This window comes from Vanellus vanellus, assembly GCF_965231255.1.
Source record: "Vanellus vanellus genome assembly, chromosome: 5".
Classification (NCBI taxonomy): domain Eukaryota; kingdom Metazoa; phylum Chordata; class Aves; order Charadriiformes; family Charadriidae; genus Vanellus; species Vanellus vanellus.
This window is the reverse complement of record NC_138910.1, coordinates 57,856,834-58,110,447: the sequence shown is the minus strand read 5'-3', so window position 1 is coordinate 58,110,447 and position 253,614 is coordinate 57,856,834. Positions and strand designations below refer to the sequence as shown.

Below are 253,614 nucleotides of genomic sequence, written 5' to 3'. Positions count from 1 at the left end.
GTCCAGGGAGTCACTTTCTGCTCCAGTTTGCCAAACTGCCCCCCCGGTTTGTGAGCAGAGGCCACCATGCTGGTCTCCTGTTACAAAGGGGATAGCAGTTGCAAGAGCAATAACTTGCCAGTCAGCCTGCACAGCTCCTCTGCCCCACTACGGGTACCTGCAAAGTCTGAACTACCATCCTAAAAAATACTGTATTCTTAAAATACTTTTAAATCTATTTACACATCAAAAAGTTGCTTAAATAATACATTAGTCTGTGAAAGACAGTAATTTTTTGAAGTCTTCACTAATGTGCCTATTTATGCACATAAAAATGTAATTATATGCTTTTTATAGTCGTTTATCCTCTTTTCAGTCCACTACGACGATCCGTCAGGATGCTGTCAGCACTCCGAAGTGCTGACTGCACGCGATGCCTGCTAGCTGCATCCACGCGCTTACAAAACGCACGCATCAATTGCTGCACATTTCCTGGTGTCAGCACCATTTGCTCAACACACGACAGGCAAACGGATGGATTTGGGCTTTCCTACTGATCGTTTTTTTTTTTTTTCCAGAGAATGGAGGCGTCTGTTCCTGAATCTATTAAGTGCAGCACAGATAAAGCATTAAGATTACTGATAAAAACAAAAGGTGTTACTGCAAATCTACAGTGCATTACCTTTGGAATTACACGAGGCTAATAAACGGTTCTCCAAGTCTACGGTACATGGGAAGCATCACTGAGATGCCACTACCAACGCAGCGGGGCCCGGAGCAAACACTTATTAAAGCTCCTTAATCTGGGCTACTTAGCCATCCTTAACTAGGCTGGGTATTACTGTACTTTGCATTGAAACCAGTGAGATGAGCTATGTACACACCAGCTGAAGGAAAGACAGCAGATTACGAATCCCAACACTTGTGAGAATAATCAGGCAAATGTATCCCCACTCTTATTTGATCACACAGTAAGTTTGGCGACTACTCGCCAGGGTTATTCAGTGTATTAGGAACTTCCTCATGACAGAAGCCTCCTTTGGCTCAGAAGGACCTTCAGCTTTGAATTTTACATTAACCAGTCCTGACTGGCGAAGGATGCGTTATAGTAATTTTCTGGAGCTGTTAGCATCCAGGTGTTTTCATCTTATATTTTCAGCCATCTCTGTGCAGACTAATACAGCAGTACCATCAGGCTTTTCTGCCTCCGTGACTGAATTAATGTAATTCAGTTACATGCTCCAGACAATTTTTTCTTAAGCATTTGCTTTACGTCCCCATCCTGTGCATTTTCTGTCCATATCTGTAGGACAATGCTCTGTACTACCTTTGTATTTTGCTTTTTCCATCACACATTTAATTGCTTCATTTAAAAAATGTACGCAGACATCAGGCCCAATTTTATTTTAATTGAAAATGGGAATGTTGAAGCTTACGAATTATGAATTTTAAAATGGGTAAAATGAGAGGAGAATTAGCTAATTTCGTGGGGGGACAGTGGGAAGGAATGGGATACATCCATGTATTAAAATAAAAATGCAGGACAGTGTTTACTACCCTGTTTTACGTCTGATAAGTTAACCTTTCTTTTCTTGTCATACGTTAATATTCTACAGAAGTCTATTGTATTTTATGTTCGATTGGGTGCTTTTATTCACCCTGCTGCTAAGAGAAGAGAGGTGGATTCTGATACCAAATTCAAACCTGAATTTGTGAGTGCTGCCATTCAAAAGCAAGGACCAAGCACAGGTGGAAGGATATAATGTTATGGAAACATCAGAACAACTCAGATAAAGCTATATGGAACTCTAGGAAGGGAAAACAGCACCTCCACACAAATACAAAAGGAAGGTCCTCAGCCCCTTCTGCCTATCGTAATGGCATTTCGGGCTCTTCTGCCTCTTGTTGTGTTGTAAAGCCTTTCCATTAAAAGGATTTTTTCCTCCCATGATTTGAAATGCTGGAGATGTGCGAACACAACAGAAAAGAGGAATTTAAGCAATGCTTAGTAGAATCATATGGGACAAAGACTGAATTTTCCCAGTCCTGTAGGTTTCACAGAGATATTAACGATGCTAAGACTTTTGCTTTGTAAATCACCCAAAACCAAAATTCTGCCAGGAAGTGTCCTGCTGTCACTGGGAAAATAGATTGCAGTACAGCAGGGGTACAGACTCACCAAATCCTCCCCAAACGGCCAGTTCCAACTCATGGATGCTGAACCACCTGCATATTGTGGCTGTCAGACGTGGCCCAATAACCCAGCGGGGACAGCTATGTCAAAATTATCATAATGCTCCTAAAAATTAGGGGGGAAAAGCCATTGAGTCAATAAATATTTAAGGTCCCCAGAAGACACACTACCGAAAGAGGTTTGGGGCTTTCATAGCAGGGCCCGACACTACTTCCAAAAAAGAAATCAGCCAGTTCCTCCGTGATAAAAATCTGTTTGCTTGAAGAAAATGGACAAGGAATCATACTGATATAAAAGGAAAATAGGTCAGTTTTATCACAGCTATTCTATGCAGCTACTTTCTATGATAAATAACGATTTCTGGTGAGGCAATCTCAATCCCTGTATGGTACATTACATATTCCTACTCATTCATTTACTAAGATGAAAGACCTGAGTGACTGCACTGGATTTGATATAATATTAATTAATGCATAACACTCCATTGCGAATTTAGCAATGGTCCAACCCCATGATATTCATAAGTACTAAATGATTATGCCCAAGCATGCAAGTAATAAAGTTCTTCTTAGAGAAGCCCAAGCAAGCATGGCATCAAAGATTTAAATGCATGAACCCCCCGGACAAATGAAGAGCAAGAGGGAAAGGAATTCAAAATACATACTTTTTTTTTTTTTTTTTTTCTCTTAAAAAATTGAGAAACCTCAAAACTGTGTTGCTGTCTACCACTTGGTACATAAAGGCTGGGAGAGCTGCGGACAGCGAATGCTTTATCCCCAGTGAACACGGTTTCCCTTCCTTCTTAGCAGCTGGCTGGGAGGAACTAAACTTAGCAGGCCTGAGGTGTAGGAAACCAGATAGCACGGTGTACGGCTGGATAGGAAATACAGGGCTCAATGTGTTTGAGGTTAAGATTAAGCCCTGACTTCCTTTGGGTCTATTTTAAACGGTGGCAAATGATGGCGTGCTTTCTTACAACAAAACGACAGATGATCAAAGGTCGAATATGATCTGTATGTCAAGCATTTGTACCAGGACCTTTCTTTGAGGGACTGGGCAGGAAGCGTTCTAACGTGGTGTCTCATACTTCCCCTCATCTGTGTTTGTTCAAAACATACCAGTAACCGGGGAAAGCTGGATGACTGGGCACGGGTCATCGGCCAAGCAGGCTGTGCCTGCGAAAGGAGAGCAGTTGGTTTTGGACGGAGGGAAAGAAAGATTACCACGGCCCCAGGCATTGCTCCTGTGGGGAAAACAATACGGCAGCACTCGCCAGGCTCACACGTTCAGGTGCTACAGCTGGGAAACAAAGACAAAATGCGTCAAGGGCGTCTTTACACATTCTCCTTTCCGGAGGTAGTCAGGGATCAAAGCAGAAAAAGTGAAAAAAAAGAAAAAAAAAAAAAATTTGGAAACTCTGCACTTTCCAATTGCCATTTTAAATACAGTTTTGCAACACCTACGGCAAATAGGATGCAAGGCTCACTGTGTCATGCTGACTACAGATTGCACACTTGCTAAATTTGCTATTTTTATGTATTCCCCATGATTGGTGCTGAAACAGCCAAAGGAGGATGTTACCTTCACGTGAAATTGAAAAACACACAAGAAAAAGACAGTCTTTGTCCCAGAAAATGAGGGGGTATCTGAACACCGCAGCCATGCCATCAATCACAAGGCCCACTTCCCTCCCACCCTCCCTCTCATACCTAGAAATCTGCAGGACAAAAGCCTGTGTTTGAAAATCCCTTTTAATCACAATTTTCGTCTTGCCTCAGGCACTGCTGCAACAGTCCGCAGCTCTGACCTGCAGCCCCCCGGCAGCTCTGTAGCCGCCCCTGCCAAATACTTGTCCTCCTTTGCTGAGGCAAAAGGAACAGCTTGCTAAGAAAGACAACTGGCATCACTTAGCTCCTCTGAAAATCCACAAAAAACAATTTATTAGCTATAGCAAGAGTTTTATTAAGTTGAAAATAAAGTGATCTCTTCAGCCCACAGTTTCTGAGGATCCTGCTGACAGCACCCACTCTCATGAAAAATGATGTCATTTATAAGTGCAGCTGTGTGGACTCTTAAAGAGCAGCATAAAGCCTGCTTCCATTGAGATGTGACACTGGCTTAACAGAGCAGGGAGGATTTTTAAATGTAGAATGTTAAATATGTATCTGAACCAGAAAAGCATCTTCTGATGTTAGGTGGGCGGGAAATCAGGAGAGCGTTTTGTAAAAAGCCGTTGTGTTTTCTCTACACCCTGTCCTTTTGCCTCTGGCAGCACAGACCATTTCCCTTGCTATCAGGATGCCAGCGGAAGTCATGGGAAGGGTGATCTGAAGTGCAATTTTAAAATGCATGTTACAGTCTAAACAGGGAGAGGTGAATATCCTCCTAAACTCCTCTGGGTTGTACGGAGGAATACAAGTACCTTTTCCACACGATCGTTCTCGGCTTTGTTAGCATTCCGAGTGTTTCTGCAAGCAATATCGGACTATAGCCAGCTCGGAGTGTGAGTGAATCCCCATGGAGAAGACGGTGGGTACGTCCTGCTACAGACATGCTGCATGTCCCAGTCCTCCTGTGGACAGCTCCATGAAGCCCTTCTACTGCTCACCCAGCTCTGGGCAGGTATCTCCAAGCTCCTACAACACAAGCCAGGGAAGGAGCCACCATCCATATAGAAACATTCTGGCACAAGGAATATGTGGGTATTTTACTGCTCTGAGGAAAAAATCTCATCAGCAAGGCAACCGTAAGGGGAAAAAATGGGAATGATCCCACCTAGACGCATGTGATAAATGAACTTAGAACTGGACTAAGACCCAAGATGTACAAACCATAGTTTTTGGACTAGTGGCTGAACGACCAAAAAGTTATTATCAATGCAAAGATCCAAAGCACTGTCATTTGATGCAAAGTATTCTTACTATCAGAAGAATAGGAAAAACTATCCAAAATGCCATTTTGAGTTAGAGCAAATACGTTGTTCAACAAGTTTCAAGTTTGGGATTTCAGAAAAAACACCTTATATGTTGATTTTTACAACAAAGTAGTCACTTTCAAAACAAAAACATGATTTGGGGGGATTAAATTTTCAGTGTTTTTGAAACTGCTTAGAATCACAGAATTGCTTAGGTTGGAAAAGACCTTTAAGATCACCAAGTCCAACAGTCAACCTAACACTGCCAAAACCACCACTAAGCCATGTCCCTCAGCACCACATCTACACGTCTTTTAAACACCTCCAGGGGTGGTGACTCAACCACTTCCCCGGGCAGCCTGTTCCAATGCTTAACAACCCTTTCAGTGAAGAAATTTTTCCTAATATCCAATCTAAACCTGCCCTGGTGCAACTTGAGGCTGTTTCCTCTTGTCCTATTGCTTGTTATTTGGGAGAAGAGACCGACTCCCACACCACTATAACCTCCTTTCAGGTAGTTGTAGAGAGCTGAGGTCTCCCCTCAGCCTCCTTTTCTCCCCAGTTCCTCTAGCTGCTCCTCATAATACTTGTTCTCTAGACCCCCTCACCAGCTTTGTTGCCCTTCTTTGGACATGCTCCAGAATCTCAATGTCTTTCTTGCAGCGAGGGGCCCAAAACTGAACACAGTACTTGAGGTGCAGCATCTCCAGTGCCGAGTGCAGGGGGAAAATGTTTAGAAAGTGCTTAGAAAACCCTAAAACATTTTCCAAGTACCCTGACTCCAACTCATGTCTCTGGCTGAAAGCTTTTGCTAAATTCAAGGTAAAATCGCTTATGCTTCCAGTCTCTGTAACCCGTTTTCTGGCAGATCACCCAGCTCTAATGGGCAATTAAAAAGTGTAAATATCTCCACAAAATGCGGAGCTCAGTTCTGGCCCATTCCTCTCACAGAAGTCAAAACAAGCAGGAGCATTTCGGATAAAGGCAGGCTGTGGTGACCAGGATAAGCTGATACAGGAGGACATGAGAATCCTCTACCTGGCACCTCCTCGTCCCACAGCCTGGGGTCTTCCTACATCATGGCAGCTATTAACATTTCGGCACGTACACCACAGACCAGTACAAACAGCGAGGCCGTGGGGAATAAAAGACACAAAGATTTCTGCCTTCAGGTTTAAAAGCTCAGCAGAATTAAGGTATTAACTCTCTCAGCTGTGCAAGAGCCCCCAGAATGTGTCTCAGAGCAGACAGAAAGAAGAGATCAGATGCTGTCACCATGAAAGGGATGAAAGTCAACAGGGCCACATTTACTCATTCGCTGTACGCACGTTAGACTGACTGCTAGCAAAGGGGATCGCACTCCAGCTTTGCCCCCAGCAGGGTGTCCCTGGGTGGCAGAGAGCTGCCATCGATGAGCCTTCACCACCTCCGCAGTGTAGGGAACACAGAGAAGGACATCTCAGGGTAGGCAGGGCTACGACTGAGCCAGGCGAGCTCTTTGTGGCTGCTGGAGTGGAACCCGGAGCACATCCTCATGCTCCACCTGACACTGTGTGGCCAAAGCCATTGCCAAGGCATTTCATCCCTGCTGTTACCCCCTTTCTGGTAAAAGGATGGCAATGGTTCTTCTAGCACACGAGGCTGACAAGGTGGAAGCTGAGCTTTGAACTACATATCTATTAAAAATGGCACTCTTTACATTCACTAACATAAATATTTCTTAGTTTTCAGACCGCATTTTTTTTTGTAGGCTTTGTCAATGTAAAAACTTACCCAGAGCCTTCTTGAGTTGTTTAAGAAGTTATCCTGCAGAATACAGAAGCATCAGGGAAAGTAGAGGGCCTTGGTTAAGGGAGAAATAATTTATGCTGCTTAAAATAATTTACGGCATTTTAAAATATTCACTATATTTAAGCATATCAGACAGAATTTCCATAGTTTACCTATGTTCCTTGAAGACTGAATGTGAGTGACAGAATTGTCTCCACAGTGCGACTTACCGTTTTCAGGTGCTCCAGCTTCGATTCAACATCGAGTGAAATAGCAGGATAAATAATTAATATCGTTCTGTAAAAGCAGTGGCCAGATATTATATTATTTTAATAATTATTATTATTATTTTAATCGGAGATGGTGAGAAGGCTCGGGATTTTTCTTCTGAGCAGTCCCATTCTAAATATAGGCCTGGCATGGATTTACTGGGGGAAGTACAAGGGAGTTGTAGCCTCCCTCCTGGTATTGCCCACGTGGTTTGGGTGATGGGACATGGGAAGGTCTGCACCGCTGGGCAGCAGCCATCCTTCGGTGTGATAGTTATGACCACAGACATGACATAAACTTTATATCTGAAAAGGTATTACAGTAATTGGAAAGGCGACAGAGGATAATTGCGAAGGCTTTAATTCACACTGAGCCAGTGTGGCTGGAAGGATAAGCACGAGCACTAAAGCACAGGAGTTCTCTTGCCAGCTCGGCCACTAAGTCCATGCAAATCACTTAATCTTCCTATTTGGTTCCCCCTTTGCTAAAAGGGGAATGTTAATATTTATTTACCTTCCAACTCTCAGGCATGTTGTGAGGATTAATTAGTTAATAACTGTTAAGTGCTTTGAAGATACAAGTGACTGTGCAAAATACTAAGTATTATTAACTAACATTAGGCTAATGATGCAGATAGGAGTGGCAATTTTCATTAGCTGTATCAAAGCAGAGCCCAGGATTCAGCCCTGAGATGCATGCTAGCTAGTGAAAAATTAACCAGGTTATGAGAAAGATTAAAAGAATAAAGTAAATTTATTTCCACCGGTCCACTGGAAGACAAGCAAACATACACAGCTGTGCCATTCCTGACCTAGCAAAACCACAGCTCTATTAATAACTCAAGACCACATTCTGAAAGCTGTTGCTTTGCACCTTGATTAGTCATTTCCACCAATGTGCAAAGTGTTATGGGTTCTGAGTTGGTGGCAATTTCCACCCCTACATCTCGCTCTGCGCCTGTGAGAACGATGGCATGCAGCTTAAGGCGAGCAAGAATCAAGCGCAGCATGCCTGTGTTACATACCACAGTTTTGCACCGCGCTTGCTTGGCATTAATTTTTATGAAACTTCCGTGAGAAATCCAGACAGTTACAGTACAACTTTTCGAGCAGGCTGGTTTTGCATTCGGGTACCTCTCCTGACACAACGGAAGGCGCGATACAGGTGGCCAGCCTGAGGTCTGTGAGGGCTGGCAGCGCGAGAACGGCACACACCTCTGCCTTACGCTACTAGTATAATTCTAGCAAAGAGAGATGGTAAAGACACAGCCTGGAAAATTGAGACAGCAACTAAAATAACTTCGGAAGATGCTTCCTCAGAGCAGCTGTCCACATAGCTCTGCTGAGGAAGTCAGGTGCGGCCCCAAGAGCCATCAGCAACTTACACCTGTGGACCTAAATCACTTGTTGCTTATAGGAAAAGACCAGGAATTCCCCAATTTCGATTGCAATCAAGTTTTTCGTTGATACTTGCAAATAATTTGCAATTCACGTATATAAAAATATGTATTTCTATCTTAGTATCTGTATGAGTCTCAGTACTGTAGCTCCAGGTGCATAAGGCTCCACCTGAGCTGGCAAACTTACTTTTGGTTCTTTCTGGTTTTTGGGGTTTTTTTTAATTACTTTAGTGGTGGCAGGGGTGGGTAAACACACAATGATTTTAGGAGGGAAAGACGACAACACTCTATAGGCCTCTATTTTAGTGACTTTTCATACAACTGTTCTGGTCCTAGACAAAATTTTTAACTTCTACCATCTCACAACATTGCTGCGTGAAACAAAAATTAAAATAAGCCTTACGAGAGGGAGAAATAGAGAAGTGGAAAAAGCTGAGGAGCGAGGAGGACTCCAGTTACCTCCAACGATTTGCAAAACTCTTTTTTTTTCTTTTAGCGATATATAAATACCTTAAGCCCTGATGCTGTGAACGTCTGTCGGCAGACACAGGACTTGCTGAGACAAAGATGACCTAAGATACCCTACAGACTCCTTTTGACTGAAGAAGCAGGCTCTCGGGCAGATGGACGATGAAGGAAGCAACGCAGCCAGCCTTTGCTGCGCTCGTTTGACCCAGTTGCGAGGAAGGAGGCAATTTCTCTACTCTCACTTCCAGATTACAGAGCTCATAGGCACAATGCGATTCTCGGAGGTACAGGTTTGTCACCAGCCCAAGAAGTCTCATTTTTCTCTGCCTTACAATGTGCTAAGCCCTTTGGGGACCCCTGCGCTGTGCTCAGAGTCTCACGGGTGCTCTCCTCCTGGGGAGGGTGGGAGAAACTCCTTTGCGAAGGTATCGCCTCAAAAAGGCTTTTGCCAGAAGAGAGGCAGCTGCTGCAATTAAAACAGGTTGAAAGAAGAGTTTCTGCTGAGCCCAGGGAAAGCTCCTTAAGCCTGACGTTCAGCTATAAGGCCTTGTACACTGTTGCAGCAGGGTGGCAAAATGTAATTACCAATTAGGTACATGAAGTTAGTGTTGTAAAATTTAAATACAGTAAATATCTTCAACAACTGCATCTCAACGAAGGAAACGTGAGAGGTTGAGTTTCACGCTTCAGCACAAGCTCAGTAGTGGCTACTATTAAGGATGCTTGACATTTTAACAGTCTTCTGATTATCAAGCTGTTTTCAGATACTTATGACTAAACAGTAATGATTTGAAGTTAAGTTTTATGTAACTCAGCACTGACTTTAGACTGATCTATTTATCTGAACAACATGTGGGGTTTTTTTCCTTCTAAAGTGCAATGAACAAAATCTATTTTTCATGTTAAAAATATACCAATTGTGATATATCTCTTCCTACATTTTATTTAATAAGCTCTAACATTAGCTCAAGATTTCTGTTCGACTACAAATACTAATGCACATTATAAATACATCTACAATCCTCTTATAACACTGTAAAGGTTAAAAACATTTAAGCAAGGACAAAGGCCAACTACTTACTCAAAATATCATGCCCCCTGGACATATTGTTGCTTAATCATTTTTCACATGGGTTTTACTTTTGCTGCTGAAATTAATGTCTATCATTCGACACATAGTGTTGGAATAGAAATACTATAAATCTGAAATGCTAATGTGCTTTCCGCTGTGTGTGATTCCTACCAATTGAATACATCATCCACAGTTACTTTTATCTCAAGCCAAGACTAGCAAGGGCAAAACACAGTCTTTTATTGACTTTAGAGCTTAGTCCATTAAATTTCGGGCTTTTTCAACCTCCGAAGCCAATCACAGCCTGATGGCACCATCCTGGATTTTATTTTGCGATACTATGAGCCCAGCTTCCATAAACAAGGAGCGTCGTGGGGGCTGGGAACCTCCTCTGAGGCAAGAACGCACATTACTTGCCGGCTGCCTGACAACAGGGGTAATTGCTTTTTATTTTTTAAACATATGGTGAAGGGCAGGCTTAGCCCCTGCAGAAGTTTCCGCAGAGCCTCCGGGGAAGAAAAGGAAAAACACTTCATGCTCTTTGCCAAGGCGCTTCAGATGCAAAGTGGGGCATCGGCAAACCCGAACCAAGTGAGGAAAGCCCTCACACGCCAGCCATGCAAACAAGGGAAACAACCCCTCAGTAAGTAACAGATATTTATTTTTTTAAAACAACCCGTAGAAAAGCAAGCAAATACACACAGGTACAAATAGTATCGCTTCTTATCACGCATGAACCAGAGGTGCTGCTGTTTAAAGGATGAAAAAAACCACCTGCTCTTGTGAGCGCAATACCCTTCAATATGCTTCAGAACCTGTTAAATTACCTACGCATCTTCTAGGTTTTGCGGGAAAGGCACACGCTCAGCTGCATCTGTTGTTCACGCACAGCACAAGTGAGCAAATCCAGCAAAATTATTTTGAGCAGATCTGGCAAAACTTTTTTGCAGTCCAAAAGAAGCTGCCACAGCATCCACAGAAGGTCTGTAATCATTCACTCCACGGCGCACTGGGCACAGAGAGGCCGCGGACACAGTACAAAGTCAACGCAAGCATCTCATAACTCTTGCTGACATTGTAACAGCTCCCAAGGCCAAAAGACAAACACCACGATTCCTATTTGTGTTGCTCATAGTCTAAAGAAAGACAGTCTCACCCTGAGGGCACAGGCATTTTTCAGTTTTCTTGCATAATTGATCTTACATGTAAAAGTTAACATTAAACAACTGACTAGAACTGATCAGAAAACACCATCTTTTCTCGGGAGAAAAACAAGAGTTATAGCACCCAGCAAGGCTACAATCCAAAGTAACGTCAAAGCGCTTCTGTATCCAGGGCAGCGGAAAAAGATCCGGCAGAATTCAAGGCACCGGACAAAAGAACCGCAGACTGCCGAATCTCCTGCCTACCGATTCCCATACAGAAAGTTTGTTGTTTGGTGCGTGAGCCCCACGCGAGCCCTCGTCTCCGTAACTCTGAGGAATGGAGAGGGCGGCGAGGAATGAGGGTGCTGATACGCCTATTGAATTAAAGGCTAAGAACTGTACTGCTACCGTTGTTGTCCCATAAACAGCGGCCTACCTTGAACCTAATTACTGTGCTGCATTAAGTACATGTGATATCGTGAGGAATGCAGGATTAAAAACTGCTCGAAAGACAGCACTGGAAGTTTAGTCAGGAAATCCTCACCCAAGTTCATTTTCTATCAGATTCCTTGAGAAATTGTGCTTAGACTACACGCAGCTTTCTTAACATTTTCTGAGTTTTGCTAACTCTCTGCTGGCACAGGATACAGTCTTGGGTTCATTAGAAATCAGCCTAATCATGCAGCAGCTAAGCACCTGGAAAATGAGATAGAAGCGGCTCTGCAATGCTACAGTGACAGCTGTTTACAGTAGGGGCACTAGGTAAACACAAACATTGCTATAACAGCTATATTCAATTTTGTAGGTACAGAGGTCATCAATAAGTAAGATTGAATCATGTTAATAATCCTTGAAAAAAAAAAATTAACTGGATTTTTTGTTGTTGTTGTTACTGAGTCCACAGATTTCTCATTTGTTCTGGTTAGCAGCACTGCAACCTGCCAGTTAAGAGTGGCTTGTTCGCTTTGTCAGAGCTATTGTCCAGATGTCAATTATAAGTTTAAGATCAAAAGTGTTTCTTAATGGCATAGTATAAATTCTATAGAAGATGGGGATTTTCTTAGCTAGACTTCAAATACAATGTTATGTAAATGAGAAAGACATTCAAACTTTGAAAATCCCCATCAACATGCTGAGTTTATTACAGAACAGCTCACTGGAAATTAACTGGGTACTAATCTTTTAATACTGCAGCTGATCCTTGGTCAACCTGTTACAAGAGTAAATTGCCATTCCCAGCTGTGCCATACTATAAGAGGATAAACATCCGAGTGGCCCTTAGGAACAACCTATTTCAAGAATATCTGCTCAATCTTTTACAGCTAATCAGAGCAACGTTAACAGAAGAAAAGCTGCCAGGAGGGAATGTATGTGAAGATGAATCAAATTTGATGCTGCGCTAAGGCACAGATCTTTTTTTTTTAATGTAGCAAGACACTGAAAACTCAGTATTAAAGGGCTGAAGAATTGAGAAATTAATTCAGCCCAAGAATTCATTTCAATAAGACTCAGGGATCCAACACTAAAAAATCTGGGCCTAAGCACTTTAGCAAGTCTCTTTTCTCTCATTTCAATAAAGCCACAGCGGAGCTCAGGGGCAGTTATGTGCCGAAGTGCTCAGGTTGTTTCGGAGAAGATTTCTTGGACTCCCGCATCAGAAGTTGCAGTGCCAACCAGAGCATGACATACATTTGGGAACCCAAATGTCTCTGGCTCTTAACGGCTGCTACGTAAGCTAAATTTCCACCGAAACAAGTTCTGCTCAGCACTTTTTCATACTCATTGGCTTTTTATTCCACAAATGCATTTTATCTTTCAGTTTCTCCAGCTTTCATTTTCATTTGCACTTACTCTACTTTTTGCTTCCTTCACAATTTCAGGATGACAGCTCTTAAGTCACAGCTGAGCAAGAACCCTCTCTGCACTGACAGAAAGTCTCTTGTCCAGACTATCAGCGTTTGCGAGATTTTAAAGGCAGAAATGGTTATTTACTGTTTGCACAACACCTAAAGCTATGGTACCTCCAACCTAGGTAAGGCCTTTGGTCAATACTGAAATATTAATGTTACGTAATGATTTTAAATTTAATCTTTTTTTTTTTTTACTTCTGTTGCATATGCAAGAAAAGCATGTTCATGTCAATTAACAGATGACTAAACACCACTTCTTTTTATCACTCCCATCTTATTCCAAGATAATACAGAACAATCACAGAATCACACCGCTTATTTAATATACTATAAAATGGCCAATAACCTCCTTCACCCCCCAAAACATTTCTGTGGATAAACAATGACTTACGCCACAGCTAGATCTAAAAGCTGGCGCTAAAGAATGTTTCTTCTTACCAGTTTTATAAGCTCTTTCTTTGCCCACGTGCTCTGCTCAAGAGTGCCTGTTACAACACAGGATTTTTTACTTTTTTCTTACCAGGCCTTTCAATAATTACACTCTTTCAAAAAATGGTAGATTCGTCTTTGACCTTATTCCTTCCTCCCGCATGGGAAATATTTGGCCAATCCTCAATCCTTGGAAAAGGAGTTTAGTTTGAGAGCAGCCAAAAATACAAAAATAATTACAGCAAGAGCCTTGCAGCCAGCCCTCCATGTAAGAGTAGACTATCTTGTGTCCTTCTGCTGATAATGTCAGAATCACCAGAACAGCCTCTCCAAAACCACAGAAAGTACTTCCCTTTCGTGCCGATGCTTCTCTGTGTGCAGGAGGAAGAATGGTCTTGTGGCTCGTGCAGACTTGGCTGTCAGCATGTGTGGCTTCTATTCCTGGTGGTCACTGACTTCTCTTGTGACTTTGGGAGAGTTACCTAACTTCTCCATCCACCAAAATGGCTGTCTGCTCCACAACATAACAACATAATTCAATTTTGCCCTTTAACGTAAATACTGTTGGAAAACTCAATGGCTCGGGACAGATGGGAAGCAGAGTAAGAGTTCAAAATGTTACTATTTTCATGGCATTATTATTTAGTGGTATTTAGTTCTCCTCACCAAGCAAAATTTTCATCAGATGTGTAGTGCCTTTACCACTGAATATCACCTACAGTGTCAAGACACAGAGAGATAACTATTTAAACATACCCATCTCACATCACCTGAAGGAGGGATGTGGCGAACACAACCAAAGGAGGCACATCTCGAACTCACTCCTGCTTCACCTTCATAGTTAAGGTTATCTTCAAGAAGAAAGATAGCAACATCACTCATACGTGTTTCTTGTAAATCCCTCTACAGGCATCTGCTATCAGATAAATAGTCCACATCTAACAATTACTGAAAGTTTTCAATGTCTAGATCACGTAGTTCTAATAGACACGTCTCAAGATAGCACCAGCGCTGTGCAGTGTAATGAGCGTCTGGCTACGCGACACGACTTACGTGGCCCAAACGAAGCAGCAGCGATGTCAGTACACATACCTTTACTCCTAATTCTCAGTGATAACGTTGACTTCAACAGAAAGGCAAATGATGTGCAAGATCCTTGTGACGGTGCTTACCTGGAAAGCTGGCTGGAAAGACGACGCACAAAGAAGTGGCACACCAGCCATATTTTAAAATATTTTCTGCAGCCTAGGAACAATTTTTGTTAGAAAAGTTTGAATTCCACAGATTGACAGAGGCATCAGGGAGGCTTCCGCTGATAGCCTTCGAACCCCATGTATTTGATACAAAGCTGAAGGCAGCTGCTACGTGAATCAGGAGTAAACAAATTTCTTCAATCTTGACATTAAAGAAAAAAACGTTACTCTAAGTAAGTAACCGGGCAACCTCGAACTGTAACTTGCAATTGAATTCAGAGCTCCTGTTCACATCCTAATTGAACAGAACAAACTTCAGGTGGCTCACCTGAACCTAGAGATGGAAATAAACTCAGTCTGAAACACAAAGGGTTGTTGTTTTTTTTTTTTTTTTAAAAAAAGTTAGCTAATTCCTTTTCCTTCCCTGCCTTTTTCTGTTCAGGTCTGGTGCTGCTGAGCTTAAGGGCTGCTATAACAATGCAAGAAGCGATGTCATCCCAGTGAATTGCAAAGGCTTTTTCTTTTTTTTCTCCATCTAAAGTACTCTATTGATCACCATTATCTACAACTTGCCATCCAGTTTTCAAAAATAGTTCACATTAAATTAAGCTATTGAGCACTGGAGTACAGGTTTCTTTTCACATTTTAATTTCTCAGACAGAAGCAAGGTGGAATTGCCCTCTAAAACATTCTGCTGCCTTGCATTCTTCAGAACTTTCGACCGAACCGATTCCAGATCTGTTGCAGAAACCGTAATTCTGATTTCGTTCCTGGAGCTATCGTGCACAGCTTTTGCTCCTGCCAACCCACTACGCACAGAATTATCTGGAAGTCCCACGTGCGCTGCTGGCATGAGTACGCTGGGTGCGCAGAAGGTTAATAGGTTTTGTGATCCATACCACCCTCACTAAATATTGATGCAATTAGGGTAAATTTCCAAATATGAACGAGCTGCTCAGGTTTGCTTCTCTGAAACTGTTATTTTGTTATTCAGGATTTCCTAAGTAATAGCAGGTGTGCACAGTCTTGTGTTTTCCTTTCATCCTAAGACAGGAAAGGCAAGTCAAGCTCTCACGTTATTTGACTGACTATACAGACTACACAAAAATTAAGTTCTTTCTTACCCAAACTGGTACTAACAGCGTTGCTTTCAAGCTAGTCACTCCCTCCAGTGAAAACTGTTCTGTGCAACATTTGACCATTTTCCTGCAGCATCTATGTCAAAAGAATCAGCTCTGTGCAGAAAAGTTATGGAAGTTGTTAATGGGATCAGCCTGTTGATTTCCACTGTCTGAGCTCCCAGAAGCTCCAAGAGCAAGCACGGAGACTAGAAGAGAAAAATAGCTTTCAGGTATTATTTCAACGCAATAATATGAGCTATTGTTACTAACGAACAAGAAGAGTTGTTTTCATGACACAATTTGAGATGTTACAGTGGCCTTCCTTTTGTGGAGGTCAACCTGAAAATCAGAACCAGAAGCAAGTAATCTATTTTTTCCCCCACGTGCACTAAATTGCTATTCATTGACACTCGTTTCTCTCAGATCCTCATTCCGGAACATCACATATTGTATATAAAGCATGAACATACAAAGCTGCTGCGTGTATCTTTATCCCACCCAATCTGTAAGCTTGTTGGTGCTGTCCTGAGGGAAACACTTTGTTCTAACTCTTCGTTCTCTATTTTTATCACTTGAGAAACTTCCCAGTAAATGTCATAGATTCCTGCTGTTTACTGATGGAATGAATTAGCAAAGAAAGTCTTTAAAGTGCGATCAAGTGGTGGATGTTCAAGCTCTTCTTCTTTACCTCACCGCTACAGCTGGTAAAACCCTACAAATTAGAAACGAGAAACTCAATTCTTGTGAACAGAAATGGACAAAAAGAAAATCCCCTACTTTACATCCAGCTAAGCAAAACTAAAAGCAAAACATTCCCCCTATTACAAAGGTACAGTAAAGTTATGGACATACAGCAAGGAAGGAGAAAGGGGGTTTGGCCAGACACTTATAAGGAGTGTGACTGAATAACTAGATGTAAGGAGTACATTTGAATAGTGTCTGAGAACCTTCTGATTTTTTTTGCTTGAAGTTCTCAATAACTAAGAATTGCATTAATTAACACCTGAGGGAATATTCATGCATTTTTCATACGCAAAACCAATCTGCATGCAGAAGCCATCCAGACTCTCCCAAAGTGATTCAATCTGAGTAGAGTCAGTCTGTAAAGAACGGACTTTTCAGCCCACGGACTCGTCCCCAGAGAGAGCACACCGTGGGCGCTGGGGAGGAGTTGCAGTTGGCTTAGGTTAAGTTGCTTCGTAAAGCCAGTGCCTACTGGAGGACAAATAAGGTGCTGAAGACGTTCTGCTTTAGCGTTTGAAATCTTTTCCAAAGGTCCCCAGTAAGTTTTAAAACACGGTAAATGAAAATTGCTTTTTTCACTAGAAAGGGAAAACATCTGACATGTTCTTAGGAAGTAAGCTATTAGAAATTAAGCAGTCTAAAAACAAATATCGAGGAGTCTGTACATACACAGGTACAAAAGGAAGGCTGCTTCAGACTCTCAGCTTTGCTATCTGCTGGCAGATGTTCATTTTCTATCTCTTAAAAAGAGCACTTTTTAAAGGACGTTGCCTCTAGAACCATACAGAAAATAAGCATAAGATCTTATTCAACCCCTAAAAAAATTTTACAGCTTTTCTTTATGTCTCCATTGCAGGTTTTAAGTTTTTCGACTAGGAATTTAAGACCTTAAACTTTATTATTTATATTTAAGTATTGATACATAACTGCAGACTGAGGTTCAACCACATGAGCTACAAGTTTGATCTTGAACACTGTAAGTTTCCTCGCTTTGTCATTTTAAGGCAATTTAATGAAATATTTATTGCTGATTTAAACTCTTGAAACCTCTCTGAAGCTGAACTACGGTTATGTCTTTATTCTATAATCAGATGGTGATGGATCAAAATGTGCAATCCCTAAAAATGGAAAAAAACCCAAACTCTCTCTGGCAGATCAATAGCTTTAAAAGTACAACTGACAAAAAGTAAATTTCCCTTACAAACTGTTTCTCTTATTTTGTACTGGATTGATCACTGTATACATAGAATATGCACCTGCCCCTGCTGGTACCGTACCAAACAAGAGCAGAACACTTCAGTCCCATATAAGCAACTTCACATACGGCTCCAGAAACTGGGCGAACAGGCAGCTGCCTAACATAGCAGCCTGCAACGGGGGATAAATTGCTTCAAGAATACAGGTTAATAGCCCTTATTCCCATGCTCTAAGTCTTCCTGACCCCTCTAAGCAGGTTCTTGGACTTCAGCCTGGAGAAGACGGCGCTAACTGCGGGGAAGCAGCTCGTGCTCTAGTCCTGTTCCCCCCCTGGTGTCCTGCTGAGGCTCTGGAACAGCACTCCTGTGGATAGTGACTTCCTCTCCCTAAAGAAGCACTTGAATGGATTTCATACAAGAGTTGAAAGCCATCAAGACACTACAAATTTCAAAATCGAAGCTTACGTAGAAAGGACAGGAGAGGTAACTTTGTCCCTTCTGGACAGCAACTTCCAGACAGAACCAGTAGGGTAAAGCCCTCACCTGTGTGGGCCCGTGAGTACCACTGAAAGGCTTTCGTTGAGTTTTGGTCATAAGGCCCATACTCAACAGTTGCATTATAAATCCCTCGAGTGTTTATATTTCAAGTATTAATAAGATATACTTGAAAGTTAAACAAAAAGTCTGTAATTACAAGTTTCATATAGTTCCACAAAGCAACAGGTTCTGGGGATAGAGGTGCCTAAAGCACTGGCTTCTCACCACACAGCTTTCATGGAGAACTCCAGCCCTAGTATCTTTACATGGAGCAAACCACATGAAAGTCAACTTCTAGCACCTGGGAAACTTCCAGAACTTTTGGGATCTCAGATGCTATTTGACTTATTTCTTATAGCACAATGGGAAATTAAAGGGGATGAATGTACAGAATTACTAAAAAAAAAAAAAAAAAAAAAAAACCAAAACAAATTTGCATAGTTTGGGGCTTTTTTAATATTAACACTTAACTAACAAGAATGAAATATCAAATTATTTACTGAAACTTTCTCACGAGAAATTACTGTAATCGGCCACGAACATCAGATTTCAGCCTGGAATGCTTATCTGAGCCCTTACATTTAGGCTCTAACCTGTGCAGCTCAGGTATCCCAGGTGCTCCAACTCCAGCAGAAATTTGTAATAGGATCAAGATTCTGGTGATGAAATATGCTGTCCTGCTGAGTACCAAAGGACAATTAAAAACCTTTGGTCTTTGTGCTTATTTCAGTCCTAAGTGACCTACAGCAGTAAAGGACTGTCTGTGACACATGTTGCAAGAGGTTTGATTTATCCTATTTTTAAACAGCGTCTCAAGCAACAGGAATCCCTTGGGGAGATTTCTGCACTGTCAGGAAAAAATTTCTGACCTTCAGGCTCAGATTTCATTTGCTCGCTTCGATCTTGTCTTCCCCCCCACTCACCTCCCCACCTCCCCCTCTCGCCCGCTTCCCATCTCGGCGGTACAACCAAGCCTTTGGGCGCTCCTACATCAATGACTACGGACTGCCGCATCGGCTGTTGCGAAGCCAGGCATTCCGCGACTCGAAGCTTTTCTCCAAATCCTTTACAATTAGCATCCTCCTGAAATGCTTCTTTCAGCCTTTCCTGGAGACCTTTTCGATTTCTTCGCTTCCCTCCCCCAGTAGGAGTCTGGTTCTGACCGCAGGGACAAGGGGCGCAGTCTTCCCAAAGCCGCAGCACTCGAGCACAGCAGCCTGCGTGACGCAGGAGCAGGGTGCGTGACGCAGGAGCAGGGTGCGTGACGCAGGAGCAGGGTGCGTGACGCAGGAGCAGCTCCCCCAGAAGAGCGCCATCCGCTGGCGCCCGCGCGTCTGAGGGCGGCAGGGGTGGCGGCGGCGGGGGCGCCCTCTGCTGGGCCGCCCGGTGCCTATCGGCCCTCGGAGCGTCGGCCCTACACAGCCCGGGGAGAGGAAAAAAAAAAAAAAAAAAACACAAGCCAAAAAGGAAAAAAAAAAAAAGGCCGAAAAACCCGAAAAAGAAAAGGGAAAGAAGAAGGGGAAAGAAAGAAGAAGGGGAAAGAAAGAAGAAGGGGAAAGAAAGAAGAAGGGGAAAGAAAGAAGAAGGGGAAAGAAAGAAGAAGGGGAAAGAAAGAAGAAGGGGAAAGAAAGAAGAAGGGGAAAGAAAGAAGAAGGGGAAAGAAAGAAGAAGGGGAAAGAAAGAAGAAGGGGAAAGAAAGAAGAAGGGGAAAGAAAGAAGAAGGGGAAAGAAAGAAGAAGGGGAAAGAAAGAAGAAGGGGAAAGAAAGAAGAAGGGGAAAGAAAGAAGAAGGGGAAAAGGGGGAAAAAAAGCCAAAAAAAAACCCAAACAAGCCAAAAATAAAAACAAACAAGCCAAAAATAAAAACAAACAAGCCAAAAATAAAAACAAACAAACAAACAAAAGCCAAAAGGAAAAGAAAAAAAAAAAAAAACAAACAGCTGAAAAGAAGGAAAAAAAGCCAAAAGAAGCCAAGGAGTGGCTGGTCATGCCTCAGCACTGGGAGGCTCCTGCATGGAAAAGGCCCGTGTAAAAAAGGGAATATGATTACTTCTAATTCACAGAGCGCAACAAGAGCTCTCGCTCCATGTGTATTTTCCAAGGGCAGAGAGTACGTATAGTGAGAGAAGACAGAAGTTGAAGTAACCAAAATGTTTTAAATAACGAGGCTCTGTAGTTTTGTGCATCTCTTTTCCTTTAAAAGCAACATTTACCGCTGCGGCTCAGTGGGTGCTCAGTGTGCTCCGAGAGAAAGAGAGGAGATGTACGTACCTTTAACTTGCAATGTTAGAGATCGCTATAGGAGGGTAAGAAACACTACTGCCTATTAAAAATAAACTAGGAGAAAAGGCTAAAACCAATGAACAGGCAGGAAGCCAAATTTCTTTTCAGAGATGAGAGACTGTCTTTAAGATTAATATTAATTTATCCCAGCAGGCAACTTTGGCAATCAACTTTTTTTTAGCATACGGTTACTTTCCTGCTTCCATCAGGTTTCTTTTCACACTGCAGCGCTACCATAAGCACTGAACTAACAGAAAATCTCCCCGGATAAAGTTTGCGTTACCTAAACCAGTGCTGTTGTAGGCCGAGGTCTTAATTTTTAATCAGAATATTGTCTGTATCATCGCACAGCCCCAGGCTGCACGCTGAACCGTCGCAGCATGGTGGCACTAAGCTTAACACCTACCAGACAAGAAAGTACCAGGACCAGAGAAGCTGAGGAAGGACATACGTAAGATCAGTAGCAGAACCGAGATGAAAACCTCCATCTGCCAGACTCTCCTATCGACAGGATCACACTGATTCCTATCAAAATGTCACACTGTGGGAATGACGAGTGCCATTAGATTACAGCCCAGCAAACACCTCACAGCAAGGTGGGGACACTCGGTAGGAGCCTGCGGGAACAAGTGAGAATACTAAATAAATCTTCTCCTTTATCCCTTTTTTCTCTAGGATGGAGAAAGCACAGAAGACTGGAGAAGCAAACTAAAACCAGATACTCCTTAAGGGACCAGCGAGCAATATTTGATGTCTAAGCCAAAATAATTTCAAGGGGATGGCAGTGTCGTGACTGGTTCAGAAGCGCTCCTACTCCAGCTCCAATTCCCTGTAGAGAAATGCAACCCCACACTTGCATCTTTCTCCCTGCTGCACAGAAACCAATCTTCTGCCAAACTCTGGCTGACTGGTAAAAGCAAAATTAAACATTTATGCGTCAGATGGATCAGATGTGTGCTCATTCATTAGTACAGACACTTTAATGAGGATGGGTTACAATCAGAGGGCCCATTATTGCTGCTATCCCAGAGGCAGGCGGCTTTGTGTGAGCAAGTCAAGGAGTTTTGGGGAACCCAGGAGCTTTCCACCCACATAGCACAACCTCTTCCTAACCCAGAAATAGTAATTTCATCTCGTTCATAACAGAAGTAACTAACTGTGGGGATGGATGAGTCAGAATTTTATAGCCTTCCTCATCACTGTCAAAATTTGCAATTCTATCTCATTCTTTCTTCCCTAGTGAAACCTTTGCAAAATCTGTCCAGCTAGGGACGCACAAGAAGCTACAAACATGGGAAAGGAATTCTAAAATGCAGCTCTTCCCTACATACTGCAAGCAACCTTTGAGCTGACGGCAGAGACCTTTACATCTGACATCCATCCAAAATGTGAATTGCTAGCTTTCGTATTTATGAGACAAAGGAGACACTTTATATATATATACGTTTTCAGAAAGAAAGCTTCAGAGATACAGCCAGGATGGAGACAGTAATCTGTACCGCCAAGATTACCAAGAAATCCTGTTTGCAAACCAAGTCCCATTAAACCATCCCTGCAGTAACCCGGCCTCTGAACTTCTCCTCGTTTAGTCAATTATTGCCAGGCCCAAACCATTTGAAAGGTTTGCTTAGCATTTTTACGCTGGAAAAAGGGTGACAGATGCGCACCGCAGTAACCTGATGAAGCTATTTGGTCTGCAATTATCAGAGGAGGTCATAAAAGGTGAGACAAGAGTGCTGAATTTAAAATTCACAAAGCTATATGCTATGTTGACCTCGTAGGTGCCCAACCAGAGCCATGCAAACATACGCAAACCCGCAGTAAAAGAAGGGTCAACACAATGAATGGAACAGCTGGAAGAGGCAGAGGCTGTTGTATCCACACGCAAGCCAGTTAAGAAATTTGTTTAAGTAGGGAAAGGAAAATGGCCCCATTTCCAGCGCGCATCCCACACGGTAATTGAGGCATGGGGAAGGCTACGGGAACATGCCACTGCAGAGACCCTTTGCTAACAGTTACAGCAGTTCAATGGTTCCCATAGCAAAGAGTTATTTAAACCCCGCTCAAGAATATCTCTACTTTCCCAAAATAACAGAAGATACTGAAAAGAACAAAGAAATAGTCCAAGGATTGAGTGTGGAAGTCAAGGTGCCAAGCACAAACGTGGACAAAATTTGAGGTGTTCAGAGAGAGCTGGGCCTGCGCAAACTGGCCAGCTGCCATCGATGGTACATGGAAAACACTTCTTCCACAGAGTACCACGAACATACATGAACAACCTACTGAACTTCCAGATCTCCCATGGGACCTGACAAGGCTCGCTTCGATCTGGAATTTGGCCTCTAGGAGACAGCCTGCCCCAGGGGGAGGTGAAACTCATGATGATCACTAACTTCTCCAATATCTTCCAATGTACTGATGAAGGTGTATTTGGTTCCACAGCAGAAAAGGCGCAAACCTAATTCCTACAACAAAATAGACTTAGAATATTAGATTGGGTTGGGAGTGGAGGATAAGGAGCCTGGAGGTGTGTCAAACACACAGTTGGGCTGTAGGGTAAACAGAAGAGCGTTTCTTAAGGAGTCCAAAGGCGGAAATGAATGGGGCAGTGCTGGAGCTAACTGGGCTATGTCCAGACTGGCTTAGCTTGAAAGAGCATAGCAACTGTGTCCACAAAACAAAATCAGTGGCTGCGCCATGACACAGTGGGGAAATCTGTAACATTTAGTGAGCAACCATGAGAAATGTTCTACCTGCGCCCAGTTAGATGGTGTTTCAACATTGTGAAATGCAAACACGGCACACTCAGTGCAGACCTTGATAACAGCATAATTAGGAGACGGTGACATACAGAATAGCATTTTTACTCCTCAAAAAGAATCAGTTAAGTTTCATACCAACCATTTTTTAATAATAAGCCAGTAAGAATGGTTAAAGAACCTTTATCTTCCATTCTAGCATATCTTACTGAGAAGCTAAAGGATGTTAACACAGAAAAATCATTTTATGAAAGCAAAAAGAAAATATTATATATAGAGACTCTATCTTCTATTTCAAATGGTTTTCATTACAAGTAAAAATATCCGTGTCAATTGACAGGCGGTACAGATTCTTTCAATACCTTACCCGAAGCAGAGATGGCAATTCTGGCTTTTTGGAATTCACAGCTGAGTGCATTTCTCGCTCCCACACATTGTGTTAGGTCACACTGCCACAATCACCATTAAAAATACGGCTCAGGCGGGTTTACCCTGAACTGTTATAAACTGTTTTTCCTCTGCTGTAAAGATAACTCCAAGGAACAAACTCAAACGTTCAGTCTAGAAAAGCCATTCCTTCCCCCTTACAAACCAGTATTATAACGTGACAGTAGATGGCACTGCTCGAATTCAGTCAGAATCTGCACATTTCTCCAAACAGAGCCAAGACAGAGGGGCTGTTAAGTCTCTCCAGGGAGAGAGTGGTTCATGCACCACACAAGCTAATTTAAAAACATATGGCATTTGCTTTCGAGAGAGAGAGAGCTTCCACATCAGTGCTTTAGCAAGAGCTAAACTACAGGTGAAACACGTTAGCAAAAAGGCTTAGTTTAAGATGGCAGGAGCACCCATTCAGTAGTTCATCTACCGTACTCCCTCCTGGCAACTTAACGTTCTTTGCCTACACCTACTTCAACGAGACGGATAGTAGATATTCTGCTTTACACGAGGGAACAAAAACATTCTGGATTTTAGTTCGAGTTCTACCGACACGCCATTTAAGAGAACCTATTGGCTACTTCTCCTCCATCTCATGCTTTCAGCTTGCAGAGGAAAGGTCTGCAGGGACAGCATTTTCACTGCTTTGAGAGCGTTCCGTTAAAAGGCTGTTCTGGAAGCTGCTCCGGCTACTGCACAAAGGGGATGCACAAACTTGGTGCACAGAAGAAAAAGGTTTATAAGAACATAGATACATATATGTGAATACATATGTGTATGCACACTGGTGGGTTTTTTTAATGCACTTATGTAGTACATACCGGACTCCTTTGTTGACCCTTTAGCTAAACCGACTCTAAGAGTTCAGGTGCACAATACTCACGCATTTAGTTAGTTGCCAGAACCCAAATAATTTCTACCCCGAATTGCACAAATACTGACAAAAAAAAGGTAGTGATTTTTTGACACATTCTCAGACACCAGGAAGGCTTGGAAGCTAGACAGAATTCACACAGCAAGCCTGCCAATACTCCAAAATCACTCTTTGTGTTGAAGATCCAGTTCTCACCAGTTATGTTCTCCACAACGCACAGTTTAGATCAGTATCTTGTTTTAATGTAAGCCTTAAAAGCCATCCCCATGACCACTCAGACATCAGAAGGGGAAGCATTTAAAAACCACACTTCCTGACATGGCAATCGGCCTGCAGGTTAAGACATCCTTGACATTTTAGTAGGTTACGTGCAGCAACACCACATACTGCAATGCCCTTCTTGCCATACCTTATCTAACCTTCAAATATCAGAGGGGAATGAAAAGATGCCAGTACTTTCTGCCACATACCAACAGGTGCAGCTAGCTCAGAGGTTTGAAATGAAACAGTAAAGAACAGAAGTCATGTCAACCTGGGCCTCAGAAGGCTAATTTGGGTGTCAGGCAGGTCCACACCCAGCCTCACCTGGGTAGTGCAGCAGCACCCAGTGTTCTTCTGCAGAAAGCAAAGCTGCCAAGTAGGTTTCAGTACATTGTGTTCACCGTGACATTTCCACCAGCAGGTGTGCAAGACAGCTTGTGCCTGGGCTGGTGCCACTGTGAGGAACGCCACAGGTGCAAGCAGGCACATCCCACCTTGGAAGCCCACCACAGTCAAGAGGGGAAGACACACATTGGCAGCCCTATTTTAAATTCCAAGCCATTTCTGCAGTGTTTTCTAGCGCTAATGCTACTGAATTAGCAGTCATGCCACACTTCTATCTTGAAGGAAAAACAAAGCTTTTCCTTTCCTTTCTGGGCCTCTTATGTACAGGCCTATGCATAGGAGGAATCATTTGCTCAAGGGATACCCCAGAAAAGCTAAGAGTTGTCAGGGATCTGTTTGGAACTTGATGCACAAATCCTGAACCTCTTAACAACTTACTGATGACACTACATGATTTACATCCTCTTAGTGCATCCTCTTATATTTCTTTAAATAAGGAGCCAGTGGCAAGTTGTATGGCAATATTTTTCATATGATCTACGGGCACTATCTTTGCATACATTTTGAAAAAAAATTAAACACTTAGCGAAAGATAAGACACAGAAGAAATGTGAAAGAAAGGGTCGTGATCAGCAGCACAGAGTCTAGCTGGAGGCTTGTAGCTAGGGTGCTCCCCAAGGGTCAGTTCTGGGTCCAGACTCATTCAACATATTCATCAACCACCTGGGCGAGGGGACAGAGCGTACCCTCAGCAGGTTTGCTGATGACACAAAACTGGGAGGAAAATTATAAATTATAGTAAAAATATTTTTACAGGGGAGAGAAGTATGCTGTTCAAAACAGGGTGCCTGTCCATGTTTTCTTGCTGCCTCAGTGTAATTTAAATTTACGCTGCGCACAGCTGCAAGCACCTAGAAATAATGGTACTGTATGTATTGCAGATCTGAGCTGTTTCAAAAGCCAAACATCATACATGCTGCCTGTGTAATAACTCCTGTACATCAAAAAAGCATCTTATCAGAACCCGTCTTTGATTAAAAGAAAGCAGAATTCAGCTTCCCAACAGACTAATTTGAAACCAGTATTTTAAATACCTGTGCTACATTTTGTAACAGTTGAGATTCTCTTTTTGAGGGGATGGGAGGACCGTCTAACTCAGACATTTTCGACAGCACACCTTACCACTTGATCACCATGAGAGAGATCATTTACAGCCCAGCCTTTCCAATTGCAGAGAATTTCCAGTTAAAAGCACCCTTGCCTCAAGTAGAATTGAATGTCAGATTGTTCATTTAGACAGGAATCACACACTGAGCATCTACCTCTTCTGCTATTTAAAAGGAAACTTCTAAATCTTACAAGAACTGTACTTGCAGGAAATCAGAGACAAGGATAGCCTAATTTGTTTACAATTATGTTTCACATTTGAAGGATTGGTGTGAAAAACTCATAAGGAGTTGTCAAAGCTGGCTACTGAGCATGCTTTTAGTAGGATAGCAATACTACATGTGCAGAGTAAATTAAGTCAATTACCTTGAAAAGATGTTATATCGATCCTTTGAGTAACAAGTAAGATTAACACCAAAGCCAGATAAACATTAAGAACACAAGCAAATATGTTTGCCATTATTTGAGTTCTGTCTCGCAGCGTACACAGAAGCAAATCATGGTGTACTACCGTACAATCAACAAGCAAAAATATTAAACGTTAGGTGATCTTCCATTAAGCGATGAAACAGTTAGACTTTTAAACAGGATGACAATTGACTAATGTTAAACTAGGTTTTCAAATATTGATGTAACAGCAAAGCGTAGGTGAGTCTCAAACTTATTTTTAGATAAATTACCTTCACTTTTTATTTTGAGTATTATGCATATAGTGCAATGAAGACGCATTATCTGTCTATGAGGCCATGGAAAAAAAAAACCATCAGGTAAGGAAACACACATTTATTAGAAACTGGTAGTTTTACAGAGCTAAAAAGGTAAACGTATGTTTAAGAGACAAAGAATGCACAATTGAACACAGTTATCACAAAGGCACATAACGAAAAATTAAATTTGAAAGACCCATCTTTTCAACATTTGAAAACATCATTACCATAATTTTCAATACTCATAATGGCACTTGCACGCTATAAACAAAATAGAGCAAGTCTAGAAAATAGACACTGCTGAAGTCATCTCCGCATCACACACACACAACATGTTTGCTCATTGGTCACAGTCAAACAAAACGATTGGGAACTGATCTCACACATCCCACGAAGATAAAAAATGTTGGCAAAACCAAGAAACATTCAGATCAAAAAGGCATTGTACATATGGATGATTTGGATAGAATGACTTTTTGTTTTTTAAAAAAAGTGCAAAGTCCAAGGTTTCCCTAAAGGGAAGGCCAAAAGACACGGCTAAAGCTGCCATTTTCTGAAATCTGATAGAACAATATTTTATAATACAGATTTTATGGAGTTGTTATATATCAGTTTATGGAGAATAAACACCAGCCATGGAAGCACTGAACACAGATTTACATCTGATTGCCGTTTTAAAAATATGGCCCAAATAGTCTTCTGTATGTGGAACAAGGGAGGCTCAGGCAGTTATTGATGCTTGCTTGCTTATTTGTTTGTTAAAAAAAATAAAAATCATTAGAAAAAGAGACCCTTAATGACCTTACTGGAACAAAGTTCTTCCATCGGTAATCCCATTTCAGGAAGTGGTCTAAGAGCAGTTGCTTTTAGAAGGTCAAGATAAGTATAAGTACAATCCTGAATTTAAAAAGATTAAGACACCACACACTGCAGAAAGCAGAGAGAGAGTAACAAATGAGTTCGGCAATAATTGTTACCCAATTTCAGTGTTCAGGCCTGAAGGCAACTGAAATGCAGCACCACCACCACCCCACTCCACAAAAAAGGAAGTCACTTTGGAAGTACTTGTACACGGAAATACCTACTTTCTACATTGAGGAAGTGCTGCTTAATTTTTTGAGGAGGAGCTGTTTCTCAAGCACTAGCAAGTTCTCTGTGTGTGCACTTTGCTCACTTCTTTAACATGGACCTGATGGCCACCTCAGATCAGCAGTCCCATTTGGTCACTTGGGCAAAGTGCTTCAGCATGTTGCTATCTGAATTTCACACACACAGCACACACAGAAGACATTGGGGGAAGCAGGATTTATCTTGCATGACAAACTCGTAAAACCTTTACATAATAATGCAATCCTCTGTTGGCTAAAAGCACACAGTGGACTGTAGCCCTCTGAGTATGGGAAAGAACAGGGAGTCCAAAATGAGAAGCATTTCTCTCCCCAAGGCAGCTATGACGAGCTCCGCTGTTGGCTGTATTACAATCACCCTCAGCTTAATACTGGTTCCCCCACCCTGTTTTTAAACAGTAACTTGCACTTGTATGGAATGGATCTAAGTAACTAAGCTTCTTCTCTTCCTGTATATTATGATCCTATAAAACATGCAGCTGTAACCCAAAGCTCGTCATGGTTAATAGTGCTAACATTTACAAGTGCAATAAAAAGCAGGTCCAGTGAAGCAAGTTATGAAAATCACTGATTGTATTACAAAAATACCGTGTAAATCCATTTGAGGTATTCTGATACCATGGAACAGAAGTTTCTCAGGCTCTCATTCTTTACACACACAAAAAAAGGTTAGCCTGAAGATAAAGGTGATGGGCTACGTTTTAATGTGTTACTCCATCCTTGTCTGTATCTATGAACCTATTTTTTAAAAACTTAACGTTAAGTCTCCAAAAATAACAATAGTAAGTGCTTACTTCTAGGCGTGCAAAACATTGCCTGTGAATTGCTTGAGTATAGGCAGCGTGACAAAACAAAAAGTCACTTTCATATATTCAGTATCAAGGCAGTACAAATTTCTCCTACCTTTGGCTTGATCCAAGCCAAATGCACATTTAGAGAAGACAAATACAAAAAAAAGCCAATGAGTAAAATATGCATGATTTCCTGAAATATAAACATATTCTTGATTTAAAGAGTTTCTTGATTTTTTTTTAAACTCAGTGACATTTTAAAGTGCAATATAGGTATCTGTTTAGAAATGGTGAATTAGAATTTAAGAAAGTTTCTTCCCACTTCAGAAGTCGCAGCATCTCTCCACAAAGATCTGTCTCTAATTGTGAGAGCAGATTACTTGAGAAATCATTTTTGTTGTGGTGCTTCCAACAACATTAGAAGCATCTCGCCTTTTTCCTTCATTTCACGCTATTCCCAAATTCTGCTTCATTTTTTCATATACGACATAGCTGATGCTGACAGCTGGAAGCACTTTCATAAAATTAGGGGCTATGCCCCTATAAAGTCCTCGGATTCCCTCTGTAGCAATAATTCTTTGAAAAAGACCGACCATGTTTAGCTGTTGAGCTCCTTCCACTGAGGCTAGAACAAAAAGATAATCTGTTATACAACAGCTCTAGTAATATTAAAATTCTTAAGCAAGTATTAAACACCTGTGTGATGAGCCCACTAGCACCCCTAGGGCCATTGATTAAAAACTTTGACTCCTCACAGAGAGATCTCTTTAATCCCAGACATTTGAGAGGTATCCATGTGTCTAAATCCCACTGAAAAGCATTATCCACCTACATTCCTTCGGAAATCTATGCTCCCATCTTTAAGTCTGTGCACAAACCTATCAAGCAAAAATCTCAGCTATGAAACTCTCTTTATGAAACGTCCTCCAGAGCAAACATTGCTGTCTGCCTTCACAGGATGATGCAAGTCCTTTTCATTTTACCTCTAAAATTTAGGAAACATTCTAACTTTTAGAAAAGTGCTCCCAGAGTATGACAGGAGCTCTATGTCTAGTAGACTTGTATGGAACGTGGTTCTCGGAGAACACAAAGCGCTAGTGTTTGAAATGTTACATTTCAATTAAGTATGATGAAGAACAATGTTGGGGGTAATAAGGAGAAGGGACCAATGTTAAGAAGAATTTTCAAGATAAGTCCTTGGTTTTACAAGTTGGGGGTTTTATTCCTATGTCTCTGCTACAACTATCCCAAATGACACAGTTTTGATGTGACCACACAGAAACACTGTCAGTACACCAGGACTCACCTTGAGCTTGCATGCGTGTTCTGATAAGAGCAAGAGGGTAACTGGCTAACTGCCCGCATGTGCTGGAAACAGTACCGCATCCCAACAATACAAAAACACCTGGGTTAGCAGAGCTCGATGCATAGTGTTCTAGCCATGTACTCTTTAAGAGCTGCCAAGATATAAAATTGAATAATAAGACGAGAGATCTGCATTCAAGAAAGTAAACAAATACATCTTTATTCATAAGAAATCTTATGGGCTCAGTCCTGAAAAGCACCAATCTCACTATGCCAGTCCTACACGCTTACTTTTCAAGTGCACAGGTCACTTTAGCACACGGGTAAGGAATTTAACTAGGTTGCAGTAGTTAATGCCTAGAAGAGAAATCCTTAAAAGATCCAGCAGCAGGAACAGTGCCCATGTTCTAAACCTGTTAATACTTTGGGGGGAGGAGGAAGGGAACACAACCCAGCACAGGGTGCGATAGAAGCTCACACAGCTATACATGTCACCCCATGCAGAAGCAAGGATGCAAACTGTAGAAAAGAACTTCCATACTGCTTTGAAAACATTTGCTCAAGCAATTTTGCTGTTTACTACTTCAGTGTCACAAAAAGATTTGTCTAGACTAGAAAAAAAATTAGCCTGTGCATCTGAGTTACTTAACACACTTTGAAGCAGCACCTAGTATCTAAGGTAGATAAAACATTTTAATTGTTGCTGATAGGTGTAAGAGATGCTGGCTCCTCTTGAAAGGAAATGGAGCAGTATTTTAAACACCTCAGAACAACTGTACATCAGCCACAAAGAATTCTGGCGACAGGCACAGACACTATAATCAGGTTACTATAATCAAATTATAAATCAGAGAAAATGGCAAAAAAAATGTATCAAGTATCATAAATGCAGGATAGGAAACATAATACGAATATCTATAGCAAATACGCCCATATTTACTATAGAATGGGTATGTTCCAGTCCAACAGCGTAGTTAACTATGCAAGCATGTTGTATTGCCAAAGTCTATATAATCCTGCCTTACGAGTAGATTTCTTGTTTGGTACTGTTGCTTGTAAGGGCACACTAGCACAGGCACTCCTCCAGGAGGGGCAAACAAAGAAAAACACTAAAATCTAGCAAGATTAGCGGAAATTCTCATTTATCTATTTTACTGTAATACTACAAGCATATTACAAATCTAACTAACGATACAGGCATTCTAAAGAATATTTATCCTTCTTGTAAATTAATGAAAGCTACATGCATTCAGTGATCTAAACTCACCTCATAAACAGCAAGGTCAATGCCAGCATAAGGAATTATACCCAGAATATTGGGAACATAGCCTTTGTAGAAGGCCTTTACACCTTCTCTTTTTAAGATCTTCTTAGCACAGTCAAACATCCCAGAATATTGTCCGGTTTTACCCACAGCCAATCTGGTCTTTAAAACCTAAAGGGGGGAAAAATAGTAGCCTTAATTGCATACCTATTTCTTGACGTATTTTATAAACAGAGGAAAACACTGTATCTCTCTGCTTATTCAATTGTCTGGAACTGCTTTGCGTTTTGGTACTTCAAAGCTCCTTTGTGATTACTACTGTCAAGGCTTTGTTAGCAGTAGGCTTCAGGTTTTATCATTACTGCAGAGTAGCATACATACTAACAGACACTGGCTTGCAAATTATTAGCCTTTTTAAATTGCATTTTCCCTTTCTTTTCTTGATTAAAACAGGCAGATTTTTTGTTCAACTTGAAGGCAAGTGTGGGCAATATTTATTAGAAGCATTAACTAAAGAACAAGTGAAAGCATTAACATACTAGCAGATCACACTTCTGATCTGGGAACAGCAAAGCATATTAAGAAAATAATCTTTCAAAAAGCACAACCCTTTGAAAGGTAGTTAAGGGATACAAAGATTGCGTCTCACTACTGAACACCAGCATCTGATTACTAATGCAAAGTCTATACAGCATCTTACGACAAAGAAATTAATAACAGTATCCAAAAGAAACCAGAGGGAATTTCCTGAGCAAGAATTTGGCCTACTTTAAAGCCTCATAAAACTGCAGCTTCCTCAGGAGTTTCCTGGCACTTTGCTTTTCTCTTTTACTTAGAAACACCCTAAAAAACACTTTGAGGACAGTATTATGTCTTTGTTAGGAAGATCAGAGCATCTTATTGTCGAACAGTTCGTCTGTCTCCATTGATCAGTGTAATCCAGATGACTTACATAACATTTCAGTTATTCTATAACTTAACCCAACTCTGTACTCAGGCTAGCTGTGATTCAGCGGCTCTAACAGCAAGGATGCTACTTAAAAAGAGATCATTATCACTGTCAGCAATGAAAACAGCTGAATTCTATTCCTACTGACACCCTTCCCTATGAAAAAAAGGTATTTAGGTTACATTTTCCATTACTTCCAAATCTTGATGTTGGCATTGGTTTAATCCCAGAACCAACATATATCCAAGGTATTTGCACAACTAGATAAACTTTCTGGGGAACCAGCAGTAAAGGAAGTACATCCTACTTCTATTTAAAAAAAAGCAGGATGTGAAATAGCTACCCTAGAGCAGTTAATATATGAATACTAGTTAAATTGCAGCATATGTAGTACCACATACAAATATGTCCTACAGAGGAAAGAGCAGCAAATCCACCCAGCCTCAACTGTAGCTGTTATATTGTCCCTCCACATTGATCTCCTAATCAGACCCAGCCCCCAATCACAATGCAACAGAACTTCATCAGTTCTGCTACAGACAAGAACGTTCCTCGCTAACATACATAGCTGAAAAAAGATTTATGCCCAATTTAGAAAGTAGTTTGAATATGTACTTAATTTTAAACGTGTTCTTGGATTATTTTTTTCCCTGAACTAGGTTTTACTTAAACATTGCTTCAGCCAATATGATACAGCCAAATATATAGAAAAATGACAAGTATCAATTAGAACATAGTATATTCTAAAATGCCTAGTACTGAAGTTCTGAATGGACGTCTAAAGTAAAAATAAATTAGGGTATAGGAACACAGAGGAATTCCTACAATACTTTGAAGAGCAAAATTAGTTTTACTTTGGAAACGAAGCAGACATTTGGCAGAGTCTCCAATGGAAGCAGATTCTCTGTTACTTACCTCCATGGGATAAATGGAAGTTTGTGCTGTTGCACCAGCCAAAGAACCAGATACAAATCTTTCAACGGTGCCTAACTTTCCATCATCCTTAGTGAGTATCTTCTTATACTGTATAGTTAAAACGCATAAAATAAACATCACATGCTTTTTAGGAGAGGCAAGAGTTACTATGAGAAGCAGGAGCACAGTACAAAGTGTCTTTTTAAGCTGTACTTTTTCATGTATTTACAGTTACATTTACTAACCTAACAAATTTAGCACTATACTCTCTGCAACCCTGTGGATAAAGATTCTCAAGAATACAGTAAGTATTCCAGCCTGCAAGAATCCTTTGCATTAAACACCTCAGCCACCTCAGTACTGTCAGATATTCTACAAACAGCCAACAGAAGGGTACCCACACTATGGCCCCCAGATAACAGAGGAACCTGACTCCTTTCCAGATCCAGTTCTCCAAACAAATAATGAAAGATCAACTAGGACGTTAACAGAAACGCTTAGAGAGCTGTACATACTGTGTCATTCAAGACAGAGACACCACCATGCAAGAATGCACCATCAGCTCCCAAAAGGCAGAGCAAGAGTAAGGAATAAGATGCTCAAAGTTACTCTATGGCATCAAAATCTGCTGTTCAGTCTTAAAATATCCCGAAGTTTACTTCACTTTCTGTTGCTTTTATTTTGTAGTTGTACACAGATGTGCAATATGTTCATTTAGTCTTACCTGAGGCACTAGCAAGCCCCACAGAGGAAAAAGAAAGATCATTTCACTACACCAGAACTGGAGTTCATTTTCCAAAGGAGGATTAGGCCTTAACATGATGCTTAAAGCTGATTCAGAGGTAAATATAACTCTGAAATCCAGGATGAGGGCATCTTACATGGCACCATGATATTTGACTTAAAAAGAATCCTGTATAAGTTCAACTAGCATAATGTGCTAAGTTTTTGGTTGTTGTCGCTTCAAAGCAACAAAGTAGGTATTAACACAGTACTCCATATAAAGCTATGCAGACTGGAAGACGGGTTAAAATCTATGACAGATTTAGTTTATTTACACTGCTTATAATACGATAGCAAAATCTGCCTAATACCAAGTGTTCTTTTAACAGAATAAATAGACTATTTTAAATCTGAAAGTCACTCTAAATTACTGCAACAAAACCTCCAATCACGATAAGAACTCCTATGTAATACAACAGGGCAAATAATGACCAGTGAGAGTTGTAGAGTATTTTATTTACCATTATTTTTCTTCCTGATTTATCATCCTACCTGTTCATAGGCCCAGAACTTAATAGCTGTTTCAGGAGCTATTTTCACGACATTGACACCATTTCCTCTCCACAGGGATCGGACACCACCTTCTTTCAACATTTGTTTAAAACCACTGGCTATATTCATTTTGTTTGATTTTGAACCATGAACCTAAAATAAACCAGAGTCACAGTAAAGAACACTACTCTGATTAGGTCATAAAACTCATCAGCTAAGTATTAAATTGTTTAAATATAATATATCAACTAGCAAAACCATGTCCATTATTGAAAAATAGTATCTTGTTTACATTTTTGCCAATACGGCTATGGAAAAGACAACTTTTACGAACACAAAATATGGAAATTGTCAAAAGATTTGTCAAAAGAATTGTCAAAAGAACTTAAATATTGTAATTGGCCATCAGTTTTCCATAACCATTCTCTAAAAACTGAAATGATACACTGGAAACTAAAAAGTTCTTGAACATTGCACCTACCTGCATCATCACTTTAAGGCGATCTAACGGTGCTGTACCTGTTCGAGAGACAGCACCAGCCACTCCTCCTGCCAACAGCTGTTTCCACCACTGTCCCGTCTTTTTCTCTTCCTCCGTAAACTCATCTGGAACAGTCAAGCTATCTCCTATATCCAACACCTATTAGAATCCAAAGCAAAGATGTGCAAATAACTCTCTCATTCCATAATCTCAATTTTATCAACAGTTCTAAAACCAAATTAACCTACCACCTGAGAATATGTAAATAAAACACTAGTTAAAAAATAAAAAAAAAAATCTCTAGTTTCCATTCTATAATTAACTTGCTATGGATTGCTATTGCTATTCAATGAATAGCAACTTTTAATGACCTACATAGAGACTGAGTAATCACACCACAGACCCACCATTTCAAAAACTGCACCATCATCATTAAAAATTATGATAAATTTCTGCCTTGAGCATGGCCCAAACAAAGACATTCTGTCATGATCAGCAGACCTTTACAGTCAGCACTAAAGCTCAAATGCTTATATGTTGCAGCTAACCTTTCACCAGACAGCCTTCTGGGATTAGTCTGGTAATCTCCTAACGATGCTAACAAGAGATTTCTCTCTCCTGGTAATTTATTCACACATATACGGGATTTCCCATTTCTCCTACCCCCCCCCCAACTTTTTAAAGTAGAATTTTTATAGCTGATATATTGGAATAGTCTATTTCCAGTCTATTACACTGCTGTGTATTATCTTACCAAATAACAAGTTTGACTAATACTTTATGAATTTTCTTATCATCAGTTACACTGAAAGACACATTAATGACTTTTTTCAGCTCTGTTTGAAATTTGAAGTTTGAAAAATTTGAAATGTCATTAAGAGATGCATGTTTGTAATACCATTCAATTTGATCAAAGAACATTACTATAGGCTTTAGCAATAAAGCTGTCCAAGACATAAGACTATGGAATCTCACATAGCACTTAAACTAGTCTCTGCTCTATATGTAATTTAAAAACATGATATATGAGAAAAAAAACACTGTAAATAATGCAGAGCCAATATTATGCATAAACTCAACCTATAAAGAAGCAAGAATGTTTTAATAACTGGTAAGTAGTGAAAGCATGTTAACTGATAAACTTTTTTTTTTAAGCTACTGTTGATTTTAATTGTAGACACTACATCCCTAATTTATGCTGCATTCCCTATTGGCTAAGTAGACTGAATACTGTCTTGGTCATTTGGAACACAAGAATTGCAGGATGCAGATTATAGATATACCCACTGGACAAACAGGATAAGCACCAACTATTCTGGATATTGAACAGATTAATTGAAAAAACTTCTCATCTTTCTGACATTTGTGGTTTCCAAGTCAGGTGTCATCAGTTGCTTGACTACATGGAATCATCAAAAGATCAATCAGAACTCTCAAAATATAAATGCAATGTTCTTAGAGATATTATGCATCTCTATCAGGGTTTAAACCTTATGTCTACCAAGCCCTAAAGACAACTAAGAAAAAAAGCTAAATTTGAGGGCGTTTATAACAGAAAGGCCACAGCTACCAACTCATAATAATTCTATGCCAATGCAGCTATCACTTGGAAGAGTCTGACAGCAATTAAAATCTTACAATAAAAACAGAAGTGGAAGAGCTGTCGACGCCAGCCAGGCGTGTGAAGTCTCACATCTGCTCTTATCTGAAACACCAGCTGTGTTGCCGTATAGCTGGATTTTGCTTGCTGTGATAACTGGGTCATCAGCTGACTGCTACACTGGAAGATCACAAGAGAATTCTAAAATTGTTTCTTGGGGGTAACTAATGACATTCCATAATAAAAAAAATATAGAACTTATGTTTAATAATAGTAATATGAAGCATTTTATTAAAGCAAAGGGTTTTTTTTTCCCAATAAGTAAGCTGGGACCAGGACTATCTGATCTCATAGCAGTGCTTTAAGTGTCATCTTCAGCAAACAGGGAGCTTTTTGGCAAGCATTTCTGAATTGAGGCTGTACAGTGGGAAACACTCAAAGCTTTCAGATCTCATAAACTGTTTTTTATTATGGAAATGCTGACTAATCCCTGAAGATATGAATGGTCTCACTATATTCAAAGAAATCTGCCTTTACCTAACTCTATGGATCACTCCAGTAATCTATAGGAAGGATATTTAGCAAACAGGATTACTGTTGGTTTACTCACCTTATTATTTGTTCTTAAGAGTTAGTCACTGAGGTGGCAAGAGCTCCATTCAATAGTAACTTAAAAAAAATAAAAATCTATCGGCAATGTGGATAGCCTATTGCTGTATATTCTGTCATTCTTAAATGAAATTCTATAGCCCAAGAGAATGTGAGAGCACGTGCACAGAAAGTCATCTGCCTCTCTCTTAGAAGACAGAGGGGGGGGGCATCTGTCGGTCTCATCTGGGGGTGCCCCACATGCCCAGTAGCCAATTCAGCCTAAACCATGACAATCACTAATGACACTGGTGATTTTATGATAATGATAATATTACTATATAAGTGCAAATACTGAACTAATTTCAACATAAGAAACAGTTAAAATGTTTCTATAATTTGTTTCAACACGTAAAAAGCACTGAACATAAGAACATACTGGAATATGAAAAGAAAAAGACTTAACATTGTGGTGGTTATCTTTCTGTGGAATATCTCCAAATGAAGAAAAGGATTCCTTCCTAAGAATTACTGATACTTATTGGCAAAGCTTAAATGAAGTTCTTTGTTCAGAAGAAACTCACATCACACTGTCCTGCTTGTAAATGGAAGAGCACGAAGTAAAAAGAAAAACCAAATGATCTTACAGGTATGCTTGAAACATAACAACTGCAAAGCTGTTATACTCAATATTGCCAATTAAGCCAGCAGAGATGAACTTAAGAGCTGCACTAAGTTAAAAGAAAGGTTGAACTTACAGTGGAATGTTTCCAATACCGAATTATTTCCTCAATGTCTGTAGCCGGGTTAAACATAAAATGATCTCTCCACTCATTCCAGTCTACTGTCATTGTCCCATCAGCATCAATACTGAAAAGAAATTGAACTATATAAGGAAATAGTAGCAGGGATGGGGTTTGGTTCTATTGCCTTTTTTTAATTTTATTTTAAATATTGGCCATCACATCAGTGACAACTGACTGCAAATTCCATATAAAGACTTCAAGGCTGAATCTGCTGTGGCCTTTTAATACTATGCTTTTCTCACCCAAGTGCATCTAACATATTCCATTTAAAAACATAACATAAAACTTAATTCTATCAACAATGTTTACAGGGAAACAAGATAACATTCTCCTCCCCGAACCAGATGCTCAAATAGTGACTAGATTTACTATCACCCAGGAACAGATGGAATATGTGAGAATGCTATAAAGGCACCGCTGAAGGTGGCAACACCTTTCGAAGTTACTATCCCATTTATCTTGTTCTCTGGATTATAAAAATATAATAATTAACAATACAAAGAAGCTTAAAACAAAACTTTAAGAAATAATAATTCCTGACCTTTGCAGGATCTTTTCCGCCTGTTTTTCTGAAATGCTTATACCCAATATCTGGAGGGACTGAACAACTTCTGATGCTTCAATTTTTCCTTGAAACATTAAAAGAAAGATAACACATATTTAAAACATGGACCTTAATAACCTTAGCACCTTGGAACTCACAAAGTTCCACTGCAACACCAACATAATAGCGAAGATAATGTAAAACCAATTTAAACACAGATTATGTACTTTGGTTGTCTACTACAAGGACTGAGTGAAGGCAAGTACATTAAAATTGTGCAACCAGATGAAATGCAAACATTCAGTGAGTTAAAAACTATTTTATCTTAATAGATACTTAGAAACTTCCTTATAGTTTCTCTATCTGGGGAACAAAAAGCCCCAGATCAATGGACCTGGAAGATAATAAAAAGAAAAAAAAAAAGACTATAATAATTTATTATTTCAATCTATAGTAAATGATAATTATGATCCTATTAAGGAAAAGAAGTAGGGGTTCCATATTTACAACTTTCTGTCTCAAGTTTAGACAAAGAATATAAATGAAGATAACTTTTAATGCACAGTTTCTTCAAACGACGAACAAATAAAATAAATCAAGGCATACCATCATTGTTTTTGTCCAGGCTCTTAAATGCCAATTTCATCTTCTTCTCATGGTCTTTAAGATACTGCATAAATTCTTCAAAATCTAGCTGTCCATCCTGGTTAGTATCTCCAGCTTTAAAAATTTTCTGTTGAGAGAAAATTCAATATTTGACTTCTCCAAATTACAGAAGGTCACAAAGCAACAGCAGCATAGCGCAGCCCTGGCTTTAAAGAAAAAGCATCATATTCATCACTTTGGGAGTCAAATCAGGAAAACACGTAAGCATACGTTTCAGAGCTTTATTTTGTTTTCACAGTTTAACACACTTGCAGTATTTTTGATAAAGAGGGAAAACACTCAATAGCAAATATAGACATAAGAAAACATTACTTACATAACTTTCCCATTCAAAGACTTTAAGGTTTCTTAGAAGCACTGGCAATTTACACCTACAGATATCAAGTAATTTGTGGAGGAGGAGGTGAGGGACAGGACAAGATCATGAAAGAGAACAACTTCAAGTCTGTGACTTTCCTGGTTATACATGAAATTTGTCAATGTCATTAAAATTAAGCAAATAGAGTCTTAACTATCCTCTTTAATCCAGTGTTCTATTAATTAATTATAAAGATAAAAATACAAACAGCAATTAACTCTAACTGCTGACCAAAAGAAATACAAAGGTCTCCCCAGCTAGCATTTCCATCCCTGAGGGTTTGAGAAGGCAGGGTTGCTTCTAACTGAAGCCCTGGCAAAAATTAAAAACAAACAAACAACAGACTTATAACAAATAGAAGCACAGTTATCTTCCATTTTTGCATGTGTTTCCTAATAACTGTCCTGCAGATAAGAAAGATCTACATGTAAAATTAAGCACAAATTGAATGTGTGGTATACAATTGCCAGCACTGCAGGAAACAAGTCTGAAATACAGCCGAGGCACTTCTCCATCAACAAAGGGCTGGACTACTTTGCTATCTTTATGTGTGAAAAAACATACTTTTTAAAAAAGGGAAATTACAACAGCCCCCCCACGGCATCAACCTGTAACTGGTGTGGCTTGTCTTCAAAGGCAAAGAAAGCCTTGAGAAGAGCGAAGCCCAGGCTAACAAGCTCTGCAGGATTTATTAGGTTGGGCTTTATGCCACAGCAAGGGCTGCTCCACACATAAAGGGCTGCAGAGAGAGAAGCGGGGCCAAGGAGAGGCAAGGCACACAGGACACCAACACCACCGCTTTCCATCTGCTCTCACGCTTCCACAGCACTACCATCTCCTCTGGCAGGATGCACAGGAAGCAGGCAGGGAAATCAACCCTAAAACCCTGCTCTAGAACATGAATTATGGGGAAATTATGCCTCATCTCTTAGTTTGGGCATCAGTCCCTGTGGTTTCCCTCAATCCCACTGGGGCAGCACTTTATAGAAGGCGAACAGGAGACCAACCTGACAGCACAACCCCTTCATTAATTTGCAGCAAGTTTCAGAGCACTTCAGGGTACACATAAAACATATGCCAAAAATTCTGCCAAATACCTTCTTTTTTCAGCAGACTGCCTTGCGCGACTGTAGTTTCTGAATAAAGTAACTCAACAAGATTTGCATGGCTGTTCTAATCTGCAAAATTTGGGTTTAATCATTTTGTTTATTCCACTATAATTAGTACAAGTCCTCAAAAGACCAAAGTCCAACAAGTTCTAGCCTACAGAAACTAAACATAAAGGAAGCTGGAAACTCTGGTGTGTTTGTTGCAGGTGTCTGAAAAAAAAAAAAATTGAAGACATCTGAATACATTTATGTTGCCTCCTTTATCTTTCCTATGTCTCTACTAAAAGAAACATAATTTAGTGTTTAATCTAAAAAAAAACAAAATTTTTAAGATTGTCATAGATTTCTCAATGGAATGGAGGAAGACAATGTGGTATTCCACAGTGAAATAAGAAGCAAATTATTTACCTCTCATAATACAGCAAGTTATGCACAATAAAATAAACTCAAGTTACCGCATATTCAGATAAAGGTGTTTAGTATCAGCTTAGAAAAAGTGTTCTTAGTACACTCATAAGTCCAGCTTGATTGTAATTCCTATAAATAGCCCCTCAACAAAAATATACTTATCGATTCAGTTTCATGCCTTTGCCAATATGGTTAGGGCTGTTCAGAATTTCCCATTACAAAAAAAAAAATAGTTTACATTTATTGAAGTTTATGGATGCATTCCTGAGCATAACCTTCTAACAAGCAATTAAGAAAGGCTAATAGATTAACTATTCAAAAAAACCCAAACATATAAAAAAGACCCACCTTAAAAATTACTCTAGCCAGAAATGAGTCGTCCCCCCCTCAAAGACACTGCAATCTCAACCCATCTTGTACTCCATGCACAGCACCTCATACCGCAGGACCCAAGTGTCCTGCTACACTCCCACAAGCTACTGAGAAGAGGTAATTTACAGGGCAGTCATACACACACTTTGAGTGAATTCTAATCAACGCAAACTGTTACTATTCCCTACTGCTATCTGAACTACACAAACAAAAACATAGAACAAGGGAAGTGTTGTTTTGGCTCACAGACATGACAAAACTTCAACTAAATTCCAATTACAAAACCTCCACTGCTGAGGATGACGTGAGCCAAAGAAAACGGAAATTCCTGGGAGGTTTAGAGAGCTGGCAATGAGCGTGTGTGAAGGGGGGCACCTTTCATTTAACCTGCCAAATGAGGGGATTTTATATTGCAACAACTAGAAAAGGATAAGCACAAACACATTCTCCATTCCCTGCTTTTGTTTTTACCGTTATTTTCCAGACTTCAAGACAGTCTCAGCCACTCTCAGTGCAGCAGAACAGAAGTGACAGGGAATAAAAACTTATGCTTTTCCTCAGCAGGCACACACATCTTTCTCACATTACAAATCTAAAAGTTCATACAAACAAAAGCCTCTTGCTGTCTATGAAACGTACAAATTATGTGGGTGTTAAAGTTTCAGATTAAAAACAGTAATTTGCAAGTTTGTGGAACAAACAGGAACGCTGAAAGGAGCTTGCCTTCCACCTGGAGGTCAAAACTCCCTCGTGGGGGGGTTATATACTCCAGGGGCATAGACAGCAGGAAGACACTTGATTCTGTGGCAGACTAACTCCCAGGTACAAACTGCCTATTCACAGCATCAAATAATAGCTCAGGTTGGAAGGAACCTCCAGAGGCCATTGAGCACAACCCTGGCTCAAAGCATATCTAACTAGATCTAATTAGATCGGGTTGAGCAGGACCACATCCAACTGAGTCTTGGACATCTCCTAGGATGGAGATGCCACAGCCTCCCCAGGCAAACTGTTTCAACATTCAATCATCCTTGCTTCAGTTCAACAAGGAACACAACTCTGCTGTTCTGCATTTAATATACTACCAGATTTTGCATAGTTATAACCACTTGTCACTGTACCACTTCCTGGTTCACCAACTTCTCTGATGGAGAACTGGATGCATTTTAAAATAGGCATGTTTACAACAATAGAGCAGGAACCAAACTAGATGCCAGTCTAGTCCTGGGAAACAATGTTCACCGTGCCTGCCACGTAAAACCTGCCATTTCTTGTTAGAGACTTACTGTGGGATCAACTCACCTTTATGTAGGCCCAGCCCCAAGAGGAAAATGTTTATTTTTCAAGGTGTGCCATTTATTTTCTCACTGTCTAAAAACATTAACCCCAAGCAATGAAAATAATTCACTAGGTAAAATGAAATGGTGATCGCGTAAAGAATTGCTAATTATTGACAGATATTAGGAAGACGGTTTAGATGATCTTTCGTTTTAATGCTACAAGCCTTCATACATACTGACTAAAATGCTCCTGTGCTGACCTATTTGGTCATGACACTGCTGCCTTTTTCTTTTTTTTTTTTTTAATTCTGCTACTTTTTTTCTTTTTTCTGATGTATATTTTGTTAATACAGCTGCTTTCAGAGTCCTGCACAGTGAGGCAACACCAAAGTCAAAGGCCACAAGTAGACTGAAACACTGAAGAATTTTATTTTTAAATTTCTGAATTATATAAAATATGTTGCAGTGTTGAATTCCTACTCCTCCAGAAGACCTCTGTATTTGGTGTGGAAATGTAAGCCAGCAGGTCTGTTGAAAAAAAAAATTAAAATCAGAAAAGTTACAGACAAGGCTTTATATACACCTAAAAATCCTGACACCCTTTAAGAGGCCCGATGAATTATTAGATTACTCTGTGCCAAAGTTATGAACTTTAACACATTCATAGCTACAATGTAAAGGCAGAGAATGCAAGACACTAGAAATCTCAACACTTTTATGTAGACTTTTCTTTGAAATTCACAGTTTAATTTTTATATTACTCTAGCATCGTTATTTGTGTATTGTAAGACATGACATTCTGCTTACAAAGCTGAATTGTGTGTGAAATGTGAGGCTGCACAGTACAAATGATTACCAATCATCTATTCATTAGCTTGTTGTTTCAGCTAATTAATGTAATGTAAAGAATCTTTAAAAGGAAGTGATCCATCAAGAAGTTACTGGGTGTTTCTGGCTTCCTATCATGCTATCTACAACACACAAGTCAAAAAACAACACTTAAAGATACATAATTGGTGCAATTAGCAATTCATTGTTCTGCAATCTATGACTACAGTTCCAAAGGGCACAGTTACAAATACTGTGGTGCTGGTGGTTTTTCTATGCAGTAAGAATAGCATTGTGTCTTTGGACATTCACAAATTTCACATTTTCTTTTAAAAGCAGAGGTACTGTACAAAAACCAGTCATGATATTCCCTTCTCCTCTTCTCCCCTTTTTCTGTTCTTTCCCCCTTCACCTCCAAAATAATTAGTGATAGTCATTCCCATAGCTCTGCATTCCACAATTTTAAGTCATTAGATTGTAATCTTATTGGAAGCCAAATTCAGTCACAGGTCAAGCATACGCAACTCTCCTCTCTTTACTGGATAAGTACCCTACAATACTGAAAACTAATGTTGTCATTTTCCTATCTATATCTGCCAAGACTACACAAATTTATGGCACACAATGGTAGCCCAAAAATCAGTAGCAAATATTATTAAAGTCAGTCTTGTCATACTGCATCAGTTGGGAGATAAATGCAACATAAAGGGAAAGGGACTGAGGATGTGTCCACACAGCATTATACCCTAACCAGTGAGTCCATATAATACACTAACAAACTAGACTGACGCTTAACCTCCAGAAATCCTACAAAACATTGCATTTTGAGCAAAACAGTGGTTTGCACTGCCTCCAAAGACCTCCCAACTTGTTCAAATGCTGTGTTCATATTTATTCGCTTCCCTCCCAAAGGATATTACCAACATGTAAACAGTACCCAAGCAGGCCCTTTAAACCTGCCACAGACAGACATTAACGTTAACGGAGTCCCCCACTCCAGTACTACAGACTTGCACCCTTGGCAGCAGCAGAGATGCTGCTGTCGAGCTTCCCCTTCCTGTTCTTTGTTCTGAGCACCGCTCTCCCTGCAACACGAAAGCACTAGCAGTGGTCTCCTCACTGGTCCATTTCGGGTAACAGAATCTCTATAAAATGAGCCTAAAAAGGAAGAAATGCAAGTCGTGAGTATGCTCTCCAATATGCCTTGCAAAAGCTGCTCCCTCAGACCTGGATAAACTCTCTCAACTCATAGCTATGAATTAGATTCCAAGAATCTGAAACAGCATAAATGGGAGATGCAAACTATCCCTTGTACCTTCATTCATCATTCCTTGCAAGTTACACTGGCATTTTTTACTTTGAACATACTTGGTAGACTGCCTTTTTCCATTAAATAAGACTCCTCTGCTACAGAGGCGTCCCCATCTTACAGTCATCTGGAAAGATTTACCAGTTTACCTTGTTTGTTTACCTGGGACATGCTGCTGCCTCAAGACAGGGATTTAGCAAAGCATTTCAACATGCGGTTAAGAGATCTTCCAGAGGTGAGGGTTCCCATATTTGGTGCCTGATATTCTTGCACTTCGCAGCAACAAGTGGAAGAATTAAACATTCACTGTACCCTGTCACTGTTCAGGAAATATACTATCTACTACTATCAAGTTAGTATTAAAAAAAATCATTTTATCTCCTTGGATGTTAAAAGTGTTATGAAAAAACCCTTATATTCATCCTGCTCTTTCATATGGTGACTTGGAGACTCCAGCACATATCAGTTAAAAGCTTCTGAAGTTGCACACATTGAAATAAAATAATGACTTACATGTTTGCTTACAACTGAAGTCAGATATACTGCTGAAGGTGTTTGTGGTATCTCACAATTAAGCCCCCATAATCATTCGTAATCGTAACACCTACTATGACCTGAAAAGCAAAGTTTAAAGGAACTAAGTGGTTCCAGTTCTACAATCACGTGATGTGACATCTGTTTTGGTAAAAAGTGGAAGATGCCTATTGACTCTAAATCTATAATACCAAGTTTTGGCATACTATTAAGGTGAGGGAAAACTTCATTTCACATGAAGAATGACACACAGCTATGAAAGTGCTTTATAAGACTGTGAATCTGCATATCACGTATGATAATAATTTCTAAGAGCAGATATCATGCAATTGAAAATGCATGTGTTTCTTCTAGGAAGGTGCCAAAGTAACTAGTGCTTTTTGTATGTTTCTAGCCAAGCTACAAACATAATGAAGAGGCTTCAGTTAACTTGGTCTACTAGCCTTCTAATTCTGTCATGTAAAGTAAGTTACCAAAATTAAGAAAAGCATAAAAATCTTAATAAAACAGTGGAGAAATATTCATGAACATATTTAGCTCAGTCACTAAACAAGTATGTGCCTTCTGGGCTAAGAAGAGCTATGATAAGTTCAAACTCTGAAGCACTATCTAGCTGTAGTTTTTAAGAGGCCAGAGAAAAGCACAGAAGGAAACAATACACACCTGGCCCTGTTCTCACCTCTCCTCTTGCTTGATGGAATTCTGATTTTTTTTTTGGTTTAAATGCAGCAACACACTTCAAGTCTTCTGAGTATTTTTAGACTTTGTTGGACTAAAATTTTCATAAACACAGTTAATTGCTCTAAACAGACCATATTCTGATTCCTGAGAATTTAGTCTCGTTGGGCCCTGTTTCCACCACACAGGAGTCTCATCTCACTGTTTCTTCATCTAAAAGAGACTTAACGTAGCTGAAGATTTATGTCAAAACCTGACAGAGAGTCACTCCAAATAAGATCATTATACCGTACAGAATGTAGTTATTCATTTCAATAACGTATTTCTACTGCTAGCTCCAGGACTCGATGTATAAATAGTATCTGAATATGAATGCTTGGCTGTTCCAACCCCAAACTGAAGCTTGAAATATGGGGTTCGCCTCCTACAGGTTCACTGTAACGATTGATTGCAACAGAAGGAAAGGGTGAACAAAAATAGTACTTCATATAACCACTCGTACCATTTATGGTACTCCTGCCTAAGAGACTCACGGCATTCTGAAGACACAGGATGAGATCATTTGAGATCTGATCCCAGCATCTATTTTGTCTCTACTGGACAACTCCACTAATCAAAGTGACTGTACAATAGCTATTGATGGTGCTTGTAGAGTGCCATTTGATACTGTCACCACACTGAATTCCTGCTTCGTAGGTGTTGACGTATTATGTCGGGAATCTTGTGTAAAGCTTTGCAAAGTTACCCATTCCTGGCGGGTAATATACTACAATATAAAACAGAAGTCATCCTGGCAGCCTCTAAGCAGCACATATTTTGGATTTTCCACTGGTTTACTTTTGTCTGTCAGATACTGACAGGAGGCAGGTCCAGTAGAACACCAAGTCAGGAGCTTTTGTCATGTTGTGCTATGATGTCCTGCTATGGGGAAAAAATGATTCTCCCTTAGAGGGACATGCAGCCTACCTCCAAAGCTTACCACACGGTTTCAATACATCAATTCTCGTATCTACAATGTTACTTCACCTAAAAGAGTGTCTCATCATACATTAAACATTAATAAACTTCCAAGACAACTGATGAAAGGTGAAATAAAAAGAGCACACCAGTAGTCTATTATTCAAATAGCAGCTTTATATCTTTTAAAGACATGCTTATTCCTTCTAGAGAGGAATTACATTTCAAGAGAAAAGAGGAAAGTAATGCTAATAGCACAAACACTAATTTATACCGTAAAGATGACAACTTAGGATGAACCAACTGACTTTGCAGTGAAACACAGCAACACTCACATGGTCCTTACCAGGAGCTACCCAGGAAGCAGCTGTGCCCCCCAGAAGTACCGTGACCAATGCTCCCATGTACATGGATTTCATCCCATGCAACAGAAGCCAGCCCTGCAAGAGTATTTTTGGAAACCTAACCCAAACCTGCAGCTAGAACATAACAATAGTGCAAGGCCTGAGACCCAGCCCAGCCACGGGGCACCAAAGCCTACTCTGCTTTAGGATATCCCCAGGTCTGCCCACCCCATAATGCCACTATGTCGGCAGGGCTGAGCAGTTCAGTAGCTAACACTTTGTCACATTGTGTAATATTTCCACATCTCATTTCCTTACTAATTATTAATTATAAGACTACTTCTGCCTCTCCAAACATAAACACGATGGTTCAATATCTAACTTCATTACCAAGTAGTGAAAAGGCATTTTGCTGAACTCAACATCTCTTTAGAGCTTGAAGTAAGTGGGAGAAGGCAGCTTCGAGCTGCAAGAAAGTACAAGAAGCAGGTTAGCTACATAAAGACAGGAAAGAAGCTGGAGGAAAGTCTTACTGAGGCTCTCTTATTAAAACAAGTCTAGTTATTAACAGTTATATATAACCAGGCTAGCTTCTAGCTCAAACCATGCCCACCATTAAGTTTAAAATAGTGAGTATATAGAAGTTTCAGTGCACTCCAACAATTCTTCTACCCCTCTCAAACGTGCAACATGACTCATGGCTTATTTTGTTTACTCTGTGTTTCTTAAGCAACTAAGGCAGACAGTTCCTGCTCTCCATTACATCCAGGTAAGCCTAGCTTATCTCTACTCATTTAATGGGTTTCACTTCCAGTTTATCCTGTAGCAACTGAGAATAATTTGACAGATACTCAGATGTGCACTATTAATGAAAGACATCACACCGATCTTAAGAAAGAACTTGGAACTTGAATTCTAAGTTGCTCAAAACTTAAGAAACACACCACTTGTGCCTCAGGGTTTTCAGTGAGTTATATGGGAAGACCACCCTTGTTAAACGTCAGAAAATTAGCTGGTCACCTGTTCCCCTGTTGTGCACTGTACGTAAAAAACCCAAATTGTTACAGTCAAACTGGTACAACAGGTTCTCAACAATGTGTATATAATGTGTGACTGAAATTCACAACTAGGATGCTCTCAATACTGACAACTCTCGTGGATAAGTGAACGGGCCAAACTGGCCCGCCTTTATATACCAAAAAAAATGAGAACACAAAACATACTTATTGTAAAGATGATTTTGACCTGAAGCAATATTGAAGTGAAAGCATGCTTTCATTTATACTCTCACATAAGCATCATTCAACTCAAGAGGCCTGCTGGATACTTTTCCCTTAAGTATATGAGACAGAGAATTAAATATACCAAAAAGAGCTAAAACAGAGACCAAGTAACAAGACCACAGGAAAGAACTGGCAGTGTCCCACAATTAGGATAAGGTCACTGAAACTGAATTATTGATCCAACTTAACACTGCAGTCAAAATTTAAGTTCACTTTCCTGAATCTCTTTCAGAAAGTACGCAAGGGCTAGTACAGACACGGCAGTGGAATGCCATCTAACCATTCTTTATGCTGAAATAAAGAACAGGACTGTTACGGTAATAGCTCCAGCACAGATCTCAGCTGTACCTGTTCAGCCCAACTGAACCTATGCGTGCCTTTTCAGTGCAGATTTGCCTTACCACACAAATACTTATGCCTACAGAATTGTGCATAAGTGATTTTATATTCTGATCCCTGGGGGTTACTAAAAACAACCAGGAAAGAGATGTTTCTCATACAGGTCAGATTTACTAGTGTAACTCAGCATCACACTGGAATGCTTGATGACTCAAGTTTTACTGACTTGTGAGGTCACAACACTGATAACAGGGGACAAAGAAATGTAATAGCCCAACCCGATCGCTGCAGAATCCACAGCACAAAGAGAGTGCTGTCTGTTTCATGGTTTGGTGGCCACTGTTACAGGTGTGCATTTTTAAATAGAAGGGCCTTGGCATCAGACACAGCCCATGCCAAGATGAATAATTTCCACGTCCATGTGTTCATGGAGACCTAGCTTCAATAACCAGTTCTGATAATACAACATACTGTTATACAGACTTACTTACCTGCTGCCCAAAGCAAACCGTAATTTATTCTGATCTAGATTATGCAAAGGTGGAGTGACGAACAAAAGCTGTAAAACGACCATCCTTTATCATGCTGGAGGAGGAACACGCTATAAAATGTCACGCAACAAAGCGTCAAAGGAAGCCAAAAGTCGACACACGATGAATAAACCCGGCCGTGCCCACTCGGCAGCAAAACCGCCAACAGCCGTACTTGTTAACAGCGTTCGTACGGGGGATCCTTCAATTACAACCCCGGGGCCTGCCTGTACAACACAGCCCCCGGAGCAGGCACGGCGTATCCGGGAACGAAAAAGGCAGGCCCGAGACCGACTTAATCCAGCAGCGGCCCAAAACCTGGGATGCGGCTGCTGGGTGTGGGGGGCAACCCCCGAGGCGCCTCCTCGGCTGCGGGGCCATCACGGCGAGGCCCCGGCCGGGCAGCGCCCCATCCCTCACGGGCTGGGAAGCGGGATGAAACGGCCAGGCCGAGCCTCGCCCTCCCCAGGACCGCGGGGTGCCAGAGGGAGACCGCTCGCCGGCAGCTGCTCCTCCGGGAGGCTGCGCCGGGGTGAAGCGGTTGAAGACGGGAGAAAGGCCGCCTCCGCACCCCAAACCCGCTCTTACCTCCTCCGCCTCTTTTCCCAGGGGGATGCCCATGGCTCGGAGACCCGTCTGTAGCTCGGCGATATCCACCCTCCCATCTTCGTTGAGGTCCAGCTTCCTGAAGAGGTTAGCGTAGCGGGAGTCGCCATCCCTGTTCCCTTCGCAGGCGGCCGCCGGCAAGGCGAGGCCTCGCAGGAGCTGGAACATGGCGGGGCCGGTGCGGTATAGGCAGCCGGGACTCTCGCCCCTCGGGCTGGGCGCGGACGGGAAGGCACCGCCCGTGGGGCAGCCAACGCCCGCAGCTGCCAGAGGAGGAGCCGGCCCAGACCCGCCTCAGCGGCGAGGGGGAGGAGGGAGGGCGGGGAGCGCCCTGGGCGCTCCCCGCCCTCCCTCCTCCCCCTCGCCGCTGAGGCGGGAAACGAACCGCTGAGGGAAGAGGGCGGGCGGCAGCTGCGGCCCCTTCAGGCTCGCCTCAGCTGCCCCTCCGGGCACTGACACGCTCGTACCTGGCCAAACGCTTCCAGTACAAGCAGAGAAACGCCAACAACGCGGCAGATGGCCCCATTTGGGTACTTGGCCCCCCCCCCCAGTCAGCGACGGTTGAGGTCTGGGGTTGAAGCGGTGTGAAGAGCGTCTAATCTGGAGACCAGGAGAGCAGACTTTGAAAGAGCTTGGCAGGTTTAACCTAACAGAACACAGCCTAGAAGGGGTTTTTTGCTTCATAAATGAATCAGTGGAGTAAACGCAGAAGGACACTGCTGGTATGAGAAAAAAAGGATAGAAAATTTCGGCAAATAGGCTCTCCATGAGAGAGCTGCAGTGGAAACGAGAGCCACTGAATGGAGTCTTGGCTTTCCTGATGCATATTTGGTCAATGCACAACCACAGAAAGTGCGTTGCAGCCTTATGGCAGAGACTTAATACCCTTGCTCAGAGAGTAATTAATAAAGCTACTGTGCTATATTGGCTGACTGTAGACTAATTGGTGTTTGGAAAAGGTCTAGATGCTACTATGATTTGTGTATGTACAGACTACCTGATTATGTTACAGGTTCACTGAATCACAGAATAAGCGGGGGTGGGAAGGGACCTCAGGGAGTCTGTAGTCCAACCTCCTGCTCAAAGCAAGCTCAGCCATGAACTCAGACATCTGAGGATGGAGACCACGCAACCTCCCCGGGCAGCAGCTCTTCCACCCGACTGTCCTCATGAAGGAAGCTTCTCCCCTTCAAGCCAGTCCGAGCCTTTCTCGTTCCATTTTGTGCCTGGTGTTTCTTAACCCCCCACACCATGAGGACCCTGGCCCCATTTTCTTTATAAACCCTCTGTGGGTACCAGGAAGGCCTCCTTTGGTGTCCCCACAAAACCTGTTCTTCTCCCACTTGAGCAAGCTCAGTTTCCTCAGCTTCTCCTCACAGAGCACAGGATCCAACCTGCAGACATCCTGGTGGCCCACTCTCCAAGTTTATTCATGTTCTTCAGGTATTGGGGAGCCTGGGACTGGACTACAGTATCTAAATACAGTCCAGCTTGTGCAGAGTAGAAGGGGATATTGCTTCTCTCCTTCTGCTGGCCATGCTCCTGTTAATAAAGCTCAGGATGTTGCTGGCCTGCGCTCAGCTTGCTCTCTGCCAAGACCCCTAGGTCCTTCTCAGCAGCGCTACTCCGTGGCCTGTATCATTGCAAGGGGCTGTTCCTTCCTATGTGCAGTACTTCACGTTTGTCCTTGTTGAATTTCCTAAGGCCCCCGTCACCCCATTCCTCCAGCTTCTCTGAATGGCAGCCTGCACTCCAGCGCACCAGGTGGTCCCCCACAGTTTGGTGGTCATCTGGAAGCTTGACGAGAGTGTACTCTGCTGCCTGTCCAAATATAAACTTGTTAGTTTGTTAGCACTAACATTGTGTATTGGAATAGACAGAGTCTGAACACACACTTGACTCCTTTCTGGAATAAGGAAAGTGAATGTTGCTGACGTCGCTGCACCCCAGCAATGTAATACTGCTAAGTAGTATGGCCTTTGATTCTGGTTTTCCATCATCCTTACATCTTCATCTGATAAAGCAAGTGCAACATTCTTTTATCACTAATCAGAAGATACAAGTAGCGACAATCTGTACTAGTTATTGAATACAATCCATAGAAATGTGACATAAGTGGGAATGAAACAGTGCTACCTTAAGCTCCAACTATATTTCAAATATCCAGCATTGTCATTGTCTGAGGTCTTGATGAAGTACAGTTATTTTCTTATATGATTAATATCATACTAAATACAGTACTTGTATATTAACACCATGTATGAAGAAGAACCACTCAGAAATTAAAACCAAACACCTGAAGCATACAGCAAGAACCACTCAGAAATTAAAAACAAACACCTGAAGCATACACTTAAATTGACCTCAGGCAGTTTTACCCAATATTATGTGCTAATGTCATTTAGATGTTCAACATCAGCTAATCATTTCCACGTGATCAATAAAGCTATATGCAAGCACTCACGGGAACCTGCAGGCATCGAGTGTTAACATTTTTCCTAGCAGCATAATGACAGACACGACATTTTGGTAACCATTGTGGAGTGAATATGTATAATATATACATACACACTTAATTTTTTTTTTTTATCCATTAAATGTAACTTTAGTGGCAATACATACAGGTTTGTGGACTGAGTATCTGCTATAATTTACCTGCAGCGTGAGTTCAAAGTAGTATCTGGTGGGGGATGATTGACTACAGTAAGAAGTGGTATAAGTGAAAGATCAAGACAAGAAGAGAACCTCAATGGAACACCGACACTGAGGAAGCCATTGCCCTTGTTGAAAGATACGGACACTAGTTAGGCCTAATTAACCTACTGCAGTGGCATCTGCGACAGTGACCACAAATGCAATTCCAGAGCTCTGCCTTGTTTACATCCCAAACAAGAAAATAAGTCTTTCCTATTATTTGGAAGCTTGCACTACCAAAACTATCATTTCCTCTACAAATGGTCTTATATGACAGATTTTGGGGCTGTATCATTTATAGAGTCTTTGTTAAAAATGAGTTTTGAGTAGTCCGTCATCTTACACTCCAATGTTTACCTTGTTTGAAGGAACTGCATAGCCACAAAGGACATCTGAGTCAAGAAATATCTTTGCCCAAGATATGCATGTAATATAAGATATTTTTTAAAAAAAATCTGTAACATTTATATTATTTGTATTGAGTCTTATAATGCTTTCTGGTATCAACATTGATTAATATCAGGACATAAAAAACATATCAGAAAATATATGCATTTACCGTACTAAACCAAGAGCTTTTAATTAGTATCTACATCAATACACGTACAATAAATGTTTAAATCACATCAATACTATCCACTTGGAGGAAGTGTTATAAATATTACAAAGCCTCAGAGGCTGGAAGCAGACTTGATACATTTTATTAATAGACTAAAAGATAACTCAGCTGAATTGCATGATTCAGTGTCTGCTCTACATACCGTAGCTCTTTTTCTGTGAGCAAGGAAACACTTAATAACAATCTTAAAATTATGAAAATAGTCTACTGCATGTGCCAAAAGTAATTTCTGGCTTAACTCCAGGGACTGCAGTGAAGTTGAGTAATTTTTAAATTATGAGATCGAATCCAGTTCTGCTACACAGTTAAAAAAATGTCTGCTGAGTACATCCAGAAATTTTATGTCACCTGAAGGAGCAATCTTCACACACAGGAGGATATAACTAAACAATACAAAAGCAATAAATATTTAAAAAGCAAAGTTCAGTGTTTTGTCTTGTTTTAGGGTAAAATGAATACTTGTTCCATTATGTAGATGTCATTAGCTCAGTTTTAAACTATCATTATAAAACAATTATTCAAACCAAACATATTTTGAAATCTTACTGTTTTTTCTGGCACATAACATTGGATTGGTTTAGCGTGAAAAAGGTATTATGTCTTAATTCAGAAAGACTGGTGCTGTAACACAGATAAATATTGTTTACAAACTAAGAAATTGTGATTTACTGTTGTCAGTGGAGGTTAAGCAGGGTGCTCTTCAGCTGTCTTCTGACTTTTCCTGTGACACATCACCTTTTTGGAGGGCAAAGAACACCTCATAGGGTTTGGGCCGTTACCTGAGCTTCATTTACAGCACAGCTTTAAATAGCCACGCCACATGAAGGCAGTGATCATTCAGAGGGCAATCACAGAGACTGCTCACGTGGGTTTGTACTAGACACATACAAACATATTTGGAGGACTGAGACTTCACCACGTATTTCTTAAAGCAGCATGAGAAGTGTCATGATTATAGCATGCACTTACCCACATTGCATTTAGCCCCCACTGTGCTTTTTAGTTTAATTTAATTTCAGACATTTGAATCTATCTCTTTTGTGACTCAGAGCGCTTACAACAGATTGCTGCGGGAAGCACTGATCTGGGTACAGGTTGTAGCCCAGACCTTATGTGGGAGCAGGAGCAGTGATCCATCTAAAGCCAAACCCATGGAATATTTCAAAGTTTTTCTGATGCCACTACTCTCAGGGAAAAAGAGCTACAGGTCAGAAATAGAAGTGCCCATCAGGAAAATGGTGCTACAGAAAACAAATAGACTGAGTGGATGAACACAGGTTACATTAGTACCATCTCCAGCAATGGTAGATACACTGGTGCTCAGGAAGATTTAAAAAATCCCAGAGACCTGGGCTTCACTTGTCCATGGAATCACCTCTCCAAAAAGGAAGTTCCTATCAACTCCTTCAATTTTGTGACTAAAATCTTATGTTCTTCAGGAAAGCAAACAGCTTTTGAATGATTTGGTTTACCCTGGTATAACTACGGTATTTTTTAAAAACACTGATTTTTCTTGAATCTTTGAGGTTTCGTACCTGCTTGAACAACATCCAACTGCTTTAAAGATTTATGAATTTCTCCTAAAAATAAAACTCCAGTTCTTTAAACTTGCAGAAGCTTTACATCAATGACAGCAGAGGATGTTATGCTACCCACAACATTTATCCTTTTTTGAGACTCCTCTGCTATTTTGAGAATCTTTTGATTAAAGATTCTAAAAATATTTAGAAATCTATACTTCTGACACTTTTGACTTTGACTCTTTCTGATCAAGAAGGTTATGCTCTATATAGAAGACTTTTCCAAGTCACCAGTTTCAGAATGTAAATACAGCCCCTGAATATTTGAGTTGGGCTTTTTTTCAGATAAGAATTGCATTTGAATCAAACCTCCTAAAGTCACTGAGTGACCAGATCTTCTTCTGTTTTGGGAGTTACCACCTCAGGACAGCAAGGCAGAGCAAAGGCCAGCTCTCTCACAGAGCAGGGCAGGGGTCTCACCAGCCAGGGCCCATCCTGCAGTACCTGAGCATGGAGATCAGACATCGACAGCAGCAAGGCAGGTCTGAGGGCACACCAAGAACACAAACGAGGGTCCAGTCCAGCAAGAGCAGTCAGACACATCTACAACAAAAAAGACAGGTCTGAGGTCTAGCTAGGAAGTCAGCCTACAGGTCAGTGTCCACAACAAGATGCAGGTATGACTACAACATAATAACCACCCAACAGACAGACAGAGCTACAACAGAGCTCAAACAAAGACTGAGGGTTCAGAGCTGAGCTTAAATGGGTCCCCTGGGCAGGGTGTGGGTGAGGACCCAGGTGAGGCTGATCAGGGCTGTTACAGCCTGTTGGTGCACTCAGCATATAAACTCCCGCAACTGCCTGAGAAGTTCAGTTATGTGGAGGATCTGTTTGCACTAGGGGTTACTCAAAGTACATATGCTAATCTGTAAGTTTTAATTATTTATGAAGGCTGTTGATTTATTCCCCAACCAAGAATAAGTCAGCTCAGATTTTCTTTAAGGTATTGTATAATAGCTGGACCAATTGTATTTATCACATTTCTAACAGATAGTTCATCTGGTATACAAGTCTATTTTTTCCTGGTTCTTCAACCCTACTTTTCTGCTTACATCCTAATACACATGACCTTTCAGCTAAACATAATAATCTCCTTTGTCAATCTGAAACATCTGCTTTTAACAAGTATCTGGAATTTGTTGTTTAGCCTTGAAAGAGGTTAGTATCTTTCTATAACTTCATACCAGCCAAATACTAATCACTCCCTTTAGGTACTAAAAACCTTTCACCTTCTATTTCTTTTAATGGAGAGCTGATTAATACAGTACCCAAAGAATTGCCTTGTGTGATATACTGTAGGCTGTTACAGTCTATTAAAAAGAGAAGACTTCCAGAATTATTTTAGAGCAGACTGACAAAGTGTTCTCAAGGAATTCCTAGGTCAAGGCCAAAAGTCTAGACCTTCTCCCAAAGATATTTTCATATTAATTTTATTCCGGTTAAACAGTTTCCTTCAGAGCCAGTGGCTGCTTGACATTTGGGAGTTTTGGAGGGAAGTTTTTGTTAGGAACATGAAGCTGATAATGGAGTCAGAACTATCCTTGTAGTTCTTTTCACTGGAAAACTCTGCATATAAATACTTTTTATGCCCTGGATGTTTCAGGACAGAAAAAAAGCAAGAACATTCCTCTTCCAGGCACTCCATTTTTATGCTTTTTACTCTTTACTGCTGCTTTTTTTTTTTTTTTTCTCTAGGTTCATGCTACAGGATAGTGGTTGACATTTTGGTATACTTAGCCATGCATACCACTTGTGATGTCTGTATTAACAAGGTATGTATTTGATGAATAGTATTTTTTTATGTATTTGTCCTGAATTAGGGACAGCTGTTACTTTCACAAGCTGCAACAAGATTTCAGGGGCTCAGCATCATGCTGCATGCATAATCTTATAAATTCTTTTTCTTACCGTGTGAATAAATGCTCAGTTGTGGGAAGACATGCTGTGTGTTAGGGTGCTCTCTGAAGAGGAAACTGATCTGCTGATGGAGGTTGCTCTGAACTTGCTTTATGTTTTAGTCTCCTGGAATGGGTTTTTGAGACAAAGCTGTTCATTGGAGAGCACATGCTGGTGTTGAACGATGTGTTATACAAAAGAGTGTTGTGTGTGTGCTGCTGTGATCGTCTGTGCCACAGGGCTGTTTTTAAATGTAAACACAGATGTGTACATTCCTCCTTCTCTACGCGATTGTGAGCATGTTGCTCGTATCAGAAGCGGAGCTAGTTGTAAATTACCGGCTGAACTGCTGTAAAAGACCCTGATAAGGTTTGAGCTACAGCAGGAGGAACCTAAATTCAGAGTTGGAATTTCGACGTCTAAACGATGTTTGGTTTTGTTAATGCTCTTTAAAACAATACGTTTAACGGTTGTAACGTTAGCAAAACAGTAGGTTTCCGCTGGCCGGGCGCTCCCCACCGCCCCAGCAGGGTCTCGGGGGGGGGGGGGGAAGAGCTGCCGGGGGTGGATAGCACAAGCTCCGCTCTGCCGGAGCGGCGGCGGCGGCCACGTCCCTCCTCCGGGAACCCACCGTCGGCGCGGGACAGCGGCACGTCGAGTTCCCCTTATTAAACAACTTTGTAACGGCACCGGCCGACTCCTTCGTGCAAATGACACGCCAGCGTTCGAGCCTTTGGCACGGCAGCGGCCGGGGCTCGGCAGCGGCAGCGAACGGCTCCTGCCGGCCGCGCCCCGCCGCCAGCCGTTGCCGGCAGCGGGCGGAGCGGAGGCGGGCGGGTTTGAAAGGGAGGCGCCGGCTGCCATGTAAGCGCTGGCCGGGAGGCGCCGTGGCCGCCCGGGGCTGAGCTGGGAGCGGCCAGCGCTCCGGCCCGGCCCGTCCCGTCCCGACCCCGGCATGGGAGCAGAGCGGGACGGTCGGCGCGGAGCGGAGCTGCCGCGGGGCGCTGAGCGGGCGTGGGGGCGGCCCCCGGGCAGCCCCCGGCCCATGGCCTTCATCATGATGAAGAAGAAGAAGTTCAAGTTCCGCGTGGAGCTGGAGCTGGACGAGCTCTCCTCCGTGCCCTTCGTCAACGGCATCCTCTTCTGCAAGGTGCGGCTGCTGGACGGGGGCAGCTTCAGCGGGGAGTCCTCCCGGTAGGTGCCTCCGGGGCTCGCCAGCCAAGCGGCTGCCGGGGCGCCCGCTGCCCCGCAGGCAGCCCCGGCCGGGCCGCCGCCACCGCCGCGCCTTTCCGACGGGCTGCGCTCGAGTCCGCACCTCCGCAAAGCCGCGTTCTCCCCTGCCCCCGAGAGCCAGGGCGGCCGGCCGCCTCTGCAGCTCCCTCCGCCCGCTCCTCGGCTCCCCCGGCAGGGGGGCTGGAGCTCAGCCGGCTCCCGCTGTGCGGGGGTCGGGGGCCCGCTGGAGGGAGCGGCCGCCCCGGGGGCTTCTGGCGGCTCCAGTCCTCAGCCGGGGGCCAGCGCCGGCGGCTGCGGGCGTGCTGCTCGCCTTTGCCCTCGGGAAGGGAAGCGGGCACGGAGGTTCGAAGCTGCTGTGGCACGGTTTGCCAGCGGGCGGGCTGGCTGTCTCCTCATCCCGTCCGCCTTACCCAGCATCAACGGCTACAGGACAGACGTGGGAGCACTTGTAGACTCCTCGCCTGCGTGGCTGCTCGTTGCTTGAAGTCGTAACGCTTCAAAGCAAACACTGAGGCTCTTAAACGCTGAGTAACAGGGGAAACGAATCCGTGAGTGGGTGAGGGTAGTCTTAGGGAAAGCGGTCCCTGGTGCCGTAGCGCCTGGAGGTATAAAGCCTGCTGGTTGTATAGGTAACGGGAGGGCACGAAATTTCTTGCCGCCAAGTCTGAAGTGACAGCTGTCCCCCGTGAATGCAAGTTGTGCGACCTTAATGTTTTATTCTGTTGGACACTGGCTCACTGTGTTTCGTTCTGTGGCTAGTGGAGAGTTAACATAAACTCTCCATAACATGCAGAGTTAACATAAACAGCTTCGTGGAAAAGTGTTCTCTTATTTCCTGTACGTACTCAGGTCATACACGTTACTGACTTTGTGCTTAATTCTGCAGTGCAAGAGCAGCAGTAGACAGGTGGCTTTTTTTTTTCCTTCTTTTGTGCCTCAGCGATAGACCTGTTATCTGCTGTGTCAGTGGCTGCCTGATCCGCTGGTAGCAATGGCTAAACAGAGTGCAAGCGGGTTAATTTTTTCCAGGTGCCAGGCAGAGGCAAAACCGTGTCAATAGGAAGGGTGTGCTGTGGCTTCAGGTCTGGGGAGGAGGACGCTACCCGCCCATTACGCTTGTTCATGTTGTATGGGCTATTATGTTACTTTAATGTTATTACAAAAATGATTTACTGAAAAATGTCATAGAATTCTGGGAGCAGACAGAAATCAGTAACAAATCTATGGATATTCAGTTATTTTCTTATTAAAATACTGTGGTTACAGACCTTGCTAAATTTTCTGCTTTTGATTGTGTAAATAGAATTAATCAACGAGAATAAAGAGCATAAAAATAGAACTTTGGCCTAAAACACCCTTATTTAACCATTCTGTTATACTAGCATGTATAATTAAAGATTACTTTTTCTTCTGTATGGTTGGAGGGTCTTCACTCATGAGTGTTCTGTTCTCATTTCATGTCTCTCTTTCTGCAATGTTTTGCTTGTGAGCGACTTCTTCATGAGTAATAGATGATGACGATGATCATGATTTTAGGCACTAATGTGCCATTACTGTCCTAATGCAGCCCTTACTGCCTTGAAGTCATTTTCACAGGCTGACATACATCTTCTGGACAGTATCTCTATTTTAAAGGAGTTGATTTCAGCTGAGCTGATGTTTTTTGATGCATTATTGTGATCTTAGCCTTTTTTGCCTTGCCTGTTTATGATGATAAAATTAAAAGCTTGAAAGCATGCATGCATATGTTTATGAATGTGAACAGTGTATTAGAGTAAAACATGTGTGATAGGAGGTGTATGTAGGAAGTGTCAGTGGAAGTGTGATGATATAAAAAAAATTGTGTTGAAGTATTGTGTTGGAGTCAAAGAAGCTTTGAAATTCTTCCATTTTCTTTTTCTGGGGGTATGGCTTAAAAATAAGAACAGCAGTGAAACATATGCTGGTCTATCAAAGTCCCTGTGAGTGTAACTGGTCCATTCCTGCTGGACTGAGAAGTGTCGAGGTATGCTGGTAGGAAGGTAAAGAATTCCTCTGCAGTGATCCTTCAATGCCAATTTAGGGAGTGCCTTTGCTCTTGGCTTAAGAATTAACAGATGGATTTTCACAGTGGTGATTCAGCAAAGGTCTGAATAAATAAGGAAGAAATTAACATCAGAGTGGCAGCATTTCAAAACTTGTCAGTTGCAAACTTTTTTTAATGGCCGTCATCTTCTAGTTGCACACATTTATTAGTTTCAGTGTGAGCTGGCAGTTGTATCCTTAAAGCAGTGATCTTTGTAGTGTTATAAAAGAAGTTTGAAGAACTCCATTGTGTTTCAGAAAGTAATATACAAACTCATTTCAAATATTGTATAATACATGGAAAAACTGAACATGTCTTCTTAATAGCTTTTATTTTTCTTACTGACTGAGGTCTAGTAAACAATAATTTTGGGGGGGAGAAGCTATTGAGAATTAAGTTCTCAAGTCGGTACTGATACAAACCAACTGCTGCCTCTTGCCTAAATAAAAAAAAAAAAGGCAGTCATATCAACGGGCTATAAACCAGCCTAACACTATTAGCAGTTTTTGTTCCAAAGCTTACTCATTAAGAAAGAAATGTCATAAGAACACAGCCTGGCAGCACTGGAATAAAGTTGTGAGTTTTAATGAAAACAGGTTCAAGTGGTCTTCTTTTCAGCCCTGGGTGGATCATGCTGTACGAATGATTAGAGCCCCAATCCTGCAAGCAATGTGATACCTACATCACCCCTCTGAATGCTGAAGTGGGATGAAGAGAAGACAGATAAAAGTTCGAGCTACTGAAAAATATTTTTTTCACTTCTCAGATCTTTACTGAGAAAGACATATGTAAGAAGTAAGTTATGAAGACGTGTCCATGTTATTGGACACTTGTCAGAGTCCAACTACTTTTCTGGCTGACACAGATGTGTGCCTGAAGTGTACAGAAATTCTGTCACCAGATAAAACCAGCTGGTATAGTGCAGTACATAGTGATCTGGTTTGTGTATAAATGGCAACCATATTAATTGTTTACACAGAACTATGGGGTTTTGTGTTTGTACGTAGCTTTTTAGAACTCCAATTTGAAAACTTCTATTTGAAACTTCCCTATACAAATTTGTGAATATTTACTGTAGGAAAAGAAAATTCTGTATTATAATGCTAAATGCTTAATCACCTGTCAAAATACTCAACTTTTTAACGTAATCTGGTACTGTCAAATAGCATTTTGATCAAAGGATATTGAACAGCCAAGTAGTAGCAGTGTTTAAACCTGGGGAGGAATGTTTGAGTGTGTGCGCAAGAGCAGGACTCTCAAATTCTTGGGAGAATTCTAGGGGTTATGAGCTTTGACTCTACAACATGGAAAACCTTGAAAGAAGTTGCGGGAGGGGGCAGGTTGTGTTTGGTCAGTTTAGTAAACTGTCAATCAGCCACACAGTATAATTTCTGCCCTCCCCTTTTTGAAATTGCTTTCTAATATGACTTCTGGATATTTAAAATAGTATTTTTACATGGATTTTCAGCAAATAGACTGTGGAGGTATGCAAAGTTATGCTAACACTTTCATTTAGAAAACTTTCTACCTTAAGCCTGGCTTCCTATGTGGAAAGGTGTCTTTCTACATTTCTATTTTTGCCCTGGGCCAATGATAATAGATCTCTCTCTGAAACTGGATACATTAATACAGGATACTTGAGCCGGTTCCAGGATGCTATGTATCTATACACTGCCTGGTTATAAAATATTGTGCACATAATGTCTATGGCACCATGAAAGGAGAGAAGATTATTCCAGGGCAGAAATTACAGCTATTAATATTTTCAAGAGAAAAATACTATTTTAAGGTATAGACTTGACTAAATACTAAGCATACTTACTCAAGGCTACTGTAATGCAGACATAAATATATTGAAAGTACAGGCTGTCTGCAACTGCCCTCATTTTAACAAGCTGAAGAAATAATTGATGGGCCCCTAGAGTAGATAACTGCTCGTAGGCTGGGTTGTTACTCCACTGGCAGCAAAGAACAGATGGGATATGAGGAAATCAAAGAAGTTTTGCAAAGTAAAGGATCTTATTTCTTGATGGTGTACTTCCAACACTGTACTGTATAGATTTAGGCTACAGTGGCTGTAAGTCTGGTAGTTACATTTTTAGCTTGATTTCTACCTGCACCCTACTCGAGAAAAGGACTTCTTGGTTGGGCTGTTCTTATGACTGCAGTCTTCAGTTTGATTATATTCCCCTGCCTTTGAGATCTGATTTCTGACACTTCAGGTTGCTGATGTCTCGCTGTCCCTTCTTTTACAAAACAACATTCAAAACTAACGAAGCTGATTATGATCAGTATCTGTGTGACAGACAGAGATTAGGGGATGCAGACAACTATAACTTTTTAATCGAAACATTTTATTTTCTAACACATTCCAGGGAAGTTGTTTTAATGTACAGCACGCTTTTGAGTCCTGAGAGGCAGTCTCAGAGAATCTTGTATTACTTGCATGAATATATTCTTATTCCTAATAGACACAGGCTAGAGTAAGTAATTGTTTTCTGTAGAAATTGATTTTTTTATCTTTCAAATAGTAAGTACTACTTCTAGTGACGCTTGGCTACCTCCTTCTTGACTGCCTAGAACTACGTTTGGTTTTTGTGACTTCAGCAAGTACATTTTCTGCCTCACTGGACTCTTCAAATTGCCTTTTAACCATTGTTTTCCCTGGTGCTGCAATTGTATTTGAAAGGCAAAACTTCTTCTGAGAGTAACACAGCTTAATAAGCTTTCTGTTTTTAAACAAAAGTACTTGTTAGACAAACATACCTGTCACGTGGAATTACTGTCCCTATCACTCTCATCTTCCTGCATGATGTATCAGTCCTGTTGACAGTCTTCAAAGTTGGTAATGGATAATGCTACTTCTAGTTTTTCAACTGTAACTGGATTTGCAGTTGGATAAACTGAAACAAAGTAAGTTTTCAAGTGCTGTGAGGCAAATTGGTGGAGGGATAAAGATCCTAGATTGCAATTTTGTAGCTGCTCTTTTCAGATCCCCCATGTCCACTTAGTGTTTTCTCAGTTATGAGCCTGGTGGTTGAGCAGCTTCCAGGCCCTGTCCCTCTCTGTAGAGAGGAGGAGGTAAGAAGGGGAAGTTCTCCACACAAATTATAACTTTTTTTTTTTTTTTAAATGTAGTTTCTTTGTACCTCTTCAGCTTTTCATTACTAGTTACAATAAAATGTAACTAGTTTAGTTTAGGTTTAGTCATCAGATTTAGAGCTTGAGGAAGGTAACATGATGTACAACGCTTGGTGTGGAGATTCCGGACAGGGCTGAAGGGGAAGAAAACAAGGCTGAAGTATCAGTGGGAGAGTTCATGTACAAAGGTGGGAGGGTAAGGGTGTGGAAATGAGAGGGATGAAGAAATCAAATATCTGAAATAGATTGGAGGAAAATCATAGAATTAATCAAAGGACTAAAGAAAAAATTATATCTGAAGAGGGTCATCTCTGGGCTACAGTAGGAGATAAAATGTTTGTACAGACTGCATTTTGCATGGAATGTAACTGATTATTGCAGATATGAAGAGGTGTCCTTCTTGTGAGACTTTTGTTACTGTAAGTCTTAGTAAGAGATACAGCAACAGCTAGCTTTTCAGGGAAAAGTTCCTGAAAAGAGATGTATGATGGGCATCTGTTAAAGGGGGAGGAGGGGGGGAGGGAAGCTTTTATCCTTTTATGACTTGTGCAGGAGAATAGGCTTTTTGGTTCAAAAGAGCTGGTGATGATGTGTTTGGGTTGTTTTTTTTTTTTCGCCCTTGACCCCAGCACAGTACATGGAGCACAGTATTTTGCTGTCATAAACATTCCATTTGCAAGCACCATAGCACCTGTTTGCCTTCATATTTTAAGGACTATTTCTGTTCAGGGAATAATTTAGGGTGGAGGGGGCTGCTAGAGATCATGTAGTCCAACTTTCTGCTCAAAGCAAGACTAACTTCAGTTAGATGAGGAAGCTCAGAGCTTTGTCCTATCATTAGAAATTCTGAAAGAATGGGGATTCCAGTCTTTGTACACAACCTACCCTTCTGTTTCACCAATTTCATTGTGAACGTTTTTTTCCCCTTATTTTATTGGAATTTCTCTTGTTATTGTCTCTTTTACTTTCTCGGCTCCCCACTAAGAAATATCTGACTCCTTCTTCTCTCTAACTCAATAGAGATGGCTGAAGACAGCAGTTAGATCCTCCTTCACCTCTTCAGATTGTAAAAATCCCATGTTCCCAAACTCTCCTGCGTCAGGTGCTTCATCCCCCTCATCCGACTCTAGATGCTCATCTCAACCCCCCTGGTCTTGCTTCAGTTTCAGTGTCTTACCTCTACTGAGAGGGCCCCGAAAACAGACGCAGTGCTGCAGATAGAGCTTCAGAGATGTTCAACAGAGGGGAACAATCACTTCCTTTGAACTGCTGGCTACAGTCTTTCTAATGCAGTTTGCCCTTCACAGTGCTAATTCCCTTTCAGGTCTCTGCATTTGCCTGTAACCAGCAATTTTTCATAAGTAAAAGTATTCCAAAGCACCTCTGTTTCCATATGATGATCAGTTTATAATTATTTTATAAGAAATACTTGACATGAAATGTTGCTAGTTAAAGATTTAACCTGTTTATTATAAGTAAAAACGTGGAATAGAAAATGATTGCTCTGTTAGTTTTGCATGTACTAACAGCAAATTAACTGGGGAGTTGTGCACTGTAAACAAGTGGAGCTCCTCCTGCAGAGCCAGCTGTTTGCTGGTTTGCTTAGTGCTGAAATTTGTGAAACATTGAAGCTCTGTTTGTAAATGACTAGTTTTGTTAGTTTTTTTTGCAATTCTTAGGAAAAAATGTTTTTGTTGGAGAGAATGTATCTTCTTATATGCCTCAGGCATGGAGGAAGCACATAATGTTAAAGGAAAAGTAAACTGTATTTCTTCCTGAATATAAGAAATAAATTGAAGTTTTGCATAGTTTATTACTACTTTGCAGATCATGCTCTGAGCTCTAACTTCAAGAAATGCATCTTTCTATATGAAGACTAAATTTAGCAATCTGGTTATCAAATAACAATTTAAAGTGTAGTTTGGCATTTGAAAAGTTATATTGAATATTTTTTGCTCCTTTGTAGCTCAATGTTCTTTAAAGATAATGAGGTTTGAATTGGTACATGCATGGGCAGCATGTATGTTATGTGTATTTAGTTATGTATATTAGATGCATAGAATGTATTTGAATAAAATTGGTACTGGTGTTGGTGCTAGATCTCTTTTTATTTGCTTTAAAATACCTGTGTTAATTTCATATTTGTCTATTTGTGTTTGTTTTTACTTCCCTCATCAACTTAGTAAGGATTTTAGTTTAATTTGAAAGTGAAGGATCTCTTTGTTGGGTGACCTTGTTTATATTTTCCTTTGTGTGTACAGTAGAGATATTAAAAGAAAAGATGCGAGTAAACCATAGTGTTTGATACTTCAGCTGCATGGATCTAAACCAAACAAGAAGACTACGTTTCTGTGTAGCGAGAGTGATTTTCTTTTGAGGTTCTTAATGCTTAACAAATACCAAGCTACTTGGCAGATCCTGGGAGACTGAATAGTAGTGGTCAGTGTTTGTTTGAAAGTGGACGGTTAAGACAGCCACTCAATTGCTCTGGGAGCCTGTTGCGTAGGTACCTATATCTTTCCTTCAACTGTGAGACTACACAGATTTTAAATGGAAGTAGATTTTGGGTAAGAGGGGTGCAAGAGGGTATTCTTCTCTTGCGTGCCAAACCATTACGTGTTCTCTAGTACAAATGAGAACTCTACATCCAACAATACCTTCCTAATGCTAAAGATAGCCTAGGAAAGGTGAAATCTTACTGTAAAGTACCTGAACCACTGAGGGCACTGCAGGTGTGATTGATGAACTGTTAGATTATAGGCTAATCCCTTAATTCCTGTCTCTTTAAGGTGGGATCATGATATTAGCATTCTTTGTTAGGTGCTCTGGTATTCTGCACAGGAAAGTTGTTTGGGTTTGTATGTCTATATATATATATTATATATATATATGAATGGGATATTATTCCCATTTAAAAAGACTATTTCCTACACTAAAAATAACTCTGTTACTCCAATCTACTAAACGCTGTATTTCACAGAATCAGAGAATCACAGAATTTTCAGAGTTGGAAGGGACCTCTAGAGATCATCTAGTCCAACTCCCCTGCTAAAGCAGGATTGCCTAGAGCACATTACTCAGGACTGCATCCAGGCAGGTCTTGAAAATCTCCAGAGAAGGGGACATTTGTGTCAGAAGGACAGAGCTAACTGTATTAAGTTGATTCAGCCAAGGGTTGATCAAAGGAAGCTGTTAGGTTAGGCGGTAAAAGTTCATATGCACACCCACAAATGAGCGCAGGAAACAAACGCAGGGGAGGGTGGAGGAGCTAAAACCCTGCCCCAGCTCTTCCCAGGCCTGTCATAGGAGCCATCAGCCCATCAAAGGCCCATCTACACAAGCACAGGGACACAGAGGCAGGTGGGGAACTGAAATGATGGACTTGGACAAGGGGATACCCTGTCCAGGCCCCTCCCAGGGCTGTCCCAGGAGAGCCTCAGCCCTATTGTTCAGGCAGGAAACCCATTGCATTGTGCTACCACTAAAGCACCTTTTGGACTGAGGGGAGTTGCTGCATAGTGATACAAGACACATTATGGGATGCTGGGGAAGACCCTTATTATGGGATGTTTAAGAGAGGAACTAAAGGTGGAGGAAGGCATGAATTTAGGTGATTTGGGGAGGAACAAGTGTGGGGAAAATAGAGGTAAGGGCATAAAAGGGCTGGTTGGGTATAAATAGTTTGCTGCTTGGTACATTTGTCTGGCCGTGCCCTGTTTCTAATCAGTGCAGCCTATTGTATCTTCATATTAAACTACATTCTAACTCTTTCCTGGGCAAAGGGCTCTCTGTTCAGTGTGTATGGGGAAGGGGGTGGATCCAAGTGCCAGCAACTGGAGTCAAGACTCTGCATGAGAGGGCTCAGGCGTCTGTGGTGCCAGCAACAGGAAAGGCCTGGACTTAAGTGCCAGCCATGGGAGTGGGACTGTGGGTCACAGGGGCCTGTGTGTCCATTGTGCCAGCAACTGGAGTGAGTGAGAGTCCTAGTGCCAGCAACTGGACTGGGATTGGGGGCCAGAGTACTTGGGTGCCAGCAACTGGAGAGACCAGATGAGTGAAACCAAGTGCCAGCCATTGGGGTGGGATCAGGAGTGGGATCGGCACCTGTGTGCCTGTGGTGCCAGCACCTGGACCAAGTGCAGGTGTGTGTAAATGCTATCAGGGTTGAAGCCAGACTAGCTGTCCAGTAGGTGGTGTAGCCTGGGAGCCCCATATATATACACACAGGTCTTGCTAGCAGACCTCTGTCCTGTTCAGCCAGAGAGGGGAGTGGGATGAGGCTGTTGGTGCTGGCTGTCTGTGAGTGCTATGTGTGTCTGTCATTGGTGTGGCCAGCTGTGTATGTGTGGTGCATATGGGTGCTTACCGGGAATCTTCAGCCTGACAACTGGTTGGATCTGGGGAGTGGAGCTGCAGCAGCCTCATTTATCTTGGGCTCTCTGATCAACATGATACATTTTCCCCTAAAAGAAGCAATATTGGAGAAGTTGGACTCATTCAGAGATAACTCTTCTAAAGGCATTTTATTTGCTGTACTTTGGACTCTTAGAACCTGTCCTCAACAATTCTTAGAAGTCCAAAACATCCCTCCCATCAAAATATTAGCTTTAAAAAATAATAGTTATAACAATAATATTCCCATTTACCTTGTGGAGTAAAAAAAATTATAGCGAGTAGGTAATTCATGTTCTGTCCAAAAGCTGTAAGATGTCCAAGCAAACACTCCTTTCTTTAACATAAAGAAGCGTACTGACCCAATTGAGTCCAAAAGTATTTCTAGAAGTAGTTTCATGTGAATGTAGTCTGGTATAAAGTCTGAATGGCCTCTTAAAACTGAAAAAAAAGCTCCCAATTTTTTCCTTCTTCGGTGACCAATGATTCTAAATAATTGCACTAGAAAAACAATTCGTTTAACATAATCATCCCCATATGGCTAAATGTTATAATTGGCTGTCTAGAATAATTCAGATTAAAATTTGAATAAATAATTTTCTAATTAATGGAACACAGTATTTTGGTAAATGCCCACAAGGAATTTTGGCTTCTTTATTTCTAAGCCTCTCCTGCTAAAGCTTTTCCATTTGGCAAGAAGGAATTTTTCCCATGACACTTAAGGTCCTTAAAAGTGCTTTATTTTTGCGTTTGTAGCTGTTTGCTGAAACAAGCCATTATTCATATCCTTTATCTATGTTCAAATGAACAAACAATCTGCTGGTTATAAACACCTTCAGAAAAAAAAAGAGCCCATCACTTGTTAACAAATTAGGATGAGGGGTTGACTGGATTAGGATTAGGATTTGTCATTTCTTTTGTGTTGGTTTTCTTGTTGATTTTCTCTTTTGTGGATCAGAAGAGAAAAATCAAGACTTCTTTTCATCATTCTAAACCGCAATTGTGTACAGTACATAAAATACATACAGAAAAAGACTTGTCTACAGGTGAAATGTTGCATTTGAAATTTAGTCAATGTGAAATTGTCTCTCTAAAGAAAAAAACAATTTGTTAAACTAATGGTAACAAACTATACTTTGGAATCAATTTATTTTAAAATATTTGTCTCTTCAGTTTGTTCTTGGCTAGGTCTTACTGACAGCATTCGTTGAGTTATACCAAACCACTGCAACCTAGTATGTATTTGAATGCATCTTAGTAACTAAGATATATTTTGATTCATAAAACAACTGGTTTTGGTTTGCATGTGGCAAAGTGACTGTGAGGCTCATAGGAAACTGACTCATAACGGAAAGCTTTCTCCAGCGTGCCTTGTAGCATAGGCACAGTTGCCAAGAAGTTATCTGGGTTCATTTCCATAGTAACCAATCAATATAACTGTTTATTTTCTAAAGGCCTTGCACTTGAACTAAGAATCTTAGAAACTTAGCTATTACACTTCAAAGTTAAATGGTCTGATTATTTGACTTGGGTTTTTTTCAGCATGAGGGGAATAACTTGCTTTTCTTCCCACAAAAATTACTTTCATTAAAATACGTCAAATTCTTCTTTATATAATGGAATTAGCAGAACTGTTTGGGGCACGGGAGGGCAGTTGGTTTGGGTTTGTTTTGTTTTGATTTTTTTTTCAGATTGTGTACAAATGTTTCAAGTATCATGTTGGTGTTTTTTTAAAACAATGTGCCTGTGAAAGAAACTAATGATGCTTTTTTGATGTCCTTATGAGGAAGAGGTATTCCTGGTTTTACTTGATTTTATTTTAACAAGAATTAGAGCATCAGCATCTATAACTGAGCCCTTTTTACTATAACTTTTATTTTCTTGTTTGTAAGAAAACTTAAAAACCTGATTATGCTGTTGAATGATTATGAAATTATTTGCCTGAATAAATCCTGATCTGTGATACGAGTAGATTGAGTCTTCCAAAAGCATAGTGTTTCTGTGCCATCTTCCTTACTTGAACAATGATATTCAGTATAGTAGTATTGGTATGTTGAAATAAATCCAAATCCTTAAAGGTTTTATGGACACTTACATCTCTCAAGCAGATGTTACTTACATTTATCTTGTATTTTCAAGGAAAAAATACTACATTTAATGTTCACTAATTTATCTTTTCCTATAATGTTAGTGATAACCGGAATACTATATAACTGTATAATGTAAAGCTACTTTGACTGTAGTTTGCTGTAAAGGTGGAAAGCTGTTCTGAAAAGCAGAAACATAACCTGAACCATAATACTGAGTTGTACAAAGATTTTGATACATTATTTTGACCTTATGAGTTTATAGAAACATCCAGACAAGTAAAGGCATTATTTGTAGGAAAAAATATTATTAATAACTGGAAAATTTACAGATGTAAAAACACTACAAGAACTTAATGAAATGATGAATGGGAGGAGAAGTCATTCCGTTACTGGTAGTCCCAATGGTTTTCTGGGTGATAAGGGAAGGGTGATGACAACTGTCCTACTTGTATGATGAGCAGATGCTATGAGAAGGGATTTTCTGACCTTTATGGATGACAAGTGAACGCTTTCAGTCTTGTAGCGTTGTTTTATAGCCTTGTAATGAATACCAGAAAATCTACATTGCTTCTAGTTTCCAAAAGGACACTCGAGACTGGATTGTTTTGCAGATATTATTGCATGCATAGTAATGTGCAAATGAAGGCTCCCTGTGGATTCACGGCCGTAGCTGGTCTGTTTTGATCTGAGACTAGACATAAAGCTTAAGTCAAAGGATTGTTAAGAGTTCTTGCTTTTTGAAAGTTAATAAAGATTTGTGTAATTGCATGCATTTTAGTATTGATTAGATATTTCTGGTAAGATTAAACTTCAGTAACTCTTTAAGGTCTAGTAAAACAGGGATGGAGAGCAGCCCTGCTGAGAAGGACTTAGGGGTGCTGGTGGGTGAAAAGCTGGACATGAGCTGGCGATGTGTGCTCACAGCCCAGAGGCCAACTGTGTCCTAGGCTACATAAAAAGTGGATGTTGGAGAAGAGAAGGGTCTGGGGAGACCTTATTGCAGCCTTTCAGTACTTAAAGGGGGCCTGTAAGAAAAATGAGGACAAACTTTTTAGCAGGGCCTGTTGTGATAGGTAAGGGGTTATGGTTTTAAACTAAAAGAGGGTAGATTTAGACTAGATATAGGGAAGAAATTTTTTACAATGAGGGTGGTGAAACACTGGGACATGTTGCCAAGAGAGGTGGTAGATGCCCCATCCCTGGAAACATTCAAGGTCAGGTTGGACGCGGGTCTGAGCAACCTGATCTAGTTGAAGATGTCCCTGCTCACTGCAGGGGGGTTGGACTAGATGACCTTTAAAGGTCCCTTCCAACCCAAACGATTCTATGATTCTACAGTGAATTTAACGACTTAAGAAAGTGACATAAATATCCCTTCTGTATTTGAAGCAAAAAATTGTAGCTAGACAGCTCATGAAAAAGGTAAAACTGATTTTGATGTGGTGGTGCTTTTAAGAGAGAAGAGGGTCTTTTATGTTTTCATTTTTAGGATAAGCTCAAAATGTAACTTAAGGAAAAAAAACCTTAAAATTATGGAGATTTCGTTTCTAAGTTACTGGACCACTGTGATCTGCAGAAAAAGAATGTTCTCAGAAGTTGTGTTGTCTTTAAGCACAGTGTATGAAACCTGCAAATATGCAGACCCCAATTACTCATGCACTTGGATAGCTGTGTTCTGCTTGACAGTGGACATCTAGTTGACTATTTTCTTCACCTGAGAGTTGAGCAACTATCACATAAGTGCTACAAGTTATGCCTGGGCCTTCTAAGTGTAGCAAATGTTAGCAGTTATCAAATATCCCTTTAAGGTTGTATTTTACTTAATGACAGGCTTGAGTGTGTTTCCAGCAGAGGATGTAACTATTAGTAAATTGCCTTTTTTTAATTTGGGTTCTATTTTAAATTTAGATAACTGATATGCTGGAAGTTTGGGATTTATTTTTTTTTCCAAAGCACAGGAAAGTTTACAATATGAAACATAACGGATAAAAGGTAGCTTGTGGTGTATAGAGCATGTTCCTTTTAGGTCACATGCTTGAATATGACTCAGTGTTGTATCATCAGAATCCATTTGTCGTCTGTTATCATTAAAATGACTCATTTTAGGCAGGCTAGTTTATTCCTACCTTAGGAAGTCACGATGCCAGTGAGCGCTGTAGCTGGCAATTTCACCAGCACAGCAAATCGGAGTTTTTGCGTGAGCCTTCCAATTTATCATTTCTCCACAGACAATAAACTCTGACTCCAGCTTACGTGGACTTCTACCTCTGTTAAAGATTTCAGACTGGATCTTCAATAATAAGCTTCTGTAAGAAGTTAATACAAAACATAGGAATGTATGTATTAGAAAAATGGAAGAGAAAGAAAAGGACAAATATTGCTTTAATATGTGAAGATTGTACTTGAACGATTAGGGTGGTAGAAGAAATTAGCACAGTTTCTCTACAGTTCGAAGTTCTGAGTTTAGAAATGTGGGACTAGAAAAGAGCTTTTGATCCCTGAGGCACGTCCCTCAGAATCACAGTCCTTTTGTCCCCTGTTATTGACAAACTGGCCAACCTTGTCTTTAAATACAGTATGATTTTTTTTGCTCCTACTTTTCTTATTTGAAGGCCATTCTAGAAACTTGCTCTGTGGTTTGAGACTTTATAATTTTCAGTTTGAAATAGGTGTTTGATTATGCCTCATTTGACTTAGTTACTTGGTCTCTAAAGCGTTTGAATTACTTAGTGTATTTTCATTATATGTCATTTTTTCTTAAAAGATATGGGAGTTTCTAGTACCTGTTCATTTTGGAGTCTGTTCTTGCTCAACCAGAGTTACCCAAACAGAATGTGTTCCATTTGAGCCTTATATAATTACATTAATATAGCTGAAAGTGACCTACATTTTGCCTTTTTTCAGCCGCATCATATTGTCAGCTTGTAATCCTCCTGCAATGAACAAATACATTCGGATATCAGTCATCTTATTTTGCTCTCAAATGGCAAGCTCCCAGTATGTAGCTGAAATTCTTGTTTGACCCAAGTGCATTACTTTGTATCTGGTTATTGTACTTCATCGCCTTTGTACTTTTCCGGGCCTCCAGTTTATCTAGTTCTGCTTGTATGATGCTCCCTTTCTCTGTATTGAAAAACTACTTGTCAAAGACAGTATCTTGAGCACGTTCCACAGCTCAGCAGCTTGGAAGACAGTGCCTGGGGTCAAATGTTCAGGAATATTTCACTCTCATGAGGCAAACTGGAGAAATCACCGTCTCATTCATTTGCAAAAACACATGGCTGTTGAATTGTTCTGTAGGTCTAATGTTATGTTCAAGGTTTGAAATGGTTATTAGTCTTGCTACACAAAGAGAAGAATGAACAATGATTATGCAGGCCTTGGAAGACATTTTGCATAAAGTGACCATTCTACAAACAGCGGAACCAGTGTTTGTTCTTGAGCTGTCCTACTGCATTTTATGGTCCTGAATGTATATGCAATTGATATTAAGCTTATGTTCTCTATTTGCAGGGAGGTAGTACAGGCAAACTGTGTCCGCTGGAAGAAAAAGTTCTTATTTATGTGTAAAATCAGTGCCAGTGCCACAACAGGGATTCTGGATACTTGCATTTGCAGGGTGTCTGTACGTAAGGTAAGTAGCTCTTTTTCCCTGCTCTCCTCTTTCCCTGCTCTTTCTTTGCTTGTTTTGGTTTAATTTTTAAACGTCTGATAAACTTCATAAAGCATATTTTAGCGGAAAACATGTCAGGTATTCTTCTAGTCAAAATTTTGTAGTAGTTTTATTAATTAACCTAGTTTGACTAATTCATAGTTTTTTACATTCTTATTGAAAAGAACACTTATTCCAGCAGGACGGCAAAGGAATTGCTCATCAGTCTTCATAAAGTTAGCCCTTAATAGATACTTCTGGCAAGCAGCAATAAACTTAGAAGCCTTGAACTGTGCTAAGTACCAGTATTTTTTATGCACCGCTTCCTACATTTGGGGCTAGACTTTGCAAGAGCCAAATCCTGGTCAGCATCAGGCACTCATCCTTTTTCTCCTCCACAAGTTGTCAGTCTCCTGCTGGCCTGCACTGAGGACATTATTAATACTAAGTTCTAAATGACAACAGCACAACCTAGCAAGTATGTGTTAAGCTATTTTAAAAGGAAGATTAGTATTTGCTTTTCTAAAAACACAAAACAAGCAAAAAACCCCAGTCAGTATCTTTAACAGCTTAATAGCATGGGTGTTTTTCTTTTTTCTAGGAGCTAAAAGGAGGAAAGGCATATGCAAAGGTAAATTGAGATGTATCTAATTTTACCTATGAATTAGCTTTTCTTTCTTGTAATTTTATGCCCTTTTAAAGTAATTCCAGAAGAGTACTCTAATACCCATGATTTCATTATATGCATTATAGTTACACTCTCAATCAGTGTGTTTAATAAGTACATAGTAGTATTATACCACCAGATTTTTTTTCTTTCAGTTTAGTATGTTGCAAGGGCTGATAAAAGTAAACCCTTCTGCATGCGCTTACTTTTAAAAACAAAGAAAACTCTGTGTTCTTTTTCTGTCTTGAGACTTAAATTTTTAACTGAAAATAGAAATGTGCAGAATTTGACACTCAAAGTTTGTTTTCTGCTTTTTGCCTTGGGCCGCTCCCTTTATTGAGCGTCCTCTTATTCCTATTTGAGAGAAACTGCTGTTCAGTGGCACTCAATACTATGCATGTAGCAAGTACCTTCATTTAGCAATATGCTTACTACTAAATTTGTCATTTTCTCTTAACAGCTAGGATTTGCAGATCTAAATCTAGCAGAGTTTGCTGGATCGGGAAATACCACTCGTCGCTGTTTACTGGAAGGTTATGATACCAAAAATACAAGACAGGATAACTCTATTCTCAAAGTAATTTGTTTCCTTTATCTTACTTAAGCTAATAAAGCAGAGAGCAAGTGGTATTATTAATCACTTAATGAAATTTAAAACGTATTTTCTGAACCTCTTTCTAGAAGGAAAACTATTTAAAGTAAACACATCAGCGTTGTTTAGAAAGAATCATTAAAATCTATGCAGTCAAAAATAAATTTGTCCTACTCTTTGAAATGGAGCTGGATAGCTGTAAGAGAAAAGTTTTCAAAAGGTATTTATATTCTAACAGGAATTGAAAAATGGAATAGTGAAGCATGATGAAAAAGTTAATACATTCATATAGTACTACATATGTAGTGATTATATCTTTAAGACTGGGCAACTTGCTGTGCTGTTTTTCTAAGACTGAATCTCTTAATTGGCTTATTTATGTATAAACCAGCTTCAACACCTCCATAACTCCTGGGACTTTCCCTCTTCTATTTGCTAGTAATCAATGTAACAATTGGTGAGCATTGTTGCAAGACACCCACCCTACTGTTCTCTCCCATTAGTCTAAGGAGTTTAAAAAAATGAGTAAACTGCATAAACTTGAAAATAATTACATACAGAATGTTACAAGTAAATTTTCCTACCAAGACACTGGGATTAATTTCTCATACTATTGAGTATACTGTTTAAGCATGCACTTTCTGATTTAAGACATAGTCATAGACTTTGTCCAGAAAACTTCTAACTGATGGCTTTGACCCAGCTAACAAGCCTTCTCGATGCATTGTTGTCCTATAGCGTTATTTACCTTTTGTGGTTTTACTTTATCTCTGATGTTAGCACAACCAGTTCTCATATGCTAGCACTTAGCTAAACACTCTCAGCAAAGAACATACTTCAGCACCCACTGTTGTAAACAATATTGTTTGCTCATTAATCTTTTAGATTTCCTGTCTATTTTTCCCTTGAAGCCATCTTAACCAGTAATGATTCTAAGATTCTTCTTGATCTATATATATTTTGCAGAATCTTGTATGTCCAACTATGTTACTTTAAATGCCATTTTGTTGTTTGCACGTGTACTAAGAAAAAAGATGCAGTTTTTTGCATAAGTGTATTTATTTGCATATGTGTTGATGCCATTTTGTTTTACTTAAATGTAAGATTTGTGGCAAGTATAACTTAGTGATGAGACCATGTATCACAGACCAATTAAAGTTTTTTTTTCTTACAGTGGGTTTTGTTTTCTTAATGTGTAGGTTTTGATCAACATGCAGCTAATGTCTGGAGATCCATGCTTTAAAACGTAAGTTTATACAAAAGTTTGTCTGGGATAGCATTTTGGTCATGCATTCCATGATTCAGAATTACACTTCTAATTGGTGTTTATAAATCTCTCCAATCTGGCAACAATAGTTAAAAAAAAAAAAGGCACAAATAAATGGGATGGTAGCTGAAAAATGGCTGACATGGTAAAAATACCAGTAGAAGTATCATAGTTCCTGCTGTTAAATACTTAGTATATTTTCAAGCAAAGAATACTAGCCTGTACATCTGTAATTAAATAAAACAGAAGAAACACTTATGGGGAAACTGTTCCTGCAGCAAGCTTATATAAATATACTTGGTATGGGGTGATCTGACTAATACTTGCATCTGGAAAATGTGCTGTTACACCTTTTATTCACAAGTCTCGGATGATTTTAAAAGACTTTTAACTAAAAGACTGTTTTAAAAAAAAAAGTGTGATATGACTTAGTACAAGAGAAAGCACTTACAGATATTTAGTCAGCAAAGACATTATGCAACTTAGTAAAAGATGCAAGAGGTAACATCTGAGGGGGGAGGTAGCTAGGAGAACACACTGCTATACATTCAGGATCCTTCAGCCTCATTGTCCTTAATCTTTAGTTAAGGAAATGTAATAGTTTTGCTAGAGCACGTTAGCTTCCATAACTAACCAGAGAACAAAAAAAGGACGCACGCTAGGGAAAAACCTAGTTGTGAATAAGATGAATTTGTCGCCTTCTTTCTAGACTAATAAGCCATATCATTATGAGGCACTCAAGCTTAGTGGATGACTAAACTGAAACAGTGTGATTGGCAAGCTTCCTGTTTCCAGAGAGCATCACTATCTTGCTAACCATAACTTAATTATCCTGATCAGTAGGAAGTGAAGAACTCTCACATCATTTGTATTATAACAGGTATTTTATAATAACCCGAAAGCCATTCATTTTAAGGATAGGCTTAGAGATATGTATAGAATCTGCTTCCATGAACACAGCATGGAAAATTCCTCAATACTTGCCAAGACTCTTAATGCCGCTGCTTTTCTGTAATTTAGAATGTTGGTAGACTGGATTGTTCAAAATGCATGTGCTTTTCAGTTTAATGTCAATCTTTTCTAATTCTACATGACAGTAGATGGCAATTTTGTCTAGATCAGGTTTAAACCAACTTAGTTGTATTTTACTTGTCACAAGATGTTTGGGGGAGTGGTTGATGAAATAATTCCGTCAAAATAAATTTGATCCCTTAAGTTCTAGTTTAACTCAAATTTTTCTTCAGTTCACTTCATTGACCACATTGTTATACTGAAACTAGTTAGAGATGGAATCAAAATGAGAGGATGTATTTTCTTCCCACAACATGTGATTAAACTATGGAACTCTTGTTCCATACTTGTTCACAACTACACGCTGTGAATACTAAAAGCTGAAGAAAGAACTAAGACAAATTGCTGAATGAAAAATTATTGAGGGCTGTTAAGTGTAAACCATCATATGTGGTTCAAGAAATGCCTAACTTACAGATGAGGTGATGCTGGGAGAGTATTCAGGAGATACATCAGATCTGTACCATATTCTCTGAGCATCAGTTGTTTGCTGCTATCAGAAACAGGATGCAGTGCTAGACAGACCTTTGGTCTGAGACAACATGCTTGTTCTCATGTTAGCCCTTCAAAAAACAATCTAAGGCAGAGTTCCAAGTACTACATATATCTTGAAAAGAAAAAAATGAGTTTAAGGAAAACAATCTGGAAAAAATTGCTAGCTTCACCCTTGTTATGTCAATCTCAACTTTTTGTGTAGCTTCTCAAATTTCATTTATACTTTCAGACCTTATGTTGGATCAAAGATATCTTCCATTTTAAAGATATAGCGCTTACTTACAAACCGCTAAACACTTTGACTTCAGTATGGATAAGCTTTTTTTATTCAAAATACTCTCATAAACTGAATTTAAACTCATCTTTTATCAGATTAATGTAGGCAATCAATGTCCCTCTGAGTAATCCAATGAAAAAAGATAATAATCTCATACAGGCTTAATCTGTAGCAGTAAACATATACTGAAATCTTCCTTAAGTATAAAAAATAGTGTTTTAAAGTGAAATGAGGCCGCAGCTCCAAGCTGCAAGCTCTAACTCAGTCTGAGGTACAAGTATGAAGTAACTCACGATTTGGAGGTTTTAGCTGGTTCAAGGCAGGTTCTGGGGTAATTAGGACAATCAAGAACTGTTTTCTATAGCAACTAGAGACTTTCTGCTTTACTGTTCTGGCTGTATGCCTACCATTGTTTCTGAGGAGACCTGAGAATGTTGTCTGCTCAGATGATCCACCACAGGAACTCTTCAATGTCCCTTTGCACCACTAAAGGCCCTTTCTCCCCTCTTCTTCTAACCTTTAATAAATAAGAACACCTGAACACTGTAAAATCTTGTCTTGTGCTTACTGAATAAATAGTAAAAGGGTATTATCTGAATTTGTTTGATTGGGCAAAGCTTTTCTGTATCTCTACTTATTTAGCACCTCTTGATTTATTTTTTAGTCAGACCTATTAACAAACACTTCACTGGTACTGATAAACAATTTCTCAAAGGCAACTAACTAATCATTAGTCTTGTATACTAATAAAGCAATGTATTTCTGTTCTTTACTGGGTGGTACAAAGTAGTTGAAATTAGTAGCTAAATAGTTTTCTGGCTCCCTAGGAAAAAAATCTGTAACTGAAATTATTCAGACTTGGCATTTTCTTCCAAACTGATGATACAACCATTTCCTGGAACGTAAACTTTCAACACAAACAGAACAAAAAATTTATCTAATCCAGATGTCCTTGGTAGAAGGAAAAATAAACCTTAAAACAATTTCACAATCTGGAATGAGCTACATATTTTATGAAGAAGCCTAGAAGGCTTGACGTTTGATCTGGGGTGACATCTCTGAAAGCATTCTGTTCTGACTTTCAAAAGTATGTTAAGCCACACAAGCATTATATTTCTAGAAGTACCTTTTCTCTTTCTCTCTACTTTCAAACGTAACATAAGAGGGGATACGTTACTGTACCTAAAGACAGCAACTAATTTTTGGAATATGTCAAATCTAAAAATGTCAACAAATACCCATTTGTATGCAGACCAACAGTTTGGTCCCAAAGTCAAAAATAACAAACCATTAAAAAAAAGTAGGTAACATCTTGAAATGTATTTTAGTTGTATTTGCTTGCAAGAGAAGATTACTTTCACTTTGTCATTTTCTAATTAGTTTCTTTTGCACTAGCCAAACACAAACTTAGAGGTTTATTAATTTTAATAAAATATTCCTTTGGGTCTTGCTGTAACCCGAAACAAGCATTTAAGCTTTATTAAAAGCTTTTTAAATATTGAACCAAATTTAAATTATGTTGTACATGATGCTTTTTATTTTGAAGTAGGTAGGACTTAGAGGGGAATACATGGAGATAGTAACATAGGCCCCTTTGTTAAGAGTGGGAGGGTTATCAGCCCAGAATCTCCTCATGTACTGTAACAGAGATGAAACAAAGCCAGGAGTATGTCACAGTGCACAAGTCAAGTAGGCCAGTTGTCGTTGTATGTTGGTGGTTGTGTTTATTTTAAATTACTGTCTTGTCATGTATTCCATGAAGTACTGAATTATATATATTCTTAGCACGTAAATTATGCTGTGATTCATACACACAAAAAAAAAAAAAAATTAAGGACTTCAAAATAAACACATATCACTCTACCAATCACGAAAAAAGGAAAAGCCTTTCCAAGGATCCCTGGAAGCCTGAAGGACTGAGGGCTGAGCAGATGGATTCTATAAAATGTCCTTAAGATCAATAGCAAAAGCTTTTTTTTTTTTTTCCCTTTTTAACAGGGGGCTAGGCAGCACATTTTCAGAAAAAAAAAAGTTACAAGCCTATTAACTTGAAGCACAGTATGAATTATGCCATCTTACTTAAAAAGAAAAATCTGTGCTAATCAATTTGGAAGGATTACAGCAAAAGTACAGCAAATCTTAACCACCTTTTTCTTACAGGCCTCCTTCCACAGCAATGTCTATAGCAATTGCTGGAGAATCAGAATCTTTGCATGAAGACAGGAAGGGTGGAGAAAGCTTAAAACAAGTACATCTGGGCATGGCAGGTATAAAATAACGCTCTTAATTTCTCAATTCTTTTATAACTGGCTTCACATATTCAAGGAGATGTATGAAATACTTAAAATTTTAAATGGATGCCGACAGTTGGTCTACTTCTTTAGTTATTTTTTGAGACACACTCTCCTAGATAACATCACTGGAATCTCTTTTTTTAACTTTTGTAACAGCTTATTTAATGGAAATAAAGAACAGAAATTGAATTGATAGCCTGCTTTCTTTTTAACATTTAAAATATTTCATTTGCTGTGTGACACATTTCTTGATTTCCTTTGGATTTGTATTTTGATTGAGCATTGAATTTGGCCCTCAATTTTCAACTTACAAATCATAGGGATATGCGTAACTGAGTAAATTTTGAGTGGTAAAAGTTTTAAGTATTGTTTAAAATTAAAGCAGTTACTCTGAAATTTAGACTATTAGAAACAAAATACGACTACTGTGTTGCAGGTTTGAGGGGTTTTTTTGGGGGGGGAGATGGGTTTGGTTTTTTGTTTTTTTCACAAGCTTCAGGGTCTCACATTGCTTACTAATTTCAGCCCTAAACACAGCTTGTCTTAACCACAGTTACTTTTTCAGCCGGAAAACATCTAGCACTCCATTCTACTATGTCTTCAATGTACACAGTGCAGACAAATCTAAAACATACAAATCTTTCTAACCCAATAGTACTCTCTGTTTTACTCAGATAGAAACATATTATGATTTTTTTTTTTTTAAGGAATGCATATTTGTTGACATACAAGATATTTTTGCAGCACTTCAATCTTCAAAGGTTTTGTAGAAAACCAGTGTCAAGTCCCTAATCCCACTGGGAAATCTGACATTTGAGTCTAATCAAGATTTAAGTAATAACAAAGCTGGCTGTAGCAACAGTATCTGATTTGCACATCTTGCAGATGTCTCATCAAAGAGTGCCTCTGTCCCAGATGAACTTGGTGCATGTGGACATTCCAGGACATCAAGCTATGCAAGTCAGCAGTCAAAACTGTCAGGTAATTGTTAACAATTTTGTTATGAATTGTTGGGGTTTATTTACTTTCACAGTTTTAGACTGTAGAAAATAAGTATACTTTATATGTTTAAAAAAATGGTTTGAAGTTGAAAGCCTTTTCCTAGGAGTTTCAGGTGTGGGGAGGGTAACATTTTTTCCCCTCTTAAAAGCACAATGAATTTTCCGTTCAGATGTGAAACAGCTTTTTCCCTTAGCTCCCTCCAATTAACATATCCAAATGAGATTTTTACTTCTTCCATGTGTAAAAACAAATAACTTACAAATGGAGCCTTAGTTCTAAAAGCTGAAGGGGAAGTAATGACACCAAGTTATTATATTTGTTAAGAAGCAAGAGTTATTTAGAACAAAAAGATGTGCTAGAATACAAACCCCAAAATAAATTGCCTAGTTGGTGTATGGACATACATTCATAAGGTTTCTGAAGTCTCTTTATAAGAAGAAAAAACACAAATTCTGCTTTCAGGATGGTAAAGTATATGTAACAACCTTGGCTGCCAACAACACACTTAACAAAGCTCTCCTGCACTTTCCCAACAGGATATAGCACATGTCACTCTAGATCATCCAGTCTGTCTGAACTGTGCCACAGGAGAAACACCTCAGTGGGTAGTACCTCAACAGGAATAGGAAGTATTCTAGAGCCATGTGAAGAGACTGAGCCAAAAGTAACTGAACCCGATATGGATACACCTGTTAAAGATGCACCATCAGAAAAATCCTCCAGGTACACTTAACTTTGAAAGCCTTATCTAGCAGAAGTAAACCATAATTTAGCATATCACCTCTAAGAGCTCTAAATATATTTATTTTTGCAGACATCCTGTAAAGCAAGACTCTGTGGAGTCACAGCTGAAGAGGGTCGATGCTACCCGAGTCGATGCTGATGATATAGTTGAAAAAATACTCCAGAGTCAAGACTTCAGTTTAGACTCAAGTGCAGAAGGTATGGAGATAAATAAGGGAGCTTAGGGAAAATTGATGCACATTACAGGCACTAGGAAAATCCACTCTCTTCATAGTCCCTGTTGCTTGTAATTGTAAGTACGTATGGATCACTACATTTTCTGCTTCATCCTGTCTCCCAGATGTTGAAAAGAACCTTGCAAGACTCAAGTAACTTTCCTAGAGAATTACTTTAAGCCTGAAAAAAGCAGGGGCAAATCTATGAGTAAGGTAGTTCCTCCAACTTATACCATATGAAGTTTGGTTCTTCATTACTCAAAACATGTGCATCTGAAACTATCAGTTATAAGACTGGTAGATTTAAAATGATTTTTTTTTTCAGCTAGGGCAACATTAAAGGAAACTAACATATGTTAATTCCCTTGCTTTTTAGAAGAAGGTTTAAGATTATTTGTGGGCCCTGGTGGAAGCACTTCTTTTGGAAGCCATCACCTACCTAACAGGTATGTAGCCTAAACAACTAATCTATAGGTAATACTAACAAAAATGCATCTTACATGCATACAGGAATTATTCTGTATGTACATTCTTGATCTTTCTATCTTTTTATTCTGTATCATTTAAAGGCACCAAAAGAACTAGATCATCAGGTTTCAGAACAAAACGCATAGGTTAGTCTCAAAATAAAACAGATGTGTCAGCCATAAGAATTATAACTTTCAGAGGTTCTGAAGAGTATCCGTTCCAAAGTTTTCAGATATGAGGAATGTTTCAGTACAGACACAGGAAACAGGCACTAGTATGAAATTTTAGCTCTACAGACCTATAACATTACTCTCTGGAGCTGGAAGAAAGTCTTAAGGGTTTTACGCATCCACCTGTACAGCATCAAACTCTTATGTCTTCCTGATAACATGCCTAATTTCCTTCAGTTTGCTCACAACTTCTTCTGTTTCCATATGCTACACTATTCCTGTTTCAATGGCTTGTTCATCTTACAACTATTTGTAGCCCTAAACTCTCTCCTTTGATAATCTGCTTCAGATTATCTTCTTGTAGTTGTGTTAGAACCAGGGGGATTTTTTTTTCTCTAAACCCTCTTCAAATACTCTGATATATGACTTGACCTGAATCTATTAGAATTTTCTCAGATAAGAAAATATTAAAAACAAAACAAAAACATCCTCTAATACCATGATTCTGCAGTCCAAGGTAATTCTTAGGATTTTTCTTTATATCACGAAATTAGCATAGCATTAGTATTTCAGCAGGTACTTCTGGAATTAGGTATAAAGGCAGCTGATAATGTGCTGAAAGTTGTAAACCAAATAAATTTTACACGAGCAAGCAATACTGATGGTTAAAAGATAATTCATCATCTTATTTGCAAACTGGACACGCTAATTTCTATCTAGGATAACATGTATGGTTACAGAGCATGCTACAGTAGTATACAGGGATCTGTCCTAATTCAGTTGCCAGAACACTCCAGGCAGAATATTATACTAAGGCACAGCTTTGCCCTATTAATTTTTGACATAGTACTGCCATTTGCCATGTAAAACAACGCACTATGCTCTGTCACATGGGGGTGAAACTGTTTTGTAACCATGCGTTTACAATTCAACATGAACAAAAGACTGGCAGATGTTTTTCCTGGATCTTAATGTAAGATGACTATCACTTTTTTTTTTTTTGAGACATTTATCTATTTATGTACAAATGTATATAAAAACTATTAGCTGCATATGATAGGATAGGAGGGATACCCAAAAGATAAAGTTTAGGGAATTATAGAGAAGACCAACAGTAACTTCTTTTTCAGTAACATTATTTATCATTCTTCATTTTGATGGTACTCTAACAGAAAACGCTTTAATGCATTAAACTGTAGTTTACTCAGTGGTATGGTAATTATGCGTGTTTTCTACCCTTCACATTTAGCTGTTTGGGGGTTTTTTGTTGTTTTTTCGGGGGGGGGATGTTGTTTGTTTGTTTGTTTTAAACAGTATATTTGCTGATCTTTTATACTTGGTATTTAGCTTCCATTTAAACTGGAATTGAACTAACTTCTTTCAAACATTCTTTCAGAGCAGGATCTGGAGCATATGAGCAGGTGGTGATAAAACGCTAGACTAAAATGACAAACAAGAGGAAAACCTGGAGCTCTGGTGTTGATACTTCTGTTTTTGTGTGCTCTGTTGCAAGAGTTGTGAAAGCCAAAATGAACTCACTGTGATCTTTGTTTTGAAAAGTAATGGAATGCCTCTTGCTCATAGAGCTTCATCTTCTGTGGTATGAAGGCAATGTTTAGCTATGTATACCTTGTGTGAACACCTGGACTGTTTTTGTAAGCTCTACCTGATGTTAGTGGAATTACTTGCTTTTTAAGTTGTGTGAAAAATTGTTTTGAAGGGTGATGAAGTAAGTCCCATTTCAGTATTTTATACAGGACATCACTTGTGGTCTTTTCTAAAGAAGCTTCCAAATGCTGGTCTTAAATGAACCTGAAGATTACTCAATTTGATCCCACCTTCCATTTTAGTCTTACAGAAGCTAATTACTTCTATTAAGTCAAAATTAATATCGAGTGAAAATTATCAGCCAAAATTAAGGCCTCCACAAAACAGCCCAACTGTGTTTTAAAATAACCAAATCCTTCTCTGGAGAGTACTGAGCATAACTTCACTGTAAGGTTGAACAGCAGAGGTCAACTTCACATGCATTCAAAAAAACCCAACTAAATATATCTAAAACAGCCAGTAATCAGTTGTGTTAACTGTAAATGAAGTCTAGAGGCTTAAACGCATCAAACATGACATCTGTTTTCATCCAAGTGACAAAAGAAGTGGGATTCCACATCAAAATACTAAGGCACAGTAGTGTATTATCAAGAAAGATTGCTTGATTGTTAAATCAAGAGTTCAAAAGCTGCTTCCACAGAAACTCACTTCAATAAAGCATGAACCTTGAGATTCAATGGGATGGTACTGTTTACAAACCTAGTCAGTAGTTTACTATGATTTAGAACTTTGTATTGTAGGTTAATCCTTCACAGTTAGTTAATGCTTTGCTTGTGTTTTGAATGTGCCTTGCGGGACTGGGGAGGCAAAGGCAGATTAAACTATTTACTAAACAATTAAAGCTTTAAAACTAGGTAAACATCTACACTATTATCAATATAACTTATAAAGAGAAGCACTTTATTGTAGACGTACTCTGCACTCTGAAAAAGTCTTACTGTGCAACAGATTTGTTGAACACTTCTTCCCTCACTATCTGTCCACTGCTACATTAAGGTCAATGTACTGTATTTAAATTTGCACAAACAGTGATTTGCCTGACAGGCAAGAAAGATGAAAGATCATTTCATTGAGAATTATGAAAGAATCCATTTTTAAAGGGATCTGTTAGGTGATACAGTTCTAATTCAGGCTTGGCTCTGCTGTATATAATTGTAAACTGCAAATGACCTTAATTTTGTTACTATTAGATGTATTGTTTATCAGTAAGGCTTGGATTAAATAAAAATACCAATAGTGTGACCATTTTTGAAAGCTCTGAATGCTTCAAATTCTGTTCAGAATGATATCTGATACCCTTTTATTGACTTATAAGTAGGCCATAGGTTAAGTTAGGAAAAGTGGGGTTTGTCTTCCATAAATCCATAGTAGAATTATTAAACTAATTTTTGTGTTTTTAAGGAAATTTCAGATTTTAAAGCTTGAGTACTGTTATTGAATATGATTAATATGAGCTATTTGTCAGTTATGGTACTTAAATACTTTTATTTCCTAGTGTTAATTATAATTTCTGCAAAGTGTTTTAATGGGTAAAAGAATTGATACAAATACTATATTTTATCTGCTGTTAATAGAATTGTGGTATTATCCATTTCTGTCCTCCACAAGAATTTTAAACAGAAACTACGTAACTGCTAGTATACATGTATCTCTCAGAACATGATAGTTTCCTTTCCTGTTATACAACTAATCTGTACCAAAAAACCCCTCCTACTGCAAGCCAAAAGATGCAGGATATTTGTATAAATTAGTTGCTTTCAGTACTCTTTAGCACTGCTATACTTGTTGACAAAGCTATTAAAACCAGTAGTAGTTAAATGGTAGTTTACTTAAGTTTACTAAGAAAAATAGGCATATTTTGAAGAAAACAGACCTCTAAAAAACATTGTACAGCTACTTATGTAATTCTTAAGGGAATTTCCGTAGCCCAGATTTGTATTCTATGTTAAAAGACACAGCTAACTGCTGTAGATTAGATATTTTGTTTACTAGAAACCAATTATTTTCTTGCCTGAGCAGATCTTTTAAATAGCAGGGAAGTTTACATGGAAATCAAGCTTTTATTAAAACTGTCTCCTAGTAATTTATTGCTCTGACTTTGAGTTACAACTCTTTATAAAGTGATTCTCTAATTGTGCATATTTTAAGTGGAAAAAACACCTTCATATTTAGATGTAGTATCTTCTTTTTTGTAAACTGTGTTATAAGAATACTGGAGACTCATATAGTAAATTGTTCGAGATGTGTTGGTGGGTTTTGGTTTTTGATTGTTCGGGGTTTTTTTGTTTTGTTGGTTTGTTGGGTTTTGGTTTGTTGTTGTTTTTTTTTTAACTGTATTTAAATGCAAATCTCTCAGACATTCAATAAACTCACATCTTCAGCTTGGAATCTGTTTCTAAACAGCTGTGTCTTTTTTTAATGCAAAAATGACAAACTTAACTGGAAGTTTGTGTCCATTGCAGTTTCTCTACTGCTTTTCAAACTTTACTTCTGCAGTTTATTAAACTTTATCTCCAGTCCACAAAGTACTTAATGGCGCCGTTACTAGTACATAGTTATTTATCTGTCTCCTGGAGAAGAAAAGTAGTATGTCGGTCTTGTGCAAATGAAAAACTCAATTTTAAAGTGTGAGGTGTATTGGTAGGTTAATTATTAAGCAGACTCTACAACTAGCAGTATTTGGGGAAAGTGAGGGCACTATGTATAGTCCCTCCTCACCTTGCAAATAACACAATCCTCCTCAGTTGAGTGTAAAGATTTACTGCTACTTAAACTTTTCATTCCATTTGTATAACTTAGAAAAATAAGAAGGTAATTTACAAACAAAACTACTTGTGGTATATATTTCTTTTCTTATCAATGCATTCAAAACAAAGAAACTTTTTGGTACTGCATAAGCATCTGTTCTTACATTAAAAAATAAAAATTGATGAAAATTGCAGTGAATTATAGTAAAAACTATTTGGCACTCAAATCAGTTCAGTAATCAATTAATTGTATAGTAAGAATTTAGAGAAGTAACTGTACCATGTATAACCAACTCCAGTCTCCGCTATCTTTAAATTCAAAAAGGAAGGCATTTTTTCCCAAGATTTCAGGAGAATACCACAGAATTTCTTTTGTGGGTTGTAGTCTCTTCTGGTTTTATGAATCAACAGTTTCCTTATAGAATAAAAGGCAAATCTCATCAGCAAACAAATCCTCTAGTTAAGAACCTCACAGTAGAGAGTTTTCTCAAAAATATGAAATGTACATGTATATACATAAAACATTCACAGATGCTAGTCACCTTACTGAATACCACCAACTGCAAATATAATCACTAGGGAATTGCTTTTTAACTGCTTTGCTTTTTCTACTTTGTTTTCACATTGTTTTAGTGACATATGTTGTAAGGAAAGCGTGTAATTTAGACACAGGGTTTTTTTTAATCTTGAAGAAAAACATCTCGTGAATGAAAATAAGGCTATGCACCACTGTGGCATACACATATGTAATATACCAAGGCAAAACCATTATTGGGGTATGGGAAAAGATTTTTCTTTACTACTATAGGAAAAAGAAACCAACCCCAAACCAGAGATACGAAGTACCAGAACATCAAATGATGTCATTGAACACTTGCATGCATTTTGTGGCCCTTCTGACATAGGAAGACGACAACATAGAGACAAAGATTAGCATGGGGAAAAAAATTATTTTCTATCATTTTTCAGGCAAAATAAGCAGTTCTGCCTTCCCTCCACCCAACTACCCACTCTTGCCTGCCCTCCTCTTCCCAGCTGTTGCACCACTACAAGTTTCTGTGACAGATTAGTTGATTCAGTTCCCCATATGGCCTCAGAGGAGGATCCACCAACAAGAAGCAGAAAGGCAAACACATCTTAATATATTTGTTAACATTTCTGTGGGACAGGCTATTTTCATTTTGTTGCTTCCTTGTTAAAGACTAGAAATAGTTAAGTAACTTTTTATTTTATTATTTCTGTGAAGGGAAATCTCTAAGCACAAGCTATCAAAGATTTGCCTAAGTTCAGAGTTGTACACAGTGCCCTTCTGATCACAACTGAAATTGTTTATATACTTGTAAAGAAGGCACTAGGGTGTGGTTTTGTTTGTTTGTGTTTTTTTAATTACCTTCTTTTATGATCTACTAATTTTTCCCCAGTATCCTCATTTGGGTATATACTAGTGTCAGTGCATTTTCTTTTGGGGACGTTCCAAGTGAACAGCCTGCATACAAGCCTGCATTAAAATGTGTGTGTTTTGTGAATGAGGAAGAAAGCGCACAGGACTTCTGCATAAGAATTTTTCTGTCATTTCAGAAGCCCCTTCCTATGTTTGTTCTACTCAATTCAAACAGAAAAACAAAAAAGTCCCACCAACTAACTATTATGAGTTACACATAACCCAGCTGTAACTGAATGATCCAAACATCATTTATCAACATAATGATAACAAGTATAGAATAGACCATGATACCATGGAAACCCATGGGAGACAAAACTGAAACACATCAGAAGTTTATTAGCTGTGAGATCCATTTGTTTGAGAAATCTCTGGGGAGACAGACAATTAACTCCCTTGGCTCTCACAATTAGGCAGTTGGGTTTTATTTATTTTAATAAGTGACAGAATTTTAGAACTTATTTCTATCACTTCCTGACTTTGTTATTGTTAATTTAAACACCGATCAGAAACATTCTGTTCAACTATTCTGACAATAATCAATCCCTACTAACGTGCTCAGTAGCTATCAAGCTATTTCCTGTATATTCCAGATACTGCACTGTTTTGGTTTTTATTGTTTGTTTTTTGTTGTTGTTTTGTGGTGGGGTTCTTTTTGGTTGTTGTTTGGGATATTTTTTTTTAAATCTACTTTATTCGGATTTTATAGGTTTTGAACAACCTAAGTTTGATCTGTTTTGAGATGTGTGCCATCTCCTGGTCAGTGATATTGCCACAAGTCTAAAACATTTCATCATCATAAACTTCCTGTCAGCATCCTCATTTGAGACATCAGAATTGACTTTTGTCAAACTGCAAGTTTAAATGGGACACAATAAATACTGTGTTTATTCAAAAATATGCATAATAGTTTACTCAAAAGACCCACATGATAATGAAAAGCTGTGAACAGTGAATCCTGTGAGAGGGTTTAACTGCTCCTGAAAAGACAGTTAATTCAGTACTTTGAAGAAAATCTTGATTAAAATTTATTTAAGTGAGTGAAAACCTGGAAAGCTGGCACACAAAATAGCATACCTTGTTTTAGTAGAAGCTAGCAGTCTCAGTTAAAATGTATATATTCCAAATAGCACTTCTGTATATGATATGTAATAGCATCTTCAGTTTCAGTGCACATACATATACTAAGGAACACTATAATCAGATAGGGCCAAACATCTGTAGTTTGACTTTCGATTTTCCTCAAAGGTAAAAGCAAGAATGTAAGAATTGATATTTTCCCTAGCTATCTTTAAAAACTAAACCCTGTAACAAGGAAGGAAAGGATCCACAACCCCCTAAAAACTAGATGATGGTTCCAGCCCCTTCACATCAGTCCACCAAATATTCAAACAAACCATTTTCCAAATAGAGCTACAAAGCCTTAAGGGTATAATGTTTTGCGGAAAAACAAGCATGTATTCATACAGTCTTGTCTCTTCACAAGACATTCCTATAATTAGATGTTACCTGAATACAAAATTCAAGGCAAATATCATTCCAAATCTGACAGGTCCTCCTTCTCTTTTCCTCATTTTAAAGTGATCATGCTATAAAGTAAAATAAAGATATAATGTTTCAAAAAGAAATTACACAGGAGTAAGTTCTGTGGTCCAAAAAATCTTCCAACTATAGTAAACCATATAGTGACCTGCAGAGATATTTTCTAATAACAAATCAATGCTATTCTGAAACAGCTATGCTTATTAGCGTCCAAAGAATATTTACTAATTTTGAATTTAACATCTATTTTAACATACCAATTGTGGCAAGTTCATATCAGTGTCAAAAAAGTAAAACCATTCTAAATATCATATTAAAAAGATTAATTTTAATTAATTCTTAAAGTTAATTATAAATATTGTGACAAATTAATTTTTCATAATCCATGCCTGTCATAGGAGGAAAAAAAAAAAATCTCTCACAGAAGACAAAAATTATTAAGCAAGCATTTTTTTAATCATTCAGTATGACAGAGCACTGCAGATCATTCTTGTTTCCCTGAAACTCAACCTGTTATGGATTCTGTACCATTTCTCAATTCAGAGAATTACAGCTGCCTTTTCCCTTTATGTCTGATCTTTCACCTTAATCATTTCAATTGAATTCCAAAAATTTAGACAGTAGAACACAGCCATCTTCTTTAAGAAACAGTCAGCCCTTACATAGAATTTTTTATTTTCAGAATGTTGTGAAACTTTCATGTTTCACAAACATGAAGTCAGTTCTCATAATACTAGCTCATTCAAAGCTGCCAACAACATTGTGAAACACACAGAATGACCCCTTTTAATTAACCATCTCTTTACTCATAATACTTAATTGAAGTATTAAAATTGATTTAAAAAATTGGACAGGCAGAGAAACTTAAAAAGAACTGCAGTGTGTTGCTTCATTAATCCTGTATGAACAAGCCAATCCTGTGCATCCTTCAAAATTTGTCTTCATAACTACATCGTTTAACATTTGCTTACTTTGCATTTATACATACAATTCAGCTCTACTTAAGAAAAACTCATCCTACCCAAGCAGGATGTGATCTAATTCTCTTCATTTTCATGTTCTGTATTGAACATCACAGCAGAACCATCACTGCTCAGTGTGACCTTGCCAGCAATAAGCCTGCATAACTTCTCAAAGGTACCACAAAGTCGATTCACTTTGGGGAAAGCAAAGATTGTTGTAAGAGGTATATAAACCACATTTCCATTGACAAATGGTTCCATGCTTTTTTCAACAACCAGTTTTCCAAGATCTTCTGAAGGTTGGAATTTGAGTTTTCTCTCAGTAGGATCATCATTATAGTCCTTACGTTCTGACATTAAACAGTCCATCAGACTTTGTTTAATGATTTGTGCTGTGAAAATAACTTCACTGACCACTGCATTCTGCAGGTACTTCTCATCTTTAAGACTTGGATACACTGCTTTGAAGACCTTTAGAACATACAAGAACACATAAGATGTTTATCATTATCACAGGCTCAGATTTAAACATTTGCTTGTCAAAAAGAGCTTCTAAAATGTGAACATGATTTTTTATTTAATCCTGTTTTGCTTACTTTAAACCTATTCAGATACCAGAAAAACTAGGCAATATGACTGATTTTATGTACTACAGCTACAATGGCAATTAAATAAGTTAACAGAACTTCAAAAAAAAGTCAGGCTTGTATCTGCAAGCTATACTTGTAGATCACGCAAGGTGAAGCTCTGCTATTCTTTAATTCTTTTTAATCATTCTCTTATTTTCCACATTACTCATCATGAGGGCCTGGTGACAGTTCCACAGCTACCTAGATTCTAAACTACTTCCGAACTGTCATCTGGAAACCGGGACTGCAGCTATGTCTTTTATTCTGTTTTCAGAGTAAAACATTAAATATGCTTTCACAGATGCAGAGAATGCTAAAGAATAAACTGTGATGTCAAAATCTGTGGCCTTGTAGTGTCTTCTACAATGAGCTATACTCCAAGGCAATTAAGGAATCTTAGGCAAGCAAGCTCATTCCCACTAGTTTATTAGGAAGTGATTTATACCAACACACCACCGCTTAAGTTCCACAGTCTATAACTATTTCTTCTTACTTTCTGATTACATCTTGAAATGTTGATTTTTTTCCCATAAATTAAGTTACATAATAATATAAAAATTAATTTGATAGTCCAGGGTTGATAAGAAACACATGAGATAACACTCTTGTTTAAACTCAAAAGATACTGATTTCAAAACTCCCTCCATAGTGACCCTTAACAGAAGATAATGAAAGCAATTTTAGTACCTGTCAGTCACCTAGACATATTTCCAAGTTTGTTGAGCATTAAAGAGCACTTCACGATTCTATTAAGGGCAGTAGATAACAGGTGAAAGTTCAAATGTATAGAATGTCTTTATAGCTCAGAAACTACAAGAGATATTCCCATAATGTCACTTTACATTTCACTTCAGGTCACAAGTCACCTGAAGATATGTATATATCCTTAAACAAAGAAGGGAAATATTATATGTTCACTGAAACAAATAATTTAAGGCCTCATAAGATTGAAAAAATACACCCCAACAATATTTCTCTTTTTGCATTACTACTTCATAGTATCTCTGAAAAAAAATGTCCCTTGATTTATACCACACAGCACTTAGACACATTAGGTTTTGCTGGCGTGACATACTGCAACACACAGAGTACTTTACAAAAATATTCTCTGATGTTATCCAAAGTGAAAACCATTTTGTCCTAAAAACCAAAGTGGTTTGATGTGCACCTCTGGAGAACAGAGTACTTGGCAAGATCCCACACCTCTGCAAAAAACAGAACTGGCTACCTGAAAAGACCAAGATTAGGGTATAACATCAAATGCTACTAAGTAAGGCAAACCACACAAAACAGGTCCTGTCAATCCAATTTCTGGGAAATGCCTTCCTTCTGATAATATATTTGACAAGACTATGCAGTTCTTAAAAAATAAACTCTGTTAGAAATGCTTTTTCATGCTTTTTATTTTTTTATGCATCTGAAAAATCTGTGTCTGTGCCACCACCCATATGATGAGAAAATGAATGATTAGAGGAACAATTATAAAAACAGCACCACAGTATACCTGACAGAAAGGAGAATTTTCATTCCAAGGATAACAGTATGATAAAATAAGAATGATTGCTATTTAGCAAATAACCTGAAAGTTAAAGGCCTTTAAACAATTAGAAATACAAACCATGGACTTAGACTCTTTTGATCTAATAGCATGACGATCAGAGCTGAGACTGGATAGCAATAGCAAACCACAGTATGAACACCTGCATATGCAGGTCGTAGAAAACTTTACCCTTTATCCATCCTCCTAAAGGAGGAAAATAATACTTACCGTTTCATAAGCTGCTTCAGTGGATTTCTCAGATTGAGCTGATTTACTGGTTTGAGGATATTTTCTAACAAACACACCAATTTGGGTACAAAACCCGACATTCTCCATTCCTGTTGGTGGGTGCCCTACGCCAGTAAATTCCACTGAATAATCATAGTGTCTAGCAGTCTCTAGAGCCCTAAGAAAGACAAATTAATCCAATCATACTAAGTATTCATAAAGATGCATTCTCTAACAGAAGCAGGACCCTGTGAATGCTTGAGCGTAATTTCTCTAATAGTACTCACATGCCTGAAGAAAGCACTGTCAAAACTTGCTGAATCAGAGCTGTAATCATATGCCCACCATAGTCTGAATCATTTAGTGTTGGCAATTTAGGCAACCAAACATTACTGTTATTTCTAAAATATCTGCATAGAATATGCATGTTCACAGTTGCTTACTCACAGTCTTAAACGCATTGAAAGTGAGCTAAAACCTACCAATTTTAGAGAACAAAATTATTTGAGAACCCATACAAAACATACACACCCCAAACCCACAAGAGACCAGTTAATAGAAAAAAAAAAAAAAGTGAGGTTTGTTGTAAATGTATAAAGAGTAAAGTCTACCTAATCAAAGTTACAACAATGTACGTGATATCTAAATGAAAACCAATCTTGTAGTACTGTACATCAGCTGGTGTGAAAAAAAGTGATGGGACAGGGAATTAAAATGGCACTACCTACCTGCATAATTCTGCATGAAAAACTAGTAAACTAATTTAATGTCTCATGTGTTTTAGATGATATTGCGATACCTACATTTCACAACACAAACACTTTCTCATGTTCACAGCTCAAAAAATATCACTCCTTCAGTGATATCAATATTTTTAATCCACATATATACAAAAGCAGAAACTAAATTTACTTTAAGTCATGTAAATGGTCTCTAAGGTATTCATCCTTCAGCTAATAATGCAGACAGGTTTTAATATCATTATTTAAGGAAAAAAATATGGTTCAAGCTTTGCAAAACTATATACTAAAAGTTCACTGCATACTTAAAAGTCTATGTCAGAAACAACTTAATCTAAGAGGCAGATCTTCCAAGATACAATTTCTGACCAAGAGTTGGCTATTGAGTTACGGCATCCTTTACCATATATTTTCTTCCACAACTGCTCCACAGTTGAATGTTATCACAGGATATAAATCCCACTCCCTCTTTGTTTTTATTACATCTACTGATATTATAGTAAGACCCATCTCATGCAACCCTCTGTCCTGTGCATACGTTTTGCATAAAATCTTTCATTGTGCCATGATCCACTAAAATATCCTTATTCAACATGCACTGCTACTGTGATTAAAGTTATTTGATACATCTGCTTGTAGCCTCTTACAGAAAGGTCTAGACTAATTGAGTGCTTTGATTACACACCATACACAGCAAGCACATTTCTTAGGTTCTTATGAAGCATTTCTATAGCACAGTATTATTATGCTAAAGGGTTAGTTAATACCTTACACTTCAAATGCATTCATTGTAACAAAGATCCATAAAAAGGAAAGTAAAAGTTTTAAATATTTTTTGCACAGCAGTTACAGTAAAAGCACCCCAACTTAACAACGACCACAAAATGCAAAACCCACAGAGCATGCTTAACTGTTCATAACAGCAAAGCAATGTTTCAGCAAATCAGTAGGTGTGAAACTCCACTGACACCAAACCACATACACAAGCCATTCTGAAAATGCGTAGCAATTCCTTTCTCACATTACTGAACACTCAAAGCTGTCTGCATACGATATTCAGTAAACTTACCAGCTTTGAAATTGTGCTTGGTTCCATTCAAATTTATGGTCTGGATGCCTGAATAATGTCACTCCTGGAAGCAAAGGGTTAAATTCAGAATTTGGAGTACTGATCACAACTATGCTTGGAGCCATGAAACCAAACACCACTTCAGGAAACTTCTTGAGTTCTGACTGTTCCAGGTGCTCTATTCTGTAAAGGATAAGTTTACGTATGTCTTTGAAATCTAGTAGGGTGTTTTTAATCTTAACAAGTCAAAAACAAACCCCAAACCCATATCTATTCCTTTGTAATTTTAAGCCTAGCTCCGCAATATTAGCACTGTCACTGTGGCTGAGTGGCAACTTAGAGGTTTTTGTCTGAGAAAACGTTCTCTTGCATTTTGTACTTTTTCATCAATATCCTTTTTCCACCATAAGCTCGCACCACTTGAATTTCTTAGTATGGTTAATTTAAGCAGAAGTTCGAAGATGCCACATTCTACTACTCTTTTGCTTGAAAGGTTTGCTCATGTCTGTTTAGGGTATGAACAAAATTCTAAACTGAACCCTAATAAACTTATAAAAATGTAGTATGTTGGCCCAATACTCACAGTTCAATACATGTTACCAAGTCAAAACCAAGCATGCAAGGATCCTTATGGGCAACTGAACCATGATGCAAAGTAACAGTTAGGGATCTTTCAGCTGGTTGCAAATAATCACCAGGAAGAGGAGACAACCTATGCCTACAAAAGCATTAACAACATGATGTCATAGAAAGGACCTTAGGACAAAATAAATTGTGCATGTAACTGAACTAGGTAATACCCTGCACAGATACCATGTAAATCTCAAAAAAAAGTTAACTATTTTACAGGGATTAAACAAAAATAATTCTAATACAAACACTTTTTCTGACTATCTACAATAGGACAGAAAGAGCAGACGAGCAAATCTAGCAGTTGTCCTTCGTGTTTACAAAAATTTCTACTATACTCTCAAGCCACTTGCAAAGCCACTTGTAAATTCTCACAGTAGCTCAACTCTAGACACACAGTAAGTCTGGCTTAGACACACTTCACAGGGTTTTTTGGGAAGTTATTCGGTGAGCATATTAACTTTTTTTTTTTTTTCAAATAAAATAGACTGAGAACTAAAGTATACGTGCAAATTTCATTCTGTAATAATGCATCAGACAAAACACACAATCAACATTAAATATAATAAAAGGCTACTTTTTTCATTCTTGAGAAAGAACAAGTGATTATGTCAGCATCTAGATCCTACATATTCATTGAAACCACATTAATCAGCTTCCAAGACAGAAACTTTGGTGTTCCTCACCAGTCTGACCCACACTTCAAATACCACATAAACTCCATAGTTTAGAGCCTTCTAAGCCAGACAGAAAACATTGAGCTAACCTTTCCATTTCAAGAAGATTAACAAGAATGAAGTCCCCATCACGGTGACTAAAAGGGCGTTACATGCACATTTCAAAAAGATCAGTTTTGCATACCACAGTAACATCACGTACAAGCATAAACAGATACTATTAATACAACGTGTTAATACCTTTACAAACAGCATATTTCTCAGATGGCCCCAAAGGTGTGTACATTCCATGACTTGGACCTTTGCTACATTAGCTGATGTTATAGGAATCTACAGTCCAGTAGTCTCCAGACACAGGTGCAACATAACTAAATAATAACAACAGATAGCTCCTCATTTGCCAAGCTGGTATTTCTGCATTTAACTTAATTTTGAAATTCTTGACAAGAAATGATGTAACATGCCACTAGGTCAAGTCAAACCCAAACCTTAAATTAACACAAGGCAAGAGCTTACATTTTCTCTTTCATTACACTTGCACAGACATCTAGCCCAGCTAACACTTCAATGCAACTGCAGAATTTCAGCATCCAGAGAAGCGTACAGTCAGCACATCCTAAATCTGCCACCTGTAAATTAGATATTAAACTATATGTAAATGCTGCATACTTCCAAGTAGTTTCAGAGACTTTCATAAAATAAAAATTCCATATTTAGGTCAAAAAAACATTAATGATAAAATAAAGCATTTCACAATCATAACCAAAATTTACAGTTGCAACCAGGATAGACATGGATTTGAAATTCTTTTTAAAAATGCATACAAAGATCCTACAAGACGTTTTAAATGGATTAACCTTTTGTTATTACAGCTATAAACAAGACAATGTAGAACATCCCACTGACTTTGCAGAATGTCTTTCACATGAAGGCATAGTCCCTCAAATAACTGTAAGGTACGATTTTGAAGTATTAAAGCTGTAGCAATTTTCACATTCACCACTGCTTTACACTGGCCTACTCTCCATCCAAAACACTGAGAACAGGAGCACCTGCAGCCAAGTTTAGCAGCAAAGGATCTGCATAAAACAAGCTTACAGGCTCAGTCTAATGTTTAAGTGGGGAAGGCTGGGAATATTCAGACCACAAAGTCAAATATACAATAAATATTCTTTCCCGTAAGCTTAAAAGGTAGTTGAGTACACAAACCAAACCCCACTGTTCTTTCTAAGTCTAAGCCAAGGTTGAGGCACACTGCTCAATACTCTGTGAAAACCCTGAATTGCTTCTATTCAGCTTACCTCTACCCTGTGGATAAACAGAAAGTTTACAAATACCCCCCCGTTTCACATCCTAAATCAGAAAATTCAAACCTTTAAATACAGATGCAATACTCCTGAATATGTTCTATTTAAAAGCAGATTATAGTGCCATAACCTCATAGACTGGATTAGATTTTTTATTAGCTACCAGAAGTATGATTATGTGAGCACACTGCAAGTGCACTTCTCACTGATTCCTTGCATGCTGCCTATGACATTAACATCAGTTTCAGAGTTAAACACTGAAGACTGAGTTATTTCTCAACTTTTTACATTTTGGAAGGAGGTGCTGGGAGGAAGGATATATTAGAAAAGAGCAAACGCTACACAACATTACTTAAATAATTTAACTTTTCAAGATGAGTATCAAAACAAGAGCCCCGCTATATGGGGGGGGGGGCGGACAGAAGGGGGTGACAAGACATTAAGAAAGTGGAGGAGAGTTAGCCTTGCATAACCCCACACTCAGTGTCAGTTCTCTTCTAAGAACATCCATGTGAACGATGAGGTACAGCTGATACCATATACAGAACAGTTCTAAAAAGCAAAACCAAACTATGATTAAAGCAGCTTGAACCAAAATCCTCAGAATTAAATTAAAACCAGAACTCCAGCTACTCTCCAAAACAGGCGAAGACATTTTTCTCGTTTAGATTTTCCCCTCTTCCCATCAATGAGCACTAATTAGATGCACCCCTGAAAAAACAAAACATGATCATCAACATCTGCTAAGGCAATTCAGTTTTAACAACAGCTCCTCCACTACTCTGGTAATTAGGTCAGCAGGCTATCTACGCATTTCCTGTATTCCTGAGATTCCTAATATTAACTTTTTCTCAAATTTATAACATAAAAAGACAAAGCATACCAACCTTCTTAGGTTTGTATTTCCCCACTAAATCTTTAATGAACTGGTAGCGTTGTTTGTATAAAGGAGGTGTAAATTTAATGATTCCTGTAAACTGTTCTTCTTGAAAGTTCTCATCCATAATATTTTGCTAACGTTAAAGCAAAAAGCTCTTATTTTCTGAAGTACTTTGTAACATATCCAATTAGAGTTTGCTGTTTTCAGTGGTGTTCAATTCGCAATTAAGTAGGGATAGACCTGATCCCAGTTCTAGTCAGAGAATGACAAAAATATAGGAATTAGCAAAATTAGGCACTCGCTGCTCCCTCCGCATATACTGATGTAAACACCCTTTTTATAAACAACTGTAAATCATATACACTCATAAAAAAGCAAGTTTCATACTTTGTCATTCTCCATCCAGCGCACCCATGTACTGTTCACACAGCTGCAACATATTTAATCTTTCTTAGCTTTTCTGGCAAGTGCGGAAAAATAAATAATTTTTCACTCAGGTGCCTGCTTTCTTGTTTCTCACCTATCATTTGTTTTATCTTATCATTCAGATGATTTTACATCTGTATTTGTGTATGTATGGCTCAATACAATTTCTACAGTGTAACAACCAGCAGGAAATATCTGAATTACTCTGTTATGGGAGCAGAGAGGTTCTGCTAGGCCTTTGCTTTAGATTTACTATGAGCTAAACCTTGTTATTACTGCCTGCATTTTATAAGTAATCTAACATAATTCAACATGGCATTAGAGCCATAACCATTAGCACACTTCCAACTCTCCCACCTTTTATTAAAAACTACATTTTTAGCACACATAAATATTTAACAAGAAACATCCCCACTAAACCTAAAAATAAGCCCCTAATGAATGATGAACGAACTCCACAGGCACGACGCTGAGCGAGGGAAGGTGGTCCTGCGCGCTCACAGGCAGCAGCTGCGGCCCAGGGCTCACCCGCAGGTCTAACGGGCACCAGGCCCAACACAACCACAGCCGCTGGCCCGAGCCTGCTGCCAACTTGACCCCCCACACACACATAAGGTCTTTTCTACATAAGTATACATATATTTTATGTATTTAAAATGTACAAAACCAGTAAACGGGCTCTTCGTTCAGGGCCCTCATCTGCCTCCTCAGGAGGAAAGGGAACCTGCTGGAATCCCCTCACCATTAACCGGCCCCAGGCACCCCCTTCTCCTCATCCCCACACGCCCCCGGCCCGCAGGCTGAGCCCCAGCCCTCCCCTAGCAACCCGCGGCTGCCTCAGCTATCGCCTCCCCGGCTAGGGCCGCCTCAACCCCGCAGCGCCAGCCCGGCCCCTGCCCCAGGAGCTGCTCCTCCCTTTCCGCAGGGCCCGCGAGAGGCATGGCTGAGCAGTATATTCCGACAGCCATTTTCTCACTCTCGCCGCTCGCCCGCCCCAGCCATCCCTCCCCTGCCCTTTCCCCCGGGCTCCCCCCCTCGCTTCTCCCTCCATCTTCTCTCCCTAACGCTGACTAACCGCCCGTCCTGCCATGCAGCGCCGCGCCGCGGGCGGCGGCAAGGGAGGGCGGCGCTGCCGCCACAGGCGGGAGCGGCGAGCGGGCGGCACGGCCCCGCGTCCTTCGGCCGGGACCGGGAGGAAGGCCAGGCCTTCACCGGGACGCCTGAGGAAGAGGGGCCGCCTCTCGCTCTCCTTTCCAACAGGCCCGTCGGTGTGTGGATACGGCTTGCGGAGCCAAATCTGCCTCTTCGAGCAGAAAACCTGCGGCTCCGCAACAGGTGACAGCCTCCCGGCGGGGTCCCCTCCACCCCGCAGCCTCACAGCAAAACACTTATTTACACCTTTTAATGTAGGCGGGCGTCCTCTAATCCTCTTTAATGCAATTCGATAGATTAGCATCACATGAGCATCCAAATCTTCACCTGTTGTATTTATCTCTCCCTATGGCAGCCTCCCTCTGTTGTAATTAAAAAGGGGTTATGGGGGGGGTGGGAGGGTGCCCTTAATATTTACACTAAAAACCAAAAAAATCCACTACTCGTGCTACTTTTAGGTTCTGCGTGACTCGATACAGCTCCTGTGTGCGCAGACGTTGTTACTCTCTGCAGGGGAAACTTGCGCTATTGCACCAGTCGTGACATTCAGTGAAGGCGCTCTGCTGGGGTGAGTGAGGTAGCGACTACAAAAAAATTAAAAAAAAAATAATCCGTGTCTTTTGCAGGATTTCATTGAGTATTTTCCACACTGGTGCAAGCTTTGTCTCCCAAAGAGCAGGCAGCTGTTTGGATGCGCGGTGAAAAGTAGAAAGGAAAACAGGGCTCCAAATTTCCTGTTACTTTTTCTGTTCACAAGTATGTAAAGCGTGTTGCTAATCACAGGGTGGGGCTGCTATATAAAAAGGGTAGTGTGGCTTATATGCCTGGCACCTAACAGAAGGAAGGATTCTGGTGGCAGTGAGGTTAAAGGATATTTGGGAACCTAAATTAGACCGCCATTCAATGCTTTTTGGTTTAGTTTTCAGAAAATACTAGAAATTTATGTGCTGATACTTGCTTGTGATAGCTTAAACTTGAGATTTGGTGTGGTGGGTTGGCCCTGGCTGGATGCCAGGTGCCCACCAAAGCCACTCTTATCACTCCCCTCCTCAGCTGGACAGGGGAGAGAAAATATAACAAAAGGCTCATGGTTGAGATAAGGATGGGGACATCACTCAGCAATTACCATCACTAGCAAACCAGACTTGACTTGGGGAAAATTAATTCAAGTTATTACCAATCCAATCAGAGTAGGGTAATGAGAAATAAAAACAAAATCTTAAAACGCTTTCCCCCCACCCCTCCCTTCTTTCTGGGTTTAAATTCACTCCTGATTTCTCTACTTCCTCCCCCTGAGCAGCACAGGAGGATGGGGAATGGGGGTTGCGCTCAGTTCATCACGTGTTTCTGCTGCTCCTTCCTTCTCAAAGGGAGGACTCCTCATACTCTTCCCCTGCTCTGGTGTGGAGTCCCTTCCATGGGAGACAGTTCTTCACAAACTTGTCCAGTGTGAGTCCCTCCATGGCGTACAGTCCTTCAGGAACAGACTGCTCCAGCATGGTTCCCTGCTGAGTCACAAGTCCTACCAGCAAACCTGCCCCAGTGTGGGCTCCGCTCTCCATGGGGCCACAGAGCCTGTCAGGAGCCTACTCCAGCGTGGGCCCCCCATTGGGTCACAGACCCCTTGAGGAATCTATCTGCTCTGGTGTGGGGTCCTCCATGGGCTGCAGGTGGATATCTGCTCCATTGTGGACCTCCACGGGCTGCCTAGGAACAGCCTGCCTCACCATGTTCTTAAGCACAGACTGCAGGGAAATATCTGCCTCCTCCCCCTCCTTCACTGACCTGGGTGTCTGCAGAGTTGTTTCTCTCACTCATCTTTCCTGCTTGCTGCTGCACATTTTTTCCACCCCCATCTTAAATATGTTATCACAGAGGTGCTACCACCATCACTGGTGGGCTTGGCCTTGGCCAGCGGTGGGTCCATCCTGGAGCTGCTGACATTGGTTCTATCAGACATGATATCAGCTCTATCAGCTGCTGGCATTGGCTCTATCAGACATCTAGCAGCTTCTCACAGAAGCCACTCCTGCAGTCCCCCCACCCTATCAAAACCTTGCCACACAAACACAAGACACTTAGCTGACATTTTAAGTATTGCAGGATGTGACCTAGACAGAGCATATGTAGTTAACAGCAGATTAGCTCTGTTGTTTTCTCAATAGCTAGGAAATGTATGTAAGTGTGCTTGCAAACTGGCAATCCAGACATTTTGTTCAGATCTTTAAAGTTACTAGAATGGTTCCATTCTGTTCTGTTTGAGCTTCTTTGTTTTTCAGGTTTTGGAATACAATAACAATTAGCTTTTCTTTATATTCATTTTGGTTTATGAGCAGTAGAAATGGGGAATTGTCTGTACAGTTTTACAGTTTTTCTTCCATTATAACAGCTGAAGTGCTAATAACAGCGTATCCTAGTAAGGCTGCCCGAGTTGCTATTTCAGTCAGCATCTGGATTGCAAACAGGTTTTAAACAAGTGTTGTAATATTATCAATCTTTACTTATATAGGAAATTTATTTTAAAGAATATGTAAGGATTTGTAGGATTTTTTCCCCAATAAGATTTAAAGACCTGCCTTATCCAATCTGGCTATGCACAGAATAATTCCCACTAAAATCCCTATGACTAGTTTAGTAAATTGATTTTTACTTTTTAATTAGGTTTTTGCTTTTTTGAAAAGAAAATACACTGTAATTGAAATAAAGGTATGAATATCTTGTGCAAGAAAAAAAAATAGGTTAAAGGCTCTTTGTTTTATGATTCAGTTGCTGGTTTTGGCTGTTGAGTCATTATTTAACCTTGAACTTTCGTTTAGTATCTATGTCTCAATTAGACAATCTGTAGACTGTGCATAATATTTTTTTACCTCAGATATTGTAAAGTTTATTAATAGAAATCTTTCACTTCCTCCCTTAAAATGCTATAGAATCTGGTATGCTGTAAAATTCTACTTATAATTCAGTGTGACATTCTTAAGAAAAAAAAAAAGTATAGGGAAGAACAGTAATAAAGTTATAGTATACAGTGAAAGTAAATTCACATAACACATTGTGAATTCACACAATTTCCTAATATTTTGTGAGACTTCACCCCCAAAATTTACCACTGCAAGTGAAACCTTCCAAATTATCAGGTGCTTACTTCTCCATTATTAAACAATATTATAACAGAGGTATCTTTTTTGATCGATCCGTATTAGGTGGTGAAATTGGGACTGGAGATCCAGTCTTTTGAAGATTGGTAGCATGAAACAGATGGAGAATGCTATTAGCAGTTTTAAGCTGGACAATCTGCTTTGACTCCAAGGTGTCTGATCTTTTTCTTGCTAGAAAAAAGTTTTGAAAAATTCTTCTGATTATTTTCCGTTACATCAAATAATTTTTTGTAGTATTCTTTCACTGAAAAAAAAATAATCCATTGATTTAGTCTGAAGTTTTCATTATTTTTTTTTTCCTGATGCAGTGGTACATCTACTTAACATTCTCAAGGAATCATAGAATAATTAATGTTGGAAGGGATGAGAAAGACAACGGTATGCAATTCCTGTAATTTCTTTTTAAAGTTGCAGTGCATATAATTAAATGTGATAGCAAAAGAAATCTAATGCAGCACTACTGCCATAAGACACTAGTCCACACGGGTATTTGACAGGAAAACACATGCAGCAATACTGCTTGATCTATAATTCAAAAGCTAACAACCAGATTCAGAGGATGTTTGGTGACTAAGTACTGGTATCTTCTACCTCAGCTTCGACTAACAGATCTGGCCTGTTTGAGAAAATGCAGAATTAATATGTGTGAATAAGAAGCAAGGCTAGGCTCTTACATACAGATCACCATACATTTTTATAATTATATGTAGTTCCTTGCAGTTTGCAACTGAAAATCACCTCCTGGTTGATTTTTTAATTTATTTATTTTTTATTTGGCTCTGTTCTGTATAAAGACCAGCTGGGATGCTTGAGGGAAGAAAATCTAATTTGGAGCAAATGGATTTATGGGTTGCAGCTATATAAAAGGTTTCAGCATCACCACCAAAGAGGGTCTGCACAAGAAGTACAAAAATGTCACGCAGAGGAAAAACGCTGAGGTTTGGAACATATTGACTAAATATTCCAACAGTAAAAGATAAATGCATGAAAATACAATTTGGTTAATATAAATTGTAACAGAAATACAGGCTATCTTGATTAGACAAGAAAAAATAAGGAAATGCTGAAGATTCAAGGGTACCCTAAACAACAACAAGCCTCCCCCCCCCAGCTTCAAAAAAAGTTACTTCTCTAGCTGTCTCCAGAACAAGACTACTTCATTGCTATAAAGACGCTTTCTTAGAATGAATTTTGTGATTAATTCTTTAATTTCATATGAGATTGTTAAATGGACATTTACTGCATCAGGGTGCTTTTGTGAACATCCTTGAAAAACAGCCGAGATGGGAAGAGGAGGCTGAAGTTATTCCTAGAAAAAGGGAGTGAAGAGCCAAGATAGCCAAACAGGCAGCTTAGAGAAACTGTAACTGTCAGGGCCCTGATAAGAACGGTTTTCTGCTATATTACAAGCTCTAATGTACGTTAAAGGGCCAGAGTAATGAAGATGAATTACTGTTTCTCAGGTTTTCAATGTGTAATGAAGATATTCTAATGTTACTTCCAGCAGTATTTATCTCCTTATTTTTAAATTCAAAATCTCAATTAGTTTTAACTAGCACATATATAGAGATGCTATTTCCATGGATGCTTCCATACTAACTTCCCCCTGCACACGTTTCCTGATGTGCTGAGCAACGTGAAGCCCTTCTGTGTGCATATAACAATGTATTTTGTTCCACTATGCCCTGTTTGCACTCATTTTGATGGACCATTATTTTTTTGCAGTCACTTTGTGTTTAGAATATCTTGGCAACTCTTCTAAATCATGCATTTTGGCTCCCTTTTGTATTTCAGGTTAAAGTTTGACAACAAAGTATGTAGCTAGGTTTTAATTCAAAACCTGTTGGAAACCTTTGAATAACGAATTAAAACATGAGCTGAAAATTCAAGTTCAGTTCATCCAGCAGATACATTTCAGGAGAGACTGGAGGATTTTATTTTCTGTTTCCTCTTAGCATTTAAATGTAGACAGTTGCTTTCTTAAATGCAGCTGTTTGTTTTCAAATGCATTAACCTAATTCCAATTGTTCCCGAGTCTGTATGTCATATGACTAATTTCAGAGAGAGGTCTTCGGCTGGAATTGAGCAGCAGGGAGCAGTTACTGTTTTCCCGGTGTGTGACGAGCCTCTCGGCAGCTGCTCAGCCGCCGCCAGGCCCCGGCGGGAGGAGCGGGCCCGGTAACCCGCACGAGTTCCGAAGGAGATCCGCTGCGCCCCGGCCGCGCAGCCACCGCCGCTAACGGCCTTCTCCGCCCGAAACTGCTGCGCCCTGAACAGCTCCCGCCGGTATTCCTGAGCTTCTCCGTTAGGGCGGAGACAGGAGCAGGCGGCCGCTGCTCGCTCTCCTGTTCCTGGTGCGCCCCGGCCCCGTCACCAGGGACGAGGGTGACCGATGGGCCCGGTCCCCAAGCTCGCCGAGCCGCTGGCTTAGCCGCCTCCTGTTACGGTGACGGCAGCTGCCCCCGGCCGGGATCTCCCCGCCTGGCGGGCCCGCGGCCTGGCCGTGAGGGCGCCGCCCGACTCGGGGCAGCCTCGGGCGAGGGACAACGCGACTCTCGGCAGCTCCACAGCAAGAGGGGCGAGCAGGCGGCGGGGCGGCTCCTGCTTCCTGGGCTCCGCGAGGCGGCCGGGGTGGGGAGGAGGAACTGGGCGGCGAGAAGGGGCCGAGCCCCGGCAGGAGGGGGCGCCCGGGCCTCTTCCCCCTCCTCTCCCGCCCCCGCTTGGCGCCGCCGCGCTCGTCCGCGGGGATTGGTCGGCTCGGCCCCGGAAGGCGAAGTCGTCACTTCCGCGCAGCCCGCCATCTTGTCAGCAGTTGGCGGAGGCAGCGCCCGGCCCGGCAGCCCGCGCTCTGGTGTGGCGCGGCCGCTCGTCCGCCTCGCAGGCCGCGTGCCGCCGCCCCGCTCTGGGCCCTGAGCCGCCATGGCCAACAACAGCCCCGCCGTCGGCGCCGGGAACTGCCAGGGGCAGCAGGCGGCCCAGCACCAGCCTGGTGCCGTCCCGCCGGCCCAGCAGCAGCTGCAGAGCGGAGCCCCCAAGCCGGCGGCCTCAGGCAAGCAGGGCAACGTGCTGCCGCTGTGGGGGAACGAGAAGACCATGAACCTGAACCCCATGATCCTCACCAACATCCTCTCGTCGCCCTACTTCAAGGTGCAGCTCTACGAGCTCAAGACTTACCACGAAGTGGTGGACGAGATCTACTTCAAGGTGAGCCTGCGGGCCGCGCCCTGGGCGCCGCGGGCTCCTCGGGGCTGTGCTGGCGCCTGTCCCGAGCCTGCCTGTGGCGGGGGTTTCGGAAGGGGGAAGGCTTTGATTGCGGCCTGTGGAGTCTCTCTCTTGCCTTCCTGCCCCTTATCTTGCGGTAAGGGATTCGAGCACGTCTCTCTCTCTTTTTTTTTTTTGAAATTGTTTAATTGGGGGAATCCAAGGTGCTGCCTGTTCTCTCTTACAAAAGAAGTGTGTTTCCCGTCGGATTTGGCCTTACAGAGTTATAAGTTAGTTTTGAAGCGGGCAGCGTGAGCCAGGGCAGTGTGGGGATGAAATGGCCGTCTAAGGGCTGCGCTCTCAGTCGGAGAGAGCGGGGAGGGGACCCGATCTGCATGCCGCCTCTAGAGAGAAGCGCTCCCCGCAGCCGAGGAGTTGCCGACACGCCGTGTAACTGCACAAAAGGTATGGTGGTGGCTGTAGTAGGTGGCTTCAACAGGAGTTTGCATGTGGCCTTCTTCAATTAGACGTTAGAATCCCCCTCTCCATACCCAGTCAAAAACTAGTTCATTTTAGTGCTTCTCTTGGCATCAGGTAGGACGTGCTGGGGAGATAACTGAACTGTATCAGTGCACCCATGTCTCAGTTCTTGTTTTGTTAGCAGGATTGAATCAGTTTTGCAGCGAGGCTTCCATCAAGCCAGTCTCCCAGGTAGAGGTATGCATAATTAATGCTCATCAACACAGCCACATTCTTTGTTCTGATAATGAGAGCAAAACTTAGATAACTCAGGCTACTGTCTTCAGTCAGCTGTACTTTGGTGGTTATTGAGATATTTTTCTCAGGTGAATCGATTCCACTTGATAATATTATTATGTCAGTGAGTTTCAATATATTTTGGAATATAAAAAAAAAAATAAGGTAGCCTTATTGTCTCATTTAACCAGGGCAAGTCGTTTAGGGCACTGTAATTGTTAAAAATGACTCCACATAAGTATTTGGAGGTTTTTGGCATTGTTTGCACTTAGTTATGAAGACAGTGCTACTATTTTTCCTCTTAAATGACAGCACTTCTCTGCTTGTGCTCTGTCACTTGGAGCGGACAACTTAATTGTCCTAATACTTAAGAGTAACATAGATTGTCAACAAAGCATCTCTTCAGTTAATTTACCGCTTGCTGCATATGAGATTGAAATAATTCATTCTGACTATCAGAATGGAAAGCAGCAAAGTTTATTTTTGCAAGTGATGGCAAGACCCGAAAAGTTTATAAAAGAAACAATTTCAGAAAACTTGAGAGCTTACTGTATTTTACAGGGACCATTTCAGATGTAGTAAAAAATACTTGATGTGATTAGTCGTCTTAGTATTGGTAGAGCTCAGCTGCAGTAGGTCAAATAGTTCATTTGCTTGTCTCTGTTTTCATTCCACAAGTGGCTTAATTTTAAATTGGGGAAGAATTATGATATACTATTAAATATCTGCTTATTAATCCAACGTAAATAAAGTTTCTTTACTGGGCTTGACAGTTATTCTGACTCAAAACTGCATGATAAATAAAGAGAAAATTCAGCCCTGTACTTACTCATGAGTAATAAAGATGAGGGAGAAGATAACCTGATGGTTAAGGTACTGCATTGATATTCAGAAGATTGGAATTCTGTTCATGTTTTAAGATTCCTGAAAAATTGATAGCTCTTTTTTTTCAAATGAATGTGATATCTGCTATAGCAGGTGTATTTTTGAGTGTATTTGTCTTTGAGCCACTTATTTTGGTTCCCATTTAAAAAAAATTAAGGATGCTGGATTCTCAGGAAAGATGATCTTAAGTTACACAGGCAGCTAGTGATAGGACCATCTTTGAAGACACTGATTCTGTCTAGATATTTGAATTAATTCACTTGTAGTTCTTGTCTCCTGTTTGAGTTCTGTGTCTGCAAAGTGAGTGACTTCCTCTTTCTTTATCCCTGATCTTAGTACCATATGCATGTCCTCAACTTCATTTAATTGGTATACTTCCAAGAAGTTAAGCATATGCAGCAGTCTTTGTAGGATAAAAACTTTAAATATTCTTTTTTGAAATTAGTATTGTTTTCAGGGCTTTGGGGTTTTGTATTGATGCCTGTCAAAACCATCATGTTTATAATGATTGTGGCCAATAACTGTAACTAATTAAAAAAAGGGAAGACTACCATTGGGATAGTGTCATACTCGATCCTTTGACTAAAAAATATTTTCCATTTACTGTGAGAGACAAAACCATAAATAATCAGAAGGATGTGTAGTATTTGTGAACTTCTCCTATGATGCTAATAATACAGGAAGTCATAGCGGATTTTGAATTCTACGGTACTGACATTTCTCATGTTTCCTATTTGGATAAGACAGCAACTGTAAAAAAAAAAAAAAAAAAAAAAAAAAAGGCACAAAACCAACACACAAAAAAAACACCCCAAACAACAACAAAAAATGCCAACCACAAAACCCAGCAGTTCAGCAACTTCAGCTATTAGTATATCTCTGATTTCATGTGATTGTATATATAGTTTTCTTCTCTGTATTGTTAAAGAATTTTAATTTGTGAACTACAGTACAACTTGGCCACAAACTCTTATCCCCAGTCCAGTGTAACACCATAGTATATTTTTTGTCTTGCTTTAAATTACTTTTTTAAGTTGACATGTTTGTTGAGCCAGACGTTACTTCTCCGAATTTTACAATTTGAAAAGCAGCTTAGGCAGTTTTATGGTTCTTAACTTGTTTATGACTCTTATTGTCAAATTTAAGGAATGGTGTTGGTTAACTATGTTCATGCACTCATCTCTAAATGCATCTCAAAATATTTGAATTGGGCAAGCTTTACTGTTAGATAAAATGGTTGCCAAGTACTAATAACAACACTGCAGTCTACAAGAAAAAACATGGGCCTTTTAGGTTAAAATACTACACTTCGTAGACATCTTTCTTTTGTCCTAATTGTAGGTGATACTCAAAAGAAATATCTAGCTAAGCTCACTGTATAAATGAGATTTATCAATATGAGACTGTAGATTTTGACTTTTTTAACTGTCATCAGCAGGTATCACTAAACTTGTTAAGAGACAGTTTAAATAAAGGTAATTGTTAGGTCACCATAGAAAATAGTAATGATGGATTTTAGTCATAAAGTATTTAAAAACACATGGAGTATAGAATAAGCACGGATGCTTGCTTTGGGTTGAATTTGGTAGGAGAAGACAAGTGATTCAAGATTGATTTAGGATATGCATTGTTTAAATTGGGTTTGTATAGGCAGCTAAACATTATGGAGGTTGTAACTGTCATTTTCTTTCTTTCTTTCTCCCCCCTCCCCCCCACTTCAGGTTACGCATGTTGAACCATGGGAAAAGGGGAGCAGAAAAACAGCAGGCCAGACAGGGATGTGTGGAGGGGTAAGTAGAAGTACGTGCCTTCTTGAATTTTTCTGTCTGGTAAATAAATTTCCCAAGCACAGCTAAAACTTGCTTGTATGTTGGCTCAGTCCCTAGATGTAAAAGCGTTTATTACAAAGAGTTGATATATTCCCTTTGCTTCCAGAGCTGTGGATGCAAGTAGCATTACTTTTCCCACATAGCTGTTTGTAGATTTAGAGTTTATCCTGTGTTAGTTCTCATATTCTTTTGTAGATTGGGATAATGTCTTTATGACTTTCTGCGTTGTCACCTAAGTTGTTTTATTTTGAAAGGTGCGTGGTGTTGGAACTGGAGGAATTGTGTCTACTGCCTTTTGCCTGCTCTACAAATTATTTACACTGAAACTCACTCGTAAGCAAGTGATGGGCCTTATAACTCATACAGACTCTCCATATATTAGGGCTCTTGGATTTATGTATATTAGGTAAGTATCAATATAATCAATTAATGACTCATTTAATATACAGAAAGCTGTATTAAAATTTTACACTGTTTTTGTACTTAAAGGTACACACAGCCACCTACAGATCTATGGGACTGGTTTGAATCCTTTCTTGATGATGAAGAGGTATGTCGGCGAGGGTAATAATTTGTTTTCTTTTGTTTCTTTTCATGTTATTACTTTAGGTTTAAACACTGTTTGATAAGGTTTTCTGTAGTTTTAATGTTGCAATGTTATGTTCTTGTAATTTCATTAATTAGTGCAGGAAGCAGGTCTGAGATGGGGTCTGGGTCAGTTTTCTTAGATTTCAAGGATTTAACAGAATTTTCCATTGGTTAGGATGTTACTGTGTCAAATATTACAAAGCCATGTGAAACAGGTTTATTAAATCGGAATGCAGACAGTAGGCCCTGCGAGTGTGGCTTCTGTGTGGTTTTTAGAAAAATAATTCTTTTTAAACAAGGTATAGTAAGTCTTGAGTGCTAAATTTGTATTTTGCATTTATTATTGTGACAGGGGGAATTGGTGCTTACATAGAAGAGTGGGAAGTATATAGCAGAAACCAACATTCACCTTGAAAAATATTACCAAAAATCTTTATGGTTATTATTCATGTCCTGGAATAACTAAACCCAGGATTTCTTCAGAGGAGAGACAACCCGCCTAATCACTGCATAAGGTGGCATTGTTTCTAGTAACCTTAATGTCTTTGCTAACAGGGCAAAAAAAGAAACGTGAGTTGCTAACTGAAGGAGTTCAGTAAAGAGGCTGCCTTATGCAGTCAGATAGGAGAATACCTTTGGTACTGTAGTCCTGTCTGGTGAAATGGAGTAGGAGCTGGTGGGTGAGGTTTCTCGGTCTATGAAGCGGAATATAGTGTCTGCTACATACTGTTGCAATTTGTATTTATTGAGCAGGTCTTAAATTACATCCTAGATTTAAGAATGGAACAGGAAGGATCACTTGCCCTCTTCAGTGTGACAGTAGGCATCTACTTCAAGAAATGTCAAATGTTGTAGTTGCAAATGATGTCCAAATACTTGTATTAAAAACAGTGTTAATTATATCTGTATCTGACTGCAATGCAGTGTATTTATTTTAAACAGCTTCTTTCATGTTAAGTGTCAAAAACACTGTGCAAAGGAATCAGCTGTTATTTCAGGTAAACCTGTGTTATTGTACATTTGTAACAAAAATCAAAACAAATATAAATCCTCATTGCATCGCTGTGATATCCTCCTTCTCCCCCAGGTGGTGCTAGTTAATATGAACTCTTCTCTGCAGTGTTGCATTGTAACTTAGGAGGAGGATTGGGGTGGCTTCATTTTCAGGGTCCCACAAACAACTTGATTCCCAGGACAATAAAACAATCACAAGTGATATTCATTGTGCAGGTCTTAACTGGTTCATCATTCAAATCACCTTTTCTAGTTAATATATTTCAGTTCTTGCAGATAATGGTTATCAGCATATATTTGTTTATTGTTGTTTAAAACCTCCCAATATATTTTTGGAATTAGTGTTTCTTTCCCAGCTGTTTTCAGGAGCTTTGTGTTATGTAGGAAAAAGTGCTTGGGGCTGCTTCTCTAAAGTTTCTTACCAGTCCTGGTCAAGCTCAATAGGATGAAGCAAATCTCTCTCTATGTGGAATGATTTAAACCTACAGGATTTTTTTTTTTTTCTCCAGTTCTTAAATATGTGGAAGCAGTTCATCTTTTGTCATGCTGCTGTGAAAAACTTCCCAGGATACAGAGTTACTTTTCAAAATGCTTCTTATGTTTATTTTGTTTAACTGTACGTACTCTCCAGGTGCTACGTTTAACTCCTTTTTTTCTTCTTTAGATCTCTGCAGCGATTATATTTGGAAAAACTGTATATCTGAACACTTAAATGTGTGTGAGTGCAAGCAGTTTTACATTTAGATTTTCTCTTCCTGTTTAGATAACAAATCTCACTTTCCTTGTGTGCTTGCACTATAGGTTTGGGACTGACAATAGCTGACTAACATGTCCTGAGCTGTGAGAGGGCATAGCAAGAAGGCCTTCATGCGGTAATGACCCTTTTCAGAGACAATGGTCATCATGGATTATGCGTTTCCAATTATTTGTTCATTTATTTATTTTTTTACATATTTCTAAATTAGAAACCTCACTGCTTCATGGCAGTTGGTTTGCTATTGCTTCCAATTCTGTTAGGATGCCATTTTGTACTAGAGGTTTTTCTATGATCATTTTTAGATAGGCAATGATGTAGTTCTTAAGTGATTTAGGCCACAGGGTTGGGTATGATGGTGCACAGTTGTACATCCACAAAATGGAGTATTAAATGTAGTTTGAGAGGACTTCTCAACTTCGTGGCATTTATATAAAATACAAGATCATACCATATAACCAGACTGTGTAAGGGGATTTCACGTTAATCTCTTCATCGACAGTCCCTTACCATCCAGATGGCTGCAGGATTAGTATGTGCCTGCATGCATATATATTAAGTCCCATTCCCTATCTGTAACATACTGCCAAATCCAAAGGGTACAGAGTTTGAATTTTTCTAAGGAAATGTGTTAGAATATGAGACAAGTAAACTTTCATAATCATGAGACTTCAAGAGGGCAGTAATGTAGCAGCATTTTTTTTTTTAAATCAGTAAAGAATATTTTTGACCATCAGGATATTTTTTGCTTGTATTTTGTAGGACCTGGATGTGAAGGCAGGTGGGGGTTGTGTTATGACCATCGGGGAGATGCTTCGTTCCTTCCTCACTAAGCTTGAATGGTTTTCCACGTTGTTTCCAAGAATTCCTGTGCCAGTCCAGAAAGCCATTGACCAGCAAATTAAAAGCAGACCTAGAAAAATCAAGAAAGATGGCAAGGAGGGAATGGAAGAAATAGACCGGCATGCGGAACGTAGACGTTCAAGGTCATATACACATTATTTTGAAAATGAATGTTAAAAGTTCAATAGCGAGCCACATACTACCATAAATGTGTTGTCTTTTCATTGAGATAGGTTTTAAGGCAACAGGCAAAACAGGTTATGGATGCTAATGGATTAAAAGAATAAGATTATAGTTGGTATTTAAGATTAAGTATACATAAGTGTACATAAGTATAAATTGGAAAGTAAAGAGGGTCCCTTAGCTTTAAAAGGTTGTGTTTCATATTGAGTATCTTTTATTTTAAAAGGTCTCCAAGGCGATCCATCAGTCCCAGGAGGTCTCCCAGAAGATCCAGAAGCAGAAGTCATCATCGGGAAGGCCATGGATCATCTAGTTTTGATAGAGAACTAGAAAGAGAAAGAGAACGGCAGAGATTAGAACGTGAAGCTAAGGAGAGAGAAAAAGAAAGGCGGAGATCTCGAAGTACTGATCGCACACTAGAACGGAGGCGAAGCAGAAGCAGGGACAGATACAGAAGCCGTAGTCGAAGTCGTGACAGGAAAGCAGATAGAAGAGACAGGGACAGAGAGCGAGAGAAAGAAAATGAACGGAGCCGGAAAAAAGAGAGAGATTATGATAAGGAAAGAGGTAGCGAGAGGGAAAAAGATCGATCTAGAGAAAGATCGAAAGAAAGGAAAAGTAAGGGTGATGTAGAAGAGAGAAGACACAAGGATGACAAGGACGACAAGAAACATCGGGATGACAAGAGGGATTCCAAAAAAGAGAGAAAACATAGTAGAAGTCGAAGCCGGGAAAGAAAGCATAGGAGTAGGAGCCGAAGTAAGAATACAGGTAAGCGCAGCAGAAGCAGGAGCAAAGAGAAATCAAGTAAACATAAAAATGAAAGTAAAGAGAAGTCAAATAAACGAAGTAGAAGCAGAAGCAGAGGAAGAACAGATAGTGTGGAGAAGTCCAGAAAGCGAGACCAGAGTCCCAGCAAAGAAAAATCTAGAAAGCGTAGCAGAAGCAAAGAACGTTCCCACAAACACGATCACAGTGATAGTAAGGACCATTCGGACAAACACGATCGTCGAAGGAGCCAAAGTACGGAACGAGAGAGCCAAGAAAAGCAACATAAAAACAAAGATGAGACTGTGTGAACTCTTTCAGAAGTGGATCACATTGAATCCTATAAATGTTTGATTAAATCCTGCTTATTTTTTCTTAAAGTTGAGATTGTGCAGTAGTTGATGAGCACTCTTCTCCAACCTCCCTCTAGGCTGCAGATTGTCATTTCCTATTTTGGGTAGGGAAGTGCCTTTGTAAACCCATTCAATGCATTGACGGTTTCAAACCATTTGTTTAGTTTAATTCGTAATGCAGAGATTGTTCTTGCATTTTTATTGTTCAGATGTTTCTGAAATGTACAGTCTGTACATATGTCCTGAAAATGTTTTAATTCCTTTGGCATGGTTGCCATGTTGGTTAAATTTGTATGAGGCAATAAACTGCCACTAATTCTACTTTCCTTTTGTAGATGTGGAATTATGGTTTGTATCCTGAAGTTAGCATGGCTGTGCTCTACATGATAGTATGGCTTTTAGGGATGGATCTTGAATGTGTATTATAGGTGAGATATTTATGTGCATACAACGTACATTGAGGACTGCAGCTTTAGAAATAACATTTATGTCCTGTACCTGCTGTTTTTCAAAAGCTGAAAATGTATTATGTTGTTGATCACCACTGGTGTTAAATTGAGAGCAGACTTTCAAGGACATAGTGGTTTTGATGCAAAGATTTAGATTATGTTGGGGCTTGTTTAGTAATTCTTGAGAAGGGCTACCTCAAGCGGACACTGTAAAGGTTGACGGATGAGTACCGTAGCCATCTATGCATCTTATTTGTTTGGGGGAAAAAAAAAAATCCATGTAAGCTTCCTTTTTTTTTTTTCTTTTTTTGAAAACACAACTTATACCTTTGTGGTCTTTTAATGTTTTTAACCAGCAGCTGCACTCTGTCATTTATGATAATACTGGGCTAATAAAGGCATTTAAGATGGGAAGAGGGAGGTAGGAAGAAGAAAATTATTACAAAGGATTTCAGTTTCAAGCTTCCAAAGCATTTTTATAAGTGTAAACATTTAAAATAAGAATTACCTGATAGTGTCCTTTTTTAAGTCATATTTTCTACAAATAGTAAGGATTGCAGTTTGTGCTGAACATTTCATCTGGCAGATTTTTTTTTAAACAGGTTGTTAGAAGCAAAAACCAAAATGCGTTATAGAAAAAAATCATATCATTAAAGTCCAAGTCTATTTGATAGATTATTCTGATGACTTGTATACTAAGTGAGGAGAACCATCTGGAATAAACTGTCAATTAATTCCTTTGTATTGGGTGTCAGCTTTTCCCTGCATGTTCATTGCCAGTTGAAGAGTGTTTGGGTTCCTCCACGTTTTGTTTTCAGACTAAGTGATGCTTTGTATGAATAAGGGATTTTAAGTACTAAGTACCTTATAAGGAAGATGTAGCCAACAAAGAAATGCAGCAGCCCAGAAATAGGAAGAACATTAAGTGTGACTCATACATGATCATGAAGACCTGAAGGCAGAAATAAATTGGTATTTGTGCCTTTTTTGCTTTTGTGTGATGCAGGTCATCTAAGCATGATATTTAAATACTAGGATTTTTTTTTTAAACCTCCAGGAGAAAGCAAACAGTGGTTGAATGTCTAACAATACACTTCATTCCATAGTATTCAAAGAAGCTAAAATATCGAACTCCATTTTTTCTTCCTCCCTGCTCTTATTTATTTTCTGAATTTAGTCTTTCCTTTGTCACTGTGATCCTTAGTATTTGAAATCTTTTAATACTGAGGTTGTTCAGATATTGTCTGCTTATACTTTTATCTGATTTTAAATCTGACCTTGAAACAAAGCTTAAGCTTCAACAAGTTAATTCCATTGCAGTGTAAAACTAAAATACCGAGCTCTTACTTAGTATGGGAGGAGAAAACCTGTATTGGCCATTTAAGAAATACCCTGGCTAGTAGATTATTGGAACTGCCTTTGCAGCCTGCCAGGAGATTGCATGGATTCTGTTGAAACAATGAGGACAACTTCAATTTGCCTTATTTGCCACTAGAAGGCTGCTTTTGGCCTCATTAATTTTTAACCTTCAGCCTATGAGTTTCTGAAACACATTCTTGGGCAGAGAGGCTGCAAGGCCAGTGGTCTGTCAGGGAGAATGGATTCCTGATCTCCAGTTCCTCCTTTAGGACTCTTCCTCTGCTGTTCTTGGGAAACAGTGAAAGAATGGTTTATTTGCAGGCAAAATCCAGATATTTGAGAAACAATCTTTGACCTGAAAGTGGAGAGAGCTGTCTTAATTACATTCAAGATAGGGAACGTTTTGATACTTTGCTTATGCAAAGACCGCCTGTGCCAGTGTCTCTTACAAGTGCAGTAACTTGAGGGCTTTGCTTTTATTTTTCAATAAATAGTCTTTCAAGAAATGTACTTGAGCTAGCAGTGTAATGGATAGCATGATATTCATGACTGGTCAAGACACATGAAAACAATTTAAACCAAGATACCCATCTTACGTTATCGTTGGTATTTGGTATCTTACAGCTCTTGGGTTTGGATCCAGGGACTCTTAATTCCTTTTTGTCTTTCTGGTGCTATTTTATTTCATGTGACCTTCCATGAAACTGGAAGGTACAGATCCATGGAACTTTACAAAGCAGCTCTGACCAGAAATGGTAAGATCAGTGGAGTTTCCAGTGCTGACTGGTCTGATGCAGTCGCTAGCAGCACAGCTACAGTGGTCATTTGGCTTGGAGTCATTGGAAGAAAACTTCTGCCAATTTTAGTTGGAGATATTGTGAGAGTTTTCCCAGCAGGTATGGTTGCAGACCACCTGTCTGACAGAGCCTGGGCAGTTATTTTTCAGTTCTCAGGGTAAAAGCACAACAAACCAAGCACTGTGAAGCTGAAGTTTCCACATTATGCCATGCATCCATAGTAATTCCTCTTGAAGCCTAATCTGTCTGACATTTCCTGTGGCTCCAAAGGCAAGTACTTATCTGGACTAATAATACTAATTTGAGAAACACACCTCTACTTTGTTTTTACTGTTTTGAAGATACTAAGTTGAACAATATTACAGACCTTAAGAAACTAAACTGGCATTCTTTTATTTTGAGGCAGGGTCAAGGCTTTGACCCCAGAGATTCACATCTACCTACTGCCACATAACTGTGCAGGTAATTAGTGCAAAAGGACTTGTATGTATCTGATTTTTAAACATAATAGGAGTGATATTTTGATTGTCTGTATTGAAAAAGGGGACTTAGATGGAAGGGCAATTTATCTGATCATGTTGTGGGGTACTCGGTACAGTATGCACACCCAAGTTTTTTATACTTTCGTTTATATGTTGATGAAGAAACATGATTGAGCTCATACTTTTCATGTTTACAGCTGAATATTACTGTCCTGACTCAAAGACAGGATCTCTTAAAGGGAACCTAGAAGAAATAGGTGACTTCTACTGGCTTTGGTAGATGTTTGAGACCTTTCTGCACTGTTACGAAGTGCACATAACTTTACAGCTGTTAAGCAGGGTAAACCAGCACTTAAATACCACTCGTGAGGTTTTGCAATGTAGCTGTATCTCTCTCCCCCCCTTCGGGGGGGAGGGCCTTTTTTTTTTCCTCCACCAACAATAGTTGGATGTGGAAGAACACTTAAGTCTCAGCAATTTTTGGTCAAATCTGAAACCATCCGAAGGATAGATTTTTGCCAGTTTCTTTACTAGACTGAAAACAGCCTATCTAATTTTTTCAGTTATGACTTCTGTGTCAAATACAATTATTAATAATTTATATTTGGAACAATATGAACAAATTTTTTTGCAAGTGTTCATCTGTGTAATTGCAACTAATACATCTTTACAATTATTCCTTCAATTTAAATTTATTATTAAATAAGCATTAACGAAGGCATCTATCATGAAATAACCAAGGTGGTTTTAATCACCTAATTTGTTAGTATAAGTGATTTCACAGATACTGTTCTGAAAGCATTCATTTTACATAGCATACCAATGTGTCATCTATCTCTGGGTCTTCAACAACAATGTCCTTGATTCTCAAGTTTTTCTTCTTTTAAGAGGTTTGTAGGGTTGGATTGGTTTGGGGTGCTTTTTGGTTTGTTTATGTGTGGGTTGGGTTTTTTTTTTGTTTTGTTTTGTTTGTGTATATGTGTGTTTGTTTTGTTATTTTGGAGTTCATATGGGGTTTTTTTGCTTCATGAAGGCCAGAGCTCCATACTAGTAAATAGTATAGGAACTACATCTATGGAAACACTACATCTATGAAAACACTACAGCTGATCATCCTTCCCTATGATCTTAAAACAAGTCAGTGTGACCCATAAAAAAAGCATTTGCCTCAATCTGGAGAGAACCTGAAACTAATCCTGACTAAAGTTTTTTAAACATCTCTTTAAGTGCCAGTGACATTTCACATATCCGCTGTGTTAATTATTATTAAAGTGTCTAATGCCTGAGTAACAACGCCTGCAACATACACACCTCCTACTGTGGCTGTGTATATCTGGCTCAGTTTGGTTGTGTTGCTTTTCCTCCCTGTTTTGGTAAATTGTCTACATCTTCTAACTATGTTTTTGGAGCTGAATCAATGTAGTTTTTCTTGGAATCTTGACTCCTCTTCAGCTTCCCCCCCCCCTCTTTTTAACAGACATGCAAATAATATGTTCTGGTACAATTACATTTCTCGTTTTCAATCATGAAAATGAGAGGAGCTCATGAAAATAGTACTACAGCATTATCAAGATTGTAGTGTGCAATTTTGAGATGTCAATGTCTGTATGTCAAGGGGAATAGAGAAAAAATACACCAACAGTTTATAATCACTTAAAATACATAAGAGTTACTGTTAGAGCATGGAAATATCAGGATTGTTTATATGAAAACAAGACAGTTGTAGCTTGAATTTGATTTCAAGAGAAGCATTGCTTTAGACCTCTGAAAATCCAGTTAATAGCCATTTGGTTAAACACTTTGGCTTTGATGACAGCATTTAACAATGATGACACAAAGAAAAAATATTTAAATAAACTCCTCAGGAAGAAAGTTGTGAACAATACTTATTTTCACATTCTTTTTTTTTTTTTTTTTCAAATTAATTGAGAAATAAAAACAACTTTTTATTAAGTAATGCAGGGTGGTTTTAAGTAATGTTTCCTAAAGAAAGACTTGTTTGACAGTGAATAAATACAGATTACATTCTAAGATGCAACGTGTAATTCCTGGGCCATCTAAAATCAATGTACTGAAGAGTGAAATTCCCATGAGATTATTTTGTGCAAGTGATCAGAAGCAGTGACTGAGATACTCAGTACAACTGTGTCCTGTGAAGAAAGGAAACTTTCAGAATGCACGGTGTCTATTTTTATAAGCTGAAAATAGTGTTAAAACCCCTGTTGCCTTTGGTAACCTTTATACGTAAGCTTCTGAAGACTGTTTTTGTTAGATATCTTTGAGTAATTGTTTTTATTTATATGTAGAACCCTTGAACTTGAACTTTGCTTTCTATGTTGGCTGAAAAAGTGACCACTGTGTAGTACAAGAAAAGGTTCTGCCTTTTCTGAAAAATGGGAAATTAAAATTTTAGTAATAGCTGTCTGCTCTTCATTAGCCATGAAGCAAAACAAGTCAGCTGATGGGAAGAGGACACTGTTTACCCTCGTGAGTCATCTCTCAAAATTGTAAAGGAAGAAACTCTTTTTGAAATTTAAATCAAAATGAAATAGCCTTAGAATACTTGATTTAGCCTCAAGCTACTTTTAACTGAGTACACCTAAACAGCTGCTTATTTTTTTTTAGAAGATTAATTTCACTCTTTTAATCTTTATTTCAGCCTTTACTATTTCATTGATACATTAGGTCTAGAAAACACATACTGATTAATAACTGTCTTGAAAGAGCTTTTAAAACTGATTGTTTTACAGAGAAAATTACAGTTCAAGATTACAGAAATCTCTGAGTGTTCATCTGCATTTTAAAAATGATCAGTTGGGGCTCAAACTTCATGTCCTGGATTAGATCTCAGATATGGCTAGCTGTTCAGCTCCCCTCCTCCCACTCGTCAAGCAGCTGTGACTGTTGCAGTTAATCACAGATGTCACCTTTCCAACTTCAGGGGAAGAAAGACTGAGAAAAGCATTTAGCGAGAATGGTGTTATCAACAACCTCAACATCCAGGATAGCTGTAGGAGAACAGCAGGAAAGAGGAGATGATCAACCCTGGGGGAAAAAAAAGTCAGCAGTGACTTCTTGCCATCCTTTTGAGCCAAGGACAGTAAACAGTCCAGAACACCAGTACTTTTGTTGAAGAATGAGCAATTTTAGCTAGCAGAGGAAGTAAATGAGTGCTGAAGAGTATCTTGATTTGTTTGGATTTTGAGGGCGTTTCTGGGGAATGATAGGACAGTATTAGAAAATACTTAATGAAGTGAAAGAGGGTTTTATTGTACACGGAGGAGAGAAGTCAGTATTGATAGTAGGAGTAGACAACATGAGGTTTCTGAGGTAAATATGATGGATTTTAACAAATCAGGTATATTTAGGATATACAGGACTGGTAAAGCGTATCCCTCCAATCCCAAAGATGTAAGCGGCAGGAAAAGTTTGATTAATACATCCTAATCTGAATTACGACTCTTATAACTTACCTCCTTATCTGAACCAGAATTTTCATCTAGATATGTTGTTCTGCATTGCTCTTTCCTCTATAAATCACTATAACAGAATTCAGAAATTAAGACAATTTCAGTTATGGAAAAGCAACTGCCTTGAGAAATGTTTGTTTCAGTGGCTGCTTTTGAAGTTGCTTCTAGCAGTTTACATGGGTGAATAAAGTGCAAGACTACCCTGTTGAAACCTCCAAAAGAAATAAGCATAGGTTGAGGTAAGCCACACTTTTTAAACTTTTTTTTAAATAAAATTAGAAGTGCAAACAAATTTAATTTGTAATGGGATATGGCAAGGCTATAAGCCTGCCTTTTATTATGTGCTATCAGATAAATAGTAAAAGTTGTGACAATGTAGAATGCGTGATGGTATATAGGCCAGAATATAGGTAAGTTTTTTTCTTTTTTTTTTTTTAATTATAAATTATAAGATAGGGGGATGAGATAAACCTGAATAACATTAACACAGGCCTTGACTATCAAGTATTATTTGCATCTTACTTGGAGTTACATGATGCTAACATGTTTTACAAACATAATGGATTTGAAATGAATGTACTGTATGCTCTTACCCATTCCAACAGAGCTTCCAGAACAGGTTACTGAAATGACATGAATCAGTATAAATGTTAGGTTTCAGGCTGTAAGCCAGAAAACATTAGTAGTCTGTAGAATGTAGTCCATGCTATAGAACTGTGCAATCCCATCAGATAGCAGTAGTTTTATAATGGATTAAATTTATGTCCTGGGAAAGGAATCCCAAGGAAATTACTACCCCTTTAAACAATTTTTACTTTAACAATATGATTAGGAGTGGTTCATAGAAGTTCTTGATTTGTTTCTTTATTCAAAAACAATAATTCTATAAAACAAATTAGAAAACAAAACAGTTAAAACCCCTCATTTATTTGCTTCTGTATTCTAACCATTACTAACCTCCCAGGTGAAAATTAACTTCTCTGTATTCACCAGGTTATGGGTGATCCAGTTAAGAGGCACCTGTGTAGATAAGTATGCCCCATCCCAAAATGACGTTTCCATCACAGATATTACAAGATAGCACCCATAAAGTTTACTCTGGAGTCAACACTAGAATAGAGAAGTTCTATTTCATGCCACCTTTACTCACGTAACTTCGGATTACATTTTAAACACCTAGCATGCATGGACAAAAATACATCATTCAAAGAAATGTAAGTTTTACCTGAATATATTTTCTTAGGACAAAATGTAAGCTTCAGCCCCTTATCAGTAATCGGAGATACTACCACTGTGTAGACATCCCCACAAGGTATCTCAGTGATATCGCAGTGACTTAGACCTGAGCTAGGGCTACAGGTGAAATTGCCTTTTGAGCCATGTAAATCAGTATTGTAGTTTATTGTTTCATCAGCAGCTCTCCAGTATACCCTGATACCATTATTACCGAGTCTATATAGCTTCACCCCAGAAGGGCAGCAAGCACCTAATAAAATAAGAAACATTAATAAGCAATTTTTGTGAACGACAATACATTATAAATTCCTGAAGTGCATTTTAAACCAGATGATATGATTACTATCACAGTAGATGCCAGCATTTCAATGAGAAATTATTATTTCACAGACAGCCAAAATAATTCTTGAACTAAACTAGGGCAGAAAATGTTCTATCAGACTCATATTTTGGAGCCAGAATTCCACTATTGTTTTACATGTTGGAATATTTTTGCTCTCTCCTGACTATGGAGGCACCAGGGCTACCCTAGAGCCCCGAGAATCTTTTTGTGGTCTCTAAAATTTACTGATGCCATAGCATAATTTAAATTAAAAAAATGGTTCTGGAGCAATATTATCAGAACTTCTTTATATGGCTACCTGATGGCCGTTACAAGAACAGGGTCTAAATGACATGTGAAAATAATCCAAAGTGCATTTATTTAAGAAAAGGAACTACAAGTGTTGTAACTATGTATCGAATTTCAGCTGCACTATTTGCATGAGAGGAACACTATACAAAGTTGTATATTGAGTCTTTTTCTTCCCAATTGCCTTTACAGTTTACATACTGGAAGAATATCCTTGATATGTGCAACTGGATGTCAAACCCGTTTCACTGATTGCTTTCAGAGATACTGTATAGTTGGTGCCGCATGTGATGCATCCCAGGAGACAGTAGTTTTGAAGAGTGTGACATTTTGCCTGTCCTTTTGGAGACTCCAGTGTTGTTACATATGTCTGTGCACCAATCCCAATAGACCAGCTGATATTTGTTACCGACTGCGTCACTTGAGTTAGTATCAGGTCATTAGGGCAACAAGGAGCTTAGAAAAGAACAAAAAATAGAGAAGTAAATTCTGTTTTATATTTGGAAAATGTAAGGTATTTTGGGGGGTTGCAACTAGAATAGTACATGATCAAGAGCAAAGGAATGAAGGCGTGCATACTTTTCAGGCAAATGTTAGCATGCTGAAAAATACCCGACTCTTCTGGCAAGCTTCTAATAAACAGAATGTCAATATAATATCAATTTGTCTATAACAGTGGGTTATAACCCTGGAATTATTATAAGATGATTGTTCACCAAGATACCAAAAATTACTAAAATATGTCATTAGAGTATCAGGGTACATCTGTAGTTTAATTCATCAGGGTCCATCTCTACCCCTCAAGTCATATAGCTCAGTCCAGCTCTGTTTAAAGTCTCTTCCTCTACAATGTTAAATGTCTGCAGCCAAACTACCTGTTAAAAATAGATCCTTGTGTACATTAACTTCTGAACTGTGCCTGGGGATTGTCTGGGTCAGTGGTACAGGACAAAGCTCTGCTAGCAAATTAACAGTGGGTAAGATGTGCATTAATCTGTTCTTCACACTATTTGTTGACATAGGTATCACGACATTGCCTCTCCTGGTAATATTAAAAGTTAAAATGCTGACGAGGAAGTTATGCATTACATTAGTGGGTTATGTTGCTACATTTTAGTCAGCTGTGCCAGATAATTGGTTGCACTAAAGCTTCTCAGTGTGAGGCAAGTGCCAAGTGATCCTTCCTTCTTGCATCTCACGCACACAAAGATACATACACATTTAAGCAGAGGACATCCAGTACGCACCAATAGGCAGTATAATGTCCACACATTGTAATTATAAAAAAAAAAAAAAAAAGACAAAAGCATATAAAGAGACATAGAACTATTTTAGTATTATTCTGCTAAATATTTTCCACTATATGCAATTCCCACATACCTGTCTCTAAAGGGACACTGTAACTTGGTAAGCTCTGCCCTGCTGGTGATCTTGCTATAGCACTAACAGAGAAAGCAGATCCACAGGGAAGATTAATTAGGGTACAGGAACTTCCAGAGCTTGTGCAATGCCAAAGTCCAGCCTCTCCTCTGGCAGTGACAATATATGTAGCTTCTTCATTGTTAGATTGCCAGTGCACACTGATTACAGAAAGAGCCTCCTTTGAGATATTTTTAATTTCAGGACTGCAGGGTGCTGAAATAGTTCATATTGACAGTATTTAAACAGATAGTTTATGCATACTATATAAGTTACATGTGAAAATTAAATTCCAGTTAGAACTGACAAACTACTTTGGAAAAGTATACGGTTCTTAAATATCTACTCCTGGTGAGCATTTAAAGCTTGTGACAGAACTGACAACATAAGGATTCTGCATACAAAACCAGAGGTGAATTGTAAATCTGATTTTCAAAAACTTGGAGCTCTCAGAAGCTTTCAATCCAAATCTGTTTTTAGGTCCCCGCTTACAGTATATTTGTAAAGACTTCCAGTATTTTACTTTTTAAAAATTTTTTATTTGTTACAGTAATCCAGTAATGCTTTTAATCCATGAATCGCTGCAGTGTCTTAACTACTTACTTCTACTGCTAAAGGACAATAAGAATGGTCATAATACCTGTTGCCACGTACTTAGACGCACACGACGTGTTGCTGCCCCTGGCCTCGCTGAAAGAATAAACCGTGATATTATAGCGGGTGTTGCACCGGAGATCCGACAAAGTGCAGGCGGCGGCGGTGTCGTTGCAGAGCACCGCGCCGCTCCGGCCGATCGCTCTGGTTTGGTACATTTCAGCACCGCGGACAGGAGCCCAGGTGACCCGCACGGTGTCGCTCGACACCACCGCCGCCCTGAAGTCGCTGGGGCAACAAGGTGCTGGGAACAGACAAGGCAAACGGGAACTCGAAAGTGAACTGAAAACCGGCACGGTTCATGGCTTAAATCTCAAAGGTGCCCGATACTGTGCAAACAGTCCCATAAATCCCAGACTTACTTCTTGCATTAATTCAGTACCCCACCTTCCAAATCAACAGAAGATATTCTAAGGTAAGACGTAGGAATTGCGTATATCCTTGATTTAAAATTTCAAAGCATCTAGAAGTTAAATAACTCTAACAACATTCTTCACAATTTCCCATTTAACTCATTTTTTTCATTTTCCAAATATGAAAACTCTCTATGAGGAAGTTTAAGACTTTGGTACACCATTCCTAAGGCAACGGAAAAAAAACACAGGACTAGACTTCAAATGTTATGCCAGGACTGTGTGTTATTAGAATCATAGAATGCTTAGAGTGGGAAGGGACCTTAAAGATCATCGATCAACTAGCTCCAACTCCCCTGCCATGGGCAGGGACACCTACCACTAGACCGGGTTGCTCAATCTCCCATCCAACCTGGCCTCGAACACTTCCAGGGATGGGGCATCCACAACTTCTCTGGGCAACCTGTTGCAGTGCCTCACCACCCTCAGAGTAAAGAATTTCTTCCCAATATCTAATCTAAATCTACCCTCTTTCAGTTTAAAACCATTACCCCTCATCCTAGCGCTACATTCCCTGATAAAGAGTCCCTCCCCATCTTTCCTGTAGGCCCCCATTAGGTACTGGAAGGCTGCCATAAGGTCTCCCCAGAGCCTTCTCTTCTCCAGGCTGAACAACCCCAACTCTCCCAGTCTGTCTTCATAGGAGAGGTGCTCCAGCCCTCTGCTCATCTTCATGGCCCTCCTCTGGACTTGGTCCAACAGGTCCATGTACTTCTTATGTTGGGGGCTCCAGAGCTGGATGCAGTACTCCAGGTGGAGTATATTCATATGCCATTACCTGATGTTTCTGAATCATTAAACTATTTTCAAGTTTGTAAGCATGTTGTTGCACTTGACTACGCAAATTAAATTCAACCACAATGTGAAGTGGTTCTTTTTCACTGACAAACTTTGTGTGTTTTGCCCAAAAATTGAATAAAAATACAAGTTTATGCCATTATCTTCCAATAAAAATGTCCAATCAGCTCTACTATAAACATAGTTAAAGGATCCAAAATAAATTTGCAAGAATACATTGCTACTTACCAGTAGTGTAATTGAATACATCACCTAAAGGACTCTGCCCTGCCTTGTTATATGCAAAGACACTAATGAAATAAGTGAAGCCACAGTCCGATTGGAAGTGGCATTGAGTATGTGATGTGTTGCAGTGCACTTCCAAGCCATCATCACTCTTCACAAAAGCCACATAATAATGACCAAAATTAACGCTAGACCATGATACCAACAAGTGGCCAGGTTCATCCTCTTCAATTGATATATTCACCGGTGCACAAGGAACTGGGAAAAAAAAATAAAAAAAAGAAAGAAAAAAAGAATTGTAATCAGAATATTTTTATTGAAGTTATACTTTTGGGGAATAAAGGAAAATCAGGAATATATAAAATTATTCTACTCAGCTTGAATAGTTATTCTGTCTTGTTCACAAACCAGCAACTTATCTGCCTTTACAAAGGGTACTACTTACATGTAGACGAAAAGTGAGTATGCTCTTTACAGAACAAGATAGATGCTACCTTCACATTCTACAGAAAAGAGATCTGCTTAAGGAGTCCCTGTGAACAAAACCAGTGGTACAAGGCAGTATTTCAAAAGGAACTGGCACAGCCTGTGCTCAAAATAGCAGTTTTGGATGATAATCAGAATACTAGCTTGAATAGCAGTAATAACATTTACTTTGTAGTTCAAAAAGTTTAGCTTGCTGCTATTAGAATGAATATACATGATCTAGCTGAAGCAATGTTGGCTGAGAAGATTACAGCCCACAGTTTAAAAGTTGTGTCTTGCTTAAGGCTCCCTAGTCCCGTTAGGTCCACCTCTGAGTTGCTCACATGGATGATCTCCAACTTATATCAATGAGATGTCAAAATGAGGCAGGTTACATCAAATAACTAAGTCAATAATGTTGGGTCTTTAGCACATCATAACAAAAATGCTTTAGGTTTTGCTTACATGGGCAGTTAATCTAACACATCAGGAAGCAATAACCTCTGACATGGCGGTGATGCTAAGTAGCTGAAACAAGCAACCTTTTGTCCTGACAAAGCTGCTACCTGAAAATGGTCTGTGACGGTAGCTTTAGTCTAGTGGTCCTACTTTAGCTGAAAGTAGTTTTGTTGACCTCCTTAATAACTAACAACTAGATTTAGCCTAGAATAGTTCTAAGCCTAGGACCAGTCCTTAATGCTACTTCCTCATAGATTTCTCCCAATGTAATTGTGACAGACCTGACACAGGAAGACAGATTCCTTACGCTAATTTTACACTCTGAAAATTGACTTTCGAACAGGTGTTTCTGGTAAAAGGAAAATGCAGACTTACTGGTTCACCCAACAATATATACACCATTGCAAGTTTTTCCTCACAGAAATATGAAGAAAGTTTAGGCTATTATCCCCAAACCAGAAAGGTATATGGCACAGTTCATGCACGAAGTTCAGAAGTAGAAATAACTATTTGAGAACCACTCATGAATTGTAATGGACTACATTTGAAATTAAAGAAATATATGTTAAAATGCCATAAGCTGTATAAGGAACAATGACACATACTCGTTTTTAAGCTTACTGCATCAGTAGGTTTACTGGATCCAGCATCATTGTATGCTGTGACAGAAACATAATATTCAGAGCCGCACTGGAGCAATGGTACCATGCAGGAGGCAGAAGATGTGTTACAATTCAGTTTCAAGAGTCCCCTGGAGGCTGTCACACTGTAAGTTAGAGCTCCTTCTGTTGGCATCCAAGAAACAATAGCTCTTAAAGCACCACTATTAAAAGCTACTTGAACATCCTCTGGTGCCTTAGGACCTACGGTATAACAGTTTGGAACACATAAATGCAACTTAACATATGGCCTACAGACATGATCTTTTTCATAACTTGCAAACTGAAGGATTTTTGTGATGCAGAGATTACCCTCATTCATATTAAAGCGATAATTTTTTGAAGAAATACTTCTGGTTGTGCACCGTCACAAAGCTTTCTGTTGAAACTTCTTGCCTTATTTGATTATTCGCTTCTCACAGTTAGAAAAATCCTCAAATCAGCCTAAGCTTGTGTAATCCTTACTGAGGTCTGTCCTAGGTACAACTTTAGTGTCAGTTAACAGTACCTTTGCCTCAGTAATATTCATTAAACATAGCCATGTCATCTGAGCTTTCATGAACTTTGAGATGGGGTAAAAATTACATGACCTGAAAATCTACCCAATGTATCTTTGAAAAACATAACACAATCCCACATACACATGAATACTTCCTGGTATATCTTTTTTTTTTTTTTTTAATGCTTACTTGGTTTCAGAAAAGAACATTTCTTACTTGTTCTTTGGTTATATGTGAAGTCATCTCCAGGGATCCCATTGACATTCCAGGCATATGCCTTGATGGTATAGAGAGTTCCTGGATCTAGATTTGTAAATATCAAGGAGGTATTGGTGGTGTTCTCCTTCAGCATTCTGCCTAAACCATCTGATCTCATGAGGGACACAGAGAATCCAGCTGCCATATATACAGCTTTCCAGTTCACTGCAATGGAGTCACAACTTGGAGAACTAACAGAAAGAACTGGAGCAGCCAGGACTGTTGAGAAAGAACACCAATTAAGCTTTTGTTTTTTCAGTAGTACTGTTTGAAAGGGCCAAATTTGAAATGAATACACAGAAACAACAACCACCAAACTCTGAGAGACAAATTCAGTGACAACAGAAACAGAAAAATAAATAAATGCAAGACTGACAGCATAAATATGGAAACTGATCTGCTGCATCCATTATGATATTACAGGTTTTGTAAAATGAATGTAACTCATACACAAAGTATGAAAGGTTGAGTGAGTAGAAGAATGAAAATCACGAACAAGATACTGCATTTCCTGTCTTCCATTGTCTTATTATTTTATACTTTTAGTTGTTTCTTCATTTCTTCGATTCCCTCGTTACATCTTTTGTTAAAATAAAATACATACATTAATACAAATTCTAGTAAAACTTCCTATTAAACATTCAAATTACAATACTGTCATAAAGTAAACCATTAATTCAGACTCTTGTTCTGGTCATTAAGTCAGATGGCTGAATTCTAGTCCTCAAAAACTGAAAGGAGAATGTGATCAATACAATTCAAAATACAAGATTATAATAATTCAGCACCGGTACATGCCTGGGCCATACTGTTTATTTTCTGTTCAAATATAAAATAAAAAAAAAGGATTCTTGCATGAATGCTTTATATTATAATAGCACTAGAGAATTTGAAATAAGAATAAGAATTTGAAAGTCCACCTGTTTTTGCTTTTCTGAAAGGTGAAGGCTGACTTTTTCCTCCGGAATTTATAGATCTGACAGTGATTCTGTACAAGGTGGCAGGTTTCAGTCCCGTCACTGTGCCCGGAGAATGCGTAACTACAGTTTCAATGAAGGAATCTCCATCTTGTGCAGTCAGCAGATAACTGGTAGCCCCAGGTACTGCTCTCCATTCCACTGTGATACTGTTGCTAAGTTTTGAATAAGCTTGGTCAATAACAGGTATGTCTGGAGCTAAAACAGGAATAACAATAGACATACTGAAGTTGGGAAACTCAGCCCTGTGAAACACTTAAGTGCTCTGAACATTTCACGAAGACAAAGCATAGGACAAATGGCCTACACTTTCTATGAATGTTTAAAATTTAAGTTAAATGACGTTTAAATTAACATCAACAACATACACAGAGTCCTGAGATATTCTAGACCAACTTTCATCTTTCAATAAAAATATTCTAGTACCCTTGAAATCACAATTGAAAATGATCATTATTTAACCTAGGTTGCACTGAGAGGTCTCTTTTTTGTCTTGCTCTACAGGCAGTGAACTACACTGGATGTTTATAGAAAGCAATATACAAAGCAATATAGACAAAGAAGATGATGATGTTCATACAAAGCAGTCTGACATAGGATGCTGAATCTTAGGCATTTCCATATCAGAGCAACATATAATTAGTTCGGAAGGGACCATGGAAAGTCATCTTATCCAATACCCTGCTCAGAGCAGATATACTTAGACATACAATAAAATGACACGTCAAATACTGCGATTAAATGCTTTTCTATTATGCTATGCTGCAGGCCATTCAGAAAGAGGTCCTGTGTACTGCAGTCTCAAAAGTAACTACAGAGGGTGTATTTCTCAACCACAAGTAATTTATGCTCAGTAATCAAGATTTTCGAACTAGAATCAGCATATGTAAAGCAAGTCCATAAAGTGCAAGGCTGCAAAAGACTCACTAGAAGAGAAAAAAAGATAAAATGAAGAAAATTAAAGATTTCTAAAATTAAGAAAACGAATGAAAAAGTATTTGGGACGAAAGTATGAGTCTTGAGGCAAACTTATTCATAACAAGGCAGCTAATTGGGGATTTCAGAGACCCTAGCAAGTATTATACACTGTTATAAAACTACTGAGCATTATGTTTGCTCTCTTAGTCTCAAGAATTTTCATATGCAGCTGTAGTCAGACAACCTCTTTTACCACATTTGTAAAAATAGTAACATATATTCTATATGATCATGCCTATGGAACATTTGCAGGTGTGTCTTTCACAATCTTTGAGCAAGCTATTGCACTATGATTTTTTTTTGCTTTTAAAATATTGTCTTTAGTAACAATTCATAAAAATTTCTGTGCAGGTAATCCTTGTGCAAGTCTAAAGGAGTTGCTTGCCTAACAGTCAAGTACAGAATATATAGTACACGATTTATATCAGAAAGAAATTACAGAACATTAATCATGAATATCTATTCTTCCATAACTAAGCCAGTAATAGAAGTTTTTTTACACTTATCAGGATAAACACTACTGCTTTTTTATTTTAAATTTTTATTGTAATAATTACTTTTATAAGAAATCAATTATACTGGAAAAATAATGGCTATTTCTAAAAATTATCAAATTATTTTAAAACAGAATATCAACAGAATATTTTTTCAATTACATTTCAGTGATAAAATAAAAAAGCACTTCCATTTATGTAGATTCTTCTTCAATATCCATCAATGACTTACATGATGTAAGTCCTTTTGTGAATTAAACAAAAATACTGTTTATCAGTATCAGTACTGAAAAACGTATATAGCTTCACATCTGCATTTGTAATGAAAGGGTAGGTGATTTGGAAAGCTGCAGTCTGAGCAAGCCGTGCATGGCAGGTCAGGGAAACATATATTGAAAAAAACACAGAGGAAAAGGAGCTCATCATGCTAGTATTGAGCTCAGCAGGAGACCAGGAAAAGGCTTCAACAGGAGTGGCAGCTATTCCCTACCAGTACAATGAAACAACAAGGATAAAATCCCAGTCCTACAAAAGTCAATGGAAATTATACTTCCCAAAGTTTCTCTTACTAACCTGTTGACTGCATAATCTGTGTTTCTGCAAGAATAATTCCATTCTTGTCAATGGCTTCTGCTTGTACAGCATAAACAGTATTGGGAATTAATGGAGTTAGAGTTCCTTTAAGTGTAACATCACTAAAATGAGCCAGTAATGAAAGGCCTACAGTATTCACAGCTGTAGCTGTGACTCTATAAGAAGAGGCTCCTGAAAACTTGGGCCATCTGAGATAAATGCTTCGTGATGTGACATCGTATATAGACATAGAAAAAACTAAAAAAAAAAAGAAATTATCAAAACCCCACTTCAGTCATTCCTGAATTTAGTCAAGTCTTGACAAGATTGTTCAGTGCCTTATTGAGCATCTATGTGACCTAATTTTCAGATGATAGGCATACCACTGGAGTGTTATTTTCCTCGTTCATTTTTATAATCCATTAATTACTGTAATAACTACTGCTTGCTCTCACAATATCATGTTGTGATGACGGCTATTTTTCTTAAAACCCTGATATGCTGTAGTCTAATTATTTTAAAAAATACTGGGTCTAATCCATAAGTGAATATACAACCAGTATCAACAGTATTCCACGCACGAATAGGATCAAATGCTTGCTTTGCAAATCATGAAAAGAATATGCTACAGTAAATGTCCAGATACCGCAACAACATGTCTGCAACAATTAAGCATCTAAGACTCTTGACAGCGCAGTACATATGCAGGAACATGTACTATCACCAGAGAATGAATGCATTCTGAGACCATTTCTTGTAATCTTGCATTACTCATATTTTAAACTATTCAGTATTGACATTTAAGGCAATAGGAGCCGTAGGCAGAAAACATGAGATTGAAGAAAGTATAAAATGTTGTAAAACATTGGAAACATTTACGCTTAGGAGATTGTGTGATTTGGGGTTATTTTTGGCTCTGTGTGTGGGTTTTTTTGTTTGGCTTTTTTATTTTATTAAAAGATACAACAATTAATTTGGTGCAAACATGGGACAGTTTGGATCCTATTTGTAGCACAATTATGTAGGTAATGAACAGCACAATTTGTCCAGCTGAGTGTTCTCCCTGGTTCACGCTAGTGCCAAGGTGAATCTCTGTGTGAATGTACAACAGAATTGGGACTCCTAAAAATCAGGTTTAAAATTTATAAATATATCAGCATAGATTTTTTTAAAGCTGAATCAAACTTGAAAACAATTTTTCTTTATAAAGCTGCTAGAACTTACAGAATACTTTATTAGAAATCACATGTGTGTGGTGTGTTCTCTTCAGACCCACTGAAAAATAAGCAGGCAAAACCAAAATACCATTTTGAAGATTTACCTGTGTTAGCTGAAAAGATCTGAAAAGGAAGATGTAAAAAAATTAGAAATACAAAGTGAAATATTTTATTTGGAAAATTAAAAAACTAATAACGTTAGTAACAACAACAACTTAAAATACCACTTTTTTCACACATTTTACTGACATGATGTACTTGCTCAGACTCTTTTAGCACGGAAAGATTATGCAACCAGTAAGATTTGGTACAGGTATGCAGATTGTATTACTTCCTCATTTTCCTCTCTGAATCTGCCTATTGATCCAGTTTTCAGTTGTTGACAGACTTCGAAAGATCTTGGGTCCTAATATACTATTTTATTTTTCAGTCACTTGTAAACACCACACAAGTGTAATAGCAACAAAATATGAATGCAGAAGTGGGTGTCAGGTAGCCTCGACCCTAACTTTTAGTTTACTTTTACAAAGAGCGCAATATCATTCTTGAAAACGGTTTGAAAGCAAACGAGTTAGTTGCACTTACCGTTTCTAGGCAGCTGAAAAGCAGTCCAACAAATATTAACGATTTACTTTCTGCACTGCGCATCTTGTCAGCACTTTGTTCAAGCCTTCACATGGGGAGTTGTGCTCTGGCCAATGCCTGCGGTGACCAGTGATATTTTGCAGCGGTGCTGTTGGTCACCGTAAGTTTAACTCCCTGGGACGAGAGGAGGTGGAGGTCACGTTAGGCTGGGCCCTCCTCCCCGCTGGACTGCAGCCTGCCAGCCTTTACCAAAGCTGTGCTGAAATGAGTCAACAGGCACAAGTTGGAACATAGGAAGTTCTGTTCAAATACAAGAAAAAACTTCTTTACAGTGAGGGTGACAGAGCACTGGCACAGGCTGCCCAGGGAGGTTGTGGAGTCCCCTTCTCTGGAGATTTTCAAGACCTGCCTGGATGCAGTCCTGAGTAATGTGCTCTGGGCAATCCTGCTTTAGCAGGGGAGTTGGGCTAGATGATCTCTAGAGGTCCTTCCAACTCTGAAACTCCATGATTCCGCGATTCCAAGTCCTACAGCACTGAACTTGTAGGCAGGTGGGTGGTGGGTTGTTGTTTTTTTTTTCCCCTTCTGTTACAGGATGCAGTTTCTGTATTGCTTACACGAGATTCATTAAATAATTAAGCCCAATGTAAATTCGAAATTTGCTGTTCAGCTTATTATGTATTGCCATCTTTGTCCACTTACAAGGATCTTCTGTTTTTCTGTCAGGAATGCTGCCGCCGTCACGCTGCCCTGTGAATGGAGCACGGCCGTCCTGGCTGGGAAACACTTCCTCACGCTTCGCGTTGTGGAAAGAGAAATTTTCCTCTCATTTCTTCGCATTCGTACCAGCTGCTGGTTCCCCTTTGACAACCCGCCTTTACGCCTTCGAACTACAACTTCTGACAGACCGTTTTAGGCGTCAAACCGCGGCATCTTCCTATGAACCGCTACCGCTGTCTTCGGCGGCTGAGACGAACGTTAACAGGGAACCTGGCGGCCGTTTTTATGAGGTAGCCACGGCGGCGAGGGCAGTTTTACACCCCGAGAGGACCCGGGACCGCGGCAGCTTTCGCGGAGCCCCCGCCCCGGGCCAGGCCGTCCCCCGAGTGCTCCCCACAGCGCACAAGGAGCCCGCCTCGGGGCTTGGGTAGGCGGCTCCCGCCGTCCCGGCCTCACCTTCTGACAAGCAACCGGACGCTTTTTCCTCAGGAGAGGAGCCCTGGTTACCGGGGTGGGAATTTCGGAGCCCATCATAGTAGGGAAAGGGGCCTCCGCGGCTGGCACGGCTCCCAAGAGGCTGGCACGGCTGGCAGGAGCCCGCCCAGCCCCGCCCCACGAGTAGACAGCACACCCCGCCGCCCCCGCCCCGCTCCGCCCGCCGCCTGTGAAGAGGGCGCGGCAGAGCCGGGCTCAGGAGCGGAAGGGAGCGGCGCGGCGGTGGGGCTTAGTGAGCAAGATGGCGCCGGCGGTGCGGGGGCTGAAGAGCTTGGTGTGGCAGAGTGAGTGCGGGGTTTCGCTCCGCGCCTCCTTCCCACCGCCCCCGGGGCGGCCCGGGGCCGCTCGGTGAGCGGCGGCGGCGCGGGTCGGCCGGCCGAGAACGTTCCCCGCTGCCTGCCCGTAGCCCGGCGCGTTGGGGTCGGGGGGTCCCTTGGCCGCCGAGAGTGGGGCCGGTGCCCCTCCTGGCGCGGCTGGAGGCGCATTAGCAGCCGCGCTGCGCTGCGTGGCGGGGCTGAGGCGGGTGGCCGGGCCTGCCGCGGGCGGCGGGAGAGCCGGGCTGGGCCCCGGCGGCTCTGAGGGGAGCTCGATGTGTGGTGGAGGCTGGAGGTGCGTGCTCCTCCCCGGCTGTCTTGGCCCGTCGGGGTGGCGGGAGGCGGCCACCCCGGCTTGCGGCGATGCCGCGGGTGCCTGAGTAAAAGCACCTGGGTGGAAACGTTTTTGCCTTATTCCGAGATGAGGGTGAGCTACATAGGCTATACCCAGCCATGCCAGCTCTTGAAGAGGTTAAGCTGAAGTCAGCTCTTCAAGGACTTCCCTGTTGCTTCTGAAATGGCAGTTTTGGAGAGCGCTCCTGGTCTCAGACGGGGTTCTCTGGTTGTCTGGTACGAAGCGGCACTACCTGCTTTATTTTGGGCTTCACGGTTTTCAGAAAAAAAGCGGAAGGTGTCCCCAGGTACTTTCGTAAATGAACTGCAGGTTTTTATGGCCATATTCAGGAACAGGTTCTGCCAGTGTTTGGTACAGAAAACAAAGTTGTAACTACTCCATCTCTTAGTGGAGTAGAAGGGCGGATAGTATTTCAGGTACTCTGAGACCTTTGGGGAAAGGCATTTAGTAGCCACCTCATGCCGGATTTAATTGTACTGAGGTTGTGACTCCATGAGCAGCTCAGCCAGCCCAGTGACTCTCTGTCCCTGAAATGGGAAGGTCCTGCTGCCTTCTCGTCTGCGTTTTCCTCCTCTGCTCCCACCTGCAAGCTCCGGTCTGCTTGCTTGTGTCACTGGAAGAGGAAATAGGAAAAAAAAAAGGAAGAAAAAGAAAATCAGACTGTTCCTGTGGTGGTTGATTCTCAATTGCTGACATCTGTACCCTGCTTGCATGAGTTAGATACCTTTGTTTCGAACTTAACCTGTAGAAATCCCTACTTTTGCTTCTTTGCTTGTCCTGTCTTGCTCTGTTAAGTCACTTGTGCCTTTGACAGTAAAGCAATTGATTTGTTCTGAGGTGTTTTGTAGAAGACTTGGACTTTACAGAGTCACAGAATAGTAGGGGTTGAGAGGGACCTCTGGAGATCATCTCATCCAACCCCCCTGCCAAAGCAGGTTCACCTAGAGCAAGTTGCACAGGGTTGCTTCCAGGTGGGTTTTGAATATCTCCAGAGAAGGAGATTCTACGACCTCTCTGGACAGCCTGTTCCAGTGCTCTGTCATCCTCAAAGAAGTTTTCCTCATGTTGAGATGGAATTTCCTGTGTTCCAGTTTGTGCCTGTTCCCTCTTGTCCCGTCACTGGGCACCACTGGAAAGAGTCTGGCCCTGTCCTCTTGACACCCACCCTTCAGATATTTATCAGCATTGATGAGATCCCTTCTCAGTCTTCTCCAGGCTAAACAGACCCCGATCTCTTAGCTTTTTCTCATAAGAGAAGATGCTCCAGTCCCTTGATCATCTTTGTAGCTCTCTGCTGGACCCTCTCCAGTAGTTCCTTGTCTTTCTTGAACTGGGGAGCCCAGAACTGGATGCAGCACTCTGGATGTGGCCTCACCAGGGCAGAGTAGAGGGGGAGGATGACCTTCCTTGACCTGCCGGTCATGCTCTTTTTAATACACCCCAGGATACCTTTGGCTTTTTAGGCCACAAGGGCACATTGCTGCCTTGTGGTCAGCTTGTCCACCATGACTCCCAGGTCCTTCTCCACAGAGCTGCTTTCCAGTAGGTCAACCCCTAACCTGTACTGGTACATGGGGTTATTCCTCCCTAGGTGCAGGACCTTACATTTGCCTTTGTTGAACTTCATTAGGTTCCACCACTCTCTAGCCTGTCCAGGTCTTGCTGAATGGCAGCACAGCCTTCTGGTGTGTCAGCCACTCCTCCTAGTTTTGTGTCATCAGCAAACCTGCCAAGGGTATACTCTGTCCCTTCATCCAGGTCATTGATGAATATGTTGAACAAGACTGGACCCAGTACTGACCCCTGGGGAACACTACAGGCCTCCAACTAGACTCTGTGCTGCTGATCACAGCCCGCTGAGCTCTGCCATTCAGCCAGTTCTCAATCCACCTCACTGTCCGCTCATTTAACCCATGCTTCCTAAGCATGCCTATGAGGATGTTAATGGAGACTGTGTCAGAAGCCTTGCTTAAGTAGAGGTAGACAACATCCACTGCTATCCCCTCATCTACCCAGCCAGTCATGCCATCATAGAAGGCTATCAGTTTGGTCAACCTTAGCCTTAAAAGGAGGCAACCTGATCAAAGTGCTAGTGTGTCATTAGGGTGTATGTGGACTTCTGAAAATGGTGTTGCCTGTGTGGACAAGACCATGAGGAAGAAAGATTAGAGTGATGGTAAAGCAGTGTGAATAATAAAACATTTACGTTGCAAACTTTGTAAAAAGGAAGCTTCCTCTGAAAAGAGTGCTTTGTTTAGATACCTAGTTACTCTCGTCTTTCCAAGACTACAACAAAAATGAAAATTGATGAAGTAAGTTTTAGACACTGTCTGACTCTGTTTATGGGTAACTCAAGGCCATGAACTGCTGCTTTCTAATGTTTCGCCAAACTTTTTTTTTTTAGGGCTGGTTTGTCTGAAAATAATGTTTCAGTGGTGCTGATGCTTCCTGTAGCAGCTTGTCAGTGTGTATCTTATTCCTGTTCTGTGAATAAGCAAAGAAGTTGTACCTGTGATGTGTGTACAAAGAGCGTTGAACCTGTGCTCTGGAAGGGTGCTGTTAAAAATCCTTCTTTTCATTGTGACAGCCCTTTCTGTAAGGTGCAATTTTAGGGTGAATCTATGCAGAAGTGTAGGAAAAGGTTACTTCACCAGAGTTTATTGTCAGTTACTTCACAGTTGTGGGGATGGGGGAAGCTACCTGTGTTTAGGAGGCAGTAGTTCCTGTGGATAAAATTAACTATATGCTGCATCTGTGTGTGTATCTGTAAATAAGGTTATTTCCACAAGGAATTCTGTCTTTTTTTTTTAACTTTAAAATGTGTTCTAGACTTGTATAATAAGATTCTAGCCTAGCCATAGGTATCTCTATTAATTTTTAAAAATTATTTAGCAACTTTATTTTCCAGAACACTGCTTACAGTGAAAGTCCTGCTTACTATTCTAGTCCTTTCTTCAGGAAGTGCTTTATAAATGGGTCATTAACTTTGCCAAGGTGTGCCTTGCTTTTTTTTTGTTTGTTTGATTTTTCACACAGGAATTTAGCAGTCTGCTGTTCAGTCAGACTTGTGTATAGTTCTTATCTGGGTCGGGAAGTAAAAGTAGAAAAAAAAAAAAAGCCTTAAACTAATTGAATGTATTCAGAGAAGAGAAGACAAAATTAGATAAGGTAGTTAAGATGCATGGTTGGTATGAAATTTATGAGAAGAAAATGAAAGCTTAGACAAAAATGGAGCACTATTCATACCTGGGTTTATGATTGTTTTTGATGCATTCAGAATGCCTACTGGAGACAAATGAGAGGATTTTGAGAGCCTGTAAACCAGTGTAGGTCAGTTATTTGGGTAAAGCAGCTGCAGGTTGAGGACAAAACAAATAGCAGTTGGAGTGTTGCACAGGCAAGTACATTGTATCTGGTACACTGATAGCTTGGAATAAAATATCTTTTCATGATAGGAGAAAACTGATTTCTATTTTTAATTACAGAAATTAAATTCAAGACACAATTGGACTATGCATTTGTATGTTTTGGTTTATTTTATAGGCAAGTAAATTAAGGTATTGTAGAAAAAATATATTTAAGATTTTGGACGAGGCTCTCAGGTGCTCAATTTCTTCACAAGAATTCTCTGTGATACTAAGGACTAATTCCTTGGTAAGAGTGTTCTCAGAAAATATGGAGGTTAATTAAATTTTCATGATGCTAAAGATTTGTCCTTAGATCTTGTATACAAACCTAGAAAAATATATGTAACAAACAGTATACAGGTGACAGGAAAAAATGTCCCTGTATTACACCTTGGATTCAGGTATTGCCAATAAGTACATCTTGGTAGCAGCTATGGAGTGCTGAGCATTCTGCAATTTTACATAGAGTATATCCAAAGAAGTCACAGGAGTCTCTAGACCAGGCTAAGCAGACCTAGAACATGTTAAAAACTGTGGATTGTGTATAACAGGAAGGATGTCAAATTGGAAGCAACCCAGGGGGCAAGTTTAAGCAATGATAATGGATTTCAGGAGTTGTATAAGCAGAAAAGGATTCAGGAGAACTAAGCTTGAGTTCTATTGTTTAGCAGCCTAAACAAAATACACCAATTACATCCCTTTTGAAACATGTGCTTTTTACTTAAATAGCTTTTAGACCAGTGTTTTTGTTAGTTTATTAGATGAAGTGGAGTGTAAGGTTTTTGAGTTGCTATGAAGAATGTCAATGCTGCAAAAAGTAACTTGAGCATATTGGAAAGCTAAAGCATAAAGTACTTATCTTTCAAAAGAAACTTCTTGTGTTAGTGTAAAAGAGTCAGCGTATGATGTCTTTGTAAAATAAAACTATGAGAAGCATGAAGTGTGACAACTTGGGAGCATTGCATGCTATGCAGGGTTAGAGTTGTGAAACTGAAGTGCAATGAAGGCTGAATGAGCAGGTAGGCTGCTCAGACAAAGTAACTGCTGAGTTCTGAGGCACTGGAAGTTGGGGGTAGATATGGAGTACCTTGCGATAGGGTCATACTTGGGCATAAGTGAATATATTAATATTTATAAATAATGAAGAAATAGGTGTACTTTTTGTTGTATGTGCACCTACTATTCTGAAACTTCTTACAGTTCTTTCACTTGGCAGTAATCACTACGTGTGTGCAGAATTTGCTTACTTATATTTGAGGCTTCTGTTTCTATTACTTTCAATTTTTTTTCATTTGGGGAAAAAGGTCCAGCTATTTTAATAGCAGTAGTCATCAACTTAATCTGAAATTCTGTTCTCTGGTAGAAGAGCACAGAATATTCAGGCCTCTTTATAACTATCTTTGTATTATACACGTCCCAAAATCTTCTGACTTTTAATTAATACATACCACTGCAGTGAGATCAAATCTGCATTAGCCTGATGACACCACTCCTGAAAGTTGCAACTCTCAGTTCTGGTGATCTTTAAAACCTGTGGGTTGTAACTAGATGCTGACATATTCCTGAGTCTTGTACAAGTTTCTTAACTGACGCTTCTCCCAAAGTTGTCATAGCAGGAAAAAAATAAAGAATACCTTATTTAAGATAACTTTCAATTCCTGAAAGAACTGGTATTTTCTTAGGCTTGTTCTGGAATTCTAGAGAAAGAACAAGGACAGCTGAAGTTAGCGTATATTTTTAAATAGGTCTGTTTGTGAATGTGTTGGTCCAGCTGCCTTATCTTAAAGACCAGCTTATAATTTTGCATGTGCACAATCCATTTAGTGGAAGAATTCACTAAAGAAATAGAAACAAAGTGAAATATTTGCAGGCTTGTGATCGTTCAGACTGATTTTTATGGAGCTGTTTTTTTAGTAACAATTTGATTCTTCTAACTGGTAAACTGTCTATCTCTGTTTCTTCTTACAGAGCTAAAATCATCAGTATTTGATGACTGCAGGAAAGAGGACGAATGGAAGGTATAGTTTTGTTATAATTTTTGTAAGAATGTCAATATCATTTGAACAAGTAATCTGTATCACTGAGTACACAAAAATAAGTATCATTTAATGGCTTTCACTTTCACTTAAAATTGTTTTCTATCCAAGTAATGTATTTCAGTTCTGTTAACTCAGATCTCTATAATATGTAATGAAAAATCTAAGGGCTAGCATAATAAGAGCAAATGGTTAGTTGTGTCAATTATTTTTCAAGTTTTGGAAAAAAAAAAAAAACAACCCAAAACAAAACCCGTTTCTGTTTATCTTAATTTTTCTTTTGAAAGACTTATACTTCATTAATTTAAAAAATTATACTGCTGTGTGATACACGTGGAGCAGGATTCAGCAGTGTGATACCTGTTAGAGCTGCTTAAGCTGTAAAACAGTTTTAGAATAAGTACAGATACATTTAACAAGACCATGGGGTAAATTAGGCAGGAATTCAAAAGACTTGTGTCAAAGTGAAAGTTTTTAAATAGTTTCTAGTAGGAGTAGTGGGGACAGGCTTCTTATTTAAGATGGAGCTCTGAAATCCCCTATGTAGGGAGCTGCTTTCTGATGCTATTTGAAATTAAATTCCCACTGCAAAGTTGCTAGATGCAGATGATGAAAAGATACAGAGTAATAAAGTAGATTTCAGCTTCAAATTTCCGTGGCAAATTGTTAAGGAAATAACATGGGTTTACTATAGCTGATTAGTTTATCTAAATACCTGTGTTGTGTTTTTTTTTAATATATTTAGATAATTCTTTTAGATGATTACACTACTAAATTACTGTCACTGTGCTGCAAAATGACTGATCTACTGGCAGAGGGTATCACAGGTGAGCATAATTCTTTTTAATGTACAGATGGCAATATCCTGATAAGAAAAAGGGAAAGAATAAAATTGGCGATACCCTTGCAAGAAATTCTGTCTTAATTTGGTTGATGAAGACAAGTAGCTATGGCATGTTAGACTGGCAGACTTTGTGGCTTGTACAGTAATTACCTACTTGTGATTTTTTTTTTTTAATGAAAAATCAAATGTTTCCCTGCCTAGAAGCTAAACCCCTTTCTATTTTAATCTTTTTGCTAAAGATTGCTGTAAGGTTTTTTTTGGTGCTTCTTATTGTTTTTTTTGCCTTGTTTGTTTGTGGTTGTTTATTTGCTTTGTGGAGTGTTTTTGGGGCGTGGGTCTTTGTGTCCAGGATGGGGTAAATGAGGAAGTTATCTGTCACAGAGTAATTATAAGGATATTATCTGTCAGTTGATGTTAAGAGAAGCTCAGTAAAGAATTAAGAAAATGTTAGTAAAATGTACAAAAGTAGGCAAATTGCTCTCTGCATTTTTTCCAAATGTGTTCTGTAAATCAGTAATATCTGCTGCTTTGAATTAATTTATGCTTTTTAACAGTATAGTTAGGATACAAGAGCAGAAAAACTTTAGTACTGAAGACAAAATGAGAACAGGAGATAACAAACTGATGAGAGGTGTTTACAAGCAAGTGGATGTGATAGAGGAAGAATTTTGAATTTCAGTTCTATTGTGCAGATATGTTTGAGCCTCTTCTCAAAACAAGAGAGCTTTCCATAATTAAAAAAAAAAAAAAACAACAAACAAACCACAAAAAATACTTGAAACAAAATTACATCAATGATTACTTTAACTAGAATAAACTGATAACCAACATTAACAGTAATTAGATTGTCACTTTTCTAAACAGTATGGGAGTAGTTTCTAGTGGAATGGAATCTCATCTGCTGGAATGTCCCTCGTGTTCCTTGATGTTTGCCACTGTCAAAAATGAATAATGGAAGGGTTGTGATAGATCTCAGTTATGTAGTACGCCTGTTTAGATAAAACTTTGGGGGTTTATGTATATTCTAAAAAAGTATTTTCTCTCTAGTAAATCTTACGGGCTTTTCCCCCTACAATTTAAAAAAAGATATTTTTCCTATCATAAAACACTTTTCAAAGCTGCTTTTTATGATTGACCTGTCTGTAATGTTTATTTGCATATCATCCTGCTTGTTTTTGAAATTGAAATAAATACACAAAATGTAAATGATTTAGTTCATAATTAGCTTTAGGTTTAGATTTTTAGAAACACTTTTGTAAGAGAGCAGTATTTAGGCTTACTTATTTTTCCACAATTGACAAGACTTCTCTTATTGCAACTATTCAGTATAACATGATTCTTCTGGAAGTATAATAGCAAAGCTGTATACACTTCACTTTTGGAGTATATTTTTAATCATAATAATTTCTACTTATCTTTTGTGAGAAACTTTCATGAGCATGTACCCTGTTCATCAAGAAGCCTTTTATTTTTAGTGAGTACACTACTGAAAAAAACCTGTCTTTCCACATCCAAATATCTGACGTTACTTTTCTTTGTTCCTCCTCCTTGAAATTACTGAGCAACATGAACCGCTCTGCATTCTCAAGCTAGTGTACTGCAACACTATATAGTAATGACTTTATTAAACAGAGAAAACCAAGAGTTGAGTGAAGCTGATTTGCTGACAATGTCTAATTTGTGCCTGCAATTACATTGAAACAGAATAAGTGCACAGGAAATAGACAAAGGACAGAAGAGGCTATAGTCCAAAATGTGTAGTTTTACTCTCGCTCTCCTTCGATATTCTGGAAAAAGAACAATCGTGCCGAGGCAGTTCTCTTGCAAGATGTTTCATGCTGACCCCCATAGTTTGAGCATGTTTGTATTGCCATACCTTTCTGTATGAGGGCAAAGCTCTTGCTTGTGTAGAAAAATTTTGTCCTACAAATTTAATTGACACTAGACTGAGAGTTGAAGTCACGTGGTAACTTGCTATATTTAAAATCATAAACAAAGTAAAAATAGGTTCTTGCCACTAATTTTGTGGACAATTTGATTGGTGTTATTTTATTTTTATCACTTCTATACTAAAATATGTGTGGTGCTTTCCTTAAAGATGCATAAAGCTCTTAATAATAAAAATGTAACATTTTTTTCTTTATAGTGGTGGAGAATGTATATAAAAACCGTGAGCCTGTCCCGCACATGAAAGCAATATATTTCATAACTCCCACCAAAAAGGTTAGTATTTTAAAGAAAGCATAGCAAGATCTTTCAGACTGAAAAAGCAGTCTTATTTTAAAATATTTATTTACTGTGTACAACTATGCAGTACTGAACTTTTAAATTTTGTGTGATGCTTCGTTTTACATAATGAAAAGGCAATGCAGTGTCACCATAGAGTATGTTGCAAATGTTTACCTTTTGATCAATGGAGGCACTGTTTCATTGCTTGGCTATTACTAACCTCACTGAAAGAGTTGTTGTATCAAATAATGATGCAATACATTGAACAATAGAATTCAAAGTAATGGCTCTAATAAGAGGTTACTGTTACTTCCTAAAAATTCTTGAGAGAATAAATCTCAGCACTGTTATAGGTGGAAAATGGTGCAAATATCTCACTTTGTTTGCTTCTTAAAGTGATCTTGTTGCATGACTGACCATCTGTAATTGTATGTTATTCTTGGTCTGGAATTAAAAATCTTCTACCGAAGTGTTTTCTTATATGTTGATTTAAGTATTCCTAAGCAGGACTGGGTAATTAACAGGGCAGGAGGAGAGGAGGGAGAAGCTTTGTCTGGTATGAAAGGAAAGGCAAAACCACTGTAATGGCTTTTTTCCTTATTTTTCCAACGCCTGTAAGTCTGTAGATGGACTTATTGATGACTTCATCACTAAATCATCCAGCAGATACAAAGCAGCATATGTGTATTTCACTGACTGTAAGTAAGCTTTTGTGTTGTACTTCGGTAACTTCATATATGTAAATAAGCGTGCTTCTCAACTTTCTTTCCTATAGTTTAGTACATGTAAATTTTGGGCCCATTTCTTGAGACAAGATTTGAGACGCAAGTAATTACACACATTTGTTTTGCCACAATGTGGTCACTGTGCCATGTGGCAATAGTTATTTCTTTCACACTTGCCAAACAGTATTGCTGCTTCCTCACCTCGGCTTTTAATTTAGGTAATCTAGTTTTATTTTTGAAGTATTCCAGTCTTGTATGTTGGAGAGTGTGGAGGAAGACAATTCAAGTAAAACTACGTATCTCATAAACAAAATAGTACTCAAAAACATAAATGCATGAGAATTTGCTACAACAACAAAGTTTTATAATTGGTTATTTTAGGTAGTTCCTTCAGACTTGTGAGACAGCTTTTTCCCTTCACCCAAAAGCGGATGCTTACTTAGCCCTTGTATGCATGATATAAATTGGGAAGTAGAGACAATAAGTGCAAATGGGGTTAATGTGATTGGCATGTTCCTCTGCAGTCAGTCAGTGTGACTAAAATGGCATATAAATAAGGGAAAACAAAACCCCAAACATGCTGCTGAAAGCAGAGACTGAGTTGTGGCTGTCTTTGTGGATGGTGTGTATCAGCTACTGTATCTTCTCAAAGCAGTTATCAAATTACTGTCAAAAACTCTTGGTTTCTTGTTTCATTTTATGCTGATGTAGCAATTCTTGTTCTGGAAAGATACTGCTATCTTGCTGTATGTTTCTTTTGTTGCAAGTGTGCAAGCTTTCAGTTTGAATACTTGCCAAAACTTCTTATGTTGAGAGGAGCTAGAGAAATACCTCTGTCACTTCCAAGTCTGTGTAGTATTTGTGTCGTCCAAATATTCCTTAAATTCAGTTTCTAGACTGGGATCCAATGCAGCCTGTAAGCGCAGTGGAACACTTTTGAGTTAAATTCCATATTTCGCTGTGTTTTGATATGTATGCATCATTTCTCCCTTTAACCTTTTTGTGGCTTGGGAAATGTTTTCTCTCTCCTATATGAGAAGAAATAGCAGAAACTTTTGCTTTGATAAAATCAATATCCTTCACTGCTGCAGACCGCTAATGAGTGTTCTACAACTTTGCTTGCCAAAAACTGGTAAAAAATCACCAGTGATGCTTCTTGGAAAAGATTTCAAACACAAAATATTGGTTTCACTTTAGGAAGATTTGGCAACTTTTTTGTATGTTACTGTTAATTGGTTCTTAATTTAGAATTTTCTTGTCCTGAATACTGTAAGCTTGTAAGTGAGTTAACAGCTGGAATACGCACAAATGATCTTTTTTTTTTTTTTTTTTCCCCTAGTTTGTCCTGACAACCTCTTCAATAAAATTAAGTCTTCCTGTGCAAAATCAATAAGGAAATGCAAGGAGATCAACATTTCCTTCTTCCCATATGAGTCTCAGGTAAGTTTCATTCTTTATCTCAACAGCAGAAATTAGTCTGGATGACTATTTTCAAGTGTTGTTGACCTGTTAGAAAACAATTAGCTTTTTTTTTTTTTACTGACAAAATGTATGTGAGACCTGTTGCTGTTTTGGCATATTTCCAGTGCTTGCCTATATTTTTATGATGAAAACAAATGCTCTTGTACTGAAAGGTTTACTATTTGCAGTTGGCTTCTTTGGAAGACTTGGAGTAAGTTGCAGTAGAGAGGTTAGACAAGGGATCTATTCCTTAAGAGAAGGAAAGTATTCTGGCTTGTCTTTAAGTAGTAAAGTTAGTTACTGCTTATACTGAGGTGTCATTTTTGACAGACTAGATAGGTTGGTGTGTTGGAATAGGAATAAGTAGAACTAGCTACATGAGTGACTAGCTACTAGTCATAAAAGGAGAGCAAACAGATTAAGAGAACTGAAAGGGAGGGGAACAAAACAAAAGCCTCACAAAAAAGAGAAACAAAGCCTGTAATAACTTGGCAAACCTCTTATTGAGAGGAAAACATGGAAATCCATGTTTTCTCAATTAAAAATTTGAGACCACCAGTGGAAACCAATGAGTGGTTTCCATGTGAAACCACCCAGTGGGTATTGTGTTGAGAAATAATTTGTTGCTCATGCACTTCATCAGAAACAGAAGGCTGAAATACACTCTGATACTCACTAATACAGTAAAGCTCCCAAACTCCCCGTATTGGGAGTTAATCATGAATGTTTCCCACAAATCTTTCCTGTATTCCTCAAACCTTATAACATAACAAGGGTTAGAACTTTTATGTATACCAAGTGGCAGGTGAATATAGGAGAGGTTGCTGCTATCTGTGTCTTACTGTGATGCAGTTTCTTGGTTTGAAGATGCCCTCCTCATAAAATAAAAAAAAAAAAGGTGTTTTTTTTATTTAGATTGAGACGCCATCAGAGAATAATTAGTATGATGGTTTGTTTGTTTGTTGTCCAGTGATGTTGACATTCCCAAGCTTTGTTTCAGACTGATTTGGGGAGTTCTGCCAAAGCTGCTCTTAAGAAAATGTTTTTTAGCCTCCTCTACCAAATGAGGCATATGAAAATTTTGTTGTCCCAGTTTTCTGCAGGACTTGCCATGAGAGCAGAAATTGAGGCTACTTTTCTGAAGTTGAAAATAAGCAGCACTTAAATCTCTTCTTGGTTTTAGTTTAGTTTTGGGTTGTGAGAACATTTTGAATCCTTACCAAAGGAACAGAGAACATTAACTGATTTTCCTAATTTACAATACCTGAGCCTGCTTTCTGTGGTGATAAGAGTAAATAATCAAACTGAGCTCTGGGCAAAGTCCAAGTGATTATCTACTCAAATGAAACAAATATCTTTATCTGGATGGACATTCTTCTTTGGCTGTGTAGTTACAGAGTCCATCTGAAGCTGGAGAAAATCCATTGGGATTGGTTCTATGGTTGCATTCCACTTACTAAGCTGTTGAAAAAATTTTTCTTCTGTGTAGTACTAAACATCTTTTATCAAGGTTTAATGCATTTAAAGAATTTCAATTCTTGGAGGTAAAGTCTTCATATAATAAACAGATACAATATGTAAAATTCTATTTTAAACAAGTTTAACTTAATACAATGCAACACCAGAACAATCATACAAAGTATGGCTCTGTACGATACACTGGATGGTATTTAGTTCTGCCTGCCTCACATCTCTCCATCTGTATAGATGGTAAGCAGCTTGAGAAATACAGTAATTTACATAGCAGAGGAGACTAATAGAGGAAAAGGCTGTGAGAACAAGAAGCAGATGAGCTCAACAGGACAGAGGACTTAAGTGTGGGTTTGTTTTTTTCTTAAGTATGTTATGCATGACTTTTACATTATGTAGTTTTAAAGTATTAACAATTCTTTTACCAGATATTTTGGAAATACACAATTTAAGCCTTTTTTTCTTCTTGGTTGTGCTTTATATAGGTATTTACTCTCAATATCCCAGATGCATTCTACCGCTGCTATAGTCCAACTCTGGAAAAGACAAAAGATAGAGATGCTGTAATGCAAGTAATGGCTGAACAAATTGTTACCTTATGTGCAACGCTAGATGAGAATCCAGGAGTACGATATAAAAGGTGGGATGAAAATAGTGTTGTATTTCACTTCTAGGTCTTCTTGTGTTTTTTGGTAATAGCTTGAGGCTGCAGCATAGTTTCTTTTATCGTGGATTAATTGTTTTTAATCCACAAATCTGAAATATGGAATGATAGGAATTTGTCAAGTGTAGGCAGAGCAGGGAATTATCTCTGTGTAGTTGTATAACAGTACTTAGGATATCCTGTTTTGTTATGAACTGCTTGTTTCATGTTTGGTCAGTAGGATGACACTAATATGCCACGTTCTAAAACTGCGTGCATAATCCTGTAACTGCTGCTGTTGGTAGTTTTGCAGCTGTACTCAGCATCAAGGAATTCATAAATTGCTGAAGCTGATGAGATCAGGATTTCTTTAGTAGAGGCACTGAGGAGAATACCTCTTGAGCTTTGATAGAGAGTACAGAGTAGTATCTTTGAAGTCAAAGTAGGCATCTGAAATTGTGCTCAAGAATTGCATTCTGTGGTGTACTGTGAAGTGGTGCCTTATTCTTTGCAAAGGTAACAAAGAAATAATTGCTTGACTGTTTCTTATTTTCCCTTTCTCTTTTTCTTTTTTCTTGTGCCCCACCTGAGAGAGAATTTTAGGTGCTGGGCTGTATGCCACCTAAATGTCAGTCTTCTGGCTGAAGCTGTTTCTACTGTGTGAAATAACTAAAGCATTCAAATTGTGATGTAAGAGTGAAAATACTTTGGAACTACTTAGAATGGAGTTCAGAAACTGCTCGAGAAACCAGAGGATTGATCTAGGGAGTTCTTTCTGTTTTAAAGGTAGCATTTTAGTGTTTTGAAGAAATTTAAGTTATTTTTGCATGTTTCCTTTTTTCCCAGTGGACCATCTGATAAAGCCAGCAAACTTGCACAGCTTGTTGAAGAAAATCTTGAAAACTACTACAAAACCGATGAGAAAAGCCAAATAAAGGTAGAAAGTGAATTAATATTTTTTGGGTTTTTTTGTAAGTCTGGTGGAAAAAAATATTTGGAATATGTTTTGACAATAGGTTCTACAAAACCAGATTTTATTTATTAATAAAGGCAACTAGTTGCCATTTAGTTGGTTTTGTGTATGAAAGCTACTTAAGGGTAGTAACTGATACAGTAAATCTGTATGTAAGCAACTATGATTTGTGTGACCAAATTAGTTGTACTTGGAAAAATTAGCCCTGTCATAAAGTGGGGGATGATAGAAACCTGAAAGAAAGTGAATAACTTTAGTTTTAACATCACATTTAATAGGACTGTGTGTAGAAGGGACTTCACTGCAGAATTGAAATGTGTCCCATTTTTACTGTCCAAAAAGATTCAGCTTTTCACATAAGTAATGTTTTTGATCTGTCACTGCAGATTAGGGCAGATGTCTAAATGCACAAGTATGGGGTAAACCATTTTGACTTGGTGACATTCCATTCTGCTATAGAAATAAATGTACCTGATGCTACTGCCACTCTGCTAAACTCCAAAGTGAAACTTGCAGTTGAACATGTGGAGGTGATCTTTTCTGTATTCCAGCACAGAATAGATAATCTACTCTGAAATACAAACAATAGACCAATTTGTGAAAAGTCAGTGGGAGGCCTTTTTTGTGCAGTATTGTGTTTTTTTTTGGTTTTTTTTTTTCTCTTTACAATTTTTGTTTAAGTGAAGTTACTGAATGCTTTGCAATAGGCTAAGAGCTTTGTGTTAAAATTAGCATTTAAAACCACTGTGTTCTGGTTATTTAAACATTTGTTTCTATTTATGCTGATAAACACTTGGACCATACCTTTTAGGCTTTTTCAGTTATCTTTCCAACAATGTCTGCAGTGCTTTAACTTACTGTAAATAGATTTAACATGCATTAACTTTGTACTGTATGTCTTAACTTCATGTGTATTTGATGGCTTTCTAGGCTAAAACCCACTCCCAACTAATAATAATTGATCGTGGCTTTGACCCAGTATCAACTGTACTTCATGAGCTCACCTTCCAGGCAATGGCATATGATCTGCTACCAATTGAAAATGATATTTACAAGCAAGTACTGTTTAAAAAAAATCTAAACACTTTATTCTTGATTATAAAATCAATGGAATTGTTTAGCTGAATTGCATCATAGTAATATTAGCTGCTTATATTACATGAGGGTTGTTTCACTTATTAGTCTTTCCTCTTGGATTTGTAACTTCCTCTTTTTGTTAACTTCCTCATTAGGTGAGATTAGGTAGGATCTAATTAGCATTTTTTGTTACGTTTTGAGTCTAACAAATTGCATTTTTTTAAAAACAAAGAACTTAGTACTAGATTTGAAGCAAAACCTTGGTAACGCATATTCAGATTCTCTACCTTTTCTTTCATATTCTCAATCTTCGTAGCCTAACAAGGCAGACAAAACCAGTAATCAAATACTGAGAAAAAGCTTAGTTATTAATCAAGAACACTGACTTTTATAGATCCAGTCATTTAATATGTGTAGTTGTAAAATTTACAGAATCACAGAATAGTCAGGGTTGGAAGGGGCCTCTGGAGATCATCTAGTCCAACCCCCCTGCCAGAGCATTTACGTGTTTCCATCCTAAATGCACACTTAGGTAAGCCATGTTCAGTTTATAAGCATTATTTTATCACTGTTTAGAGTAGCATGACATTGTTTTGCATAAGGTATGTACTTTACTGTCGGATTGTTCTGACACAAAGATTTTGGTAAGACTTTGCTTTCTGATAGCCTGCTTGCCTATTGTTTAGTTTAGCAAATGGATACATATCTTCTCTGTCAGAAACACTAAGTAAATGTTTTAATAGAAAATGTAGAGTTCTATGAATCTGAAATCTGCAGGTATGAAAATGTAACTGTTTTCTAGGTAGTCATGATCTGATTTTCACAATTAATCTTGTAATTTTTTTATATTTTTCTGCTTTCTGGCCACATATACTGTGTAAGTTTCTCTAAATGTAGAAATGTTACCTACTGTGATTGTTGTCTTGCTTCATAGGTTTCTTTCTGTCTTTGTAGAAAAGTAATACTGTGAAGTTTCTTGTATATGTGAAGTATTTTGTCTTACTTAATCTATTTTGTGGGCGAATGGGACTTTGTTTTTCCTTCAGAGTTACAAAAAGGCTTACAGTACAAGTAGAAGGCTGCACTTTGCAATCTCAATGTGTATAACTGCACACAATTTGCATTTAAAGCCAAAGTGAAGTTGACATTGGAAACTGAAGAGAAATTGAGGTGCATGTAAATGTATGAGTGAAACTCCATTTACTGTTGGTTTAAAAGAATGCCCAGAAGCTATTGCCACAAATAATTATTCTAAAATTCATCTGCTGCTTCTATGTTCAAAAATGTAATCTGTAAAATCCTTATGTAAATTATATTGTATTGGGCAATAGCTTGGCTTGTAAGTAAAAATCTGTGTATGCTACTGCAATTATGTTGATTAAACCATAACAATTAGTACTCTGAGTTGTGAGAACGGGAGGGGGTGGGAAGTAGCAAATCGCAAACCACAAACCAAGTAATTGTCTGAATTTTCTCTTGGAAGATATAAAACAGAAGGAACTGCTGAGAAGGAACGGGAGGCAATTCTGGAGGAAGATGACGAGCTCTGGGTGAAGATTCGGCACAAGCATATTGCAGATGTGATAGAGTAGGTGAATAAATATCAAAAAATAGTTAAAAATGCAAGTTATAAAAGTTTCTTTGAGAGAGAATGTATTTGAGCTGTTAAGAAAGTAGAAATACAGGCAGTAGTGAAGATGGTTTGCAATATAGACTGCATCCTGTTAAATAATTGATGCCAGGAAGAAAACACTCTAAAAATACAGGCTGTATAGAGGTATGCAATTTTACTAATATTAATTACAGTTCTTGAGTAAAGTGCAATTAAAATTAATTCCTGGGAAGTATCTCCAAATCTTTTAAATCTGAAGGGATTATTCTGTATAAAGGACTAGCATGTTACTGCATCAAAAGACATTATGCAGGTATCATAAACAGAATGTTTAACTTCAGTTTACTTTGTCAAAAAACACTCTCTTGTCTGAAGGAGACCTGTATTTGAAGCTTTTACTTTCATTCACAAGTTCTTGTTGCACAGTTCTTTTAAGATCTTTACTGAAAAATCTTAAGACTTAAGAACTGTGGTACTGTTGCATTTGATTACTTTCCTTTTTTTTAAGGGAAATACCAAAACTTTTGAAAGAAGTTTCATCAAAAAGAAAAGCAACAGAAGGAAAAGTAAGTTGTTTAATGTATTGTTGTTTTTCCTGGTAATTTATTCTCAGCTGATCAGATCTATCTAATTTGTGGACCTATTACAGGAACTGAGGCTTATCTCGATGGCAGGTTTTCTTGGGGGGGGAAGCAAGGCTGCAACAGGAAGGGAAATAAGGATATCAAATATGGGGGAAGAAAAATTTTCAACTTGTGTCATTTCTTCACAGTTATCAATATCTGCTTTGTCCCAGTTAATGAAAAAGATGCCGCACTATCGTAAAGAGATTAGTAGGGTAAGGAGTCTTTTGTAACTACAACTTGACAATAAATCATTTTGTACACTATGACATTGTGTTATTGAAGTTTAGTTTTATTCTGTTATTTTCCTGTCAAGTGTGCTATGTAACTTTTCTCCAAATTAATATGTTCACCTACTGTAAAATTTTGAGAAGAAAACTTGTTTTCAGGTATTTCATTTTAGTATGTAAAAAAAAAAAAAAAAAAAACAAACCCCAAAAAAAAACAACAACAAAAAAAGAAAACCAAAAAAACCCAAACAAACCACAAAAACCACACCCCAAAACCAACAAACAAACCCAAACCACTTAAATGATTTATGTCCTTTGAGGACTGAAGATAGCATAGCAGTTTAATGTTTTAAAAAGTATTAAGGGTTAAATACAGAAAGTGCATGATGGTACTGAAGGACGATGGTACTGAAGGATAGTTGAAGGATTGGCTCTTGTGACCAGTAAAAATGATTGCTTGATGTGTTTAAAAAAAAAAAAAAAAAAGGTAAGTTATGGCAGCTTGTGAATTTATTTTTTTTGTCTTCTAGCAAGTTGTCCATCTTAACTTAGCAGAAGATTGCATGAGCAAGTTCAAGTCTAACATAGAAAGGCTCTGTAAAACTGAACAGGTATGTTGTTTAGTTTGTGGGTTTAAAAAAAAAAACAAACTCGCTGCAAATGTGACTTTTTTGCAGGAGTAGATGTCAGTTAAAAACAGGCAAAAGTAGTGTCTCTTTTTTTGCGATCACTTTTTGAGGTAGTAGTGTTAAAGCTAAGCGAGATATACAAGGCTCTTACTCTGCCAATAAAGGAGGTGCTTTTAGAGTTTTGTTTTTATGTCTTTGAATCTGGCTGATTTGTATAATAATCATCTTTGTGTTTTCTTTGTTCAAAACTCCTGTGAAGTTGCCTTACTATGTTCTGCAGAAGGAAGCCCTTTTAAAATGTCTGGGAAAAGCACTAGTTAGGGTGAAGCATTATATTGTACTACCAATCTCAAGTTAAAAACTATAATTTATATTTATATGAATTCTAGATATCAAGCGGTTTTAAATGTTTGAGTGTTATGTAGTGTTATTTTATGCTGTAACTATTGAAATAGTTATGTCAAGACCTTCCGTACATTTAAATTGATGCAGCTTTGTTTCCTGAAACCCATGGTTTCATAAAAATGCATTTCAGAATGCACAAAACAATGCTTTTATTTTTTAATGACTACTCACTAAAATAACTTTTTTTTTTAAATCAGGACTTGGCTCTTGGAACTGATGCAGAAGGTCAAAAAGTGAAAGACTCGATGAGAGTCCTCCTTCCAGTTCTGCTCAACAAAAGTCATGAGAGCTATGACAAAATTAGAGCTATTCTCCTGTATATCTTTAGCACAAACGGTATGATAAGTTATACTATTTTTTTCTCAGTACTATGAACTTCAACTCCAGTTTTGGGAGAGTGTGATATTTTGAATTAACATAAGCATTTGTATTGGAGTTGATGGCGAAGTTTGAAAGAAATACTGTCCATCCTCTGTAGCTTGTCTTCTCTCAAATTAGTAGCAAAGATACTAGTGATAAGGAGTTAAGAGATGTGATACAAGGGCAGATCCATACAATGTTTTAGCATAATTTCTGTGCTTGGATGTGTGCAACAGTTAAAATTTTCTCCTTTTCACATAGTATTGAAGCTGTTAAAGGTGGAGTTCCCTGTCCATTGCATCCTGAAAATGAAGTAAATGAGGAAGAATTTGTAATAGAGGAGGAGGAAACTGACAGAATGTGGGTCTGAGGAATCTATAACAATATTGAATTCCAGTCTCAAAAATGGACCATTAAACAAAATTTTATCTAAAAATGTGGTATTATGTTAACCTTAGGGTAGACTGGCCAAACAAACAAAAAATAATCCTGGACTAAGTAACAGCACAGAATATGTGAGCAGAAATTGGTGTTACTCACAGTCATGTGGTAATTAAGTTTTGTTTTCCTTATATCGAAGGAACTACCGAGGAGAACTTGGACAAGCTGATCCAGAATGTACAAATAGAAAGTGATAGTGATATGATAAGAAATTGGAAATACCTTGATGTTCCTGTTATCTCTTCAGTAAGAATATGTTTATTTTGTAATTTTCTACCAGCCAAGCACTTGTCTACAGCTCTTACAGCAACTCTTAGCAGTATTATCCAGGTCTCTTTTTTTGGGGGGAAGCAGGCAATTACTAGGAATTCTTGGTTTCATGTTGTGTCTAAGTGGTAAATCCTTTAAAAAATTAACATGAATAATTTTCAAAGATACCTATAATATTTCCTCAAATCATGAGATGGTGACTCAAGTTGGTTGGTTTTGGAAAGTGCCGACTTACAAATTTCAGAGACAAGGAACTGAGTATTTCTAGTGTATCCTGAATTCTACAGGTATTAATTGTTGTTCTTTGTTGTTATTACTATTATTTCTTTAAGATTTCCTACTGACCCCCCCACTATTAACTAGGAATAAGTGTCAAAAATCCAAATACACTGTGTAATACAACCATGTTTTGAAAAATCTTTTCAGTCTGCTGCTCAGCAGCATAAACACCCAAGAAGGGACCGTTCTTCCGAAGAAACTTTTCAACTTTCTAGGTGGACACCTGTTATCAAAGATGTTATGGAGGTAAATTTGACCAACTAGTTAATTCATGGGTGCAGCACAGAAATTTAGTCAAGTGAGCAGTTATAGCCAATCTTTCAAAATTCCATAGTATCTTGAGTTACTGTAGTTAAATAGCTCACTTCTATTCTGTCTGTAATATAAAATATTAGATTGCTGTGTGTTAGCAATGCTCCTTATTGGAGGTCATTTTAAAGGTGAAGCAAACGAATGGAAAAGCAAAAAGTCTTTTTGAACAACTTGTCTTGTAATTGGCAGTGTTTAGTATAACTTGAAGACCTGGGTTGTGTTTTTTTTCCTTCAGTGGGTTTTTAAACTGCAATACAAATCTAAACTATAGATTGTAAAGGCTGGAAAATGTTACTTGCCAGAAGTGGTGTTGCTTTGCTAGCATCAGTTAATGACTGATGTCAGACAACAGCTCACTGGACCTGTAGACTGACCCAGTGATGTCATTCATAGATTGTTGGTGACATCTTCATTTGTGTCTTCAGAGGACCCTAACTTCTCTTCTATATTGCTATAGAGAAATAAAATGCTAGGGTAGTTACCAATGAAAAGCTACTAATGAAATCTGAACAGTTAAATCAGTACTCTGTTATAAAGGAAGTACATGTAAACCCAATTCCTTGTGATACTCAAAAGCCTTATAATTTTTTTAGTGTTATGTGGTCTAGCATTTTGTTACACATGCATGTTGTTCATGAGATGCTGCTCGCAATTGGTTGTTCTAAGAAATTGCATGTGCTGGCATTAAATTCCAGTTAGACATCCTTATTGGAAGCTGAAACTTGGTGGGTTTTAGGTCTACATGGCTGTTTAAAGTGGGTCTTTGTTTTGCCCTTCAGGATGCTATAGAAAACAAACTAGATTCAAAAGAGTGGCCTTATTGTTCTCAGTGTCCTCCTACCTGGAATGGTTCAGGAGCAGTAAGGTAAATTGTTTAATTTCTTGAAACATAGTTTACCCATTTCTCAGTGTGTTTGTCATGTTTGTCATTTACTTTCTAAGGCGTTATAAAAGTGCACTTACTAAGCAGTGACATAATTTATATAAGGTAATGTTAATGTGTAAAACCTATTTTTTTTTTTTTCATCTAAAACATGCTGAACTTGGTTGTTAGCTTAACTTTTCTACAGCTTTTTATTTGCAGTCTCTCACTTCTGCTTCAAAATTAGAAAAAACATTTCCGTATCCCCAGAATGAGAAGTTTAAACCATTGAGCTCTTTAATGTAAAGTAGTTTCAGGGATAGATTAGCAGTATACTGTGACTTAGGCAAAAGGAACGTTTTCATTTCTTCTGAAACTTGTTTCTGCTGTGGTAGTGGTGGTGTCATTCAGTAAGTTCAATTCAACTTCTGTTGGCTCTCTCATTAGGGAATATGGGGCTGTTTAGATATTTGACCCCTGTTGTAAGGGGATGGTTTAGAGAAGTCCAGAAAAGTTGGAGGTCTTGAAATGAATTCTCTGCCAATGAACGTGAAATGGTGTGTTCTACATACTTCCATATTTACTAAGTAGCGCTGAGCAGTGATTTTTGGAAATGTTTTTAGCTCGCTAACTTACACTATCCCATCTTTCCCCCTTTTTAATCCCTCTAGCTCTTGAACCTCATGACCAATACCTGCCAGTTTGACAGCTTTATTGCTTTTGGTAGTGTTAGTTAAATGGTGAGGCAGCTGAATAGAGATAAGAGTGTTTCTATTGCAGGAATGCTCGTTGCACTAACCAGATGCTGGAATCACAGGGAGGGAAACATTATACATATCCTAAATGTGGAGGATACACTTGAACCGGATTTTGTACCTTGCTGAATAAAAGACAAACGGTACAGATACACAGCCTTAGGAAAACAGTTTTGTTACTTGCACTGCTAACCAAACTGTTGGTTTGTCCTTAGATTCTTGGATATGCACTGTGCTGATCAGTGCAAGGAAACATTAGGGCAAGTCCCTGTACGTTGTAACTGGATGTCTCTCTTATAGGCTAGTGAAATTTGGGAATCTTCTAGGCACCCTAGCAAAGAGAGATCAGGACTGCAGATGACTTAATCTGAATCTACAATTACTATGTGTGTTCAAAAGTTTATTTTAAAAGCTTTAGTTCCTAGCTATCTGAATCTTACTTGGTAACAGTCAAATATTTTTTTTAGAGATTCTGTTCACATTTGGAGACTGAGAAAACGTAAGACTGACGTTTTCAAATGAAAAATGCCACTGGAATTGCTAGCATGCAGAACTAAGCTGCTCGGTAGAAGTCCTTTGTGTGTAAGCTGTGTGCAACAAGGCTTTTTGCTTTGTATTTATTTTCTCCACTTGTGATAACTGAATAGTTTAAGTAATGTGCAAACTTGTTTTTTATTTAAAATTCTTTTAATGATCAATTTGTCTAAATTATTTTGCTGAAATTATAATCAAACTGGACTGCATGACAGCAATCGCTACTGCTTGTTAAGTATATACTTTTAACCAAAATTAATCAGTAAAGCTATATAAATGTCATCTTACGAAATTTCTTACAGTGCGCGCCAGAAAACTAAAGCTAGTTATAAAGATGAGCGGAAGAGTAGTGCAAGACTGATTATATTTGTGATTGGAGGAATTACATATTCTGAGATGCGCAGTGCTTATGAAGTTTCTCAAGCCCACAAGTCCTGTGAAGTTGTTATTGGTAAGCTTGTTTTGGGAAAAGGGTGGTATGTAGGGGTTTATTACATGTGTCTCTGGAAAAATGTAAGGACCTTTTTTCTTACATTCCCTAAATTCGTTCAGTAAACTAACACTATAGCAAATGTGTGTGTTTTAAACTATACGTTGAGAAGTATCTTTTCAGTTTATCTTGATTGCAGTTTATCTAGATTAACAAAACATTTAAGGGCAATAAATACAGAAGAACCATCGTGAATTACATCAGAGAAATATATTATTAAAGTAGCCTGATGTATAGCAAAAGGGATTTAACAGACGTATATTTCTCTGCATTACAGTTTCCTCACATCTGCCTGTGCTTCACCTGCAGCTACACTTAATACTCTCATTGCTTTTGGAAGTAGTAGGAAAGCTGGCAGTCTAGTGCAAAATTAATCACTGGGAAGAAGGGAAGATATGTATTTTTTTTTTTCTTAAACAAAAAAAAACGAGCCAAAAAACCCCACAAAACCTACCAAAACAAAGAAATCCAAAAAAACTTTTTCAGTGTAGCTCAGTTGACTTTGCAACAACTTCTAGTTCTTGTCATGTTTTTTTCAGAGACTTTACAGAAATCACACTGTGATTTACAGCTTTTTCCCTTGAAAACTGGAGTAATCTCGCTAATCTTTTTAAGATTCAGCAGTAAATGCATGAATTGCCAGTTAGAGTAGTAATCTCTCAGTTAATATTTCAGAGGCAGCAAACACTTGTTCCATCAGCTGCTGTGTTTCAAACAGTCGTTTTCTGTAATGCCGTTTAAATTTAGGTGCTAAAACATTTGCATATATGATATATCAAAACAGAGCTAGATATAGAACCTTACCAGAGACTTGATTCCATCTGCAGTGGCAGCTGGTGGCCAGATGCAGGGTCATCTAAAGCATTCTAAATTGCTTGAGATGCCTCTGTCTGGCCATTAAACTTAGTCTTGAGTTTCAAAAAGGATTAAATATGTCTACTATAATTTTAAATTAATAAATACTCTTCCCTAAAGCAATGACAACCTTGATTCTAAGATCTAGAGTCTGTTACCTCAGAATAGTGGGATGTGTTGAGGGCGTGGGGTGTTGTAATTTTTTTGGTTTATTTTTTGTTTGCTAGTTTAGTGGTGATTGTGGTAGGCTTAACGTTGGCCCTAGTTTTGAGTTGCAATGGCAAGAGCAGGACAACAGGAATGTAGTTTAACAAGACTGTATCTTCATCTGAGACTTGTTTACAAAATCATGTTTAGTGTAGGTCGCTCTTTCACTGTATATCTGGCAGTAACAGCAGCCCCATCTTCCCTTTTGTTTAGAGATGACTCTGGTAGTTTTGTAATGCTGATTTCTGAGGGAAGGTGATAACTTCCAAATTTCCATGCTGCATACTGCAAGATGAAAACCTTTCTGTATTCCTGATTCAGAACTTCAGGAATATTAGCCCATTCACACTGACACTACTAAAACTCAAGGTTCAAGACAGCCCTAATCTTAAACAGTTAAGAGTCCCTTTATAACTGTAGGGCTATAACTTCATGGCGGAAGTTATAATCACTCTCTATGAAAACAAGAGAAGTAGTTGTGCAGTCTTGAAGAATAATAAGGATTTTCTTTGCTGTTCCAGACTTGGAATTTGTTGCAAATTTTTCAAGGAAATGTTAGCCACTAAAAGCCAATTTTCTGTAACTGATATTTCTGTGGAAAACTACTGTTTGTGGTAATCTTTAATCCAGATGATTTCTTGATTCTAAGATAAAGCCTGTTGTTGACTCGCCCTTTCACAGAATGGGCAAATTTCTTGCAGGCTGGGACAGTTGCATCAAGTGCAGGTGGCCCAGGTTCAAGCCTATGTTTCAAACTGGGCAGAGCAGGGACTTTGAAACTTGTATCCAAAGTAGGAGTCCTAATCTGGATGTCTCAGTGTGTGGAAGAGGGACACTACCTACCTAATGGTGACACTTCTATTTATACAACAACACATTAAAACCCTTTGAACTGTTGTAATATGGTAAAAAACACTGGCATGTAACTGATTTACTTTTTTTAAAGAGGGAATATCTGAAAGTCAGAATTTCAGACTGATACAGTTATGTTCTTTTGTCAGGTTCTACTCATATTTTGAGACCTAAAAGACTACTGGATGAAGTAAAGAGCCTTAGTAAACCGAAGGATATGGTCTGCATTAAGGGTGAATAGAAATGGTGATGTTTATGATGCATTAGGAAAAGAGAAATAGTATGTACATTCTTAGAGAATTGACTTTTCTAAATACTGTAACCAGGACACTACATAGTTCTGCTACTGGAATGTCGTCTTATAATTTAAATTTGCTGCTTTTTGGGGGGGAGTATAAGGCAGAGAGAGGAAAAAATCAACATGTGTTTCTTAGGTTGTGTTTAGTATAGGTAGTGTTACACTGTAAGTGCTTTTTCAAAAGGGCATGTTAATTCCTAACAAATTATGCTAAAGGTTATCATGTTTATATATACACTGGAATTGTTTTTGAGAACTGTGAAACCTTTCTATAATAAAGTTTATTTCTAAAAATTACTGCATTCAGAAGGGCTTAGGTGCTTAGGTAGGGGCTTCAGAAGAAAATTTGTAAATAGACGTTTATGGTAAAAATATTTCACACAAGTGCAATGTCTCAAACTGTAATATTTTCTGTAAAATAACTCACTGAAAATTCTTTAAATATATGTAATTGTGAAAAATCAACACTTTTTTTTAGATGGTGGTGCATAAGGTAGAAAGTTAATCACAGAAGTACTAAGTTCTAATTTCAATAAATAACTTTGGAGAAATGTTGTCAACTGTGCACTGAAGTACACTTTATATTTAAGTATATACAGGGATTATTACTAGAGCTTTTTTAAAAAAATTAATTTCTTAGAAACTTATTTATGATTGTGTCTACATAGTCTGTCTGTTTTATAAGCTAAATTGCCTGTGATATGGAAGTTCCAAAATTTTAAGCATTAATTCTCTTTTCGGGAGAGAGGGGGCAAGGAGAAGAAAAGAAGGGAAAGCAGTTGAATCTTTCAAATGTCTTGGTGATTTAAAAAAGAAAAGCAAAAGGCAAAACAAATACCAAAACCTGGTGCATTCAAGAGAATCTACTGTTTTCTTCTACTTTATGACATACTAAGAAATACATAAATTGTGTTGAAGGGGATCAAATAAACTTGAAATTGTATTCTATAATACTGGTAATGTTTAGAATTGTCTTAGAAAATTAAAGTGTAAACTTACTAAACTTCTAAAGGGATGTTGTATTTATATGCCTTGAAATGTTAGTTTGTTGTATGTAGAATCTGAGAGAAATGTCATAATGAAAAAGAACAGATTATGTATGGCTTTTTATTTACATATTTACTAGCTGTAAGGGTATTCATTTTTTACTTTGCAGAAAGGTGGTTTTGTTTCTTTTCCCTTAATGTTGCCCTCAGGTTAACTAATAGGTTAAGAGAACATCTTTGCTAGGTAAGTTCATTCAAAGTTAATTAGAAGGTGGAAAAAGGTCAAATTCCCCTCCTACATCAGAGAGGAATGAAATGGGAGGTCATTATGTAACAATTCTAAAATATTGCAGGACCTGGGAAATAATGAGGATAAGTGGCTGTAGCTTTCAAATGCACCTACATGAGTTAGGCACCTAATGTATACTGACTTTGTTTTCAACATGAATACAGGAACAACACCTTTTTAATTAAACTAGTTCATCAAATGTCACGTGCATCAAAACTTAACACATTTTTTTTTAGTAGAAATATCTATATAATGTTTTTCTGAATTCTAGTTTGTAACCATAAATATCACAATAAAAATCCTGAACAAAAGTACCTATTTATGAAATGTGGTGTTCAACATTTTCTTAAAGATGCACACTTTGAAATCAGTATTAAACATTTACACTTAAATTACATGTAGTCCTTACACTTTGGCAAGAAGAACCCAAGATCAGGGTAAAAGCTATACATAATTACAAATTTTTTTCCTATCCCCAAAGCTTAAAAGCAATAAATACAGAACAAAATAACTGACACCAAAGTATCCTTAAGGACTGAAATAACTGATTTCAGTAGTATATAAAATCATAGTATATAAAATCCACTGTACTGATTTTTATTTGTTGTCATGGTTTAGGCCAAACCTCAAACCAGGACAGTTGTATAGAGTTGAAGAAATATCAGATTGAAATATTGGATTACTTTTGCATGTTCAGCAGTTAGACTTTCTCCAAGGGTCTGCTTTAGGCTTAAATGCTATCACCAGCTCAAAATTTGACAGCTGATAAATACAAGGCTAAGACTCTTGATTTTTGGAATCCATCATCCACTTTTTCCAGAAGGCAAAGCCAAATCTTAATGTAAAAGTAGATTAATAGAGATGCTTTAAGATAAGAAATATGACAGCAATATGTAGCCCAAACCAGCTCCTGATTTCTTAAAGGAGCTTGTGAAGGAGCGGGAAGGGGGTGGGGGAAAATTCTTGTAAAGATGTTTATTTTTTTTCCAAGGATCTTCTCAGCTACTTTTTTCCTAGATCAAGAATTCTTTTATCAAGATCAAGAATGGAAAAGAGTTGTATTGAGACAAACGTCTCCACCCAAAACCTAACATTTTAGAGTATGTGTACAAGGTATGTAATAATTTTGAAAGTTTGTGTTTTCACATTACACATCTTAAAATAGATAGCTATCCTGTACATGTGGGCCCAGTTTCACATAAGCACAATGTTGGTCTGATTACCCTAGATAATGAAGATATATATTTCCAAACGCAACTTATTTCTTCAGTTGAATCTGGACAAGATTCAGAGATGACTAAGAGGAAAATTAAAGGTACAGAACAACTGCCATGTCAATAACGGCTAGAATAGGATTCTTGATCAAGGGGGGAAAAAGGTGATGGAGGAATATGTGAAGGAAGCCTTGGGGGGAAAAAAAAAAAGTTAGTGTGCAGACTGAAGAGACAGACATGTCACCTTCCTGTTCAGTGTGTGAAGTTAACACATGAAACTTGCAGTTGTCAAATTCAAAACAAAAGGACCTTTAGCATCTGAGATGGTGCAGTAATGATATGCTTTAAATTGTTACATGGAGGGGGGAAGCCTCAGCATACGTGAGAGAAAATTCTTTATAGGGCTATTAAATACGAAGATATTACTGCTGATTTGGAAAGACTCTGAGCTTTCAGTTTGCCAGAGAATGTTCTGAGGAAATGTTACTACGTGCTTGCTGCCTTAGATATGCTCTGTCTTAAGTATTTGCTGTCAGGACCAGGACAGCAAGTTCAGACAGTGACCCAGGATAAACAAAAGGTTTAGGTATTCTTGTGGTGTAGAAAGATTTCTATGGAAGAGATTAATCTTTTTTTATTGGATTTAGGAAGCCTACAGCAATTATTTCAACTATTACATTCATTTGCACAGTGATAACAGGGGCATTCCAAACATTAACCTAGCACAGGGGAGTGAGCATTTCACTATCCTGTGTTGTTGTCTTAAGCTAAATAAAGTAAAAACATGGATAATTAGCAGAGGCAAACTGAGTTATAAGGATGTGCAGTAAGAGCCTAAGGGAGAAGAGGTTAATGGTGTTGGCTGTGAAGTGTGGAAGAAGCCCTGAAAAAGGGCATTGACTTGGGTGAGTAAATCAATGGTAAACAGCAGCAAGTTTAGCTATCGCTGCTTGTGTGAACAGAGTCTGTATGGTCTCTATATCCATCAACTGATGAAACCATTCAGGTTTGCCTGAAAATGATGATTCTTTTTAGGCAATGCACTGTCACTTCTAACTTGAAGTGATGATTTCCATCAGTCCCTATATACTTTGGAATTCCTTCAGCAAATAGCGTCCCTGATAATACAAGGCGGCTGACTGTCTGCTTACTTTTAATCACTGCAGTTAAATGGATTTTGGAAGGAAAATAGTAGATTACTTTTCTCAGCCCACTGTATTTCTACAGTATTTTAAAATTTTCTAACCTGTTTACCATCTGCTAGCAATCTCAAAGCCAGATAGATCTGATAAGGTAAGGATGCCTCATCGAGGAAACAGACAATTTAATTGTTAGGAATATATAGTCAACAAATAGTATTACTCAACCACTGAGACATGCAAGGAAGCATCTTAAAAACAACTCTCAATGTAGGACACTCTAGAAACAATATAATTACGTATGTTAATTATGACTTGGTACATTACCATGATGCTTATAGATGTTTCGGGTGCAGAGGCTGTTTCCCTTTGTTGGTGTGCTTAAGCAGCTGCTGTTAAGGTGTGAGAAGAAAATATATGTAGTAGTAACTGACACTTATTTTTCTATTAGGGGGTGGGAAGAAATCAAAAGTCAAAAAGTTATCCTTGCTTGTTTAGGCTGATTTTTATTAAGCTATCTTAAGTGAATGCTTGGAGAAGGTAGCTGTACACAGTAACAGGGGTTAGCCAACATACTAAAGACTTTCAGTAGAATTAGTAACTTGTTTTCTAGTTCTGGGACTAATTGTAAATGTGGAATACCAATATGGCTTAGTTTAGTACTGAGAGTTACAGAACAGCTGGCAAAGTAAGCTAACTGCTGACTTTCTGATCTTTGTATTTATCACTTCATATTTGCAGAAATAGTGACACTTCAGTATCACTGAAGCAAAATGATATAGCCTTTGAAACTGGCGAATTACAGCTGTTTTCTTTTAACTTTAGCTAGATCTTCTGAAACTGCTTGTACCATTCGCTCTGTAGCTTTCTTCAAACTGTTCGCTGTCTGTATGGCATGATCCAGAGTAGAATTTAAAATCTGTTGGGAATAATAAAATAGAGCCTTGTTAATACTGAAGGCAAATGTTTACATAGGTATAGAATAGAAAGTGATGTTTGTTTAAGGTTTTATGTAGTATTTTCACTCTGAATACACGTTGCGAAGTAAAAATTCTGAGTCATGTGATATACTATTTCAGCATTGAAGTTGGAAGTATATGTTATTTATTTCTCTTTAATTGTGTGATTCTTTGAACTGAGGGATATCTACACCTTTCTAAAGTAGCAGCCCCAGTGTAGTGCATGTTTGTTGTATTGAGAAGGTTTTTTGTGGGTGGGTTTTTTTTTTTTTTGGTTTTGATAGTGGTTTGCATGGGGTGGGTGACATTCTTTGTTTCAGTATATGAACCATAATTCCAGAGGTACGATCCAGGGCTCCTTTTCTGTCCCTTTCACCCTTTCACCATTTACATTTATGCAGGAACTAAGTTGCCTGAAAAGTCTTTAACATACTCATATGAAGTAATATACTAATATACTTGTGTTTTTAACTTCCTCCTGTCTTGTTCTCAAGTGGACTAGACATGCTTAGATTGTAATAATCAACTTGCTAAGAATGAGGGTGTTCAACATTGCCATGATGTGGGGATGTACTCTTCCTGAGATAGTTGTGTGGCTTTTAATTTTTCATTCTGAAGTCTTACATTTGCATTGGAATCACTGGCATTTCTGTTTCTGATGTTGATTGCAGATTTGCTTCGGGCAGACTTCTTGCTTGGTGAGTATTGATGTGAAAGGATAATTTTATCATAGGTGCTTGAATAGCAGGTGTCGGCAGCCTCAAAGTTTTGCCTAAAGATAAGAGATATATATATATAATAAAATACAAGCAATTTTACTAAGCAAAAGAATTTCCAAACTATGAATTAAATATATACAGCTTGATAGCATATGCAGTTGCAAGTTAATTTCACAGTCAGTAAAATTTTTCATTTAAATGTAAAACACAGTCCATCGTAATTTATGTTACAGCTGTATTGCAATAAGACAAAACATTCCGGGATGCCAAGTCAGGAAACCTTTCATAATAGCATCACATTCTTGATGCTGTAACCTTCTCTTACAGAGTGGTCTATACCATTGATTCTCAAGTGCAGCTGCTGTACTTCCAGGCAATTACTGCTATTGAGTAACGATGTCAAAAACTATGGTAAGAAAACTTGTCTGAGTTTCAGTCTAGTCTGTGCTATAGTTAAGAATCCATTTTACTTCTCAGATTCCCAGTGTAATTTAATGTTAACAACAGTTGAAAGTAGGACTGTTGCTTATAAAGAAATAGTTGGTAGCAAACAGAATTACATCTTAAATAATACAGATTTGCTTTTGAATCTGTGAATAGGAACATCCTCTTAATAAAGTGAGATTATTTAAAAAAAAATATTTCTTTTTTTACTAAGTGTGTCAGCTAAAGAAGTCAGTTGTTGACTTTTCATTAAATTAGAAAGATTGAAGAACTACTCCAAGCATTATTTACACTTGCTTTTAGGGTAAATATTTTATTTTCATTACTGAGTAAAATTCTAATACACAGAATGCACCACAAAAGAAAACATTCCTCCTGCTTATGATACTGGCGATTTTTTTTTTTTCCATGCTCAATCTTCAACAATAGCATTTTCTGTTTTACTACACATAGTTATTACTACAGCTCACCTTTCTGAAAGTCTGTTTACAAGTTCACATGGCTGCTTATTTTTTCGAGCCTTTTGAGTGGAGATTCTCTTCTGTGAATAAGCTGGAGTTGTTGAGGCCGTGTTTAAAACCAAAGTAAAAAATTTAGTTTTCTATATATTTAACGTTTTTCTCTATTTAGCATAAATAAAAAAAAAAAATCAAGTATCCATTGCTGCTGAATAAAACTTGAATGTGTTTAAGATTTTTTGCAAATGAGAACAGATTAACCTTTTTGAGTTTGTTGAATTTAGCTCTGTGGCAAATGGTATACAGATTTATATTCCTTTTCATACAGTGAAAGACTGCAGGGGGAAGTGTAGAATAATCAGAATGTCATAATCCTAATAATTATATGAATACTACTTTGATTCATAGTTTTACAGTATGTATATAGAGAAGTAGCTAATTTATGCTTTCTTCCCACTGTTGAAAATTCCTGTTTTTCTGTGTGAATTTCTTCCTACAGTATAGAGAGGGGAATCTGAGATAAGTGACTTCAAAAGCTAATGTTCGACCTTTTTTTATTTTTTTTTTTTTTAATTAGGCTTTCCTTGACTTTGCTCTATGTCACACAATTCAAATGTAGGGCTGGAATTTTCTTTAGTACTTGTTGACACTACATTAGGTAATAGCTAGGACTGAAAAAGTTGGCACAGTAATACCCAATTTTAATATTCTTCCACGTGGCCCTGCAAAATGAGATATTCCTGTCATAAATGAAATATGGAAGGGACTCCTCTCATAAAGAACCAGAGAAGGTTAAAGCTCTCTTGCGTGGGGTTTTAAACTTGGCTAGGTGTGTTAAAGTTGGATTTGCTGATCTTGCTCTACAAGATCTGTACTGTTTAGCTGCCATGCTACTGATTGTTTATGCTAAACTAAATTTGGCCTGATATATGTGCAGTGCGTCTTTCTGCTCCTGAAAACCTAGCCTGTGGTTGGTAATTATTTCAGTAACACATCATACTTACAGGTTGAACCAGAACTTCTATTTCTACTTGGGGCACAAGACTGAACAGACTCTTTGTAATTCCTGAGTTTAAATTGATCTCTGCTTCTTCTAGGACATCTGCATCTAAGTCCTGAAACCAAAGACCTGTTGTTTAGAAAAATACTATAAACAAGAATATTTTTTTTGTGTAGACTGTAGTATTTTTGCAATCACTATACCTTTTGTCTCTCCACGTAATCTTGTATTGAGTGTTTTGTAACTTTCAGTCTCATAGTTCACAAGTTCTTCGCTTTGTGAATCATAAGAATCATAGGCTGAGATGTCTTCTGAATCGCTGCCTAAAATCCCAAAAATATATTAAAAATGTCTGAAATATTAGAAATTTTGGCCAGTGTACCTAGGTAATTATTTGGCTTTGAGCACCATCATTTTTGAGCCCTTCACTGTCATTAACTGTCACTACAGCAATTTGAAGAAGGTACTTTCCTTCATTTTACAGGTGGGGATTGAACTTTAAAGACTGGCTTTCAGCCCTGACTGTAAGCCTCAAATGTAACTTTTTTTTTTGTAGTGGTGGTTGGTTTTAGTCCCAGAACTGTTTTTTAAAAAAACTAAGCTTTTCATCTGCCTCTCCTTAGGTTCTTGTTTTGAAGGTTAAAATTCCTACAAGTTGAGGTGTTACCAAAAAAAAAAAAGAGGAGCGTGACAAGAGAATTTGGGAGGATCTAGTACAGCACTGGTTTGTACAGCTATTGCACAAACCAGTGCTAACAATAATGTCCCCAGTGTAATATTATAGTGAAAGGATATCGCAGAGAACCCAAGGACAAAAGGTAGATCAAAGATAAGAATAACCTACATATTCAGACTTAAAACTGAATCTAGGAGCGCTCATGCAATTCTTTGTTAGTTGTTGGGTACTAATAGCTTCAAAGTATTCTGCAGTGGAAAGATAAAATTGGGATGCCCAAAGAGAAACAAATCATAGAATGGTTTAGGTTGGAAGGGACCTTGAAGATCATCTAGTTCCAACCCCCCTGCTATGGGCAGGGACACCTTCCACTATGCTGACAGATATTTAGTGAACCTCCAAAAGCTGGAATCTTGGATGACTTGACAGCTGACTTAACTAGCTCGCAGTAGCCTCTGTGGGCTCTAGTTTGGATTCGGTGAAATTATATTATTAGGAGCTGGACTAAGGAAGGAGAATATTTCCAGTCTGTGTCAACCCTGAACAGATCAAAGATTTAGGAAAACTTTTTTCCTTTGTTTTCTTGCAGAATAAGAAAGTTGAATCCAAAAATTAAAAGTGGAAGAACCGATATGAGATGTTTCACTCATCAAGTTTGGAATCTTTTTCTAGGACGTGACATAAATGCACATGATGAGGAGAAAAAGCAAAATCAAAGCATTGTGTGCACACCACTGGTATGCTTTTGAAAACAGTAGTAGCAGTAATATTGGGAAACTCATCTAAAAAGGTGAATTAGAATTATAGAGTAATTCAGATTGGATAGGGCTTCTGGAGGTCATCTGGCCCAATCCCCTCTCAAAGCAGGATGAACTTAGATGAAGTCGATTAGGACCCTGTCCAGCTGGGTTTTGAATATGTCTGAGGATGGAGATGCCACAGCCTCTGTAGGGGAAACTGGTTCAGTGTTTGACTAGACCCAGAGTTAAAACTCTTTTGCTCATATCTAACTGGAAATCCTGTTGCAGCTTCTCTGTTGCCTCTTGGTCTGTCACTGAGACTTCCAAAGTGAATTTGACTTGGTGTCCTCTTTAGTTTCCTTTTTAGTGTCTTGTGCTAAGCAGTAAGTTCTGTTTTAAAACTTCAAAACAATTTTCGTGCTGCTGAGATGTGACAGGAATGTATTTCTTAACAGGATTCAATAGTAAGCATAAGCACAGTTCTTACCTTTGTATGCCACCACTACTTACTCAAGTTGGTGTCTGATAAATCACTTGGTTTTCTCTGGATGAAGAGTGAACATGTTCCAGTTTTCCTCTCCTGGATGTTTGTATTTCTTTAGGAATGAAAACAGAATGATATCTTCTTTGTATCTTAATACCTTTATGATGAGCCTTATGAGCATACTATATTAATGTTTGAGCACTTCTTAGTTGAGGAGGAAGCAGATTTACTCATATAAAGAACTCTACCTGTATCAATTATCTTAAAAGGTAGTAAGTAGAAGCTTAAATTAAAAACTAACCAAATGCGAAATAATGACCCCTTTAGTTAAAGGACACATTCTGACAAAAGGACCCTGACTTACCAGAGCTGTTAAACATGCTTAATAGAGGTCTTGATAATCACATCTTTAAATAGCAAAGTAATATGAAACCCTATGTATGTAAATATGTGTTCACAAATTTTGCATCAAAATATTGCCAATAGTAAGGATGATATGGTTTCTTAGTAACTTTGAGCTATTAAAGGTTTTAATTTTACTGCCTTTAGGTAACTAGAGGAATACTTGAGATATGTCTTCTGACAGAACAAGAACCAAGTTCCTTGTTTGCCTTATTTGACATGTGTTTTCAGCTTAAGGCATACAGTATCATCAGATTTACTTGGAAAACTTTCCACCCATTCCTGCAACGATCAGAAGATTGAACTAACTTTCCTTAAATGACAGTGGAAAACGAATGGAAGCTAGGTGAGTTTTACTAGGTAAATATTAACATCTACTCTCTAAAATAATCTGAGAGCATATTTAGGTGAATATTATTGTGTTCTACACTGCACGTATTATACGATATAGCTTTGGATACTGATTTAATTTGCCAAAATTTCCAACTCCAAAATAACCCATGTGGAATTATTTTATGCCACTGCCATTTCTGTAGATGAAACTTTACAGTTTGACCCCTATCACTTGAAATCCATGTATCAATATGCTCTCCTTGCAGGCCTACCAGATTAGTTCATGACGATGATAATTTCTGATATTTTTCATTGCTGAACACTTTGCAATCATCCCAATTTGGGATGCTGACATCCATTGCTGAATAGGGAACAAAGACAAAACCTCTTAACATTATATTAAAATAACTCTGCCATTTCAGCACCATAAACCTTATACTGGTCCCCTGAGATGGGCTACTTTATTAAAGCAAGGATTATATTCTTATTACAAAGTTGTTGGGAGTTTTGCGATTTCTCTGGTGGTCTGGTATATCGCATACCTTGTGAATAACTGGTGATAAACTTGGAAACAGATCATCCTCTCATCTTATATGTATTAAAGACATTAATCAGTGTTTCATGCAGAGTCCAGTAGAGAGACATATCTGTGTACATGCATGTATCTGTTCACTTAGCTGTAGAAAACCACATCTATGACTAGCCAAAATATGTAATACACTTACCCTTTCATACTTTCTTCATCAGCATTAAATTTTTGATTTAATATACCCTGATGATGGGATGCAAGACCTTCAGTGGCATATTTTTCCTCAAGTGAAAAGAATCTCTGTTGCACCCAGAAGGCAAAACAAATTCATATATGATTGTTTATATTACTGTGTACATATAAATCAGGATACAGTGGTATAATTTGTACATCACTTCTATATTGCTTTTAGTTGCCATCAACTTTATCATTTGATTTATCTATTTACAATTCTAAATGTAGAGCAGACTGGACAAAATATAAACACTGGTTTTGTCTGTGAAGTTGGAATTTAAGACAGGTTTTCATGTTGCTTTGAGAAGGATTAGCATATATAAGTTAATTTCTCTCAATGCCTTAAAATTAAATATTGTTGTAGGTAAGCAATTGCTTGTAGGTTTTTGCTTTCTGAACAGATAATAAAGGCAGGCTAGTGAACACAGTTAAGTCCTTCCTGAGAGAAGCTAACTTCAAAAATTTTAAAAATCTTTGAGAGTGCTTAAATTTCTCATTTGGAAACCAATTCAGCAATGCTGTTAAATGCTGTAGTATCTCAAAAGCTGAGCCGTCATGCTGTGCGAAGACTGAAGAGAAAAATGTTGTGTGATTCCCAAAGCTGAATACGATAATTTAAGTTAAAAAAAAAAAAGTTAGTATGGAAACAGATCTCATACCATTATGTTAGAAGAATGCTTGTTTGCTAGCAGACTTCCTTTTCCCAGAAGCTCTGTTTCTCTTCTGGAAGTTGATTCGGCTCCATTTTGTAACCTTAATTGGTTAAGGGGAAACCATTTATTTTATTTTTCTAATCTCATTGAGATGATTAACATCTATGAAATACTCCCCAGGAGGGCAGGGATGTTATCACAAAGTTTTTATGGCTAATTCTGTAAATGTTTGCGTCCCTCCCTTTCTTAATTAAAAATGCCACACAAATACTGGCAAATCATTTTTTACTAGCACTGTACTTTGACTAATCATTCACATTCTGAATTCATGTGGTTGCAGTGAATTTTATACAGACGTATGATTTAACTCCTGCTGAAACTGATAGTAGTGTTTTGGCTTCAGGAAATACTCTGAGGTCTGTAAGACCCAGAAAGGTAAGAATACCAGGCTGGAAGGAATTCTTGGGTATGTAGTTACAGAATTCTGTAAAAGTTTTATTCTGGATATACTCCTGTTGCTTTCAGATATTTCAGACATCCAAATTTTCTATATTCAGCAAATAATTTTAAGTAATTTTGTATAAAAACTTCAGTAGTTGTTTCAAAGCTTCACTTACGTGCGAAGACAAAAATTGCACTTGTCACCTTCTAATGAAAATTGATTTATCTGTGGGATTACATCAGCTGTCTGACTTTTTTCTTCCTCGTTGTTCTTGTGAAGAAATGCAGTTTCAATACTTCTTTCTGGAGGATCAGCAATGCTTGAAACTTCTGAGCTCTGTACAAAGTAACCATAGCATATATACTTGTAGTATGTCATCATTGCATTACAAGTACATGACTTCTACCAGCACATGTTTTCTGAGTGTCTCTAACTTGGGATTTGGGGAAAAATGTTTTCTAAAACATGGACTATGAAAGCATTTGGTGATACTTATCTGTAGATTTGTAGAAGGCTATAAGATATTATTTTTTTTTTTTGTGCATCTGTGATCCAGCACAAAATATTACCATACTTAGCAGTAAACTCAATTTTCTATAGCACAATAATGATTGGTATTCTAGTAATTCTGCATTTTAAGAACTTGGACAAACCAAGTAATATTTCTTCCAACTAAATGATAGTGATTAATTCCCCAAAACAAAGACAGCTTTGTAAAAGTTAAAGTAGCTACTCATATTTTCTTATTCTGAAACAAATGCTTTTGAAGCTGGGACTAAGAATATTCAGTGTAGCTGTGTTCTTATACTTAGGTTTCTGTTATAACAGAACTTAATATTTCATAGAAAAAAAATTCAAAACATTTCCTTTGAAGTAACATGCTATCTAAAAGTGTCATGCTCTTATCAGAGGAGAACATACAATAGTACAACCACACTGAGGTTCTTGAGACTTGCATCAGTAAAAAAGAATAATATAGTCTTTAAATGATAAAACTCACTGAGTTACCTCACAAAGAGAATATGATGGATGGGCAGATTCATAGGAAGTAAGCAAAGATGACAAGTTGCATTTGCTGTCATTGGTTGGTTCGTGGATTTCTTCAAGCAGCATGCCAAGTCTAAATATTTCCCCTTCTAATTTTCTAAACCCAATTGCAACACACAGTTAGTGAAGCCTGTATAAACCAATTTTATTTCTTATTATGATAACCGTATTGGGCACTGCAGTACACTTCCCATAGGAAAAAAAAAATTAATGGAGTTGACTGAATCCCTTTTAAGAACTGGAATTAATCAATTAGATATCTTAATTATAATTATGATATGTAAACCCCAAGATGAATTTTGGCCAAATCACTTCTAGCTTACCACATGTACCATTAAGATGTTTTCACTTCAGAAGAATTCTAATAGATAAATGAAGTAATGGTTGTAAGACTCAAAATATGGAAAATATACTTGGCACTTATCTTCTAACCTTTCAGGATCAAACTCTCCAATGTTGATAGACTTGTCCTTGTTCTGCAGCTGTAAATTACGGTGCTTTTCTCTAGCTGTTAAGTAATTCCTTTCCAAGGCATCAAGGTATCTTTTCAGTTGATTTAATGCCTTCACCAATAAGAAATAATTGAATAGTAAATTTCATTATAATGTAGAAAGCCATAATGATAGCTATTTATGCTATGTAAGCCAGATGCTATTTGCAGTGATGTCGCTAAGAATTTCACTACTGCTCTGAATTGGAACAGGACTGCATCTTGTAAGTCCACCTAGTACTCTGTGCTGCTGTCTTATGTACAAGTAAAATATTAAACCATGACTTCTGAACTAATACCCTACATGTCAAAATTCATAACTTACATGGCAACTTAAGGCCTTTCGCTAATAGTTTTGAGTTGTAATACTTAAAACAGATTTAAGAATTCAGCTGCCTACTAAACACCTTAATTTCTGCCTCTTAATTTCAGTCTAAGATTGACAGAAAGAGTATTTTTAAATGTCTGTCTGAGGAAGACATGGAGTATCTTGCCAGAAAATTGTGTGTCTACAGCCATTTAAAGTGCATTTCAGCTAACCAAAAATACATCAAATTATTTACCAGATAGTTGTCTTTTAAAAGGAACGTCTCTTGGGTCATGTGCTTAGAGAAGTCTTCCACCTTCAAGACAAAATATGAGACTTTTATTTGATTTTTTTTTTTTAAAATGAATGTGCCAACTGAATATAGCACTTGAGCATCAGTGCAAAGTATATACTGAAACAGAGCTGTTTACTTTCTTTATCAGTTGATCTGTCTGATCCTTTAGTATTTGAGACATCTTTTCTCCTAGTGTTAGTTCTGGCAGTAAATTAGAAGGATGTAGACAATGTGCTTCTACTGTACCAGCTGCTGGTAACGCAGATGCTGTTGTTCCACACTGTAATCCTACATAATACAAAATCAATTGCAATTTCCTCTGAAAAGTGCTATCAAATTACATAAGTAACTTGCATAGTTACTGTAATTTCATTTACTTGCTTTAGACAAACCACGTGTAGATTGTATAGGGATAGGAGCATGTAATGTGAAGACTTCAGAAGATGTCCCCGTGTCTCCAGAGTAAATGGCAATGCTGGCATTTGGAAAATCTGGTGGAGGATGTATCTGTTAAAATGAGAACGTCAGTTACAGAAAATGTATAGAACACTTGTGAAAATAAACACAGAATTCAGAAATAACTCAAAATACATAGGACAAGTTATTAATATTAATGAAATGTTTATTATAACGACTATATAATTGTGTTTATAGTTTGATATATGCATAGTGTCTCATTGTATAAATACTTAAATACTTCAAGTCTATTGTGGAAATCTGAAGAGGATTTGTATAAATAGGAAGTACAATATGAAGGTGACAAAGTAAGTTTTGGGGAATATTCGTAGTTCTGGAGATGAAGGAGAATGAATTTAAAAAAAAAATAATCTATTTTGAGATATTTACCTTACGGTTCAATCCGAGATGGTCAATATGATTCTGGGTGTCAGCATGCTGTGTCTGCATCTCATTTGCAGCCAGAAGATAATAGGGAAAACTCTTAAAACTTGTTACATCTCAAACAGTTTAAGCATCTGTATAGCTGTCTGAATGAACTCCATAGTAGGGCATGAAATTGAAAAGTGATTATCTGATTACAAACTGTAGAAGAAATTTACCACAATAACAGAAATATTGTTGTCAAACAAATCCTTTAAAAAAAAAATAATTGACTTGCCAGTAAATATCGGTATAAATAGTTCAAGCATGTTAAGATTCGATAAAAGGCAAAGATATCTTTAATATAAACACAGGCACAGCATGAAAATATATTTGTAAGAAAAACTTTCAGTTTTGCACTTTTTGTGAATTTTAACATTTACATAGAACATTAGAAATAACAATTTATAGTGAATTTTCTAATGACTTGATAGGATGCTTTATAATCACAAATTATACTCCAGAACATAACTAAATATTTGGGATGAAAGTTCCATTTAAATTCAGTCCCACAATGTTATGTGTGAAAGCAGTTGTTGATTACAGTAACATCCTCGCTGATACTGCCTATGTGAACTAGTCATGTTAGATTTTACTGGACACAGTATCTTCTTATGGTAAACATCACACTACCAAGTATTAAGAATTTCTTAAAGCATCTTAATTACCTCTAGCTGTTGCAACAGTTCTGGAATGCCCATTCCTTCTTGATTCTCTACTTCAGCTGAATTGAAATAGTTCTTATTTTCTAAAATGTTATTCACAATTATTGATTTACTTAAAATAGGGAAGGATTTTGTTCTTTCAGTTGTAGGAACTGAGTTAATATTGTCACTTCTTTCTGGTATTTTAATTTCTGATGCAACTTTGGAGAAGTCAGGAAGGCAATATTGAGCTTGACCTTGGCCATATTTGAGCTTGTGAAGTGAAACTGTTTTCTTAAACAGGTCAGTCTCTTCTTTCATGTTTTGAAAGATGTGTGTATTTTCATTCTCATTAACCAACTGTGAATTTTCTTGTCTGCACCCACACTTACCAGTAGAAGAAATAGGTTTCTTTGAAACACATCTATTTTCAGTTAGTAAATTTTGATTTGTATCATCACCAGTGTTTGCTTCCTCGTGCTTTTCTAAGTGATATTCTTCAAAGTTAGTTTCCCATTGTTCATGTGCTAAAGGGCCTTTGACATGTTCTGAAGGCTCAGGTTTGTGCACAGTGTCATTGATACTTTCCGTAAAGGATGTCTCTGGTATTGTCTCGCATTCAATTAACTGGCATGGGGTTATTAACTCTCCCTTGGAAAAATGACGCAAAAGGACATTGGACATTTTTGAGTTAGTTAGATGTTTTTTGCTGTCTGGTTTACTAAAGTCACCAACAGGTAATTCCTTCGTAAAGGAAGCTTCACTTCCAGACATTTCAACCGAAATTCCTGTTGTTCCTATGGCACCTCTGTGGTAACTAGAGAATTCTTCATGCTGTGGATGAGTTTCATAATTTGCTGTTGCTTTTATGTTTTTGTTATCTTCAGAACAGGCTAATAAGTTTAAAATACCACAAATATCTTCTGTACAAGTACAGTCATTCAAATTATCTGAATTATTGTATCTGCAGGTTATTCCTATGTCTCCATCATAAGGTAAATCATCTTGTTCCTCATCAGTTGCATCAGTGACACAGCCTAATTCATCTGAAAATGAACTATTCATTTGGGTTTTCATCCAGTCTGATAGCTTGCGCTTTTTTGTACTCTCTATGGCCAGTTGATGTAGAATATGAATGCCATTGCTTCTCCACTTTTGGATAGAGCTTTTATTATTGCATAGATCAAAATCTGTAATGTATGAGTAATAATTATTTCATATTTAAATACATTTGAGAATAAGATCTACTTCTGTTTTGTACCTCCTATAGGTTTTTTAGAACCATCCCACTGATGTGGATGTTTCCATATTTATGCTAGTGGAGGAAATAGACACAAATGCCAAAAGCAATGGGAAAAGAAGAATTGAGCTTAGTGCCAGGTAACTGTCCCTACTTGCTAATCCCTCTGTAGTATTATAGACAAAAAACCCCACCTTAATAACACAGCCAACAGTGGTACTAGAATTCAACCTCAGTTAAAAAAAAAAAAAAGTAATAAAATGCAATTCATCACACTTTACCTCCCCACCATAACCTGTTTCTTCAGCCTCTCCACCAGAAAAAAACACCAAACTCTTTTCAATTTATTTCTCACCCCATTTTCATCAGATAAAAGGCAATGAATGAATATGACACTGAAGCAGTGTCCGTTCTTGGCAGCCGTATGGAGTACGCTGTTCCACCATCTCCGCGCTCAGCATAAGCAGACAGAAGCGAACTTACAGCACCCGTTTCCCTATAAGCGCCACGATCGCTGCGCGGCTGTGCTTTCTCCTTCTCGGTAGGAAATGGAGCCGTGCCGCAGAGCCCCAGCTGCTCCGCTCCTGCTTATATTAACCCCCCACTTTCCATAGAACTATGTATTTTGGGATCAGCGGCAGTTGTGCTCCTCAAGTAACACGACCCCGCGCCGTCCCAACCGGCCGTGTGGGCGGCGGTGCGTGGCCTGCCGGGCCGCCAGGTGTGTGGCGGACGCGGCCCTGCCGCCGTGTCCGCTTACACGCCGGTAACCTGAGCGCGGTTGCTGGGCGGGCCGTTCCCACCCGCGCCTTCCCCAGAGCGGGGAGAGGCGGCACGGCCGGGCCGCAGGTGCTGTGGTGGCCGGGCGGCTCCCTCCTCCCCCGCCCCTCTCCTCAGGGATGTGCCCCGCCCACCGCCTGGGCCCGTCCCTCCCTCCCCATTGGTCCGTATAAACGATGCGGCCTTCCGGCGGCGGGGCGGAGCGTGCGCAGAGAGCCGTTGGGCCGCCCCGCCCTGTGAGGGAGGGCGGCCCCGGCGGGGCGGGCGCGCGGGGATTGGTGGGTTCGAAGAGCGGCTGCGCGTGGGTGGGCGCTGCCCCCGCGCTCCCCCGCAGCGGCGATAGCTCTGAGAACGGCACCGGCGGCGCGCGGCACCTCAGTCCGCGGCCGCCTCGGCACCCAGGTGAGGTGCCGGCCCGGGGCGGGAAGGGGCGCCGGGAGGCCCGGTCGCCCGCTGCGAAGCCGGCGGCGGCCCGGGCGGGGGTCGCGTTGTGGGCGCAGCGGTGGGCGCTGGCTGTCAGGAAGGGGGGGTTGCGGGGCCCGCCCGGCCCAGGTGGGACTGCCGGGTCCCGCCGCCTGTCAGCACCTACTCCCGCTGTCGGGCGCTCCGGCGGCAGCGCCAGCTCCTCCGGTCCCGGCTCCACAAGGCTGCAGCGGCCTTAATCGCAGAGCCGCTTCTGAGCGGCCTGATGCGATGGCGAATAAACTCACTGTGTAGTCAGGTTTGGAAAGCTACGGTTTGTGTCTGAGGCCCGGTGTTTTGGCTTCCAGTGGTGCTTCTGGCAGTCGTCGACCTCACTACTTTGGAAACAAAAGCAATCCAGCCCTTGTTGAATGTATATCATTGAGAGATCACCCTTGTTTCTCTAGAGTGAGTTAGTAACAAAAAGGCGTTACATCCGATATCTTTAATCAGTTGTGTTGTGCTTAACGAGATAGGTAAGGATGATAAATAGTAAATAAAATTTTAAGGGGGTGAATGAAACGGGCTGTTAATATAACAGGAACCAAAGGACCTGCAAGCATGGTGTGAAGAGTGGAGTATACAGGGAACAAGCTCCAAACTCTGCAAGAACTTGAGTTAGGCATTATGTTGTGGCATATCTAAACTTATACCACACCTAGTCTTAGTTGTCCACTAGACTGTAGCTTTTGCTAGTCTAGTACCTCCCTTTCTTCTTTTGCTTGTTCACTTTTTGAGCAGAGGAGCATATTTAATCAGGAATTATTCTTTGTCCCTTTGTTGACCTGGTTGCAAAGATGCCAGTTGTACCCCACCTTGAAATTGTGGCCTTTTGTCTGCTTTAGATGCTTTTTCAGCCTAATGTGCTGTTCCTGTTAGATTCTTGCCAGCAGGCTGCAGGGTACATGCATCCTGGGTTGCCATGGAGAGCTACGCAACCATCTCAGAATTTAGAAGAACATGCTGAGTCTTGCATCTCAAAAAGATCAGTTAAGAGATTCCAGTCCCTCCTTAAATTTTGTCTGAAAACTTTATACCTTTTGTTTAAGTCATAATTTTATCAGAGCTGAAAATATCACAATGCAGTCCTTATAAATTCTTTGCTTATTTATTTTTATTGTGTGTTTAAACTAATTTGTAGGCCCCTACCAGTGTTCCTTCTTACTAGTTCCATTAATGGTTACCTAGACTTCTGAACTGTGGTTATGCATCCCTCTGGTGGGAAGGACTTTATACTTTCAGTTACTTCCATATAAAGCTGAGACAAAACTTACCTGAAACTTAAGACAGTTTTATTTGATTAGAAGAAAACCTGTATGAGTCTTGTCTGTTGCTTTATTTAAAATGCTGGTTTTTAAATGTTCTTGTAACTCTTTAAAGCAGCTTAAAACTACTTTGGATTGTACACTCCTGCTACTCTTGCTGGAGAATTGCTTTGGAACATGATGATTAGGTTAAATTAATTTTTGACAAGGTGTTGATAGGCATTTTACCATTTTGTTCTTGTGCTCTCGCAGTCACTTGGCTTAAATTCTTAAATTTTTTTTCTTTTCCTTTTTCCTGTGGCATTTAGAGAAAACAATTATTTCTCTTCTTAGACTTTCTTTTGGTAGTCAGCAAGGCAGTCTCTTCCAGTATAAATGTTGAGTAAAAGCACTGCAAAAAAGATAAAAAACCTGTTTCTTTTTGGCATGTTGCAGAGGAGAACAACACAATTTTGAAAATGAATCTTTACACCTTGTCAGGGTGGGGATTTATTGTTATTTTGCTAGACCTGTTTCTAATGTCAATTCTCAGCCTTTTCTTGTCAACAAATGACAGCAGACCAATTTCCTAAACCACTGTCCTTCAGGTCCCCGTGTGCAATATGATTTGGAGAGGAGCTTGGCTCCCTAGTAGTTAGGAAGGAAGAGTTTTATTAAGAAATGTATGTTTTTTCTAACAATAAATGTTATCTGTCTGTAGTTTTAATTATTGAACACGTGGGGAGTTTTTCTTGCTTTACACAGTTTATCTGGATTCTTCTGTTTTGCTTGAAACAGGATCATTTTTAGTTTCTCCTAGTTTCCCAGGTTTTAAAATTTAATAGCAAAGATATTTGTACTTTCCTCTTTTTGTCATTCTGTTTTTTGTAGCAGTTGTGCAGTCAGTTTCACTTTCCTCAACTTAGTCATTCCTGCCCAGGTCTAGTAACTATGGTCTTGGTTTTAGTAGTCTTTAAGGTTAGCATCATAATGAAATTGTTTATATTTAAGAAGTAATTATTGATATTATGACTTTCTGAAATATTAACCTGTTATGATGATTACTGTTCCAGTGAATGAAAGAATAGAAGGATACCAGGTGAAGAAAAAAAAAGAACCTTAACTTTTATTTAGGCATTTAATAGCAAGACAGCTATACAAATGATTGTATCAAAAAAATAAAGTATACTATTTTGTGGAAGACCATAACATTAGGAATATAAAATACATGAAAAAAAGAAGTGGAAAAACTGATAAGAGATGGTCTGAAATTTACGTAGTATTGAACAGATGATTAATGTCAAGCTGCCTCTTGGGACTCAAATTTGGCAGTGTTTGAAGAATATGGTTCTTGTTCATATAATAAAACACTTGTGTATTATAAACCTTTTACTAATATGAAGGAAAAACTTCCATGCAGCTGAGCTATAGGAAAAATAAACTATACATAATCTACCAAGAAGCTTCTCTAAATCTTTTTTATTTCTTTGCCATTTCTGTTTGCTACATTCTTTTTTCTGCTGTCATCATTCTGGTATACTGTTACGAATTTTGTTCCTTGCATGCAACACTTTGGGGCCTGTACCTTACCTAGCCATCATTGGTTTGTTAGAGGAGAGGATGCGCTGTTGTGACCAATAGTATTTTCTGATAACGTGTATATATAATGGATAAATCTGTGTCAATAGGGACAAAATGGAGCCCAGTTCAGTGTTTATCACACAGACTTAAAAAAACCCAAATGCTTTAACTAACATCTGAATAGATTTGTACCTGCATCCCAAATGTTAGAATAAATATGCAAAGCAGTTTACAAAGTGATGTGCCATAAATAAACTGTAACTGTATCTGTAGGAAGCAAACAATAAGAAAAAACAACACATGTTCTTCTCACTATAGTATGTGTTTATCGTGCGCTTTTACAGTTTTTACAGGTTGTAGCTGTATGTTGTTCAGCTGTAGACTCATAATTGAGAAGACAGTTAATACTTGAGAACTGAAGGGCCTATGTGATGCACCGAGCAATGCTGCTGGCAATAAACTATCATGGATCATTTCTGTGTAATACAGGTTCTATGAGAGTTACATCTGCTCCTTGCAGGATAAAAACTTGCTGGAGTGGTAATGAGTTCTTTATGCTGAATGCCTGCTTAATCTCTGAATGAGCATCACAGTGTGAAATAGGAAATTTGATAGAGCAGCTGTATTGCTTCACTTAAATTGCTGTTGTGTTTTACGCTCTTTCATTCTAAGGATTTTAATTTTTTTTTAATTTATGAAATCTTAAGATTCATTTTCCCCTCTCTCTGAAAAATGCTTTTGCAATCTGTCTTCTTTCTTTTACTTACCAGGATTGCTTTTTAAGAGATGTTATAGACCAAGAAGGAGCTGAGCTAAGTGGAACATTGTATTGGAGAGATTTGTGATCACCTTGCTCTATCAGCTTAAGTACAAATAGTCAACATTTTGTGCTGAACTTTCCCCATCTTTTGTTCTTTCACATCGTGTAACACGCTCCATTTCCCAAACTGAAGGTGCTTGAGTAAATGTCTTGTTGGCTGGGAGAGGCCTGCGATCTAGTGTATGTTAATTTGCATGATGAGATTGTCACTAATTAGCAGAAGGAGCAATGTTCAAATTTGCGTTCAGAATTTGGTAATAAAACTCTTACTGATTTTGTGGTAATATGATTTAAACTTACGCTAAGAATAAAAGGATCACAAGTTATTACTTTGTTGTGAACTGTCATTGAAGTCTACTGTGGCATTTAAGCACTTTAAAATTGCAAATCTCATCTTCAGTTGTGAGATGCTTGGAAAAAAGACAGCACACTATTTGTTTTCAGTCTATGAATGACAAAATGTAAAACCTTAGAACTCATTCTGATTAAAATGAAGGAATCCTAATACCTTGATGTATCAAATATGTGAAAAATTATCAGCTCTTCTGACTTTGCCTTTTTTTTAAGGCAAAGAGAGAATGTTATTCTACTGTCTTCCTGTATCTGAAATTTTAGTCTTGTTGCATTTAGTTTTCAGTGGCCTGGTTAGTTTTATTATGGGGATATTAGTTATATTCTGCTGGCACTTCATGTTCTCTTCCTTTCTTATTTTGTCATAGTGTGGGATTGCCTTCCTTCAGGATTTAAATAGATGGCTTACATAAACTTTCTGCAGGAATATCCTTATAATAAAAATGCTTGTGGTTACTTGTGTTAGCTACACCCAGTTCTTTAACTTGCACACTAGACAGTAATTACGTACATTAAGTAGCAAGCTGTTTTCCAGCTAAATACTGATTCTCTTACAAAAAAGATGTTCTGTTCTGGAAAGATATTCTCTGATAGAGGCACTGAGAGGTCCACCTTTGCATCATTAAACACTGACTGATATTTAATACACTCAGATATCAGTCTAATATGTGCATTTGTTGCTTCTTTGTGTTACTCTACTTAGTGGAAGTACGCGTACTAGCTGTTTGATTTTTTGTTTTTGTCTACAATTGTTCTAAGACTGTAAGTCACTATATGGCCCACATCATTGCCGGACGCCTTAAATATTTCTATTTACAAACCTATGCTATACCTTAACTATGCCTAATAGGGCACTTTTGCATTTACTGAAGTTATTAGAGTTGGCCTGGAACTATGACAGTACTCTGAATATACTAACAATGAGGATTAAGTTTCTGGCATCTCTTTCTGCTCTTAATTATTCCATTTTAAGGAATGTATTTACATTTCAATCTGGCTGCTGGGTGAAAATAGGGTGTTCAGTGTGAGTAGAAGTAGTGGATTCTGGCCAGAGATTTGAATGGTCCTTAACTGAAAGTTTTAAATTTTTCTTTAGTTTTTGGTGTGATATATGTTTCTCTTGTTGCATAGTGTGTATACAGTTTTATCTACTGCTTGGGTGTTTTGTATGCGAGGAAAAGAAAATAACTCTTAAGAATGCGGGTGAGCTTCGTTCTGACTCGGAAGAAGAAAGGCGCTTTCTGGATTCAGTTATCATGGTTGTTTGGAATAATTTTTTTATGATCTGGCAGAAATAACTTGTGTCATTAAGACTGCTTGTGTTTTAAGGTTGATAATTGTGAGCAACATGGAAAATAATGCTAGACAATGCTTACTTGTTAAAGGAAGCATTTGCACAATCCTTCAACAACAGAAGGGAAAAATGAACAAAAAGGGTACACAGTTTAGAAGGCTTGCAATGTTGCAGACCTTTAGTGTTACTTAAAGCCCCAAACGCTCTGTTAAACTACTTACTCCACAAACAGAAAGGAAAAAAACCTCCTCCTAATATATAGAATAAGTGGAAAGTATATACAGGGCATGTAGAAATGCTTCTAGACTTTAGTTTGCCTTTAATGGAACGCTGTATAAGCTAGGGCATCTAGTCTGCTATGCCAAAAAGAGATGTGAGTGAAGAGAGAATCAAGAGAAATTAGTCTATGTGAAAGAGCACAGAGGAAACGAACCTTGTCTAACCTGTATTTAGAACCCACCATGCAGCAAGGTCAGTTTGGTTTAGGTAACCAAAGAAATGAAGGAAACCACAAACAAACAACGTTTTTAGATATTGAGTCATAAATTAAATATCTCCACTGTTACTATGTCTGTCATAGTGCGGGACCATATTAGCAATTAGATAATAAATGTTGTACTCTGGTCTGGAGCTATGTTCCTCTAGAGTGGAATTAAAGTCCATGCTTTCATTTTCAGCTGTGGATGCAGTGAGATCCTTACTTCATTGTGAGCAAAATTTGTCTCCGAAATGCTCGCCAACTATTAGGTTCTATTTTTTATTTTTTTAACATCTCAATATTTAGAAAGATCTCATTGCTAGGACCTTTTTAAAGCTTATTTAAAAAATATAATTATAATTTTATATAATAGCATGATTTATAATTATATATTTAATCTTTTAATTGGTTGTGGGGTTTTATGCAATATTTTAATGACTGGTTTATATAGTTATTAGTTTTTTCAATAAAAGTCTTTTACAGTCCTACTTTGGGCTGTTCGGGGCATACTTGTGCTCCTTTGTCACTGGGGGGTTTCTCCTCCTGCAGTCATATTGATGAGTAAATTAAAGTAAATTGATAAGTAAATTTAAATACTTGGACAAAAAGCCTTTTCTTCCATTTGGGTAAATACAGTACTAGAAACAAATAGGGGAGAGAAGTGAAGAATAGAATCAGTTGGATCACTCAGGAGTTCATGACAGATGATAGTATTTGTGTGATTTTTCATTTAGCAATTATTTCAGTTTTTTGAGGGGAGGTGTCATGAGTGTCATAGCTCCTATCGTTAGTATCTACTCTTTTATAACCTCTGTGCTTCTGTTGACTGTCTGAAAGGACTACTGGTTATACTGAAGTAATTAAGTCTTGGGCATTAACTGGCTAAGAAGGGAGATGAAATAATTTCTTAAATAATGGAGTCATTTGCATAGTAATTCTGTTCTTTTGATTCATAAAAGGTAGTTAGCTATGCATCGATCAGTTCTGGTAATAAAATGCCTGTCTAGCCTTATGCTGTCAGTCACAATTTTTTGATTTTCTTTCCAGCAAGGAGCTGGTTTCATATATAGAAGGTAGCTCTGTCCACATGGTTTGGGGAAGGGAGAGGAAACTTCATATTACTTCTTCTGTGTGTATGCTATACGTGAAATTCCAAGCTTGTGGAGCAGTGGGATGGTAGGATTTCTATTTTGTTGAAAGAACATCATGTGTGGCCCAAAGCTGATACACTACCCATGCCTTCCACTGTTTTAGAATTGTCTGGAATATTCAGTAATGTGTCTTAGTTTCATGTGGGCCCATATTTATAAGTCAGCATGGTAAATATAATTGGGGTGGAGGAGGGAGCATCTGAATCAAGAACATTAGATAGTAGTATTAATTTATGTGCAGCTTGTCTGATAGCATAGGATGGGTTAGGCTGTGTCTTTCCCATGCTCCGTAGGGGTTTCAAGCTCTGCAGAATGTGCTTTGACACTCACGCCTAGAAGGAGTGTCTGAGGTAGGTGTTTACGAACCTCAGCTTTCCTGGTTTGTCCTTTAGATGCAACCGGTTAATGTCTGATGTGAGCTGTGCTTGGATTGTATACTGGAAAGTATGCTTGTATGCTGCTAAGCCAGTCCTTTAAAAGAAGCCCTGTGGTTTATTCTGTGGGTATCTGCTCCATATATAAATCCATGAGGAGAAAAAGGCAGTATTTCAGAGCAGGTATTGTTCCAGGTCATCGTTGACCCTGAATAAAACCTCAAATTCATTTTGTCAGTGAAGGTGATTTCTACGTGCTGTCAGCTAAGCAAAGCAGCTGTTGAACTTCTGTCAAAAGTGGTGCAGAGAGGAGTTTAAAATTAGGCTTCCAAGAGTAACCACACTGGTCGTAGTACAGTGTTTCTTGAATCTGCACAATCCACTGTCACGACTAGTCACTTGTGTTGTACTGTGCTCAAGGTTTGGAAAAAATAGCTTTTTCCCAACCTGGCACACAGTTATTTTAAAGTTCATTTACAGGGGAATATTTATTACTACAGAAATGCTAATGATAATGCTGTTCAATATGTAAATAAAAGATTAAACTTGATACAGAATTTTAAGGGGTATTTTTTGGCTTATTTTAGGTTTATTTATTAATTCAGGTTCATTTAAAAAATATCCTTGGACAGCATTGAAGACTAAAGTTATGGTTTGTCTAGTTCTGAGTGTTCCTTATTGTACTGTTTGTGTTTGTGTGCTGATTTGTATTTTGAAGGTCTGGAGCCAAGCTAATCTCCCTGTTTTGGTGATAGAATTGTCAGTATATTTTTGTTGTTTAATCTGTCTCTTTCTCCGTAGGGTATGCAAAGCTCTGTTTTGTTCTTGGATAATCCAGTTCAAGATTCTTGTCCTTTTTTTCAGCCTCTTCCTGAAAGGAAATTCAAATTAGTTCACCACTGGGAAATTTGCCTTAATGTTGAAACAACAAATCTCTGTAGCTAGTTTTTGGAAGGAAATACAATTTGTGCAGTCGGTCTGCTTTTGTCTGTTCTTTCCTCTAGTAGCTTTTGAATCTCTCAGTTAGTGCTGACTTCATTTGGCAGACGGTCCTTTCCTATCGGCTTGTGAAAAATAGCAGATGGGTAGAGAAGACATTACTTGATTGTCTCCTTTAGGGAAAGGCAGAAAGAATTGAACTGTTAGGTATTCTGTTTGTCAACCCCCAAGTGACCAGTCAGCCTGTCAGGCAGTCAGCCATGTAACTGCAGATAAGGAAAGCAATACTTTTGATCCTCTGACGAACTCCAAAAAGGAAGGTATGAGTCAAGGGAAGGAGCCAATGAAGCTGCAGAAATTTAAAGAGATGCAGGAGAAAAAAACATCTCCCTCTCTACAATATTGTGGTTATTGGTTCTATATACTGCTAATAAATAGCAATATCAGCTTTCTGTTGCTTACTGATTCATTTTCACTTGTGTGGAAATATGGTATTCTATCACAAGTTAAAATGAAAGAATCCATCGTAGCCATTCAGTGTAACTAAGAACTGCTAACTGATTAAAGTGATTGTCTACCATTGTGATAAAGTTGATAGTATATAATAAAGTATTTTCTGAAATGGAAAATGCCTTAAAACATGAAATGCTTGTCCGGAAGGTGTAATAACTAGGACAATTAGCTCGCATAACAGGCTTTTGAGAAAGAAGTTATAGCTGTTGTTTTATTGCTGTCAGTGACTTGAAATACACTGATTTGAAGATGGGGGAGTCTTGGTTTCTTCTGTAATATTTCTTAAGAGTGAGCCTCATTCAAGTTTTACCATATACATATATGTATCGTGCTGATTCACTTCAGTGATGTTAATGGAAGGTTGAGATGTACTTTCTTTGAATATCAGCCATTAGGCCTTGATTCTCTTTCTGAGAACACTGATAATAATTTTGTGAAAAATACTGAATAAGTGCAAGCGTGATGGGCTTTCACTTTTTAAAGCACTGTTGTGTGGGATTTCTTTCAGTATGTAACATTAGTATTTTACCATGATTTTTCGTTTAATTCATTGTAAAAGTTGTAGAAATTCATAGATTTTATGCAATTTCAGAGAATCAAGTTAAAAGTAGTTTCATATAATTTAGTAAGGAATTCAACCCCATGCTAAATACCAAGCTTCTATATCACTTCTATGTAAATCTGTGATTTAATAGAAAAGAATAAAAAATGACTTTTTGGCAGTGATAAGTACGTTTTTTTAGATAAAGCATTGAATTCAGGCAAAGTTAGCTTTTTACTGATGGTTTAATTGAAGATCCTTTAGCTATCTATAGTCAGGGTGGATAAGCCCTAACTATGGCTCACCATTTTCTCCTAATGAGTTGATAAAATGCATGTTTCGTCTATTATGGGCTATAAACTGGCTGCTGCATTCAATCGCCTTGCTTTATTTGATTTTGGGGTGTGTGTGTGGGTTGGTTTTGGTATCATACCTCTGTGCAATTAGTAATGCCAGTTTTATTTTCCACTTCTGAAGGAGGCCAAATCTTTTTTCTGTGTGCTTTTTTCTGCTACTTTGAAATTGCAAAAAACTAGGAATTCCTGCATTTGATAGCTGGAATAGTTGTGTATACAACTTTAGTTTTCTATTTTTTTTTTTCCTGAAAAGCAGCTCTTTAACATGGATGTGGATTTTGCATTGTTTAAAGGTGTGGAGAGAATAAATTTAAAGCAGCAGTTTTGCATTAATACAGATTATTTTTTTTTTTCCTAGTAAGCACCAAGTGCTTTTTTTCCTGCTACGTGAATTTTTAATTAAAAATGCAAGTTTAGGAGAAAGCCAGTTTCACTGTTAGATATGTGGGTAGACTAGACCCTCTCCTGATTTCTGTAAATTCAAGAGGCTTTTCTGCTGAAGTACTGTGTCCTCCGAGTCAATTTCATGTTGATCACCAGCTGGGGAAAGGCTTGGTTACACAGAGGTATTCTGAATAGTTAAGGTGCATCAGTTGAAAGAGCAAGGCTTAGTTTGCTGTAGTGTAATCCTCCCAAGGCCAGTTTACGCCCGAGAGATATTGTCTGTGGAAGTGTTCGTCGATTTCCACCTCCTGAATTTTGAAGTCACCACTCTAATTAATATGCTTTAATTTTTCTTACTGATTACACGTTGGCATGGCTGAAGGTATAACTTGATGTCCTAATGAGTTATGGGTGAAGGAAGCGAGGTATGAAGACCAGACCCAGTAATTGTTGTTGGATCTGTGATCATGATGTGTTGGCCAACACGGGTGTGTCTGTATCACCCTCCCAAGACCAGGAATGTGCCGTATGGCCAGTAAGGAGGGAAGAAAGCAGGAGTAGTGGTTCCAGCTGGTGGGAGATGGTGGCATTGGTCAGCGGATGAGGTTAAGTAAGAGGACAGAAGCGTAGCTCAGATAAAATGAAGTTATAAACAGCTGATGGGAAATGTACTTCTCAAAATAACTGATATTTAGATAAATGCAGTCATTCTGATGTACTTTTAAATATGACTCTTTTATTAAATTTGGCTTTTTATTTCTAAAAAAGCTTCTTAAAACAAAGTATTCAGTTAATTACAATGACAGTATAAATATATAAAAAAATTACCACAGTCATTATTTCATGATCTGTGGCAGTTGCCAACGTACACACTTTTTGTGGCGTGTACTAATTTGCATGAGTGTATCCATCTGTGGAAGAGAACTTTCAGTTCCCTTGCATTTGCTGAGCACCAGGAATGTTCATGGATGATTGTTGTAGACTGGCTGGCTTACAGCTATGTGCTTGTATGAATTATCTGATTTGAGGTTCAGACAAACTTCCGGAAACTAAATACCTGTAACAGTCTTCCCAGTATGTGGGTTGCAATGGTATTGTAAACTGTATGTGTCACACTTTGTAATTGCAAAAATATACCCACACCCACTTGTTGATGCCAAATAATTCTAATGATGAGCACGGAAGGGCAAAATAGTTGTTTGACTGGAAGAATGTGGATGGTCTGTTTGAGGGGTGCTGTCAAGCTAGAGTATGATGGGAAACATGAATCTTCGTAGCTGGTACTTGATAAAACTAGTAAGAGGAAGAGACATGGCCTACATAGACAATTAAAAATAGAGAGGGTTGCATTTTGTTGTGGTGACAGTGTTAAATCTGAGCTCTGCTCTTGTCTTTTGCCATCTCCTTTGTCTCTTGATGAAATATGTGTTTGTGAATTATGCAACTATATGTTTACTTGCAAAGGAAGGTAATATTAGTATTGAGCAGTAAATATGTCAACTCCTCTACTAAAAATATGCTTAAAAGTGGGTAGACTTTTGAATACAGAATTTCTTTTCTATTAATCTTTCCCTGCCAGCCTGAACATGTCTAACGGCTACGTGCTGGCTGCTGCAATGCCTTTGAAGCAGAGTTTGGAGCTCATATGACCATGGTGCAGAATTTTGGAATGTGAAGCCAGTGTAAAAAAAATCCACCCAAACTCCCATATGTCCCTCCTTTTCTTTTGGGAGCAGGGTGGGGAAGACGAAATGGAGCTGGCTTCTGTGCTCATAATGTTCTGGGTGGGGAAGACGAAACCTCTGCTGGCTTCTGTGCTCATAATGTTCTGGGTGGGATGATCTCCAGAATGGATGAACTCTGGGTGGGATTGTGTCAGCCAGTTCTGACTACTGTGGGACTTCAGTTAACTGTCAGGGTTTCAGCAGTACTGTTTGCATGTAAAGCAGTTTGTGATCTGTTTTATATTATGCCTTTCATTCTGTAGCTTTCATCCTTTAAGCTTTTTGCTTGGAACTTCATGAGGCCAGAGAATACTAAGAAGGGTAAATTACCAAAACAGAGAGCACTATTTTTTGTTAAACCTCCTTTGCTTTCTCTCTTGTCTACAGTAATTGCCATACGTATGTAGAAGGCTTTGGCTCTGGCTTTAGGTTCTTGATTGACGCTTCCTGCTTAGTAGGAGTAGTGTTATGCTTTTACATCAGCTGCAAATGGTTATGAGTTATTAACTGATGATGATACTTCAAGCCGAGCATCTTGTGTTCCCTTTGCAGAAACGCAGCTGAATGGAGCTTAAAGGGCCACAGATGAAAGAATTTGAACACGTTTCTGAAGGTTTAAGACGTGTCTGACAGTGACCTCCTTACCTTAGTAATAAAGAAGAGTTTTTCAACAGGAGCTTAGGATATCTTTACTCCAACTTATTAATATACTAACTGGAATGGTGTTCTGACAACAATTCTTCATAGTAAAGTACTTACCCTACTACAGAACGGTCTTATTTTCTCTACTGATAATGCAACTCAATGGAGGAAAGTAATGTTTTGATAAGCATGCGTGAAGATCATTCCTTTCATGTGCGATACAGGTAAGACTATTAATTTTAGTATGGATGAATAAGTGCTATTAAAAATAGACTAAACAAGTTGCAACAAATAGTTTGGTATCTGTTATTGCAACAGAAAGCTAAAATAACTTTTTTCTTTTCTTGGTTTTTGAACTATGGAAATTCCCTTTTGTTATACAGTAGATTATATTAATTACATTATTGTATAGTATTGGAACTCTGTGCGGTTGCAGAATAGTACATGATTGTCTGTATTTCCTTGTATTTCTGCTAGAATGATATGAAGCATGATTCCTGCATGGTAATATCTGCTCTCTCTTCTTTTAGCTTTCGGGCTGCATATGCAAATTGTTGAGTTTTCTCTGCTACAGTTCTCTGTACTTGTCTCATTATTGCTTTTATGAATGATGAATTTTTAGGTGTGCTGCCACCTACAGCAGTATTTTCCTTGCTACAAATAAAGAGATTTGATTGATAGATAGAAACTGCTTTGATTCCTTGGACTAAAAAAGTATTGTTATTGCAAGTCAAGAGGGTATGTGATTTCCCTTCTGAGAGCTTTTATCATTTTTCCTCTGGAATCCTATTTACAGACCTGGGACAACACGTTAGCATTGCGAACTCCCTCGAGTGAACCTGAACAACAGAAGCATTGTGTAGTGCACGGTATTTGGATGGGTGGTGATTGGAAGGGCAAATCTTCCAGCTCATTCAGTAGGAAGGGACACTGGAACACTGGAATGATTGTTTTAAAAATAAATAAAAAGCACAATTCCTGTTGTGTGCTCCCCCCCTCTACCCTGGTCATCCTTGCTTTGGGAGGCCTTTTCCTTGCTAGCTAACAGGAACAAAGCACTACCCTTACTTGTAAGACAGTGCATGCTGTGGCTTAAAATTAATTCTGAAAACGTTCTGACAGTGTTAGATTGCTGTTAGATTGGTCTTCTCTTTCATAGAACTACAGTGTTAGTTATGGTTAGCAGTGCAGGAAGCAGGAGGAGCTTTTTCATGGTCAGTCAGGAGAAAATTAGCAAATAAACTGTAATTTGCTCTCTGCTCTCTTTATTTTGCTAAAATCTTGATGTGGTGGCTTTGACAGCAGGAATCCCTCAGTGTGTGAGCATATTTCTTCTGTGCTAAGTGTTTCTTGAACATATCTAACTCCCAGCATTCCTGTAACATGTTTACCCACGCTGTTGCTGCCGCTCTTGGTCCTCCCCAGGCAGCTGTAGAAGATCCTTGCTCACTCTTCAATAAAAGCAGGAGCTGTTCAGGGTACTCTCATAGAAGTTAAATGGATGAAGTAAATGGTGTGGCCAATTGCCTGGTTTAAATTGACAAGCCAGAAGTAACTTCAAAAAAATTGGCAAGCACAGTCAGGCCAAAATGTCTTGCTACTTTATGCTGTATTTCAGTACAGGCTTGAATGAGACTGATTAACAATAAAAATATTAATGGCCTTATTAAACCTTTCTGTAATAACTGTAAACTGATGAACATTTAAAAAACATCAAGGCATAATTCTTTAATTTTTTTTTAATATTAAACTTTTCTAAAACTTAGAGAAATTGCAAATTAATTCAGTGTATTGAACTGGAATTTTATGATGAGTCAATTTAATAGCTACAATTTGTAAAGATTTTATTTGGTTGTAGTTTAAAATTTAATGCAGGAAAGAATAAGTCATAAATTACGGGGAGCGGTGGTTTTATTTATCAGTTTTAAAATTTTTTTACCTATGGATAGTGTCCTAGGCTTGTTTGGCTCTGACTACTTTTTCCTTACTTCTGATATTCCAATAGAACTGACTTTTAAAAGAAGCTGGTGGCCCACTCCTAAGTCAAGGCTTTACTATGGGTCTGTTTCTTACTGTGCAAGCTGTTGCTTTCTCCCCACAGTAGTTGACCAGTATCACTTTAGCAGCTATAAAATTGCTTATGCTGGTGGAAGGAAACTATTTTTTATTCTTACATTGTTTAGTGACTGAAAATAAAATGCTGAAGTTAATAGGTGGGACTAATATGTGATCTATAAAGTAAATATTTGTAGAACTCACTTGGCTTGGCCTGCAAAATTCATACACCAAAACCTTGTAACTGCTTTTATTTTGATTGGAGGAAAAGAACCCAAAATTCAGGCATGTGGTTTCTTTGTGTGTGTGTTGTTTCTAAATTTGCCATCAAACTTAGTTTGACTGAACACAGTGTTGCTTTGGAATGGTTAATGAGGTATGCTTCTGCATCGTGTATAGAAACCAAGAATAAGGGCAGGAGTCAGGAACAGCATGTGATCTTTATTATAGGATGCTGTGGTATTAGTGATTCTATGCATCTGAATTAAAGAGATATATAATAAGGGGTTTTTTTTGTTTGTTTGTGTTTAGGTATGTTATGTGTATCATCATGTTTCATGGCAAAGTGCATGGCAGCCCCATTACCCCTCAATGGCAAAAAATCCTCTTAGTGAGAACTAAGCAGAGTAAAACTAAACTAATTGTTTTAAAGATTGTAGTAATTGATGAATCTTCTTGCCTTCTTCTAGTGCTTTATATCTCACCAGTTTTCTGTTTATTTTAAGATGAGAACAGCTGAAGGAAGGGAGGCTCCAAAATGGGACAAAAAACCAGGCAGGCTAGGGTGGAGGCATATGCCTAGGGTTTATATTCTTATAAATGTAAAGGTTCAAAAGCGAATATGAAGAACTTCAGAGAAAAACAAGGGGAAAAAAAGAAAAAGAAAGGGGGCTGAGGGGGTGGGGATGGGATGAGAAAAGAAATGGGAGCCAGGCAAGATGAAAAGCTTAGAGGGACAGATAAGGATGAGGTAGTTTTACAAATGAGAAATTATTCAGGAGCCGCCAACCCTTCAGAGAACAGGTCCAGGCAACTATAAACAGAGTAACAAAACGAAGCCCTGTATGAGTATATATCCACAGTGATATCTGGAAGAACATTATCCTGTTTAGCAGGAACGGAATTTCATTATAAGTACACAGATGAATGGGCCCTGTTCTCGTCTTGATTCAATGTATCTTTTGTTTAGCCATTGGGTGTTGAATAAATAACTAATTCAATTCAGCCCTGGGAACAGAGGCAGTAATTTCATATTCTCCTTGTAACTATTTAATGACTTCCTAAAACATTGATAACCTAGCCCTGGCTACTCTGCCGACATGCTATTTAACCATTAGTAGTGGCAGTTAAAACATTCCTAAGAGGTGATGTTTTTTTGAGTGAACACCTATGTAAATCTTTAACAAAACAGACAAAAAAAAAACCCAACAAAACAGTTGTTAATTTTCATAACAGTTCTTTAAGTAATGGAGGAAAAAAGAAAAAACCCAAGTCTCTTCTGAGTCCAGTTTTGGTATTTAATGGATAAGCCTAGCAAGCTTTTAAAATAACTGAATGAGTTCACAGCGCTCATATAATGTGAATAAAATATTAATACTGGGTACAGGCAATTGTGGAAATAAATATTTCATTTTCTCTGTTTTTTTTTTTTATAGTTTATTTAGACTTTGAAATTGCAGAATGTCAGTAAGAATGGATCCAAATGGGATTACAGTTTTAATTTGCTGTACAGATTCTAGCAACCTGTTAATGCAACCTTTCTAGAGTTGTGCTGAAGAGTAGTGTTAAATTTTGGGTTCTTTTTTACTCAAACAATTACTAATTCTCATTTACTTCCTGTAATTCTGGTTGAATTGAAGCACTCTGTAATAACAGCTGATTTTCATCAGCCTGGGTATAAGCCAGTTATAGTCATAGTTAGTTATGTGTTGTATAAAAAACCCCAAATCTTTTATTTTTATAAGTTATATGAAGTCTGGGTTGCAAAGTCAAAAGATTGTTTCAAGTTCCTTGATGAAATGGTAATGCTGCCTTGGCATTTGGCAGTCTTTGGCATAGTGTGAATTTAATTGAATGTAGTCTATCAGGAAAATGACCGGTCCATAGCGTTCTCTGATATCGTCTTTGTACCTTTTTAAACTGTGCCTTTTGCTCATTGATTAGGTGGCTGATGCATCACAGTTGCAATTCAAAACATGATGTTTTTTTAATGGGATAAATTAACTTATAGAACTGGAGTCCAATATAGCATTTTGACTATTATGTTACATACTCATTTTACTGAAAACTCTTTTTAGCCGTTCAAGCTAAAAATGTAAAGAAGTGAATGTGATTGTGTAATGGTCTAAATCTTCGCACTAAGGAGCACCATATTTTCTAGCCATCACTTTAATTGGACATGTCAGATAACATGAGGTGCCCGGAGAGAACCTCTTTGGATAGGATTAAGATTACCCAATGAAGTGTTTTAAGTCTTAAACCTTCAGTTGCTGATGGTGTAATCATTTCTGCCTTGTACTTAACCGTACTTAATCATTTCTGCCTTTTTCTGTCTTACGTTCAACACATGCACAATGTAATAAAAACCAGGTTGTGTGTTTGCACAAATAAGAATGCTTTAACTTCTCTGAGAAGAGTTTCCAAACCTAAAAATACTGCATGTGTTATGGATATCCAACCTGAGAAGTTGGGCTTGGGAAGAACTTCATGCCTGAGTTTTTATTTGCTGTCTGCATCTTTACCAACTATCAAGCATACAGTGTTTTTAATTGCAAAAGTTAAATATGTCTGTCATCTCATTGTGCTTAAGTTGTGGAATGTCGAAGACCAGCAGGTATGGTACTATTTTGTGTTGCTAGCTGATTTTACTTATGAGCCGAATTCTTCTGTTTCTTTTGAAAGTAATTGGATTCTTCAAATATATTTCCTTCTTGGTCATATTTGAGTAGAATGTTGTATGACCTATTTTTTTCCGATTTAGAAAAATAAATAAATATAAGCATTGCAGGTATGTTAAATACTTCATCGCTATGTCTTGTCAAAGCAGCTGTCTTCTGGTGTTGCCATTAAAAAAACTTTTGGAAAAGCCAACCTTTGATTGTTGCTATTGTTGCTATTGTTGCATCTGCGCATATGAAGGAAAACGGTTTTAGGAATAGAATTATAAATAGTTTATTCTTACAACCAGGTGAATATCAAATGATGACATAACGAGGATATCTTTACACCAATATTCTGTTTTGGAGTGCAAGCCTTTATACTTATTGTATAATCCATCTTAGAGGAAAAATCAAAACAATATACAAATTTACCAAGTTGATGTTCACTTTTTTGGCTATATTAGCACATGCTTTTTAAACACTTACAGAATGTCTTTTACTGAGTTTTCTTTTGGAAAAAAATCTTTTAAAAGTAGAATGATGACATTTTTTTGAGCTTTTTAAAATGCTTATATCTTGAAAAAGCTAGAGAACCGTATTGCTTCATGATCAAGAACATAGACTCTTCTTCCTACTCATCCTCCTCTCCCATACCTCCTTCACATCTTGGAACTGGAAAGTAGGAAATGTTTGCATATAGTCATTAACACTTACTGAACTGTTAGCTTTTGTGTACCTGAATTCACAGTAGCAAAAATATATATGAATGGTTTTTGGCACCTGCAGTTCTCTAACAACTTCTTTGATCATTTTTCAAACTGTATTCTTCTACAAATTCTGCTATAAATTAATTCATGAGTATCTTCTTTACTGCTTGCAGTATTTTGTACCATATAATTACACAATTATTCGCTCATAATAATAAAAAATGTTCCAGAGGGTTCTGGAATGATGGCATCTCAGTTAAGTAACTTGAATTGACGTACATTTTGTCGTTAGTTCAATGTAGATTTTTTTCTTTACACTCTGAGAATTTTCATTTTCACTATAGGAAATAATGAAGTGCCAAGGAGTATTGAAATACACCGGAAACAACCTTGGGAAAAATAGTCATGGTCCTTGATACACAGGAATATTTGAATTTTAGTGGTTTGGGTTTTTTTTCATAAGACATTTGAATTTTAGTGGTTTGTTTTTTTTTCATAAGACATTTTATGGGTAACTATGATATCAGCCTGAAAATAAAAGTACTTACATTTGTCAAAATCAGTATTTGCCAATAATAGCTTGGTTTCTAAGTCACTCTTCTGGAATTGTGTAGATGGTGAAAACCCTGCATTGTTGAATCCTACAGGTGCTATATATGGACAAAGCAGTGTTTGGATTTCCTCCCTGAGACTGAAAGAAAGAAAGAAAAATAGTTGAAGCTATTTGTTCTAATATTATGTTTGCTCATCACTGTTGAAGTTGCAATTTCCATCTCAGTGTTAGTTTCTGTAATATTACAGTACCGAGCTCATTGCTTGTACTGTGGAGCTGGCTCCCTGTCCTGAACAGGGAGACGCTCTGTGTGAAATAACCTCTTCAGAACTCAGGTTATTGGACATAGTACTAGGTTTAGAGTGACAGTTTTTCTTTTTACTTAAATTGTGCAGGATGGAGGCTTCGTGCCTAGAGCTGGCTTTGGAAGGTGAGCGCCTGTGTAAAGCAGGAGATTGCCGAGCTGGTGTATCTTTCTTTGAAGCAGCTGTTCAGGTTGGAACTGAAGATTTAAAAACACTCAGTGCTATTTACAGCCAGTTAGGCAATGCCTATTTCTACTTGCATGAATATGCAAAGGCCTTGGAGTACCATCACCATGATTTAACTCTTGCAAGGTAATCTTGTGTCTGTTTTTAACTGTGCTCTCCGTTTCATCCCATTCTTGTAGACATGCGCAGCTGGCTATTCATTTTCCTAACAAACCTTGCTATTAATACTGGATAATGTGTGAATGTGGTGATGGCAGAAGGCAGGGGGGTCTGGCAGGTAACTTGATTGCCCTTTAACCTGGGAGCTAATACTCGGTCTAGCACCATAATCCTAGTACTGACTTGAGGCCTCACCAGGTTTGTGGCTAATTAAGTTGCCTCTTTAAATCCACCCTTTCTTTACCCTTTCCTGTTTCTAAAACTCAGTCTTTCTGGTTCTCTGGAATGTTGACTGGATCTCTTGTTTAATCATTCATGTTTCTCTGTGTAAAACTCAGTGTGAAAACTCATAATAGTGTGATACCTAAAAACCCTGTGCATTTCATGCACTATTTATGCATCTGACTTTTAATGATTTACTATAGATCCAATAAAAGACAGAGGTACCTAATGTACTTAACCTCGATTTAGGCACAAACTACTTCTTCCCGCTGCCTTAACCTGTAACCTTGTGGGAACTTGTTTTGTTGTGTTATCCCCAAGTAGCAGGGTCTGAGTGGTTCAGGCCCAGTCTTTTGTCTTAGTCTCGTTTAGAACCTAGAAATGTAGCGTGACCAGTATGTCTCGTACATACTATAAGACTATGATCATCGAGTGAAATGCAGAAACAGTTAAACATCTCTAATGCTGGGACTGTCTTTCTGTATAATAATTAAGAATTTTCTCTTTATTCTTGTCCTAAAAGAAGTTATTTATTTTTAACGTTGAGTAGATCCTCTGCAGAAGATGAAAGACCAATTTTGAGACATAACTGGTCAAAAATGTTGATTTCCTTAAAATAAGGTATCCCTCTCCCCATTTTTATAAATTTATAGTTAATAATGCAGATTAAATGCACGTCTGAAAATGTTTGCATCCACATACGTGATGAAAATCTATCGTAGCTTGAAGGACTCCTCAGAATGACTTCAGCAGGCTCATATGAATGCATAAACGGCACCAACAAAATTAAATGTCTGTAACAAGGCAATGTTTATGTGAATGCATTTTAGATATAAAATGAACCGAATACATATGCATTAGATGTTTGGAATCTCTTTTCATAATTCTTCTAATTCTCTGCCATACATTGATCTTGTGCTTGGTTTCAAATTATATTTACCGGGTGCTTTATTTCTGCAACTTCAGGACAATTGGAGATCTCCTGGGAGAAGCTAAAGCTAGTGGGAATCTGGGCAACACCTTAAAGGTACTTGGGAATTTTGAAGAAGCCATTGTTTGTTGTCAAAGACATCTGGATATTTCCAGAGAGCTTAATGATAAGGTAAGAATTGCTTAGGAAGCAAAGTAAACCGCTACCATGTATTTCTGAACCCTGTTGTATTGGTAATGAGTGTGCCACCTTTCAGAGGGAAGTAAATATTGAATATTCAATTGTTTCTTCTAGACAGTAAGAATCTTTTAGTTGTAAGATAGTTGTGTGCACCTGGAGGAATATGGATCCGGGTTAATAAATATTATCCTGTTTGGATTTTTTTAAAATTAATTTTAATGATAATTGGCCTCAAGAATTACTATGGATCTCGCATCTCAAAAGGAAGTAGTATGCAAAACAATTTGATTGAGGGCTATGACTGGGTGGGAGTAAGGTGGGTGGTAACATGTTCAGAATGGGTAGAGCATGTGTTGAGAACTAGTTAACAAATTTTTTTCCCATCTGTGGATTGTACAACTAGTTGTGACACAACTTTGAAGCATAAAATTGTAATGCCGTATTTTACTTTTGGTATAGGTTGGAGAAGCAAGAGCACTTTATAATCTGGGAAACGTGTATCACTCTAAAGGGAAACATGTAGCTAATGCTGGGACTCACGATCCAGGGGAACTTCCAGATGATGTGAAAAATGCTTTACAAAAAGCTGCAAATTATTATGAGTAAGTAGTAACTATAAATGTTGGGGATTGAGAGGATATGATCACCTAATTCATTAGAATATTGGGAGATCTGTGGTGTCATGAGCTAACTTGTGGCACGCTCCTATTCAGAACAGTGGTACCTGTGAGTTTTTTACCTTTTAAACTGAAGAGTGCACTATTTTTTTGTCATGCCCTCATTTTTAGCGAACCTCTTATTACCTGGTAAGTCCTTCCCTTATGTTGGAATCCAGTAGTACTTTTCAAACCAAACTGAGACAATGATAAGACCTCAGTGTACTTGTATATAACGTACTTTCTAACTAGAAGCGAGCACAGCAGCTTGAGTAAGAATGCAGTTAAGTTTGGTATCTCACAGGAAATGTTTCCTACTCAGTGGAAAATTTATGGTTGCATAAAGGCTGTTAAAACAAGCCAAAGTACCTTTTCCTTTATACAAATGGAAAGACTTTTAAAAAAATTATTATTTAAATGACTGGGAGAAAAAAAACTCTTAAAAGTCACTATTCTTCCTCTTCTCGCTTCCCCCAAAACAGGGAAAACCTATCAATTGTAACGGAGCTGGGTGATAGAGCAGCACAAGGACGTGCCTTTGGAAATCTGGGAAACACACACTATCTTCTGGGCAACTTCAGGAGTGCAGTTTTAGCCCATGAACAGGTACACCTATGTGCTAGTAAGGAATTCTGTTCTAGCAAAATATCACCAGTTGCTCCCAATCTTTTAGTATGGGTGTTGTGTTGGATCGTGTTGCAAGCTTTTTTAATGCAAGTTTTAAATCTTAATGGCGCAGCTTCAAGTTTAGCTGTTCTTTTCGAGCATCGTTGGCCTAAAGAACAGATACAGATGCACGGTGGAAGAACTATGAGCATGCATTTCTGCATGCAAATGTATGTTACAAAGTACAGAATTGAGTAAATAACACAATTATTTCACATTTTTAAGCGTCTCCTAATTGCAAAAGAATTTGGTGATAGATCAGCGGAAAGAAGAGCATACAGCAACCTTGGAAATGCCTACATATTCCTGGGTGAATTTGAAACTGCTTCTGAATACTACAAGTTAGTTGACTGCTTATATATTTATACGTCTTCTTACATACTTCTGTTGTGCCTGGTACTTTAGCTCACTGAAGAATAGCCATCTCTTCAACATACACTTAAAAACATACACTTAGCTGCATTTGTTTAGCAAAAATAACTTTTTTTTTTCCTAATTGCTTAACTGTTTGGGTTCTTTTAGGGCAGGGGCAGCATTAATCTTTTTTAGTTTTTTTAAATTTTTTATAACTTTTTAATAGATTCTTGTCAGCGCTGTAAATACTTTCTATTGGTAGGCTTTTATTCTGGGACCAAGCATTGCTGCCTTAGCTCTTAGCAAATTCTAGAATGACCTGAGTACATACCACCAGAGATACACCTGAGCTGGGTAGCTGTCTCAGGTCTGCTCACTAGCTGAGACAGATGGTGGATGTCAACATGATTCTATGTATTTAGTCTGTATTTTCAATCAAGACTTTTTTTCTTGGTCCCTGCACCACTAAGCAGTTGCTGCAGTAACTCGGCCAGCAAGTATTAAGTGTAGTCAGGTCGTTGAGGGAGATAATTCTGCCCCTCTGCTCTGCTCTGGTTAGACCCCACCTGGAGTACTGTGTCCAGCTGTGGGGCCCCAGCATAAGGACATGGACCTGTTGGAGTGAGTCCAGAGGAGGGCGATGAAGATGATGAAAGGGCTGGAGCACCTCTCCTATGAAAACGGGCTGAGAGAGTTGGGGTTGTTCAGCCTGGAGAGGAGAAGGCTCTGGGGAGACCTTATGGCAGCCTTCTAGTACCTAGAAGGGGCCTACAGGAAAGATGGGGAGGGACTCTTTATCAGGGAGTGTAACAATAGGATGAAGGGTAATTGTTTTAAACTGGAAGAGGGGAGATTCAGACTAGAGATAAGACATTTTTTACAATGAGGGCGGTGAAACACTGTAACAGGTTGCCCAGAGAGGTGGTAGATGCCCCATCCCTGGAAACATTCAAGGTCAGGTTGGGCGGGGGCTCTGAGCAACTTGATCTAGTTGAAGATGTCCCTGCTCACTGCAGGGGGGTTGGACTAGATGACCTTTAAAGGTCTCTTCCAACCCAAACCATTCTACGATTCTATGCAAATATAAGCTTGGCAAAGATACAGTACAGGTGTTAGCATCTTAACGTGGATTTTGGGGCTTACCTGTTCTTCTTACCTGTATCTTCTGAATGCTGTGCAGATTCTTCTCAGCACTCAAATTCTTCATACCCAGCAGGGACAGGTTGGCTTGGTGATTATAGGTCTGTCTAGCTCTTGTTGATGGAGAATATACAGTATTTATTGTAATGCTGGTACTAAACTGTTTCAAGTGCATGCTGCCAGGAAAACTGCTATAAATTATTGATGAAGCGATAAATTAAAATTAGAAAATGCTGTTTGATGAATCAGTCTTTCTAATAAAGCAAATGGAAATAGGTTACAGTGGAAGTAAGACAGACACTTAAAATCTTGTAGGAGTTTAAAAGATAGTCATTTATTAGCAGCTAATTTGACAGCCTGGTGTCCTAATTTGTTTAATTTGTATAATTGATTTTTAGTTTTGCAAGTATACTTTTAAAAACTCCATGCAGTGATTTTTGAGGTGACTAACCCTTTCTTTCAGGAGGACATTACAGCTGGCTCGACAGCTTAAAGACAGAGCTGTGGAAGCACAGGCCTGCTACAGCCTTGGGAACACATACACTTTGCTTCAAGACTATGAAAAAGCAATTGATTATCATTTGAAACACCTTGTGATTGCTCAGGAATTAAATGATAAGTAAGCCTTAAGAGATGGTTTAATGTGTGACACTTAAATCAAATCCCGTTACCTCTAACTCTGCCGTCATTGTTCTGTGTATGACAGCTGAATTAATGTAAATTCCCTACAATGCTGGACTCCAGTTTTCATATGGGGGAAAAATAAAATACCCATGAAGGTATTGCAGCTAACGAGTCTGAGATGAAAGACAAATTGATGAATGACTGTCTCGACATCTTCTTCTGTCAGCATCTTCTTTGTAAATTAAGGAAAAGAAAAGCAGATCTCTCTTTTTCATGACTTCATTATAATGATTTTGCATACCTTCAGAAGGATATGTCTCCTACTTTTCCACAAATTAAGACTATGGGAAGGGATGGGAAAAGGAGAACAATACAGTAGCAAGTAATACATATTTTATAATCATGATTTCTCAGGCCTTTTTTATAACGTTGGGTCCAACTAAAATTTTTTACAACTTTTCTTCTAACTCAATAAGCAGGATATATGAAGAATAGCAAGGCATGTGATCTGAGGAAAAGCAAAATAGGTTATGAAATGTTCTATGCTTGCAAAACCGAGTGACTTGTGTTTACTGTGAGCTTAAAAATTAAGATTTTGATTAGATTGCCTCATGTTCATGGTTATACCCAGATCACGCTCCTTTAAATACAACACTTAATGTGTTGGTGTTGGAATGGTTTCTTGATGATAGCCTTCATTTTTCTTGGAACGGCAATCTTATTGTGGCAATATTATGAAAACCTGACCCCTAGTGTTCAGCGAGTAAAGGAATAATTGAAAATGTGCTTATTTTTTGCAGAATTGGTGAAGGAAGAGCATGTTGGAGTTTAGGGAACGCATATACTGCTCTGGGAAATCATGACCAAGCTATGCATTTTGCAGAAAGGCACTTGGAGATTTCAAGAGAGGTATGATTTTTCACGCTCTCCGTGTGTTGGCTGTTGGTTTTTGCTCTCATTTGACCAGTGGTTTTACGGAGGTGTGTCCATGCATGTGATTTTGAGTATTGGAATGGATTTTGAATTATTTCCGAGATAGTCGATTCCAAATTATTTCAGCCGTGTCTCACTGCAACTAGCTCCTTAGTTCTCGTGCCACCTCTGATAACGTCATCATGGAATTCACGTTAATAGCCTAGCAGAGCTTATTTTAGGCTTTGCTATGTACCTTTTAGTTGTTACATATTTCACTAAAAAGGTGATTCTCTCGGTTTTCAACCAGGAAAGCTTTTTCAGCCTTTTTCTCTCCGAAATCTAGGGAACAAGGTTTGCTTTATATTTACATATGGGTATACTTTGTTACAGTAATAGAACCGCTTATTTTATTTGCTTGCAGGTAGGAGACAGAAGCGGGGAACTCACTGCTAGACTTAATCTCTCAGACCTTCAAATGGTTCTTGGATTAAGCTACAGCACAAACAACTCTATGATGTCAGAAAGCCATGTGGTAGATAACAGTTTGAATGGTATGTGCCTATTTCTGCAATACTTTCTAATAGTGAACTTCAAAAAGAATCTGTTGTTTGTGGTGTTTTCTGCCTACAGATGGTTGAGTATGCAGGTTTGCTGGTGCTTTTTTCCCCCACCAGCAAAAAAAGGTTGTTTTTGCAATATTGCACCCCTTCAGCTCCTCCTTTTCTGGAGGATTTACATTGTGAATCACAGGTTCCTGCTTTGTTTCTTCACATGATGTTTCTAATTGTCACGTCCCCCTGCCTTTCTTTTTTTTTTTTTTTAAATTTTTAATGTGGGAGAAGTATCTGTTGGCTGCCAAATTATGTCTTTCCTTTTTTCTTCCTACCATCTTAGCGATGCGGGGGATTACAGTAGAAGTCATTTCATTTGATGTTCCTCTGTTCAAAGATCTGCGGTCCTTCTCTTGTGTCCCATGAAAGCAACTTACATAGCTTAGATCAGTGTGGTTTTGAACGCTGCTTTTACTAGTTGTTATTTATTCTTTGCCGATATATTTAACTGCACTATTTTGGAACTCAGAATTGGTGTACATTGGACCTTAGATACAGCTTTAAAGGTGATGCCATAAATCTTAATGATAAACAGATGAACTTGATTCTTTCAAAGGTACCAGACCGAGAGTAGGACGCCGTCACAGTATGGAGAACATGGAACTTATGAAGTTAACACCAGAAAAGGTTGGCACTTTTCTTCTTTCTCTTCTGTCGGTGAGATTGCAGTGCAATGTTTCTACGGGTTTAACTTCAACAGTTATGAACAGTCAGAGGTTTTATACTTAACAACTTTGAAAGAACTCAGCAGAATGTTGATGCATCATTTGCATCCCTTTTTTAATTTAGATAATCTTAAGAGTTAGCTAAAAGTGGGTCTAACAATTCTAACAAATAATATGTTTGTCATGTAGGTAGCAGTCAGCATCTTACACGCATAATGGTTGTAACAGCTTGTGGGAAGCTTGCTTTATTCCCCGCACAAATAAGAAAGGCTGGGGTCCTGTAGTGTGTATCAAAGGAATTCTTTTCATCTCCTCTTTAAAAGTTGTTTGAGGATGCAGCATGAAAGCGATTTAGGGTAACATTTCTAAGCTTTAGCTCAGCTGTTTGGAACGTTTTTTCTTTGGTTACAGTCATTTCATAGGCACCTAAAGTACATGTTGTTTTTCACTTTGGAATTTCAACTAACTTGCCAGCCAGTAGGATTTTCGACAGCCGTCTTAAGGATGTTATTTAAGAAACTGAGTCACAGATAGGTAAAAAGTAACTTTTCCCCCCAAGCTCAGAGAAATCTCTTGGAGCTGGGAGTTCCTGATGAAAATCCTTATGTCAATCTTCAAGAGATTTCCTTTAAATTCTGTCTGCCTTTAAACACTGGGCTGGCAATTCTACAGAAATTACTCCAAGACTGAAATTGCTATTTTTTCCTCCATACTGGGATATCAAATTCCCATCTCTTCAAGTGATGTAAAACCTGCCATCGTGTTTATCAAATAGGAAATTAAATCTCAAGGCTTACATCTCGACAGTTGGTACAGCTGAAGTCAGCACTGATGCTCAAGAGCCTCTTTGTGTACCGATTTAAAAAGCTCGTGTGTTTAGTCCAGGGTGATTTCTCTGCAGGGAACCTCTAAGCTTTTGGCCGGTATCAGCTGCATTTTCTTACTCTCTGAATCTCTCTGTGATATCTTTTAAAAACACAGCCTGTGATAGTCTGTGCCCTAAATATACCAAAATGTTTCATGTGGATTTTTGTAATAAAGTATTAACCTAGTATTGCAGCTTAGCTGTTAGAAAGGGCTTTTTTTCAAAATACCCATTTAGTAGATTCTGAAAACTCATTCCATGAATGTCTCTGATATACACTGTTCTATATGACACCAGCATTATGGTTTGATTGTACAGGATGCCATCCTGTCAGCCTTGGAATCTGTGATCTTCAATAAGCCGTTAAAAGGCAATCTCTCTGGGTAGGCGGCATTGCTGAAAGATTTGTGATTGTGTTCATGATTTCTGATGTTGAATCAAAAAAAAAAGTTTTTTTTTTCAGTTATTGTAAGAATTTGTCAGTTGTAGATAAACCTGTCACTTTTGTGGATAATTCCATTTATTTTAGAAGAGAATTTAAGGAAAATCTGCCAAGTTGATAAAGCTATCTTCTATTCTGTTCTTCAGTGACACGAGATGGTTATATTCCTGTTTGCTCTCGTGCTGGCATTCTTCTCCCTCTTCCTTTTCAATATTTACTGGGAATTTTGTGTCTGTAAAGGACTTCATAGAAGGCTGGTTGAGTATCTTGGTTTGTATAAGGGTTTGTTTTGCTCTAACACTTTGTAAAACTATGGATTTTTAAATTATTTTTTTTCTTTCCAATTATAAGAATGTCGGTGGGAAACGCCAGCCCCGTCTGCATTTTAGCATTCACAATAACTACATTTCCCGCACTGCAGTCAGCAAGGAAAACTTCCGTGTGTTTGAGTAAACATGTGATTTGACCACATTTTAATCAATAGGGTGTCACACTACAGTTCGGTTACAAGACTGATCAGTAACAGTGAAACCTGCTTCAGGTAACAACAGCTCCATAATCACAGCTCAAATAATAGAACCAAACCCAAAGTTGTCACATCCATGTGGCTGGATAAACTAAATAATATAAAGCTGCTTCATTTTGAGGAGGAAAAGAAGCAGCGAATAAGAGGTAACAGTATAGGTAATTAAAATCAGAAGGCTTAATTTCCTGACTCTTGTTTTCTTAGGTTCAGAACTGGAACAGTGAGATTCTTGCTAAACAGAAACCACTGGTTGCCAAACCTTCAGCAAAACTGCATTTTGTAAATCGACTAAAAGGCAAAAAGTACAAAAACGGCACCACTTCCAAAGTTTTGCAGGATGCCAGTAATTCTATTGATCATCGACTTCCAAACTCCCAGAGGGTAGGTTTGGCGAGCTGTGGAGATCATGGCCTTTACTAATCTTTGTCTGATCAAAATTATGGGAAACACATTCCTACAGCTGTCCATCTCAGGTTTACTTGCTTTAAACACTGTGGCTCTGTCAAACGATGCAGAATCTGCCATTCTAGAGCGGTCTCATGGGTGGTGCCAGCTTTAAGCTTTTCTTACTACTGGAACATTTTTTTCCTGGTGGATTTTCTAAAGTTACAGCTCAGCTTGCACATATATTCTATTTCTAGTCTCTTCTAGACCCTGCTTCTCCAAACTTAACACAATCTGGTTTTTCCGATTCAGACGCTGGGAGGTATTTTTGACATATTTTCTTAGGTTATTGCACTCTTGACAGAAGTCAGGTAAAAATAAAAGCACTGAGTCACTCGATCTAGATGCGAAATCAGTGCTTTTGACCACTGGCCTGAGGAGACAATAGAAACTGTTCATTGTTGTTCTTGCTTTCTTCTTTCATGGGCATTTGGGGTTTTGATGGATTCTTAGCTGAGGAGGAGTAACTCCAGTTGTAGAAATTAGAGCACTGTTTCTTTCTGTTTCAGAATGTTTCTAATATATTTAACCTTCCAAAAACGCTTGCCATATTATTAGCATTTCCTCTTACGATAAATCTGTTTGTAGCAGTGGATGACTAACAAAATTCATTTAATGGATTTCAGATATGCAAATATAAAACATATTACTAGATTGAAACTGTGATACAGTTGTCCTAGTTTGATGTAGTCTTGAGTTCTAAATACCCCTAACTCTTCTCTCCTCTTCAGAAAAACAGTCGAGAGACAATGGCAGATGAAGGGTTCTTTGATCTGCTGAGTCGGTTCCAGAGTAACAGGATGGATGATCAGAGATGCTACTTCCAGGAGAAGAACAGATTCTCAGCTGCTTCGGTGGCAACAACCTCTACTCCATCTAAAACAATGAGAAAATGTAATTTTTTAAAAAATAAAATCCGTATCTGACTTCAGTTCCTGCCAAATACTACTTTAAAAATGTATTTGCATGTAAGACTTACTACAGAGGGGAACTTATTTCTAGCCTAACTTGTTTTCTTCCTCCTCCCCAGCCTTTTCCACTTCTGTAGTCTCACCCCACACAGATGAATTTCTAGACCTCCTCGCTAGCTCCCAGAGCCGCCGGCTGGATGACCAACGCGCTAGCTTCACCAATCTCCCTGGACTTCGTCTCAATCAGCACAACAGTCAGTCAGTCCTGGGTCGCCTCATGGCAAGTAACAACAGAGAACTAGATGATGACTTCTTTGATATATTGATAAAATGCCAGGTAAGTTTGTTTGTTTGTTTGGTTTTTCAAAAATTCTTCAGATTCTGAGTCTTTGGGGATTTGATTTGTGCATCCTGCTATTTAGTTTCTTCAAGGAAACTTGCTAATTTCATTTGAGAAGTTTAACTTGAAACAAAACTCACGAATTAAATCCTTGTAATAGCTTTAAATCTGAAAACAAAAACTTTTAGTAATTTTTCACTTGTATAGTTCAACTATTTTATTATATATACTCCTGTAACTATTCAGCATTATTGCTTGGTCTGTCTGTAGGGTTCCAGACTGGATGATCAAAGATGTGCTCCTCCATCATCTGCAAAAGGACCGACTGTACCAGACGAGGATTTTTTTAGCCTGATTTTACGATCGCAAGCTAAGAGAATGGATGAACAAAGAGTCCATTTACCCTCAACTATAAAGGGACCAAATTCTAGCTGAAGAAAGAAAGAGGCGCATACTGTACAGTAGCATCTTGGGTTTCATTTTTGTTTGCTGGAAAAAACATACATGCCTTTTTACAGAAGACTGCAATTAGTACTTTTGTCCCCTTTCTAATATGTTTTTATTTAAACAGCAGCAGCATCACACTTGTGACCAGTAGTTAGAGTTGCCGCTGCTCTTTGCAACTGGCAGCTGCTTTTAGCAGTGTCTGAGATACTGATTACTGTATCTCCCTCGTAACTGCCTCTAGTCTATGAACATATTAGTAGGAGTTTTTTCCCTGTCAAGGTACTCTCATTGCTGATGTGTGGATTCTGCCACTGTCTCAATCTAGTGTAAAACCTAAATTTGTATGTTCTTTTCAAAGAAAACTTGATTATTTTTTCCCTGATTTGTACCTCCCTGGAAAAAGGTCCTGTTTTCTTTTATACTTTTTTTAAAAATAAAAAAAATATTGAGAAATAGCTTCAGTACTTCGTCTTCGTTTCTTCCAAACTGTGTTTCTGCAATCTTTGTTATAAAAAAAAAAAGTAATAATCAAACCCTAGTTTTGATTCTGTTTAATACAAAAATAATCTTTTCAAAACATGCTGGGTTTTTTTGGTAATATTTAGTTAAGTTTTTCCTATATTACTCAGCCCAGTTTTACAATCAGAAGAACTTTTTGAGAAGATGATGCACTTGTTTGTAAGTAGCACTGCCAGTGCTGTTCTATGGAGTATGTAGTACACGTCCAGCACCGGTAGTAGTCCATGCACCAGAGAATCCCAGGGGTGGCAGGTACATGGCATGGACTACCACTGACGTCAGGTAATTCCTGCAGGTAAGTGAATTTAAAATGTTACAACCAGCACATGTATGCATGCTGCTTATTGCTTGACCTCAGCTACTTGTCCTTCTCTTGATAAGGACATGCTCCGCTGGGGTAGTTCTAGGGGACAACGGTTGTAACTTAGTCATCCCCTCGGTAGACACCTGTACTGAGGTGGTTCTTGGGAACCCCGAGGGCTATATGTTATTTTGAGTTGCTTTGTTTTAGAAGCCACTGGTTTTAACACCAAAGGTGGCAAACTGTTCACTTCAGGTATTTATAAATGAAGTGATGTCATTTTTTTATTGAAGTACTATAGCTCTAGAGAAGAATCTACCATTAATTTTAGCTTCAGAGTAAAATGGTATTGTAAGAATAGTTAGACACTGGCTCCACGTATTTCAAACTGTTTTAGTTTTAGAAATATTCTCTTGTAGCTTTTTTAGCACTGAAATTGATTCCTACTGAAACTAAAACTGTCCTGCTTTTGAGGAGAAACACCAAATATTCTTCCAAAAACCACACATTACCATCAGTTTATCATGCTGATCTTTGGTACTTTTACTTAGTAAAAGCTTTGAATTATCCCCAAAAAACATCTGATACAACATCAGCTTCTCGCTCCTCTGCAAATTAATATTATGAAAACTAGAAGAAAATCATCAAGCTGTCCTAAAACCACACTGACAAGCAGCAAACTGTTTTAAACCTAAACCACAACAAGAATATAAACCAAAAGATAGTCCCAAGATATCTATCTGAGCTGCCATTAGTCTTATGTGAATTACAGGAATATTGGCAACTTTCTTCAGGCCGTTTGACCGTTACCCAATTAGGCTTATGTTTGCTAGATCACAGCGTATCAGTGCTTTCCCACCAACAAGTATCTAGTCTTACTCACAACTTATTATACAAAGTTGATTTCAAACAAGAAGCGACACGCCCACAAGCCTGTTTTCTTGGCCACTTAAAGTTGGAATATCTTACTTAACAACATACATACTTCAAATTCCAGAAGTAGCACACATAGTCTCTCTGTTTTTAAAAGTCTACCTAGCTTACAGCTATGCATGCTAACGCTCTGACCAGAGATGAGCTGCTCGCTTTTCTACATTTGAGAACTAGAACAGAACTAGCAAGTATGTGACAACTAAAGATGAGCAAACACTTACAGCAGAGCTTGGGGCTTCCTTAGTGTCCTTCTGTGAGTCACAGGAACTGCTCTTTTTCTTCTCTTCACATGGAGCTGTTACAGAACTTTTCCCTTCTAGGTTTTTATTAGGATCACAGTTTTCTCCAGTCTCTCGCTCTGCTTTGCCTGTCTCCTGTTTCTGCTGCTCAAGGGCATGTTCTTCAGCACAGTTTTCAGCTGTGATAGTTTCTAGTCTACAAACTTCAGTGTGCAATCTATTCTGTAAAAATTAATAATAAGCTATTAATCAAGCAATCCAAAGTGATGACGGCATCTATTGCTTCAGGTGCGTCTCAGCTCAAGGGGCAGAACTCCCCCAAAGCATGACTGGTAACTTTTTTTCCTAAGGAAACACATAAATAAGCACAATCTAGAGTATAAGTCTGTTTTAAATTTTCTGTAGTTTACAGAAAAGTCACCACTGCTCCTTTTCTGCACCTTTCCTCTGTGGGTAATTATTATTGCCCAGGCTGACATAATTACTGATCTTTCCTATAAAAGTAGCGTTTTAATTCAGTAGTTTCCTGCCACAGTTGGCCATTGCACAGTATTTTTCCAGAACAAAATATGTCCAAGATGATACCTCTACCAAACTGTTCTGTAGGGGAAGAGGTACTTCCTTAACTCCTCTCTCCCCAAGATTTGGCTTAAGCTTGTTTAAGCATCTTCTAGCAGGTGACACTGAAATCTATTAAATTTAATCCCAGCTCAAAGAGCACCAGGGCTAACATACACCAGGTTCTGGTTTGTGAGACTCTTCTACTTGCGTGTCCGGCTCCTTGCTTGTATGCACGCTGTCCAGACTTCTGCTGCCATTTCCCAGTCTCACAGGAGCATCTCCTCTGTCGTAAGGTCCTCTATAAACATAAGGATGCTTCTGCAAATAATAGCCATCTGATTTACTCCTATCATACCGCCCAAAGTCTATTTTCTCCTGTTGACTGTCAGGTGGAGGAAGACTTCTTTTGTGAAAAGATGTTAAGTATCTTAACATAGACACCGATGATCCTGCACCATAGCAGAAAGCCTGGGGGAGAGGAAATAAAAAAAGAACAAACTGCTAAATACTTGCAGCCTACAGTGTTCACAGAGACTTCAAAGTCACTGAAAGAAAACACTGAAAAAAAGCTCAGGTGATCGGAATGTCTACAATAAAATTCAACCTTTCTGCAGTCTGACCACAGTGCAGGAACTGTCAGATTGGGTGTAGGTTCATCTCTGGTGCTACGATAGAGCTGTTGAAGGCTCTAACTCAATGCTTTCGTGTATAAAATGCCAATTATATAATTACATATTATATTACATCATAGAGTCTTAAGATTTTAAGCAGTTTAATACTATTTTATCCCTCTTGGGCAGTGGCGGAGAGATGCGGTTTAAATACAAACTTACCTATTTTAATTGCTAAACCAGCTGTACTATAAAGATTTTGTCAAGAAAAAAATCCCACGTAGAAATAATTTCATCTGTGCTAAGAAATTTGTCCAGTTGTACAAATAAGAAATAAATAATTTAACAGATAATAATACTTAAATATAAATACTTTTAAGAAATACAAAATAAAACTGAGCTTTTAAATCGAAGATAAATGTATACAAACCAGGACAGCCAGAGCCATCATAATTAGGACTGGAATCTGCAGAATAAATGGTATCTCCTTCATAAGTGCTTTGATGAATTCACCAATACCCTGTCCTACGTGCTTCAAAGGCTCAGTTACAAAGTTGGTGAAAGTAATTGCCAATGCCTAGAAAAATACAAATAGGAAATTAGCAGTCACTGATTGCAAACATAAACATGAACAATCTCTTTAAGCTTGGCCTATACCTTTGTTGGCGGAACCAGCAGAACAGGATTCACTAGCAAAGTTTCATAATACTTCTGACAGGGATCGTCCTGAAACGTCCATTTACTTCTGAGCCATTCTGTAGTCAAAGCAGAGACGTATTTTTACTACTTTTAAAAAGTACATTTTATGACACAGTAGTAATACAGAAAGTAGCATCTCAATTACAGATGGAAGAGAACTCTTCTGGATATGGTTCAAAGCTCAGATTTATTTTTAAAAATCTGAGATTAACTTGGCGGCATAGTTTACCCAGTCATGGGGATGCAGGAAGGAGAGGGAAGGCTGGAAAGAAAGAGAGGAAACTGAGGTTTTCCCATGTTTAGTCAAGAAAGTTGTCTTTATTAGAGGAACTTAGTCCCTAGAAGCCGAGAAGTCATTCTTCTCTGTGGGAACTATTATCTAGCACATTTTGTCCGCAGCTACTGAAACAGAAGTAATTCTGAGTGTTATTACTCATCTGCCAGGCTGCAAGTAGATTAAAATGCGTATTTTCCCTGCTAGAGTTCAAGAGACTATTTTAGTTATAAGCAGAAAGTCTTACTCCTTAAGGGAACTTTAAGTTATAAACAAGTAATTTTTCTGTAGTTTGATTTTAGTGCAGTCAGAACATAAACCATTGAAATTTGGAATAAACAGAGCAATCACAGCCAATAAATTCTAAAGAGAAGACCATAATAAGCACTTATTAAGAGTTGCCATCATTAATCTACAATGCTATAGCATTGGATAATAAATAACGGCTAATAAAAAAATTCAGCTTTTTCTATAAAATAACAAAACCAGAGTAAGTAGTTAGAGATGTAATTTCTGAAGTCTGTTGTACTCGCAGGCCTGGAAGATGAAAAAAAAACCTTCTCTTGAATTCTGCCCTCTTGTCTTCAATAAACAGCACTGAATGGTACTGGGGGAGGGGAGCTGGGGAAACATGGGTGAGTTATAAGGAAAAAAGAAGTAACACTGGGACGTGCTCTAAGTACAGCTTTGTGATCAGCTCTCCTTCAAAGGCGTAGAAAAGAAAGTCTTGTGGAATGGAAAAATGGAAAACACATAATCATGTATTGCTGAAGAAGACTCAACGTACTGCTCATCAAGAAATTAGAGAATTCTTGGATACTGAGTATTTTGTAACCTTAGATACTATTACAGAATAACGAAACAAGTATTTACCAATAAGACTTCCTCCCCAGTCCAACTTCTCAGCACAGATGTTATCGAACTGCCCCATTTTCGCAATTTCTGCTTGATGCTGCGCAAAGGCCAGCTGCGGGAGAGTAGGAATTACTCATAAAACATAAACCAAGGTGGTGCTGGGCGCAGAACACCTGCATCCATGCAGCACTGCACCTGAGCTAACGATGTTTGCTCTTTGCAGGTTTGGGATAATTACCTGTAAATCTGTATGAAGAAAAGTTTACTACCTAACCAGTCTAAGAGAGTTCAATTCTAAGTACTTCCTGGGAACGAATAAAAACTACCAAGATGAATACCTCTGAGTTATTGTCTAAATGAAGTGTAAATTACCAAAAGAGCAAGCTTCAATATCCATAGATCTAAGCTCAGGACAAAAGTAATCTGACAACATCTTAAATGTTTCCTTAAAATGTTAAACATCTGATGACAACCTTAAAATGTTTCTGGACTAAAAACAGGGACAGCTGCCGTGCAATTACTAACTAAAACATCAGGGCATTCTCTTTTATTTTTAAATAATTCCCATTAGCTGTATTCATTCTAATTTTGCCTTACAGTTGCTACTGGTAATCAAATAGAAAAAATTAAGTCAAATAATCCAAAATAATCCACTGAAGAACTCTGACGTTCTTCACTGACTCAATCTAAGTCCTCCATGCAGCAGCCCACTCATGTTCAAGAGCCGTCCATTTCACAGGTGCTCTGCTACTGCTGGGTCTGACATGCTGCTGTTTAATTCTGCTGGCAAGATGTGAGCACTGAGATTTTGTGGTTGGGCTATGACCCAGCAGCAAAAGTCCTCCTCATTGTACAGTCAGCTACTTTATCATCATTAATGAAGCATTTATCTCTGGTCTATTACATCTGAAGTATAATTTTAGCCAGGGAATCTTTAGAAAGAAAAAAAAAGAAACACAACCCCCAAACTACATTTTCATAAGACTTTTCTACGAAGCTGCTTTATACAGAGTTCACGTCTCCCTTGCTCATGCAGTGAAATCACAGTTCTATGGCTTTATGAATTTTGTGCACCTCTGCAGCAGGATAAAAGTTGGCAGGGTTTCTTTTGTTCTTCTTTAAGCCTAATACACCTGTCAACATGCAAAATAAAACGTTCATCCCTTTACTTATTTTGCAGTCAACTGTTGTTTTATATAAACTAACTAAAAGAGCTAAATAACCTTAACTCCCTCATAACTGTAAAATCTTAAGCCTAAAATCCATTAAGATTTCGGAACAACTTACCTTATACAAGTAAAGCCAATTCCATGCAAAACTGATGAGAAAACTTATTAATAAAACACGTTTTAGCTGAACAAACCAATGAATACGTGTCCAGAGCTCTGTAGCTATTAGAATTACAATGCACACTAAGCACAAGAGTATCTGAAAAAGAAAACAGGAAAAAAACCGTGATCCAGATTTGAATTTTCCAAGCTTACTGCCAGTACACGCGAAGGAACTTCCAACTTTTTGTTTTTACTAGTGTCATTTACACAAAACAGTTGAGAGAATTTTTGAGTGCTTTCACAGTGCATCTGCAGCCGTACAAAGCAGAAAAGTTTCATGGTATTACTAGCAGTCAGTCCTATCACAGCCTTTCGTTGCAGTTGCTCATTTTTTTCTTGTGATACTTAGTTCCTCCTTACAATATTTATCACCTTACCTACCATACTTTAAAATTACAGAACTGATGTGATTCAGTGCTTGAATAGTATGTGCCTGGTAGGAACCACCACACCACTGCTGCCAAATCCTGCAGTTTGGTTAAGAGACAAAGTTCCAGTTTGGGTAACAGCAACCAGACTTCAGAGAAGCACTTTACAGTCTCTTTCCACGCTAACTGTATCTCAGCATACAATGTAAGCATATTCTGAATGGTAAAGATTTATTCAGAGAGCTTCAGCTTATTATAGATCCTCAGCTTAACACGTCATATTCACTAAAAGGGAATTATGAAATTTTCACAGTCACACTCTCCTTCTCTCCAACACTATACGTTTCTTTTCCTACAAAATTCACAAAAACCTCTAACCTATAAAATCTAAGACCTCAAATACATACCTGTCTCAATATAAACAGATTCCAACAAGAGACAAGTCTGGAAAATTTCTAATGCACGAGTTGTCAGTTTAAGTGATAAGAAAGTACTAGAGTCTAATGAGTCACGCAACACAGATATAAAATACAGGAAGAGAAAAAGAAAGCATAGCAGAAAAAATGCAAAGCTACAGTAAGAAAAACTGACCACATGAATAAAAAACTTCAATTCTTACTTGAAGTGAATACATGGCCTCTACCTTCAGCAACCATGAAACAAAGAGTGACTCACTGTAAGTACGATGGAAAGAACTGCTTTAGGTGCGGAGTTAAGATGGTAGTACTCCTTGGCTAGACTTGCACAAAGAAACTGGAGAAAACAGCAATTAAACAACAAAAAAACCAACACCACCTTCTCTTACCAGAAACATATTATATAGATCAATTCCAAAAGTGTCTTCGAATCTCCAGTGCCAAGCTTCATAATCATGGTGCTTAAAATTGATCAAAATATCACTAAGTGCATCATCCACAGCACCTGACTGCCAAGTTTCCTCATTGAGAAACCTGAGGATCTCCGAATATGTCTGTTTTGTAAGGATGATCTCTGCATCATAATGGACACGGTCCACATTTTCCTCAGGCTGAATTAAAAGCAAAGCAAAATGATGGTTAAAAGCTGCTTATTTGGAAATAGAAGTACATAAGAAAAACTGTGTCCCTGTGCAAACACCTGTCATATACCCTCATTATGTACCAACACCTTTGTAAAGCTGACTGCAGGATGAAGACACGGGACACGGAGCACACTACTGTTTTATAAGCTTTTCGCTCGTTCTTCTAAACTATCTAAAACACGAATTCAACTGGTTTGCACTCTTTCAATTCTACAGCAAACACCTAAAAAATGAAGTGGGTTATCTCACCTATTACTAAAATTTTAGAACCACTTCTCATTAACAAGTATTAATTACAAACACGCTATGTGTACCTCTATCATGGCTGGGTAATAGAGATGCTATTAAATAACGAAATAAGAAATGTTATATTGCTAAGTATAACATTATTTGGTTTTATCCCTCTACCTCTGAACAGAAAAAAACATATCTCCAAAGACAATACAATAAAGAAAGTAATAAAGTGATTCTTATACGCAAACTCTAATAAGCTACTATTCTTTACAATAGCTTATTAACGTGGTAGAGTCTCGAACAAAGGCCTAAAAGGCCTACAACAAATTCTGGCTCTTTCAAGTTTAACAACCATTAACATGATCTGAACAGGGTAATACTGTAGCTGCATCTCAGCAATAGATACTCAGATATATACTGAATTCACTTCTTACTTTGGATGCTTTACAGATCAAACAGCAACTGTCTCTCCCGAGCAAACACTGCTAACTAACAGCAATACTGGATATACGTACTTCTATGATTTCTCCCATCATTTTAATTTAAAGTAAGCCAAAATAATTATTCAATACTTGGTAACTGTGAAAAACACATGAACTTTAATTAATTTTTAATACATGTTCACATACTTACAAGGCCAAGCTTTCCAGCTTCATTTAAAATCTTATTCAAGTATCGCTTAAAAATATAAAAGCTACGGCTTTCACGTGATTTGGCATTCCTCTTCTCACATTCTGCAATCTGCAATGTAAAGACATTTTATTCACTTCTTGCTCAAACCAGCTTGTTTGCAGGAGAAGAAAACCAACCTACCAACGTATTAAACTGGGGATTAACAGAGGCACATTTCTTTAGTTTAGCAATAATCCCGTGAATAGTACACCAGATAAAAAGCGTATGCAGTTGCTAAAGATAATGCTTTCCATGGGACCGGCCAGTACTGTAGATTTCGGATCTGCTAATAATATGGTTTGGATACTAACTTCAGTAAACCTTGAAAAAACTAAAAATCTGGATCTCCTTAAATTTTAAGTTTACCTCAGAAAAAAAACACATCAAAACTGTAAAACTAGAGAGAACTGTAAAAAATACTAACTAAAACAACGTTAAAAGTACATATCCCATTGGGTCTCCAAATGGCTGAGAGACATGAGAGCATCACCACATCCTCCTGATCTCGAAGGAAGAAGCAGCTTGGGGAGCTCACAGCGGCTTCTGAGAGTTGCAGCACTGCACACTGTGGTCAGCCACAGAGGACAAACGTGTCCTCTATGCCCACATCCCACCCCTTAAAATCCAACAGAACTGAACAACTTGAAAAGGAAAGGTCATGTTTCTTAGCTTTTGGCAGCAGGATATAACATCAACAGCACCTGTTTAAACTACTGACACTGGACAGAAGCACATAGCTCCTATCAAATTCTGCTACGCTGTCAAACATTTCAGGAAACAGACCTTGGCAGGCAGAGCAGTGATTTGGAATTGAGTTCAAACCACTTCCAGTCTCTCCTCTCAGTAAAGAGGTTCCCCCTACATAATCCATGGTCTCTCATAAATTATGCCAGCAATTCACCTGTCTATACTACCCAGAAGAGCATCAGAAAGCACAAACTATAAAAGGCTGGAAATATTCTGAAGCTCTGTAACAAACCTTCTGTTGCAAGGAATCTACTTCCCTGGAAGACTTCGATGAGATTTCGGTACTGACGGTATCCACAGCCTTGTCCTCAGAGTCATGATAGTTTGCCTAAAATTACACAAGAAAAACACATACTTTTAGAATCAAAGAATTTGATCAATATGCTATGTTACACTTCTATAGTCAGATCACCTTAAAAAGAGCTAAAAACTGAGTGTTGGTCTTTGCTGCTAATACTCTCCCAAAGATACTCCAGTTGTCACTGCTGTTATTTTAGGTTCCAAACAGGCAATTGCTTTAAGTTTATCTAAATGCATGTTACCTTCAAAAGGTGCAGTCTTGCCCTTTCCTCCCCCCACCTGCCCTTTCCCCTCCTCTGAGTGCGGGTGAGCCACGCAGTGCATCAGATTAGATAATCGGGACCGGCTAAAAACTGACTCAGCAAGCAAAGGGGCAGTTTCCAGCCAGCCAAATTCCCAGTCCAGCTGGCCACGCAGCCAGCCAGACTGAAAGTAAACACAAAACCATATTCTGGGTTGCATGCCTTTCCCTTCATGTTCCCTCTTCACTCTGAAGCAACAGCCCATTTTTTTCCTGTTAATTGCTCTGATTTAGTTTTAGCAGTGCTTCTTCTACATAGCAAGGTACGCACGTTGAAGGAAGTCTCCAAAAGGAACTGCACCACCGCACAAATCGGTGAACTTGCACCGATATGAAGTTTGGAAGACTCAGCTGGCCACACAGCCTGCCTGCCTAAAACCTCTCGCTGCAGAGCAGAAAAGGAATCTTGAAAATATTGATTAACCTAAAGCAGTTACTCTTCTCCTTTAAGATGCAGTTCTATTTTCCTGGGAGACAACAGTAAAACTCCGAATTTTATTTTATTTTTTTTTTTTTTTTACAAAATCTGAAGCAGTTGGGCACCAAGTTCAAAGACTCTGCTGCTGAATTTTAGGGATGCTAACAACTATCAGGTGGACTTGGGGCAAGTGGAAGCTGAGAAGGAACTCTGAAGAGAGAAATAATGCAGTCTGCATTTTCTAAGCTTCAGAAAATTGATGTTCTGAAGTGTTAAAATGGTATTATTCAAGACCGCAAAACCAAACTTGAAAGTTGAAGAATGACAAAAATCAAGGGTACGCATACAACCGCCCACAGTTTACAGTGCCAAGTGTGCACTGGATAAACAATATGCATCTCATGATATACGCAAAGTCCATCCCTCATACAAGACAACAGAGCACAATTCACCTTGTTAAAACGAGCTTGTCGTATTTCATCTTCTCCTCGATGTTCATGAATTATTAACAGGACAGCACTCACCCCCCATTCTGGTCTTCCTTCTGAAAACTCTGATGCCCAGCGTTACAAAACGCCATTGACTTTCATAATACTCTCAAACGATAAACAGGGTTTATTCCCATGTTACTGGGCAAGTGGATAATTCAAGTAAAATTATAATCATTAAGCTTAACTCCCCCAACTTTTTTCAGCGAGGAATGTAATTTTCAAGATATTTAACACTACACTTCAGAAACTAGCAAGAGCTGCTTAACCCACTATTGCTCAGAGCAATGACTTGTGGAGCCACAACTGCCATAAATCAGTCAATCACCACCTCTAAAAAGACAAAATGCACAGCTCCTGTGACTTGATCAGTGTGCAGCAGAAACTTGTCAATAAAAGGCCCCGAGCTAGTTATCTACAATAATGTAGATCACCATTTTTTTTCTTGCAATTTTAACAATGGACACACAACGCTTTTCTGTGTATAGATTAAGATATAACCTTATAAGACCTTAAAAAGACCAAAATTCTATTTTCTAATTTCATGATTTAAGTGCAATCGTTCAACAGCACGTGGCTGAAGGACTGTTTGGGAGAGACACGTGTTCTCGCACCCTTTCTTTTCCTACCTTGTAAGGTCTCCTCATGGTTCCTGACGCTGCATCGTAATTGAGCATATCCGTGGGGTCAATCCACTCATCATCTTGAACCTTACCGCTCCCTACCAGCGCAACTGCACACAATACCAAAGGAAACAGCATCCTGTATCGCTAAATGAAACACGAAATACAGATATTTAGTTCAGGATGTAACGTGCTGTACAAAAAAAAAAAACACCCTGAAACAATCTTACAACGTGAAAAAAGTATTCTCTGGTGTTGTTTAAAAACTCAGTTCTCCATTAAGCAGGCTAAGTTTTGCTTATATAATTTTTTTTTCCCCAAAGAAAACACTGGCAAGAATACCCAACAATTGAGCTGTATTGTATAGCCGGATCAATACAACTAATACCTAAGCTGTAGTTACCAGCAGGCGTACAGCAGAGTTCAGCACACTGCTAAACACGACGAAACCCCGCAGACCTCCCCCAGGCCTCGCGACGAAGCTCTAAAGCACCACTATTACCACAGAAATCCCCCCAGCAAGTCTTGCCGAGGCCGGGAGGATATTCCTGCCCTGTCCGGCCCGGCGGTGCCGCCTCGGTGCTGCTCCGCCCGGGCCCGGCCCGGCTGAGGCCCACCCCGGGCCGGCGCCGCCCGAGGCCGTACGTTGCGAGCGCTAAAACGGCAATAAAACGGCAAACGCCGTGCGCTTCTCCCCCTCCTTCCCTTTCGCCTTGTTTATCCCGGACACCAACACCGCGGCCTGAGGAGACCCACGGCCTCTCCAGCCCCCGCCGCCCCGAGGAGCGCGCCAGGGCCCGGGCAACGCGCAGGCCGGGCCCGTACCAGGGTACTCCAGTCAGCGCCCAGCCCGCCGCCTCCCCGCTACCTGAAGGGCCGCAGACGGTCTCGGGGTGTTTATTCGGCCCGGAGCCGCCCCGCATCGCCAGGCCCCTCACGGCCGGGGAGGGGTCCCGCACTACTCCCTCCCCCTTAGGCCGGCGTTCCCGCCGCCGCTCGCTCCCCAGACCCGGCACCGCCCCGGGGCCCGGGGGAAAACAGCTTTCACCGTCCAGGGACCGCGGACGAGCACAGAAGCCGCCACGGTGGCTCTGCTCCGCCCCTCCGGAGGCGGGAGGCGCTGTCGGCCCCGGCCCGCCCCCGCCGCTCCTCCGCGGGAGTGTGGGGGATGTCGGGGCAGCGACTCCGCAGCCGCAAAGCAACGCGGGCGGCGAGTGCAGGAGGCGGCACTCCAGGGAGTAATTAACACCTAAACGAGTAGCAGGTTCCCTTCTCGGCCTGTACAGGGATTTATTTTCTAACTGCCTACAGGTGCAGGCAAGACATAGAGAAAGACTACCTCAGAAGCACAGCTAGGGGCTGGGACATAAACCGGCAGACTTAAAACTAGATTCTCTCTGTAAAGCACAAGCAATATAATTCATTTAAGGAAATTAGTACTTAGCTGTGGTGCTAATTAAGAAGTCTGCCAGCTTTGACCACATATGGACAACTGGAGGAACAGAATAATCAGAAGTTGTATTTTCCTCCAGAGCAGCATTAGGACCTTAACCTATGTGTCCAACACAGAAAAATAAACAGACTTTCAGCTCTATGCTACTGCATTATTTATTACTTACCACACTGCAGAGTCAGATACTTGAAAATGGTATCAACGATCTAAAGTCTTTTATAGTTCTAGGCATACAACACATTTTGACGTATGGTTTAATTATAAATTGAGAATCCAAAATAACACGAGATAACTGCAGGTGTTGGAGGTCTTTATTGAGATTATAGCACAGATACACTTCTATAGTTACCTTTCCACTTTTATACGATAGTTAAAAATGCTTGCTACGGTGCACATATAATTTAGTAACCAAGAGAATCCGAAACTTAACTGCAGTTCAAATAAATAAATAACCTAATGTTTAAGGTTTATATTTTAAAAAGTAAAAGAAACTGTACAATATGAAAATATAACAATACATAAACATTAGAATCTAAAGTTTCATAGAAATAAAACTGCAGTTTCCCCATACATAAACAGTGCAAGAAATAAAATTCAGATAAGTTTCTGAACTGGGAATTCAAACAACTTAATTCTTAAATTATCATGCAGACATAGCATTTTAAGCCATGCTGGTTTCTATAATAGCATTAATGGTATCCTGTTTACTTGAAAAACTGATAGCCATTAAGCTCACTGTGACAACTGCTGCCAATCCACTCTTTTCTACAGTACATTATACACAGAGGTATTCTGTTGCATTCAAAAAGTAAAATATTACATGTTTCTACAGGAAAAAAAAGTCAATATTTTACTTTTTCCCCCCTCCAACTTATTAGCTTGTTCAAAACAACATCGCATAGTAAAAACAGCAACATTTCCCCCAGTTTAGATGAAAGAAACAAACAAACAAACAAACAAAAAAGAACCCACACTACATGATGGACTGTAATCAAGATGTGGTTACTGCCTAGTCACCTTTAAAGTTTAGAATTTATTACTAAAAAAGTTGAAACTGTGGAGGTGTTATAAAGTTTGACCTCTTGTTGAGAAGTGATGAATATAATAAACCTGAAAAAACAGTGGAAGTAATTTACCGTGTGTGTGTGTGTGTGTGTAGCTAGCTACATACAGACTCGATTAAAGCAGTGTTCAACTTAAGTTTCTGTATAAAATTCTCATTGAGGCAAAGACCAAGGAATGCAATTAATACCAAACTGTAAACACGTCATTCAGGTTACTTTGAGTGCACATCAACAACATAAGAGTTCTCCTCATAGACTTTGGCAACAAGACTACAATAGGTCACAGCAGCATGAGTTCACATGGAAGACTGAAAGCACTGCAAAAGAAGTATACTAAAAACACCAAGACCTCCTAAAAACCAGAAAGATCTGAGACAAGTGCCCCTCCTCTTGCTATCACACTCTCCTGCTCAGTTGCTGCTCTCTCAATGCCTAATTATTATTACTTTGTTTTTACAGTTGTGTAGTCTCAGGTGTCTGTGCTTTAGCTGCATAGGTTGCCTTTGTTTGCACTCTACCCATTGTAGGTCCAAAGGGTTACAGTTCTGTCTGCAGAAGACGACAAGAAGGAAAGATCTTGTGTATGCCATCTGCATTGAATAACTTTGTCCTTGTGCTCTCCTACCACCATAAGAGGAAGCTGCTTCGTGAGGTCCCCTGTGGCAGAGGAACAGAAATTGTTAGTCGTTTCATTAATTTATACCCCAGCAATATGGTTTTGGGTTTCTCCCCTGGCCCAGTTTGTTTAGTAAAGCTTACATATGTGTTTCACCTTATAAAGCATACTTGACCCCTCTTCTCTCTCTCTCTCTCTCACGCACACAGAATGAGAGCCCCAGAGTTTTGGTTTTAGGCATTACTGGACACAGTACAACTTTAACTGTCAGGTATTCACAATTTTTAAATAATATGATTAAAATTTAAGGGTCAAGTCTATTAGATATACCAAATATCTTCTCTCTTCTTAACTCTTCCCAATAAAAATAAGCTATTATTATTACACTTTTTTTTTTTAAAGGGACAATTTTATGAATGCTGCCTGAAAGCAATGGCCATCTCATCAGGCAACAGTGTTAATTAGTTCTTCTGTCATAATCAGACCCTCCTCCCCAAACAAGATTTAGTTCATAGCCTATCATCTCAGCAACACAACTGGCCAATTGTGAGCAGACACATTTCAAACCCTTCACAGCTCTACTATTTTCTTCCCCTTTTACTAAAATCTGATCTTCGAACCAAGTTCTCCTATAGCTTCAATACTAAAAAGCACCGAATTGAAAATTAAGCTAGTATCCTTTTCAGTATGTTACCTTGCAAGTCTGTCACTTTTATTTTCATATCATATGATCCTGTGAGCAAATAGTGTGCCCCTGGAGAGAAGCGAACAGAACGAACATCGCTGGAATGAGGATGATAGCTCTGCACCATTCGTCCTCCTCGAATATCGTACAACATACAGCTAGAGTCCTCTTGTCCTGTAGCCAGGAGACGACCACTGGGATCAACAGCTACTGAGGCTACAGCACTTCCTACGAGAGAAAAAAAAAACAACCCAAACAACACACATTATACTTACGTATATTTGTGCAAATAGCCAACTTTTTTTAAAAAAAGAATATACATTTTATAAGAATACTGAATGTTGGCCTTAAATTTAAGGTGAACATACCTAGCTACTGTTATCTTAAAATAAGAACACCTTTACATTCCAGAAGTTAAATGGTAGCAAAACCACTATTAAAGCTGCAGGAGAAGAAGTATCTGTTTCCTCACAGGAAAGAAATTCACTCTTTATGAAATAATGTAGAATAATGCAGGAATCCCCCCAGCCCCCGTTCTAATTTACTGCCCCCCAAAAGGTTTCAAGAAACAAATCTGAACCCAAGGAGTTCTTAAAAATCCTTTTGCAGATTTCTATAGAGTATGTTGACAACTTGCAAAAGTGGCTGCTCCTTCCCACCCCTTCTTTTGATTCTGAAACAGTTATCTTGTGTCTTGTTTTATTTTAATGTACTTGGAAGTGTCTTTGAAAAATCACAAGGCAAAAAACTAGCCAACTTTTGAAAGGAAATGTGACTTTAAAGAAAAAAAACAAAGCAACCACAACACAAAACACATAGGTAAAGATACCCTCACAACTTCTCCCTTTTAAAGCCAAGCCTCCATCCTGTGATGCAAAAAACCACCCTTACATTCACTGTATACTACTTAGACATCTTTAAAAAATATTTTTATGCAAGGATGATCAGAAGCACAATAACAAGTCTTACCTGTCCCATGAAATGTTGTTCCCACCACACGAACACAGCTTGGCACTCTCAGATCCCAGAATCTTACAGTCTTGTCTTGGGATCCAGATGCAATCATCCAGCCGCTCCACGTATAAAGTGCTAAAATATGACCTGTGAACAAGAAGACTTCTTCATTTGATTACACATCATTAGTCAAATAATGAAATATTACAGTTCTGATTATATTTTTGCATTCAGAGATTTAACAGTCCTATGGAAAACCTGCACGTTGCACGATCTAAAATGCCAACAGGGTAAGGCAATAACCAGCTTTGCATCGTCTCTGCAAGGAAATATGCGCTCTCTCCATTAAATTAACAGCCGATACATTTAAAAACAATTATTTCCCACCTAAATACCTCAAAAGCAATTTGAAGAGGAAAAAAAAAAAAAAAGTCTTGCTAGAAAGAAAACCCCAAAGACATTAAAAACCCCCAAACCAACACCTTCATTAGAATATAATACAGACTTAAAAAGTTGGAGAGAGAAGCAACAACATACATACCCGTGTGACCACTGAGAGCATGCAGGCCTTGTCCTCGCTGACAATCTGTTGTGTAAATATTACAGTCCCCTGCTCCAGCACTTATTAAAATAGCACCACCACTTTCTGGGCCTTCCATAAAAGCAAGGTCTCTGATTGTCCCATCATGCATGCTGAATTCCAAATCTGGTCCTACAATAATTTAAAAATCCAGGCACAAAATGAGACATACTTTGTTTACCACTGTTACTCCTGCAATCTTTAAAGCAGCTACAGTGATAACAGACTATTTTAGGCAAGGGCGGGTATTCTACCAAGTATAAACACTGTTGTGCGCTTTCCATAGAACACACTATTTCGGTTACTAGAGTTGAAATAAGAATCTTATTTCTATTGAGTGTTGCTTGAGCTGCCTACAGTTCCTAAAGCTTTGAGAAAGGTACACGGACCATCTCTGCGGCCAATTCCAGGCAAGGTTTATAGAGTACATTTATTATTTTTTGTAAACTATGGTAAACTAAAAAGGCTTTCTCTGACAGGAGGGAAGGATCATTGAGAACACTGAACTACACAGGACAAGGTAACCCAAGTTCAAAAGAGAAAAGATAAGAGCCACATTCAGTGTGCTGATTAGGAAGGTTGGGCACAGAAAATAGTATTTGCTGGGAAAGAAGCCTTAGACTTCTAAGATTGGGAAGAAGATGACAGAACTAAGCAAGAAAAAGGGGAACTGCAAATAAATTCCTACTGATGGTCAAGAACTAGAGGTGGGTAAGAACATCTGGTTGTTCTACCATACCTGAAAAAAAAAACAACAAACAAACAAAACTACCAGAAGACAGCACAATACCAGAGAGTCTTGCAAAACAAAACCAAAATGCAAACAAACAAAGCCACGAAACAAACCCCGAAAGATAATCCCCAAACCCTCAAAGTAGCTCTTTGCTGGACAGAGACTACAATGAAGGTGAACAGGAAAAGAGATTAAATTAATTGAAGTATAAGAATAAAAATAACAAAACCTATTTACATAACCAATGTAATTTGAATGGTTTTGCCAAATATTGGACAAATAATTGAAAATAATTTTTTTAAACTAAATACACATACACACTACCTGTTGCATTACAAGCTTCTGCATTAAAAGGCAGTACTTTCACATATTTATCATTAGAACCGGTAGCTAACAGCTGTCCGCAGGGACTCCAGGCTACACAGTAGATTGATCCTTTATGATGCTTGTTCCTTTTGAAGCGAACTACAGGTTGTTTAGGAGTATTATAAGCACTGAAAAAAAAAAAAAAAAGAAAAGTGTCCAATTTCCTTTTATTTATAAGGAAATATTGTATTTATATTGTATTCTAAATTGAAAATACTATTTTGCTATTGTTTTAGGTAACAAGAACACATATGACTGTTTGCATTGAAACACATACATGTGATCTAAATAAAAGGATCTTCTCCATCCCATTTTCTCTGTTTTTCCTCATCTTCCCATTGTATTTGTGACTGGACATCCAAAAACCCCCAACCTTATGCAGTCCCTTGATCTATAAAGGGTTAATACAGATAAAATATAGTAATTACTACCTACATACAATTAAAGCTTATCCCCAGAGTCCTAAATTGGTGAGATTTTTCTCTACGTCCTTCACACTTCAACATCTTGAATTTTTGGACACTTTTGACTGTGGTTGAGTTCAATTAAGCAACAGTAGACCAACAGAGCTCGTAAGGCACACACTATCTATGGCGGTACCCAGCGCAAGTGGCATGACTAAAGGCTTGGTCTGGGACTAAACTGCAGATTGGAAAATCCAGACTCCTGAAAGAAGAAAGCAGAAGCCTGTGTAACCTCTGTGTACGCACAGAGAAAGGTGTCCCTCTTCCAGTTTTCCACCCACTAGACATAATCCCTAACTGCGGATTGTGTGGTATGACAGCATAATTATATGCCTGGGATCCATATACTTGTGTTTGGGGCTGTTGTGTCTAGTAATACTGTAACAATAAAAATTGAGGCCTGCTGTTTTATCCAAAAAGTTGTCTATGCCATCCTTGCTGTCAGAATGAGTGGGACTCATCAAGCACTTCAAGGTGATAAAGGATCAAGAAAAATGCTTCTGTGTTAACCCTGCCTGGGAAGGCACACGAAAACACTGCCCCAAATCAAGTACTGTCTCCTTATTGGCCATTAAATAAAAATAAATAACAAAACCAACAAAAAATACAAAAAAGCAAACTCATACATGTTCATCATTATGAGCTATGCATTGGATATTATTTGTTGAATAAAGTCCCTCTCAAAGCTCCACTCAACTACTAGAAAAATCTAATACAGCAGTCTGTGCAAGACAGACACGTTCACAATTATATGTTAATGCAGGAATCTTCACTTATTTCTGAAACCAGATCAGCTTTACACATGGCTGAAATAAAAGGAACAGTCCCATTGATATACATTTCCTCTCTTTCAATCGATTAATTTCCTACAACATTATTTCTCTCTTCCCATAGGGGGAAGCAGTCGAGTAGTTAAGTATTGTTGTATCAGCTCCATCAACATTCACTCCAGTAACATCAGCAACAGAAGTTCAACAAATTAAATTGCTATTGAAAAATTCAGAAACCATACTATAAATACTTGACCAAAAGCAGCAGAGAGAAAAAACAGAAGACAAGTATCTATGTCTGTTTAAAAACTTTAGAAATAAACATGGCTTTACTAAAGAGCACTAAAATAAATCTACATGGAAGCTAATTTTATTTTGTTGCCAGAGAGGAAATCCATGACAGATTAGCCTAAATCAGGATCACCATTCAACACACACTACAGAGCTTCCTAAATGGCCTAATGCCTTATATCACACTCAAGAGTTTGGATTCACAGCATTTGTTAAGAGGTGGAGACAGCAGCTAGGAATCATTGACTTTGTCAGGACATGGCAGCACCTGCCCAGCACAGAGACACGCTGCCAATCAACTGTGTGGAAGCACCATCATTATCTGAGCAACATCTGGAGAATAGTAACGCGTATCTATCAGTGTTTAGTCTCAAACATGTGAAAAAAGCACACTACTTTAGAGAAAGAGGGGGAAAAAAACAAACCACAAAACCAACCTGTCATGAACCATACATCAGTTTGAAGGACAATTTTAAAAACTTAAATACTGACAAAACTTTGATGTACAATTAAACAACTGCTATTTACTCTACACAACCATGGCTGTTTGAAAAACAAAGATTTTTGTATGTGTGTCTAGACTCAGGCTGTTACAAAGATTAGAATATCTTTAAGATAATGTAATCTCTCTGCTGACTTGTAAATCCCATGATGAAATGTTTTTGGCAGACTGTAAGCATAGTGAAAAAAATAATAAGAAGTTCAGAATTAAGGAAATCTCAGTATTCCTTTCATATGCAGATGCACTATGTCACTTTTCACATCAGATCATGTACTGTAGCTAGATGATATTAAGCCTGCAGAGTCAATCTAACTTTTCCCAATGGTTAGATTAAGTTGCGTGAGAGCAGAGTAAGTCAATAAGAAGGTGCCCATTCCACTAAAAATGTTTTGCACTGTTTACTAACCAAGAGGATGTTGTCTGAGCTTCAAGCCCAGCAAGCTGGCTTGCATTGGGTATCAGAGAAATCAACTTGTTTGTTTCATACATTGCCAATAAATATTTTGGAATTAAACTTCAAAGGCTACCTTACGGATGATATTTAAGGAGGAAAAGAAAAAAAGTCAGATTACTTTTTGAACACTTTGGAAGCCTGAATATGAGTCCTAATCCGGGAAGGTGTCCCAGATAAAGTCACTGGTTCATACTTGTAGCTCCTTCTGAAATTGTGAAGTTTTAGATGCCTGCACTTCCCCCCCCCCCCGAAAAAACAACGTAACTGGAGCAGAGACAGGGAGATGGTTATTGAGACGGTAATATTTATTTACAGCTGAAAAAGTGTGTCCCCCCCCCATTAAAAAAACCAAACCAATCATAGAATGGTTAGAGTTGGAGGGGACTTTAAAGATCATCTAGTGCCAACCCTCCTGCCATGGGCAGGGACACCTTCCCCTAGACCAGGTTGCTCAAAGCCCCATCCAACAGGTGGAAAAAAAAAAAACAAAATGGAAAAGACTAGGTGTACAGTAAATCGCAAATAGTGCTTTTCCTGTTAAGGAACCAGAGTATCAGGAAAACCATGTTTATAGTAACAATGGGCCAAAAAAACAAGCTCTGGCAAATTTTGCTGTAAAAGTTAAAGATGATATTGCTTTCACTACTGTCAAGTCTGTCCCCTGCCAGAAACTGCATCTCATGAAGCCCAGCTTATGCTGGCTTGGGAACTGACACATGCTTTCTCCCTCTTTTACAGCTGAAACATCAAAACCAGAAGCTATCACAGTAAACACAGAAAAGCCCACCTGCTGAGACAAAAGGAACACTTTTGTAAGGAAAAGCGTGGTATTGTGGTAAGGCATCTTGCAAGTAATACAAGAGAGCAAAAAGGTAGCCCACAAATATACAAATTCTTCGGTAGGTCATCTTATTTTTGTTTGGCAGTTCAGGTTTCTGAACTGAGTTAGCATTGCACTAATTATGACAACAAAAGAAAGTTATGAAATGTACAGATATCAGTAGGTATAGGAGAAAGAAGTGCTGATATACAGAAAAAGAAATAATTGTACAAGCTTTCTTACCTTGGGTCAATTACTTCTGGATAGGCACACACTCTCAAAGTTTTGGAGTTGGAGCCAACAGCATATAAACTCCCACTGGGATGAAAGGCTACAGCTCTGACTGCTTGTGTGTCTTCTAGAGTATTAATACAAATGAACTGCTTTTTTGATTTGTCATCCTGCATACAAGGATAACAGTCAAATTAGGTTCTTCAGCATAAAACTGGACAATTTAAAGTGCATGTGACTGTTTTGCAGAATAAAGTAAAACTATTGTGCCAAAGTATTAATAAGTAGCAGCACCAGGGTCAAGGAATAGCATACTTCAAAAAGTTCTTTTCTTCAACTAATTTGTACAGCTAACATTAGATTAACATTTCTCATTCTCCCTCCAGGCTTCCAACAGCTTTTGTTCTTGACAGCCCATCTCCAAAGCATGATATTGCAGTTTATTTCTGTGTAAACACATTTGATCTATGTGAAATTTGCAAAGGGAGCCAAGCTACGTTTTTAATGAAGAAAGTCCAGATCATAAACACAGTTTATAGAACAAATATAATACTAAACATAAGAATCAGTTTCTCACCCTGTAGATAACACAGTTATCACTAAATTATTATTAAGCTTTATTACATCATCCTCCAGACAACTTCATAACCACCCTTCTAAAATTTTGATTTTTATCTGATGCAGAAACTTTGGAATGTATTTATTGCAAAGTTATTTCCCTAAAGTTGGGCCATACTGACTGGAGTCCAACAATCAAAGTTTCAACCTGGAAAACACAAAACAGTGGCTGTAAAAGACATCCCATTGGAACCTCTATCGTACAAGGAGAAGCTGAGAAAGCTGGGATTGTTTGGCCTTGAGATCAGAAGGGTTTCTCAGGGTGCACATGTATGTGTGTAAATCTCAGTGTATATAAATACATGACAGGAGGACTAAAGAAGATTGAGCAAAACTCTTATCAGTGGTACCCAGTGAAAGGACAAGAAGTAATGGACATAAACTGAAATACAGGAAATTCCATTTATGCTTTTTTGTTGTTTTAAAAACAGTATGTGTTTTTAGGGTGGTCAGGCATGGGAACAGGTTGTCCACAGATGTTGTGGAGTCTTCATCCTTGGAGATACTTAAAACCCAACTGGACCCAGCCCCAAACAACCTGCTCTCATTAACTCTTCTCTGAGCAGCGGATTTGGACTCAGACTCCAGACATCCCTTCCAACCTTAATGGTTCTGTAATTCTGTAGGTACTGCATTAACCAAAATTCATTCTAAATATCTATTTATGATGAGAGGATGTCACATACTTGGGATTAAATATTGAATCTTGAATCTTGTGAAAACACAAATTGTAAAGGACAGTAAGAAAACTCACCTCATCACCTCTTGTCCTAGTTAAATTCCCTGGAGAGTCTTCCAACTGTGGCTGAGTGACAGCATGTTCTGATACCCTGTTTTGATTTGATGAAGAGTTTAAATTCACAACAAGATAGAAAAAACAAGAGCAGGGACAGATTTGAATATAAGTGTTTTCTCAACTAAAGTTACATTTTCAGTCATACTCTGAATGGACTAATTTATAGGGACAAGCATTATGCGTGCCTGATTCTTTATCGTGAAACTGTAATTTCTACATGAGGGTGCTGATTTTGCAGCAACTTGAGCCACTTAAAAAGTGAATGCAAGTTAAATACAATTGTTTTAATTCCATAACATACATACATATATATATATACACACACACGTGGAAAAATGATTGTTGCTTTCAGGTCAGCACTACCTTTAGTTAACAAAAGAAATCCAATTCCAACTCTACCCTGCCTGTGTCTCTGCCTAGTTTAGATTTAATAAAAAAAACTTCAGAAACTTAGCAGAACTCAAAATAAACAAGAACTATACATATAAGATGGCATAAAAAGTCTGAAATTAAAAATAAGCATAAAATGCAAACCATAACAAAGAACCACCATTTCTCGTGCATGCCATCAAACCAACCATGATAATGCCTACAAAAATATATAGAAAATGTTGATCATGAGCTAAATACCCCTAATCAATGAAAAATTAATTTGATAACTAAAAATAAATACAAACAGATATTCCCACAGTGCTCGGAGAAGGACATTTCTAGTACTGAACAGCGCCATGTAACTTACGTTTGATTCCCCAGTACAGGTGACTCTTCAGGAAAGGGTATCTGATTAGCTGATCCACGCTTCCGAGGAGTGCTTGTATTAACATTTTGGCTATCAGTCGTTACCCTCTGACTAGCATCTGAAGGTGCTGATGTAAAGTTACTTGCTGGACTGGCAGATGCATTCCCTTTGCTCCCATTATATTGCTGGCTAAGTGTTTGCACATCATTTCCAAGACTGTCCATACCTATATTTAATTCTCCTAGCTTCTGGATAGATCTAATAACAAATGACCGAAGGAAAAAAAAAAAAAAAAAAAGACCAAAACAAGTTATTATGCGAACCTGAGGAGGGATGGGAATGGATGGAGGGAGAAGCAACAAAACCGCCTAACCTGTTAAGAAACTGTTCAGTAAGATTCTGTTGCTGGTCAGCTCCATCTTCTTGATTTACACCTCCTTCCAACAACATTTGCTGGTACAGCTGTCGTTGTTGCTCTTTCTGTTCTAAGTGCTGCTGGTAACGTAGTCTTTGTCTATAATATTCCTGAAACTGCTCAGTTGAGTCACGAAGCTATAAAGGAATGAGTATTACTGATGAAAATTAAATAGTTAATTGCAATATTTAACCTAAACATTCACTTTCTGGTTCGTTATTTCAATACAGGCACCAAAAAGCCAACAGATTCTCCTCTGAGAAGCAATGCTTTCCTTCTTCCCTAAAACCAGATACAATTTACATATTAAAAAAGGAAATCACTGCCAGCCTGTGCTATTCACTGTTCCAGTAGTTCTGCCGTAATTCAGAAGGAGACTTTTCTTTCCTACAAAACTTCGTATTTACCAATGAGTATGAAAAAACAAGTAGTGAAAGAAGAAAACCCTGGTGGTGTTTTACTTTTGTTTGTTTTCAAAAGTGGCATCTTTGTCATCTAGTGATTCTAAGTTGTATAAGGACATCCTGATAACTTTGCACTAGTTCAGACAATTCATGCAGAGGAAATTTCTTTGTAATTATGAGCCTTTGCATTTCTTCTAAATAAAAATACTTGCATTATGATTTTGTGTTGTCTGACACAATAATTTCTTGTTTTATAATGGCTTTCCTAGCACTGTTGCATTTGTAAAAAGTTTATCACCTTAGGTTTCCCGAGACGAATACCTGCAATTTGGAAACTTTGAAGTTATCTTCAGAAGTCTAGAAAGCATTCATTCTATGTATTTCAAATATGTGAACTATTCCCCAGTCCTTGTGTTATAATCCCTCTAAGGAACAGGTATATTCTTGCCTATACTTCTTTCCATGACTGATACTTGTTTGTTGTAGTTGGATTCAATCCTTTGATCCTTTGGATTTTGTGTCATTACTACCCAAACTAACACCTAAACCTAAAATATTTTTTCCCAGATGCTCTATCCTATAAACCCTGGCTTCTAACTTGATCTCTCCAGGAACAAAGCAAAAATAAAGCTATGAAAAGAAACTTAAAGGAATTTTTAACTTGCACAGGTATACATATACACCACTAAGATGTGGAAAACAAAACAAGGTGAAATTGGACTAGGTACTACATTCTTTTCTACTTGCCTATAACAGCCTGGCCAACATCTTCACCTACAGCACAGCACCTCCTGTCTTCATTCTCTCCTATAAATACTGCGTCTGTTTTTTTGCCTTTTGAAGCCTGCTCTGTTATACATCTAGCTAGGCTCTTTCCTCCCTCCCCTGATTCCCAATGTGCATACACAACACGGTTGCGGCAGAGATGTTACTCAGCAAGGCCCTGACAGGGAGTGAAGTCCTCAAGTTTGGAGGACTTTGTTAATCCTCCAATAGGCCCCATTGCTTCACTCAAGTATCCTAAGTCTACAAGGATACAGCCCTGTCAAGACTAGACTGGTTTTCAGTACCATATAGGTGTCATAAGCCCAGACAAAGTTTACTTAAGAAAATCAAACTGGAGTCTGCAAACAAAACAGGCTGCATACTCAATGTTATTCATCATTACTGAATTAAAAGACAGATATTTAAAACTGTGGAAAAAGGACTGTATGGGTAACTGTTTTCATTGTTCCCTACTGAACTATTACTTCACTTCCCCCATATTGCTCATAAGGAGAAAAAAAAAAAAAAAAAAAAAAAAGGATAGCCAAGGCACAAGCCTTCAAAGATGAATCAAAAAAAAAGTTGAGCTATTGGATTCTGAACAGCAAAGATACATTCACTAGGGAATTATCCAATGAAACTTGGTGTTAACAGCAAAAATTGCAGGCTACATGCCAGATTCCTTGCTAAAATAGTACAAGGATTCTTAAGCATTGTTTAATCTAACAGTACTGGCTTTCAGTACTGCAAAGCATTTTTTTTAAAGATATACACAACAGTTTAGCAACACCACTGATGTGAGAAGGCACACTAATCAGCTGCATTACAGACTCAGATGACAGCAGAACTTTATACAATAGGAAAAAAAAAAAGTAGTTTCTTATACAAGATGCAATATGGTATTTTCACTATTGTAAAAACAAGATTCAAAGCAACCCATTGTCATGCACGAAGTTCTCAACACAAAGGCAAATCATTATGAAGTGATCAGAACACAGCTCAAAGGACCTCATTATTTTTAAACAAACAACCACTACCTCATTTTTTTCTTGTTTGGCTGATCCCTGACTCTGTGCTCCATTAACTGGTTCATTTTCTGGAACTGAACTCTGGCACGAAGTCTCACTGCTGATGGGATGCTGTGGCTCCACGGGAGTATCACTTCTTGCAGCAACATGGAAGAGAAGAGAAGCTCAATTGAGAAAAATGAAGAGTAGAAAATTCCCTGGTAAGTAGAGAAAGATAACATTCTAAAGTAACATCTGATAACACAAGTGTGCAAACTTCTTAAGTCACGTAAAACTGCAGATATTGCTTAGGAAGAAAACGTCACTTGCAATGTGTTACACTAAACAAAACAAAACCCCTAACAAACAAATAACAGACAGTCAGTATGCTTTGTCCCCACATTTTCCAAAAAAGCCTTATCACTGTGGGTTATCCAAATTCCTTGTTTTCTATCTCGAATTATACACCCTTTAACTAGGAAGTTATTCAAGATCTCCCATTTTCAAAGCATTTATGTGCACAGAATGTATCAGATATACTATGTGACTAGTGTCTATACAAGATGTCAAGATGTTAGTATCATTACCACTATCGATCTAAATTTAAACTATACTTAACATCCATCAGCTCAAATATTCCTGAAAGTGATACAGAGGCAACTGTTTATATCATTTTTTTCTATTCTTGTGTTACATAAGTAACACATAAGTATTTCTGCACAAAATTCTTTCCAAAATGCTTCAGCAATGAGTAAGCGTGCGGAACACATTAAAAGCCCTGGATTCCCATCTTCAGTTTTGTCAACTTACAAACTCCTCTTTACCCAGTGACTTAGAGCAAAGGCCTTTAAGAAGTTATTTTGAACTTTTTGGGTATAATAACAGAAGTAACTTAGCTGACTAAAAGACAAGTAATTGCTTGCTAAATACAACTTATAAAAGAAATATCATATTTCTGTCATGTACAAGATGCAAGGGCCAGACTTACATAAAGCTAAGCTTCCCCCCTTGCAAATATTGCCATTTAAGTTGGACACTTAATGTGAAGTTGGATTTTTTCTGAAAAACTTAATGCCTTCTTGAAAACTATGGGTCTGGCCCCTTAATTTAATTCTAACCTTCAAGAGGTTTATTATTTAATGGAAAAATACGTTAAGATCTATCAACTTCACTTAACATTACATACAAATGCCTACACAAAGAAAAACTGCAGCAATTTACCATTTTATTTAGCCTAAAAGATAACTCCATTTATTTGTGCGGAACTAATCCAGTACACTAAAACTGATAAAGGAAACAAACTTTCCAGAATGGGTTTTAACATTGGTCCCTGGACTACATGCACAAATGTTTGTGCACACAGATGAGTAAAATTCATTAGTATCTTCAGGAAGTATACTTTTTAAAAATAGAATTCAAGATATAGTTCCATAAAACTTAAGCTATCTGCAAACAAACTCCAGTTGTGAAGAGGCTGGTAAAACCAAAGATTTAGAGTTGATCATTTAGAATCAAACATTTCCTCTCCCTGGTGACAAGTGATAGGACAAGAGGAAATGGGTTCAAGTTATGTCAGGGGAGGTTTAGATTGGATATTAGGAAACATTTTTTCACCAAAAGGGTTATTAAACATTGGAATAGGCTGCCCAGGGAGGTGGTGGATTCGCCATCCCTGGAGGTGTTTAAAAAAAGGGTAGATGTGGTACTTAGGGACATGGTTTAGAAATGATTTTGTCAGGGTAGGTTAATGGTTGGACTTGATGATCTTAAAGGTCCCTTCCAACCTCAGCAATTCTATGACACAAAATATCTCCTTTCAAGATAACCATGAAGAGAATGTATTGAGACATAGATTAGTGCAAAAATTTACATTGTTATTGGTGAACTGACATCAGTATGATGGTGGTTTTGGCCCTTTTACTGAGTTTAGTTACAGCTGCTCTTTATCATAACACAAGATACAAAACGTTGCTGTAAGGCAAAACTCATAGCCAATGTCACCAACTGTGGCCAGGACTGAACAGCACTGCTCTAGAAGTGTCCTCTGCTGGCCAGTGCACCCAACTGCAGTGCTGGTTACCCACCTGGTTCTCTTAAGAGGCAAAAGAGCTGGCAGCTGCTTTCTAGAGAGGCATGGATAAAACATTTAGAAAGGGGGAGAACTGCTGATCAAAATAAAGGCCAAGCAAAAACATGATGAGAAGCTCTTAATCGACAAGTACCACTTCTCTTGGTTACCCGCACCTCTCTCCCAGAAGGTAAAAAGCACAAAGTTTTGATACAGGCTTTGATTCATAAGGAAGGAGAGAAGTCAGTTTTGCAGCCTACATTGCATTAAAAGAAGTTACTAAAGCATTTACCACTATGATAACCCAACTATCTCCAAGTCCAATATAAAAAACATAATACATTCGTCAGTCTTATTCAGATTTGTTCTGGAAAACAGTAAGTAAATATTTAAGCTGAACTACTATTGTTAAGTGATAGAGGAATGTTACAATAATGGCATATAGTCATTTCCACTGACTTCATTTGGACTATTTCTATATGTAAATGTTTGAGGTATACTTAATCATTTACGGTGTCAGGACCAAAATTTACAGACACCCGAGGACAGAACAGGATGGGAAAAGAAGATGGAGTTACAGCTATTCCACAGTCTCCATTTATTTATCCAGAATGAAAGAATTCAGTAATACTGAACAGAAATCTTAGCGAGACTCTGTTACATAATCAGAGTATATTTGTGTTCTGCACTGGAATTTCAACTTTAAGAAAGCCCAGACTGAATCCATAGACTTCAAGACCAAAGATGAAAATTTACTTTGATCATAAAAGTGTACGGAAGAAAACCCCATGTATAGAGTTTTAATTACAACAGAATTTAAACAACCAAATTATGTTTCAATGTTACAATTACGTTCAAAGTTACAGCGCAGGTAAGAACCCAGTAACATAAAGCGCAACATAAGCCAAGGTAAAAATAAAGCTATAGCTGCACTTACCGCTCAGGTGACTCTTCAAAAATGCTGTGGCACTCTGTATTCTCAAGCATGAGACTTCGGCTGAGATTCTGTACTCCTGGGTAATGGAAATTAGCAAAGGAGTGCGACATTGGAGAAGTTTTGGTCCCGAGGTCTGTGACTCGTTTATCGTGATTCGTTAATCCACATGACAGCCCATCTAAGGCGGGGTTTAAGGAGCGGGTCATGTAAGCGTCTGCTGACTGAGGCCGTCTCATTGGGGATGATGGATAAGGAGAAAGTTTGCTGATAAGAGGTGTCAAAAGATCAGCATATGCAGCTTTTGTAGGCTTCAGGAGTTTATCGACATGAATATTAAGCATCTTTTGTTCAAAAGCACAAGAAAAAACAGTAGCTGGCAGATTCTGCAGCCACGATAACAAGCTAAGGTCCAAGTCATCACACCCATTACCACACAAGAGATCAATGCCCAGCAATACTTCACTTTCTGTGATTTCTTCTCCTGTTGCTTTACTCTGACAGAATTCCACACAACACTCATAAAGCAACCCCTTCATCACAAGCTGAAATAAACGATTGTTACTTGCTTTGAAGCCAGCCTCACTCAGTTTCCTATCGGCAGGAATAAACTCTGCCACCATGACGCAGGCTTCTTCAAAGCAGTGAACCCGTGCAGTGCTGGGATTCCAGTCCTTGAATTCTGCGTGGTTGGTCAAGCGAGGCAGCGTCAGCAGCAAGCAGAGTTTACTATAGTCTTCCTTAGAGGGACAATATTCTTCCAGCGCATGTAGGCACTGTACAGCCTCTCGCATTGTAAATTCCAGCTACAGAAATATTAACATTAACAGAGTAGTTTGTAGTACTTATGTTTCTACAATAAAACAGTAAGTTGAAGAACATGCCGTAGCAGAATTTCTCCACTATCATTCCTTTATTACTACTACTGTTTATATTTTAATTAAAACAGTATGCAATATAGAGTCCAAAACTGCTGATGCAAATGTAGTTACAACAGAGCCAAATTTCCGGATGCTCTGACTTCCTGAAATCGCCCCCAGTCCCATTTTCTACAGATCTACGGAACTTTTTCACGTCACTGCAGGTTTGATAGGCCTAAAATTTTAAATCTGTAGCTAAACAGCTACAATTCTATTGTAGAACAGAAGGTTACTTCCATTCTCAAAGCCAACTGAAGTTTATTTCTCTTTTTTTTATGTCTATGAAAAGCTACTAGCATGTTATAAAAGGCTTGTAGATTTCTCTTGTTTCCAGAGATTAGCAACTTTGAGTTGTCTTTTATATTGAGATTTTCTGTTCTTCAATCAAAAATGTTAAAGTTCAAAAAGTTCTCAGAAGGTAAGACCTCCAAATGAATAGAGGTCTTTAGCAGAAAGCTTATTGACAGCTAAAAGCCAAGAACCACATTAAATACACATAACTTGATATTTTTAGTTATAAAGATTTAAAAAAATAATACCCCCCCCAATTATCCATGTTACCTAACTTCCGCTCAATACAGAAGCCTTTCAACCACAACATGCTAACACATTTAGTTACATTCAAAACAAAAAATAAAGGACGTAAATCTGATTTTTTTTTTTCTCTACTGCTATCTAGTAACAATAAACAGATTGAGCGATTAGAGGAATAGTACACCTTCCCCTTATAACTACATATAAAGACTTTTAGCTTTCTCTACACTATCAAGAGAAGACTCTGCAGTACTATGTATGCGTAATGGGACAGAGAATTAAAATCAATTCAGTTTGGAAAACGAAATAAATTCTCTTAAAACTACTGGCATTCTTAATTTTTAAGTTCATAACATTTTTGTTAGAAATTTGGTATTCCTGTATTATCAACATAGATTAAAAACTACAATTAATTTCACAATCTGCGCATCTTCTTTGTCAGTTTCAGTTAATGTCTCTTTCCACATTGAAAACTTAAGTTCGCAACTCCTGCTGTTTGCACATTTAACTGAATCAGTCCTTTGTGAACACATCTGTTCCCTCCAAAGAAACAACTGTGTCCTTTTCTCTAAAAGCAACAGTTTAAGTTTAATTAAGTTTAAGATTAATTCAAATTGGAATCTTTCACCTGGTCCTGATTATGACAATAAATTTCCATGATTCTGAGGCTTGCTTCAGAACTCTTGAAAAATAGAGCCAGTGCTTCAGCATAATGGTGTAAATTAAATCTCAGGATCAGGACCACAGACATGGCATATAGTCACTGATCTATGCTGCTAAGTTTCACACAACCTTTGTGTACACAATTCTACTTGAGACCTGGAAGCTGCATTCATTTCCAAAGGATACCAATTACATTTTCCATTGTTTATGAAACCATTTGGTAATAGTTAAAATTTGTGTATTTGGTGCTGGGAGCTTCTGCTTTGCCTTTAATCAGAATATCTCAATAGGCTTCTTCACAAGGAAAAAAAATCCCAAAACAGAGACAATTCTTACATGCTGAGGCTCATCTTCTGCTGACATCGCATTGTTTACACATAAGGCTTCCAAGAACTTCTGCTTCATTATAATGTAACGAAATCTGCAGGTGAGAAGTGAAATACTATACATCTTGATCCAGTAGCTAAATATCCTTTTAGAAACAAGCAGGGTATTTTACAGCTAATTTTTGAGTTAGGCATAGAAATTGCAATGACAAGGAACTCTAAACTCAAATTTTAACAAATTGGTAACCACAAAACTATATTTTAACAGGAAATGTCTTTTTCAATTATTGCTTTCAGAAATATTACATTTAAAATATTAGAAGGCTAATACGAAAAAAACTATAGCAATCATGCTCATTTCTTAAATAGAAATATGACAAAGCAGCCAGATGTAAAAACATGCACCATATTGCTAAAGTGTATAGCAAATGAAAACTCACTACAGATTGTATGCCTGTATTTTTCATAGTTCAAGTTAAAGAGACACATGCACAGACTTTAGGAACAGTATACACATTAGAAAAAAAAACAGAATCTAAGGTAAAAAACTTAGAACTACTGCTTGCACACACAATACTTAGAAATTTATGTATTTTCCACACCTAAAAAAAAAAAAAATAAAAATCAAACTCTGACATACATTCTATTTTACCTTTTCTTGTCGAATTTTTCCATACATTCAAGAGGCTGAATAAATTGAAGAACCTCATCCCACTGACCATCAAGAATCAATTGCCTAGTAAAAGAAAGAGTCACTACTTTAATTTCACTGGACAAGAATATCCTTCCTTTTATGTAAGCAGCTCATTTAAAAACACAAATCATTTAAATATACAACAGGTGATCAGCTTGCTTTGAAAAATTAATGCTTCACACAGATGGCAAGATGACTGCCTGATGTGACTAGTAATAAGAGCAAAATTCAAGTCCTTTCTCAGTATTTTGTAACAACAACCGCATACAAGGACAAATACTAATTAATTTTAAAGGCACACCAAAAAGGACAAAAATGTCCTGTGTTTCCTGCTTTAACTGTAACTCTTATTGTAAAAAAAAAAAAAAAAAAAACTTACTTGAAGAGTACAATGAATACATCCTGAAGAATGAAAGCAAACTTAAAAATGAGTTAGTGTTCATTGTAGAAATACTACTGGGCCTATTTTATAAGGGCAGGGAAAACACACAACTCCCATGTTAAGAACATAAGAGGAACAGCTTGGCAGGAACTATGTCAGCACAAGAGCTCTAGCTCCGAGACTAGTGGGTTAGACTGCGCAGGTGGGTTAGTTCAATTTCTTCATGCTCTCATACCACACACAGGAGTTCTCTATGACAGGCCCAGATCTACAAGGGAGGAGCGAGTTTCTTATTAGAGGTACACTCCAACTAAGCTAAGAATGAAACAAACGGGATTAATAACTTTAATCTTTCTCTAATTCTTCTTTCATTTTATTCCAATATCCATAATTTTAAGCAAAAGGGAAGCCACGTGAGAAATCTCGTTCAGTGGCAAAATGTATTTTTTAATGTTTTAAGAACAGCTGGGTAAGTTATTTTCTCATGCTTCTACAAAGTTAAGTACCCTCAACATGAAATAACGTGCATCTGCAGTGACTCCTTTTAATAATTTTGAGGGCAATATGATGAATATCACACTAACTTTCACGCCTTGATGACAGCAGAGACTCCTTTCATTGTTAACTTAGAGAGATCTATGTATTATTTTGAAATGCAGATAATATTTTTTGGAGAAAAGCTTTAGAAACCACTCCACTTATCCTGGATCTTAGCACTAGGATATTGTCAAAGTATTTTATTTATTTTACAAATCAATGAACTACATATTCAGTTCCATGTGACACAGTAAACAGATAATAACAGATCACTGCTGCCAACAGAAGATCTTGCCCTCCCATCCTATTCCGGCTCGTGTGCTTTCCCTGATTTACCCTGCAATAGCACTGGCACTGCTTAAGACTTCTTCCCACTTCAGTTCATTAGCGTGTCAGAAAAACAACCAAGTTAAAATGGACAAGCAAATAAAAAAGAAAATCCAACTCTAAACCCATGTTGATGATGCCTCGTCTGTTACTTCAGGTGGCTCACAGAAGGTCATTAACTTCAGAGCTGGACCACAGAATTGGGATCAGGAAGAAGCAGGATATGATGAGGGCATAGCACCTCCTGCTTAGTGGCACAGGGCTGCCCACAGAATCACGGTCCAACTGTATGTTTTCATATATGTGCTATTTAAGCACCAGAGAAAGAAGTCCTACCTTAGAAAAAGCATGTCATCTGAAAACAGGCCATTAATGACCCCACTTTCTTTCTCAAGTGCTAGCATACTGATATGAAGTTTCCTTGAGTTCAGAAAATCTAGTATTAGTTTAATTATTTCAGCTTCTTTAACATTCACTGTTTCTTCAGCCGTCATGATGGCAGCCTAAAAGGGAAAAGAAGTGAGATTTTTAGCTATGATCAATATCTTATTTTATGCTTCGTTAACAAATGTTGGCTACTAAAAAGCCTAAAATTACAGTTTTACAAGACAGATTATAACATTACAAAAATTAAATAGCCAAGATTAGGAAATTTATTTTAGGAGGCTAATTATGAAGCCACAATTAAGACCTAACAATGCATCTGCATTTTTTTTTTATTTCTGTCCTATGCACACACAGGGGCCCAAATAAACAAATCCACCAAGAGATCATTCCTCCTGCAGTGCGAAAATATTGTGCTTATCAAGACTGCAGTATGTAAAATTTTCCTTTCTGAAATGCAAACAGTGAAGTTCAAAGAGCATAAAAATGAGCCAGTTACTATGTCCTTATCTAGAGATCTCACATATAAACTTAAATGTTTTTAACACATACAAAAAGCACAGCACACTAAAAATGCAGTCTCCTCCTACCCTATTTTTGAGGTAGTGTCTGGCGATTAAGCCAAGGTTTTTCATTCTTCCTTCCTAAGGACACCTGTATCTGTCTATAGCTATATGAAGAATCTAAAGCTGAAAACCCAACGTGGCCTAAGCCAGTTTGACCGCTGACTGCCAGAGTCCCATTCATTCACTCACTTGCCTCCAGCTGCGTGTTCCTGGTCCTTCCTTAGCACTCCTCACTTGGGTAACTGGGTTCACTTCTCCACCAGCTCATGTGCTGAAGTGGCTCAACAGCCTAATGAGCCAGCAAAAAGATGCAGCTGGGGCAGTGACAGGCTAAAGCCCAGGCTGCCAGCAGTCAGCTTGTTTAAAGCTCCCACAGATACAACACCCAAGCGCCTTTGCAACACAATTCCTTCAAGGACATGAAAGTTGTAGCATGTACTTCTCTTAGGAAACCTAAAATAAATTGTGCTTCTGACTAAGTCTTGCATGGTTCCTGAAGCCTGGCTTAAAGTAGAAGCTGTTCTACTTTTTTTTTTTTTTTTTTTTAAACCTTAAAAAGACTTTACAGCTGTAGCTATTAAGTTGATCTGCTGAAAGCTATCTGGGGATATAGGGAGAAACACTATAATAAAGCCAAGCCACATAGCACTGCCTCATCAGGAGCTCTTCAAAAAAATCTTGCAGCTATGAGAGTGCAATTTCACATCAAGAAAAATTAAAGTCTGTGTTTCTGCAGAAAGGGGTGGTCCCTCTTCTCACCTCTGCACTCAGCCACACAACCCCAGCTACTTCATGGCACCCGCAACGGAGCTGTATGATTAGCCAGACCACTCCTCTGACCCAGGCACAAGTTAAACATTTACTCACACAAGGGCACTAATGCTGACACAAGGAACTGAAAGAGCTTTGCTTTCTAGCAGTAGCAAAGTCTTAACCTGACTTAAATTGATTATGAGAAGAAGCCAGCATCAGTGGTGAACCATCACAGGAGGTGATATCCCGAGGAATAAGGAGTGACAGTAGAATAGCAGTGATCAGAAAAATGCATAAAGGGAGATGACCATACAGAGCAAGATGTCCACAGCAATATGTTATAGTTAACCCAGATGCTCCCCCTTTTAATTCAAAAGGGGGAAAAAATGCTTCTTAATTCCCTCACACAACCATTTACTTATGTGGAAACATAGCAACTAGGATGCTGAAAGACAATCAACTGCGGGTAACACAGCTCTGAAGACAAGCTGAAGAGATGACGCAGGCCCCAGATACCTTGGCCTTGGAAAACTGGAGTCCGTAAGCTAGTTATCTACCTCAAGATGCACAGAAACTGGTAATAAGAAATCAAAGGACAGATATAACGAGTTTGAATAATCCAAATAAGACACTCCTCTGGTAAATAATTGATTTCTTGTTAATACTTCAGAAGAGGGGAAGAGACAAACACTCCAAAGAATCTTCTCACTGTTCATCATAAACCAATGCTAATGAACTTGAAAGAATACAAAAAATTAGGCATTAATAAGGGGGGGGGGGGGGGGGGGGGTGTACTATGTTGTCTAAATCCTCAAGTTTTCCATCTTCCTCACAGTTTTATTCCAACTTTTTTCCAAGTAAGTTTTTCCCAGAATGCTTGACTAGGAAAGCATTCGATCATAGCAGCATAGTTTATTTTGGAACAACAGAGACCTAATTGTGCCAGATGAAATGGCCTAACTTCTTTCAAAAAAAATGGCTGTGCTTAATTCTCATTTTAGTCACAGAAGACTCCAATCACCACGTATTTTGATGGGTCTCATGAAAGACACACCCAGAGACCACGCACCCACTCTCAGCTAGTAAAGTCAAAGGAAAAAATCAAAATATGGCTTGCAGGAAGTTTTGCTGCAAGAAAGAAAGCAGACAGACAAACAAATCTAAATCCATATCTTTTCCTTACATATTAGCACTGTTTCAACTTCCCCTTTTGGCAACTGGATTTTTGGTCCCAGGGAAGAATTCAACCCTACCTTTATTCACTGAACGAAAAAAAAAAACAACCCACAACAAAAACCCAACACAAATTTATCCAGCAGTTTAGTATTAACATCTTAATTCCCAACCTCACCTAATGTATTTGCATTTCTCTTTTATTATGCTTTATGGCACTGGTGTTTTTTATCCAAATTAAATTGATTTCCTTGCCAAAACACAAAATAAAACTCAGGCAAAGCTATATTGAGATTCCCCATCAGAAAACTACTAGAAAAACCTCAGACTAAGACTCCCTTTGAAGAAAGGAACACCAAGTCCAGCTTTCTTTTCAACTGGATCTACTGGACCCAACCCTAACCAGGAAGCCACCCTACATAGCTTCAAGACTGTCTTATAATTAATTATTTGCATATTCTATTGATGGAAAAATGAGCATAATAGTACTTTGCTTAAGAGTACAACTACAAGTAAAATCTAGCACCTCCAAGAAGTTGTTGCCTTCCGTTTCCCATTGTAGTTTTAAAAGAACAGGTTTATCCTGAACATAAAGCCTTGGCCAATTTTAACACTTAACTTCATTTACTTTATTTATATTGCCCATATGAATTAGGATAAAGGATGATCAGCACCCTCCACATTTGATATGAGACTAGTAATAGCACTTTCGGGGTTCTGCTAAGAAAAATATAATATCTAAACATAGTTTGGATAGTGAACTTCTGAAGAAGATCTGAAGTACACCAATAAGCTCACATGTTAACATTATTATGAAAACATTTAGTGTGCTATACTCCCATTGGGCAAATAGCTAGAAAAGAACAGTAAACCTACTAGAGGAGATTTTCACTTAATTGATGGTTTTGTCGGCTGATGAGCTCAGACTTCTTTTATAAGCATTATGCTGTCAAAATGATAAGCAGCACTGTAACACCATCATGAAATTATAAATATACATAGGCTTACACATCATCCCCTATGAAATATATCAGTTTTTCTGGCATTCAGTGGTGTGTGCGTACGTGTATAAATGATAATAATAATAATTAAAAAGCAAAGAACAGCAGGGAAACTCAAGATTAGAGCTCAAGCTGCATCTTTGGTCCATCCCACTATATTGCTTTCTGCCAGCACATATGGCACATAACGTCACAATCTGATCAGCTCAAGCACTAATGCTCAAGAATGATTGAAGCACAGCCTTAGCTTGAGGTATAAATGAAAGTAAATGAGTATTAGAGCTTAACATTTCAGGTGCCTTCTATACCAGCCAGGTTTTTGCCACAGCCTTTTTATCTTACCCAGTCTTTTCAGAACATCATTTTCCACACTTGTCCTCCTTCCTTCTTTCTCCTGCTCACTCCCCCTTATCATCTTCCCCTAGTTCTGAATTGAAATTTGTTTTCCCCCTAATAAATCTACAATGAGAAGAAAAAGCAACTTCTTTCTACAAACCTGGCACATCTTTTCTCTATAGCTTCAATGGACAAGATGTCCTTTGAACAAGCTCTTTGGAACACAGACTACCTACTCCCACATTTTCCAGAGAGAGGTTTCACTCTTGTTCTGTCGTTACTTGTGTTCTAAGAACATGCCAATAGCAAGAATCCTCTCATGATGTTATAAGCATAGAATAAGCATGCATTCACATGATAAAGTAAGGTTGAATATTCTGGAAAACAAGAAAACAGGAATAACGCTTAGAATTTCACTATGTTATTTCTCATCTGAAATAGATCACTCACCAATAGTATACAATATGCCTTCACAAAACTGGGCAAGGAATATAAAGTCTCCAATGGCTCAGAAATACAAGAAAGAAATAATATAGTTCAAATCTTAAGTGTCATACTGACAGAGTGGTGATACATTTAAAGTGAGAAGCTATGCCTAATTAGAAGTTTTGATTTGCTGACTTCAGTGACAGCTGCAATGCATATCCATAACCTCAGCATCTTGGTGAGCTGTTACAGAAAAAAACGAATGTGAAGAAGTAATACATATTTAAAAAGCTAGCTGATTTGCATAATATTATTTCACCTTTTAATCCATCCCACCCACAGTCGTTGACATACAACTCTCAGGCCTGCCCAGAGGCCACCACAGAGTTCCACCTACGTGGACCCCATGGGGGACTCAGGGCCCAGTCAGTACCTAGTGGCTGCGTTTCTGATGTGCCCTCAATCACCTTCCAGTTACTCTATATCAAAAGAATTTACAAACAAACAAAAAAAATCTATAGGCCAAATTTTTTATCGCAATTGATTCCCACAACAATTAGTGCAATTCACTGACACCCTAAGAGATTGTACGACTCGTTATTTCAAACAAACTACATTGAACATTTTAAGGCCTTAATAGAAAACCTTCACCAAACTTTGTACAGTTGAACTCTGTGATTTAAACGTTTTTCTACCCCAACACACAGCAAACGAGTGTCCTCTTACATACTAGCCTTTTCTTCCTCACACGGATATTTTCACTGGCTTGCCCTTTAGTAATCCATTTTTTTTAACCCTGCTTAGATCAGCTGTTGCTTTATAGCCACCACAGTAATCCTTATCTCACCATACTTTAGAGGTGACCGGCAGAGCTCTTTGCATTCATCAATGCCCATTTCCACACGCACGCTCTTTACTCACAGCATTCTGCACCCTGAATGCCAAAAAGGTGACATTAAATTATGCAACGCTTTCATACTAGAGTGAAAACAGAATGCAGAAAAATAGTAATAACCTGAACAAGTTACAGAGACTACAAGTGAATGCATTTTGACTGAAAACCAAACAAACAAACAAACAACCCAACAACCTCACTTGCTCCAAATTTTTCCTCTTTTTTCTCTTCACGCGCGACTCCACACGAAATCCACCTCCGCTGCTGGAAAGGTTCAAAACAACCGCACTGTTTAATTAACCAGCGCCCAGCCCGAATTAGCATTTCGGGAATGTCAGCTGGGCACCGGCGGCTGACAGAACCGCAGAGGAGGCGACGCTCCTTTGAAGCGGCCCCGCAGACGAGGCACACCCCGCGCCCACCCCGGCGACAGGGTCGGGGCCGGGCCCCGGGCACTCACCTCACCGCACCAGCCGCCGCGGCCAGGCCAGCCCGTCCCGGCCCGCCCCGCACCACCCGCGGGCGCCGCAACAAAGGGACGGCGGACCATCGAGCGTCGCCGCCGCGCCGCCAGCCAGGGCGATGCTGCCCTCGGCGGAGGAAGCGGCGGCGGGCCCCGCGCAGCGCGGCCGTGCCCCCACAACAGGGACGGGGCGCGGAGGTGGGCGGCCAAGTGGGGCGGGGGGGGGGGGAAATCGGTGAGGCCGCTGGTTAGCGCCCGCCTCACGGCGCGGCGGCCGCAGCCCCTTCCCCGCAGCCCCCTTCCCGCCGCCCGCCGGGCCGCTCGCCCTCCGTCCCGCCCGCCGACACTCACCTGAGGGGCCCAGCGGCCCGTTCGCACCGTCACCAGCTGGGCGTGAGGGGAAGATGGCGGCAGGCCTCGCTGCGCGGCGGGGCGGGCCCGGGCCCGGTGTCGGGGTCTCGCTCCCGCTCCGCTCCGCGCTGCGGCTGCCACCCGCCCTCACCGCTGGCTGCCCGGCGCCCCAGGACCCGCCCCGCTCCGCGCCGGGGCGGGGTGGCCGCGCCGCTGCCTGAGTGGAAAGCGAAAGGAGGCGGGTCGGGGCCGGCCCGGTTGGGCGTCGCCCGCGCCGCGGGGGCGGGAGGGACAGATGGTGGCGGCGGCCGCCGCGCTGGGGCGGGGCCGGCTTTGTTAGCGGCGGGGCGAGCCCCTGCCCGCCGGGGACCGATCGCGCCCCCCTCTCTTTGCCCTCGGGCTGAGGTAACCGCGGGAGGCCGGGGAGGGAGGGGGTGGACGTTGCCGGCCCCGGCAAGTTCAGGCGCACCGGCGTCCTCCCGCGAAACTCGGCGGCGGCTCCGGGCCTGTCCCCAGGAGAGCGGAGCGGTGCGGTGCGGTCTGTGCGTCTCCGCCCGCCACTTTGCCAGGCGCCCGGCGCCTCCTCCCGGCCGTGCCTGCTTCGGTGGAGCTCCCCGATGGCAGGCCGGGAAGGGCTTTCTAACGGGGAGGAGTGCTGTGGGAACACGTTATCAATATTTCGGTGTCGCCGCGGGCTCCCCGGCCATCCTCGGCCCCTCAGCGGCCCGTGGGGCCTGCCTGCCCCCCGGCTCTCTCCGCACTTGCCTTCCAGGTGCCGGCCTGAAAACTTAACGACCGGGCCGTGAGGGACACTCGCCCTGTCACCCGCCGCCTGAACGCCTCCCGAGGTGGCCCCCCAAAATCACGTAATAAATAGCGAGCAGATGCGCTTTCTTCCCCTTTGGATGAGGGTTGCCGGCCCGCCGTCGCGCTCTGCCGCGGCCGTGTCGCCTTGGTGCGTGCGGTGGAGGCTTGTGGCTGTGTTGGCAACGCCTGTGGTTGCTGTGTGAGGTGCTGCCACATTTCTGGCCGGCCTTGGGTTTCTTTTTAAGTGTGTTTCGGCAGTCTCCCGCTTCTTGAGACTGTTGAAAAAAGAATGTGTCGCTTACAGAAACTGTATGCATATATATGTTATATTTTATGAAGATGTATTTACATACAGTTTGACATTTGGCTACATTTAATGCATTTTTGTAATTGTCAGAAGATTAGGGCATCTAAGAATTATCACGGTGAACAGTTAATAAGCTTTCTCTGTGTTTAAATATAGCTGTGAGATGAGATACAGAAAATCGTGTTAAAACGCTGGTGTAGCACTTGGACAACACCCCAGTGCGTGTGCAGCAGCGCCTTGGCAGGCCCTCTCAAAATGGAGACGGCGACAATTTTCTGACAAAGGATGTAGCAGAGACCCGATTTTTTATTTATTTTATTTTTTAATTATGCATGTGTGACATTTATCAGAGGTCCAGGGAAGGCTGTCAGGCATTTAACTGAAGCTGAACTGGGTTCTCTCTCACAGTGATGGTTAAAAATGTGAAGAACCACAGTGAGTTCAAGCCTGCTCACAAACTGTTTTGCTGAGGATCAGCTAAAGGGCAGAGAGGAATCACGATGTTCTTCTTTCTCTCTCCTTTCTGAAAAGGAATGCAGAGAAATGTCCTGAAGGCTGTCCAGCGCGGAGTGCCGCCTGGCTGCACAGCAGTGACTCTGCCAGGGATGAGCAAGGAATGCGGAACGTGATGGTTCCTCCTGCGGCACTCAGGTCCCAGCATCACATCCCAGGAAGCTCAATTCACTAGTAAAACACCAAATCCTTCCATTTACTTACAAAGCTATCACTTGTTGCTTAGTTGCTTTGGAGGCACTGATTATTAGGCAACGTAATTATAGAAATGAAACTGCTTCCCAATACATATAACATAGATGATAAATCAGAGGGAGTGTGGAAAAACAAGATTGTTTTACTTTATCTAAACAAAGCTGTATGCATAACTGCTGAACATACCCTTGGATAAGAAAAGCCCATTTTAAACTTTGTTTAATCTGCAAAACACTAGGTAAACACACATATGCTTTTACATTTAATCTTGATTTCACAATGGCGTTACTGTGGCTTAGCTATCTTTTGTGCAATAGCTTTATTTTCCGTGGAGGTCCTGAGATCGTATCGTGAGACTCTGTCTCTGGAGGGCAAGAGTTTTGGGGTGAAAGAAAGGTAAAGCTTCTCCCCAACTATAGACCTGAAAGGAAGAGTAAAATCTGAATTTAAAATTATTATCTTTCCTGCTCAGAATGCCGGGCTGTTCACAAGGAAGTAGCAAATTCCTATAGTCTGGAAAGAGATTTCAAGACCCAAGTATCCATCCTCAGAAAGAGGCACGGAAGAATACATTATTTGATGCAGCTGTTTTGGAGGGGGATTACTCTTAAATATTTGGAGAGGAGACATAGTAGCATCCTATCGGAAAAGGGCAGCTGGAGGACCCTGTGCTCTGGTTGTTCATAACTTTTTCCTCAGGCATAGAAACGTGTCTTTGGGATGGTCTCAGCTTGCTTTGAACTCCCAAGTCATTATTGCAAAGGAGGTAACTCCCATGAATAGCAAAGCTGTTGGGTGTGGGGTTTAGAGAGCCTGAAAATCAGGATTCGTAGAGGAGGAGTTCTGCATTGCCTAGTGACAAGACGGGGCACTGCACTCTGCTCTTGAAACGCTTCAGAAAAGAAAATGGTAATTGTTTTGCAGATGTTGCAGGTGGCCACAGACAATGTCAGCAGGGCTGGATACGTTCTGGGAATTATTCCCCAGTGCGAACCTTGCACGAGATCTGCTGGTGGAGTCCAGCAGTTCGTGCAAAGCATCTTTGTGTGGTCATCATAAAAATGGGCCAATCCCCTGACTTTCAGTCATTATAATAGCACCATCCAGCTCTTTACATTTGATACGACGTTTACATGATCTTGTAAAAAGTTGCAAAAAAAATTCTGCTTAACACTTTACTTCTGGAAACAGTTTTCACTCATTTCAAGAAAGGATTTCCAGAACTTTGGGGTGACAATTCAGCAAAATTCTTGCATAATCTATAGGAGAATTGTTTACGTCAGCATCACAGCTTCAGTTTCAGGTAGCTTAAACAAGAAAAACACTGAGCCAGAGTATAATCTGGTTTCAGGTAATTTAAATAATTGCAGGCTTGTGGGGCCTTGCCAGGTCTCGTAATGCAGACATTTAGATCAGTGATGATGTAGGAAGGATAAGACAGAGCTGCCTTGATGGAAAGCTTCATATTAGCTTTTAGCCTTTCTGCAAAGCTCCATTAGCAAATTAACACTGACATAAAGACGCCTATAGATATTACTTTGTACATCTCCATAAAGTTCACATACCATTAACTGAAAACTTAAACACATTTCACAGGAAAAAAATTCAGTATCTTGCTTAGCAAATTTGTCAATGGATAATGAATGACTTACTCCAAAGTATTTTATATATCCAGTTGTTCTTAATGTTAAATAAGAGCCTGAAGAAAGTTGTAAATAACATTTTTCAGTGGAATGCTTAACTCTTTACTACTGTTTTCTGTCCTTTCCTGAAATCCTAGTTGTTACTAGCTTTTCTGAGCAGAGGCAGTTCTGTCTAGTGTCCATCAGTATTATCCTTGAATTCAGAAATTTGATAAAGAGCCCGGTGTTAAGAACTTCATCTCCCAAAGAGTTCATACCAAGGTCTTAAATGTGTATGTTGTATATTGCTTCCCTGCTGCTTACAAAGACCAGTAGTTCCGACTGTAAAACAGACCAGATAGCTGCTTTTCTTTCTTGCTAGACTTAAATAAATTAGAATAACTTCACTACCATATTTAACTGTTTGCTGTGGTTGCCTAAATAAAGTGTATTTCTTTTTACATCTCTGTATAAGCAACTAAGTTCAAAAGTATATGTGCATTTATCTGTGCATTTATATGTATGCATACACAAAAAACCATACTCCACATCTTTTTTCCTAAAAGGAATAGTTTGCTCTTAAAAACAAATTGCTTATAAATGGACAAAGATGCCGTGCATGTTAAAAAGACTGACTTTTTTTTCCTGCCATCTAGACCTGGAAAAAGATAATTTGTATGGGTGGGGTTTTTTGTTTGTTTGTATTTTTTGTTGTTGGTGGGGTTTTTTATTAGAAAATGTAAAAGCAGATGTAAAGGACTGTGGCTGTTAAGATAGATCTTTATAGCCATAATTCTTCAAACTGCTCATTCTGCTCATTAAATTGGCAACAAGGCAGCAAAGAAACGCTAATTTGATATGTGAAAAAGCTAAAAGCAGTTAAAGGTTTAGCCTTTACAAAGCTGTGTCTTTACTTATTTAAGTTGTTGGGAAAAGGACATCTGACGTTCACACCTGATCAGTATCGCTGGGTTTGAGAAAGCAAGCTATTTTTTACATCACCTTTGTGTGGTTATTGATCCAAAAGCTTAGGTTCCAAGCGTAACAGCGATGATTATTCTGCAAGTTGGTGATACCAGATCTCTGCACTGGATCCCACAGCATTACAAATTTTGATTCACAAATTCTGTACAGATTCAGACACACAGTAGAGTCATATTTTGTCGAAGTAATCAGGGTGTGATCTGGTTTCTTAACCTTTCTTACTTGCCGAAGGACAGAGAAAATGAAGTCTGTGCTAAAGCCTGTCTGTCCATACAAAGGCTGTTTTTAGATGAAAATTTTGAGCTGGGCTCGCCACTGACAAAATAGCTTTACTGGGCACAACTGGGTGTTTGCGTT

At 38.7% G+C, this 253,614-nt stretch overlaps 10 protein-coding genes across 12 annotated transcripts; 4 read left to right on the top strand and 6 right to left on the bottom strand.

Moving 5' to 3' along the window:
- Window positions 1–27,235: 27,235 nt before the first annotated feature.
- Window positions 27,236–50,630, bottom strand: SLC25A24 (solute carrier family 25 member 24). Its single transcript, XM_082483684.1, has 10 exons — window positions 50,403–50,630; window positions 39,426–39,552; window positions 38,817–38,904; window positions 38,228–38,339; window positions 35,282–35,440; window positions 34,801–34,953; window positions 33,526–33,633; window positions 31,665–31,832; window positions 30,399–30,549; window positions 27,236–29,717 (listed from the first exon to the last, which is right to left on the bottom strand). The coding sequence occupies exons 1-10, from the start codon at window positions 50,586–50,588 to the stop codon at window positions 29,539–29,541; spliced, it is 1,431 nt and encodes a 476-aa protein (XP_082339810.1). The 5' UTR covers window positions 50,589–50,630; the 3' UTR covers window positions 27,236–29,538.
- Window positions 50,631–58,115: 7,485 nt separating this feature from the next.
- Window positions 58,116–84,689, top strand: EEIG2 (EEIG family member 2). Its single transcript, XM_082484658.1, has 11 exons — window positions 58,116–58,406; window positions 73,647–73,767; window positions 74,387–74,416; window positions 74,913–75,029; window positions 76,244–76,290; window positions 80,315–80,421; window positions 81,334–81,429; window positions 81,987–82,173; window positions 82,265–82,392; window positions 82,786–82,855; window positions 84,444–84,689. The coding sequence occupies exons 1-11, from the start codon at window positions 58,168–58,170 to the stop codon at window positions 84,484–84,486; spliced, it is 1,185 nt and encodes a 394-aa protein (XP_082340784.1). The 5' UTR covers window positions 58,116–58,167; the 3' UTR covers window positions 84,487–84,689.
- Window positions 84,690–91,116: 6,427 nt separating this feature from the next.
- Window positions 91,117–99,171, bottom strand: HENMT1 (HEN methyltransferase 1; the record flags this gene model as incomplete). The annotated part of the gene is made up of 6 exons (XM_082484213.1): window positions 91,117–91,818; window positions 93,745–93,922; window positions 95,554–95,736; window positions 96,137–96,271; window positions 97,377–97,489; window positions 99,055–99,171. The coding sequence occupies 6 exons, from the start codon at window positions 99,169–99,171 to the stop codon at window positions 91,423–91,425; spliced, it is 1,122 nt and encodes a 373-aa protein (XP_082340339.1). The 3' UTR covers window positions 91,117–91,422.
- Window positions 99,172–106,622: 7,451 nt separating this feature from the next.
- Window positions 106,623–116,158, top strand: PRPF38B (pre-mRNA processing factor 38B). 2 transcript variants are annotated; one of them, XM_082484337.1, is made up of 6 exons: window positions 106,623–106,984; window positions 110,344–110,412; window positions 110,706–110,857; window positions 110,941–111,001; window positions 113,570–113,793; window positions 114,060–116,158. In XM_082484337.1, exons 1-6 carry the CDS (start codon window positions 106,700–106,702, stop codon window positions 114,910–114,912), a joined length of 1,644 nt encoding a protein of 547 aa, XP_082340463.1. In that variant the 5' UTR covers window positions 106,623–106,699; the 3' UTR covers window positions 114,913–116,158. The 2 variants fall into 2 exon arrangements, with proteins under 2 accessions (XP_082340463.1, XP_082340464.1); XM_082484338.1 differs by lacking the exons at window positions 106,623–106,984; window positions 110,344–110,412; window positions 110,706–110,857; window positions 110,941–111,001 and adding an exon at window positions 112,863–112,925 and having other exon boundaries at window positions 114,060–116,144.
- A 5,881-nt stretch (window positions 116,159–122,039) lies between these two features.
- Window positions 122,040–134,115, bottom strand: FNDC7 (fibronectin type III domain containing 7; the record flags this gene model as incomplete). The annotated part of the gene is made up of 12 exons (XM_082484045.1): window positions 122,040–122,134; window positions 122,737–122,997; window positions 123,580–123,834; window positions 124,759–125,013; window positions 125,438–125,695; window positions 126,891–127,145; window positions 128,417–128,674; window positions 129,187–129,447; window positions 130,149–130,403; window positions 132,251–132,508; window positions 133,572–133,590; window positions 134,053–134,115. 12 exons carry the CDS (start codon window positions 134,113–134,115, stop codon window positions 122,040–122,042), a joined length of 2,493 nt encoding a protein of 830 aa, XP_082340171.1.
- Window positions 134,116–144,395: 10,280 nt separating this feature from the next.
- Window positions 144,396–160,812, top strand: STXBP3 (syntaxin binding protein 3). Its single transcript, XM_082484476.1, is given in 17 exon segments — window positions 144,396–144,446; window positions 145,072–145,150; window positions 146,517–146,617; window positions 148,594–148,748; window positions 149,598–149,688; window positions 150,655–150,783; window positions 152,296–152,298; window positions 152,301–152,389; window positions 152,922–152,979; window positions 153,186–153,251; window positions 153,797–153,877; window positions 154,498–154,636; window positions 155,241–155,347; window positions 155,798–155,896; window positions 156,742–156,827; window positions 158,416–158,564; window positions 160,667–160,812. Coding segments are annotated over 17 exon segments (1,560 nt in total). The 5' UTR covers window positions 144,396–144,410; the 3' UTR covers window positions 160,759–160,812.
- A 4,430-nt stretch (window positions 160,813–165,242) lies between these two features.
- On the bottom strand, window positions 165,243–177,864 carry AKNAD1 (AKNA domain containing 1; the record flags this gene model as incomplete). The annotated part of the gene is made up of 17 exons (XM_082484044.1): window positions 165,243–165,362; window positions 166,027–166,174; window positions 167,036–167,117; window positions 168,028–168,138; window positions 168,227–168,346; window positions 169,950–170,035; window positions 171,384–171,487; window positions 172,081–172,174; window positions 172,692–172,852; window positions 173,525–173,660; window positions 173,996–174,126; window positions 174,617–174,676; window positions 174,792–174,943; window positions 175,033–175,162; window positions 175,502–175,561; window positions 176,203–177,368; window positions 177,852–177,864. The coding sequence occupies 17 exons, from the start codon at window positions 177,862–177,864 to the stop codon at window positions 165,243–165,245; spliced, it is 2,874 nt and encodes a 957-aa protein (XP_082340170.1).
- Window positions 177,865–191,211: 13,347 nt separating this feature from the next.
- On the top strand, window positions 191,212–209,288 carry GPSM2 (G protein signaling modulator 2). 2 transcript variants are annotated; one of them, XM_082484104.1, is made up of 14 exons: window positions 191,212–191,276; window positions 197,642–197,863; window positions 199,085–199,220; window positions 199,689–199,831; window positions 200,368–200,491; window positions 200,777–200,892; window positions 202,509–202,664; window positions 203,470–203,578; window positions 204,006–204,135; window positions 204,752–204,822; window positions 206,898–207,074; window positions 207,869–208,031; window positions 208,168–208,385; window positions 208,659–209,288. In XM_082484104.1, exons 1-14 carry the CDS (start codon window positions 191,215–191,217, stop codon window positions 208,821–208,823), a joined length of 1,992 nt encoding a protein of 663 aa, XP_082340230.1. In that variant the 5' UTR covers window positions 191,212–191,214; the 3' UTR covers window positions 208,824–209,288. The 2 variants fall into 2 exon arrangements, with proteins under 2 accessions (XP_082340230.1, XP_082340231.1); XM_082484105.1 differs by lacking the exons at window positions 191,212–191,276; window positions 206,898–207,074 and having other exon boundaries at window positions 197,628–197,863.
- CLCC1 (chloride channel CLIC like 1) lies at window positions 207,876–220,507 on the bottom strand (the record flags this gene model as incomplete). The annotated part of the gene is made up of 11 exons (XM_082484103.1): window positions 207,876–208,013; window positions 210,810–211,049; window positions 211,563–211,856; window positions 212,430–212,576; window positions 212,657–212,754; window positions 213,846–213,939; window positions 215,115–215,255; window positions 216,332–216,553; window positions 217,454–217,561; window positions 218,472–218,567; window positions 220,376–220,507. 11 exons carry the CDS (start codon window positions 220,505–220,507, stop codon window positions 208,005–208,007), a joined length of 1,581 nt encoding a protein of 526 aa, XP_082340229.1. The 3' UTR covers window positions 207,876–208,004.
- A 1,608-nt stretch (window positions 220,508–222,115) lies between these two features.
- Window positions 222,116–242,978, bottom strand: WDR47 (WD repeat domain 47). The gene is made up of 14 exons (XM_082483516.1): window positions 242,818–242,978; window positions 241,194–241,277; window positions 240,552–240,636; window positions 238,102–238,904; window positions 235,127–235,250; window positions 232,879–233,057; window positions 232,506–232,763; window positions 231,725–231,800; window positions 230,365–230,522; window positions 226,779–226,948; window positions 225,683–225,853; window positions 225,157–225,288; window positions 224,197–224,415; window positions 222,116–223,543 (listed from the first exon to the last, which is right to left on the bottom strand). The coding sequence occupies exons 1-14, from the start codon at window positions 242,973–242,975 to the stop codon at window positions 223,401–223,403; spliced, it is 2,760 nt and encodes a 919-aa protein (XP_082339642.1). The 5' UTR covers window positions 242,976–242,978; the 3' UTR covers window positions 222,116–223,400.
- Window positions 242,979–253,614: the final 10,636 nt, after the last annotated feature.

Excerpts from the sequence above, each read along its gene's own strand:
- SLC25A24 (XM_082483684.1), bottom strand. The coding sequence starts at position 50,588 with ATGTTCCAGCTCCTGCGAGGCCTCGCCTTGCCGGCGGCCGCCTGCGAA. Across the intron at positions 39,553-50,402 it reads TGGGAAAAGAGGCGGAGGAG|AAAATTTTTAAAGCTGGAGA; the intron begins GTAAGAGCGGGT and ends TTCTCTCAACAG. Across the intron at positions 29,718-30,398 it reads AACACGCATGCAAGCTCAAG|CCTCAGTGGAAGGAGCTCAA; the intron begins GTGAGTCCTGGT and ends TTTTTGTTCTAG.
- WDR47 (XM_082483516.1), bottom strand. The coding sequence starts at position 242,975 with ATGACGGCTGAAGAAACAGTGAATGTTAAAGAAGCTGAAATAATTAAA. Across the intron at positions 232,764-232,878 it reads ACTGAACAGTTTCTTAACAG|ATCTATCCAGAAGCTAGGAG; the intron begins GTTAGGCGGTTT and ends ATTTGTTATTAG. Across the intron at positions 225,854-226,778 it reads AGAAGCTTGTAATGCAACAG|GACCAGATTTGGAATTCAGC; the intron begins GTAGTGTGTATG and ends AAATTATTGTAG.
- PRPF38B (XM_082484337.1), top strand. The coding sequence starts at position 106,700 with ATGGCCAACAACAGCCCCGCCGTCGGCGCCGGGAACTGCCAGGGGCAG. Across the intron at positions 106,985-110,343 it reads TGGACGAGATCTACTTCAAG|GTTACGCATGTTGAACCATG; the intron begins GTGAGCCTGCGG and ends CCCCCACTTCAG. Across the intron at positions 111,002-113,569 it reads CCTTTCTTGATGATGAAGAG|GACCTGGATGTGAAGGCAGG; the intron begins GTATGTCGGCGA and ends TGTATTTTGTAG.
- EEIG2 (XM_082484658.1), top strand. The coding sequence starts at position 58,168 with ATGGGAGCAGAGCGGGACGGTCGGCGCGGAGCGGAGCTGCCGCGGGGC. Across the intron at positions 75,030-76,243 it reads AGGATAACTCTATTCTCAAA|GTTTTGATCAACATGCAGCT; the intron begins GTAATTTGTTTC and ends CTTAATGTGTAG. Across the intron at positions 80,422-81,333 it reads AGTACATCTGGGCATGGCAG|ATGTCTCATCAAAGAGTGCC; the intron begins GTATAAAATAAC and ends CACATCTTGCAG.
- GPSM2 (XM_082484104.1), top strand. The coding sequence starts at position 191,215 with ATGGAGGAAAGTAATGTTTTGATAAGCATGCGTGAAGATCATTCCTTT. Across the intron at positions 200,492-200,776 it reads CAGTTTTAGCCCATGAACAG|CGTCTCCTAATTGCAAAAGA; the intron begins GTACACCTATGT and ends CACATTTTTAAG. Across the intron at positions 208,386-208,658 it reads ATATATTGATAAAATGCCAG|GGTTCCAGACTGGATGATCA; the intron begins GTAAGTTTGTTT and ends GTCTGTCTGTAG.